This window comes from Anguilla anguilla, chromosome 11 (genome assembly GCF_013347855.1).
Source record: "Anguilla anguilla isolate fAngAng1 chromosome 11, fAngAng1.pri, whole genome shotgun sequence".
NCBI lineage: Eukaryota > Metazoa > Chordata > Actinopteri > Anguilliformes > Anguillidae > Anguilla > Anguilla anguilla.
This window is the reverse complement of record NC_049211.1, coordinates 27,168,200-27,431,451: the sequence shown is the minus strand read 5'-3', so window position 1 is coordinate 27,431,451 and position 263,252 is coordinate 27,168,200. Positions and strand designations below refer to the sequence as shown.

Below are 263,252 nucleotides of genomic sequence, written 5' to 3'. Positions count from 1 at the left end.
AGTGGGGGGGGCAAGTGAGCGAGAGGGAGCGAGAGAACAATGCGAAAGAAAGAAAAGGACTGAGAAATTGACTTAAATCACATGGGAACCCCACCAAACCCATCTTTATTCAGTTCAGGGTTCTGCTGTTTCCTTTTTTTTTTTTGCTCTTCAATATGGAACTGATTTCATAGGGCTTCCTGTTTTGATGCGATTTCTGCTGGAGCTCTGCTTTCTGCTGGTGCCCTAGCATGTTGTCGATTTGTTCCTCTCCCACACTTTCCTTACAGCAGCTTCTCTCTCTGGAGGAGTAACTGACCTGCAGCCCGCCGTCAGATCTTGGCGGGCCAGTTCAGTTTTAAAGATATTCCTGCCAGTGCACTACACTGTTGGCTTTGGAAGAAGATAGGATTAGCTAAACGGCTTTATAGACTGGAGGAAAACCCAGCGATTGCAATCGGCAGTAAAATGTCTATTTTTGTGTCGTTCTTGAACGCAAGAATGTTCTTGAATTATACTGAACTTGCATTTATGTGCAAAGGCTGTGTTTTGGCCAGTGCCACCTTCAGGAAGAGGTGGAATGTGATACAGTTTCAATAAAATTGAACAAATAATTCATATTATGATGTCATCACACGTGATGACTTTGCTCAGCGAAAAATCCTAATATAATCCAGCACATATTACATTCCGTTCACCTAATTCTTATTTCAATAGCTCAAGTAGCAACTATAAATATTATTCCAGTTAAAAATAATTATTTTCCCATTTCATATCTAGTCTTTAAATATAAATTGCAAATGATGGTATTTAAAAGCATTAAAAGCTGACTAGGTAACGGGTATAAATCCAGCAGTAGGGCTGGCCGATACAATGTGCCAATAATGAGCGAATATTGTTTTTAGCCCAGTGGGCTTTCTTCTTGTATTTGTTTACTTTAATCATACATGATGGAATAGGGAGGTTCCAAACTTCAGGCCTCGCGAAATGCTTTGGGGACAAGAGCAGCATCATTACTTCTGTCTATTGGGTTCTTCTAACAGCCAATTAACACAGTTCTTTTGTCTATCACTACGGCATCAACTTTGATTAAAGAAGAAACAGATGTGAGGAAATCCATGGGGGTGTGACTTCAGGCCCATATTGTCTGAGCGAGAGAGTGATGATGTCACAGCTGGACTGCGTGCCCGTTCTCAGCAGATCTCCGATTGGACAAACCCGTCGCTTGTTTTGTATGTTTTTGTTTGTTTGTGCGATGGACTCCGCTCACTGATTGGCTGCGTGTGTGTGGCTCCCCTCTGCAGGTGGATAACGACACCATCTGGAACGAGATGCACACGTCCACCGCGTCCCGAATGGCGGCCGGCAGCGTGACGGAGCTGGCCTTCCGCGTCGCCAAGGGAGAGCTGAAGGTGAGCCCCGAAACCCTAACGCACCCGTACCCCCCGGTCCCAGTACCAGCGTCCCCATGTCCTCAACCCCAACCCTAACGCACCCGTACCCCCCAGTCCCAGTACCAGCGTCCCCATGTCCTCAACCCCAACCCTAACGCACCCGTACCCCCCGGTCCCAGTACCAGCGTCCCCATGTCCTCAACCCCAACCCTGACACCCCCAGTACCAGCGTCCCCATGTCCACAACCCCAACCCTGACACACCCGTACCCCCCAGTCCCAGTACCAGCGTCCCCATGTCCTCAACCCCAACCCTGACACACCCATACCCCCCAGTCCCAGTACCAGCGTCCCCATGTCCTCAACCCCAACCCTGACACACCCATACCCCCCAGTCCCAGTACCAGCGTCCCCATGTCCTCAACCCCAACCCTGACACCCCCAGCCCGCCCTCCGACACGGGGGGCCAATCAGCTCTTGGGCCGCACCTATTGAAACACAGGAGTCTGCTGTAGCGTGTGTCGGGTCATCCAGTGGTGCATTGTGGGAATGGGCCCCTCAGGATTTCGGTAACAGTACAGTGGTCTGTAATGGCCTGAAATGGTTGGTCGTGGTCATGATCTGTAATGGTCAGTGATGACTAGTAATGGTCTGTAATGGTTAGTAATGGTGATTAACTGTCTGTAATGGTCTGTAATGAGAACCGTGTTTTTCTTTTTTCCCTTCAGAATGGTTTTGCAGTTGTGAGACCCCCAGGACACCATGCTGACCCATCTAACCCCATGTGAGTGGTGTGTGTGTGCGTGTGTATGTGTGTGTGTGTGCATTTGTGTGAGTGGTGTGTGAGTGTGTGCATGAGTGTGTCAATTCTATTTTTAAAAATAGAATTGAATTGAGAGTACGTATGAGCCCCTGTGATGTGTTTTAGCACATGGGCGTATGTGGTGTGTGTTAGCCTGTGAGCAGCTGCGATGAGCGTGTTAGCGTGTGAGCCTGATGTTGCCCTGTGCAGGCTAACCACACGGGCAGCTGAGGCCTGTGCTGTCAGCAGTGCATGAGGGTTATTTATGAGCCATAATAAGGACGGAGCTCTATGGGAGAGATGGGATTTATGGCTCTCTCTCTCTCTAACTGTACTTCTGGGGCTGCCTTCCCTCCTGACCCTGTGTCATTGCTATTGTTTTCCAGTTTTAGACCATTTGTGAAATCTCTCTCTTTCTCTCTGTCTCTCTCTCTCTCGTTTCGCAGGGGGTTCTGTTTCTTTAACTCTGTGGCTATTGCAGTGAAACAGCTGCAGCAGAAGCTCAGTGTCAGTAAGATCCTCATCGTGGACTGGGTGAGTGGAGCAGGGTCTCCCAGTGCCCTGGAGTACAGACATAAAAAACACACACACACACACACACACACAGGCACACAGACACATAAACACACACACACACACACACAAACACACACACACACATACACACACATAAACACACACACACACAGACACACACATAGGAACACAGACACACACACACATAAACACACACACACATAGACACACAGACAAACACACACACATAAACACACACACACACACACACACACACATAGACACACTCACACACACACATAGGCACACACACAGACTCACGCTCACACGCACACACACAAACACACCCACACGCTCACAGTGCAGACTGCGTCAGTCTGTCTGGGATCTTCATACTGATCTTTATTGTCTCATTTTGGTCCAGCTGGTTTTGTATACATGCAAAGCAGAATGAATTAAGAGACTGCTGCTCACTATGTGAAACTTACAAATAAGCATTATTAAATGGTCTGGTCAGCATTCTAAATTTATAAGTCGGCGACCATTGATACAATAACAAGTTGTGATTGCAGAAACTGAAATGAATGATTAAGAACATTTGTTTTACATTGAATATCGTAGTTCTATCAACGCTGAACTAGCTAAACAGTTTCGTGTATAATGCCATATTTATTCAATTTCGCCAGAGTCCACAAAGTATGTTGCGCCCTATTGGCTCCCATCTAATCACATAGGCGCTCAGTTGAATGAAGACAGCTTCACTACAGTTCTGCTAAAGCAGTATAGCTGCGGTTTTGAAGCGAATGGAGTAGATGGCTAGCTGGCTATCTGAGATGCTCTCTTGCATCTTTGACAGTGTTACTTCAGCTGGTCAAAAATGTATATATGTGTAAGTATAGGCCCTACACAAAATGTGCACAAATCAGAACAACACTATGTGAATAAAAAATGAAAGCAAAAACGCAACAAGTTATCGTAAAAATAACAAAGACTGCAGGCTTTATGGAAGTGGAATTTAAATGTAGGTTTTAAAAAGCTTGCTATCGGATGGGTTTGTTCTTGTTTAAACTATCATTTGGAAACTGAAACCCACAACAGGGGGCTCCTGCGCTTTTACAGGCAGGTGCGAGGATGAATTCACACCAGCTGACCCTGACAGTGCCCCTCCTTTCTCTCTTCAGGACGTTCACCATGGCAACGGTACACAGGACGTGTTCTACAACGACCCCAGCGTGCTCTACATCTCGCTCCATCGCTATGACAACGGCAACTTCTTCCCTGGCAGTGGCGGGCCGGCTGAGGTGAGCTCGCAGACCCCCTGCACTCAGTGGTGCTCCAGTACCCTCCCCTCATTGGATCACTGTATGACAGAGGCAACTACAGGCTGGGCGTGGCCTGTTCTAACGGCCAATCAGCAGGAGTCATTATGAGCTGCAGGTCAAATGATAGATGGGGAGAGCTACCCCTGTGTCCCTTCTCTGTGACACAATCACAGACAGACTCTCGTGTGCAAACACACACACACACACACACACATATTTGCAGACACGCACACACTTAAACATGCACGTACACACAATCGCAGCCGCATAACCACACGCAGATTCACACAGTTGCACACACGCACGGTCACACACAAGCACACATGCATATTTGCACAAACATTATCACACGTACATACACACTCTCTTTCTGTCTCTCAAACAAGCACACACACACACACACACATCTATATTTGTACTCACTCATAACACTCATGCATACACACATGTACAAACACTCTCTCTTTCTCTTACGCACACACACGCACACACACACATGCACCTTTGATGATCATGTCTGGACTTGCTAACGTAGCCCAGTCTATGATGTTACCATATGACTCGGCCTATAAAAAAAGTGGAAAAAGAAGACAAGAGAAAGAGGCCATTTGGGGATAAAGAACAACAAAAGAAAGAGAAGATAAAAGCGGAGTAATGCTGTGGGGGGGTGGGGGGGTTGGCAGGGATTGGCGGCACTCATGTGGTTTGCGTTTGACTGCGTGTGCATCCTGCTCATCTCAGACATTGACTGTCTTTAACACACTCACTCGCACGCACACATGCAGACACATGCTCACTCTCTCACACACATGTGCACACACACAGACCCACACACACACACACAAATACACACACACACACACACACACACTCACTCTCTCACACACGTGCACACACACAGACATGAACACACGCGCGCGTGCACACGAACATGTGTACACACACACATTGCACATCCCAATCTCGTCCATATCTCAGAGAGGGCCTAGCTGTAACACACACAGGGACCCCACATACACACACTGGCCTGGGTCCCCATTGCTTCACCCCGATGTCCACAGTGCCAGTCCAGGCACCAGCTCCAGCCCCAGTCCCAGCCCCAACCCCAGCTCCAGCCCCAGCTCCAGCCCCAGCCCCAGCCCCAGCCCCAGCCCCAGCCCCAGCCCCAGCCCCAGCCCCAGCCCCAGCCCCAGCCCCAGCCCCAGCCCCAGCCCCAGCCCCAGCCCCAGCTCCAGCCCCAGTCCAGCTCCAGCTCTGGGGCCGTCCCATGTCCAGGCAGGGGGCTCCTCGGCTGGCTTCCCAGCCTGTGAGAGCCCAGCTGTCCCTGTGGGCCACTCTCCACTTCTCTCCCAAGATCCTTCAGGCCTCGGCTTTATTTAGACACAGCGGGCATCTGTCCTCACTCAGAAATAGACAAATAAAGGAAAACGGGTTTCATGTGCTCTCCGCACGCGATGGGCTAATTGTCTCACAGAGGTCAACGCGCTTTCTCTCTGCCCAGATCACTTCGGCATCTGTCAAACTGTGTTACTGTACGACTGCACACACGTTCCCCTGATAACGGTCCGCTAGCATTCTGATTACGCGCTTTTCTCTTAAAAAAGAGAGGTGCTGCAGTACGCTCCGGTGCCCCTGCGGGTTTCACGTATAGCGGCATGTGCTGGGTCAAATGCGTACCAGAAACGCTTCGAGTCTTTAGGTGCCATTAATATTGGAACCCGCTTCTGCAGAACCCTGGGACTTTTCTAGGAAACATGCTGTGCCAGCCAAAGTACCACGCCAAGCAGTCATATGAGTGCGCAGTTTTGTTCTGAATATTTTGCTTTGCTGTTTCTTTTTTTAAATTGTCAGTTGTCGTCAGTTGTCAAGTTGTAGGACTTGTTCTGGTGCCTAACGGGCAGAAGCGTTTTGTCCCAGGTCTGGGGTCTCTGTCCTCTGTGCGGAACGTTCTAGCATGTCTCCTGTCTGCTCCAGGTGGGCTCTGGCCCTGGCGAGGGCTTTAATGTCAACGTGGCCTGGACGGGCGGTCTGGATCCCCCCATGGGCGACGCAGAGTACCTGGCAGCCTTCAGGTAAGGACACACCCAGCTGACGACTAACCTCCCTGACCTCTGACCCCAGAAGGGTGGTCCCCAGGATGGAGAGTACAGGGATCTTTATTTTTGGGGATTGGTTAAACTACTTGTGTGCTGTGTAGTAACAGGTTTTCATCAGTTGAAATTAATATAAAAATATGTGAATATTTATATAAATATACATGCATAATATCATAATTGCTGAAAGCCCAAACATGAGGTTATTTGTTAGTTTAGTCAGTTCATAATAATAATAATTACTGTATAATCCAGCTCCATTAATTGAATCTGGAAAGAAAAGAATATTCATGAAACTCATGAAAATGGCATCCAAGTAGCTGCTCCCTATCTGCAGCAGAAACAGCAAATTACAGACGTGGGTCTTTCGAGCGTCTCCTTGTTAAAAATGTCTTCAGTCTTTAAAGCTGGGCGTCGGTTCCAGGGTTCAATCAGCGCTTCCCCCTGCGGCGTTCGACCGAATTTCCCTTCCAGCCACTTCCCCGCTGCATTAATTGCGACGGGGGGGGGGGGGGGGGGGGGCTCCGCGGTTTCGCGATTCGCTCGATTGTTTTTGCCATGTTCCTGGCACCGCAGCGAGCGCAGCGATGGTCTTATCGAGCAGACGGCTCGGCCTCGCTGTGTGGGCCCTCTCCCCCCCCCCCCCCAAAACCCCAGCCTTTAAAATGAGAAACGACACCGCGTTACGATCCGCAGGCCCCGGCAGCCAGCGCTTTACGGCTGAGTGGCTAGCGCCTGCGCTACCGGCTCTGGCTAGCTTCCGTTCCCCACTTTTTATCTCCTCGCAAAACGAAAAGATAGCCGCAGTTTAACAAATATGGCATATTCCCGGCCACGTTCATAAAACACCGTCGCCTTAATGCTTTTTTACCGTTTGGGATTATGACACGGGCACTCTGGGCCTTTAACGGCACCATCCCGCACACAGGGGAACAGGCTACGCTCGGGTGAATTCTGACTGCGCTCGTCGCTGGCGTTGCGTTTGCGTAGAAGTGTGCGTGTTTCAAAAGGAGAAGTTCTGCTGGTTTCAGAAGCGTGTGGGGGAGGTGTGAATACTGTACTGAAGCAGGGTGACGTGTCGGTCTTTCTGTCTCTCTCTGTCTGTTGGCCTGCACCCTTTTCTGGGTACAGGCCAACATTGTGTGTCTTCAGCAGGACACCCTGATATCAGTGCACCCCCATACCACTGCACCCCAATAGCACTGTACCTCATTGCACTGCTCTGCCCTCCTCTGTCTGTTTGCCTGTTAACAAGTGTTTCCTCAGTACTCTCAGTCTGTTCCTCTCTATCTGAGAAGAAACAGACACTGTATTGGTCCGCAGGGGAGGTGGGTGGTTTCGGGATTGGTTCAGAGGGGGTCGGTGGGGGCTCAGAGTGTGGTGCAGGGGGGTGGGGGGTGTGGGGGGGTTAGGGTTTGGTGTACATTGAGGGAATCTGAGCACGGGATAATTAAGGCAAATGGATCCCAGATGGCGGCTGTCAGTGACGTTAGAAGACCTACGAGCTCCAAATGAGAAGCAGACACTGGCGGCCGGCCGTCTTTGAACCCGTGTTCCAAGAGCCCGGAACGCACCACACCGCTCTCCCTAAAGGGCTGGCAGGGCATCTGACTGTCCGCAGCGCGCAGAACGCAACCAGAGCACGCGCCCCCCCCCGACCCCCACCTCCTCTGCCCTCCTCCACCCCCCACCCCCTCACCTGGGTCTCAGGCCTGCCCTGGAGCTGGGATAGAGAGCACTCAGGCAGCGGGCAAAGGGCTGTCAATCACCAACACCAATCAAAACACAGCGACGTCTATGTGAAAACACGGGGATTGGCGCATGTCGGGGAGCACGTGACTCGTGATCACTCCACTCATTTTGAGTCTCGCTAACGCTGCTCAGCCCCCGCGGCCAAGTGGGCAGAGCCTGCGTGCGATCGGGCCTTTGCAGAGTCCCCTGTGACAGTGCGGGGTCTCTCCTCCAGGGGGAGCCCCTGCGTGCGATCGGCCCTTTGCAGAGTCCCCTGTGACAGTGCGGGGTCTCTCCTCCAGGGGGAGCCCCTGCGTGCGTCTCCCGTGCGCGCGGAGTCAGAGCCGTGGTATTTGCTGATGATCCTCACCCTCTCTTTGTTGTGGTCTCCTCAGGACAGTGGTGATGCCCATCGCTCAGGAGTTCTCCCCAGATGTGGTCTTGGTCTCGTCGGGGTTCGACGCCGCTGAGGGGCACCCCCCAGCCCTTGGGGGGTACAAAGTTTCCGCCAAATGTACGTGAGTTGCCCAGGAAGGAAGATGCGGAGACAAGGCGACTGGCGGAGTGACTTTTGTGCTCCTTTTTCCATGTGTGTGCGCTAAATGTGCTGACTAGATGGAACGGCAGATGCGAGTGTGCTTCTTAAAAATAGCGGCCAATCAGTGCAAAGGACATCGTAAGGCAGACCGGCAGTCGGCCAGTTACAGTCGAGATTTGAGGTCAGGTCACGGGGCAGCTTGTTGATTAGTTTTAATTGAATATTTAATTTGAATCGTTGCCTCTGTGAAATGAAAATTCAGAGGTGTTTTTCAGCAGGAAGTGTGGTACATTATGTTTTATCACTTAAATGGCTCATATAGCCACATAGGGCGATGCGCAATTGGCGGTTTTGTCGCCCAGAGTATGAGAGGGTTCACTCAGTTAGGGGTCTACGTTTTATAACTATCTTGCAACCCCTGCTAGTCGACTGGGCGCCTGTAGACTGCATGTTAAAGCCGCATGTGAAAGGTCTTCCTCCGACTCCACTCTGCAAGCTCAGCTGTAGTCTGCAGTGTGAAAAGAAGCAGCTGGGGATACCACACGTTTCTGAGCAGAACCATAGATGTCTTCGCCCTACCGAATCAGCAGTGGGGTTCACGCATGACAGTTGGGCATTTTAAATTAGAGCGGGGTTCGGACTTGTTGAACCCCAAGGTGGGCACCAGATTTTAAAAAAACTGGTTCATATGTCATTTGACTAATAGAGCAGAACTTCTTGAGCACAGGGGTGGGCTCAGTGGGAGCTGTGATTGGTGGAGCCCTCGTGCTCTGGGCTGAGACAGGACGGCGGTTGCCCTGTAAGGCACGAGCCCTGACGACGCTCTCCGTTCCGCAGGTTTCGGGTTCCTGACGCGGCAGCTGATGCTCCTGGCGGGAGGGCGGGTGGTCCTGGCCCTGGAGGGGGGTCACGATCTGACGTCCATCTGCGACGCGTCCGAGGCATGCGTCAACGCGTTGCTCGGCAACGAGGTAGGAAGGGCACTTGCCGTCTGCGTGCGGCTGCACTGGCGCAACTCGCTGGTGGCAGCAGTGAAAACTCAGCTCTTCCAGTTTTACTGTTCCGATGCAGTAGATAAGTATTCTCTCTCTTTTGCCCACGTTCATCCCCCTCTCTCTCCTTTCCTCTCTCTCTCTCTCTCCCTCTCTCTGCCTCTCTCACTCTCTCTCTCTCTCCCTCCCTCTCTCTTCCCCCCCTCTCTCTCTCTCTCTCTCTCTCTCTCCAGGTGGAGCCCCTGTCTCAGGACGTCCTGCAGCAGAAGCCTTGCGCTAACGCTGTGCGCTCACTGCAGAGGGTGCTGCAGATCCACGGTCAGTCCCCGCACCCCCGCTCTCCTCTCTCCCTCTCATCACCCTCTCTCCTTTATCCTGTATCTCTCCCACTGTGTCTTTTTCTCTGTCTCTCTTTATCACCATCACCCCTTCTCTCTCTTTCTGCCTTTCTCCCTCTCCATCTGTCGCGCTCCCCTCCTCTCCTCTCCTCTCCTCCTGTCTGCGTCCAATTATCTTCAAACACTTGTCTGGCACAGGGGCGTCCCTCCATCCCTTGCTGATTGCGCACAAATGTTTTCCCCCCAATTCCCTCCAATTCATTAAAAATATGTGCAAAGCCGCAGGAATGCGGAGCTGTCAGCGCGGAGATGTCACATGCACAGCGGGGACCTGTTTACCCATCGCTTGAGTTACCTGTGTGTGCGTGTGTGTGTGTGTGTGTGAGTGAGTCTGACTGGGTGTGTGTGTGTGAGTCTGACTGGGTGTGTGTGTGCGTATGTGTGTGCGTATGTGTGTGTGTACGTGTGTGTGCATGTGTGTGTGAGTGTGTGTGAGTATGTGTGTGTGTGCATGAGTGTGAGTGTGAGTGTGTGTGTGTGTGTGTGCGTATGTGTGTGCGTATGTGTGTGCGTATGTGTGTGTGTACGTGTGTGTGCATGTGTGTGTGAGTGTGTGTGAGTATGTGTGAGTATGTGTGTGTGTGCATGAGTGTGAGTGTGTGTGTGTGTGTGTGCATGAGTGTGTGTGTGTGCGAGGCCCAATGTAAACACACAGCTAAGGTACACCACCCTCCCCTCTTCCCCTCCCTATAACAGGTCAGTACTGGCAGTCAGTGAAGTGTTTTGTCCACACGGTGGAGCTGTCCTACCTGGGGGCTCAGAAGCGGGACTGTGAGGAGACGGACACAGTCAACGCTCTGGCCTCTCTCTCCGTGGGCGTCCTGGCCAGCAAGAGGTACCTCCTCCCAAATCCCATCGCCAGCACCCCAGTGCGTGTGAGCTGACTCCCAAAATACAGCCCCTCTTCACTGCTCTTAGCATAAAGTTAATGATGTTTTGGTTGGACTTGAACTATACACCATAAAGCCATCATAACCCTGCCATAATCTTGACATAACAGATGTCATAATAAGACGTAACTGATTCAGAACTAGCTACGTATTACTGTCATAAATATTAAAAAATCTGATTTCAAAATAACCCCCCAAAATGGTTACTGCATGACATCTATCACAAGCTGTAATATACTGGGTTTTTCTTTCCAAAGTATTTTTATTGGGATTTTTGGCAAGCTTATTCCATAACATGAAGATTTTACATACATGAATCAAGGGCTGTAGATCATGCAAAGAAATGCCTGGTGTTAAGATATATGTTTACAATTCACCCCTTGTATCCCCCTCAAAATTAACGCAGGACTCCATGCCTCATCAAACACTTCTGTCAGCCATCTTATACCACAGCCTCTCTGATGGAGGATTTCACCCAACCCCTCTGAGCCATGTTTCCAGTGTGGGGACCACGTCTGTTTCCTCCTTTGTAATATAATTTTTTTTGGCTAATACCGTGCCCACAGCCCTGTAATATGCTGTCTTAACAGCTTTTGAGGGGTGTGATGCCGAGCTTATAACAGGATAATGGAGGCTTTATGGTGTATAGTTAAAAGTAAGGAGTGGGAGTCTGTGGTCATTTTAGTTATTTCCGTAGGAAACCTTTTGACGTTCCAAACATTTTGAGTTGTGTAGGTGTTACATGCGCACCGCCGTAGTTCGGTGTCCAACACGCCTGCCACGCCCAGTATGGCCCGTGCAGTCCTTCAGGCCCTCTCTTCCTCTCTCTCTCTCTCTGCAGTCCCTCTGACGAGCCTATGGAAGACCAGGATGACTCCATGTAGAGAACTGTGACCTTTCACCCTTCAAGCCTTTTTGGACACAGCTTTCCCTCGCCGACCTCTGACCTTTCGGTACTGTCCTGTGTCCGAGAATGAGGCGTCACTCTTCCCTGTCCCGGCTCGTGCTCCGCCGGCATCCCAGCGGTTCCTCCTCCCCCTGTACCGGCTGTGCCTTCATTGTGAGCCCATTCAGACCACTGTGCCTCTACACACATACTACTACTCTTCTACACCAAGTGCTTCTGACGGGGAGGAGCTCGGAGCAGCGAGACTGACCAGAGCAGCGCCCCGTTCGCCTTGCATAAATGCAAACTCCTTTCTTCTGTGCCTTCAAAGAAACGGGCACAAATTCTGTTAGTGAAGGAAGAGAGAATTATGGGAGCCAACCATTGAAGAATGCAACTTTTGGGAAAGAAAAAAAAAAAAGTCCAGTACCACAATGTTGTTTTTGCCTTAATTTTTTAAAATTTTTTCGCTGAAGACTGTTTGCAGCGAAACATTCCGAGAGAGCATTCCTGTCACTGCCTTTGCCGTGGGGGGGGGGGGTGATTTCCCCCCCGTGCTCCCCCCCTCCCCAAATCTACAAACATTATCTGCCCCTAAGATTGAAGTTTGTTTTTAAATCTACCGGACTTAAACTGGGACTGGAGAAAGACATGGAAGGGAAGGAGTCTCTTTTCTTTGTCAAAACCAGCAGACACAGCCTTCTGAAAAGGACAAAAACAAGTATTTTGCTTCCCTTTGGAACACAGAAAGTAGGGGGGTGGAGTCCGGAGCTGCCCACGCCCAGCCCCTGTGGAATGTCTTATTCTTACTGATGTCATTAATATTCATGTTATTTAACCACTAAAGAAGAATAAGGAGAAGGAAAACTCAGAGGACTGTGGGGAGGGGTTTTTTTGTGACTTTTGCACTGTGCTTTCCGTAATGTGAACCATGACAAAAAATGTCCATCCTCTGGGACAATAAGGAAAAAAATACTTACCTTATTTAAATATCAGTAGAGCTTTACGCTCGAGACAAAAAATGAAGCAAAAACGTTTAAACTTTTAAAATTTCATTTTGTTTTGAAATCCTTTTCGCGGTCTTGTTACAGCATAGGATCTTGAAGGTGCACTTACGCATGTGTGCATGGGTTAACAAATTTCTGTTTGGCCGGATTTTATTGTAGGTCAGAGCAAAGACCAAAGATAATGTTTCTGTTTCCGTTTCCCTCAGAACTAACCGAAACGTCAAGTTTACAGTGTCCCACAGACTGTAGCATGCAAATCACTGTCAGCCAATACACTTGCACACGCACACGCACACACACACACACACACACACACACAGTAAAAGAACATGCACTTCTTTGGACACTGTTAATTCCACATCACTGTTTTATGGACCAATAAGCATCCCTCCTCACAATGAGGAAGGCAACCAAATTCATCCTGACCAATGAACATTGAGTAAACAGGCTCCTTTATGTGAGGGCTTGTTTCCGTGCCTTAGGCCGAGAGGCTCATAGTTCTTATATTTGTTTGTGGGATGAGCCAAGGCTCTCTGTACAGAGCAGTCCACTCAACCACAGCAGTGCCCGAACCAGCAACGGCTTAGGCCTTGTTCAATCTGTGTATGTGGTCAGACACGAACATGTCTGCTTACTTTTTTCTCAGAAGGGGTCATTCCAGTTTTCTATTTAATCAAATAAGAAAAAGACCAGTATTTTAGCCTGTGGACAGACATACCTACTGTATTGTGTATATTTCTTAGTTCGTTTATATTAGCTTTTACGAGGACAAAGCTGAAAGTGCAATTTGGTGGTTTTGTTCCTGAACTGAGTTTGTGTTTTTGAAAGAAAATCTTTTTTTTTTTCTGAGGTGCCGCTCCGATTCCTGGACCAGCAGATCGCTTTGTGCAGAGGGGTCAATTTGACTTGGTTTACAGCTTTTCTCAATCTCTTTTTCAAATGTTACTGCATTGTTGTATCATAAATGTTGAAAATTTTTATTGGTTCCCCATTTATCTTTTTTTCCAATAACTTTTGGGGGAAATGGTGCATTTGGAGTAAAGGTATATTGTGAAAATATATCATTTTCCAAAACAAAAACATATAGGAAATTGAAATATTAACTGACTATCTGTTGGATCCGTTTTCTTGAAATGACCAGCAATGCATTTTCCATGTTTTAAGTAGCCTATACTTTTCCAATAACTTTTTAAAAATATAGTATGACCTGGGTTTATTTTTTTACATTAAAAGCGCTGCAATTAGGTTACATTAAATCTATAAAATGGAAGACATGTTTTAAAATATTTTTGCAAATTATGCAGACAGTGAATTTAGTATCTGGGTGATTTGTTTTGAATTCAGAGTTTCTTTTTTTTATTAATCATGGTAAAATGGTGTCTTAATCCTGTCGTGTCCTCAACAAGAAAACCGTGACTTGTTGATGCTGATCCATTCCATTTTAAAGCATTCATTAAGGATGCATGCCTTCGAGGTGCAGTACTGAAACTTTATTCAAAAAGCGGTTAACTCCCTTATCAAAACCAGCAAAGTCTTTGTGTTCCTCCATTTTGACCGACGCTTTCTCATTAAAGGATTTTTTTCTGTTACAAACACCAGGCAGAGGAGTGCAGCAGGGCTGCCAGCCCTCGTATGATTTCTGTTGAGAAAATGCGAATTGCCACCAAGATTACACGCCAGGCGGATTATACTACTATCCAAAAACCCCACCCTCCAAAATAAAAGAAAAAAAAGTTCACCCTCACATGTTTTCCGAAGTCGAGCTGGTCGCTTCACTTTGGTGTTTTAACTTGTGGTTTCCATGAAGTGTGTAGTGGCGTTTGGATATACAGGATCAGAACTCATGCACTAAAGCAAATTAAATATCTCGACTCAATCATTTTTCACTGTGTAGTTGGCAATAAGGAGAGAAATTGGCGGGTAAGTGAAGCGCTGATGGGCTCTTAATGTAGGCCCACTCGCGCTGCTTAAATCATGCCGATCCTGTCACCAGAGCTGATCGCCTGTGTCCTCCTGTACATAGTCTTGGGGGGAGGGGAAATACTACTTATTATTGATCTGTAACGCGACGATTTTCTGTGCATACTACATTATTTAGGGTGAAATCTGAGACCCTGGGCAGCGTTTGCCCATTAGATCCCACCGTTACATACGACGTCCAATTCTGCCGCGTTGGAGAATTTAATGTAAGAGGAGTTAAAACGAATTGTTAATGACCTAATACGCGTATTCGCCCCGAACCGACAGCAATACCGCTGTGTCATTCTATCCTGGGGTGCTTCTGAAGGAGCCAGTTTTTCTGTGTGTCGCCTGTTGATGAAGTAAGGTCTAGAGAATGTGTGTAATTACGTTACCTCTCTTCAGCCTTCGCAAGGCCAGTGGGCCGTTTTTTGTCTTAATCTTCTGTGCTTAATGTTTTTTAAATACTGTAGTTGTTTTTATTAAAAATGTTGTAAATAGCTACCATGACCAAACGACTTCACCAATGTGCCTTGAGCTGAATACGTTAAGCCCCTCGTTAGCTGGAGCTTAAAACAAAAAAAATTACAGAGAAGACTTACTGAATCTGTTTTACCTTCTTTGCCATGGCATTGTTTATTTTGATTTAAATTTGTTTCTTCTGTATGTACAGGCAAGAATGTCTATTTTGTACTGTTTTTCTCCTCTCTTCTTTATTAAAAGGGAAAACTTTCTGGTTGACCCTAAATGTGTGCTGCATTTGAATGTGTTTTCTACTGATTGTGTTCTGAACACGTTATGCTGAAAACCGCTCTGGATCGCAAGACATCAAGGCGAGATGTGGTCAGGTCAGTAAGGGATAGGAAACATTTACATATGTTAGCAGTTAAGAACTGATTAGATGCAGATTCAGGTTATGATCCATGTCGATAGGTTAATAACAATTTAATGAATTGGCTGGATGCTATAAAATCTGATTGCAGTTTTCCATCAGCTCAAGACTAAGTTGTGTATCCAAAGCTTGAGATGTCAGTAAAATGATAGATTGACTTGCTAATCTGAGTGTGACGGAATCACAGTCTGCCGTTTAAAGATTAACATGGTGGCCATCTGAATTTGGATTGGTTCCATTTTTTTAAAACCAGAAATTTAATTAATTGGGTCCATTAATTCGATTTCCGTCCCATGTCTGAACACCTCAACCCCTGATGAAGCTCCATAAAGGAGCTGTATACGCAGTGTGAGTCTCGAACCCACACACAACACCCCCCCCCCCCTCCCCCCAACAGTTTTAAACTGAAGGAACCACACACTGGGAAGGCATGTCTGGCATCCAGTGCTCTCTCAGCCCTTCCATCCAAGCAACCAATAAATATTTAAAAGCCTTCATCATGAAAAAAGGGGGTTAAAAAAACGCCTTATTTGCAATTAAGTGTGTCTCGGGCCAGGCTCAGCAGAAAGCAGACCTAATTATGTAATTAAGGATGTCTGGGTTACAGTGGGACCCTTCAGCCTGACACCCCGGTGGGTAGGAGAGGGGGGAGGGGGGAGGGGGAGGGGGGGGGGCAGCACTGTCAGTCCATCGTTCACCTCTCCTGCTGCATCCAAGATCACTGAACACCAGCCGGGCTGGAATCGCACAAAGACCATTCCTCAGGCTCAGGTAGGTTCCTTGGTGTGTCAGCACATGTTGGCCTGGTGTCCTGTGGTAAAGGCCTGTGTGTCTACACTTGGGAGGAGGGGGGGGTGTGTTATATGTATTGATGATTTGTAATGCTGCACATTTTGTTGGTGTTACACTTTGTATTGGGTCGCCAGTGTCTCAGTGCATGTTGCTGTGGTATACTGTTCTCTCCAAAGCCACCTGGGCATGTGAAAGTCTTTGGATACGCCTCTCAATGGGTTACTGATTGGGTAAGTCCACCTGTAAACTTTCCACTGGGGCCCCTGATTGGCCTTTTTCCTGATCTGGTAAATATTTAGTATATTCAGGTTTTGGAGGACCAGTCTGCCAGTTTCTGTAGTTTTCTATAAATCGGCAGCCAAGTAAGTCCTCAGAAGCACAGTTTGTGAATATTCTTTTATCAATGGCAAATTAATTTGCATGCTGAAGCTCTCCAAAGCCTGCCTGTGTCCCTTCAGGACTGGAGTGTGACAGCACTGTGTTACATGGTAATCCTAAAGTAAAAACAAACACACAGAAAGAAATCAGTATATGAAATGCAGAAGAAGCATATTAATCTTCCAGAGCACAGGCTGGGCAGGATTATGAGCAGGGAGGCCAGTACGAGGGCTGGTACAGAGGGAGCTTGTAATGGCAGGCATGTCATTCAATCTGGTTTATTTATTTTATGGTTACAACACAGCTTAAAATGAATTTGAAATATCAATTTTCACCACCGGATATTCATTGAATGCTAAGTGCCTTAACGAAATTGTACATGAGTATTGCGCACTACAGCTGAATTACAGCCCAGTTATTTAAAAACCGTTTTATTCATCAAGTCATGTAGTACTGTGTTAGCCAATGAACCGGGTGAACTCTAAATGAAAATGCTTTAAAACTTTATGGCCATTTCCATTTCAAGATCTCATATTTGTTCTTAATGGTAACATTGGCTGCTTTGGCATATTTGAAAAGATAATTTATCAATATAATTATAGGATTCTGAAGTGCCTTGAAGTTCTGCGACCTCCGGAATTGATAGAGGATGTGGCAGCGATGGGACAAATGTGATTCTGCATTCCAAAACGGGGAACAAAGAATTATAAACAATTTATGACTAGCATTCAAATGCTACAGCTGCAAACAAGCACTTGTTTGTTAGAAGGGACGACTGCTTTAGTGAAACCCGGCATGGTAGTTTTCCAAAGGGTAGTTTTGAAGGATCTTGGGAACATCCAGCTCTTTTCCGAAGGCTTGTGTGATCTTGTGCTGTGTGGCTGCTGTGAAGGGGCAGTAGCGCTGGTCAGGCATTGATGAGGTAAAGGGGGAACGGCGCTGTTTCCAGTTTGGTTTCTGTGGTGGAAATGGGCTGGGGAGCAGAACCGTAAGGAGGAGCTTAAAATTATTTTTTGGTCTCTCCACATTGTTAAATTAAACATAAGAAGCCAAAGAAGTAAACTTCAGTTTTTTTTTTTCTTCAGATCATTTTATAAATCTGAACATGCTAGCATATTAATCTAAATACTGTGTGAGTGAATCTGTACAGAGTGTGATGCAGTTTGACTATGGGCCTCTCGGTGGTACTGTATGTCACGAAATTGCCCCCCTTGTTGGGGGCTCTCCTGCTCATTGTGTATTATCAGGTACAGTGATTCTGCTCATGGTGGGAGCCGGGGGGAGCAGCAGGTATGCTTTGATTCCATCGCATTCTTTAATTTAATTTCCTGTATAAAATAGTGATGGTGGAGCACAGGCAAGCCAGCAGGTAAATATCCTGCAGTGTAGCAGTCTGCAGAGGCATGATCACTCATTGCATACAGTTCTGAACTGATCTGATGGACTGAAAGCTGACTTGTATGAATCCACACGCCAAGTGGCCCGGAGGAGGATGGGCTGCACCTATCGATGCTTTCCTTTGCCACTATCACCTTTGACTCGCTTTAGTGTGGGCTTAGGCTGGATATGCTGTGAAGCACATTGTCAATCAATTCTTGTAAAAATTCACTATACAAACAAAAGTCTGTTTGATGGTTTTATAGGAAGCGGAACTGCCGAATGTGCTTGGGTAGAGCTGACGGAGAAGGACGGGAAACGGAAGCGAGTGTTGACTCAAGGCCGCGCTGAATGAATACTGTCCCTGCTGCACAGAGGTCAGTTCATCAGCACCGGCAAATCCCACTGACTCAGGCAGAGTCATTCAGAAACCATTGATCCTCAGCAACGCCATGAATGAGTCATGTATTTATAGCTCAATGTAACCGGGCTCCACAGTACAATGTCTAGCCGTAACATATATAACTAATGCTTCATTCTAGCTTACTTCTTCGAAAAATACTCAACAGAACCTCGTAAAAAAAAAAAATAATAATAATAATTATATATATATATATATATATATATATGCACACACACACACACACTCAGTATATCACACACAAAGTATATTAGCTGTTTTTCTATTAAAATAAAAATGTACCTTGAATGGAGTGTTCAAAATGTTTTTGTCTGGCTGTGTACAAGAACACTCAGTAAAAATCAGGTCATTTCCAATAAATTTGTTTGGGGGAATCACCTGAATTAAGCAAGCTCCACATTCTGTGGTTAGCAAAAACTTAAATTCATCTCTTTTAAAGTAAAAATGGTGCAATTTGTGTGCAAGCTCCAAATGTTCACATTAGGCATAGTGTATGTTCAGACTGGTTATATAGAATTTACCCAAATTAGCCTTTTCACAAAGACAACTAGCTCTCCGAAGCTAAGTGGCTGTTTCTCTTTGGTAAATTTAGATTGTGCCTTGACATTCTGAATTGAAATAAATTCCCTCAAATGGAAAATAGCCACTGGCTTATCAGTAAAGGACTCCAACCAAAGTCCAGCATAAGATCTTTATTTGCAGCATCATGATTATTGTGTGACTTTGCAAAAGTCGCATATATCAGTCCTTTTTTTAGTTTTACTTTGCAATATCTGTATACGTTAATCCACACAATATTAAAGAAATGTGAATTTTAAAAGCAATACTTAATTCCAGCATGATCCTAACGCGTACGGATTTCCTACGACTGCTTTACTTTGCAGACTCCTAAAGATAGGCTACTGGTGGCGCCGGTTTCTTAGCAGGTAGCATTGTTAGCATTGCTAGCACAATAGCATTAGCACACCCTCATCTCCCGAAGCGCATTTGTAAACAATCGTCAGTGAAATACAGCATTTGAGTCTTCATCGCCTCCAAGGTCCAGTTTCTGAGCTGATTTCATGGCAGTGGTATTTGAAGGGCAGTCCACACAGCGCAGAGGAGGGGGGGGGGGGGGGGACTAAGTTTCTGGAAGGCCTCTCTGAGAGGAGAGTTTCTTTAGGGTGGAGGCGCACCACTTTCGCTCCGCTGTCTTGGCTTGGCCCTGTCAGGAGTCACTGTCGAGGGGCAGATTTGGGACGGACCCCCTCCTTACACGCGATGTGTTTCACCGTCCTGTCCCCTGACGTTTTTCTCTGTAGAACGCACACTCTTCTGGGCGTCCTCGGCAGCACATGTGAACGGTGATGTGCTTCCTGCCTGTCCCGTTTGAACGGCTCCGCGACAGCGTGGAGATGTGTCCCTCGATACTGTCCGTTGGGAGTTGGGAGTTGGGGGGGGGGGGGGACAGGGCAGATACGGAGTGGGGAAGGGAGAGAAGAGGAAAAATGTATTAGTCTGGGGTAAAAAAAAAATAACCTACACAATTCATATGTTCAGGTACAGTTGTTGGAGGGCAAATGAGCATGCTGGGCTAAAGGATAATGAAGTAGAGCACTGCAACTTTGACTTTTTCCTGGCCGATCTGTATCTGATGCTGTCAGGTATCGTGAGTATACACTTCTCAGAGGAAATCTGGTACGCAGCCCAGACACGCTGCTCCCTTTAAAGGTCTACCTCTCCTACTTGACTCTCTCCTCTCCAGGGGTAAACATAAGAGTTTGTTGAGTGGGAAGTGAGAGCTTCAGAGAGAAAATCCTCCACTTGAAAAGTGACCTCATATCAGCTGTTCAGTCTGTTGAAAGAAAATATAGCAACAGGAAGGACCTGTGCACTTTATTAAACACATTTATAAAACTGGATGGATAAACTGTACCGCGTGCGTGTGTGTGCGTGCGTGTGTGTGTGCGTGCGTGTGTGTGAGTGCCTCTCAGGCAGGAAACTGGCAACAGATTGTGAATTGAACAAAACGAAAACAAACTGAACAAGAAACAAACCTTACATCAAGAAAAAAGGAACACATTTCCTAACTTTTTTTTCTTGTTTAACAAGCAAATACCTCAGTTGGATATCTCTCTCTCTCACACACACACACACACACACACACCCTCCCTCTCACTAATTACAGCCTGTCTTTTCCATGCCAGGAGAAAGAGCTCGGTTAGTATGTGTGGGCTCTCAGACATCAGATGGATGTAATTACACCATAATGCACAAATTGGCAGGAATGGCTTGTTTTCACTTGTGCTGAGCAGGAGCTGCTTCAGCGGGCCGAATGTGCAGGAATCTTCATATCAAATGGCGCTGTACGCACACGCACTTGACAAGGCACTACAGCGCTACGCAACTCACAGAGCAGTGCTAAACTATACCTCACGCGTAAATGCTCCACAACTGTAGATTGCACATAAGTGCTACACCATTATACATCGCACAACAGTGCTGTAAAACTATACACCTCACAGCCATGCTACACAAATACACAACTATATAACATCACACAGCAGCGTTAAACTATACAACATCAGACAAAAGTGTTACACAACTGTATAAGACACATTAGTTCTACAACATGACCTCCAACACTGATACACAACAAAGCAACAGGAATCTACACTGGGCCACAGTTTTTCCCAGTGACTCACAACTCTGCTACACTAGTCAGTATATAGAGCTCTGCAGCACCACTCACACCACAGCAATGCCATTACAATCCCAGCACAAAAGCACAGCTCTATTACAGCTCTACAGCAATGCATAACACAATTCACAACAGTGCTATACCAACACACAGCACAACTCACAACACCTCGACACCAACACACAGCACAACTCCCACCTCTGCTACGCAACCAGCTCACAATCAAAAACACACAGCCGCTAAGTCTAAGGCAATGCTTTAATTTCTGAATGAAGTTAAATTAATAAAAATGGCTTCTGCATTATCCTGTTAAATGATAAGAGTGTTCCAGCAACTGATGCAAGTGTGTAAGAGCGTGATCCACGTGAGCAAAAGCAGGTTTCCTTTGAAAGTACGACTTACTAGATGGGGTTTCTAGAACATCTGGGTGCATTTGTCAAAGTGAAGCTTACAGGCGATCATTTTTCTGAGGTGTATCAACCCCACTTATTCAAACTACTTCCTTTCATAACAGAAGGTGAGAGTAGAGGAGAGTTTTGCCTGAAGTGAATGAGGAGGTCTGCTTGCATGCTTAGAGGTACAGCTGATTAACAGAATTGTTTTTCTTCCCACTGGGAAGATTCTTTCCTCACTTGCTACTTTTTTGGGGGATTTGGGCATTCCTAATTTCCCAAAATCCTATTTTCCCCCCTAACTTTTCCTATTTTCCCAGTGTCTTTGTGGCAGTCTCTTTAAAAAAAACAAAGCATGAAACAAATATAAATGACCTGAACTGAAATGAAGAGGATGGGCCAATCAGAATGGTCTCCAGCTGGCCCATGTTGTGCATCTTTATCTTCGTTCTAGTGGGCCATTTATTTTATTAAAAACGCTACAAAGCGCTGCCTGACAAGGCAAATTATTCTCAATGATGACGATTCAGTCTAATGACAATTTGTTTTATTAGATAAAGAAGTAGACTGAGTACAATTAGCTCTATAACAGACTGAGTGCTTTGCAAAAACAACCCAAAAATGCACTTCTGTAAGGTTTCCAGGAGGGCCCGTGCCTCCCAAAGCAGGCCAATGATATTCTCTAAAACTGACAGTGCGCTGATAGACACAAGAACATTGAGTTAAACACATTTCTGCGCGTGCGTTACTGATTAAACTGTACGATAAAGGGTGTCTGCCTGTGGCTGTAAAGCTATGCTACATTTCCATGCTCGTCTAAACTGTGTACTTTGTTGAAGAATAGAAGATCTCTCAAACTTTCCTACTTTTGTTGGCATCGGTGTTGGCTGCCCAGGCACCACCATGAAGGCATGTTCATGGACGCCTGAGTGTTATGCTTTTAATAGATTTTTTCATTATTATTTCATGGCGGCTAGTATTAACCGTGACTATTTATGAGAAAAAGAAAACAAATATTTCATGTTTCTTCTTCTTTTTGCTGTGTTCAGCAGCTTTACTCAGCAGATAGCGAATAGCACTGTTAATGCTGTATTAAGAGTGGTAGCGAATAGCACTCTTAATGCTGTATTAATATCGGGGAAAGCACCACAGTAGAACCCCGAAATGTACTTGTGTCTTTATAAACACTATTTATGCGCACACACACACGCACACACACACACAAACACACACAGTAATTCATGTTACCCTGCCAGTTGAGTGCCTGTCAGCATAGGCATTAAATGACACTTGTTCCTTTTCCTCAAACTCTGCCCAACCCACACACACTCGCACACTACACCACAGCACAAACTTGAACAGTAAATCACAAAACACACTCACACACTGAATCACAGAACACACACCACTCTCTCACACACTGAATCACAGAACACACACCACTCTCTCACACACTACATCACAACACACACTTGCACAGTAAATCACAAAACACTCACACTGAATCACAGAACACACAGCACTCTCACACACACAGAATCACAGCACACACACACACTCACTCACACACACAGCACACAGCCTCCCAAAACACAGAGCACACAAAATCTCTCTGTCAGTATTCTGTTTTTTGTCAGTTAAAGAACAGCTCGGTACAGAGATTCTCACTGCAGCAAGAATGGTCCACGTGAAAGTTTACAGGAGAACGCACACGCGCTCAATATAAAACTGATTGCGCTTAACTCAAAAGTTAAAAGTCAATCTGCCAAAGTAAGGTTAATGTGTCAGAGTCGTCTAAGCGCTTTCTAAAAGCCGTGATCCAGTCGTGACTGAAACATAAAATGAAAATGTGGAAATAGTTTTTGTCAGGCTCAGGACAGCATCAGGCTGATCTGACAGCTCTGGCTTTAATGAGAGGGGCTGGGGGGAGTGGCCCCTGGGGGGCCCCCGCACACGCACACCTGTAGGGCCCCCGCACACGCACACCTGTAGGGCCCCCGGACACGCACACCTGTAGGGCCGGCAATTACACGCATTCGCCTGGAGGGACTTCAAAGCGCCAGGGGGCCCTTCCCCGCTGCTCTGGGACGGACACAGGAAACGCACCGGGGCCCGCTCCACACCAGGAGACACGGCGTGCCGATCGCAAAACAAACACAGGCTGGAGTAATCCCCCTTATTATCGCTGATAGATTATTCCTGCCTGCCGACCTGTTTTGAAACGTATCAGGGTAAAATTAGGGGGCCTCTCCTCTGCAGACACAAAGAAAAAAGGGCATGTTGGCAAGTATTTAAACCTCCACCTCAAATGTGGCTCCTCAGGACTTGTAAGAATTTCTTTCTCGTCAGCCATGTTCAAAAGCACAACTGCTTGCCATTTTTATAGAGATAATCCAGTTTGTGTAATAAATACAAATTAAATATTAGCATGTAACCTTAATAATTAAAATAGTGTTAGGGGTATTTAGGGATAAAATTGGGGTATTTAGAGGTATCTTTATGTTTCCAGTGTGGGGATGATTCTTTTCTCCAATCTGACAGCAATCTGCACTGTTTATGTCAGATTAGGTAATAGCACAGTACTTTCTGGTACATTCTGACCCCCAGGTTCGCTGAAGTTCACTCTGATGAAGTTTTGATCCTTTTTCTTTCAGATAAAACTGTCTTCATAGCATTCCATTTCTTTATGGAGATAAGAGCTGAAATAATCCTTCATCATGGTTTTATGTGTTTTTACATATATCCCGTTAATTAAATAAAAATGAGCAAAAAATTTAGATATTCAGATCATGCCAGCAAAGCTGGCATTGTCATAATTATGAAGTCCTTTGGAGAAGAATTACTGTTAATGTTTAATTAACAGCAAGAATTTAGATATCTGAAGTATCTAAAATAAACACCTGTAGTGACACTCAATAACAGACACAAAAGAATTGTCACAAATATTAGTGAAGCCTTGGACTATTTGAACAGGAGAAAATAGTAACAGACAGCATTTCAGGATTCAAGCATGTCATGATTAATTACGTTTATGGAACGATTTGTTTTTATTTTTATTATAAAATATTATTTTATTCATATGAAATTGTTTTCAACATGTTGTTGACTCACATACACGTGAAAAGATAGTTTCCCATTAGATAGCAGAACAGTAGTGGTTCTGCACCTGCAGCCTATCGCACATCTGAGGCACATTTGATGTGGACGTAAAACCGTCTCGGTGTTTATGGGTTTATTTTGGAACGCGGTGCTGTGTACGTGTCAAAACCAACATTGTTTTTTTTTTTTTACATCCCTGTATCCCGTGGCAGCGAGCGAATGACCTAAAAATACACACAGCCGTGGAAGACTGCTGACAGACCGTGGAGCTGAAAGCAAGCTGTGATGATCGGTTCGATAGGTACGTTGAACAATGTTGCATCCCTGCCAGGCGTTAAAAAGTTGTTTCGTTCTTTTGGGGGGTTTTTTTAAACATTGCAGCCTAGGCGGAATAAATCACACACACTGTTACCAACTGTGTGCAGCGCCCTTTGCGGATATTGGGGCCTGACGTGGCGGCCGCAGTGGAGATTGGCTGCGTGAATTTCGTTTTTGCGTACAGGAGGTTGCGGGTTCTAATGTCAGCCCAAGACATGCCGTTGTTTTCTTCAGCGCAATAAACCACTTGAGCAAAATATCCAACAGAATAAGTTCATGCATTAATGAATACAAGAAATGTTGGCTCCATCATTTGACCTACACTCTTACTGTAATGGTCCCACGTAATTAGTCCTGTAGCTAAATGGACTTTATCCTCCATTTGCATACGTGTACCAGCCCTGAGAACAGCTAGTGTACATGAAAAGTTCAGTTCAGAATAGTCAGAATAATTCAAAAATGGCCTCTGGTCTCTCCCTCCAGAAAGCGCTGTTTCCATCAGCGACTCTCCTCCACCAGTTCCGCTCTCTCAGGTTGAGAGGGGAGAACTCTGTAGCCAGCAGAGATGCAACCCGCACCTCTTTTATTCATGTCTTGCATCATTTTACCTCTCTTCATCCTCCCATTTTTTTTCTCCCTCTCTGTTTTTCCCACCTCATAGTTTTAACCTCTTCTCATTTTTTTTTTTCGTGTGCGCACAGCAACTGTATCAACAAGTCACACGGGAGAGATGACAGTCTGAGAGAAGGTAAAAATCTCATCACTGGAGAGATGACAGTCTGAGAGAAGGTACAAATCTCATCACCTTAGCAAAGGAGGACATAGCTGAAGAAGGGTACAGAGGGGAGTTACGGAGAGGATGGACACACGCATACACACACACACACACACACACACACACACAGTGACACACCCGCACACACGTACAGTTACACACACACACACACACCCCTACCTGATGCCTCACACCTGTTTCTAATCTAATGGTTCCTTGCTGTCTGGGGCTGCCAGCTCTGATTGCTCCACACGGTGTTGGAGATCCTGTGGACAGGACCCAGCAGGAGGCCGCAGGACTGAAGTTTTTTTCTGCTCTCTCCTTTTCTCAACTTCTCCTTTTTTCTTTCTTTTTTTAGATATGCGATCTGGCCTCTTATACTGGCTGTATCTATAGGGTCACGTTCAGAATGCATATCAACAGACCCCGCTCCTGGGCTGGCTTGCTAAATCGCATCATGATTTTCAGAGAGTACTTCTGTGTGTCTTTGGGAAGGAATGGCAAAGTATATCAAGTTTTACAAGATTGTCGGCTCTCAGAATTTTTTTATTTATTATTTATTTATTTTTTACGTATCAGATTCCTATACTCTGCTCGTTCTTTTAATTGGGGAATCATAGCCGTGAATGGCATCCTGAAGGCCCTCGGCAAAAATTAAAACATTAAAAACGCGCCAGAACACAAGGATACGCTGTGCTGACTGAGTACTTTTTTAATTGCTTCGTTAACGCGGAAAATATTGCTCCTTGCGGTTTGTTCAATAACACTGTCGTCTGGCCTTTTTCTGGGTTAAGCACAAAGCGAGCGAACGTGCGACTTCAAACAGAGAACCGCAAACACGTGGCCGAGCTAACGAGAGAGGCTGCACCCACGAGCCAATTGATTCGGGACAGTGAAACTCAGGAAGCACCTCGTTCGTTTCTGGAACATCCAAACATAGGAAGAACAGCTTTCATTCTCACAAAGCACTTACAACGCAAAAATAGAACTGCAAAGAACACATTGTTTCAACAAAATAAACCTGTACATGTTCTTCAGCTTATTTAGAAACTGGTGTTTGATGTTGAATATAAAACAGGCTGAACAAAAAAGTAAAAAATCAATCACAACTAGAGTTTTTGTTGTTGTTGTTGTTATTATTATTATAAATAATCGTCATTACTTAAAGGAGAACCACAAGTATGAGGAAAATGACTGGCTGCATGAAAAATGGAGAATAAAAGCAGAAGTAGTTTTAATAATGCGGTTTTCCACAGTGAAGATTAAAGGAGAGAAAAAGAACAGCCGTACAGGATTTCAGCAACTACCAAAAAAAAGTTCCACGAGGCACAAGCTTTTTGAGGTTCTTTTTTTTTTTTTTTTTTACATTTTTGTCTGCATCTGGATTTCATTATTCATAAATTCAACTCAGTCCATCCAGCCAGCAGCTGCCCATCAATAATACTTCATTAATATTTTTTAATGTGATTACAGTTCTACATGTTAAATAGAAAGCCAATGTGGATGACTTCAGATGTAGATCAAACTGGATACAGATTAATATTTAAACATCTCATTTATACTAATTATTACTCCAAAAGTTTTACTTCATTACATAATAAAATCATAACATTATATTCATTAAACACAACTCTGTTTAATAAACGTGTTTCCTTTCTGATGGATTTTCCACAGAGGGCAGGAGCAGAACAGAACAACTGAAAATAAATGACAAATTTCAATTCACATTAATTCCACAGGCACTATAAGGCACCTAATCCTTGATTCTGTTCCAGACAGGATAAACTGAATTGCATATTACACTAAATATCAACACTAATCTGGGACAAAGCCCTTTTCGTTCAAAACAACCCCACAACTAATGTCTCCTGCCTGATTTCAGAATTTGTGTTATTGTTACAAAACATATCACTTTACAAATGCCTCCTTTTAAGATTTAACAATCTAATGACATCATTGACATTGTTGGGCTGTTTTCAAGTGATCTGTGGTGAGGATGGTTTTTTTTTTTAATGCAGTGTGTCCCCCTTGTCACGCTACACAAACAACAAATAGTCTATCCTGGGTTTGTCTAACTGGTCTGAAAGTGAGCTGTCTATGATTTCAAAATAAACTCACAAAAACAGACAAATGAAACCATACAAATTGCCTGTGCTATTTTTTATGCTTAAAAAATCCTTTCTGTTGGCACAACATAAATGTTTGAAGTTAAGAATTTCACTAGGATTAAATTCCAGTCACGATTATTCCTACTCATTAACATGGCGTTGTTTTTTCTCTCTTATACATATACTATGTATGTTATGGCATGCACTACAGTATATGTCTAATGACATGAATGATGTTTTATGTGTATTGATGTGTATATAAAGCATCTTACCTACATGCATTGTACATATTATGACATACTATGCTTGTCTTATGGCATACAATTTTTGTCTAAAAACATGTACTGTGGGTCATGACATGCTCCATGTGCCTTATGCGCTATGTGTGACATATGACATGCACTACGCATTTTTGATGACATGCACTGTGTGTCATGACATGTCATGACTGCTTTGTGTTGTGTCATTCAGAGTAAGTGAATGACCAAATAATAAGAAATGTACAAACTGTCCTCAGATCGCATTAACCAGTTTCAACCACACTTCTGTTTACTGTATTTTATTTTTTATAAGCATAAAAGAATGTTAGATTGTTTGTGTAATGTTGACCTGTGCAATGTGAGTTTCTTTGGCCCTGTGTATCCAATCTGTCCTCCAGTCTGCCTGTAAGATAATGTCACTGTCCTGTCATCTGTAGAAGTGCTGTTCCCAAGTCAGTTTTTAGATCATTTAAACATAGGTGACATCTCTGGCACAACTGTGGTCTGTTGCTTATACTGACACTGCCTGAGGTTAAGAGATTAAGATTAATGGTCAGTTTAAGTCTTGTCTATTGCAGTACATACTGTACAGTAATTATGGCATGGATTAAATTTGTCTCTAGCAATCATGTCCTCGGAAGTAGGACCAACAGGATCAATTAATTAATAATTAAATTATTTCCGTGATATTTATTCTTGATAGAAAAAATAAAAAATAAAAAAGTCTGACTAGGATGACAGCAGTACACTGCCTGTCAATATTAGTAAGCTTGCTGGAGAGGATGTCAAGCCAAGAAATAAAAAAAAAAAAGCTATACGAAATTCAAATCACATGATCAAATGAGTATTACTCATAACAAAATTATTCATAGCAAAATTCCCCCAGTCATCCTGTGCTTATTTAACCCGTTTCTGAGCACTGTCAGGTTTAGCAAAAGGCCCACTGAATCTCACCAGAGCTGCCCTTCTCAGAATCCCATCAGAGAGAAATGCACCAGCGCTCATGGTTAAAATCACCACAATTACGTTACATTAATGAAACTTTAGCAGTTTGCTAACTGACTGATTCCCATTGATCTTAATGTACATTTCCAAAAGTTTCCTTTCCACTGCAACAACTTGTTGATTTCATAAATATCAGTAAGAACCTATATAATAACATGAATATGAAGATAACTGGGGTGCAATGCATATTATACATGAGATATGTGCCATGGGCATTTATTTATTTATTTTTTTGTGAAATGCGGCCTTGTGGGGAAAGAGATGTTATGTAATCAGGTGTAAATACCTGGAGATGTGCAGCTGTGGAGGTTAGGCTGGGGTTTGTGGTGGGGTTCACTGGGTCAGAAGCAGGGGTGGGTGGAGAAGGTTAGGAGGAGCGCTAATGGGTAGAGGTGAGGGTGGGGAGGCGGGGTTAGTTGGTGGGGTTAGAATAGGTGGGGGTAGGGGTGAAGGTAGAATTGGTGGGGGTTAGTGGGTGGGGGGTAGGGGTGAAGGTAGAATTGGTGGGGGTTAGTGGGTGGGGGGTAGGGGTGAAGGTAGAATTGGTGGGGGTTAGTGGGTGGGGGGTAGGGGTGAAGGTAGAATTGGTGGGGGTTAGTGGGTGGAGGTAGGGGTGAAGAGAGAATGGGTGGGGGTTAGTGGGTGGGGGTAGGGGTGAGGAGAGAATGGGTGGGGGTTAGCCGGTGGGGGCAGGGGGAAGGGGAAAGGGATGGGGTTCAGTGGGTAGCAGACATTGACCAGGCCCCCTCCATCCTCCAGACTGAGAAGGCGTAGCTGAGTCTCTCGTGCGCCAGGTAGTTGCAGCTGGCCAGCTTGCTGTCCATCTCGTCGCTCTGCAGCACCTGGTACAGGAAGTCGATGTAGCGCGAGGCCAGCTTGAGGATCTGGATCTTGCTCAGCTTGTCCGAGGGCAGGGTGGGGATGATCTTGCGCAGCGAGGCGAAGGCGTCGTTCAGCGACTGCGTGCGCTGGCGCTCCCGCACGTTGGCGATCACCCGCTGCGTGTGCAGGTCCTCCAGGGGCGCGTTCGAGGCTGGGGCGGTCGCCATGGCAACCAGCGACCCCCCTGCCGGCGGGCTCTTCTTGGGCTTCTTGGGGACCGAGGGCGTGGTGCTGAGGGGGCTGCCTGCCCCCTTCTCCCTGCCCCCTCCGCCCCCCTCCTCCTTCTTGGGGTATGACACCCGCTTGCGCCCGCCGCCGCCCGCAGGAGCGCTGCCCGCCTTCGGCCCGCGCTCCAGCTCCTCCTCGCTGGCCCCCAGACCCCCCTCAGGGGACTCTGTGCCCGATAGCTCCTCCCTCATCACCACGTCCCTCCTGGGCACTCCTCTCTCTCCTCTTCCGCACGCTTTCTGTTTCTATCTCTCCCTCGCAGCGCTTTTCCCTCCGTTTCTGTCTCTCCTCTCACTGTTATTTCGCTCCTGCGTCGCGCGGTCTCTCCGATTCTCGTTGCGTCTCCTGGACTGACCCCCCGCCACACGACGCGAGCATGCAGAGGTATGCTCTCAAACCTGGCATTTAAAGCTGGAAATCCACGTGTGGATTAAGCCAAAAAAGGCTTGCAGTGTCCATCCATGAAAACGCATGTGTTTCTCATGTCTGTGTGTTTCACGCTGCCATGTTAAAGCAGGTCTACCGCCACCAGCATCTGGTCTCTGAAGCTTCCCTTCAGTCACTCTTATAACACCAGTGGGAAGGGTTCTGGGAGTCCTGAACCGGTCTCCATCTCCGATTGGCTGAGCTTGTGTTGTGGGGGCATGGCCCGACCTGGCTGAGGAGGAAGTGGAGAGGGTCGGCGATTGGTGGAAAGTGGGGCAGAAGCACTCGCCTCAGCCAATCAGCAGGAGCCTGACTGAAGTTTTTACAGAAGTTACAAGTCTGGAGTTTATAGGTTCCAGATTTTCCTTGAGAAAAAAAAAAACAATCCCTCCTCCAATTTGCTCCCTCTTCCCTCCCTCCTTTCCCAACTTCTGCCCTGCGCCACCACCCGGCCTTTTAGGAGAAAAAAAAAACAACAAAAGAAAACAATTCACATTTTAAACTTGCTGCTTGAACTGAAATAAGCATGATGCACCTCCCTCCCTCTTGCTTTCTCCCCCAACCCCCCCCCTCCCCCCTCCTCCCCTCCTCCCCTCAGTCCTGCTTCATGTACATGTGGCCGGATCACAGCTCAGCATTGCAAACATCAGCGTCGTCAGCACAGATTTCAGACGTCTCTCAGAGACAGACAGACAGACAGACGGGGGGTGAGGGTCCACCATCATGGATGAACAGGCCGGAGAGATGTAAACATGGGGAGAAGCGGAGCATGCAGAGGCCACACCTGGAGCATGACATCACTGACACATGGGCCAACACCAGAGGTGGCATAAAATAGAGCTTCTAAGCTTTAACTGAATGAGCTCTACGCTGTACATTGTAAAGAAACAACAACTTCTGTCACTTAGTTGTACATTTAATGAAACCCTTTTCTCTTTAAATGCCGTTTCATACACACACACACACACACACACATACACATATATATATATAGAGAGAGAGAGAGAGAGAGAGCTCCAGAATGTGTGGGACAGAGATTTTTTTTCTGTACTTCACAATTTAGATTTATAATCAAACAATTCACATTTGGTAAAATGCCCATTTTCAGCTTTTATTTCAAGATATTTTTATACACTTTGGTTGCACCTTGTAGAAATTATTGCACTTTTTCGATGTACTCCCCCAATTTCAATCCACCATCATTTTTGAGACATATTAATGTTATGGAAATGAAATTAGTTTTGTTTATTACTTTGTTGCATATGCTTTTCATGCTATAACTGCTTGAATTCTGTGACCCAGAGATGTTACCAGGTGCCGAGTATCTTCTCAGGCCTGCACTGTAGCCATCTTCAGCTCCTGCTTGTTTTGGGAGCTAGTTGTCTTAAGTTTTCTCTTCAGCATAAAAAATGCATGTTCAATTGGATTCAATTTGAGTGAATGACTTGGTCAGTCAAGAATTTTCCAGTTTTTGGCTTTGAAAAACTCCTTTATTGCTTTAGCAGTATATTAGGGATCATTGTCTTGCTGTAGGATTAAATGCCGTCTGATGAGTTTAGAAGCATTTGGTTGAACTTGAGCAGATGAGATGCTTCTGTACACTTCAGAATTCATTCTGATGCTGCTATCAACAGTTACATTATCAATGAAGACAAGTGAGTCAGTACCTGTGGCAGTCATAACACCATGACCATAACACCCCTCACTACCATGTTTCACTGATGAGGGGAGGTGTATTGGGTCTTGGCCAGTTCCTTTTGGACTTTTCTCTTGCCATCACTGTGATAGAAATGAATCTTGGTCTCATCTGTCCACACAACCTTTTTCCAGAACTCTGCAAGCTCTTTTAGGTACTTCTTTCCAAACTGGAACCTGGCCATCCTGTTTTTGGAACTGACTAGTGTTTTGCATCTTGCAGCATAGCCTCTGTATTTCTGTCAAGTCAAGTCTATAGACAGTCGGTGCACCTCCTGAAAAGTATTTATTATCTGTTGGAGTGGCGTTGGAGGGTTTTTCTTGAGAATTCTTCCGTCATCAACTGTATAGGTCTTTCTTGGCCAACCATCCGCTCTCTCTTTTTTAAAATTATGTTGTAAAACTGTTGATTTTGGTAAGCCTAAGGTTTAGCCTATGTCTCATAATGACATCCTTGGCTTTCATTGGACAGCTTTGGTCCTTATGTTGTAGAACAGTAGTAACAGACTCCAAAGGCCTAGAATCAAGATTAGATACTGAAAGCTCTCTTGTACCTGCACTAAGGAAGCAGTTGAACAAACTTCACCAATCAAAAACACCTGGGAAGCGATTTGTCCCAAACATTATGGTGCCCTGAAATAGGGGGACTATGTATAAAAAGTTCAGTGATTTCTCTGTGGTGAAACCAAAATGTATTAAAAATACCTTTTAATAAAAACCGCATCTGCAATAATTGTTTGATTACAAAGCTAAAATTGTCAGGTCCAGAACTAAATCAAGAAACAATGTCTTTGTCACGAACATTATGGAGGTCAATGTATGTGTATGTGTATGTATATAGTTTACAATTTTAAAAATTACAATAATCAATTTATTGCTGATTTTTGGTCAAGGCCGCATATTGTTGATATCTGGCAGCCTTTTTTGAAAATCTGGATTTATAAGCTGAATAAGTCTGTGTTTACCTTTTCAGTATAAATATCTGCACATGTGGATAGACTAGAACCTCTGAAACCCAAGGCTATGCAGCTGTTACACGTAGATGTTATGCTAGCGGATACCGTACCGATAGAATAGCACTAGCACCCACCGCTACCCTTAGCTGCCAAGTCAGACATCTTTTCACCACATTTCACCCAGATTCGTTCAGAAATTTCTTTTTCCATATTCACAAATAGACAGTATGATCCCTTCTGTGCACACACCCATACACCCATACTCAGCTGAGGATTAGAACAAAATTAGAGTTCTTTTTGCCCCTCCAGGTATATTACCCTGAGCTGGGACCTGTAGCTGCGAGACACTGCTGATTGGGGAGACCCTGAATCTCTCCCAAACCCCCACATCCTGACCCTTGACCCCCTCAACTTGTCTGGACAAATATTTACCGCTGACACTCAGGATTGGGTGAGGTCAGATCAGGTACAATTCTGTTTCTGTTTAATTTACATTGGCTAAATGTAGTTTTTAAGATAGATTGGACATTAGTGGCTTTTTCAATTCAGTAGACCATCACTAGGACATTTGTGCCTAGCATTTCATGTTATTTTTAAGATGTATTTTGGAGCTTGGAAGACTCGTGCAGGGGCATTCTTCAAAAAAAAAATCTCAAGAAGTTCTATGAAAATATCCTGCTGATCATGTGCCCTTATCTTCCACCGAGTGATCCTATTGTCCTGGAATAGCCAATCAGAGTGAGGAAAAATAACCTTATAGGAATGTGTTTCCAAATATGCTGTACATGTTCAACACACTAATACTCCTAAACTAGACATAACTGCATGCAAAGCATTCATACACAAGACGCAACAAACGTTCAGAAACTCATAAACAAACTCATAAACGAGAAACAGCTACATGAAAACATTCACACACATGCACAACTGCGTAGACACATGCACAGACACACACATAGAGTACATACACTACAGAAATGCTTAACATGCATACAAGCTACCACAGAAATGCATATTTGACTCCGAAAGACTTATTGCCTTTTTTTTCCTTCTTATTCCCAGGTTATTTCACAAAAGAAGACATACATTGGGCCTTTAAGTTGGAGACTAGCACAAGATTTACTCTAGACATTCTATATTTCCCAGATGGAGAACAATATCAATAGCAAACTTGCCGATTGCAGTGTGCTCTCTTACTCTTTAGTACAGTGTCATGCTAATCCTGATTGCAGCCTGCTTTAAATGCCACCTAGAGGACATTTAAGTTACTACCTGAACCTGCTGCTGACCAGGTTTTACAAGAGACTAAGGACTGTTCATTCAGAAAAATAATCAAAGTTTGCAACTCTTTATAGGCTACTTCATCGAAGCATCCGCAGCTGGCTCGCACTGGCTGGGAGTGTGTAGGTCAGAATAAAACATGCATACAAATCTCTGCAAGTCATGTACTGACCATGCAGTGGATCCAAGTGGTATTAACCAGGTATCTAATGAAAGCTGGTGACTGAATAATTACATCAAGTCAAGTCACCGGTATAAACTACAGCAATTAGTGTGTGGATAGAGGTGTCTGTTGACCAAATATAATTATCAGTTTCATAAGCTATTCCAATGCCAATAGAGAAGCAAACAGTTTTATTAAGCATAACACTGATGTTAGTTAGTTAATTTAGGACTTATATCATAAAGTTATGAATACAGAATTGAGGATGTAAAATCAGGAATTGTTTCATTTTGTTTATAAAGTTAGCAAACAAATGTATGTTTTTTAATGTTGTTTAAAGTCATTGTCTTCTTTAGATGGGCTCTGTGTTGTAATCATTATAATCTCAGGAATTTTAAAAAAAACTACCCCACATCCAGTGCTTAATTTGTAAATTGGGAGATGCCAGAAGAAAAAGTGCTCGTGGGAGGGGGGTGACCGATATGTTCAAGGTCCTGAAACAAACAGGAGGGGAGGGGGGATATTGGGGGAATTTGTGGGAGGTAGAATGTGATCGTGGATCGAGGGGGGGCGTAGAATGCAATCACAGGCAGAGAGGTGGTGGGGGGGGGGGGTTAGATTGCAATTGCGCAATCTAACCAGGTGTTGGAGACTGATTGTGAATCGCTGTCAGAACTGTGTAAAAGGTGCCAGATCCAAGTCAATAGAGCCCATAACTTTGGCCGTCCAAAACTGAGAGATACTGGATCCTGTTCCAGCTGGATCTGGCACAAGTTAAGCACTGGCCACATCAAATAATAAAGGAGACTTGCTGGGGACCAGTTGCACACTGCATGGCAGTGGCATTTCAAAACACACAGCTAACCCCATGCTCATATAGCACTTCGGCAACCCATCTTAATACACAGCTGCATACTAGAAACTGAAGACATGCTGCAATTGATCAATTAAGTTTAGCAAAAACAGCTATTCTAAAGCCAAAATAAAATATAATATAATATATATTTTTTACTAGCGGGATGTAAACAATAGCCGTATATATGCATATATTTTTTCAATGAGATACTTTTTTCTAAATATATTATTTAAAACACATTTCTTTGTATTTCTAATAATAAATGTATGATATTAGTTTTGCTTTCATGAATTTTAGTAGAAAAACCTGATATTTTTGAGATGTCCAGGGGCTTGAATGTGGTTTTAGGGATTTGAATTTGGTTAGGTCTACAATAGGGTTAGGTTAGGAAAACAATAAGTGTTAGAGCTAAGACAAGAGCTGAGTTGTGTTTGGAGGCTTGGGAAAAGGCTACGACAAGGGTTAGTCTTTTTGAACTAACCCTTGGATGAACAAAAGCTTTTCACTTGCAGGATGGAATAGTATCACCGTGAATATTTGCACAATTTTTCAGTGAAATACATTTCGCAAAATATTTCTTTTATTGAATTAATGATGTTTTCACTGTTTTTCATCAATTTAAATTGAAAATCAGGTATTTAACAGAGAGCTCCTCAGACTTCAATTAGATATTAGTAAGTAAGTAAACTTTATTTATATGGCACCTTTCAAGGACAAGGGCCACAAAGTGCTTCACAAGGTGCAAATAAAAGCAGCAAATGTATACACACACATATACACACACATCCATAAAAAAAACAACATTTGAACATTATGGTTCAAATTAGGGCCATCGAATGCATACTTTCAACCACAATTTCCGATCCTGTTTACTGATGTCTAATTGGTAGATCTAAATGCAGATGCCACTTCAGTCACTGTTCCTATTGAAACACTAGCCAGTTGAGCAGTCTTAGTGACTCGAGCTCTTGCCATCTACGCCCCAATAATGAACCCTCTTATAAAGTCACTTCGATCTTTTCTTCTAGCCATCTTGATCCAAAACTGAGGTTAACTGGGCCTGCTCAGCATTGTTGTACATGCCACAGAGCGTGATAGTATGTTAATTTCTTAATTGTATCATGCAGTACACCTGTATGTAAGCATCTGCATTTGTTATGTTTCTCCACTCATTTATTCAGGTTTTTCCTTTAGTTTGTCACCCATCTGTATGTTGTGTTTATAATCATATTCCCTGTTGCTGCTGGGGAATACAAGGATTAGAGTTAGAATTAGGGTTAGGGCTAGAGTTTAGGGTTAGAGTAAGGCTGACGGTTAGGCTTATGTCCAAAAAAGTAAAAATGTCATATTTTTTACTCAAATGGAAGTGAAATCACGTTTTTCTAAGTGCATTGGTGAAATTAATGAAAATGCTTTTTAATACATTCACAAAGAAATGTACATTTCAGGGGAAAATATGAAAAAAACAGGGAAAAACATAGGCTTATGAAATAAATAGTAAAATTCTAAGTATATTTATTTATTTTGTTTTTATTTAGGTGATAGGGAATTTGTGTTTATTTAACTAAATAAAATAAATTAATAAAGATGTCTTTGAAGACATTTATGATATAAAAATGTATTTCAGTGTAAAATCAGTGTCATAATTCTTATGTCCAAGATGAGAAAAGATGTGGAAAAAGAAAATGCAAGCATCTATATATGTCATTTTATCAACCGTGGTGAAATAAAATGTGTTTGAAGGTATTTGAGATGAAAAAATTATTTCAGTGGAAAAGTACATGACTGTACTCTCTTGGCCAGGAAGTTAAAAAATGCAACAATTCTTAATACGCCCTTTTTCCAGTCATACGAATGGGAATTCCTATATATATAACCATAGTGAAAAATGAAAATGAGAAAGATGACATTTATGATAACAAAATATTTCAGTAGAAAATAAAAAATAAAAAAACATAATTATAGTCTTATGTCCAAAACGTGAAACAAACAAACAAAAAAAACAGCAGTTTAATTGTCATTTTTTTACTTTTATGGAAGGTAAATGATGCTTATCGTTGCATCCTCAGTGAAATAATGAATGAAAATATGTCTGAAGACATCAATGATTACAAAAATATTTCACTGGAAAATTAGAAAATTGCATAAGGTTAGAGTATTATCGGGAAAAAAAGTGGGGAAAAAACTAAAATTAGAAATATGTCAGGGGATGGTAATCGTGTTTATTTGACCCCATATGGAGTGTCCCCTTTTTAAACTAAAGCATGAAAATGACATACCTTAAATAAAATGGATGTTGTTCTTGAATTCCTTTGACTGCAATCATAGTCCTGTTCTCTTCTGAAAGTTAACCCCCAAGGAGTTTGTTTTCCAAGAGTCTGAATTACTCAAAAAATTACCATAATAAAGTAGCTGAAGCTGAAATACAGTGAAAGCAGAAGTTCTTTCTCACCTCAAAATCTTTTATTTTGAGTAGATATAGATGTGGCGGAGCCTGATCAGCATGGAAACCCTATGAAGCCACAGAAAAAACACTGGGCAAATTTAATGACAATACCACCAAAAATTAGCATTCTCCATTGTTTTTTTTTTAAGCTATGTCTAGGTGGTAGGCATGGTGCTGAATACAAATGCCATATATAACAACACTTGGATAATGCGTTCTTCCCGAATGTTTTCTCCTCAGAATTTGAACAATATTTTTCGGATTTGGATCTATTTTCTCTGAACCGGAGACTTTGAATAAACTGAATAGAAAAGCTACACAACAGCTGCGTGAAATATAACAGATTTTTGTGCATGTGTTTCCAGCAAAAGACCAAAGCTGCACATTCTCTGTGGAACTGAGGAGAGCGATGGTGCATAGAAAGCACAGAAGGGAGAGGGGAGGGAGAAGTGTGCTGAATTATGTAGTATGTACTATGGAGTTTGCACTGGATAGTATGGACTAAGTAGGTTGCATTGTGTAGTATGTACTATGCAGTATGTACTAAAAAGTATGTATGAAGTAGTATGTACTTCGTAGTGTGTGCTATGTAGTTTGTACTGAACAGTATGTACTAATTAGTATGTATTATGTACAAAAAAGTACATAGTATGTAGTATGAGCTAAGAAGTGTGTACTACATAGTATGTGCTAAGTAGTAGTGTACTAAAAGTATTTACTAAGTAGTATGTACTATGTACTAAAAAGTCTATACTATGTAGTTTGTGCTAAGATGTGTGTACCAAGTAGTATGTACTATGTAGTATGCGCTGTGTGTAAGTACTAAGTAGTTTGCACCATGTGGTATGTACTAGTATTATGCACTATGTATGTAGTTTGTGCTAGATAGTATGTTCAAAAGTCATATGTTCTATGTAGTATGTGCTATGTAGTATGTACTAAGTAGTATTCACTATATAGTAAACAGATAGAGACTTTACTGCCCTTTTAAGATCCTGCCAAATTCAGTAATTCTTATACATTATAAATCTTCCAGGTAAACACAACAAGCTCAGAGGATGTTTTCGGGGCAGTTTCAGTGACTGCTTTTGTATACATATTTCTGCAATTTCCAGGTCCGTCATGGAGTCTGTTTTTAAGCTGGGGTGGCCAACAACACCTGTAACTAATCAACTTATGTCCACAGCACAATTATGATTAAACTCCTGACAGAAAAGTAAATATGGGGAAAAATCTGAAAGGCTGGGAATGCGTATTAACACAGATGTAAACACGAGGCAGCATGGTGGTGCAGTGGATAGCGCTGTCATCTCTCACCAAGGTCTTTGGTTTGAATTCCAGCCAGGGCCTTTTACTTGTGGAGTTTGTATGTTCTCTCAATGTCCACATGGCTTTGCCCCAGATACTCTGGTTTTCAGAGAGTCCAGAGACATACAAGCTAGATTAATTGGAGAGTCTAAATTGTCAGTAGGTATGGATTGGCGACCTGTCCAGGGTGTATTCCTGTTGCGTGCTCGCTGCATGCTGGGATAGGTCCCAGCCCTGATCAGGAATAAGCAGTTTAGAAAATGGATGGATGGATGAATGTAGACACACGTACGCAAGGCACATTCTTCAGAAAGGGGGCACACATGAAATAGAATGCTACACATGCACACATACACACGCATATGCATACAGATAGTGTATATACATACACTATACACAAGCATGCACCCCCACACAGACATATACAGTGCTATGCAAAAGTATTTTGTTCATTAAATATCCAGCCAAATCAGCTATTCAGTGCAAATAATTTTTTTTTTTTCAGCATCAGACAATAATACTGGAAAATATATTTAACAAAAACTTACAGAAAAGCCTCCACCACAGTATATATCAAATCTATCAGTATTTGCACACAATTTATTTTGTGCAGCCTACAAGTCTTCCATTTTTCCAATCAACAAACAAGTTGCAGCTGTGTTCTCCCAACAAAGGTTGTTAACAAAAGTGTCAATGACGTTATGTTAAAACCCTTTGCCTTCAAAAGTGACTGTAACATTCAAACAAACAACTACGCAAACACACCTCTGTCATGTGCATCTAAATGACTAAAGGAGATCATTCTAATGAGATTATAAATAAGATAATTCAACTGCATAAGGAAGGTCACCGGAAAATAAGTGAAAAAAAAAGAGTTTCCAAAACTAGAGTTCAAAAGATTATTGCAAGATACAGAGAAAATGGGATCCCTAACAACCATGCAAGAACTGATAGATCGCCAAATCTATCACCATATCAAAGACACTACTTAAAGATTTTATCTTTGAACGACAGGAAAAATCAAGCTTCAGTCTGCTGTAGATCTGAAGAAATCCACAGTTTTTCTGTCAATCCTTCCACTGTGAGACAACTCAATGCTGGGCCTGAAAAGCCTGTAGTTGTCAAAAAGCCACAGTCAAAAACGTTATTACTGAGAAAAGAAAATAAACACACAAAAAAGATGCCCTAGTACACCAAAACTAGACACCTGAGATGTGGAGTAGGGTCTTACGGACCTATGAGTCTAAATTTGGATTTTTGGGAGTAAGAGAAGAAGAGTACATATGCCGCTGAAGCAATGAAAGACTCTCTGAACCATGTCTACAACCATCAGTCAAGCATAGTTAAGGATCAGTGCAAGTTTGGGGTTGCATAACAACATCTGGAGTTGGCGATTTGGTTTTGATCGAACGCATCATGAATGGTGATAAATACAAATCTTAACATATCATGCAATACCCTCTGGACAACATTTGATTGGGAGCAAATTCATTCTACAGCAAGATAATGACCCCCCCAGGCACACTGCAAAAGGACCAAGCTGCTGGAGTTCTCAGAACAATGGACTGGCCACCCCAGACCAACATCACTGAATTTGATAGGTGGATGATTACTTGGATGAAGAGAAGCAGAAAATACAACTAACTTTCAGAAAATGACTGACCTTCAGAGGTGTTTACAAGAAGCATGGCAAAATATCCCTGCAGATTTCTTAGTAAAAACTCAACACACGTCTCTCGAAAAGCTTGGCAACTGTCATAAAGGGTGGGCACACTAAATACTGAAATATTTGATATTGTACACAGTTGTAGATGGTTTAGTGTAATTTTGAGTCAAATATGTTTGCTGCATAATTTCCTGACACTGAAAAATAAATAAGTTACACTTACTGACTGTTTTCACTGGAAAGTAAATTAAAGAAAGGGTTGTCTGGCCTTTGCACAGTACTGTACATTACACACATGCTCAAGCATGGGTCCCCGTGTAGTAAGGAGGGCCTGAATGCATTGGGTGCCAGGAGAAACTAAGAAGGCCTCCTGTGCATCTGTGAGCTTGTTGAGTTAGAGAGGCTCATGGGTATTTCTGGAGTGACGCCTGTCCTCTCTCAGCCTCGCTGTCATCGTCACAGGGACTTGAAAGAATACTTCGCCAGGACAATTGGAGGAGGGCCCTTGACCCGAGAAGGCGGCAAAAAAAGAGGAAGAGAATGAGAGAAAGCCGAAAGGAAAGAAGAGAAGAAGAGGATAAAAAACACTCCAAACAGATCCAGATGCGTGAGTATGGAGCTGCCTTTGATCTCCTCCAGAGCAAACTGATTGATGCTGCACGTTTCATTTCCTTGTCTGCAATGTGACATAATGTTTCACTAACACTCCACATTTTCCTCTCTTCTCCGTCCATTCTTTAAAAAAGTACTCCTCCCATCATTCTGTGCAGAGAAACAATTGTAATGAATGCGAAAGGCCATAAAACCCCAACTAGAAAACATGAGGAGAGGCAGCACTGCATGGAGAATGCTGCCTGGACGTATTGGGAAAACATTATTGCTTATTAGGAGAAATGCTTTCACACAACACAGTACTAATGGTGTGGCATGGATATGAGATATGTTCTGCAACTGTATTTTTTTAAATTATGATTGTGCGGATGATGTACTGATGATGATAATGATGGTTCTTGATTATATTATTATTATTATTGTTAATAATAATAATAATAATAAATCAGACTGACTTATACAAAGCAACACACATGTGTTTATGTTATCCATTAATAACCTAGAATATTTATTTTGGAACAAAGCATCTTTCTTGATGGTAAAAAACATAGTGGCCTTTGGACTACAGGTCCAGCATCATAATACTCTCCAAGTGACATTTATTACCACAGCTAACAGTTGTGTCACTGCAATACAGGCAGTCTTTTCTGAATCTTACAATGTCTCAATAAAGATCAATAAAACAAATCAATTCTGTAGTGAAACATATTGCTGGAAACAATAATGCTGTTTTACCCAATCCGATCCCTGACTTACATTCGGTTTATTTTGGAAGGAAAATTCCTGAATAACAGGAGTCATTGTCAGCCAGTTTATGGCAGAAAAAATGTCTGTGACTCAGCACAAAAGCACTTAGCTCTCAGCTTGAAAGAGGAGAACGCTGTTTCTGAAAGTCTCTGTTTTATTACTCTTCTGAAGGAGAAACCTCAGACCATTTAGAGTTAGTCTGAAAAACAACAACAACGCTCTTATAATTGGTCTGGGAGCTTTTCTCTGAATGAAAACACATACCTAAACACTTCCGTAATTAACACTTTCCATCAAGTCCAGCACAAACCACGCGGTTCAAATATCTGAAACTCCATGCAGCTGCAACAAAAGCAACATCTAATATCAAACTGTTGGCAGGAAAAGAATTTAACCAAAGGAGCCATTCAAATGGTAGCACGGTTAGGGAAATGGTGCCAGATCCAGACACCGGACCCAAAAGGCTGTGAGCCTCCAAATTCATAATTAGGTTTGGTGATGCACTGGGTCTAGAACATGTAGTAAAACAAAATTCAATGTAAACTCTAGACTGTGCCAGAAAATGGCTTTTAAATTACCCATGAAACATCTCCGGGGGTATCTCTATGCATATAAGGTGAGTCCTGCCTCCTCCATCCCCCCTGTGACCGATGATACTAATGCTGACCCTTCCCCACCCAGAAGTACCTTGGCTGAGGGGGACAGGGGTTATCCACCTAACCAAAAAATACCCCCCCCCCACCCCGCCACTCCCTTGCCCAAGCTTTGGACACCCTGCCTCCACCCCCACCCCACCCTACACCCCCCTCTCTGGCGCCCTGGGAGACACACATCTGGGATCCATTTGCCCCGGTGGAGTAGGACTTCCTGTGGGCAACCCAAGAGGGGAGGGGGGGTGCATTTATGATGCTGAGGGATTTTTAGAGAATGCAGCAGGGGTTTGTTCACAGTGACACAATTTGGACGGCAGAGGACATTCAGTAATACGCTCGTACATTCAGTAATACGCTCATACATCCAGTGTGCGAAAGAGGAAAAAAAAGAAATTTGATTTCTTTTCTGAAAATAGAAAAAAAACAGAAGATGTTCTTCCGTGTTCAGCGCTTCTGAGAAATGCAAGTAGTGAATCAACAATCCACTTGTGGTGTTTGGTCCCGTAGACAAGGTCTACATGACACACTTCTTCTTGTTATTGTTAATAATGATACAATTATAATTAAGCAGGAATTTGCTTGAACTCTGCGCCAATGGATACTGGTGAACTTAGCAATAATAATAGCCATGACCTGAGTATTCAGTCATGGAGACGGGAAGCTAAAGGAACAGGGTGGACTGGCCGTTAAATTACAGTGTGATTAAAAACTTGCTGACGAATGCCTCAAGGCCAGAACTGCTCTATAAATCAGCTGGGCGAGGTCACTAAGATGTACAGACCTCATGCCCTTGGCTAAGATATCGACCTCTGCCCAGATTCTGCTCAAGGTTCACACAGGGACCATCTAGCATTATATCTAGCAAGCTAAAGTGGCAAGGGTTCCCCGAAAAGACTGCATCGCAAAGTTAGTATTTTATGGGCTATCATTGACAATAAGCTCAGTAGATGGGCAGGAATGGAAACTCCTACAACACTTTTTGAAGGTAGAAAAAAAAATCAACCTTTCTTTTTTCCTTTGGCTTTTTTAGTGATGCGTGCTAACCCTTGTTATTTCAGTTTGCCTCAGAATTATCTCCTAATATTAGGCCCTAATTCATCATAATATTTGGTGTGCGAGCTTCTCCCGAAGGCCCCTCTTTCATGTGTGATTGGGCCCATATCCTGTGAGGACTCTGGTTACAGCACTTAAGCCCCGGGTCGGAACAGCATCAGGCCGACTCGGGCTTTACAGCCAATCAGGAGCCCCCCCTGCACTGCGTAGAGCCATCAGATAGATTAGATGATAGATAGATAGATAGATAGATAGATAGATAGAAAGATAGATAGATAGATATGAGAGCAGAGAGAGAGAGAGAGAGAGAGAGGCAGGAGAGAGGGGGGAGGTTATACTGAGCCAGATTCTCATTTCCGCCTCATACACATTATGTGCTTGAACTATACGAACACACACAACAATTAAATCAATTTACCTGAACTCACATTCACACATACGCAAAAGCATAAAAACTTTAATGTATAGCATAGAAACTTTAATGACCAATTATGAAAATCAATAATGTGGAAATATATTCACAAATCAGATTAACTAAATATATTAATGAAAACAAATTATAATAAATGATGACAATTTATAAACTGTATAAATTGTAAAACAAATCTGAGAACAAATATATACTTTTAACATGTTTTATTCAATTATTCATTATTTATTAATTCATTCATTTCGTAATTTTATTTCCTTCTGCACACATTTAATAAATTGTCATTGATTGTTAGACAGGCTATTTACTATTGATCTCTCAAGCCACCATCTGGTCATGCATTGTGCGCACTTAAATAATTTATTTCCACATTTGCTTAATTATTTATTCATATATTCACTCATTCTTTATTCTGACAGGAAACACACCTCTATAATATATAACACAATCAATGATTTCACGAACACAAAGAAGTGAAAATAGCCCCATAGTGTGGACATGCACATGCACACGCACACACACACACACACACACACACACACGGGGTCATGAAACGTAACTGCAGGGTACGGGTCCCCATTCCTGTGGAATCTCCGGAAAACCGAGGCTGCTGTGACCAGAGGTGGGAAATCCAGGTTCAGAAGGTAAAAGTCCTGCCCAGTATTTTGTTCCAATCACCTGGGTTTGCTAATTAGCGCACTTCTTCTGCCAGAAGGTGTAACTAATTAGTGAAATCAGCTGGCTGAGTTTACGGATGGAAGAAACACATGGCAGGACTTTTTACTTTCTGACCCCTGGACTTTCCACCTCTGGCTGTGTCACAGGGAGAGGAAACAGGGGAGAGGGAGGTACAGGACTGAGAGCAGCTGACGGATGCGCTCAGTCCGTTTACACCCTCAAATAGCAGACCGGCGCAATCACCTTTTTCGGTTTTATTTTCTTCAAAAGGAAACTTCATAATTGCGCTCGGTCGAGAGCGGCTAATTGCAGTCGCATGGTCGAGCGCGTGCCGCAAAGCCTGACTAAGGGCGGGCTGGAATCACAGCTGTGTCGGGCTTCATTCACGAAAAATAACACAGAGCCCAGTCTCAAATAAACAGGTCGCTCCATCACTGGTTAACGCTGCTATTTCAACCATAATGAATAAAACAGCGATTATACTAATAATGAACATGAGGCGTATAGCAGTGCCTGATTTGCGGTGTTTCTTTTCAACGTCAGGGCCGGGAAAAGTTACCCCTTGGTTCTTTGTTGGAAGCCACTTCAAAATAGCTGCCATTAAACAGTCCCTTTGTGTCTGAATAAAGCAAGGCGCCCGCGTCTTATTAAAAGAGCTTATTAAAACCTTTCAGGTGGGATTTCGTGACCACAGAAGCACAGAAAATGCCATTCAAACGGGAAATGGCGCGGACTGGAATCATCGACAGAGCTGCACCTGAAGGGTTAACCAGCGCCGCCGCTCTTGATGTTACGAAAAGGAGAAAAAAAAGTAAGAAAATGTGCAAGAAGAGGGGAAAAAAGGAAGGACAGAAAGAGAAGAAAGGAGTGTTCCGGAGACATGTGTTTCGGTTTGTAAATAAAAGTAAATTGCGAGGCATATTGCTTAAATATCTACCGGCTTTGTTCGCCGTTTTCGGAAGTCGCTTCCACGGAAATCGTTTTGAAGCTGCCTTTTCAAAAGCGCTTTTAACGTCAAAGTAAAGCATCTGTTTCTCTACTGATTCAAGATGGGGATTTTTGCATCTACTTTTTTTTAAAATAAAATATTAAAAGGCAAAATATCTGTAGGGGCTGAATGATTGTTTGAATACTCGGCCCCCCACATACATACAGTACAAATGCACTCACACGGTCTCACACACATGCACACGTGAGCAAAGAAATATGGACACATGCATGCACACAAATATGTATGTATGTACATATACACGTCTTGACACTGGACGCTTTCCTGACCAATTCAAGTGGGCCAAAGTCATTCCAGTGTTCAAGGAAAATGACCCTTCTATTTTTTCCAACTACAGACCAATCTCTATTCTTCCATGTCTCACTAAGATACTTGAAGGTTCAGTGAGTTTTTTTCAGACCATAACCTTCAATGCACCCACCAATATGGGTTTACGCGAAAACACTCTATTGAAGTGGCATTGGTCCAACTGATGGATAGGTTCTCTACAGCTCTTGACAGGAATAAACTTAGTATTGGGAATGTCATTCATTTGTTCAAAATCTTTGACACTGTAAATCATACTATTCTGCCACTGAAACTCCAGTTCTATGGTCTTAAAGGTGTTGAGCTGCAGTGGTTCAGAAGTTACCTATCCAATTGTAAACAGCTTGTCTGTATTTAATTTCCAAAAGCATGTTCTTTATCCATTTTGCTGATAACACTAGAATTTCCAGTTCAGACAAAGACTATTCTTTGTCTTTTCTTGTCTCTTTGTTTTCCTTATGATGTTCTGTTGTAGTTGTTATCAATGTCAGTTTATATTTTTATCTGAGTTTCCAATCTTCTTTGCTTTTTCTTTCTATGGGGAGGTCCCCGTACAAGCCCTTATGGGTATCCTACCTCTCCTGCACATTTCTCTTTGTTCTATTTGTATGTCTGTTCAGTTTAACTTGTTTTCAATTGTGCAAATGAAAAATATATGTGCACATGTAAATGTGAATATATACACACACACACACACACACTCAAATTCAAGCATGCTCACACACACCCTTTTTCATGCAAGTGTACACATGTATGGACACACACATATGTACACACTCGTATGCACGCGTGCACACACATGCAGTCACATCAAAGCATAACCAGGCATGTACACACATGCACACACATGCACACAATCACTCACACAGACAAGCAAAATGAAAGTTATTCACGGTGATAACGCCAACTCACTACGTTGGGAAAATTATATGGTAACAATACAAATTTTACACTGACACTCCAAAAAACTTAAGAACATCAGCAACATTGTCAAGCATGTATACAAAATGAATGAAAGTCTCATTCCATCGCACAATAACACAACTATCCAATGATCGATTCATGTGAGAACAGAACAACGCTTGCACTGTATGTGAACAGACAAAATGTTCAGTTCTTGATTCACACCCTGAGCAGAACAAATGCAACCAATACATTTGTTAGGTTGAACCAATTAGTCCCAAACCCCATCCTCACATCATACAAAAAGTATATGTTGAAACCCAGGTGTGAGTACTGCATACAGATTACAATGACATGGTTGTGAGTGAATCACTCAGCTTCACAGCTGCATGTCATCAGTTAACCTTGTGATTCGGCTTTGTGTTTTATGTATTTCTTATGTCATATGGACCGTTTTAGCGGATGCCTGAGGCTTCCTTTTTTGTTTTTGTTTGCTTTGCTTTCATGACATCACAGTCAACAACAATCACCCTTATTAGGAATGACCCCTGACCCCAGCGGTTGGCTGAGGGGGTGGTATACTGAGTGGGCTGTCCAGCCACTGAGTAGGCACTGAGACCCACGTTTATTGGCCTAACGAGGGGCCTGTCCCAGCCATCAGCAAAACTACAGTAACGGGCTGCTCTGGCACTCCATTAAAGCCGGCTCAGCGCCGCCCCCTCCGTGGAACCTTTATTAAAAACACCCTGCCTCCACAAGGAGGTCCAAGTGGGTGTCTCCCCAAAAAAGCAGAACACCGTTTTCCGGGAGCTTTGATTCTAAGAGAGCTCCGACTGCCCCCATTAAATCCCCCACAATGCCTGCAGTACTGGGGGGTGGGGAGTGGAAAGATACTTTTAGCTGGGGCGCAATGCTGATTTAATTCCTGACTGGGGTGCTTCAGTTTTGTAAACCAGCGCCCCCAATTATACACACACACCTTGAAATAAATATAAATATGTAAATGGTGCCTGCCTGGAAAATATAATGCAAGCTTCATCGCCCTGGGTATTATCAAGCTCTTAATGAAGGACATGGAATCACTTTCATTAAAGAATTACTGTTCTGGTAATTAATTGGTGTTGCTAGTGTCCCTTTTGCTAATGAGCCACAGGAATGCAGAGGTTCTGCTTTCATTTGGCCATCATTGGCTTCACTTTAAATGCCAAACCTGATTGCTTCCCGCTGAGACTAACGATGACAGAGACCACAAAAGTACAATCAGAATTGAATACCCACCTCCACCAGCCCATTCAGAATGCAGGCTATTTTTATTCATAACCCAGGCTGTCCGCATCCCGCAGGTTCAACTCTTTCATGTCACTGATACACATGGTTGTGTTTTCCCATTATTTTAAATCCCACACCTTCCACAGAGGTCCACACCGACCCAGTGGGCTGCTGTGCGGCTCATCCTGTTAAGGCACTGTTTTAGCGCATGAGTGAGCCCCACAGTCCAGTATCGGATCCGGACGGCGCCTGTAGCCTGCAGCCCAGCAGGACACAGTCAGCTATATAGCATCGCCCCAGGATGAGAGGGTTTCAATTGACTGGGTTTACAACATTTCATCTCTCCCAGTTGAGCCGCACACGTACAGTATGGTCTCTGACTCACATCTGACTCCACTCACAAAGCGGAGACTGACGTCATGCCACACATCATTAGCCTGCTGGACGCACATTTAAAATGAAGACACAAAGCTGAAGCTGAGAATGTGTGTGACTCAACGTGGGCTTGAGGTAGGTGTCTCACACACAACTATTTCACAAGACAGGCACAGGAGAGAAACATTGCAAAATCACTGTCCAATCAAAATGGAGCATCTACCAGAAAATACTAGAATCACATTGCTGAAGATTAAATCTACCATTTACCTAAATTTCTAGATTCAAATCATTGCGTAAATATGTGAAATTTTTGTTCAATGTTGGCACTCTAGTGCCCGACAGGTAAAAAAAATATCTTAGATTTACCGTAATGTTGCAGCAAATTAGTATGGGGTAAGCCAAAAGAGACAGCAGGCAGCCATTTTCTTCCAAGCATGCTGTGAGATGGCTACCTGGCCTGAAGTACCTGTTGATGAGGGCTATCAAAATGTAGGGGCCCTCCTTAAAGTATTATCGCTATATTTCAACAGGGAGAATGGTTGTCATTATTTTGAAGTTACATGAGGATGGGTGAGACATACCGAAATAATTAAGGGAGTAGAAGAATTAAAAAGGTTTTAACCTGATATATGTATTTTTTCATATTTTATGAATTTTATGAATTAATTTTATGAATTAAACACCATTATAATCAAACCTATTCAAAATAGAAAGCACTGGCTGAGGGACTACACAAATACAACAATTTCATACATGGATTGAGGGTGTATTGTATGATCAGAAAGTACAAATTTCTCAACAATATCTTTAAGGCCAGTTTAACAAAAATACAATATTCGAACAGTCCTAGCTCCAGGAATACTTACTCAATCTCATCAGATGATAATTCATTTTGCCACTCTGATTCTGAAAAAGTCACATTTGTAAACATGTTTCCAAAGTATGTTCTGCGCACACATACACGTACCCTTTTTACTCAAGCACTGAAAGCCCATGGTCTCTTCCACGGGAATTTGCACACCAGCGCTCTCTGGCCACCGCCATTTTGCCCGCATCCCAAAGTAAAACCAGCCGGGAGGCTAGATGGATTTAATATTTGGCCCCGCTTCAAAGAGCAGGTTATTAACCCCTTGCTTACAGTTGCCTGCGGTTCCCGGGGGGGTTGTTTAATGTCTGCTGGGAGACGGCGGCCTCCTTTTGATTAGGAATCCCCCAGTGGAGCCGGCTCCCTGTCTCCAAGTCCGTCCGCCCCGTCACTGCATTGTAATGACAGGCCCGTTGCACGGGAACACCCGCCCGCGTCCCCTCACGCACGCTTGTGCGGTTCTCCCCCCCCCCCCCCCCCCCCGACAATTCGGCCAATAGGTTCCTGATTTTGGCCATGCATTTTGTCCGTCACACATTGAAGCAAGCAGCCGCTTACCGGTATCCACACAGGTAACGGCCCCAGCTGGGAAATGCACTGTTCACATTGCCCAGTTATTCGGATCACATTTACAATGCCTGGGAACCTGGTTGCGCTATCAGTTTTTTTCCCCCCTCTTTTTCCATTTAACTCCAGAAGAAATTCCCAACATCACGGCCTCTATTTTTACTGCCCTTGTTGCACAATCCCACAGATAGACTTGGTGTAGCCAGACACTATTTTTTTTAAATAAGTGAGTCAAATGTCCACAAGCTCTTCTGAGAAAATAACATTCTGAGAACATCAATAGAAAAAAACCCCTGTAAAAACCAGTCTGCATACAGTATGTTCTTGAAACATCTCAGTTATGCTCCAAAAGTGTTGTCAGAGTCAAACTTTAAACAATTATTTTATCCCCAACTATCCTTCAAAGCTAACGACCTCAGTGGTTATAGGAAAAATCATATCCTTTTAGTACGTTAGCTCAAAAATAATCTATTATACATCATGAGTTTGTGATTGATTGAAGGGCCTGAAAGAGTCACAAATTCCAATTACATATTGTCTATTATTGTACAAACCGTAGTTAAGCCAGCAAACAAATCGATTTCTGGTACCTACCAGACGTTCTGCGCGTGCTCACTAACCTGGAGCTCTGATTTTTTCCACGGGAACACTCTGTACCCGTGTATTCGTCTACCAGCATCGCGGATGCTCCAACAGCAGAAGAAAGGCAGGACAAGCCCCTCTTGAAACAATGAAACTCTTGACTATATGCTGAAAAACTTGATTTTCAAAGCAGTTATCTCAGTTTCCTGTATGTAAAAAGAAAGCTGTTAAATCTGTATTAAACGTGGCGAACCAAAATATTCAATCAATAGCCATTCTTCAGATTTAGATATACAGACGAAATTAGCATGTGTACAAAATCCACATCTTTAAGCTATTATTTTATTTTCTCATTTAACTTGGGTTGCTTGTTTTGAACTTTTAACAAAAAAAAATTTAAGCATGTTCAAGCACTATTCAGTTTTATTTAAAATGAGGTCAATACATACTACTGAATATCAGTTTGGCTGTTGACACGGTACGTTAACATGCTAAGTTCAGGATTTAGTTGGTCTTTCTTCTAAACCCCAGGCTGCAATCCTCAGCAATGCTCTGGAAAGGTCATGGGTCTATATGGAGGGTGATCTCATCAAGACCTATTTAAATGACATTTGGTTCTAATGACCTAAAATAGTGGTGCATTAATGACTGGTGGAAAGTCCTGTATTGAACATTTAACGTAATAGAACCGTCAGTGAAGAAGTAGTGGTTAGTGCTGCCACCTAGTGGTAACAAAGTGGTGCACTTCAGTGGCGAGACACAATGGGCCTCGTTCACAAAACCTTTCTTAAATTATTCTTACTTTTGTCCTTAAAAATGTTCCCACGAAAAAATCAATAAGAAATTCATGGCACATGTGCAGACCTTTGTCTTTGTGCTTACCCCAGGAGCACGAGATGATGAACGCTGACTGTTTGTAAATTTTATGCGCAATCCTGTTCATGTGATTAGCATAAGGAAACAACCGCAAACAAATACAGATAAGAAAAAAAAATTATGAATTTTCTTGGAAATGTCCATGCACACAGTGTTTACGATCACATGTTTCGTGAATGAGGCCCACTGTTGGGCAGGAGAACACTTTGTAAGGAAAACAAGTTTGTAAAGCTGGTGCAACGGACCAAAACACTTCTGTGAAAATATTTCTGGCGCATGCAAGTAAATTGCAAGTAAAACAAGTACATTTCCTATAACATAATGTTACATACACAAGTTTTACACAAGTTTGGCTTTAATGGAATTAAGTTCAATACAATATGACATGTTAGACTTGGGCAATGAGGCCAGACGTAGAAGGAGCCAGATTTTGTTAAAAATCAAAAGCCTACAGATCAAATGAAAAAAAAGATTAAAAACTTATATCCTTTCCAGCTATTACATAAAATGATATATTCAAATGATTAAATAATAACATTGCCAACATGCATGCACTAATACTTAAAAACCTACGGAGATACCTAGACATAAAATATTTAAGATAATGACATCTGCCAGTAAAAAAAAATGCCTTTCGTAATACCTTGATCAATGGACCCGACAGACCTTGGTTACGTACTTCGCTGCTTACCGGTGCTACCACCATTATTTTGCATTTTTCATTTAAAAAAAAACAAACTCTCTCTCAGCCTTTCGTAAGTAGCCTCCCTGTGTGGATTAGCCTAGCGTTAGAGGCTACATAAAAGGGTTGTATAGGTGTCCCAGTCTCTCTTGACAATATTGCACTCGTTAAATGGATCAAACAATGCCACCGGACTAACAGTGCAGTGGTTCTGACGCATTCTGAAAACTTTTGTGAATTCGCTCCACACGGACGAAGAAAACTTGCAGGGCGATCAAAATTCGCGTATCGTTCGTTTGTAGTAGTTTTTCATGTTCTAGAAGTCCCGGTTCCACAACACAGCTTTCTCAGAAACGTCACTTCCACTTAAAAATAAACGTACAAGATGAAAGCCACCGCTAATTCTTCATTAAGGGTCCCAAACCCACATTCATATATTCACATCAATAAAGTGCATATATGTTCATTATATAATTACAAGCAATCTAGGATGCATTTCCTTGTGTCAACCACTGCTCTGACCAGGAAACGGTGCTCTTTATCAAGACCTGCACACATACGGCACGGGAAAGGAAAGATCTTTTTTTTTAATGTTCCGCTGTCTCCCTCCTGTGGTGTAAATATGAAATTGCGTGAGGTAGGGAGAACTAAAACCAAAAAGCAAAGACTAGTAAGAATATTTGAATATTTGCCAGGGTCACAAGGAAGCTAATCTGACTCGTATTCAAAGGGGCCATTCTTATCAAGTAAAAAAAAACTCGAAACACATCACCTTAGTACAAAAGATTCCATTAAACTACTGCATTATGTAATTATGCAATAACAGCCATGTCCACAGCGTAGTCCTCAGAGATACAGACTGCTGACAGTCCAGGTGTCTCTGTCCCGGGCCACATATGTAAACCTCTCTATAAATAGGCCGTTGAGAATCCTGCTTAGGGACAAGTCCCTTCTCAGCTTCCTCCCGAGCCTATGGACTCAGCTGTGAGAAAGAGGCGAGCGCTCCGCTCCACTACAGGTGGTTTGGGCCGCTGTGGAAAGGGTTTTTACTAGGAAATTAATTCCCTGATCGCAGCCTAGAACATGTAATGTAGTTAATTAGACATCCTTAATGTTTGCGTGCACGTTGACTGTTTGTGTGTGCACGTGATAAAACATAAAAAAATACACACACACACACGGACAGACAGACACACACACACACACACACACACACACACACGTACACTCACTTAAAAGGTCCATGTGAATAAACACAGAGGAAGAATCCTCCACAAAGATAAGCCTGGTTTTGCCTTAGCTCCAGATCTCAGCGTCAGAGACCACAAGTGCGGGGACAGAAACCCAGTCACTTTCCTTGTCATTGTCCCACCTTCCACTTCCTCATCTTCCTCTTCCTCTTCCTCCAGTCCGCATGTCCCGCCCCGCACCAGGGGGCGCTCAGAAGTCGCTGAGGATGCTGATGTCAGCAAACTCCTTGCGGTATCGGTACGAGTAGAGGCCCAGCAGGAAAGCCCACTTCAGTGTCAAGAAGCTCCACACGCATGACAGGTAGAGGCTCCTGGGGTCAGTCAGGCCTGCACACAATGAACATAAGAGCACAGCCAATCAGAACACTCCAGCCCCCACATGCAACCAAAGACAACAATTCTACTCAACCTCACACCCAATCAGAACACTATCTCACCCCCACACCCTGTACAATACTCCAACTCCACAGCTAATCTGAACAGATCAAAGCCATGCACAGCCAACCACCAATGACGACAATCCAATCCAACCCCACATCAAATCAGAACACTCCAATGATCCCACATATAGGCTCAACATTCAGAACAATGCACCAGAATAATTCCACATTCAGAACACTAGAACACCCTGTAAAAAAAAAAACTCCTACTGCACAACTAATCAGAGGACTCCAACCCCACACCCAATCAAAGCCCTTAAACTCCACACCCAATCAGAACACTCAAAGCCCATATGGTTTGCAATTACACAATCCTCCCACGGGACTGTTTGATTTGATTTCCCTCTGCTGCATGTGAGCACCTTAGCCACATAATTTCAGCTTTCCTCTACTTACAAAACAACAGGCTCAGATCACTGTACAGACTTACAGACTGGACTGCTTTAGGGCACACAGACTGGTGCAGACTGGACTGCTTTAGGGCACACAGACTGGTACAGACTGGACTGCTTTAGGGCACACAGACTGGTGCAGACTGGACTGCTTTAGGGCACACAGACTGGTGCAGACTGGACTGCTTTAGGGCACAGACTGGTGCAGACTGGACTGCTTTAGGGCACACAGACTGGTACAGACTGGACTGCTTTAGGGCACACAGACTGGTGCAGACTGGACTGCTTTAGGGCACACAGACTGGTGCAGACTGGACTGCTTTAGGGCACAGACTGGTGCAGACTGGACTGCTTTAGGGCACACAGACCGGTACAGACTGGACTGCTTTAGGGCACACAGACCGGTACAGACTGGACTGCTTTAGGGCACACAGACTGGTGCAGACTGGACTGCTTTAGGGCCCACAGACTGGTACAGACTGGACTGCTTTAGGGCCCACAGACTGGTACAGACTGGACTGCTTTAGGGCCCACAGACCGGTACAGACTGGACTGCTTTAGGGCACACAGACTGGTGCAGACTGGACTGCTTTAGGGCACACAGACCGGTACAGACTGGACTGCTTTAGGGCACACAGACTGGTACAGACTGGACTGATTTAGGGCACACAGACTGGTGCAGACTGGACTGCTTTAGGGCACACAGACTGGTACAGACTGGACTGCTTTAGGGCACACAGACCGGTACAGACTGGACTGCTTTAGGGCACACAGACTGGTGCAGACTGGACTGCTTTAGGGCACACAGACTGGTGCAGACTGGACTGCTTTAGGGCCCACAGACTGGTACAGACTGGACTGATTTAGGGCACACAGACTGGTGCAGACTGGACTGCTTTAGGGCACACAGACTGGTACAGACTGGACTGCTTTAGGGCACACAGACTGGTGCAGACTGGACTGCTTTAGGGCACACAGACTGGTACAGACTGGACTGCTTTAGGGCACACAGACTTACACTGCACAAGGAGTGCCCCAGTACCAGTAGTCTGCCACAGACCTCTGTTTGACCAGATACTTTCAGTTACTGAATGTTATATGAAATATAATCTGCCCAAGAGGGGAGGATCTTTGTGTGCCCAGATCAGGTCTGGAATATTGCCTCTTCACTTGGAAACAGGGCACAATGTAGGCACCGAGGAACAGGATAGGCTTTGTCACTTAAGTGAGTTAAGTGGAAGTGAAACTGAAAATGAATTGCACTTTGTATTGTCTTGCCCTCAGTATCACGATCTGATATTGCATTTGCTTGAAAAGATCAACACTGAAAATTGTGATTATTTTTGGATGGAAGACTCTGAAATAATGAAATGTGAAAAGGAAACATCTTCCTTTTCTGATTTTCTAGAAAGTACATGTTGTATAGGTAGCTGTGGGGTCCTATGTTAGTTGTCTTAAAATTGTATTATTATGTGACCAAGAAGTCTGTGTCTTATATGTTATTATAATCTGGTGTCAGGTAATCCCATGTAGGATGGACCGCTTAGCTGATATGACATGAAAAAAATCTCATTCAAATTTAAAGCCATCACTAAACTTTAAACCGAAGTGAAAAAAGTCTAACTAGGCTATTGGCAGAGCAACGTGACGGACACGTCGTTGACCTGCGTGATCCATTCAGGTCGTTGACTTCTTTCCCCTTTAAGACATAAAAATGAGGAACAACTGGCCTCCCTGCCACCAATACCCAAGCCTGGCTGCATTTCTCACCTGGCTGGCTAATAAAAAATGTAGGGAACCCCCTGACTGTCCCAGTGACTTTCCCCAGCTGAGCCAGTCAAACCTGTTTTCAGCCACACAGCTGACACCAGACTAGCTGGAGAGGTTGAACGCGACTCCCTTGCTGTGATGCTACCCGCAGCCAGAGATCACTGGCGCAACCAGCACTGGCTTTCCTGATGGAAACCTGGACATCAGATGACCTGTGAGCGCCTCCCAGCTGTTTGCTATGTTTGGCGCACCTCATCCAGCTCGTCTCCCCAGTTACTGGAGCGGACAGTGGTTCTGAATTTTAACAGCTTGCTGGCTCTGCCCCCAATTTCCGTAACACCAACACAGGCCCAGTCCACAGAAAACCACCCAGAACCTCCACAGCACCGGTCCCCCCCCTTGCCCTGACGCCCTTCTCTGCAATACAGCACACTGCGTATTCAAAGTACATTCATTAGCTTCACTCTATGGGGAAAACATGTTTTTTTTTTTTTTTAAAGTACATGTACTTAGAATTTTCCTGAGATTCATCTGTGAATTAATTGATTATCTAGCTCTGTTCTTCCAGCCTTGCTATATGCAATTACTTGTAAAATGATCTGGGTAAGAGCAGCTGCCAAATGATAAATGTAAATTTTAAATGTGAATGCTAAAAGTAAATGCTAAATGTAAATGCTAAATGTAAATGTTACATGTAAATGCTAAATGTTAAATGCAGTGGAACCTGAGCTAAGTGAGCTAGCCTGAGTTCAGCCCCACAGTGGAAAGGGATGAAAGTGAAAGGGATGGAAAGAGAGGGCTGGAATTGCGAGAGACTCACTCTCCTTCCGCGTGATGGCGAGGGAGAGGAAGGTGATGAAGGCCACCACAGCCAGCAGGGAGAAGAGGCCACTGATGAAGATGAAGAACTTGAGCCCCTTCAGCCAGGTGCGCCAGTAGTCCTGCAGGTACATGATGTGCGTGATGAGGGCCCAGAGCGCCAGCACACCTGGGGAGATGTGCGCACACACACACACATACACGCACACGCGCACACGCACACACACACACACACACACACACACACACACACACACACACGCACACACACACACACACACGCACACACACACACACAGATGCACGCACACAGACACAAAATGCTTAATACTTAAATAACAACAGTTTACAATGTAATGAAATGTTCTGTGTGTCTGTAGGCCTTCTATGAAACCCATACCATAACCACACAAAACTTTTCCTTTCCATTCAGTAGCCAACTGGCATCCTCGCAGTCCTGCATCCAAACATTCCCTAACGTGGCACATGATTCTGGCACGAAAACACAACTGCAGCTGTGCTGATTAAAATGTCAGGGGTTTTTCTGAGTGCACTCAAAAGCACACGCTGCACTGAGTGAATTTAAGCCACCACCTTTTTCCAGAATTATTGTAATACACAGGACAGAACCAACAAGCTGCACCTCAGCCAGCCTCTGATGCTCACTAAATGATGTCTTCCTTTGGTTTTAACAAAAAAAAAATACAGCATGAATGGACCAACAGACAATTAATGAACACACACATTTATATTATTTATTTATTTTACGTAAGCAGGTTCCTGGGGTTTTTTGTACATATCTTGGTTTTCAGTGGTGTTTTGTCTCAAGCCACTCTGGAGCCCCCCGGGCCAGGCAAACAAACTCAGTTTACTGGACGAACTGGGTGCAATCATCGCTGCATTCAGCCAGATACACAGAGCTCATTTCCTGTTCCTTCAGCTTTCAGGCTGAAGTGTGTCAGCCAATGTGACCGGCACACGGCTGCTTAAATACTCTACACTGCACAGACACACCTCTCTTTACGAGGCTGTAGCACTGAGGACAAACAAAATTTTAATGCCCTTTCATTTTAGGTTCGTTAACAGCTTTCAACACTTTCCGCCTAGTTTACAGGAGCTTGTTAAGAAGCGAGTGCTTGGGGACAGTGGGGTTAGATCAGGAGTATATTGCACCCCCATACTTTCAGCACCAAAAAAATAAACATAATAATTCAAGTTAACTGCAAAAATGTAAACTGTACCTACATTGGGGCCTCATTAATCATAGCCTATATTATTTAATGTCAGATATAAAATAAGACTGTAGGGTCTCTAACAGATATTTTATGCTGATTACAACGACACAGAAAAAACACATTTCCAAAGAGTCTATCTCCTAGAGTAGAAACTGAGAGAAACCAGTTCAAGCACGACCTGACCAAAGTCTAAGCTCTTCAACAGTCAAATGATACCATTATATAACCCAGATATCTGGTTGGGCCTCAGGGGTCATTCAGTGCGAATGCCATTAACTCCTTTGAATTCAGAGAAAATAATCATAAAGATAGATATTCTTGCCACAATGCGCAGTATTATTTGTCTGAATGACATTTATTTTTGCTTAAAACGCATGTAGCTAAGTTCATATAAAAGTGTTACTCGGCTGAGATAGTTATTTGAACTTTATTGTGGCGACAAAACGGCACCCTCACACCAGTTATACGTTATGACTGTAAAGAAAAATTGCTTTCATTTCTTGTCTGTTAAAAGTCTGAGTTGGTGGACACCGACGGAGTTCTTACTGTAGGGCTGTTAAACATTGAGTCCATGCGAAAAATGATATAAAGGCCAATATAAATAAACAGCATGAAAAATGTTATTTTAATGTTGCCTAAATATTCGGCGATTCGAAAATACAATTAGTAATTCTAGCTAACACTAGTTGAACTTACTGTAATGATAACGTTTCAAAGTGTGCAGTGCAATGACATCATTTATAAATTAGGTTACTTTGAAGTTAGCCACATTGCATCGTATGTAGTAAGTAGTTGGATAGTATGTTATCCAACTACTATTAGCCTACAGAGATTATTGCTTAGCTAGTAGGAGCAAATTAGCTGGATATAGAGACGCGATCAGAAAACGGTATAGGCTAACTATATTCGTAACGTTAGCTACAATTTGGTCATTCGTCTCTTTTATTTGCTTTATAGACTCTCCAAAGTGAAAAAAAACAAAAACAAAACAAAAAAAACAGTAATTTCTTTTAAAATTCCAAAAAGTAAATATTCAAATCAGGACGGACAAATGCCATTACGTAACGAACACACATAAGGGATCTTTAAAAAGTCACAACTTCCAAATACAAAAACACCGATGAAAATGTAACATACACAGGCAGTACAAAAACTATTCAACACATCGACATAAAGCATTTTCATACACAAGATTACAAACCAAAATGAGTACAAAATCAGAAAGTATCGATCACCGAACCTCTAACGATAAGGAACATTCGTCTAGCGAGTATTATAGCTCATAGACTGTGGTCTAGCTAAGCTAACATGCAGTCTACTGTAAACTGTGTAACTTGGCTAACGGTAGCAAACCTACCTGACAATCCGCCCATTGCGGCCGTCCATGGTTGTTTGTATGCAATGTTCCACACAAGAAACGCCGAAAATCCAACGAGCATACCAAAAGTGGCATACCCTATGCTGATATAAGTTTTTTTGATAGCCATTGTGAATAACGACTTGGCTAGCTAGAAAGCTTATTAAAACAACAAAATACTTGGTATCCTGGCAGCTAACGAACAGCTAGCTGTAACATCAAGTAAATAAATGGCTAGCTAGCTACCGATAGCTGATGAGTTTAGTTGTTAAAAAAAATAATTAATAAATAAAAAAACAAGGTGGTTATGAAACATCAGCCCCGACGTTGTTATCTATCCTATTACTGTCCGGATGTCCATAGCAAAAAGCCTCTTTAATTAATTATTAGCTGGTAATACCGAAAAACGGACAAACAACCGACCACAGTCAGACGGGGTCAACAATTAGCTTCGTTCCTCCGATACGATCTCAGCTGGGGACCAAAGACTGTTTAATAAACAAGACTACATGATCCACCCATTTCCTTGTTCATCTTGGTTCGGGAAAGAGTTGCTCTACATTGTTTACTGGCAAGTGTAAGGAATGAGGAAAAAAAACTAATTCCGTTTCAGAGACAAAGCAATAAATATTTAATCTCCAGTGTCGATAAGCAGAAGACAATAATTACAGTTATTATACAAACTGGGCTGTGAGCCTTGAAATGTTGGTAGGACCGCTAAGAAAACTTGACTCTACAATCTTGTACATATAAACCATCTTCACTGTACCACAGAACTGAAACGATTGATAGCATTAATTTTTAAAATAGAAAGCAAGTCTGAGCAGTGCCATCTGTGGTTCGGAAGAAACATTACACTGTTTTAATAAAAAAACCAAAGTGATTTATTTTTTCTTAGGAGCACACTTTGTTATCATAGGACAGTGGTAACCAACCCTGGTCCTGAAGATCTCTTGTCCTGTATATGTTCATTTCAACTCTAATTTGGCTCACCTGATTCTATTAATTAGCAGCTCACTGAGATCTCTTGCTGTTGAATGAGGTGTGCTTTGTTAGGGATGGAGGGAGGAAAACCTACAGGACGGGAGCTCTCCAGGAACAGGGTTGGTTACCACTGTTATAGGAAATCCCATTTCAGAGTTTACAGAACTGGAATTAGGCTTTTTGTCACATGTCATAGGTGGTATAATCATAAAATATGGAAATCAAAAGTCTATTAATCTGCTGTTAGTCTGTCACGTGTTATGTTTTGATATAACCAAAATTCAATTTAGGTTTAGCTATGCCTAAATGCACCACAAACTAAAGGTTTGGTTTAGACTGTAATTGCAGTAGTGTTCCATGGTAACAATGCTTCTTCTGTTTACCTGTTGACTAAAGTTGTTTCCTGTGTGGTTATTGTGTCTGAGAGGCCTGGCTCTTGATTTTCTCTCTTTCTTTTATGCCAGAGAAGTCACGTCCTTACTATGCATTCACAACACAGCATGTCCTGGCCTGATATAACTTGAGTTCCACCTGGCTTATTTTAGGCCGACACAGTATCGCTTTTCCAAAGAAAATTTCAATGCACAAAATCTGAGCCCCATTTGCAAATCTTCTGCACTGCAATTAGTGCAACAACCAGAGTGCTTACCCACACACAGAGCTCAGAGCATATCACCCCTTTCCATTAGTCACTGCACCACTTCCCTGTCAAATGCAGAGAGTTTCGTTTAATTCATTGCTGACTACCCATGAGGCACTTAATGGCCTTGGATCTGTATACTCGCAGGATCTGAGTGAACCACATGTTCCCAGCTGCACAGAGCTTATAGCAGCTGCTGGATTCCTGATGATCCTTTTTAGGCTTAAATCTGTTTTGCATCTTATCTCTGGAATTTGCTTCCCAGCCATATTAAAAGGCAGCTATAACTGACTCTTAAATCAGGTATCATCCCTGATTTAAGAGTCAATAATAATCAGGTATTAACCCTTACTTGTTCCTATGTGTCTCTTCTTTTTAGCTGGGACTTTTAGCCAATTCTTATTATTATTATTAGTTTTTTTATTAAATGTGGAATTGTTTTAAAACCTGAATTAAACTGTGCTGCTAGTTTTTTTTTAGCCAATTCTTATTATTATTATTAGTTTTTTTATTAAATGTGGAATTGTTTTAAAACCTGAATTAAACTGTGCTGCTAGTTTGCAGAAAGAAAATGTACATCAAGTTGGTCTAGCTGAATCCCAAAGCACCAAAACAAACACACATAAATCAGTCTAGCGGAGAGGATTGAGTTTTCCAATTCAATGAATTCTGCTGGATGAAATGTAAATTGCATATCATGCTGGAGAGTAAAGTCTTGTCCTGCATTAAAATCTACTGTCTTCAGTTTACAGTTCCAGTTCCCTACGCCCTGCTCCACACCTAGGAACGTTGCAAAGAAATACTATTATAAGTGCCCATAGGAAAGCAAAATCCAAGAAGAGATCTCATAGTTGTTTCTTTCATTTCTCCTAGACACAAATTAGCTATTTTTAATACTAAGATGAGGCCAAAGGCTTTTTCTCCTACTTCTCAAATTCAACTCAGGAGAAACAACCACATATAATCAAATAATGATCAAAACAAGAGATCTCTAAATGATCTTTAATAAGTCTAATTTAGGTCTCCTGAACATGGGACCATGAGATCAGAGAAAGAGCGCAAAGAAAACTCAGCTATGACTCCTAGGATCTCATGATTCTTCTCAAATATGTCTCAGTTTTCTCATAGTGACCTCATGAGAAACAACCGCATCTCAATTCAATATCCATTCGTCTTACTGAAGTCTCAAATTCATCCTTTCATTATCTCATCTTTTCTCCTAAGGGGGTTTTAGGAGCAACAATTCAGATTGAAGTGATCTCAAAAAGATGTACAATTGAGATCTTACTACTTTCTCAAGAGTTAAAGAAAAGACTATCCTGAGCAAAAGATTTTTCCTCTGGGTGAATCCAAAAACGAAATGTGTTTTAATTCTTAGTTCTCCTTCAGCTCATCCTTTTACTTTATTTTATCATTATTAGACCTCACAGAACATTCAGCTGATTCAGAGCATAGCTGTGTATCTATCAATAGTATTACTTCAAAACACTTTTGTACCGAGTGCAAAGCAGCTTCATCTAATTTTGTAAATTATAAATGCTATAAAATATTATAAAGAGAAGAGGTAGTTTGGGCTTTATTGCAGTTGGTCATACTCCATTGGCCACTGACTCCTCTCTTTGTATCGGTATAAACTCCTAGTGCAGTGTAATGTTAATTGCAGCATCACCACCCCTGAATGGCATCAGAACAAAGCACTGACACAGGGACTGCCCACCTACTGAAAGAACTCTCTGCCCACAGGATGCACAGTCAACCGCCACCAATCAGAGAGGAGCAGGAAGCTGTTGCTGGTTTCCAACAGACTACACACACACACACAATCCCACCTACAAAAGTTAAGGATCACAACACTACACATCTCTATCTGTAAGGTGAACAGCGTGAGACATCACTCAGCTTTTTGTGCTATACCACACTACGGAAACCGGAACCAAGCTCAGGTCAGTGTCTGTTCACTCTTTACCCAGACTTAATGTGAGACTTAAAAATATTATTTTATACAGTTGTTGGTTATTTCCATAGAGCACATTTGGGTCCAATATAACTATGTTCATTTTTAAACTAATTACCATAAAAAGTACATTTGCATTACAATGCAACTAGTGTGGCATGGGTTCCACTTTATAGGTTGATTTTTTTTTTTAAAGTGTCTTCAAGCATTATGAAATTATTACAAAATGGCTCTTGTTTATTTAAGAAGAATGTAAACACAGGCAATTTGACAGCTGGTAAATGCTCAACACAGGTCGTGTCACCATACCAACAAGGTATTATAAGATCTCATGTCCACATAGTTTAATTGTTGAAATACAAATAAACCAAAGTTCTGACTCCATGTTGCCACTAGAAACTTTTCAACCTGATCCATTTCCCAGTCTGTCTGTCCTAATTTGGCCCCGTCAGCTGTCCTGGCTATGTGAGTATTCAACGGGATAGAACATCTTCAAGGTTCAAGTGAAATACTAAAAAAAGAACAGTATCTTTTAGAACCAAAATTATAATGAAAAGTCACATGGTTTCTAGTCACATAGTCTGGATGAGATTAGAACTTGAGTAGTTGAGGGCTACAGCAGAATCGGTTGTTATCTGACCGACTTTACCGAGCGTGAAGTTGAGGCGGCACAGCAGTTTTCTGAGATGGATGGGGGAACAGGATGACAGTGAGCGTGAGAGAAATGGAGTTGGTCCTCTCTGTGGAGGCCAGAGAATGACAGATGGTTGCACTACTGGTGACCTGTCTCTCTTTCTCTCAGGCCCTGTTCTCTCTACTCCACCTCTCGCTCCATCATACACTTTGGACAAGTCAAGCTCTACACTTTTATTCTCACACTCATATCACTCTTCTCACCTCCGAAAACAAGAGGAATTAATTTTTTGTGTTATCTCTTCTACGGCACTTGTTTAGTGGAGCTTGCGAAAGGGAGGAAGGAAACAAGGGGTGGAAGAGGGGAGAAGAGGGATTTGTGGAGGAAATGTGGGTACAGAGAAAGGGTGGAGAATAGAAGAGTGAATGATGAATGGCCCAGCTGAAAGAGGGAGAGGTGAATTGGCAGAGTAGGCACGGGCATGTGTGTGAGAGAGAGAGAGAGAGAGAGAGAGAGAGAAGCAAGGCACACACATAGAAGGAAAACAAAGAGAGCTATGCAGGTCCCATAAGGGTGGAGATATGATACAGGAAATTGAACTCCCTTCCCAGCGGAACTGCGCAGAGACAGCAGACACACACACACACACACACACACTCACACACAGTTTTCCACTGTGCTCCTTTAAAACAAATAAAACAACACAGTCCTTGAATCACATTAATTTACATTACATTACAGGCATTTGGCATCTGTGATTAATTAATAAAGTGATCTATGCTGTTTTTGCATTTATACAAATCCATTGTATCTACAAAAGAAACTGAATAATCGGTCCAATTCTGTGATATATGGGGGGTGCAGCACTGACATTGAGCACTGCTGAAATATATATTTTGCAACAACTACATATGTAAATTCAAGTGATTAATATTCACATTTTGGCATAGTTTGAATACAAACCAAATTCAATGCAGAAATGCTTTATATCGCCACTAGGGGGAAGCATTATCTAGCTTTACATACCAGGCAACAGCCCTTGTATGTTCTTGTCCTCTTCATGTTTGCCAGCTTTTTGGAAAAACAAAGTTCTAATCAAAGTTCTAATTTGACGTGGGTGGTGCACTCAAACGTGACAGCAGCAACAGGTGCTGCAGTAACACAGTAATGGTGCTCACTCCTTACTGACATTCACAAGTCTGCTGACCGCGGCAACTGAAGTACCTCATTATGTTGCTAATAAGCCTAATGTTTCATCAAAACAGACATTTCACAAACTGTGGTCTTTACCCTCACTTCAGGTCAAAACCACAGCAAGTACACCAAGTCTCGTTGTCAAACTCGTACTCATTGTTGGCCCTATCTGATTTAGCCCAGCCGCTCGGTACGCTACGCCTTATCAGGAAAACAAGGAGCGCTCACATGGCTGCATTCCCCACGAGGGGTCATGAGCAGGAAAACGAGATTCCTTTTCGGTAAACATTTTTAAACGAGCATCACACAGTCCCTTGAAGGCATTCTGGATGTGAACGCGGGCCAGTGAAGCACGGCCTCTTTGTAGCTTAGCCGCTGCAGCGTCTCAATAGCCTCCATTGACACTTCGGGGCGGATTGGCTCTTTGCTGGATTTCCATCGCTGCTGCTGAGAGGAGCTGACGCAGCCGAAACGCCTCACGCCTGCGTAAAGAGGAAGATGTCTCGCAGCACAGGTCGGAGATCCTTGCGTAAGTTCCGCGAGGAAAAGGGTCTTTTCATTTAAGCTACAGGTGTGATATTTATCTTGGGAGCTATTTTTAGTGGCCATACTTCTTTATTCTGATGAGAAATATATTTGTTCGTCTTGTGGTCCATCAGTAGAGCTTGGACCGCAGCCCTGATAGCTTGTTTTTCCACAGTACAGCCAAAACCAAGCTGGCTCACTTGGTTCTGGTTCTGGTTCTTGTGCGTGCTTTTCAGAAGCTTTGTTTAACCGTGGCGGCCCGTGTCTTCGGTGGCAGCTGGGCCGCTAGGGTCAGCTGAATTTTAGACTGTGCTCTTCCCATCTGGGCTGGACATAAACCCCTAAATGCCAGACAGAAAAATAGCCACACTGCCACTGGGGATCGCAAGTAAAGGTGGACAGAGCCACTGCGTAGGCTGCTATCAGGCCAAACTCAGCCATATCTTCAGGAATAGGCTAGGGAAAGTCTGGGGGAGGAGGAGGAGGGGGATGGGGGGACGGAGGGTCAGCGTTCAGAGTGATGTCACATGCTATACTCACGCTCGTGGCTAATGCTTTTAGCAAAACAAATTGTGCTGTTTTGGCTCCAGATCTACTGTGGAAAGGGCTAGGACCCCTGCCCTAGCAAACAGAGCTCACTGAGGCTAAATATAAGACACAAACCGGGGGGTGAGGCGGCAGCAGGGAGGGAGGCACTGTGACAGGATCTGCAGGGCAGGAAGGGCCGTGCTCATTAGCACACAATGGCTTGGGTCTAAACAGAGCTTATGTAACCAGGCAGCCCTGAGAGTCTATGTGTCAGACACCAGAAACAGTGGGAGGGAGGCGGAGGAGGGTCCGGCCTGGAATTCCAAGATCCGTATCTCTGAGCCCCCCTCAAACCCCCCACCCCCCCCCCTTATTTAAATCTCCATCAGGTGACACGTTCCCTTTCGGTGCAAAACAAATCAATTTCTTTTAAATGCACGCTTCTACTCCTGAATGCAAAAACGTTTCCCGATGTGTCCCCTCTCCCCCTGTCTCTCTCCTTCTCTCGCTCTACCTGGCGATTCACCAGGTCCTGGATCAGTCATGTGTTCAGCGGACTCCAGCACCCAGTTCGGCCTGCCCCAAGCACGGAGACGCTCGCCAGAGGAAAGGGAAGTAAGTCTGCAAGCTCTGAACTCTGCCTTGTTTTCCATTAAATGCAAAAATACCACAAGCACATTTTCATAAAGCACTGCAGCAGAGGCCAGAAGCTGAGAAAACAATACCAGGTTGGTGGGGAGTAAAACATTCCGGTGGCCTTTGAGGACTTCTTTTTATAGAAATTTAACAATACAGTGTGTGTGTGTGTGTGTGTGTGTGGAGGGGGAGGGGGTGAGGATGATGAAGAGATGCAGAATAGCTACCGCCCTAGAGCAGAACGTTCAGCAAGGACCTCAAGACAGTTTTCATCTGCTCTGTATGGGAAAGTGCCATCCTAGCATGGATGAAGCGCAGGTGCAGATTCCTCCCGATAAAAACAAGTTGCTGTCATCACAGCAAAGTGCCTCAAACCAAATTCCTCAACCCTGGTCTTCCATGATGTCTTCTGAGTGTGCGGTTTATCTCAGTTACAGTTGGAATTCTGACATTGTCACCTCTGAGCTGCAGCAGATTGGTCAGAAGAGCCCTGTCATAGCAAATCTAATCTCTCAGAACGGGGTAACATGCAATCGTGTTTGACAGCCAATAGAGGAACTGATCTGGGTTTTTAAAACCCCTATAAAATTTTGACTGTCTTGAAGGATAAGCATGAATCTTAATCCGTGTATGTTTTTCAGTGATTTCCCCGCTAACACGTTATTTCTGGCCTTGGTCGTCCAAAAAAAAAATCTTGGAAGAAATGCGTTCATTGTTAAATATTTATATTCCCTTGCCGGCTCGTGCTTAGCTTCCATGTCTGTTCGTGGAACACGAAGTTATCTCCGCGAGCCCATGCAGTGCAGTGCGAGGGTTTGGCACGCAGCTGCATCCCTGCAGATAAGCGCGTGGGACTTCACTACAGAAATGACTCCTCAGAGCGCAGAAGTACCTCGAGCTCAGTTAATGAATGTGACATACTACAAGCCTGTATACATTTTTAAAAGATTTTCACAGCCTCAGTAAACGTAAAACGTGATTGCAACATTGAAAACATATGAATACTTTGAAAAGCACCACCCATGTGTACACGCGGCATACTGTAGGTTTAGTCATTCCACCGTTTGTTTTATATTTCAGTGATGGGAACTGAAATGTTTATTTCCCCCACAACAAAGTTAATGCAATTTTGACTAACGTTTCGGTCAGTCTACCAAATGAACAGGCCTTATTGAGTTTATTATTAGGTCTTTAACCACAATTGGTTAGATTAGATTTTGTTCTGCGACATAGCTCAGGAGTTAAGACCGATTGTCTGGCAGTCGGAGGGTTGCCGGTTCAAACCCCGCCCTGGGCATGTTGAAGTGTCCTTGAGCAAGACACCTAACCCCTAACTGCTCTGGCGAATGAGAGGCATCAATTGTAAAGCGCTTTGGATAAAAGCGCTATATAAATGCAGTCCATTTACCATTACCATTTGTTCTCCTCTTGCCATGGGTGTGTTGGAATTCCATCCCTCCTTAACTCGTATTTCGAGTAATACCTCTCCCGCGACATTAACCTATTAACAAATTCAGACCACGGTCTCTCCACTTCTCTGTGAGTCGTATGCGTGGGTCAGCATAAGTGCGCATCCCCTGCTCAAGTAGTCTCCTTGCCTTCCCCACAACAGCACGTCATTGGCTCTGCTATTTTCTTCAATAAAAAAATAAAAACGACCTTTACAGCCAGCACACGTCAGTAAATCAAGGGCGAGTTCTGTTGGGTCACCGTTTTGTACCCAGGGCCTCTTTAATTCGCTCTGTCTAATGTACCTGAGAACGAGACGCTTCCTTCTTTTTTTAATTGACTCCGGCGGCAGCTCCGGCCTTGACGAGCATCAGACCCAAATATCTGACAGAAGATAAGCGGAACAGCCTGGTCTAGTGTAAAATATATAAACAAATCCAGATGTATATACTGTCTGATATCATGGGCCATCACGCTATAAATTCCCGGCTATGTGAGATTTATCAAGTATGTTATAACTATAAAAGCTACAGTCAGCAACAGAAAACGACAGGAAATGTGGTGTGGGTGATGTGTATGCAATTGCTAGGCTACACCACTACAAAACACATGTGACTTTGTAATTCTTGTATTACAGTGGTGTTAATTGTATCGAGGAGGTTAAATGTTTTCGAGACAACTCCTCGTATTATTAAATGGCTTCTAATTGTACTGTGTTAAGTGCCACTGTTATTCGTATTAGGCACACTTAAAGTAAGCGATACGTCGTCTTGCTTGGATGTTCTCAAAGACAAGCGTGAGAAGTTAGAGATTTTAATGCAAACGTTAAATAACGCCGTCTATAATTAGCCTACCTGGAAATATCACAATAAAAAAGTGAGTTAAATTTACGACGGCGAGTGGTGCTACGTGCCTATGCCTATGACGAGCAGGGAAGGCGTTGTGGGCAGGCGCATGAATTATAATAGAGCCGTAGTTCCCACCAATGTAGTGACGTTGAGTTTTATTAAGAGTGCAGTTCGGAGCTGACTGCGTTCAAGTGAGACCTGTTACTGAATGCAGGGTACTGTGTTCTAACGGAATGCGATGTGTTCTGATGGCACGCGACGTGTTCTAATGGGATACAAACACCCTCCTTTCCAGAGAAGAGGTTGAGAGATGCGGGAACCACATTCTTCGATATGCTCTGCAGCTGAATTTGTATTAATCGGCAAAGTAGTACTCTCTTGCTTTATTGATTGGAAAATACACCCCTAAAATGCATCTGTTCAGGAGTTACAATTATCGCGTTTACCCAGACCGCTACTCAGTGGAAACACCGAGAATACGAGGGATAAGCTGGGTATGCTATGGTTTTCCTATTATTATTATTATTATTATTATTATTATTATTATTCATTACTTGTGTTTGTTCTTGTGGTTTAAAAGGACATTTTTGTGGGATAATTCTTAGTGCTAACCTTATTTAAATACATCTCAAATGCAAAGCACCATAAACAGGATTTCCGAATGGAAATGTGAAGAATTAAAATTTTAAAGCATCTGGAAATTCATACATTTTAATTCCATATGACACGTCGCGTCTCTGGAATGTAATTATACGAACATTTTGCTTTAGTCGGCCTAAACGGGGTATTTTAATTGGATGGGCGTAAAACTGTAGGCTACTGAGGGAAGGGACACGATGTGTCATTAACATTCCAGACTCAGCGAACACACGTGCACTTGGAAAAGAGGAGACTAAAGCATTTGAAATAGAAACTAATACGTCCAAACGGCATCACACGATTCGACTTTCACGCCATGTTCATTGGTCTGAAACTATGTAAAATGAGTAGCCTACGTACAATGCTAAATGGACAGGTTTTTCGAACGTATGCCAGAGGAGTCCTTGGAAAGCGCTGCCACTCGTTAACAGCTTTAATGCAGCCCCCAACTATATCAGGGAATGTGACAAGCGTGTGAGTTTGACAGATTGGAATACGGTGAAATTCGTATCACTAAAACAATAAAGAAATACCAATAACACTATCCGCTTAAGGCTTAAATGGCGGAGGCGCGATATGTTTAGTGGTAAATGGTAATGGTAAATGGACTGCATTTATATAGCGCTTTTATCCAAAGCGCTTTACAATTGATGCCTCGCATTCACCAGACCAATTAGGGGTCAGATGTCTTGCTCAGGGACACTTCGAGATGCCCAGGGCGGGGGATCGAACCGGCAACCCTCCGACTGCCAGACAAGAGTTCTTAGCTGTCGTCGCCCCCATACTGTACTGAGACTGTCCCATACTGTTGTACCTTGCTACTCCAAACGTTTCAGCTACACATGTTAAAGTAATTTACGCCATCGACTGTGTATTTAAAATATGGTCATTAATGTCCATGAAACATGATGTGCAATTAAATTTTAATACAATAGACAAAGCCAGCAGCTGCACAGAACTAATCCCTACAGTAGGCTACCTGGGGAAGAGGCTCTCTCTCTCTCTCTGTCTCTGTGTCTCTCTCTCTCTCTCTCTCTCTCCCCCTCCCTCTCTGTCTCTCTGCCTCTGCTCCTGTGAGAAACGGATGTGATTACCGTTTTGGGGGTGAGGTGAGGGGTCTGGGGGAAGGTGGTGGGTGATTGTTGACTGCAATGAATCAAAACCCAAACCCCTCTGGCTTTATAGTTTGAGTGGGGTGCACAAAGAACCCATCTATTGTCTTTCTCTGGGCGTGGGATGGTGGAAATCTGTACAATGGGGCCAAAGTTTTTTTTAATAAAGCCAGGTTATTAATAGCGTATTGTTTGTAGTACGTGATCAGCCAGATACATAGTCAAGTTACCAAAAGAAATCAAAATAGCTGTCACCCAGTGGAGTAATTTTAAAATATATCTGACTTTAAGTAACTTGGCTATTTTTACAGAAGGTAGAAAAGGTTATAACACGCTGGAAGTGTTTAGACCATGGCACCAGAAAACTACTTCAGAAACAGAAAAAACATGAATGTTGCCAGGGGGCGAAGCAGTAGCTACAGTTTACTTGGGAAAGTGCTTCAATGAAAACAGAGCACGGTTCCAGCATGTGACATCTTTGCTAAATATTGCTAAGTAAATACGAAGCAATATACAACAGCCCTGGCCACTAATCTAGCAAAGAGAACACTCTGTGCCCCACAGTGTTTGTAAACATATGAAATTAGTGTGAGTTTCTGCATGTGGCAATAAGCCTTTCCGGTTAAACTGTATGAGGACTGCTCTCAGGCATTCGAAAGGGGGTAGACACTTGTACAGATCAGTACACTTTGATTCAGGGGACCCTAACGCTGGCACAGACCTGGGTGTCTGGAACCCCGCTCTTAATTGCGACATGGCGGCTGGCATTCCAAGCATCCCTCCTGCGCCGACAGATTCTCACGCACGTTCCCTCCTCTCTCTCTCGGTGCGAGATGGCGGTATTGCGTGCTCTTTCGTTTCGACGCGTATGCTGACCATAATAATATGTTTGCGTCGGTGTGCTCAAAAAACGTTTAAGAAGGTTCCCAACTGGTTGTGCCCGGGAGGGGGTGAGTTTGGGGTGGAGGAAGAGCTGCGATCCGGACGAGCGTGCGACAGGAAGGACTGGCGTGGAAAAGGCGCTTGGGTCAGCGGGCGTGCTGCCACACAGAAGGCCTCAGAGACGTTAGGACAGGGGGGCTGATGAACAGGGTGGTGTTCAGGGGACAGCCTGCCCGGGTGGCACACAGGGGCATTGGTGCCTCAAACAGCAGAGCCCAGGGGAGAGGCTGAATGACAACAGCACAAACAGGGAAGACCTAATCGATACCATCATGGCATCATACCCAGCCACGCTACCATGGCAACATACCCAGCCACGCTACCATGGCATCATACCCAGCCATGCTACCATGGCACCATACCCAGCCATGCTACCATGGCATCATACCCAACCATGATATTATGTTGATACCATGGTGAAGTGCTTTTCTTTATGACACATTACATCCTGTTCTTGCAACTCATATAGTTTTAACATCGTCCTGCACACCGCTCTGACGCTCGTATAGTTCTACCATCGTCCTGCAGGCCGCTCTGACGCTCGTATAGTTCTACCATCGTCCTGCAGGCCGCTCTGACGCTCGTATAGTTCTACCATCGTCCTGCACACCGCTCTGACGCTCGTATAGTTCTACCATCGCCCTGCACGCCGCTCTGACGCTCGTATAGTTCTACCATCGCCCTGCACGCCGCTCTGACGCTCGTATAGTTCTACCATCGTCCTGCAGGCCGCTCTGACGCTCGTATAGTTCTACCATCGTCTTGCAGGCCTCTCTGACGCTCTTATAGTTCTACCATCGTCCTGCAGGCCGCTCTGATGCTCGTATAGTTCTACCATCGTCCTGCACACCGCTCTGACGCTCGTATAGTTCTACCATCGCCCTGCACACCGCTCTGATGCTCGTATAGTTCTACCATCGTCCTGCAGGCCGCTCTGACGCTCGTATAGTTCTACCATCGTCCTGCACACCGCTCTGATGCTCGTATAGTTCTACCATCGCCCTGCACGCCGCTCTGACGCTTGTATAGTTCTACCATCGCCCTGCACGCCGCTCTGACGCTCGTATAGTTCTACCATCGCCCTGCACGCCGCTCTGACGCTCGTATAGTTCTACCATCGTCCTGCACACCGCTCTGATGCTCGTATAGTTCTACCATCGTCCTGCAGGCCACTCTGCAGTTTACAGTCTTTTTGCACGGGTTTCTGCCACTCGTATGGCTTTAGCGTTGTAATGCACACTGCTTTGTCACTCATGCGGCATTGCGGTCCTTCTGCACGCTGCCTTCCACAGATCCCATGTTTTGGGCGGCCACACCCAGGCTTTGCAGCGTCTGGACTTGTCTCCCATGATGAGATTAGTAATTAAAACTGGCCCAGCCAGAAAGGAGGAGGCGGGGCTAAAAGAAGCCCCGCCCTCTTTCAGAGAGCACGGAAGATCCTCCAGCTCTGGAACTTGGGTCGGGAGAGGACCCAGGGCCAGAATGCCACCCGTTTGCTGAGCCCTGGGAGGGGGAGCAGCTGTGAGGGAAGAAGGGAGTGAGAGAAAGGAGAGGTAGCGAGCATGCCCGCTCAAACCCTTTTCAGACTGGTTTTCCCTCTCTGTCGTCGAGCTTGTGCTCTGTCCGGCTCTGCGCAGGCCGGCTAAACGGCATGGCCGCCGGAGGAGAGGAGGAGAGGAGGAGGGGAGGAGGGTGTGTACGGTGCGAGTGGGGCGGGGGGGGGGGGAACGTAGCACAGGAACAGCATGTGATAGAGACTAAGCACAGTTTACTCTGTCAATACAGGCAGAGGGCAGGGAAATCCCTGTTCATTGCGGCTGGGGAGCAACAGTAAGAGGAACCACGTGAGAAATTACATAAAAAACAGCTCAGGAACAAACACTGGGGTCTGTGAATCTGGTCCCTTCTGTCATTCTCAGTCCCAAAGTCCTTTTAAAGGTCAGTTCCCCTTTACCATTAAAGGTGAAATTCACAGTCCTTTATTTTAGTCTCCAGTTCGACACGCTGCAAGAGCAATGCAGTATACACAATAGCCGGTATCACGTATGACACGCCTTTCGTATTTCAGATTTGACCTTGCAACCCCGTACCAAGACAACAGCAAGAACTTGGGCATTGTGCACCTGCACTTCAAGTGCCCGCAAGCCAAATTACGAACGCAAACACCAGTTCAAACAAATGTCATAAGGGCCGGTTCACCTGCCCTAAATAAAACTGTTCCCAGCGACACCGTGAGTGTGGCACCGATCAGGAGCGGCTGGGAAACCAGAGCAGGGTGGGCAAAGCCGTGCCATAAACCAGCCGCTATAAAGAAGGGCGGGAACAAAAGCAGAGCGGGAACGGGGCGGAGATTTCTCAGCTCAGGTGAAAAGAGAGAGATTTGCTTTCCCTCTTATCAGGGGTTTCGGGAAACGCGGCGGATATCGCGCGGACGCGCGTCCGTCACGAGTCACAGACCGTTGGCCGGGCTCTTCCGAGGACAGCCAGAATCAGCTGGACTAACAAAAAAAAAAAAACAATAATCCATCATTCTATACTCAAGGAGAAACTAGGATGAAGGCCGGGTTACACTGAGCAGAGACACCTAATATCTGCTCTTCCAGTAATGCAGCTTTTACATCTATGCCCGGAAAGAGTGAAATTAGGCCCCAAACCCTCAAACTGAAACAGTGTCCTGGCCTCAGTGACTGACACCCTTTTTAAAGGTACATGATGTGACCAAAGGTATGATATGACCAAAGGTATCTGGACACCCCTTGGTCTGGGGCAGTTTTTCATGGTTTGGGACAGGCAAATCTTAATGCTACAGCATACAATCACATTCTAGAGGATTGTGTGCTCCCCCAACAGTTTGGAGAAGGCGCTTTCCTGCTTCAGCATGACAATGCCTTGTTGGAACTCAGCAAGATTAGAGGTTGTTACAGCAGCAAATGGTGGACCAACTCCATATTAAACCCCATAATTCTGGATGAGATGTTGGATGCATGGTGTCCACATACTTTTGGCCATGTAGCGTACTTGGCTATTCCGTGGCAGTTACATGGATTCATCACCATCCAACCGAGCCACTCAGTGCTGAAATGCATTGTCTGGTACACTATTGTACTTTTAGTGGCTATGGGCAGTGGTTTAGTGTGTACTCTTCTGTGAGACAGTTAGAGGGTGACAGCCCCTTTACAGGTGGCTTGTGTGAAGCAGGTTTACTTAGCGCCACACACTTGGGGTAGGAGTACTTAAGTATGCAAATCTGACATTTAGATGTAGCTCTGAGTTGTCATCTGGGGGTGGGGGAGGTGACGTCGATACACGCACGCGTCCGTCACAGCATGCGCACGCTGCATAAGGGTGCGAGAGCATGAGCACGGAACACACGCTTACACACACAAGTGTTTACACACACACACACACACACACGCCTGCTAACACACGTGTGCACGTGCACACGCCATGCGGCGGGCTGACCTCATTTGTTCAGAGAGAAGATCAGTCATCCGGGACCTTTATTTATTTTTTGGAGCGCTCTGACAGCCCGCCCAGCCGGTTGCGCAGGAACGCCTGGCAGCGGAAGGCCGGCGGGGTCTGACTGAGCAGAGCGGAGAAACACGCGGCGCCAGCAGACCGGCCGGCAAAGGAACGACGCGCCGTAGAGAAAGTGAGCTCAGCGATTCTCAGAGAGCTCCTCAGCGAATCACAACGCGTGCCTGAGGACAAGAAGGGCTGGACCCAGGCCTCAGGCAGACAGTGATCGCGTCTGTGGGGGGGGGGGGGGGGAGATTGTGATCGGGGACCAGTGATGGGGGGGTGGGGATTGCAGGGGACCAGTGATGGGGGGGTGGGGATTGCAGGGGACCAGTGATGGGGGGGTGGGGATTGCAGGGGCCCAGCTGCTGCGTATGGAAAGCACTATGCACCCGCACAACGATTTAAAATCAGGGTGACTCAGGCGTGCTTGTGGAATGGTGTTGTAATTTTACCTCTCTTTTCTCCCCACCAGACACCACTTCCTGAAACCCTGGACACCCAGGACACCATGAAGCAGGTGCGTACCTGAGTGACGTCTGGCCTGCTCTGACCTACATCCCGCACCCCTCTCCTCGCCCGCCCTGCCTACACTCTCTTTCCACCCGCCCTGCGTACCCCCTCTGCCCCTGCTTTTCAGCCCCTAGATCAAACAGTGCACCTGGCAGGACTATTTCAGGCCAAAACGTCCCAACCAGAGGTAGAGGACTTAAAAGGGTATGCCAAGCACGCACACACACACACACACACATACAGGCACACACACATATACATACATAATAAACACATACACACACGCACGCATGCACACGCACACATGCTCTCACACACATACACACGCACGCACACGCAAAAATGTACACATGCACACACACACACGCACACACTTATATACAGCAATAGCTTTTACACTTTGACACCTGATTGCAGGACAGAAGGTTTGGCAATACAACCCAATACCAGCATCCCCAGAGACAGTTTGACTCTGAAAATCTATTGGCCGTTTTATCCAGAACAATCCCGCCCCAGAACTGAGACAGACTGGGTGCCGGTAAAAGGCGAGGCCAGACTACCATTTTACGCCAAAATTAAACCACAGAGAACACGTTTGGCTGAACGCGCCAAGCATTAATAGACTAAACCCGTGATGTAGGTGGACATAAACATGCATCGGGGAGGCTACTTTCTGTGCAGCCAAACATCAGCCCTGGAGTTCAAAGCCAACCACGTCAGCTTTTTTTCTTCCTGAATCGCTCGAATGGATTTCAGAATCCAAACGGGCACGGGTGTTAAAAGCTAATCGCTGGCTGGTGTTTGACATAGATATGAGAACGGCTCTAGGTGCCCTTTAAGGAAACGCTCTGGATCGAGTGCAGTCTGTGGTGCTGAGAGGCTGAGGGAAGCAGGCTGCAGTAAAGCAGATCTGACTGTCCTGCGGAATTCTAGATCGACTGGAGGGTTCCGCTGTCACTTGGGGAAGGAATGTCATAGTTAATTGCAATGCATGCTGGGAGTCCCCTCATATGAAGCAGTCAGGTTAATGATGAATTGAATTAATCCCATTCCATAAGAACAACACACATTTAATGGACTTGCTTGTCTAATCCTTGTGCACTCGAAGCAATGCATTTTGAGAGAGCAGTGTTAGAGCACAGGAACAGTTAAACAAGTTTTATTGAATTCAGTGTTTTAAGGTCTAGGCCACTGAGGTCTTGATGCCGGGTAGCGAATGATGTAACCTGTTATGTTGATCTCGACTCCCTTCGCGCCTGGCGCCATCGATCGAATGACAAACGCGAATCAGAACGCTGTGATGTGAACATGTCTCTGTGTACACAGTATATATGGGATCCGGGAATTTACCAGCTGTGCATGAAACTGTCACGCCTTTCTCCCACCTTTCCATTTCTAACTCCAAGACTACAGAAACCCTGTTTTTAAACAGCAGCTGGGGACACATATTAGAATTCCACCCACCCCCCCTCCCCAGTGCACTAGGGGTTCGAAATGCCAAGACAGACAATCAGCCTACTTAGTTACTCTTTTCTTTTCCCACAATTCCAATGCGACAGGAAGGCTGTTCTGCTCCGATCTACCTCACTGCTGTCGAGCAAAGTTTTTTTTAGCATTTTTTTCCCCAGCATTTGTTTGCCTGCTCAGTTAACTGCGCAGAGTTGCAGTGCTTGCATCTTCAGTAGCTGCTGGTCTTGCTATTTTTCCCACCCCCCCACCACCCCCCCTAAAAGCCCTCCCTGTGCGTGTTTTTAAAAACACATTCCAGCCAAGGCAGGCAGGCTGAGGAGTCACAGACAGGCAGGTCTAAAGGGCAGTATAATGGGCAGTCTAATGCCAGGAGTCTCAGCACTCTGGTAATTTCCATGAACAGAATGCCCAGCCCCCCCCCCCCCGCTTTTCCCCACCTCACCCCCTCCTCCACACCCTCCATCCTTATCTAAGTTGCTTCAACAGTCTGCTTGAAGGAATAACTCTTACCTCCTCTGTAAGAGAGGTTTGAAGAGACAGTCAACACATATGCATAAAATGCACACAAATAAAAGTAAACAACATACTCACACTTTAATATACATGCACTACTCACTAACTCTAACATAACATACACACAATACATACACAACACACATGCACACACAAACATAAAAGACATACACGGCTAACATACATAATATACATACAATATGCACACACGCACACACACAAAATGAATACACAACTAACACATTAATAACATACAGAATATATACATTACACACACACACACACACACACACACACACACTCGCACACGCACACACCATGCTCTCCATTACTTCTGCTGCTACTCAAAATTTGAAAAACAAATCAATTGCTCTTGTAAAAATCCTGCAAACTGTAGTTTGAAGAAGAAACTGCACGTGCACTCTGAGTGTGTGACATCTGAATACTTTTTAGGGGCGGGGACTTAGGTTGCTAGGCTGCTGGTTCACTGGAAGCTCTGGGATCAGAGATCAGGAGGCATAATCTTAAAGCCAAATCGGAACAAGTCAGCCATCAATTCTTTGCTGTCTCATGTGACTGAGTGTCTGTACGTCGAGGGGAGTATACAGCCCGTATTTCCAGCCTGCCTTGGAATGCACTTAACTGCTCAAGTGCCTCGCTTTCTGCACACGCATGTGGTTTTAGGACCGAGCAGAGGGAGTGCAGGTCCGTGTAGCTGATGAAAGCGAGACTGTGGGAACACTGGCCTGTGTGTGTGTGTGTGTGTGTGTGTGTGCGCGCACCCGTGTTTGTGTGTGTGCGTTCACGCATTTGTGTTTGTGTGTGTGTGTGTGTGTGTGTGTGTGTGTGCTTGCATAAGTGTTTGTGTGTGTGTGTGTGTGTGTGTGTGTGTCAGCGCTTTGTGATTCCTGATGATAGAACAGAGTCGATCATCAGATCTGCTGCCCACATCTGCTGTGTATGAGGACCACCTCATGTAACCTCTAATGTGACGACTCAGTGCCAGTGTGACCGCAGGCACAAGCAGAGCGTCAGCTGCTTCTTTTTTTCTTTACCGAAGCAGCTTCATGGTTTAGTCACATGAGCTTTTGAACTAACTTTATTAGTCGTTTTTTCTTGAGAAACCGCCAGTGTAAATTAGCTTGTGGACGTCTTTCAATGCGTTTAAAAAAAAACTAATTACAAAACAAAAGGGGAAAGACATGAGGGCAGAAATGAGGACAGTATCAAACGTGAGCTTCGGGTTCTGAAACAAACCCCCACACCACACGGCTGCTCCAGCGGTACGCTAGCTTAGCGCTGTGGCTTCCCTCACCCCTGTAATCAGGCACTGTGTGTGCTGGAGCAAAGTGCCCACACCATGAGCCACCTGCCATCACCCCACTGTGGAAACTCCAGCCCCCTGCTTCCACACGCAGCAGACAGCAGCTCTGGGACTTTTATCTTTTTCCGTCCAAAATGCAAGAAGGATAGCATAGCGTTAAAAAAACCACATACACACACACAGGCACGCACACAAAAGAGAGCACACACACACACACGCACACAGTTTTACACACACTCACACACTGAAGCTCAGTAGTGGTTTCTTCCTCACAGTAAATTACAGCTGACCGTACTGTGGCTCTGCGGGGGCGCGGGCTCTGGCCAATAAGGAGCCGCCGCGCGCTCCGACGCCGCCGGGGGTGTGTTTTCCAGCGCGCGGATAATCAGCGGGTATCACTCGCTCAAACAGGGGCGCAGGTTAGCGGCCCGCGGGGCGGAGAGCTCCGCGAGCCGCCGCCGTCAGAGTCAGAGACGCGCGGCCCGCGCTACGCCAAGCCCCGCTGCAGCGGAGCCGTTTACTTTGTAACCTGAGGCGGCCTGAAAGACTCCTGGATCTTTGTTAGGCGCCGGATAACACTGAACCGCCCTGCATGTAGCCAGCTAGCCTAGCGTACCTCATGTACAGAGCCAGCTGCTGGCATAGACCTGTGTTCTGTAGTCGTCTAATGACCATGATGTGCACTTTTGTACATCGCTTTGAATAAAAACGCCTGCTAAATAAATGCAATGTAGTGTAATAGACACACTATGCAGTAATTTAGGGCCACAGCCGTGCCTGGGCCACGGAATTCAAGTAAAATTTGTTTTGTAAGAAATTTTAATTGTACAGTATTGTTATTCGTGTGTCTGCGGTGATCTTTTCCCCGGCCTGTGATTGCTTCCGCCACCCCCGCCCACCCGCCCCACAATTGGTTGGTCACCGCAACATTCTTGTTTGGGGTCACCAAAATCTCAGAGCTGGCTCTGCTCATGTATGTGTGATTCTGGAAAGTTCTGCCGGCTGCTTGAGGGGATTTCCTGTGCACCGCGAGGTCTGAGGACAGGCCCTCACAGTAAACTATTGAAAAAGACATGGCATATATGAGATTAAATTAAAGAGGCATCTTGAAGCAAATTAACTCATTTAAACTTTTAAAAAAGAGACGGATTCCAGATGCGATCTGTTCCATGACGGTAAACTTTGTAGCAATGGCTCAAGGTACTCCTAAGGGAGGAGCAGCGATTGGCTGCAATATCTCGTCACAAATTGGTGGTTGCCACGGAAATCTAAGCTGTCAGTTGTGACTGCAGATTTACTGATCTCACTGGATCGGTTCTGTTTAAATCTGTCCCGGTCCTGGATTCCCTCAAACAAGTCATAATTTGTTTGTGTGTGTGCGTGCGCGTGTGTTGTAGAGAAAAACAGTGATCATTTTTCCTGCATACGCCCCCACAGAGGACTCGGTCCAAGCTTCGTCTACGTCGCATCGAAAGTGAGGACCTTCACGGAGGCGTAAGCAGGAACAAAAAACACAGGCCTGATTAGTGAGTAAGAGACGGGGGGAACATAGTGAACTCAGTCACTACTGTCGTTCTGCCGTGGTGCGCTAGCTTTTCGGTCCGGATGCGTATCCCTTCGGAAGGAGGAGGGTCAGTTTGGAGTATGATTGACAGGAAGGGATTTGTTTTTGGCGGAGACTGGCAAGATCGCCATCTCTCACGCTGGGAAGCCGGCGCGGGGTTGGGAAACGATCACAGTCCCTCGGATTTTGGCCAAATCAGAGGGACAGACAGCACTCACAATCCCTGTATTACCGTTCTAGGGGAGCGTAAGCCAAAGGCTTTCCTTTTTTGGGGTGGTGTGCCCCTTCAAAGCCCAAGTATCCTGTGAGAGGATGGGGATAAGGTCTGTGCACAGCTGTCTGTTGTCAGGTGGTGTCTGTGTGAGCTGCTGCCTCTGGAAAAGGCTGTACAATCTGAGGCACGGAGGCCCTGAGGGCCCAGGCTGGCATCCCTGGGGGGGCTTAGAGGAATTCGGAGGGGGGGCCTGGACTGCGTTCTCCTGAGAAAGCACCACTGGTCCCATGGGGAGTATCAAAGTATTCCTTGACCCCTGGTTGGCAGGCCTGTCACAGAAGGGGTTGTGAGCCATTCGGGGGCGTGGCCCTGACCTGCAGAGGCCCCTCCTGCGCACCCGCGCGCGGGCCGGCGCGGTGGGAAACCACGGTAACAGAGAGGTGACCCCACTCGCCGCCTGCGTCAGGCAGTTACGCTGGAGCCCACCCCAGTGACGCGCGCCTGTGGCTTCTGAGGCTTGGGACTGCAGGAGCACGGCACAGACTGAGGTCAGCGGCATGGGGAACTGACATAAAACCGCTCGCTCTGCACTCTTTTGGGTACACGGCCCTGTTGGCCTCAAGCAGTCCCTACAGCAGGGATGTAGAAAAGGCCTTGAGGTCAGTAGTCCTGCTCGTTTTCATGATTCCCTCTAATCAAGGATTGATTTAGACCAGGGACACCAGGTGAGTGGAATCTCGGTGACGGCAATCCATCAATCAACTTTCATGTAGAAAAACATCAGTACTACTGGCCTCAAGGGCCAGATTTGAGTATATTGGTTCTACCATGTGTACCAGGTGAGTTTATGACACCATCGTGGTGGAACTGATCATAAACAACAACAAAGCAGCCTACAGCGAGGAGATGAGTGACTTGGCAACATGGTTTGCAAGCAACAACCTTTCTTACTATGGAGCTGATCGTTGACTTCAGGAGACATGAAGGAGCAGCCCCCAATCACCATCAGTCTGTACCACCTGAGAGGTTTGAGGAGATGCCCCTCCCCCCAGGCCTTCTGTAACTTCTGCAGATGCACAGTTGAGAGCGTGCTGTCAGGTTGCATCACAGCCTGGTACGGAAGCTGTGCAGCCCAGGATCGGAAAGCACTGCAGCAGATTGTTAGGACAGCCGAATTCATCACTGGGCTTGATCTCCCACCCATTATGGACATTTACGCCAAACAATGCCAAGGGAAATCCCATAAAATAATGAATGACCACATTGGACTATTTACTCTTTTGTAATTAAGCAAGGAGTTTTATCAGTGCACATACCACCAAATTCATGAATGGTTTCTATCCAAACGCCATAAACAAAACACTTGAATCCATCTGTTGCACCTGAACTTAGCAAACATGGCATCTTGGGACTTATTATTTTCAATCCTATTTTATTACTTCATCTTTTGTACGCAACTGAGAATTTCATTGCATTAGTTGCACCGTGCATAACTATTGCATATGACAATAAAACTGAACTTAAACTCTGTAAGGCACATGGGGAGGAAAACTCCAGCCCTTCAATACAGTATGGTGTACATTAAGATGAGTAGTTAGTCTCAAGGAGACTTAATTTTAAGGGGTTGTGGCTTTCTGTTTCTTTTTGTTCTAAGCCGCGTAAATACCTTTGTTCATTGGCATGAGGGGGCTTTCTCCTGACCTGCCATGTTCTTTCATCATCAGAGTGGTAGCGGTCAACCAGGCAGGCAGGGATCACTGAGCAATCTTCCCCATGATTGGCTGTGGGTGCCCTGTATGAGGTGCAGGGGACAATTGCTGGAGGGGTTGGGGGGGGGGGGCGTTCGAAACCAAAGGCTGCCACCTTGGATAAGCACCATCCCGAAAGAAACATAGAAGAAACAGATGACTGTGTGAGTCACTCACACGATCACAAGACGGGGAAGTGAGAGGAGAGAGAGGGAGGGAGAACGAGAACGAAAGAGAAAGACTGAGTGACAGCAAAAGGAAAAGAGACAGTGAGAAAGATGAGGAAATATGGTGGGAAATGGAGGGGAACAAACAGAAAAGAGGGAGTGAGAAAGAATGAGAAATAGAAAGGAGTTGGAATAGAAATAGAGAGAGGAGAGAGACACAGTGAGAGTACACAGAGGTCGGGAGGTGGTGGAAAGAGGAAAACAGGGCGGAGAGATGGAGACGCTGCAGCAGAAAGGAAGGAAGAGCGAGAGAGAGAGAGAGAGAGAGAGAGCGTGGAGGAGTTGTGGTTTGTGTGAAATCACACCCCCTGCCTGGCAGACAGTGCACAGCGGGGGTAATGTGTTGGCGGAGGGACAGCGTGATACTGTAGCAGCGACACTTTCTCACCGGTTGGCGGCCCACGCTGGGGCCCACGCGCGCCCCCCCCCCCCCCCTCCACGCCATGCGTCACTCGCACCGCCAGCGCTCGGCCTCCTGGCGTTTCCGCGACGTACACCTCGGCCCCGCCCCCTGTCCCTCCGACCACAAGCCAAGGCGTACGGGGGAGGCTGCACTCACTTTTCATTCTTTTTCCGTCCCTCTTGAGCTGAACGCTACCCCCAGCACACTGCCTTCAGAATGTTCCAGAAGACAGGTCTGCCCAGCACTCTGCTTCAACCAATCAGCCCACCATTCCATTACTAATCACTTCCGTGAATACAGAGTATCATATCTTTAAAGCAGTATAAGATAAATATTACAGAAACGTGCTTGAGTTTTTGTATTGTTAGAGTACCATTGCTGTTTATATTTCACCAGGATGTAATCCCTGATCACTCTCATCTTAATAATAATAATGACCATCTCTCTCTCTCTGTCTGTCTCAGTTTCTCTCAGACCGGATCCTGAAAGCAGCCAGGTCTGTGTATAGCACCTTGATTGGGCGAAACCCAGGTCTGATTAGGGACCGGAAACACCATCTCAAAACCTACAGGTATGACAGATGTCTGGCCCTGTGTCTAAAGCCTATAGCTACTATACAATTGAGCTTTTCTTCTTCACTGTTTGTCTATGAGTTGTAAATGGTTCATGACACACTTTTACACCCTTTTTCTTTGAAACATTACTCTCCCACAGCCTTGCTTGTCACATGGTACTGAAAAATGTATTCTTAATGGATTTAATTATGGAGCAAATTCCAGTCATTGACAGATCAAGGTATGCTGTGGCATATAGTTCCATTCCATTGTCTCCAATGGTATTATAGTGGCATGCAGTCAGCTACAGTGACGTTCAATAAAGTCTTGTCAATATGAATCACTCTGAATGTTCTTTTGCAGTCTGTTTTGACATACCACACATACAGTAGTCCATATTTCAGATAGAATCTGATAAGATGGCACAGGTTCAATCTGACTGCAGCGTGTTCTGTCCATAAATTTGAGCAATGAATTCAAAAAAGTGTTTCACATTTTTGTTTTCCATGCATCACCAAATGTTTAGCAAGTTTAACCTTCACTGTAGTGAATAAGAAATGTTGGAAACAAGAAAAAAACGACTAAAAATACTTAAATGAGTTATTCAAAATTCACCCCAGTACATTCTGATGTCCAAGATTTAAAATATTGGTACATATCAACTTTAACACCCAGTAATGTGCTTCCATTGATCTCTATGATGTTATGTCATGACGTGTGTGTCACTGTGTATGTGAGTGCGTGAAGAACATGTGTGGGTGTGTCTGTGTATGCGCTTCAGTGTGTGTGTGTGTGTGTGTGTGTGTGTGTGTGTGTGTGTGCGTGCGTGTGTGTTCGTGTGTGTGTGCGCGTGCGTGTGTCTGGTTTCTCATGGCTCTTCTCACCTGTACATCCTATAGGCAGTGCTCTACAGGAAAAGAGCTCGTTGATTGGCTGATGACGCTGAATGACAGTTTGCAGTCCCGGAGCCAGGCGGTGGGCATGTGGCAGGTGCTGGTGGACGAGGGGATACTTGTTCACGGTGAGCCCCTCTTTCAGGGTCCCCCCTCCTGAGTTCTAAACCTGATGGGTGTGCTTTAATATCCGGTGCCTGTAAGATACTACAGAGATTAGTCATCCACACTAAAACACAATGAAAGGAGTGGAGCTGGTCATAAAATAAGCTTTAGTAACATTCAGTAGGCAACCAAGCTGCATTGATCATTACAGTCAGCTTTGCTATGATTGCCCAGCTTTTGGGGAAAAGAGAGAGCTTTCATTCTTTCTTTCTCCCTCTCTATCAATGCAGTGAAACAAGAGCTGAACTTCCAGGACAGGGACACCCAGTTCTACCGCTTCCTGGAGGCGGAGTTTAGTCTCAACCATACAACCAATGAGAAGGACTTGGAGGAGGAGCTTCAGGAAGGCCTGTCCTTCTTGGTCCAGATGGGTCCCGATGCACTGCTGACAATGATCCTGCGCAAATGGTGAGTGCCCGTAGCCAGTGGAAAACTTTGATACAAGGCCTACAGATTTATTGTCTTGAATTGAAACCACAAACCCATAGGAAGTAGCTGAATGAATATAAGACATATGAAAGACCTTCAATTCTAGAATCTAGGCCTCTTTCACGATGATGTCATCAACATATTCAAACCAAAGGCAAGGATGGCAGGGTCTGAAATTGTGTGTCGTTTTTTGGGAAATTGTGTAATGAAACTTGTGCTCTGTACTTCGCCCCCATCCAAGCCCAAGCCAGAGGACTGCAGAGGATCTGGAAGTGATTTACGAGGAGCTGCTTCACATCAAGGCTGTGGCTCACCTGTCCAGCTTTGTGAGTGATAACGCACCAGCGCTCCTACTGAACAGTGGTCCTCTATATCCCTAACCCAGGGGTTCCCAGACTTTCGTCTCAAGGGCTCCTAGACTGACCACCCCAAACACACTACAGGCTGCAGCGCAGTGAATACTTAGCTCACTGGAGCGCTGAAGCACAATGTCATAACATCTTCTGATCTACATAAAACACAAAGCTGTTTAGTGCAGAATAAATATTTAATAATTACGCTGATGACACCATTACCAAAGATGTGTTACCAAGACATGATTTATAAAATGTGTAATATTTGAAAATATAAGGTGTGTATATATATATATATATATATATATATATATATATATGTGTGTGTGTGTGTGTGTGTATGTGTACGTGTACACACATGCACATAAAGGATTCTGAATTGAATGCGTTCCTGTTTTCTTAATTTATGAACATTTTTTTCCTCCCTTGTAGGTGCGTAAGGAGCTGGCTGCGGTTCTGGTGTTCGAGTCCCACGCCAAGGCAGGAACAGTCTGTGAGTGCCACACTAGCAGTCAGCCCAAGCTGCAGCACGCAGGCACAATCACCCCTTCAGCTGCTCACACACACTGTAAAAAGGTCAGAATGCCCAATATCTGAAGGCAGCTTGCTTTGTTTTGAGCTTAGATTTAAGGCATTATGCCAATTTAATTAATTTAATTTAATTAGTTGTTTTGTTAAAAAAAAACATTCATTTTAGAAAACTATTAATTTAACTGTTTTTGAACTAATGAATGTTAGTTGGCATAATTTGAACTCAAAATTTTAAAATGTAATTTAAGCTAAAAATGAAAGAAATACTGAAGCAAGCTGCCTTGAAATATTGAGTATTCTTAACTTTATTTTACACTGTATAGATATGCTCCTATTTACGTTGTATAGTAACATTAACTGCCCTACTGTAACAACCTCGCTGTGTCTCAAATGGTCCACTAGCTCCCTAAGTAGTGAACCTACTAGGGTGTGAGCCAAATTCTAGCAAATGGCTGACAGCCTAGTTAGTCCCAGCATACAGGGAACTAGTGGACCATTTCAGGCACAGACACTGGCTCTTCTCCCATGAGGAAACATTCTGGACAGGAAACTCATGTGTCCATTTATTTATTATATCTTAATTCACAGATAACTTTACCTAGTTACCTAAAGGCAGATTCGTAGTGAATAGAGGAGTTATGTTCTCGCTACTCTATTAAACATTTGTATTAGTGAGTAAACACAAGCCAAGACATCGGAGCAGAAGCGAAGATAATCAGAATTAGCCTTGCATCACTTAACGCTTTGGGCTGCAGGATGGAAAATAACCTACACCAGGATGACTGACAGGACACAAATGCCATACCGCCACAGAATAAACATTGACTTACAGTCAGCATTGAGGTGTACAGCGTAGTTTGACAATGAATGTGTTTGCGTACCTGCCGCAGTCACCCATGAGTTCTTGGAGAGGATGAATATGAGACAGCCTCCCACACTGTGTATCTTGCAAAGTTTCGTTTTATTGCCACTGGGTTAACAGTTCAGACAGAGACCTTTGTCAGAGTGTCCCTCCTTAGTTAATCCATTAAGCTGTAATTTGTCAGCAAGGCCTTAGGTTATTGACTTTGTGGACTAACGCCACTATTTTCTTTTCGGGAATGGATGCAGTTGCATGCTGAAAATTCTGCAAAGCTGGCCTTACATCAGGAGACTCTCTGGCATATGTGTGTGTGTGTGTGTGTTGGGGGGGGGGGCAACACACACACACACATATGCGCACAAAAACAGTACTCTACATCATGCAGTGGTTAATTAAAGCATAATACACAAGTGGAGTTTGTGGATTTAATTTTTAGCTTTGTCAAATTTTCTAGACGTTTCCCTCCCCTCCCCATGAAAACAGTGGATAGTGGCTGACCGTTTAGCACGTGGTGTCTCCATGGCCTGTCTCTCCTGTGTTACAGTGTTCAGCCAGGGAGACAAAGGGACGTCCTGGTACATCATCTGGAAGGGCTCTGTGAACGTTATAACACATGGGAAAGTAAGAGTCTCTTTGCTCTACTCCAGGGCCTCAGCTGAGCCCTGTGGGCTGAAGGTCTTTGTCTACGATGGTTTACTGCAGTGTAAATGTGGATAGAAGTGTGTGCTGTGACCTGAAAGTACGAGAGGTAGACCAAGTGTTATATTTACAGGTTATGTAAAGGCACTGTGCCATGTGATAAAGTCTCAATGGTAAATGCACTGTCATCAGCGGAGACGGGTCTGTGGGTTTGATTCGGGATACTGTTAGAGTCTAAGAATGAACCTCTTCTTATGTCTATCCATCATCTTGTGTGTGTAAATGTATGTGTGTTTATGTGCATATATGGTGTGTATTCTCTGTTTGTATGTGTGGTGTGTAATTATGGTGTGTGTGTGTACGCGCATTTGACACAGGGTCTGGTGACGACGCTGCACGAGGGAGATGATTTTGGCCAGCTGGCACTTGTTAACGACGCGCCACGCGCTGCCACCATCATACTGCGAGAGGACAATTGCCACTTCCTGCGCGTGGACAAACAGGACTTCATACGCATCCTCAAGGTGCGCAGGATCTCGCTCTGATCTGGCCACCTCTAAGCTGCCATTAGCATTGCTAACTCGTCAGAGCAAAAAAGGTCATCAGATTTCCCCCTGTAATCCCTGTCTGTAAATAGAAGTCATTAGAGGAAGGATTGGAGGATATGCAAAGGGACATTATTTTTGCATGTTTTTATAATTTGGGGGACTTTCATGAAATATGTTATTTTTAATTACTTGGCAAAGGAAAAAAGAAGCCATACTGTAATGCTCCAAAATGTCTTTCTGTTTATTGATGATAAAGTTACCAACTGACAGACAAGTTAGTCTTTTCCAAATTACTGTAGCTGATTGGCTGCCCCTCAGTCATCTCGATCATTCCCTTCCAGCGCCCAAATACCAAGTAAAGGGAAGAGAAGTTTGGGAGCATTTTGCAGAAATGTTGTTAGTATGTTGTTTAAGTGTGTGAATTTGGGAGTACAGCCACCATTTTGGCAGCACTGGTTTCCATTTAGAGACATGCATTAATGTGTGATGCCTGTGTGTGGCTCAGGATGTGGAGGCCAACACGGTGCGCCTGGAGGAGCATGGGAAATCTGTGCTGGTGTTGGAGAAGAGTTCCGGAAGCGACTCAGCCAATCAGGGAGCATCAGGCAACAGCAACAAGTAAGAGACACGCCCACCAACTAGAATAGCTAACCAGGTCTTTGATGCTGTTTGTCTGTGAAGTAACTAATTGCAGTACATAGTTTAAATGTTAGCCATCTTTTAGGACAATCTCTGGCTACCAATAATTGTTTGTTCTCATGTTAAGCACTAACAAGTATGATCTCTTCACAGGAATATCATGTCCTCAACAGAAATTGAACTTCTATTTATAGTAATAAGGAGTGGTAAATATAATCTCATTGTGTGTGATGCAGATGGCTTTCTGTTCTTCTACCACAGGTACACTGTGATGTCAGGGACACCAGAGAAGATTCTGGAACACCTGCTTGAGAACGTGAGGCTTGACACCAACAGCAACGACCCCATAGGTGTGTCTGTCTATGACAATCATCCGTCTCATTAACAGAGAGAGGAGGAGACTTTAAGAAGCCCACAATGGGCTGGGCTATAATGTGGATTCAGCAACCTGTTCACTTGAAAAAACCATTGTTTTGCTGTGGGAAGCAAACTCTTTTTATCAGCTCATAAGATTCAGCAACTGACAGCAAGAGCTAGCACCACCCATTATGGAGTTAGTGTATTTTCATTTGCTCATCACCAAGAAGCAGTTTGGGAAGTAAATTTTTGTTCAGTTTGCTGAACTCGCCAAACTAACTGCAAAGAAATTTTATCCATCCTTTAAATTTAGCACTTAACCATGAGCCAGACTTAACAGCTGATAGAATCAAACCGGATGCTTGAGGCTTTCTGGAGGATCAGTCTACAGGAGGTCCTTTAACGATGGGAAGCTCCAATCCTGTGCAGCAGCCTCATTTCATCGTGCCTCGGCGCTCAGTTAAATAAATATCTGGGAAAGATGGCGAGAAACAGGGCATTTCAAGGGTAAATGAGTTGCTGACTGAAGACTCCGAGCCCTGTTCTACACCCCGGCCATGAGGGGAGTTCCCCTGGTGTGCGTAAAGTGGCGTGTGCTAAAGCGTTCTTTTTCTGTTAATCTAATCAAACAGACGGCAAGCCCAAAAAAAGCAGACAGTCGTTCCTCCGGGTGTGTTTGTTTTTACTGTTGTAACGGCTGACTGAAATGGCTGTGGCCGTGTTGCGGCGCATGGGGGGGGGGGGGGGGGGGATCGGGGTTAGGGGTGCGAGGCGGGGGAGTCCACGGTCTGTCCCCGCGAGGGAGTTCAGAGTGAAACGTGTGTGTTCTGCGTCCCCAGATCCCTGCGTGACCGACTTCCTCCTGACCCACAGCGTCTTCATGCCGTCCAGCACGCTGTGCCCGGCCCTGCTGCACCAATATCCTCTTCCTGACTGCAGCGTGTATGAGGCCTGGGCCACACGCCGCAAGGATAATTATCAAATGCAATAACTATCATCGCCAGCATGTAGCATATCGCCTTTCTTTTCATCTTTTTTTCTGTAATTATACCTGATGCGGCAGTAAACATCCAAACTTCAATGGTTGAATGAAATGTTTCTGGGGAGAAAAACGTCGCCTCCGTTATCTGTCTTTCCCGGAAGCATTTCACGTGGCCTCTGAAGTTCTGATGTTTGCTACCACATAATTAACAATCCGCATCAGATATAATTAACAATCATCGCCACCACATGGTTAATTCGATTATTATTATTATATTGCCCAGCCCAAGTGTATCTATCTATCTCTCTTTATCTCTCTCTCATAGTCTTAGTCTCACTTTATTTTCCCGCCTGACTTTCTTTGCAGTCATGGAAGAATGTATCTATTTATGACTTCACAACCCACATGCCACATTGGCAGAAGAAGTTCAAACACTAAGCCTTTCTCAAAACACTGCAACACTACAGGGAAATATTTGTGGCGTAAAATGGACAGCACGCACATGTTGTTCAACGTGGCGAGCAGATTTGCAGCGTGTGTAATTTCTAAAGTTGGGGGGTGGGAGAGAAAAATAGAAAAAAGGAGAAACAAGCAATAAGATTTTACAGTGTTACATTTAGTTTATGTGCACATGCCTGCCAGTGTGAAAAGTAAAAAGAATATTCTACACTTAATGACATTCCCATACTACAGAGGAACCACACAGTAAGCTCTCAGAGTCGTTTAAGTGGCACAAACACAGCTGTAAAGCAGTAAGCAGTATTTATATGACATGTTTATGTCCCTGTGAATGATGGTACTGTGACATTGGTGGTCATGTGACCCTTAACGCTCTGTGCACCTACCATGCTGAGCCTTCTGAAGGCTCAGAGTTGGAGAAGGCGGCCTACTCCCTCAACAAGAAGCAGAAGATCATCCGGTTGGTGGGTCAGTGGGTGCTCCTATACGGCCTGCTCCTGAAGGATGATCCCCCTGCCTGGGAATTTCTAGAGGTGGGGTGAAGGGGGGAGGGGGGGGGGGGTGGTAAAGGGTATCAGTGTCCTGCTCTATATGTTCTGCCATAGGATCTGTGCTGAAGCTGGTCTTATACTCTGTGTGTGCCATGGTAGGGGTTGTGCTGAAGCTGATGCACTTCTCTGTGTTTGCTGTGACAAAGTTGATTTTATGCTTTGTGTGTGCTGTGGTAGTTTTGCTGAAGCTGAAGTGCTGCTCTGGGTGTGCTGTGCTGAAGCTGATTGTATGCTTTGTGTGTGCTGTACTGAAGCTGATTGTATGCTCTGTGTGTGCTGTACTGAAGCTGATTGTATGCTCTGTGTGTGCTGTACTGAAGCTGATTTTATGCTCTGTGTGTGCTGTGGTAGAACCTGAGGGGGGAGGTGCTGGGTGACTCCCGCCTCTCCAGCATGCTGAGAGAGCAGCTAAGGGACAGGAGGAGAGCAAGAGTGTGAGTAAACATACACATACACATACAAACACACACTCACAAACACATACGAACTTACAACTTACACTCTCAGATCCACATGCAGACACAGATACATATCTGATAGCACACATCCAGTACTGACATTGGAATTTCACCATTTACTATGCTACAATAACACACATATTCATTATTAGTCTTTTACTACTCACCACTAAATGATTGTTTTCGCTCATGTTAATCAAAAATCCTCAAAGTCACAATTAACAAATATCCCCCCAACAATGTATCTTCACTTTCAGGCTTGAAAATGGACACCAGACACTGTCGAAGGTCAGTTTGCTGCGCTTGCATGTCCTTTCTTTACGAGAAAGTCCTTCAGATAAGAAAAGAGGCAACATGGCTCCAACCTTTACCTCGTATAACAAACACAAGAGTCCATGGAAAAGTAAACTCCAATCAGGCCCAGCTTCCTGTGGAAAAAGAACGGAGCGTGCTAGCGTAGATCTGTGTGTTCCTCCAATGGCCACTGGAGATGCATATGCAGATGACCATTTTTCAGCTAAGCATTGGTCACGTTCTAATACAGTTCCTGCCCATCCATCTCATATGTGCGTTTTATTTCTGTGTGTGTCCAAATTCATATGTGACAGCATCATAACTGATCAGTAATGAGTAGTCATGTTATATTTTATTGATATATAAATCGTATAGTATATAGTTTTGATCTTCTTCTAGCCCCCTCTACAGTGGACCTTCTTTTCTGTGTCTTCATTCCCCTTTAACCCTTTGAAGAGTAGGTTTTTTTAGAATGTTTATTCAAAATTCTAAATTAGTGTTCTAGAACATTACTTTCCATTACCAGTAGTGACTGTTACATCAGTATTAGAATATTCAATTCAGAACATTCCAGTAACACCAAGCGATAAGAATGTTACTGCAGTAATAATGCATTACATCCTTTGAGGAATTGGGTTTTCTGTACCAGCAGCATTCAAGAAAAGAAAGTATTCACGAATCCAATGTTCTTTTTCAGCTTCACATTTTTGCACCTCTTATTTCCTCTGCTCTCTCTCACATTCCCTCTCCTTTTCTTTCTCTGTCTCTCTCTCTCAGTTTCAGCTTAACCAACAGTTGGACTGGTTTTCCAATCAAGAGGAGCCAGCGGGGAAATGCCAGCCAATCAGGGCACAGGACAAAGGTCTGCACACACCGCCTTTCCCCGTGATGCATCCAAGGAACTAGCCTGGAAAAGTTATTTGCTGCGTCCAGTGCTTACTCACCAGCCATCTTTTATCCACCCATCATGTTTTACTCATTAGTCTACATCATGAACACGCACAGTCTCAGATTAGAACTCAGAATAAGTTAATGTATCGTACAAATGGATTTAATATGAACTCCACCCCATTGTGCTAAAATCAGTTGTCCTTCTCCCTGGTCTTTGTTTCTAGTCTTGTACGAGATCTATCGTCCCAACCACAGCTTTGTCAACCTCATGCTCCCAGTCAACACCTCTGTACAGGACCTGATGTCCTGCTTAGTGGACCCGGGAGGAGACCATGTCCTGGTCAAAATGAACTCCTCAGGAGGTAACTTCTCCTCCATCACACACAATTGACAGCTAATCTGAATTAACGTCAGTTTTGATTGATACAATACCTATGAGCGGTATCGTTTAAAATCAGGATAACCCACGTTATCATTACACAAGTTACGTAATTTAGAAACTGATAACCCTCATTGTCACGACAGGTTAGTGGTGTTGTTTAATAATATGATAACCCAAAAGTTAGTTATCAAAGTGAAACCTCTTTTTTCTGAATGCAGCCTGATATCATAGCATTCATTCCATTGTCTACCTGGAGGAGAGGGAGATTGAAAGCTGACAAGACTAAAATGAAACTCTGCAGGTTTAATTTTATTATCCATGCCTGTATTACCAGGAAATTTCCTGCACTAGCAGGTCCTCTTCAGATTAGCAATGTGCCCTATGGTCTGTTATTATATACAGACCATGTCATGTCATTCGTGTGTGTGTTTGCGCATGTGTTTGTGTGTGTACGTGTGTGTGTGTATGTAAAGTATGTGTGTGTGTGTGTGTATGTGTCTATGTACAGTATGTGTGTATGTGTGTGGTGTGTGTGCGGTGTGTGTGTTTGTATGACTGGTGTGTGTATGGTGTGTGTGTGTGTGTGCACGGTGTGTGTGTTTATGTGTGGTGCGTGTGCACGTTGTGTGTGTGTGTGAGCACGGTATGTGTCTGCTTAACATGTGTTTGTGTGGTGTGTGTGTGTGTGCAGTATGTGTCTGTTTAACGTGTGTGTGTGTGTGTGTGTGTGCGTACAAAATGTGTCTGTTTAATGTGTGTGTGTGTGTGTATTTCAGACAGGGTTCAGCTGAAGCTGGATGCCATGGCTGTGTACACATCACTGGGACTCAATGAGAAGCTCTTCCTGTGCACTGCCAGTCAAGTGGAAGAGCTGGTAGGCCCCCTCCACCTGATTCTCCACCCATCTCCTCCACCCATCCCCCTCCCCCATCACCTCACCCCATCCCTTCTCCCCCATCACCTCTACACATCCCCCTCCTTCATCACCTCCACCCATCCTATCACCTCCACCCCTCTCCTCCACCCATCACCTCCTCCCATTCCCCTCCCCCATCACCTTCACCCATCCTTCTCCCCTGTCACCTCCACACATCCCCCTCCTCCATCACCTCCACCTGTCTCCTCCACCCATCACCTCTTGACACAGTGCTGGAGCGTGAAGTAAACAATAGTTGCATTTCTTGTTTTTATGTAACCCTTTTCTCAATAACGGGCCAGCCAAGAGGTTGGGAAAACAGGCAAACACAAGACACGGAGGCAGCATGAAGGATTAGCCACAGCCGTACCGTACAGATCAATTGGAGCTTCATTTCTTTACTGAAACGCCTTTCAGCCATTAGCCTCAGTGGTTGTTTATTTTTCTGAAGCACAAGGTGCATAACCAATCACTCAGTGTCTAATGTGCTGGCACATACTGTGCTATGGCCCCAGGCACCCCTGGCCAGAAGCAGAGCGCTAAAATTAAAAAAGAACACATACAGGCAGGATGAGTACAGCGTTCCATATGGGCAGGGTTGCAAAATAAAGGAATGACAGCCATATGGATGGGTGGGGTTTCATAATAAAGGTATGACAGCCATATGGATGGGTGGGGTTTCATAATAAAGGTGTGATATACAGAGGGGCAGGGTTTTGAGGATTAAGGTGTCACAGAAGTGACAGAAGCACAGGGTTGCTGGATAATGGTGAAGATATACAAAGGAAGGGGTGAGTTTTGAGGATGAAAGTGTGATATACAGACGGAAGGTGGAGTTTGTGGTGACGGCAGGGCTTAAGGTGTGACAGACAGGTAGAGGGGTGGGATTTGAGGTGTGACAGACAGGTAGAGGGGTGGGATTTGAGGTGTGATAGGCAGGTAGAGGGGTGGGATTTGAGGTGTGATAGGCAGGTAGAGGGGTGGGATTTGAGGTGTGATAGGCAGGTAGAGGGGCAGGCGAATAACACAGAACCTGTTCCTCTGTACCCAGACACCCTTGCAGGAGCAGCAGGGCCCAGATCAGGGCAGCATTCACACTTTGGAACAGATGAGCTCCAAAGACATCGCCAGTCAGCTCACCGACTACGACTGGGAGCTGTTCGGAGCCATGCACGAGGTGAGGAACATTGACCCCCTCACCCCTGACCTCTGACCCCTAGGGATACAGGTATTTATTTATTAGACTATCATAGAACACAGTGCATGCGATAAGGTTATATGAACACCAGTGTAGACAAAACGATTCAGAATATAAAAAACTAACCGGGTAGTACAGATACAGATCAGCTTCACAGCTAACTGGAGCAGCGGAACAGCCGTGCGCAGGGGTCACCTGCACAAATAAAACAAAATACACGTTTTAAAAAATCGCCATTACCTAATCAATGCAAACCTTAAAATGCCTTGTGGTTACTCACACATACCGAAGGACACATACCAACACTTCGAAGGAACAATGGCATAAATTATGAAAGGAATTGGTGCCACAGAGATGGCTGAAGATCAGTGACTCACACAAACACGCAGCGACACACCGAAGCAGGTTTCGGTCAACGCGGCGTCGCCATGTGTACGCGTGCTCCCCGCGGAGTCAAGCGGAGGTGAGCCCAGACGAGCGGGAGACCGTCTCTCAGGCTGTCTGCGGTCTTTCTGCGGTATTTCTCTCTGATATTAGATCAGCACGCGAGGACACAGAGGGCCTGGCACTTCCTAGATAACAGTATCTTTTTACTGATCTAGGAGCTCCACCCATCAGAGAGTACTGCATGTTGTGCCACCGATTATGGAGCTTGTTGTTCAAATGATCACGGAGTATGTTGGTGACAGTAAAATAAGTGCATTGCCCGTTCTCATGAGGATACCATCAGGGACCCTATAGCCAGAAAGTATCCACCAATCACTGTCAGCGTTGTTGTGTTTGTTATTGCAAACCTATTCCTCGACTGGTGGTGGTTCTCTCTGGCTTCTGTAGAAAAGGTGACTACAACAGCTTCCTGTCTCTTTTTTATTACCCCTGGTGACACATGGGTTCTGGTGTTTCATTTGTCCACATGACCTTCCAACACTCACCCTGCCCTCCCCCCACCACCACCACCAAACAGAACTGCTTCTGTTCTTTGTGAGCCTTGGAGTTTTTCTGCAATCCCTTGTTTTTCTGTACAACAATCCAATTTGTTTGTTTCATTCCGAATGAAATTAATGAAATTCAGAATTCAAATCAAAATCAAATTAAAAAAATTTCATAAAATCAATATATGCTGCAGACAGATTGGACCTGATCACAGTTTTTGTGTTTTGCCTAAGGGAAACCAATCCAAGCAAGCGATATGTTTATTTCGTACACAATATTTTTTCATTTATTTAATTAGCCTGGATTGAATCTTTATTTAAAACACATTTCGGTGCTGGTAAAATTCCAAAGATCCCAGAATAGAAAGATGTTACTAACCAAAATGTAGAAACCAGTATCTAATGGGATCAAGCATTTCAGATAATTATTTGACCCATGCCTACTGTTTGTGAACTGTTTGTTACACATAATAACTTTATTTGTACACATTTGATTAAAATGTGTTTTAAAATGGTTAATATTCAATTAAGAGTAGGAATGTGAGTTTTTGAAGTTTAAAATGATGTGTCCTCTGGATGGCCCTTCTGCAGGTAGAGCTGGTGTACTACATATTCGGCCGGCACAAGTTCCCGGGCACCACCACGGCCAACCTGGAGCGCTTTGTGCGCCGCTTTAATGCCGTGCAGTACTGGGTGGTCACCGAGCTGTGCCTCTGCAACGACCTGATGAAGCGTGCCGCGCTGCTCAAGAAATTCATCAAGATCGCCGTCTTGTGAGTATCACTCCGTCCCCTGGGCTCTAGATGGCCATGGTGTGAGTATCACTCAGTACCCTGGGCTCTAGATGGCCATGGTGTGAGTATCACTCAGTACCCTTGGCTCTAGATGGCCATGGTGTGAGTATCACTGAGTCCCCCTGTCTAACAACCACTGGTCTGCGAGTCTCACTTAGTTCTATCAGGAGACTTCCGATGTGTGAGTCTCACTTAGTCCCAACAGTCCGAAAAGTCATGAAAAGATTTGTAGGGTGAGTTTAAAATGTTCTCATTTTTTACAGTGCTTTTTTAAATGTAACTGTATTTTTGGTAAGCTGCATTTTTTAATATCCTCCATTCAGGTGGCAAGATAACAGTGAATAACTACCATGGAATAGTACTCAGAGTAGAAATCGGAAATGACACCTGACAGATCTAGCCGGTGGAAATATTGTCTGTCGTGTGCAGTGATGTTCACCTGGGAGAACAACTGACTGCTTCCCTGCGCTCATATTCAGTATGCGTGTTAAACGCTGGTGCAGCCTGCACCCCCAGCCCATTAAAGATATTCCGGTTCTGGCTTTACCGCATTTCAGCCTCCGCGTCGCCAAACCGCCGGGTTGTGAATCGCGACTCGATGAGGGCTGCTGTTGATCACCAGCCTGCTTGCGTCTCCACGCGAGTCATAACTGCAGCGGGCTTCATCGGCGTGACGTTCGTGTGCTGGTGTGCCTGTTATCTGCCTCGCGCCAGGAATGACAAGAATGCCGCTGTCCCTTTAAGTCAAATCGCACGCATTTTTTCCTCGGTTGCACGGACCGTGCGGTCCCTCTCCAGAAATATCGCGCGCGGCGGTCCAAGTTTAATTACGGGCGGGACAAATCGGTTGGTTTTGTCCGCGGTTCTCCGTGCGGGCGCGAAGGCTGACTGTGCTTCTGCGTCTGCCGTTTCAGCCTCAAAGAGCAGCGGAACCTCAACTCCTTCTTCGCGGTCATGTTCGGGCTGGGCAACAGCGCGGTGCAGAGGCTCTCCAAGACCTGGGAGGTGAGGAAGCGGGGGGGGGGGGGGGTCTAAGGGATGGAGAGGAGGATGGAGGGGGCGAGTGGGAGGGAGGGAAAACAGTGGGACGCAGAGAGGGAGGTGAGAGTCTGAGGGAGGGAGAGAAGGAGGCAGGGAGTGCGAGCCAATGTACTTTTCACAGCCTCCTCCCTGCCAGTTTTACAGTAATTGTTTTATATGACACGTTTTTTATAGTTCCTGCAATGTGCTATATTGTAATTTTGTAATTTTTACAGCTCTGAGGGCTGGGAATTTCTCATAAACTAATAAAGTTGGTTTAAAACCCCATGTGTCTAAACCATAATGTTATGTTAGTCACATAGGAAAAAATGAACCGTTCTTTGTCGTTTCAAAGAATAGCTTTTTTTTTAGATATAATACGCAAGATGCTGAGCTGGTACACTGACACCCGTCACATGCACACGTGCTGAGCTCAGGGATGATAGCAGCATTAGAGTTTCTGTGTGTTCGTCAAAAATTACCGCAAATGTTTATATATAAACTAGAATTAACACTGTCTCCTATTTTGACAGAGAGTGCCAAGCAAGACGAAGAGGGTTTACTGCTCGTTTGAAAGATTAATGGTGAGTTCGTTACTGAGGACGCTTTTGTTTGAAACTGCTGAATGGTCATCGTTCACGCCTGCAGAGTTCTGATCCATCACATTATGTGCGTCAACATCAATCCGTACCGCCGTTTAAAGATCAGAAGCAGCTGCATTCACACACAATCAATTTGCTTTTCAAGCTCTCGAGCATACTGTGGCTAATAGGAATGCTGTGTGCGCGTGTGCCTGCACATGCTTGCATGCGTGCGCGTTGGCGTGTGTACCCATGCGTGCGCGTTGGCGTGTGTACCCATGCATGCGCGTTGGCGTGTGTACCCATGCGTGCGCGTTGGCGTGTGTACCCATGCCTGCGCGTTGGCGTGTGTACCCATGCGTGCGCGTTGGCGTGTGTACCCATGCGTGTGCGTTGGCGTGTGTACCCATGCGTGCGCGTTGGCGTGTGTACCCATGCGTGCGCGTTGGCGTGTGTACCCATGCGTGCGCGTTGGCGTGTGTACCCATGCGTGCGCGTTGGCGTGTGTACCCATGCGTGCGCGTTGGCGTGTGTACCCATGCGTGCGCTCGTGTGTCTCTGCTAGGACCCCTCCCGTAATCACAGGGCGTACAGACTCGCCGTGGCCAAGCTCAGCCCTCCGTACATCCCCTTCATGCCCCTGCTGCTGAAAGGTAAGGCCCGCCGCCCCGGCTCCGCGCCGATCCCGCGAATACCCAGAAAACAGACCAGCACTGTAAGGATGCATCTTTTACACGTTTGCGATTTAGCGCGCGTGGTCTGAGCGAACTGCACTGCTGTTGGAAGCGCGAGGTACATTCGCAGCATGTTTAAATGGCCCCCAATGCGCGGTGTGATCGTGCAGCAATTTCATAATCGAGCCTGGCTGCTGAGTTTGTAGTACCTTGAAGGAGGAAGTGGTCAGCTTTGTGCAAAACATCTGCTTGAAAACATAGCTATGCTGGGTGGCTCATCCTTTTAGAGTACTGTTTAAGCAAATGGGCGCCATGGTCCGGTATCAAATACTGACCACTCCAGTGCCAACTGTGGCCAGCAGCCATACGGGGCAGTACTAGGTGGGCTCTAGAGTTGCCCAGGGAGGGAGGAAGGAGCCTCATCCCATACCAGAGACCCCTGCTGGTTGATTGGGCGACCCCAAGTTCATCTACTGAGCTGCACATGAAGTCTTCCTCTGACTCATGTCTGTGACAGCCCAACTGCAAATCTACAGCAGAGACTGCAGTAAGCATTGCAGCGCAAGCTTGATTGGGCATTCAAAACTGGAGAGAAAAAGGGGGGAAAAAGCATCAAAAAACAGTAGCTATAGTTCTACACATCAGCTGTTTTAAAACAGAGTGGTAAAGAACTGCAGAGACCATTTTTAATCATTGGCTCAATCCCTGTTTGTTGTTTAAATATCCTCTAATTATCTCCCTCTTCTGTGCTATGTGTTGGCTCGTTTTCTGTTTTCTTTGCCAGCAACCAGTGTTGTTGTACTGACATTGCAATGAGGGGCGTGTCCTTAGTGGATTCTTCAGTAGGGGACTTCTACCTGCCTATCCGTCCTGCTCACAATCACACTTGATTGGCCATTCTGTTACGCCACATTGCTGGTTCCATAACCAGCCATATGGTTTGTGGTTTTACAGACAAATTTGCATAAATGAAACTATTTGCCTTCAAACCAGAAATAAATATTTAAAACATGATAGGATCACTGCTGGAAGGACAAACTTAGACTTTTTGTCCAATATTAATGCAATAACCTGGACCGATATAAACAGTACAAAAATATTTTTACATTGAGGCTGGATATTTAAAACCAAAATGTACCATCAGTAACTTCTCATTACAGATGCCTTGAGCAGTCTATGGCTATCCATGTCCATACACAAGCCACACAGCAGATCCCATTAAAAGCCTGCTCTGCTTCAGTAAAGCTCATCGCTGCTGTTCCTCATTATCTCCTTCTTCCCTTCCCTTTCTCTGCCGATTCCCACGCAGACATGACTTTCATCCACGAGGGAAACAAGAACTACGTGGAAAGCCTGGTCAATTTTGAGAAAATGGTGAGTGCGGGAGGGTGTGTGTTCAGCTGTTTTAGACCGCCACTAAAGCCCAGCCCAGGTCAAAACTGCGGGGGGGGGGGGGGGGGAATCTTGGGATGTTACTGAATCAGGACTACACAATCCACATTAATATGAGTCTACAAATTAAACAGCTTTTTCCATAACGAGTTGTGTAAGTAGGTTGGGCAGATGGTTTGAAGTCCCCCTCCAGTGTTTTTTTTCTTCGGTTACAATAGTCAGTATGGCTTGTGTGTGCTTTTAATGAATTCACTATAAATTACTAATTAAACTGAATAAATTTAGGATAGCCTAGTCACGTTTGACTGGGGGTGTCTATTAGTTTATTCATGGCTTCATATGTATGTTATTGATTTGTTTGCCAAACCCTTCAATGTCTCACAGACATCCTTAGCTGGTCCAATTGTACTGTCAACAGACAGCTAGCCAATGCAATCATCACGTCTAGGTGACTCTACCCTCTAGTGGCGTACATGAGTATGGCTGTTGGATAATTGTATTACATAAGATTTACTTTAAAAATACATATTACACATTCAGATTAAATATCCAGGTTGATATAAAAATCATAGAAAATTGTGTCAGGTACTCTAAACCTTTTGAATTGCAGCCAAACCTTGGAAAGCAAGAAAATGTACTCATACGATTGTCTATAAAGGTGCCGGACAAATAACATCTGAAATGAATAATACTGCTGTAATCTGTGTCACATGCTCCTGAAATACACAGTTGTGTGTACCATTTGAGTGTAAAACTCCTGTTTCACCTCCGCAGCGCATGATCGCCAAAACCGTGAAGATGGTGAGAGAGTGCCGGAGCCAGCCTTATGGTACGGGTTGGTTTTCTGTGATCCACACCTTCAGTTCCCTAATACCTGCCTAATCGTTTTCTGAGTCACAGGTTTAAGCACAGGCCAACTTTTACAGTTTGCATTATGACATCACAAAAAATGCATAACTTTTCAAAGCTGTCAGCGATTAGGCCCCGCCTCAGCTCTCTCGTTGCGTTCGGCTTTAACACGTGTAATGGGCTGCAGCGATAAGCAGAGCAGCTGTATGCAGGCCGTAGTGTTTTACACTCTCTCTCTCCTGCCTGTTTTTCCACAGTACCGTCGTCTCCACAAAAAGGCCTGGCGGACCGCATGTTTCTTGAACCGCCCTCTGTGAGAATCTCCACCTGTAAGTGAACCTCCACCTGTAACCCAGCTACACTTTGTCCCTTGAATCTCTCAGGCTGTGTCCAAATCGTCACACTTACCTACTAGCACACTCAATAGTTGAGTATACTTTTTTGCAAAGTTCAGAAAATTGAGAGTACTTAAAAATACCCAAATGAAATACTTAGTTCCATGTTTTTGCCAAGTATGCTCCGGAGCAAACTATTCAGGAAGTAAATGAACACTGTGGCCCCTTAAATATGACTTGCAGTTTAGCATAATATTCCATCAACAAACAGATAGCTGTGGGAAATTTCAATCCCCGTGACGCCAGGAGTGCCTTTAGATGTATGTGGTTTGTTTCCTTTTTTATGGTAAATTGTCAAAACTGATCTCACACTGTTTACAGAATAGCTTTGAAACCGCTTATTGTTGCCTCGGCTGAATGTAAACTCTACAGGTGTGATTTATTACACTCCCATAGTACGGTTAGAATGGTAGGGTGGTATTTTTTCGCAAGCGGCCCATCGCATACTAAACAGTATGCAATCTTCTTATTAGACAGTACTTTGAGGAAACGGTACACAGGACACAGTCATCACTGATTACATCAGGATTAGTTTCCAGACTTCTCATTTTTAAATAAATTGTTCATATGGACTCCATCCAAACTGCATGGACAGATTAACCTTTGCAACCTCTGTGCGTGCTGACTGTTAAAGTCTGCTTTCTCCCCGCCCCCTTTTCCCCGCACAGACTCAGAGCAGTCCCTCTCTCTGCGGAGCCCCACCATCGTCCGCCAGTACATCCAGAACCTCAATGTGATCGACAACCAACGGAAACTGACACAGCTCTCCAGGTCACTGGAGCGCTAATCATGACCACAAGCTTGATATATATGTGTGGCCACTATATTAGGTAAACCTGCTCAGCAATGCTAATAGCCTGCTCCACCATACAAGCGAATCATGTAGCTGCAATATACAAAGCAGACATGGTGAGGAGGTTCAGTTGTTCAACCAGACACTAGAATGGGTGATCTAAGCCTGATCAAAGCAACTTTGACCACGGTATGATTGATGGAGCAAGACGTGGTGATTCCAACATCTCACACACAGCTGCCCTCCTGGGATTTTCACACACTGCAGCCTCTAGAGTTGACAGAGTGGTGTGACAAACAAAAAACATCCAGTGAGCAGCAGCCCTGCGAGTAAAAACACCTTGTTAATGAAAGAGGTCAGAGGAGAATGGGCAGACTTGTTCAAGCAAACGTAACAGCCACAGATGCTCAAATTACAGCTGTTCACAAGAGTAGTGTGCAGAAGGGCAACTCTGAGTGCACAGCGGGTCAACGTGCAGCCTGAAGCGGATGGGCTAAAGCAGCAGAGCCTGAAGGATGGGCTAAAGCAGCAGAGCCTGAAGCGGATGGGGTAAAGCAGCAGAGCCTGAAGCGGATGGGGTAAAGCAGCAGATAGCCTGAAGCGGATGGGCTAAAGCAGCAGAGCCTGAAGCGGATGGGCTAAAGCAGCAGAGCCTGAAGCGGATGGGCTAAAGCAGCAGAGCCTGAAGCGGATGGGCTAAAGCAGCAGATAGCCTGAAGCGGATGGGGTAAAGCAGCAGATAGCCTGAAGCGGATGGGCTAAAGCAGCAGAGCCTGAAGCGGACGGGCTAAAGCAGCAGATAGCCTGAAGCGGACGGGCTAAAGCAGCAGATAGCCTGAAGCGGACGGGCTAAAGCAGCAGAGCCTGAAGCGGATGGGGTAAAGCAGCAGACCACACCGGGTTCCACTCCTGTCAGCTAAGAACGGGAAGATGAGGCCACAGTGGGCACGTAATCACCTAAACTAGATGATTTAAGACTGGAAAAACATTGCCTGGTCTGACATGCTCTGACTGGATGAATGCATCCTGCCTTGTGGTCTAATTGTGTGGGGAAAAGTTCTCTTGGCACAAATTAGTACCTTAATACCAACTGAGCATCATCTGAATGCCACACCATAGCTGAGCATTGTTTCTGACCACATCTCTTTATGGCCAGTTGATCCTTTTTTTAAATGGATACTTCCAGCAGGATCATGTACCATGTCACAAAGCACGCATCACCTCTAACTGGTTCCACGGACATTGCCCAGATCTCAATCTAACGGAGAACGTTCGGGATGAGGTGGAACAGGAGGTATGCAGCACGTTTCCTTAATCCATGCCATGACGAATTCTGGGGGTCCTACCCAGAACTTGATAGGGAGACCTAATAAAGTGGCCACTGAGTATCCTTGCCCTGCCACGAAGACTTCCCACTCCAGTGCTAAACATGATGGCATGAGCTCCATTTAAAAAAGGACAATTCCAGAATGTTCCAGGAGGCTTGGTGTGCTACAGCTGGATGCATGCTCCTGGGAATGGTGAAGAATTGTAAAAGTGCCTGAAACAGGCCATGCTTTAATGTCTGTTTACTGTCCATGCTCACGGGGCAGCCATATTGGATGGAATGTCAGCCCGTGTGGGAATCCTTCACAGACTGCCAGCTTCCTGTAACTGCCATGTCCAAAGCAGGAAAACATTACTCCTGCCATAAACTAGTGATAATGAGGATGCCATTTTTTCAGAAGTAGCACAGCATGTTGTAAGTAGGCAACCATGGCATTCTCTTACAGATGGTTGTCGGCTCACAAAAACCTGCTATTTTTTGTGCTACTGAGTGGCTAACATACTGGGATTTGGTCCCTTATCTGAGCAGGGACACACCAGAGACAGGCGTAATGGGCTGGTTGCCCAAGGAGAGAGGTTCAGTTGGCACAATTACTCCAGTGCCAGAGCAGCAGTGACCTCCTGTGGTCAATCAGGGACCTGCAGTCTGCCTACACCAACAGCGCATGAAGCGTCCTCCTCTGATGCAATGACTGAGCAGCACAGGTGGTGGACTGCAGAGGGAAAAGAACCAACAGCAACCACTTTGGAGACCCTGTGCTTTCCTGGGATCTCCCAAACCCATGGAGAATCAGCCTCTCAATTTCACTCTAAATGACTGCCTCTCTTGGGACTACACTTTGCCCTTCTTGGGAAGTACTGCACTTCGATCCCCCATTCTCACACTTGGATTTGCATTGCAAGTCACTGTGGATTGGAGCATCTGCCAAATGTCAGTAAATTCAAAGAAAATATAAAACCAGTGATAAGTGGTTACACAAAACACGGGTCAATTTCCAGTTTAAATGGAAACTAATGAACTTGTTAATTATAAAGTGTTTGTGGGATACATTCCTAAAAGTACATTTCAGGAGCAAACCAGCTCCCACACATTTTCTCTAGATGGGAACACACTCAGCCATATAAAAACCTTTTTTTTCTTTTTACGGCCAAACCTTCACTGCTACTGTATCCCTTTCTGTTGAACAGGCTTTTCTTCTAGAATGTTCTGGATCCTCCTGGTAAATAACTGCGAGGTGGAACTCCCTGAACATTCACTCTGCAGCCATTTACTTCCAACAGGCTCCATCTTAACACATCCTCCCTCCTTCAATCCAATATGGCCACCAGTGTGAATGCTGTTCCTCAGTGCCTTAGACATTTCTGTCCTCTGTGACTGCTGTTAGCCAAAAGGCTGTGTTTATGCCGCGACATCAGAATGAGTATATCATTGGCATTAGCTGTTATTTATGTTAAACTGCCACAGTATCCAGTGTTGTACTGCCAGCCAATACACCAGTGTTACTATAAGCTCCATTTCCAATGATGCTTTTACGCACTGTAGGCAAACAAGCTTAGTGAATAGTAATCTTCACTTTTTATTAAAAAAATTAACACAAAGCAAAACAGCACGGGGACCAATTTTGTAGCCTCACTAATATAAAAAAAAACTGACATATGTAAAGCGTATTTCATACTGTGCAAATTTTTATTTTTTTTAAATAAATTATTTCAAAACAAAATCATGTGAATGCATTGTATTCATTTACAGAGGAAACTCAAAAAATGTGAAAACCTGAAAACTAAAATCCACCTATCGATGCCTCTGACAGTGAAAATTAGTGCAAGACACATTTGACAGCAAAGACAAAGACGGCACAGAGGAAATAAATTACACACAAAAACACTGTATCTGTGCCAAAAAAAGGCACAAGTATTTTGCTTCTTTAAAGAAGGAAGAAGAATCGTAATATTTGGCCAACAACTACAAAATTATTCTAAAGCTGAGAGCTAAACTAAGTTGTGGGGAAAGTGTGAGTGCAAAGGTTATCTATACGCCTGCCACACAGTTACACAGGGCGAGCTGCCTCACACACAGCTTTAAAAGAGTATTACAGTAGGACCTGTAGTCCTGCTCCACACACAGCTTTAAAAGAGTATTACAGTAGGACCTGTAGTCCTGCTCCACACACAGCTTTAAAAGAGTATTACAGTAGGACCTGTAGTCCTGCTCCACACACAGCTTTAAGAGTATTACAGTAGGACCTGTAGTCCTGCTCCACACACAGCTTTAAAAGAGTATTACAGTAGGACCTGTAGTCCTGCTCCACACACAGCTTTAAGAGTATTACAGTAGGAGCTGTAGTCCTGCTCCACACACAGCTTTAAGAGTATTACAGTAGGACCTGTAGTCTGTTCAGTTGAAGGCTATGAGGGGCCTCTCCTCCCATTTCTGCCAGAGGCTTGGCTTGCTGCTGCTGCCAGTGCCCAGCTGGAAAGCACTTTCGCTGGGGCAGACCACCACCTGGCCCCCGCCACTCTGTCCTGGTTCCGGTTCCACTCCTTCTGCTCGCGCTCTGTTCAGAGGCACACTGAGGGACCCCGAGCGGCCCTCTCTGGGGCCGCCCCGCCGCGGGATGTCCTGCACGTCCACCCCCGAGTCCAGGCTCCCCCCGCGGCCCGGTTTGGGCAGGGCGTCGGCCCACGAGACGACCCAGGCGCGGGAGCGCTGGAACAGACCGCTGGACCTGGCCCTCTCCAGCAGGGAGCGCTCCGAGGGCCCCGGGGCCCGGACGGGAGAGGCCGCCCCCGAGCTCTGGGTCAGCGTGCTGGGGGCCGAGCTGGACTCCGAAACCCTGGACGTGTTCCTGCTCGTCCCGGGCCCCTCCGGCGCCGGCGTGGCCGAGGGTTGCCGCGGCAGACGCGGGCTGGGCGGGGAGAGGTAGCTGAGCACGGGGGACTGGGGTGGCAGGGGCGGGGCCCTCTGGTCTTCGAGGCATCGCGGGGAAGAGCTCAGCCTCCCCCGCTCGTCCTGCCGGTGGGGCAGAGTGCCGCGCCCTGCCGGTGTTCCCGGGGCGGACCCCTCGGTGGCGACCGTGGCGGTGGAGCCGGGCATCCTCTGCACCCCGCTGAGCAGGCTGGGCTCGTCCCCCGGCCTCCAGCAGACGCCCGCGGGGGACCCCAGGCTGCCCCCCTCGCGCCCCCCCCGAGCCCCCCGTGTGTTCCGACAGCTCAGCCCAGCAGCTAGCCTCGTTCTGAAGAATCCCCACGGCAACAGCGAGGCTGCTGGTGGAAGTGGCCTGATCTCGGGCCGCTAGCCCTGACCCTGTCCACTGCGGCACCGCCTTCTTCCGCCTCCGCCGTCTTTCTCTGTTACCGCCAAAAACACACACCCATCAGGCTGCTGAGGAACACCCTCCTGTCTCTCACAGAGGTTCATATCTTTAAAAACACAGGACTTCACCTGTGACTATGAGAATGATGAAAGGACGAAGTGTCAAACGCTCAATTACTGGGAGCAACAGTAACTATTCTCAAATTGAGTGGGTTCCAAATGATCACAGCAGGAATTTCATGGTTGTAAAATATATTTCAGCCATCAACAACCACTCAGCCATGAAATTACAAATTAGAAACAAAAAAATTAACCTTTGCCAGTTGTATGGTGAGATTAAAACATGCTCTTGGTTGTGCTGAGATGCTAATATACCTACAGTAAAGTGGGGGAGATGCTAGCATACCTGCAGTAATGTGGTGAGATGCTAACATACCTGCAGTAATGTGGTGAGATGCTAACATACCAGTAGTAATGTGGTGAGGTGCTAACATACCTGCAGTAATGTGGTGAGATGCTAACATGCCAGTAGTAATGTGGTGAGGTGCTAACATACCTGCAGTAATGTGGTGAGATGCTAACATGCCAGTAGTAATGTGGTGAGGTGCTAACATGCCAGTAGTAATGTGTTGAGATTCTCGATGCTAACATACCTACAGTAATGGAGAAGCCATAAGATCAATCCCATCAGGAGGAGGAGCACAGTTACCATGATAACCAGCAAAAGGATGGATTGGTGAGAGGGACCCATGTGACCTAAGTGGGATGGGCTACTGAACACAGAGCACAGAGCTTCACACTAGCACACAGAGCAGTCCGAGGTTTCATGAGACACATGATGGGTGGAGCTACCGTGTGCTGTCAATCACCTGTCCCTGTGATCTAAAGGCATTACTTTGCCTACTGAAGTACAGCACTGTGATTAGTTAAGAGCAGTGTGTCAAAGATACCACAAGATAGCTTGTGCTATTTTAGGGTTCATGAAGCCTCGTTCTGCTATTGGTTTGTAATGCATGAAAAGCACCACAAATGAAATGCATTATGATACAGGAAAATTCATACACAGCTTCCAAATATAGTCCACTGTCCCCATCACTGTCCATGCGAGAAACTGGGAGTTGCATGCTTAAAATGAGCACAGGGTACAGCCTGATTATAGCAAGACTGGAAGTTCAAATTATTCAGCTAAACGCAAACTAAATCGAGGCTTTCTGCTGGAGATGAGTCTGATAAGGCCAACATTCAAAAATGGTTTTTAAGAAGATCCTTTTCCGGCGCTGTTTTGCACCTGTTACAGCCTAAACATATTTTATTAGGTAGCCTATGGGTTCGCACAAATACGTTCAAATTACTCCTGTATTGAGCCGAAAGCCATCAGTAGTAACGTTCATATAACAGTAGGCTACTTAAAGCTTGCATTCTTGCAGTCATTTTAATATTATATGCAAGTCCTTCAGTACAGAGGTCACAAAAAATTGAAAACAACAGAAAAGTTCAAGTCTATCGGCGTGGTTTCATACAATGACAGATGACGTTTTAATGAAAGATTCATTCGACAGCCGAACTAAAACAATTCTGCAGGTGTAGCGAAGTCGCCTTACACGCAATTCAGCAATATTGGTTAATTTTAAAAGTGTTACGCTTACCTTGTAATATTCTCAATTGTATTCGCAGTTTTACCCGCGGAATGTGAGATGGGCTAACTTTTAGTAGCTACACAAACAGATGGACGCTATTGTCTCACTATCACCACTTGATCTACAACAGTCCGCGTGTCCTCTCATTCAGCGCGTGAACAGATGGCACGAGCGCTACTACTGACCCACGCCCACCCAAAATACAAATTAACTACGACGACCGTATCCGGTTACCATAATTGCACTTAAACTAGGTCGTAATTTTTTTTTCGTCAATTAAGTATGTCAATTCTGCTCTAAAAAGACAAGCCCTGTTTTAAATATAATATTTCTATACCCATTTTGACGTCACACCACCTACTTTCGTTAATGTGTTTCTAAAGCCATTCGTGGTTTTCACTTTACTTGTTTCTATCATTTCGATGTTATGAACCGCCACTACGGTTTAGTTCCCCGTTTTACATAATGCGTATGTAGAGCTAACTTATTTCGATCAGGGCATTCCTCTTATCCAAGCACCTGTGGGCAATTTAGCCAAGAATGCAAACACCTTAGTCGTCAAGTAGCCAATGCGTTAAAAAAATTAAATAAGCAATCTCACCTTTTAGTAAAAATTGAAAATTTTATTTGAAATGCAAACAGTAAAATACAATACAAGGAAACATTTTTTAAACACCATAACATTTCCCCCCAATATGGGGAAAGGAAATTTCACAACAAATCAGTTTTTCCATTGAATTTTCAAATAGTCTCCTCACTAGATACATATTTACAACTCAAAAACGAATGGAAGAGACATCCTAAAAACAAGGACAGACCCAGTGCTTTCTCCTATTGACATTTTTTAAAAAGTGTTTCTTTTTCCAAACAACTTGTAGTAGTATAAATAATTGCTTGTACTTCTAATTTGTACAGTACTAACACAAAAAAAAATCATCATTAATAATGACTTGGGGTGAGCGAACAGCTGGTTTTAAATCCAAATTGCTTGAGAGAAATTTGAGGCTTTTATGTGGACTGGGACTCAGAAATAAAAACAAAATGGACACAGTAAGTCAAACTGTCCCCAAAGTTCAGTTCAGTGACTTTTTTCTTTTGAAGGTGGCGGTGACTGCAGTTGGGTCAGCCTCTAAGCTCTGAACCTATCCTAGATACTGAAGATAAAAATAAAATAATATTGCACTTAAAACAGTTTTAAGTTTCCCCAATACCCAGCTGCTGTCCCTTACAGGTGACTTGGACATACCAGTACAGTCCAGCCCTTTCCCAGTCAAGTACATAAACAGCCACTGCAGCTCCCAGCCACAATGAATCACTGTGTTTTGGGCTGAACCACTCTGTCCAGATTGTAGTCTAGTAACAGGATAGTCTAAGCACTGCTGGTGGACTGTTCCATTCATACCTGATTCTGCAATCTGTTGTTAATAAAGGGAGAGGACCAGGCCATTAGGAAAATACACCCATCTCCCTCACTCACCAACACACAAGCACTTTCGCGCATACGCACACGTGTACACACAAGCGTCCACACACACAGACAGACACACACACACACACACATACATACAAGCACTCACAAACGCATGCAGGCGCACGCATCCAAGCACTCGCTAACTCAAGCAAGCATATGCATACACAAGCACACGCAAACACACAAAAAAGGCAGAAAATTGAAGCCCAAGACACATGAATTTTCGGTCCCTGGATGAAGCTGCAGCCATTGGTACAGTGAAGGATGTCTTTGGTGTTGTGTGTGTATGCACAGACCCCTATAGATTTGGCCAACCACCCATGGACGCATACATATGCTGATACCAAGTTCTGTTGCGTTCAAAGCATGTGAACGTGCATCCACAGCCACACACAGGAAGCCACACCCATTCTGGCTCCTAACCGGCTTCCCTGTGCTCTTTGGCATCTACGTCATTATTGCTGCATTTAATAATCATTTACTGCAGTGCACAACTCTAAATTATTCCTGTAGTTTCATCAGACAAGACACTGTTAGCATGTCTGCAATCCCCCCACCCAATCCCACACTATCCAGCTTTGATTGTCTGTGCTTTAATTTATAACAGACCCATGGCATAAGGTCAACACAGGTCACTTTGGACCCACCATACTTTGGAGGCATAATATTCTCAGCAGTTGTGGTCTGTAAATGTATCTGCTTAAGGGAACACACCCTAAATGAGAAAGTTCAACACAGTTTCACGAGTCTCACACCATATTAGAAGAGTCTATGATTGCTCCAGTCATGTCCCAGGTGAGCAGCACCTGTGCATTGATTTCTGGATGAGAGAAAGTCAGGGGGATTTGCAGAAATTGCTTCATAGCAAATAATAAACAACTTTCATTCTGTTACAAGACACCTTCACCCTTGCTGCAGTCCTCTTGAATAAAAACCCAGTGTCTTTTTAAGCCTTTCAGAACTATCAAGCCCAAAGGACAATCACACAAAATAAAAAAAAGTCCCTGACGAAAGATAAACAGGTTTAAAAGGTAATCATGGCCAAAGCTCTTAGTGTCAGACCAAGCTTGGTCCAAGCACTAAAAGCGCCTTTGGAAGACGGAGATCTCAGTGAAGTAAAGTCTTTGGTGATGAGGGCTACGGCCCTGGGCGTGTTTCTCCCAGCGTTCTGGTTGAATTCTGCGGAAACCCTCACTGGGCACTTGCAAACAGGCACCAGGCATTTCTCATCTGCCCTCGTGGTCAACTGGGAACATTCAGTCATAGGACTTGATTCTAGCACCAATAAGACGTATAAAATCTATTAAAATATCCTCTGTCTTGAGAAACAGCAAGCAAGAGCAGAAAAAAGCAACAGGTGGGGATTTTAAAAAAAAGAACCAGTATGGCTATCCATGAAGATCAACGACGGGAGAGGTTCCGCACATCACTACACTTTTCTGGTTGTGTGTGCGCGATGCACCACTGAACAAGCCCTGATTTCAACCCCTCAACCCCACCCTGATCCAAACCGAAAACAAACTCTGTGCATCCCTGAAATGGGTCTGGCTTAGGTATAGAAGTTCTCACTGTTCGGAAACCAAACCCCAAAGCTCTTTGTCAAAACAAAAAATTAAATTAAAAACATTCATTTGGTTTTAGAGCACTTAGGGTTGTTTTTCTCTTTCTAGTGCAGTACAGATGAACTTCCAGTGGTCTTTTCTCTGAAAATCTTCAACAGCCATCTGTTATTACACAGTCCTGCAGTTTCCTGGTCTACTTTGTGGATGAAATATTTATCTTTTCTTTTCCCAATTTAACAAAGAGGGAAAAAAAATGTTTGGTGTGATTTTGGAACCCCCCACCCCGTTTGGTTAGGCCTCAGATGTGGCCGGGGGCTTGAGTTGGGCCTTCTCCATGGCCGTGCCGTAGGGCAGGGATCGCTTGAAGAAACCCAGCTGCAGGACGAGAAGAGGAGAGAAGAAGGGGTGAGCACACGCTGGAGCAGAGAGGTCACAACAGTGACAGTACAGTGCACCACATCCATCTGGCACAGGGGTGGATGAGGGGTGCATATCTATACCCGAATTTCATGCCAACTTCTTAATTACTCAATTGTCCCAAATTTCTTACATCATCCGATAGTGATAGAAGAACCTGGCCTTTGCACCTGGCCTTTGCACAAGTGACGATTGCTTTTTCGATATGTGATAAAGTAGTTCGGAGCTTCACCAAAGTACTGAAAATAGTCCCAAAAATTACACTGGCCATGATTTTCATAATAGGTTGCATTTTCTGAAAATGAGAATATGTCTTTCTGAGCTGCATTTAATGGAAATTGAAATGAATAGCTTTCCAGGCTATCCTTTAAGGCTGAAGACCTTCTTGTATGCCATTGTGAAACGTTTTATTGCAGCCCAATCAATTAGTGAACTTACACTGGTGAACACCAGCCATTTAGCTGATTGAGCCAGATTTATTGGTGGCCACAAAAGCTAGCACGCCATCCCTCCAGAGACAAAGCTGCCCACATCTGATTTAGCACATGCTCTTCTTACAAAAAAGAGAGTACATAAGGGAAATGCAAGGGTTCATAAGCACAGCCGTATCTCTAGGAAAGGCTGGCAAACACAAAGCTGGTACCACTGCAATCAAAACGCCAGACAAAGGACAGCCAGCCTTGAGACTCTTCTGGGTTTGGTTCAGTCAGACCCATAATTACCTACAGTACAGTAAGTGGATTAAATGAATGAACAAGGTTACCTTAAATGTAGGTGACCAAGCGGAAAACAGATACATGGAACAGCACCATACAAAATCCTCACATTGTGGTGTTGCATCTTCATTAACAGAAGCTTTATTAGTTTAATTAGCTTTGGTTAGCCCTTCCCCTTCCTCCTGGTAAAATGGCAGCCAGCCTCCCAGTCAGACCTGGGCTTCCCTGACCGGCGAGCCACACGGGCGCTAGCAGTACTTACTTTGTACAGGACATAGATGAGCAGGGCGAGCAGAAGCAGCCCCGCCAGGATGGCCAGTATGATGATCCACAGGGGCACGGCGTACTGGCTGTCCGGCTTGCTCCACACCACCGGGGTCACCACCTGCCACAATGGACACAGCGTCACAATCGGCAACTGCCACCCCAACGCAGTCACCACTGGCAGCCACCACCCCACCACATCCCCAGGTATTTAAGTTTGAGCAAAACATTTATTTTTCCATTCCACCATTTCATAGACATCATTTTCTAAAATTGTCTTCGTAAAATAAAGACTACGCTGAATGTGAAAAAGGAGCACTGCAGTAAGATTGTATGCACCAAAGTGATCAGGAAGCGAAAAGAGGGGCGCCACCTTTTTGGATCCGCTGGGTGCCTCCTTGGGCAGGATGGCATAGGGCATCTTCTGCACGCTGTACCTGGCAGAGCACTCTAACACATACTGTTTGTATGGCCTCTGCAGAGAGAGAGAAAGGATGAATGAAACATGGTTTAAATCATAGATATTTCTTTCATTATCTTCACCGATTAGATGTACCAACTCACCTGTTCACACCTAGCCTGATATCAGTGAGAAAGGGCCACTAAGATCCACACAATCAGTAAGCAAACAAGGGCAAAAAAAAGTTTTACTACCAAATGAGCATAGAGTATGAATCTGACATGCTTTGGCATGATTACATTAATGATCAGCAGATGGCAGTGTTTCCTCAGAGAACAGCTGGTCCAGAGCCCAGCCACTTCCATCAAATCACGCTGTGACATTCCAATCCTCTGACAACCCTCAGACCACAAGCTAATGAATTTTCAATGCACTCCCCACATACACGCGCACACACACACGCAAGCGCAAGCACACGTGCACATGCACACACACACGCACACACACAAGGCCTGGAATGGCAGCAGCGAGAGTGCGGTTCTGTCAACGCTCTCCTGCACAGAGGTGACCCTTGACCCCACAGCAGCACTTCAGCACCTCTCTCACTGCTTTGTATAGGGCCGCTGCCACGCCTTCAGCATTCAGACTGTTAATACTGACATTCAGCCATCTTAATGGAGCTACAGGGTCACTTATCCTTTTAAAGCCGCTCATTTATGGCTTTTCATCTTGAGAATTCTCTACTGTCTCTTAGAAACCACAATTATATCCACAGGAATGGCAGTTTCAGTCTACGGTACAGGCTGATGTACATGTAAAAACGTATTCAAGTATATATGTTCAAAAAGATTTAAAAATTGAAATTTATGTCATAAATATAAATGCATTCTTCTCTTGCTCCTGCACCATGTTAGCTTAGTAAATGTAGTGATGATGATGATGATGATGATGCTGCCAAGAAACACAAAGCCTGACACCCATGTCCAGGGTAGTTTACCAGACTACGTTAAGAGTAGATACAGTAATTGCTCCAGCCATTTGCCCCCTCACCTCTATGAAGGTCTCAGCCCAAATTCGGGAGCGCACTTTCAGAATGGCACTGGTGCCCCTCTCCAGGAGTCCCACATTGCACTGCAGCACCCAGCATTCCACACTAGAGCAGGACTGGAGGGCAGAAGGAGGGAACACAAGCACACAACAAATTACGGTCAGTTCTGTTACAGCATAGACCCCATTTCACCCAGAACGTTCCAAAGACAACCAACCGCAGACCCACCCCATACATTTTCCCACATTCATTGGATTTATGTTGACATGAATGCCACAATAACATTAGAATTAATACAGATAGCAATTGACCCCCTTAAAGGTGTAAGATCACAAATGATTAGAATGTTCTTAACTGAACATTCCAATGCTGATGTAACAATCACTAGTGGTCACTGAATGTTCTAGAACACTGGCCTAGAATTTTTTATTATGTATTTAATAAATTCTTTGGTAAAACTGGATATTTCCTGCCATGCAAACAAAACCCTGCTTGAAATCCTTGAATGATTGAAGAGAGAGAGAGAAAGGAGGAGGGGAGAACTAGGAAGACTAAGAGAGGGACAGAGATGTGGGGATAAGGAAGAGACTGAGAGGAAACAGCAATCAGCAGTTTCGTGTTCTGGACCAAAAAAAAAAAAAAAAAAACAAGGTCCCCAATGTCATCCATCTCGAGGGGGCTGCTTCAAATTAAGGAAGCCTGAGGGAATGTCATGAGACTGTAAAAGTTTACAGGCAGGCACAGCTATCTAAAAGCCTCGCCACCAAGAAAGCAGGCAGTTTTTTAAAGTGTTTTTTTCTTTTTTTTACAGGGCCGCAGGAATACGCGCTCTTAATCATGCCCTCCCTCGTAACGCCACCTCTTGCAGACTAAACACTTCTAACGCGCTGTGAGTAAGCAGACCACCCCTGGACCGTGCAGCACGTCAACTCCACCCCCCCCACACCACCCCACCCCCACCCCCGCGAGGTTAAATCACCGCAGGGAAAATGTAACCCGGCGGATTCCTGAGAGGACAGTCAGACAAGCAGGACTCCCTGGAGCTGGCAGAGAGAGCTTTATAAGGGAGTACAGACCTGCCAGGCACTGAGCTTTATAAGGGTATACAGACCTGCCAGGCACTGAGCTTTATAAGGGTGTAGAGACCTGCCAGGCATAAGGATGTAAGGATTCTGGAGCAGGCTGCCTGTCAGCCAGTCAGTTTAGGGTAGAAGGATTCTGCAGTAGGAGGCCTGCCAGGACACTGTGCGACGTGAAGCCTGGGGAATGGTTTTTTTACAGTCCACCGCCAACCGCGCTTCGGCCTGGGGGCCTGCCTGCCCTCAGTACTCCCAGGGGGAGGGTAGTTAGCAGGGTCGCTCAGTGCAGCAGGAACACCAAGAGGTGTGTTACTGCATAACTTGTTCTTATAAGGCCATGGCTGTGTGGCGCTGCAGTAAATGAGGCTGGCGTCCAGCCTGGCGATCAGCTGCTCCTGTGGCGGTCATGTTGTCTGGGGCTGCAGCCCAGGGACGACCCCTCAAGGGCCGGGGCCCAGCCGGTCTCCAAATATCACCCCAAAACGAGCCCTACGACACCAAACATCATCCAAAAAACTCCCAATGCCGGGAGCCCAATACGACTGGCTGCCTGCTTGGCGAGGGGTTGGCACATCTGATTGCACACCCAGGAGTTCTGAATGGGGTTCATGGCCGGTTAAAGACAGCAGGCCCCAAAAACAGAGCACCTTTTCATACAGGCAGGAGGACGGCCACCTGTGGCCATTCGGGTGAAGGGGGCCACTGTCTTCCGCAGCACAGCGGCCCCCGCTAATGACAGCCGCGCACATGGAAGATTAGAGGGCCCGTCGCAGCGGACGAGCGGCAAGGCCCCCGGTGCTAATGAAACTAATGACTGACGACCTGACAGCTGACAACCAGCACCCGACCTGGACCCCGCCCCCAATCCCCAATGTATAATAACACACCTGGTCCCCAACCTCCAATGTATGCCCCCCTGAACCACTCCCCTATAATTGCACTGTACCCCTATGACTCAAACAGGGTTATTTGGGGCCGGCTCCTCGGTTCAGGAAGCCCCAGGCACAACCGAGGAGAATTACACACATCCATCCACACCATAAAAGCAGAGCAGACTGCGTCTCCCTGCATCCCTCCCCCCAGACTGCTTATCTTCTTTGTCATCATCAGAATTTCACTCCAGTGACTCAGTCGCTCGTATATGGTAATGACTTGCATGCTCAACTCATCAATCACTTGACATCAATTGTTTGTGTTAACTATTCCCTGCCTCTCTTCCTCCTGCTCTCCCACACTCCATGCTCTCTCTTTCTCCACTGCCTTCACCCCCGCTTTCCTCAGTCTTTCCCCCTCTCACCAGGTTTCCTGGTTCGGCCAGCTGATTCTTGTTGGCGTCCCTCCTCTCGATGTGGTGGGCCGGGTTGGGCGTCTGCAGGGGCGGCTGCTCAGTGGGTGACTGCTGGAGCTGTGGAGGCAAGAAACACTTTCAGCCCTTCAGTACAGACACATGCATCACTGACCAACGGTCTGGACCAGACACACGCAACACTGACCTACAGACTGGACCAGACACATGCAACACAGACCTACAGGCTGGACCAGACACATGCAACACAGACCAACGGTCTGGACCAGACACATGCAACACTGACCAACGGTCTGGACCAGACACATGCAACACTGACCAATGGTCTGGACCAGACACAGGCTGCACTGACCAATGGTCTGGACCAGACACAGGCTGCACTGACCAACGGTCTGGATGAGACACAGGCAACACTGACCAACAGTCTAGACCAGACACATTACCCAACAGTCCACACCAGACAGACAACACCAATTAACCACCAGCTGACCAACCACCAGACAAGATAAAACAAGAACAACACCATGGGTTCAGACCTGCCTTTGATATTTGCACCCATTTTGACAGACACATCAGGTCACAGCACTGCAAAGTCATCCAACACACACCCTCTGAAGCAGAAAGTCCAGCAGGCACTACTCCTGGTACAGCCACAGACGACAGCTCTCAGTGAGATGTCTCCAACGTCACACATGGCCAGTTAAAGCTCAGAGCGAAACCACAGTAATTGAGCCAGAGCCAAAACCCAAGAGCAATTATGACCGGAGGCAGGAAGCTTCGCCAGAACCCCCTGGATTAATTAAAATGGCAACGCTGACAATTAAGGGTGTCATTAATCTCCAAGTGACTCATGAACCACGAAGCGCATCCGTGTGACGGAACAGGCTTTTTCAGAAAGCCCCGGAGCTTCGCAAATAGTGGCCGTAGCCACGCCCCTTTCCACGTGACTGTGTGCGCGTGCCCGTCATGCGCCTTTTGCTCCACGCAGCTGGTCGAGGGGTACAGAACTAGGTCAGCAGCAAACAACAAAAACAGTAAACTATGAAATGAAAGGAGATTGGCAAAGGTCTGTATTCCATCAATGTTTGTCCTTAATTTTGAATTGCAAATAAATGAAAGGGTCCCGTTAATATTGTTCACAAAAATAGCTTAGCATGTGAATTTCAGTGATGGCTGAACTTGACAAGCTGAAGTTTGCAACATTTGAATTTGATGGTCAAAGTTCAGGATGAAGAACATTGGATAGGTCTATATTTTTGTTCCACTAGCATGTGACTCAAATGGGATGAAGACACTGGAAAATCCACCCCTGCCACCCCGCTTCAGCCCTGGCTGCACACCAGTGTGCACACATAAGGCCATGAGCCACAGGCCACATGCGTCCTGGAACCTATAGTTCAAACGGAAACCTACAGTTCAAGCATTTCAAATTCTGGGAAATGACGTGTTCTGATTAACACTGTGCATTTTGCGAGACGACGCAAGCTTTCTCAAATCAGTCAGCACAGATCTTCCCCTGAAGACCACACAGCCTGCTGTTGCTAGCCTCTTGCTCTGTTTGTCGGACGCCATTACGGCTCTGAGGCAGAGACAGTGACGCTAAGCGTAAGACCCAGGGCAGGTCCGGGAGGTCCTCACCTTGAGGTGCTGGGGGTTGATGATCCGGTCGGTGGAGCAGTTGAGGGGCCCAACGGTGGTCACCTCCAATGGGTACATGAGCCATTGAGCCTTGACTCTCATTGGACAGTGCAGCTCCAGGAGGGTGTGGCTTATCATGCTCGGCCCGTTGTTCACCAGCTAGGAGAGAGAGAAGGAGAGAGGGAGGAGAAAACAGAGACAGAAGACGCTTAAGTTAAAAGGTCTTTTAGGATTTGAGTTCCTATCTCCAATGAGAGGATTGATCTCTATTTCACGCACAGAAGATATTTGAGTTCCTATCTCCTCAGAGAGGATCTCCATTTTATGCACAGAGGGGATTTGAGCCCTTATGTCCTTACAGAGGACCTCTATTTCACTCACAGAGGGGATTTGAACCCTTATGTCCTTAGAGAGGACCTCTATTTCACTCAGAGGGGATCTCCTACCTCATACACATGCTGAACTGGAGGCCCGACATCCTGCTCCAACTGCGGCCTCTTGGTTGCTTTCCAGTTTTGCGGGGGAAAGATGACCTTGTCTGGGTGAGACACACTTCAGACAGAGAAAGAGAGAGAGAGAGAGAGAGAGCATGAGAGCAGAAAGCATGGAGACTCACACACAGGTGCGCACTCGTGTGGAAAGTTCTGGAAATAGAGTGTACCGGTGTTCCTGGACTCACCCCTGCAGAATGACATCAGCCGCCACGGCCACCTCCAGCTTGTATGGCACAAGCTCGCTCTGTGAGTTATTCTCATTTTTACTGCGGGGGGATAGAGAAACATATGCTTAACTCAGGCTATCATTGTTTACCTTTGTTAGGGCACAGAAGCGTTATTCCATAAGAGCACTGCAGTTCTGAAGAGAACACTGAATATGGCAGTGCAGGAACACTATGAAACAAATCAATTACATAAAATACCAGCTAATCTGAAATGTACAATAAAACTGAAAGCATACACAAACAGTAAAATCACGTTATCTGTTGACTTTTAGACTGAATATTTTGCTGTGCAGATGACAGGTGATGAGGCGTTATTGTGGGCGTGGCATGGGGGCGGGCCTTCACCTGCGTATCTGGAGCTCAAACTGCACCGTCTTGCGCGTGTCCTGTAGGCGTGGCACAGTGAAACGAAGCCCCGCCCACAGCTGCAGAGACATAACGAATCAGCGTCAGGGGGCCGGCACAGAGCAGAGAGACAGAGAGGGAAGGACAGAGACGTGCAGCTTGTAAATGGTCTCAAGTGGTAGCATCCGTCGGCCTGCCATCGTGCGTGAATAAGTGAAATACTGCATGTAGGTAACCGCTACAGCCTCTCTGTGTTCTCTGCTTACTGGAAAACACACAGAGAAAATCCCACTGAGATGGGCTCTGTGCAAAATACAGCTCTGACTGGGAAATGAGAGAGAAAGAGAAACAGATAAAGGGAGAGAAATACACAAAGATACACAGTGATTGGACATGTACATTTTAATTGCAGTGAGAACTCCCATCAAAACTCTACTCCCGGTCCAACGCACCCCCGTTTCTCAGCTCGGCTCCCCGAGCCCCCCGGACCCCTGCCCCCCCCCCCCCCCACACAGCTGCCACACACCTGGGAAGGCCCAGACAGCAGGGGGAGGGGGGGAGGGGGACTGTGGGATTTTGGTCGCTTTTCTTAATTGCCTTTTAATGCCGTTTATATTTCCTCCTAAAACCAGAAGCATCTATGCAGCAGTCAATCCTAAATCCGAAGAAACGTGAACCCAATTATTTGAACGCAATTTTAGTGCAGTTCCACGCACCCGCACGTATAAAACAAAATGCCACACATAAACGTTCAGTTTCTCCCATTTTTTGGTCTGAAACTGCTTAATGCTAATCCAAACAGTGCTGCCTGTCTGTGCTGAGACCCATATCACTGAGGGGTCGTTTGAGGGAAAGCCATCTGAAATGCTGTTACACAGCTGCAGGTTTCTATGTGTCAAGGCCAGTGTCTGTATATTATCGGCCACTTAACCCTCTGACATCAAACAGCACAAGCTGTATGTACAAGTGTGCTAAAGAGAAATATTTGCAATTTCAAAAGAGCAGCCCCCTCTGCCCCACCCCAGAGCTCTCATACTAGCCGTAAGCAGACACATTAAACCTGCAGCCCGCCCCTTTGTCAAAGCTTCCTGCAAGGGGGTGGGGGTCTCCACCAGAGAACGAGAGGGAACAGAGAGCAACTTCCTGTTCCCCTGCTGGGAACTTCCTGTGTCTCTAAAAGCTGGTTGACACATGGAAAAAGCTGTTTCTTCCTGTCCCGTTCGACGCCTGCCCCCCCCCCCTTACCCCCTCCAAAAAAAAAAAGCCTGTCCTAGAGACAAAAAACATGGGCTTCTCTGAACTGGAAACAGAGCTTGCTTATATATTACTCCCACAATAATCTATAACGAAATCCCTGTTTGTAAATACAGAGAGAAAGAGAGGAATAAATAGACAGAGAGAGGGGAGCAGCGGGATGGAGAGGGAGGGACAGAGAGAGAGAGAGAGAGAGAGTGAGAGAGAGAGAGAGAGAAGAGGACAGAGAGAAAGACATATCCAGATCCTTACGCTTGTGCCAGACTTCATGGGGTTGCCAAGGTCACAGCTGAGATAGCGGGTCTGGTTCTCAGTCTCATAACTGCAGGTCAGCTGGGCCAGGCTCTGAGACACACACAATTACACATGCAGCAGATGAGAGAGGGTCCAGCACAAGAGAACATAAAAATCAACCAATCACTGTCCGGTCCCACCGCAATGACCTCACATTACATTCATTTAGCAGACTCACTTCTCCAGAGCCACTCAGAGTATGACAAAACATAAGCTGAAAGAACCTCCAGGGTTACATGAGTAACACCTGGCTAAGAACACTCCCACTGCATGCAAGCACCTTATTACAGGCACTCTATGACTTTACCATCATTCATCTCATATACTTTGATTCACTACAATCCCGTCTAAATCATAAGTGAAGTTCTGCTCTTCCCTCTGAGCCCACACGTACGTGAGGAACACGGGGACAGTGTGGGCGGGGCCGGCGGACGGCGCGGTCGCCGCGGCAGCCTCACCTCGTTGTTGCGCGCGATCCCGCTGTAGTCGGCCTCGGGCGGCAGCACCACGTACAGCTCCGCCTCGTACGCCCCGCCCTCGCCCTCGTTCCGGGCGTTGAACGTGAGGGTCAGCGCGTTGTCGTCCCCCAGGAAGACTTCCTTTTTGTCACTGCGCCCCCCCCCAAAAAAATAGAATGAATAAAAATTAAAGACTGAACAGGTACCAAAAACAAACAACTGAATCTAATGGCTGCAGCCTCATCACAAACTGACATGGGCAGAAACATTTAAAAAGACAGATATACAGTTAAAAAAAAACATATCAGCATATTGTTAGTCTACAAAAACAGGCACTGACTGAAAGAAAACTGAAAACACCATCGATGCTCTCAACAGGTGCTTCTATTTAAGCCGCTGCTGCAGTCGATTAGACCGAGAAAGGAAAAAAAGAACATGAACAGATGACCCCAGAGCAGCCGAGCCCCAGGCCTGCACCCCACACCTGAGCAAAGATCTGTGAAATGCACAGATAACGACAGCAGGCCCCGGACCAGGTGGGGGTGCCGCAGCCGATCACCCCCGTCTCTGTAAATTCGGGAGAAGCCAGCTTTGAGCACAAAGCGCATTTTCGGCACGGTGGCTCTCATATCTCCGCCCCCCCCCCCCCCCCCCCCCCCAGGTTTTCCGCTGCTTATACCCTGTAAATCCACCGCTGGGACTCAACCCAAAACACATCAGTATGATTTGCTTCAGGAACATCGCCCCCCCCCCCGCCTGCACTTTTCCATTGTAGCAATAAAGTCATACATGTGACAGAGAGCAGCACCGTGGAGCACCGCCCTCTTTCCCCCTCCCCCCCCCCTCCGCCCTCCCTTTTCCCCCTCTATCCTCCTTTCCCTCCGCAGCTCGGAAACACAATGAGAAATTCCTCGCGAGGGCCACACAGACGATTCCAATTACAGCCGGGGCCGAGGAAGCCGCACAGTCAACATTCCCAACGCTGGGAACGCCGCGCTCCGAGGAAGGGCCCGCGGATCCGGCCAACGCGGCGCATTTTCAAACAAAACAACCAGGAAGAACAATGCGAGCCCGCTGCAAACAAACCGACAACAACGCTGTTCTCTTCATCAAAATGAACAAGGCTAAATCCCCCCCTCCCGCCTCGCTCTCACAAGTTCTCAAGAAATGTTTTGACCCTGACCCCTCCCTCCCCACCCCCACTTCTTGTGGGTGTGCTTTTCGGAACATCCTCAGTCACATGGCATAATTCAGAAAATGTAGACAAAGATATTGCTGCTACTTTTAAAGTGTAGAGTGCAAGATACCATTGGGAGTCTTTTAAAAAAACATTTTCTGTGAAGGAATAGTCTGATCCAGTTCTGACAGGGCCAAATTAAACAACATACCATTAATACAGCAATTAAACTGATTTTTATTGTTGTTGTATGGAAGAGTTGCAGCCCAACCCAAACAAATAAACAATACAAGGAAACTGGCAGGTTGGAAAGATGCTTGTGCCGGTATTTTAGAATAAATGTACACTGATTTCTTCAAAGAAAGTGTGCCAAAGTTCTACAACGGCTACACAGCAGCCAAAAGTTTCTGTGATGCTCATTTCCCTTTCATTTATCAAAATAAATTCCTTAATCTCAATTTCCTTCAGCTTCAGCTATCCTGACACTGCCTCCACTCCCCCACCCCATACCCTGCAGACTGGGGTCTCAATCTGCAGTCCAGGAGGGTCACAGTGTCTGCAGGTTTAACTCCAGTCCTGGAGGGCCGCAGTGTCTGCAGGTTTAACTCCAGTCCCGGAGGGCTGCAGTGTCTGCAGGTTTACATCCAGGAGTGCAAACTCTTCAACCAATCAATGATTTAAATTACGCACTTAAAAAAAAAGAGTTCTGAAACACCTCAAGACCCACCAGACACTACAACTCCCTAAGACTTGGGTTTGAGGTCCCTGCTGTTGACCAAGGTTTCTTCCCGATTTCACCATGAATGTCTGTAAATAAAAAGCACAACTCAGGCTGAAGATGGGCGGCCGTACGCATCAGCGCTGAGCAGGACGGGGATCACAGCAGCCTTTTAATCTGCGTTGACGTAGCGGTTCGTCAGGCCCCGCCTGCAGGAGCCCCCATTTCTCATTAGCACAGGAGGAGGTGGGCGTGGCACTCCCTGCGGCCGTCCAGATGGGAAGCGACCCGTCCCGCGGGACTGCCCAGGGGACCGGAGCCCAGAACCCCACTGCAGCGGGACGCGCTTCCCGACCAAAACAAGCCCCGGGTATAAATAGACCCTGAGATTAGTGATAAAGAGAAGGCACACAGACTCACCCCTGCACCGTCAGCTTCAGATCAGGGACGCAGATGTTGTCTTCTCCGCAGTCCAGCAAAATCTGGGCCTGTAAGACGAGACAGAGACGCTCAAACGCAGTCGAGCAGGCAGCGATGGAGTCAGGCCTGGAGAGGACCCGTCTCACAAAACCGGCTTCAAAGGCAAATTTACACAAAGACAGAGAAGGATCTAGAAATTAATCATGAAGGGAAGGAAATATGAGAAAAGGTCCCATTTGCACGTGCACATTCACAAACGCACGCACGCACGCACACACACCCCTCTAGGGGCCCCCTGGACCCATCAGTGCCCGGGAGGAAGCTTTCCCTGTAACACCCCCTTAACTCCACCCCCTGCACGAAGGCTAGTAACAGTAACCAGGTCTGGCAGAATTGATCATTTGTGACAATCACCACCAGCACTTTTGTGAAGACGCGAGCGCTTTCTAAGGATGGTGATTCCTGTCAGAACCAGTCTGCTCACACCGCCTGCGTTCCTGCACTTAGCGTTGCTGGACCTCAGGACTACTTCAGGTGAAACATCTTTAGCGGTACACTACAACAGACAGACCTTTAGATTACCTTCAGTTATGCTTACCATGGAAACCAAAGGCTAAAGAACGATTTGGTGGTAAAATAATAAAATATTCTTAGGCCAATGAGATTAGAGACAGTTAACTCAACATTTTAAATAACCATGTTCATGGAAAAGATTGAGAGGACAAGATTTTTGAACAGAAAAATGAAAAGCATGAAGCAGGACTGATGCCCGTAACGGACTGTACCAGGACAGAATCCTTTCAGCGGCCAGGAAACGTGCAAGAATTCCAAACTCCTTCGGCTTGTTTACTTCCACACTCAAATCCAGGGGCACCGCACATCAAAAGCAGATCAAAGCAGCTACATTCAGTCCTTACACCACGTCCAACAAGGGGAACAAAATAACACAGAACCTGCATGCTCCCTCGTTTTCTCACCAAACATCACGTACGTGGAAAAATGAGACGGTAAAAGGGAAAAATGCGAAACAGACATGAACATGAACTGCGACGCCGCGTAGCATTACAGAGTCTGAGTTTGGGGGGGGGGGGGGGGGGGTGATCCAGCCACCCTCCGAAACGCTGACCTGGGCCAGAAGCGCTCCCGGCAAAGCCACGGGCACGCTCAGCGCCATCCACATGACAGGGGACCACGCACGCACCCCGCGCACGCACCCCGTGCACGCACCACGCACTCACCACACGCGACACCACCACCCAGCATGCCCCAAAGCGCACTGATCACACAGGAGAGAGCGACAGAGAGGGTGGGGGGGCTATGGGTCTGCAGGAGAGACTGCAGGAAAGAGGATAGAGAGGCTTCCCCAGCGAACACCCTCTCATCTGTAATTGCGTCCCTGCGCGATGCACTCCATGACGATAAATATAAAATGAAAGAGAAATCCCAAAGAGGCAACCCCGCAGTAAGGGGGGGGGGGGGGGGGGAGAGAATCTGCGGGGGAAAAGCCGTATCAAAGCTCTGTGCTCCTCTGTAATTAAAGCCAGCGAATCTAATTGGGGACGAGGAGGAAACTTCCACCACGGGCTCGGTCGCCCTCGCTCTCTAAAGCCCGCTCACAGCGTTTTGGAGAGGGACGAAGTTTGTCCTCGCGGCTATGAACAAGACATGTTCCATTTCACTGGAGTCACTGGGACCGTTGTTAAACCAAAAGGCATCCCCATATATCCATCCAAAATGGCCGTGCAGAGAAAGCCCTATTGTATATATACAACAGTAGCTGGGACTGTGGACCCATTGACATGAATATTCTAGTAAGTTCAAGTAGGGTCATTTTTAGTGTGCTACACACTTCAAAAAGCTATTCTCGCTAGTGAATTACATATGCGTCAACTTAACGAAAGACAACATAAGAGCGTTAAAAGTTCAAAAATAGCGAGTGATTTTTGTCATTCTCTTGAGCAGTGGCCTTGTAGGCCTGTGAAAGACAGGTCTGTAGGAAAGTAAATTAAATAATTAATGAATTAAATTTTGTGTTTGCATGTCAATGAGATTGTGCACCTGGGTGTATGTTAGCACGTGTGTGTGTGTGTGTATGTATGTGCGTGTGTGTGAGCACCTGTGTCTGTCTTTGCATGTGCATGTGCGTTGTGTGCGCTTGTGTATGTACGTGTGTGTCTGAAAATCCTCTAGGATTATCGGAGAGCTCTGTGAACAGCCCATCATCGCGGTGCATGTGCAGACAGGCGGTCGCATGTGCTGCAGATTACGCTGTGAAAGCCTTCTGAGACCCGCTTTGATCTCTCACTCTCACTCAGCACCAGAGCAGGGCGGGCCTGGCGCCGCCAGCAGGCGCAGTGATATATGAAGGGCCCCGCACTCCTCTTCCTCCTCACTCACATTCAAATCTGCTAACTCTTCCACTTCCTCCTCTTCCTCCTCACTCATATTCAAATCCGTTAACTCTTCCACTTCCTCCTCACTCAGTCAAATCCGCTAACTCTTCCACTTCCCCCTCTTCCTCTGTAATTTTCATATTGTTTTTTTTTTTTTTTTTGCTAATTGGACCTGTGTATGTGGCTGGGATTCATACTAGAGCAGCTGAGATTAAGAAACACAGCAATTCCCCTACTGGGGACTACACTCTGAGGTCCTGGGCCTCACACTGCCGATCCTTACAGTACTACAGCACACAGATTCACATTCCTCTCACCCTGACTGTGGGGAAAAAAAACAATTTTAGCCAAGAGATCGAAAACAATATGTATGCGTGTGTACATGTGTACATATGTGCATGTGTGTGAGACAGAGAGAGAGAGGGATCACATTCTGTCTGTCCTCCACAGAGCTCTAATCTAGTACTCATATAGCTTTGCTCACATATGGTGGACAGTGGTGACTTCAATGCAGATTAAGCCCAACTTCTCCATACCAGAGAAAACTGGCAAAATACAAACAAATTTTAAACAGATGCCATATGGTCTCTAAAAGCCCCACCCAACCCATAGCTGTTCCCTTATGCTGCTTTTTACACTACTGTAGTGCACATACTATCAGACATTACAAAACAGCCCTGAAAGTCAATCCGGCAGGAACATTCAAAAAAACGTTCTGGCTTACATGCTTAGAAGTTTCTTGTTTAAAATGGCCTTGCAGACATTCCAGCCCCTTATCCAGCGGTGTCAAAAACTCAAACTCTCATTTGTGGAAGCGTCAAACACTAATCCATCGTAAGCCATAAATCTCTCGACTGCAAAACGCATGAGATTCAAACAGCAGGATTTATCTATGATTCGGAGAACGTGCGCTCAGCAAGTGCGCTGAAGGGTACACAGTGTACTGCTGTCTCCTGGTACCAAGAGCTAGCTCAGTCACGTGACCAGAGGGAGCGAAGGTTTACCTTCTGCTCCATGAGCTCCACGGTTTGGTAGTTGAGGATGGGGCGCAGGCCGTGGGAGTCGGCCGCCGCGTGGGGGTCCAGGCTGAAGTTGAGCGCGATGTAGATGGAGGAGAGCTTATCCCGAAATTCCTTCTCATCCTGCAGAAGAGGAACGTGGTGTTTGTAAGAGCCAGGTCAGACAGGAGACGCTGCGGTTCAGGGACCGTATTTGCGCGCGCAATTCAGGACTGACCCGCAGGTAGATTTTGGTTTCGTGGCAGACGCGGGCCCCGTTGGCCACCCTGACGGCTTTCTGCAGAACGGCCTGCTGGGAGTCCAGGAACAGAGCCCTCCTCACCGCCCCCTTCTGCCTCTGCTTCAACCGGTCCAGCTGCACCTCAACCAGAAACCCTGAACCACACACACGCACACACAGTACAGACACACACACACACACACACACGCACAAACACGCACAGACACATACATACAATACATACACACACACACACATACAGACACACACACACACACACGCACACACACAATACATACACACACACACACACATACAGACACACACACACACACACGCACACACACAGTACACACACACGCACACAGTACACACACACGCACACAGTACACACACAGACACACACAAAGAGGCATTAACATAGTAAACCACAACAATGGGCAGTGGAAGCAGATTAAGTTCAATGTTGAACTGAGTGGATTGTAAATGACCAACAGTGAGGGTAGGTGGCCGTTCATAATGGGGACTTCTGTATTACATAATCTGTGTAGGAAATACTCAGGAACACTACAGGAATACTGATGGAGGACATGTAAGCAATGGGAGCAAACCGCTGGTCCTCCAATGTGCAGGTAGCTCACCTAGGGCATCTGGCAGGTGTTTCCCATTGGCTGAGAGGCAGAAACTGAGGTTGACACTGTGGGGAGGAGATAAAAATAGAGACAGAAAGTTTAGACGAGCAACGTGAACAGTCACACCCTACCTTGCACTTCACATCACATCACGATGCACTATTTTTGTCAGACCACTTCCTGTTTATTGTGGGGTTTATCAAAAACCACAGGTTGCAAAGCAAGTCAAAATGCAGAAATGAGCTGCACCTCTTGGTAGAAATGGCCACTCCCTTCCCTGAGAGAAGTGAACAGGATGGCAGGAATTTAGGATTCGCTCACAGAGGGTAGGGTTTCTGTGTCCTGCTCCCACCGGAATAGTAAACCAAGCCGCTCATTCCCACAGCAGGACAGCGCATTCTGGGTCCTGGATCGGACCGGAACGGTGCGCATGACATCACCCGAGCACGCTCAGACCAGCCCCTGCACTTCTCAACTGTATCGCTTTACAGACACCACTCTCGCGAGAGAGACTGCGTGCCTGTATGTGTGTGTGTGTGTGTGACTGTGTATGTGTGTGTGTTTGTGTGTGTGTGTCCATTTATGCACGTGTGTGCACCCAGTGTGTCCACCCATGCAATGTGTGTTTGTGTGCGTGTGCACACCTCCCAGTGCTTGTGTGCATGTGTATGTGTGTGTGTGTGCACGCATACAAAGTACGCTACGCGTGCGTATGTTTCCATATGTATGAGCGCCTATGTCTGCACACACGTGCACATATGCTCCTCCTGATGTTTCCCAGCTGTGCTTCGCTACCAAACAATATCTCATTCAAAGCGGCTGCCAGTCCTGCTCAGTACCTCGCCGCCCCACCCCCACCTCTGACCCCACCCTCCCTCTCCTCCTGTTGCCAGGAGACGTAAACGGTGACCGAGGCACATGCATATAACACAAGAGTTTCATTTATAGAGCAGGAAAGGAGAGGCCAGACAGAAGCACGGTGTTGACTCACACTGTGAGTTACACAGACCAGCCCAGTTATGTTCTAGCGCTACGCTACACTCAGGCACCCCTCTAAACTTCCCCTTTATGAGTCAAGCATAGGGGATCCCCCAGAGATGAGAAAAAGAAGGGCATTTAAGGCCAAAAACTGCCCCACACAGTTTCCTGTTCTCAAGGAGACACTGGGATACAGGGCCAAGACATCCATAAAGGCATACTGACTGGCTTTACTATAGAGGTGTATATATATATATAAACATTGTATACTATGACTGGACATCAGTAAGATTTTGCGTGTGTATCTGCGTGTGTGTGTTTAAAAGGCCATCTGGGGCTGTTCTCTGACAGTTTACATTTAACTGATCATTTAGCATGGTTATCAGATTAGAGTTGGGAATTAAAAAGCTTTTAACATGAAACCCAGTTAACATGTTCAGCTAGAGATACATGCACACACACAATGATAATGAGGATGATCGTGAAGATCATTATTATTTTTTCCAGTTATACATACATACATGAAGGAACCAGTTAATTGTTTTCGTACCAACAGTAACTGCCTCCTTATCAATTACATTAAACAAACAGTTCCTCCAATCGGGGTCCCTGTAGGAAGTAGGGGGTGAGTCCTACACGTACCAGGAGACAGGGATAGTCTCGTTGCCGTGGGTAACCACGCAGGCCTTCTCCTCTGGGTTGATCATGGTGGGGTACACAGTCAGCGAGGCGCTGGCATTAACGATAGGCCGAGCCCTGCAGGAACAAAACAGGAGATGATGTCATTTCCTGTATCAAGCATTTTGTCAGCGTAGGTCAACAACACAGAGAGGCCTCATTGTGAACTCAACAGTGTGCAGGAGGGGTTTAGGGCAATTTGGTTTGAAACCATACAACCTCATAAACGGTTTAAATAAAGGGTTACAGGTTCAGTTCCCAGGTGGGAAATTTAAGCTGCAGCTCCAGGAGGTACTTTATCTGAGTATGTTCTGCACACAGCGCTGTGTGAAAGTACAGCTAAGGCATAAGGGCTAACTGAATGGGGAAAAAAGACCTTAATTATGATAAAACAGACCATCGACAGTCAGTGGTGTGGATTAGGTCAAAGGTCAGACACACAGGTGCTTGAGGAATGACAAATACAGCCTACAGACTAGCCTCCCACTTTCTAAATCCCCCCTACACACACACAGGATTCACTGAACACGGCTCTGACGTCTCTTCTGTACAGCAGGGTGTGCGGGTGTGGGCAGGATGTCGATAGCACCCCCGTACATGTGCGTTTGGTTAGAAGCGGCTGGTAAGCAGGAAGGCACGTCTTGTTCTCCACCCTGAACAGGTTATCCAAGAAGACAGGCAGTTACAAAGAATTATGGCTTTGCATTAAGGTGAATTACCTGTACAGAACCGCCTTGTCAACTCCGAATGCTCCCACTATAAGATCTGGGGAAATCAGAATACACACAGATTAGCATCTGGAATCTAGAGAATGAATGTATGGTCTGAACAAGCAGCTGTGCAATACCCCAAAAGAACCATTTCCAAGTGCATAACCAAAACGTAGACGGTCCCAAACGATTCTAAAATCTCTGACTTAGTAACCAGATAAGATTTTTATTTGCTAAATAGCTTGCTTATGATGAAAAAGTAAATCATTAAAGCTAATGTACTGCCACACAAGTTGGGAAACCCCCACACAAGAAAAACAATGGATCATTAGAAGAAAAAGCAAGACATTACTCTGTAAACTAAAAGTGATGTACAGCGCAGTAATTAAAGGCTCACGGTAATTTAAAGAGTGCGCTAAGGGGTCTGTATGGGAGGCAGTCCCGTCCCCCAGCTCACCTGGGTACCCGTTCATGTCCAGGTCTTTGTTTCCTCGGATGGCATAGCCGAAGCTGGCCGGCATGGTGGCGGAAGCCCATTGGCCAGCCAGCACTTGAGAGGGCGTGTCCTTAAGGCCGCCGGCGTGGCCGTTATAGATGAGGACCACGCCCTGCTGGTCTTCCCCTCCGAACGGGCAGCTGATGGCCACATCTGGAGGAGGGACGAGAAAGCACGGGAATGAAAAAAACCCGAAAAACAAAAAAGAGCAGTCCACCACACCCCACGGTCGAGCAAAGGGGTACTGACTGCTGGGACAGAGGAAGACTTTTCCAAAAAAGTGACCAACAATGTCATTCCATCCAGGGACAGAAGCCCTGCAAACCAGGCTCAATGAATTCAGCCAACATAAGGGCTGGGGTTAGTGATGTAACTTAGGCAGCCAACACCAATTTAACAAAAAATGTCCTATCTGGATGGATCCCGCCACCACTCCTCTCCCTGCCCCGCCCCTCCTCTGCCCTGACCCCGCCCTTCCCCTGCCCTGACCCCGCCCCTCCCCTGACCCTGCCTCTCACCGTTGAAGCCATCCTGGTTGAGGTCTCCCAGAGGGGCGATGGAGCTCCCAAACCTGCCGAACTCTTGAGTCCCAGTGAGGGGGGGCAGGCTGAGCTCCATGTCCAGAGCCGCCCGCTGCAGGTACAGGTAGACCCGGCCCATCTCCTCCAGCCGGCCACCCGAGCCCCGCACCATGAACATGGGAGCGCCCACCAGGAGGTCATCCAGCCTGAGACACAGACACACACACACACACACACAGGAACACAGACACACACACACACACACACACACACAGGAACACAGACACACACACACACACAGGAACACAGACACACACAGACACACACATGAAATCTCACTAAGGACCAGGTAATCATAACATACAATGTATTCACTGAGGTTGTTAAATGACAGCCATTAAAGGCTCTTACAAACTGCTCCAGACTGAGGGGTCTCTACCCTGGTACTGTACCCCTCCCTACCAGCCCCAGACTGGGGTCCCCCCCCGCATGATGCCCTTCACCCCGCCATTACCACACCGCTGCCCATGCTGCTGCCCACACTCACCCATCATTGTTCACGTCGGTGGTCGCCACTGCATACCCGAAATAAGAGCCCATCTGGAAAACATGAGAACAAGCATCACCTTCCTGTACCCAAACACACTGGCAAACACACATACCAGCACGCACACAGATATGCACATGCACACAGCCACGTGTATACACACACACACACGCACATGCAAACACACACATATATATTTAAATCCTTTATGATAACTACCTGTACGTTTTTGGTTTTATTGTGTTTTATTTATTCTTAATGGCGGTCATATTGAATGAGCTATGGTGCGCTGTCTCAGAACAGCTCTGTACGGCTGCATGCGCGTTGGAATGAGGCGTCGGCCTGCTCTAGCACTGACAGCAGAGCGCTCTCCAGCTGGGCTGCTACTGTGCTGGCCCCAATCGGAATAACTGCTCTTCAGCTGCTTTGTGACACGCAGCTCCAAGCACACCGCAGAACTTTCATTCCCCAGATTGCTGAGGCTTGCACATAAAACATTTTTCTTGATTTTATTAATTCGACCGCAGCGATGAGGGCATTAAAAATATATACGCTATTTCTTTTACGGGATCGTAAAAGTCTTGACTTTCGAAAACAGCTCACGCGCTCCCTTCGTTAACTAGGGTCTTCAGGTGACCGCACGCTCAAGAACGCCCAGCAGGAAACGGCTACTGAAGGAAATGACTTTGCTGGCATTCACAGACCGAACTGGGGTGTAAGCTGAGATCGGGTGGAGCCATAAGAGCACAGAACAGCCACTGCGCCGCGACCCAAAGAGTCAAACGGCACCCGACACGCTCACCTGCTCGCCAGTGAAGTTCAGCATCGATTTCATATTGGTCCCGTTCAGTAAGGACACCTGGCAAACAGACAGAGCACAGAACCATAAGCCAGTAAAATCACACTGTAGGAAATTTAAAAAAATTTAACTGTAACACCATGAGTAAGGGGCTGGCTGTGGAAAACATGCACTGTGGCCCTGCCTTCCCTCTGTAATGCAATCATCCCAGCTTTACATATCACACCCTTCTTTACGATTCCACAACAACAAACTGCATCGCTCTCCCATTCCTCCATCTCACTTCCTCATCCTCTCTCTCTCTCTCTTTGCTCCCCCCCCCCTTCTAAAGACATAACAGAATCAGAGTGAAGGGTCCTTACCAAGCCATAGAGCATGACTCCTTTTGGGACACCTGCCACAAAATCTGCAAGACACACGGACAGGAAAAAACAAGGAGAAATGGGACTTAGGAAAGGAAACGCTGACACAGCTATGGTTTTTTCTGAGCCCTGAAATTCCAGAAAACAGTTTTTTTTTTTAACTGAAAGGAATCTTCATAGATTCCAGGTTCAGTCAGAAAGGAGAGGCATTCAGCTTTAATCAGAGCAAAGGCAGCAGTTGTAAATTTTGCATAGGGCCTTAAATCTCACCCATGTCGGTGGAGCCAGGCCTAATCGTGCATGTATGAGGGAGGTGTTGAGCTTACCTTCTTCTGCATCTCCACTGAATTCCCCCACTGCCACAGAGTACCCTACAAGACAGTGAAAAAGCGGTGTCAAGCAGAGCTAACTTCCCCAATGGACCCACAGTGCAACGTTGCCTTTTTTAATGGGACAGTAATGACATGAACATTATTATGTCTGGACAATCTTATCATTAGCTCATCATTAGCACAAGAAAAATGTTCATTTTCCTTTGGCTAAAAATATTGGAGACTAAACAGGAAGTTGAGGGGAAAATGGACAAAGAGCTAAAATGGCTGCCGTTACCAAGATAGCTGTCGTCATAGTTTCCCTGCGCTTGTCGGGTCTGGATCTGGCCCGGTACGAACAACAGGAAGTACTGAGGGTAGTAGGCATCGACAATTTCCTCCTTTGCGGCTGAGATAAGCTGGCCTGGTAGGAACGGGGGCAAAAGAGTGCAAAACAGGATATTCATTCACCCCATTTTGCTCACCGATGGACAGAATGAAGCTTTGTTTCCATTCGTTTCTGAGGACATCAATTCAATTCCACCTTTACCCCTTGTGCTTACCTTGCCAGTAGTAGCTCCCTGGCCCTCCAAGAACTACTTTCCCAGTCTAGAATACAGTGAGAGAGAAGCAACCGATCGTGAAAACAGACAAATTCTGCACGGCACCGAACAGCATCAGACCTTAAACAAGCTCAGATCATGGAAGGTTCTCTCGGCACCTCACCTTAGTGAAATCAGCGCTGAACCCGCCCTGGCAGTACCCCTGACCGGCGCGGCCGTGCCTTTCTAAAACACACAGAGGGCTCCGTCACGGATTCAGCTTCCACAAGGAAACTGCCAGAGAGCACTGGTCTCCTCGCTGCCCGCAGTACCATACCTGTGCGGCAGGGGGCGAATTCCACAAACTTGGTGAAGTTGTCCACCGAGAGGTAGCAGGTTCCCGTGGCGTCCGAGAGCGGGACGTCCTCTTTAGTTCTCCAGTAGTAACGAGGGGCGCAAGCCTACAGCAGAATTGCGGAGGGGGGGAGGGGGGGTAGGTGTCAGTTCCACAGTTACCCCTCCCATTCTACAAGTCAGGGGGGAGCGACCCGGGTTGTAAAAACAGTCGATGCAAATTAGTGTCCACGTCTGTTTTTACAGCTTCATTGTTCTCACACTTTGTGTCTCGGCTGAAGTTGAACTGACAAGAGAAAATGTTTATTTGGTGAGAAACAAATAAACGCAGGATCCACAGGGCGAAGGCTTCCTTGACCTTTGAAATTCCAAAATGTCAAGTAGTAGACAAGTGGTATACAAGGGGTAGGTGAGCCCCACTTATAAACAGCCTCCAGCTCTTTTTGGGGGGTATTCACATGACCGCCCTTCAGTTTCTGCCAAATTGACCTTCAAGTAGCCTTCAGCTAGCCTTCACACAGCTACGGGATTGGTCAGTCCCTGGATTTGTGATTCCAGTATGATTTTTACTCAGGCTGAATCAGCAGTGCAGACGCAGACATATTTATAGTGAGTCAGTGTAATCAGGGCACAATGCTTTGCTTTAATGCTTTATTTAGGCCTTCCATAAATAAACAGGCAAAGCGGGGGGGGGCTCCCTTTGTTTACCAAGTTACTGTTAGAGACACAGCAAAATGGGGCGGGGTGGGGAACACTGAGAAAATATGTGTATAGTGACCCCAGCTGATATTTCCATGAGTCTAAAGCGATTCTATAAGGAATGAATTTGATTCCAGATCATAGACTCGTAGGTGAGGTCGAGTGCGGCCTGGCACGGTTAGACATAGTCAGACCGTTTATTCCACACTTCCTAATAACACAGACCCCGATTGGTCACCTTCAGCTCAGCTCACTGATCCACCCCCCCTCCCCCACCCCCCCGGCGAACCAAATCTTACCAGGATGGTGTTGCCATGGGAACGTACTGTGGCACCAAACCACTGGTGGGACTTGAACTCCACTTGGAGATCAGTGTCGTTGACGTGGTAACTGCGATCCCCTGTGCAAGAGAAGGGCACGCAAACGAGGACGATTACAGTGATTGCAACACAAGCGCTATTCTTCCCAACCTCCACCCTACAGTCCACTTCCTGTTTCCTCAGAATGCTGGGTCACCTAATGTGCAGAGCTTCTCCCCAGTTCTCTCTTCCTCCTGAACCAGCAAGTCCCAGTATACAACCTCCCTACACCTGGAACAGATTCTTTCACTTACCAATGCTGGTATGACCTCCTGCAGATCCTGTAGAGCACTGAAAATGCTCAATGAATGACTACTTCATTGAAAACTAACCAAATCCATGACGGTATGAGAGAGGCATTTTGTTCTTCAACAGATGACAACAGATGTTTCTTTTACAGCGATCAGCACTCTGTGGGTATTTAGCCGGTGTCTAAAGGGTTGAAGTATTTCAAATACAAATTAGATCCGTGGCTGCAGCACATATGCTTCACAGTCGGCTGAAAAGCGGGGTCGAGGACCAATCAATGACCTTCACGGTTGGGTTATAAGCCGCCCTGTCCCGGAGGTAAAGAGAAGGGTCAGGGTTCGAACGCCGCCAGGGACCACCTTGTTGACCCGGCATCTGCGAGGGCCAGCTGCCCCGGCGGGGCTGTGAATCGGCCCTGTCCACACGGCGGTAAGGAACAGGTAATGGGAGAGGTGGCCATCAGGTACACCGGGAGGGGAAGGGGGGGGGGGGCAGGCACAGCAGCTCAGGGGTGCAGATGGCCAGACTGAGTCAAAGTGGAGCTTTCAATGTGAAAAACATTGAGAGACTCGATCCTCCCCACAACTGTGAAGCACTTTGAGATGAATGGCAGGAGTTAAATGTAATACATAATTATTATTATTATTATACTGACACTGTTGGCATTACTCATAATTATCACGGCAAACAGTGTTCGGTTACAATTGCTGAGGTGGTCTCTCTGACCCAAGATCATCTCCGAAACACTCAAGGCTGAAACGCTCCAAACCCCATTTTTCGGCATCCTGGCGCTGAGCGACTCTGCAGCGAAGGACGGCGCGTGCGGCTGCCTTAATTACGGCCGCGGCGTGCGGGACGAGTGTTGGGGTGAAAGGAGGTACGAGTGAGGCAGAGGAGAAAGAATTTCAGCATTACGTCAGCCTCCATCCCCCCACGCGCCCCCACGCGCCTCCACGCCCTCCCTCCTCCCCCCGCCAGCCTGCCGGCACGCTCTCCACCTCAAAGGGGGGGGAGGGGACGACAACAATGTTTTTTTTTTTTTTATTTAAGAAAAAAAACATTTTTTTAACACGACAGTCTGAGACATCCAGGCTACCCTCCAAGAAAAACAGCACCCATGTTTGGCTTCACAAATTCCCCATAGTTGCAGATCAATCAGTCGACCCCAGCCACTCCCCTGTCCCTGTCCCTGTCCCCACCCCAGCCCCCTGCCCCCCCCCCCAGCCCCTAAATCCACCTCTCTCAGAACCCCGCCTCCTGGGTCAGAAAGCACAGGGATTAGGGCTTTTAATGACGTTGGGGAGAAAGATCTACCATATCGCACCCATCCGTAACCCCACCCCACCCCACTGTGTGCGGCCTGCCAAAGAAAACAGGCCTCCATGTTCTCATTACTGAACTCCGAGAGCGTCGGCCCCCCCTGGAGCCCCTTCTGAGGCACGAGAGACACGCTTTCGCTGAAGAGCTTGCGGGTGCGCGTGCCGTCCGATCCCTCGCTCTGGGCTTACAGGCCTCGTAAAACACTTCCACAGGAGACTCCATCATGCACGTTTAACATGCTGTGCCTGCTATACACATTTTATATAAATTTATATAAAATTTTATATAAAGCTTTTCTCAAAAAAAGAGTATTTTTTCTCATTGGCGAAACTGAGACACGTCATGGCTTTGCATGATCTCAGCTGCAGGGACTGACCGCAGCCATGGAAGCCCGCGGCTGAAGTCAGAGAGAGGCTCTGCTGGTTCTGCAGTTATGGGAAAGCAGCTGGCTCTTAAACCACTTGTGTAAGAGTCGCCATGTTCCCCCCCCCCTCTGCGGCTTTCCTCAGGGCCGTGAGCCCAAGGAAGGCCTGCCTGCCGCCCGACCGCGTCCGTCCGTCCGTCCGTCCGTCCGTCCGTTCCCCGCGCGTCCGCCTGGCTCTCTCATTCATCTGTTCAGCGTGACGGAGGCTGGCTGAGAGAGCTCCTCAGGGACCCGACCCAGCCGGAGGCCCAGAGCCTGGGGGGGGGATCTGCCTCTGCTATTCAGCCCTGTCTTTTCCTGCTCCCATGCCAACCCTCTGATGTCACCGTGAGAGTGGAGATGATGTAACCCCGCCCCCAGATGGCCCCGCCCTCTCTGGCTGACCCCGCCAATTGGCCCACCCACCCCACAAGCCCACGTCCTCTGGGGACCCAGCCAGTCTGGACTGTGTCTACAGGCACTCTGACCTTTGAACTTTGAGTGAAGTGCGGGTGGAGCGTATGGAAGGGGGGGGGGGGGGGCTCCACAGTCTAGGGTGGTGTCCTGGGAATGAAGGGTGCATGGAGAATGGAGGAGGGGGGGTAAAATAAGGAGCAGCGACAAATGGCCAAATTCAGTCATCACATCAGCTGCCCCAGAGGGAGTGGTGGTCGGAAGGGGGGCGGGGGGGGGGGAGCCTCCGTCTATGATCCTCGGGTCGCTGCCATTTTTGCTTCCTGTTTATCTAAAGGAAGCTGCCAAAATAGAAGGCGGGGCAGCCCCTTGGCCTAATTTCAAGAGCTAATTCAAGAGGTCAGACTATGGGCACCGACAACCTAATAATGCTTGTGCTAAAACAAAGGGATTCAATTGATTCAGCTTTTAACTGTGGCTTATCAGCAGAGCCACAGCAGTGCGTGAGGTCACTGACCTGGGTGCCAGCCAGCTTCTCCATGTGCCTTCAAAGGCAACACGAAAGCATTTTGAGACCAGGTACATCTGCGTGAATATGTCCCCTCGGCGTCACAAACAATGAATCGCTGAATACCTGCGGTTAGCGAGTGACCGGCTGCCAAAAGCAGTTCCCCTCTCTGTACGTGCGTTCTACACGCTGTTCTCATTCGCTGAGCTCCAGCGAACGCGCGAGGAGCCGTTCCAGGCGAATCCGTTTTCCGAAGCCAAACTCTCGAGTGCACACTGGGTGAGAGTGCGCCAACAAGAAGGCCGAAATAAATACATTTTTAACTCTCTTTTCCCCCCTCAGCCCATCCGTCACTCTCCTCCTCTCTCTACTTTCTCCTCCCTTTCTTTGCTTTCTACTCTGTCTCTCCCCTCCCCTTTCTCTTCTTTCTCTCTCTCTCCCTCTCCCTCTCCCTCTCCCTCTCCCCATAGGTCTGTGCATTGTCAGCCCCTATAACTGCGGTAGGCCCAGGTCTGTGTTTCAGATCCACACAAAGCTCTCACTGTCAGCCTCCCGTCCCTCTGCCCTGCTCTCCAACCCCCCCTCAAAAACAGCCTTCTGCGCCCCCCTCCCCTCCCGCTTTACCCCGGATGACCTCATGAAGCTCGGCTTTGTTTTCCAGTGCCGGCACGTTCCATGGAAACGCACAAACTTCAGAGGAAACCCCACAAATGAGTTACAGGGGAATCTAACTGCTCAGGCCTGGACCTGCCTCCACCCCAACCAGCATAAAGAGAACAGTCTATCAGATTTAAGGTGGTTTCTTAAAACAGGAACCAAGTGTAACAACCCTGCTCCCCCTGCCCAAAACACACACGCACGCACGCACACACGCACGCACACACACATGCACGCACGCGCACACGCACGCACACATGCACGCACGCACACACACATGCACGCACACACACAACCTCCACTAACTCACCAGAAGACATGATAAGAAGTGAGCAGAGGTTAGCTTTGTGTTTTGGTGTTACAGGAAGCAGGGACAAGAAACGAACGAGTGTCTGTCAACAGCCTGACTGTTCAGCTGAAAGACATCGGCACCAGTCCCCCTGCTCAAAGTTCACCACAAGTTCATTCAGCGAGAACTTAACGCTGAATGAACTTGCCCATGCTACTGGAAAGAGCCAATCTTACCTTGATCATCAAACTCGATGGCGCTGCACTGTGATTGGCTCAGGCTCCAGGGACAGTAGTACACTGATCCTCCCTCCGTGATGTTAAATTGGCTGGTGTTGGCTTTGGGGGCACCAATAAGGACGCTGACGCTGTTCGGAGGGGAAGAGGACAAAGCAGCATGAATACAATGGGCAGCGGTGAACAAGATCTTCCGACCTTTCAAAACAAACAGAATAAAGGGACAAACGCCATTTCACCCTCTACTGGTGATACACCATTACTGCAGGAGCTGTGAACCTCAGTCAGTGAAACAACTGCAACTACAGCTGCTTCTGTAACGAGTGTGACACACTCACCCGTGGTGAGGTCTGAACCCAATGCCTCTCACTCTCCCAAAGACTCCAAAGACAAACGCGCTACCCGGCAGCTAAAGGCCCTATATTGCCATAGGCTAAGGGGCACATTGTTACTATTGAACACGAGGGCTGAGCTTCCAGAAAGCGTCGTCGAAAGCGCCTTCGCTTTACTGTACCTCAGTGAGCTTACTAGCTAACTAATGAGTTGAGGGACAATCAACTGAAGCAAAAAACGACCGCTCTGTCTCAAACATTATTTATCACGTCTGATGTCAAAGTGCAACCTGACCGCTTACATCACCTCGGCAAACTGTTACACAAAACGGCCCCCTGGGAAAACAGGAGATAGCAGCACCCAAAAAAAGCACTGTGGTCCTCTGGCCCCTCCCACGGGGCCCCTGGTGAGACCTGCGGTGGTATCTGGGTCTGGGACGGCAGGGGGTGAGACAGCGGTGTGTACAGACTGACGGTACACAGAAACTCCCCCCGTGACCCTGAGCTGTGGGCCCTCAGTTTCCATATAGAGTACGACCCGCCGCCACATCGCGGCTCGCACAGTCACCCGCACCTGGAAGGGGGAGGCCTTCGAACGCCCCGGCTGACCTCAGAGAGAGAGAGGGAGTCTCACTTAGTCATTTGTATTTTCTAGAACTTTCTAGCACCTAATACCACATCCTGCTTATATGAGCTCTTAGACAAGAGACACAGGCACCAGGACATTGTGGCTCAGTTACCACACATATTCACAGAAGCACAAGTGTAGGTGCAGTCACACACACACACACACACACACACACGCAAGCACACGCACACAAACACGCACACACTGTCTCTGCCAAGGCAATCTGATCTTGGTTATGCTAGGTTCAAGTATTTGACTAGTGGTGGCTGGGGAGAGAGAGATTGGAGCGATAGTTGCTAGCAGCCGCTAATATGTATGCAACTGACCTCAAATTGCCCTTTCAAATGCAGTCAAGCCTCCACCATTATAACAGCGCTATTAGCACTTAGCAGATGTACGGTGCTACACTGGACCGTAGCGCACATGCGAACGCAGTGCGGCCATGTGTGTTTGTTTACGCCCCCCCCCCCCCTCCCCCCACGCGCTCACACAAGCGCTCCTGTCTTCCATCAGCGAGATTACGCACTCTCCCTTTCCCTCCCACAGAAAAGCACCTCAGGAGCTGCGAAAATGGCAGACCTGGAGAAGCGTTTATCAGACGCGGCTGTGGGACGCTGGTGTCTTCACGTCAGAGCCAGACCCATTACCGCTAATGTTTCTGCGTACTCCTCTATCCAGGACTAACGCGCAGGGCCAGGGTCTGTTTTTTTTCTCCATATAATGTGCACTTCCACAGCGGGGTATTGGTCGAAGCAGCTCAGGTTAAGCACTTTTCCCAAAGGAACTCCAGCAGGGCCCACCCCGGGGCTCGATCCCACACCCTTCTGGTTTAAATGCGCCCCGCTTCCCTCACGCTGGGGTTCGGGGGCACTTTAACATGCTGGTCCGCCACTGCCTGGGGGCCTGCACCTTGGAGAGCCGTTACCATGGCGACCAGTCACCGGGAGGAGGCCAGGTCAAAGCTTGGCGGCGTCTCTCCCCTGATCGCACCAGTGAGCAGCGGAGTGCTGTAATTGGAGGGCTTTCTCCAGACTGCATAGGCTGCATTCTTAAAGTCCAGCCATGACCTCACCGCCATTATTCCATTATGCTGCCATGCCCAGCCAGGAGAGGGAGGGGGAGGGAGGGGAGAGGGTGTGCGTGCGTGCGTGAGTGCATGTGCGCGTCCGCACATGCATGTACTTGTGAGAGAGAGAGAGTGTGTGCAAATGCGTATGAGCGAGTGTGTGTGAGAGCATGATCGTGTACGTGTGTGTGTATGTGTGTGTGCGCAAATGCGTATGAGCGAGTGTGTGTGAGAGCATGATCGTGTACGTGTGTGTGTATGTGTGTGTGCACGTATACATGTGCGTACGTGTACATGTATGTGTGTGTGTGTGTGTTTGCATGTGGGTGCTTATGTGTGTCCGTGTGTGTGAAAGTGGTTGCTTATGTGTGTGCGTGTGAGTGTGTGCGTGAGTGTGTGCGTGTGTGTGCACATGTGTGTGTGCATGCGTGTGTGTGAGATAGAGACTGTTTGTTCATGAGTGGTCTTGAAACGCAGGAAATGTGAACCATTTCCTGCCCTGGGTCTCTCCGTGATGCACAAAGGGAACTAAGACCAACTACACTCAGAATCCCCCTGGCGAGCTCGCCTACAGTAGCAGCATTCAGCCGTCGCTGAACACGGAATCGTGATCGCTCGAGCAGGGCTCATTAAGCCGCCCCGCAGCCATCGCGCTCTGCTGAAAGGTACCCTGGGAATGGAGACAGAAGAGGAAGTTCCCATGTTGTGATTAGGAAGGAAAAATCCCGCCGAAGCAGAGCATGGCCCGCGGGCGAGACAAAACACGAGCGCGGCGCAGCAGTGATTGACGGGAACCAGGGTTCTTTTTTCACCGCGGAGAGCGTGTGGGAACGCGGGGGGGGGGGGGGGGGGGGGGGGGGGGGGGGGGTCGCGGCCAAAGCCGAAATAAAAACGGCCGGGGGCTTCGCGGTCCCGAGCGAGAGCGCGAAAGAAGGTGGTTTTTTCGAAGCCTTTCAGAAACGTTCTGGGGATCAGGGTTTTTCGGGCGTGCAGCAGCACCAGTGCAGCGGAGAAGTCTTACGAGAAGGGGGCGGCCCCGAAAAAGCCAAGGAAACCCACCGGTGAATAACGACCTTCCCGGAGAATTTGACAGTTGACATTTCCCGTGTTGTCCATCTGGGGCCCGGATGTCTAGAGAGCGCAAAGAGGAAGTTGCTGCCTCTCCCTCTCTTTCCCCTTCTCATTCCTTCCCTCTCTCACTCTCTCCCTCCCACACACTGACACTCATACTTACACATTCGTGTTCATACACACACATTGACCAAAAAGTCCGCAGAATTCAATCTGAAAGAAAGCATTGCACTTGTTGCCAGAAGTGGCTTTTGTGGGTCAATATGGGGCAGTCTTACCTCTTTAATCTTTACCAAATCAGTACCCAAGTGCAGTGACAGGGAAACTGCTGTAGGAGATGATGGCCTTTGATTACGCCATGGTCCTGACCCACTGTGGTCGTTCTGGGTCCCACTGAACTTCTCAAACTTACAGTTATGCCCACACTAAAGTAGCTCTTACAAAATGACCACCAAGGCATCACCCTGTGCGGTTAAACCCTGTTCACCCTCACGGTTAATAATTAAAATAAGTGGTGACAATGAATAAACATTAGTAGTCGTACTATGCCAACTTTATATTTAAGCCTCCAAACAGTTCAAGGACATCATTAGAAAGGCTTCTCATTGGATGAATGCCAGCCCTAAAGTGGGAGTGACAGGTATACTCACCACTAAACAATTTAATTAGCTTAACACTAATGTGGCTAGTAGCCAATCTACAGCAAACCACTTACCGGGCTGTTTGAGTAAACTAGCCAAGGGATTTTCACTATGAAAGGGCTAATTAAAAAGTCCTCAGTATAAACTTCACCACAGGGTGCCAATGTGTATGCTCATTTAATTTCGGAGAACACTTACACACACACACACACACACACACAGGGATTTCCCATTCCCACTCTGTACATGAAACCCTGCCACACCCACACACACACACACTAAATACGAGAAGACAAATGGTCTCAGTTAAGACCCATTGTGCTGGATCTGTGCTCTCTTACCTAACCGCTATGATAATGAGTTATGCGGCTATTGTGATGCGAACTGGGCAGAGATCCCAAGTCTGAACAGAGGAGCAGGAGGAGACCACATGGCTGCAGCCAATCCCCTCACTTCCACGGCTGCAGCCAATCCCCTCGCTTCCACGGCTGCAGCCAATCCCCTCACAGCCAATCCGCTCTCTTCCCGCCACACCCAGCAGGAGACGCTCAGACGGAGCCCAGGTCTGCTGCTCCCAGTCTCCCCTGAAGACCCTAAACTGCTCCAGACCCTTTATGAGCCTGTTGCTAAAAAAACTAGCATACTTCTTAACGCTTCCATCCAAAGCCTCTGTGCATTGTGTGTACTCCATGTTGACCGTATGGATTAGACAGCACGGGTGACCAACCCTGTTACTGGAAAGCCGCAGGGTCTGCCGGTTTTCAACTTCACTCAACTGACAACAATTAAACCGTTCAATTGCCCAGGTAATTCACCTCATCTGGGTCTAAACTGGAAACCGAATTTAAGGTGAAAATCAAAACCAGCAGAGCCAGCAGCTCACCAGGACATGAGAGATCGGCATGAGTGCAGCATGAGGTGAAAGAAACAATGGTTCCACTCATGCATCTCATGTAAGCATGGGAAATAAATGTATGCACATTAACAAGATCCTATACAGCCCAACTGAAATCATGGCAAAGTAACTGGGATTATTTTATCGGGTGCCAGGCACTCAAATCCAAGTACATCAATTCCCTGGTGGATAGGGCTGCGTGTATAAACGCAATTTTTTTTTCGTTGAGGTTCCAAAAACCGAAAAAAAAAAAGAAAATGGAGGAAACATCTTTCATCAAAGAGCCTTTCAATAAACCCACAACTGGTCATCCGGTCCCTCCCCTCCCTTCAGTCACCATGGGCTGATAATGATCAGCAAGGAGAGCAAATAAGGACCGATTAGCATTTAAAGGGTCTTTATCCCAGCTAAGAATCTGTCTAGCTGCCACTCCCCCCCCCCACCCCCCCACCCCCAAAATGAGTGCCTGCTATTGGGAGCTGAACAATCAGACAAAAGATAGAACTCATCCCATCATCCTCTTCTCCTCCTGTCTGTCTGCCTACAGAGGGAGGGGGGTATTAGTAATGACCACGTGGGGCCATCACAGAAAGCCTGTTCTGGCTCCGAATAAGCAATTTTGGCAAAGACTGCTTCCTGTCATAGTCATCTTAGTCTATTGAAGAGGCAAAAAACTGTAAGGCTGTTTTAGGAAAACCCAACCTTTCCAGGATTCCATGACATAAACCACACTCAATAATTCTTTTTTGATTCTCCCTAAATAGCTGAAAACATATTTCCACTCAATTCAGTCCCAGTTCCAACTTTTCTTCATTTTTTTCCTCGCACAAAGCAAGTGCTCTTCTACACAAAAACTAAAGTTTCGCTCATGCCAACAAAACTCCTCAGTTCTACAATCCTTTTTATTCAGCACTTCCTGTCCGCTATCAAATCACTCAAGCCAGGGAGTATCACTGCACCCAAACCATCCAGGACATCATGCCTAATGATGCAGTTTTTGTTGTGGAATATTTCAAATGATATTCAATATTTCAAATGATATTCAATATTCAAATATTCAATTTCTATTGAGTACAAATTAGAAAGGGATTATAGGTAAATGAGATCACCCTACATTATTTCTGAGCAGGGCAATGAACGAGCTAATTTAACTGAAAATGCTGTGAGCAGGGCTTGGATTTCAGAGTCTGGGGTCTCTTGCGTTTCAGACCTGATGGTTCTGCATTGCAAAGGGTGAGAGGTTTGAGGGGATTAGCAGGGGAGAAGACAGCTGGCTATCAGCATTCTGAGGACTGATCTGACACTGGTTTTGGGGACCGGTCAGATGCTGGTTTTGGGGACGGGACAGACTCTGGTTTTGGGGACGGGACAGACTCTGGTTTTGGGGCCGGTCAGACCCTGGTTTTGGGGACGGGACAGACTCTGGTTTTGGGGACGGGACAGACTCTGGTTTTGGGGACGGGACAGACTCTGGTTTTGGGGACGAGTCGGGCCAGCCCCGCTCGGCTCCCCGCGCTTAAGGAGAAGTTAGCGCTGAAGAGTTAAGTCTGCTTTTCTTATGGCGCTTCCAAGAGCAGATTCTTTCTAGAAGGCTTTTGGCAGCATCAGAAGTTAGGCTGCAATATGAAAACAGTAAAATCACAGTGCAGAAAGAGCTTATCAGCAGTTTACATCCAGGGGAGAAGCCAGCCAGGGTAAATACAACATCTGCGGTTTTGCAAGGGCTCTGAGCCCGAGGACCACAGAGCCCAATTCCCTTTCAAAAACTGAAACCTTGCCACTTACAGCCCAATGCCACTAGACTGAGGCTTTCGGTGTTAATTAGATTAATTGATGCAGGCTGTGCAAAATGGGAATGTATAAACAAAAGCTGTTCAGAAAACCCTTCCAGTAGGAGGGCTGGTTCCCCTGCACAGTGAGACGTCTCATTTGAGGCTTTAAATCGGCAATTATTGCAAACAAATAATAAAAAAAAACATTTAAATGGGTTTCATTTGGTTACATTTTTAATGGAGGTTTGGAAATTAACAGGGAACATTCAAATCAGGAAAAACATAATGAAAAATCTACTGTTTGACTCCATCCTTCTACCAGAAATTCACGGGAGAAATTCAGTTTGGTCTCACGACTGCGTCCCTGTAGAATTACTAGGAGGTTGAAACGGGTAATGAAATGCCCTTTCCTGCCACAGACGCATTTCTCTCATTTCCGTCATTAATCGTCTTCCTTCCTGATGAAAGTCTTCAGTCGACCCATGAGTCCAATGCAATTACAGCGGCCAGCAGCCGGCGAGGAAACCAACCAAAAGAAAAGCAGAGATCTTGTGTTTTTAAACAGCGGGAAATCACAGCTCCGCGCCAGCGACACTGCCAGCCGCCATCTGCAGCGATGTCACAGCGGCAGGGGTGGCTGAGCCTACCGAAAGCGGGCGCGGTGGTGGGCGAGCCGCGAACATGCGGATTTTGTCGCAGCGGAGAGGGGTGGACTTGCAGTCTATGCTTTCAGCTGTCTGCACAGATTATTTTTGCCATTCTGGCCGCGTTTAACAGAAGGGGGAACGTTTCCTATCAGATGGACAGTGAGCCAGGAGCAGCTCTGGGAGACGACGGCCCCTGCAGAAATTAGGCAGGAGCACATCGGGTGTTCGTAACACATAGAATGAACCAAACTCCCTGAAACACGACAAGCAGCACAGGAGTCTGGGGTTTTGAGTGCTACAACTGGGGGACCCAAGCAGAATCTGTTTGGCAGCAAAAGTCCTCAATACTGCATCCAGAATCTCACCACCTTCCAGCAACAGTGTCTCCCCTTCCCCCCTCAGTGCAGGTGGCCCACACAGCACCAGCACCCTCTCTGCACAGAAACACGCCATCTCATTAAGGCCATATCTGTTGCATGTAAAAAGGAAGGAAAAGTCCAAAAAATTGGAACTATGGCACAGGATGGAGTCCAGTGAGCTTCATTTAGCTCTTCTGTGTCCAGGGCTGAACTCGCTGCACCCCCGTACGGGTCTGGAACTTCTCCAAACGTGAGCGCAGAGGGGAGATCTAAACAGAAATAACGGCTCTCCCACTCTGGGCGTGCGCCAAGCCTGCGGGAGGACTGACGGCCAGGGCGGACGGCCGGGGGCCTGGGAGAGCGAGGGGGAGCGAACGGGGCGGCCTGCCCACAGCGTGGTCAAACACGGTCAGATAACGGTCACATGCACTTAGAGAATGGTCAAGAACATTCAGCGAACGGTCAAACACGGTCAGAGAATGGTCAGATGCAGTTAGAGAATGGTCAAGAACAGTCAGCGAACGGTCAAACATGGTCCATGAATAGTCAAATACAGACAGAGAACGGTCAAATAGACTCAGAGAACAGTCAGACGCTTCCGAACATGGTCAAATGCCTCCTCCAAGTACGGCCCACTGGATTAAGGCACATTCTGACTGCAGGACTGTCCCTCCATAGCCCAGCATATTAGCACTAATAAAACTGTGCTTTGTCCATTCCAGAGCACCCCTCCTCCCTCCAGTCTCCGCTTGTCATCCATACATGGTCATGCGGGCTGCAGACTAAGAGCTCGTGAGGACCAGTACGGTGAGTAGTCAGGAAATGGGTTTTTTCTTCTTTTTGGTGGGTCTCGTGCCAGCACTATTAGGCCCAGGACTGCCGGTGCCACGCTGACTGGCTGGCGGTCTCGCCGCCGCGGGCACGCCAGGCCCTGGACGGCGTGCCCATGGGGACGGGGGTCGACGACTGCAGCAGGGCCTCGCCGCGGCGGCACGAGCACGCAGCCGCGCAGCGCTGCGCCGGGGGAAAAGCAGCCGGACCGTGAGACTGCGCAGTTCAGCACAGCACACAGGGGGAAAGCGTCTGCAGCAGGGGGCGTGACCAGGGCCCGTACGGACTCCTGGCTTCCTGCGAATGCAGCTTTGAATCCCAGAGGTGGATGGGGGTTGGAGGGAGTAAATGAGCGCGCCTCACTGGGGAGAGTAAGAGAGAGAACAGGCACCAAACAGACCCCACAGCAAAGCAAAGGGCCGAGAGCACCAGGCCGCCTAACTGCAGATTTGCACTTAAAATTCCAACCGACCCACTGCGGTGGCAGTTACAACAACAACAAAAAAAAGCCAACACTATCTCACTCCCATTAAATAGGTTCATCAGATAAACAATCCCCACTTCCAAGACCGGATTTGCATGTCATCATGAAAGCATTTCCTCCCAAAGGACATTTGTCCAGCACAGCGGGGGACTTGTCTGCTCCCAGGCAACCAACCATTCTGGAGCAGGTGCGTAAGTCACATTAAGGAATGAGACTTCCTGTCTTTATGCTTCCCAAAGAAGAATGTCAGATACGGATGTGCGTTAAGAGATGGAGGTGTTCCAAGGTGCAAGCTGGAGAGGGGTTCTGATAACACTGCGTTTAGGCGCCATGATGTAATTCAGCCTCTCGTCACAAGCAAGGTGTGGCGGGGGGGTGAAAAAATCAAGCAGGGGGGAAAATCCATTCTAGACATACAACAAAGTGCATCGACTCCCATGAGCCTCTGCGTCTCAGGCGTGAGCCAGGCTTCACCCTCCTGGGTCATTTCACACTTGTGCGTCGGGCCCGATCGCGACACCGCACCTCCTAGGCTCTGCACATGCCCAGATGGGTTTAGACACAGGCTGGTAGAAGCGCAACAACCATTCTCCTTGGGCCTCGCTTGCCACATGCCACCTTGCATATTTTTACGACTGAAAAAATAGTATGTGACATATACAATAAGTGAACTTCTTTTTTTAGGAATTTTGAGGAATCATGGTTAATATAATTTATGGTATATATCCTGCTGGCAACTATTTACATATATTGCAGCAATAAAGAACAAAGGCTATGAGCATACATTTCACATGTTTTATCTACATGTCATATTTTATGAAAAAAAAGCTTAGTATTGTCTGCCTGTTCCAGGTTCTCTCTCCATCCCTCTTGGTCTGCATATGGTTCTCCCTCCTCTCCCTCTCCTTTTTCTTCTGGCTCTCTCCATCTCTTTCCCTCTACTGCCACCTCAATCTCCCTCCCTCCATACAGAATTCTGGTGATGTTGGAGGTCATCGGGTTTCCCAGAGTGCCGAGCAGCAGGTGCTCTTTGTGTGGATTAGCCACGGGATGACCAGAGCCCGTCTTTATAAAGCATCTCAGAGCAAGGGTGCTGATCTAGGACCAGTCCAGCCTTTTGGCTCATGATATCAGGTTATGATACTGACCACATAAAACTGATCCTAGATCAGCATCTCCTGAGAGAATGTCTGAGACATTTTATGAACATGGGCCCAGGGCCCTGAAACCCATGAGCCTGGCACCCCCCAGTGTGACCAACCGTTTAGTCTCGTGGCAGGAAGCTGTGTCACAGCCTTCAGCGCTGTGTCCGGATGGATTCAAATAAAAAAGTCACAGTTCAGCTCAACATTTCAGCTGCACTGAGCGTTTCAGCTTCAACACCCCATTACTACATAACTGTAATTTCAGTATTAACACGGCTAATTCCACATTCTCCCTGGTCCGGCTCTGATTTCTGAGAGGAAATGCACGGCATAGCGCTGAGGCACGTGTGACAAACCCAGCCAGGGGGTCGCTGCGTCACTGCGCCGTCGCAAAAGAGGGGCAGGGGACACTCAGGGAGACCCACGGTGACAGTAACAGCGGGCTCTGAGTTTTTTTGAGGGTTTACCCCCTCACATCACACACCTCCTGACCTTGCCCCACCCTGAGGAATGCGCTCGTGGCGCAGCTACGGTCGTTAAACTGCGCCGCTTCACGCCTGGTCTCGGGAAAGGGGGGCGGGCTCTTCACACTCGGGGGGACGTTCCGTTCGCGGGGCCCGTGGCGCCGGCCGGCTGTCGAAACCCGCAGAGCGCCCTTCTCGACCCCCGCCTGACTCTCTTAAACTGGGGGGGAAATGGCAATGAGCCCATGCAATCCCCAATGTGGGAGGAGCCCATGCATTCCCCAATGTGGGCGGACCCCACACATTCCCCAATAGGAGCCCAAACCTTCTCCAAAGCGAGAGGAGCCTGTGTTATCAGCACAAATGGTGCTGTTTCTTTATTTTCCCCCTAACAGGGGCAAACAAAGTTGGAATGATGGCAGTGGGAGATTATATCTACCTATCTCTGCAGGACAAGGGGGTCTGAATAATAAACCCCAGCCCCCCACCCCCAGCCCCAAGGCGTTCCCGCCATCAAAAGGGAGATCACTGGCCTGATTCAGCTGTTCAATACCCATCGCTGGGTCTGCTCCACTGACCCACGCAGGACAGGAACCCATTATAGCTCCTTACGCAGGAGCTGCCTGCAGCTGCGCATTCACCACACAGACCGAGGCCTGGAGGAGAAACGGAGGAGTAGTCCTCCTGGAGGAGTCCGCAACCTGTTCACGCAGCGAGCGTTAGCGCTTCAGGGCCCCATGAATCTGACAGGACAGGCCAGGCCTGGCTCGACTGCATGGGGGAAAAACTTTCAATCCAAATGCTGACAATGTAAATCAATAATAAATCAACCACCGAGCCCAGAACAGGTCACAGGTAAAGTTTCCCCAAACAGCAAACCTTTTTCAGCGACTTACAGAAGGCCCACTGTCCTGAGCGCCCAGGCAGCACTCAGAGCAGAATGATAACCTCTCTGGAGGAGAAGAATAGACCGTCAGCACCCGCCCTTCCCCCTCTCCTCTCCTCCGGAGGACCCGCCCAAAGCTGCCTCCATAGAAGTCCGCAGACAGATACTATAATATTAATTAGAACAGCGAACGTTGTGGGGTGTGGGGATTTGACCTGGCGCAGAAACATCTCTGAAGCAGCACCGGAGTTACAGGGCTACAGGTCCTCAGTAAACATTAGCTTAGCGGGGACCTTGAGTAGGAGGAAGCGGACCGGCAGTGCAATCGAGGGTGACCCCACGCGCTGCACGTCGCGGCCGGACCCCGGCCTACGCTCAAACGCAACCGAGCGGGCCAGGAGGAGGCTGTAAAACCGCATACCGCGGCAGCGGAAAAGCCCCACTGCGCTCCCGTACGCGGACGACTCTGGCGACACGGCAAAGAGAGGCGGGCTTTTCAGACGGAGTTCAGCGCTCGCTAAAGTTTACATGTCCTGAATGCCGCTGCCCCGAGCGCGGCGAATCCTTTGGCGGTTTTCGCGACGTTTGATTCAGGGATAAACTCCGTCCTCAAAAGGCCCCGAGCTAAACAATCTCTCTCTCTGCACAGAGGGCTGGGGCTGACCTCTCCCCCGTGCGTGACTGACAGGGTCTTCACCCCCGGTTCACCAGCCCTACCTCCAGTGATCTTCCACAGCGGCCAGCCCGCTACGCTAATTCTGTTCAAACAGGGCAGGGAGGGACTGCAGAATTCAGACAGACTGAAGCAGGTAGGGATTTAGCTCCAGACCATGAACCAGACCAAGAGAGACAGGAAGAGCTTTTTGTTTTCGGTTATAGCTCAGCAGAGGGAAGAGGTTATATAGATGTTTTTTTCCATTCTTTTAAAATACTATTTATTTCCCTTTCTGCATTTATCTCTTGGCCAGGATCATTAACACAGTGGACAGGATGACAGGTCCACAGCAGAAGCTGTGTGCAGGACGGCTCTGGCCACAGTCCATACTCCCCTTCTCCACTCCAAGCCTAGGATGCTCTCCTCTGGCTGGTGTTTTAGGATGCCCATGGCTTAAAGAAAGCTGTGAAATGTCCTTCATCCCTAGAGCTATGGGCCTCCTGAAAAAGGCTAGGTGAACTGTGCAAAGTGTGTACATCCATTGTTCTTGTCCCTGAGTATTGTGTTGATACGTGATTTGTTGCATTATACAGTTAAATTGTGTTTTTACTGTCTTTATTGACCTTGGTTGGACAATAAAGGTTGTATTGTATTGTATCTGTGTACTGTTTCTGTACAGGGAGAAGAGGGGAAGGAGGACCAGTCACATTTTTCTAGTTCTTGTAAGACACTTTGGCAACACTGGATATTTGACATGCCAATAAAGACCACTGGAGAGAGGGAAAGAAAGAAAGAAAAAGGGGGAGTAAGAGAGACTTCACACAGCTGGCCCTGAAGAGTGGCGAATGGGTCAAGGCTGCTCTGGCTGCCCTGTGTATCACAGTGTCAGGGCTGCGCAGCTCAAATGGCCAGAGAACATTCCCCCAGAGATAACACTTATCCATGGACTCACAGTAATTGACCATCTACAACATTAACAAATCCACCCCCACCACCCCCCAGCCTGGACTTTCACTCATCCTTTCCTCCCTCCCTCCCTCCCCCTCAGTCTCTAACCAGTTAAAAGTTAAAAGTTCAGATGATGTCATGGACTATGACTCTGGCTCTCACCGTGATTTCATACTTCATAAGGCAGAGACCCACGCAGAGTGGGAAGAGGGGGGGGGGTGGCTGCAAATTAAAACCCTACAGAATTACATCAGCAGACCGGGGCAGCTTTACACACACAGACATAGTCTGCTGATGTCACATCCTAAATCATGCAGCTTTCACGAGCCTCTCTGCCAGAAAAAATGTGGACCATTACCAGTCCCATTAAAAAAGCCCAGCCTGTGACTGCAGAGAGAAGAAAGGGGGGAAGGCTGTGAAACCGGAGACCCTGACAGCGCTAAAGCCTGGCCAAATCCCGCTGTCGGGACACGGCTGGGCAGACGCAAACACAGCAAGAGGCCGGTCGCAACAGGGGACCTGTTCTGGCTAATTATTACAGCTGGAGACAGGCCTGGTGTTCTGTTCAGCACTAGCGGGTATTGGCTATTCTGCAATGCAACTACAAACTCTGGAACGACACGGGAGCGTCCCTGCAAATTGTTCTGAAATCACACGCTCTGAACTCTGGCTTCAGAACGCTCATCGGGTATCAGAGACAGACAGACAGACAGACAGACAGACCGCAGTTCTGCGCGGCAGAGCTCCTGCATGAGAGCTACTGACGGAACATGGGTGGCTGGAGCGGGCAGCGCCTGCAAAGCATCATCTCAACAAAAAAAAATATGTCTGTCTATAGGTCATTAATTCAAACTTGCAAACTCAAGCCCTGCTATTAAAAGTACTGATATCAAAATGAGGCCACGTTACAACAAGGAATATCTATTGGCTGTCTTACCACACCCAAATTAAACAAGCTCTATTCCAAAGCAATGCTATCCAGTGTTTCCTAAACAATTTCATGTAACTTGTCCATGTGTTTCTTCATCTTACCATCTGAAGAGAATGTGGTCATTCAAACTTTTAAAAAATTTGGTTTAGGGCTCTGTTGCATGGACGTGTGAAGCCGTATCAAAATTATGTCTGTTTATATGAGGTCAGAAGGTACAGAAGTTAATGTTCTTAAGGGATGAGTCTGTGGTCATTGTGGTTATTTCTGCGAGACGCCCTGAAAATTGCTAAACTTTCGGTGCGGTATAAGCATGGGCTATGCCCCGCCAAGCCATAACTTGGCAGATGGCATACCTGCCATCCCAATGTGCAGCTATGACGCCACAGGCCTCCTACCAGTAATGACATGAATGCGAATCTGCAGTCCTACCCTCAGCATATCACAGGGTCAGGAGTCTTCCCTTCTTCTCAGGGGATGGCCGGGTGTTTGGGTTGATAAACTATTTAGGGTCAGGATGTCCTCAAACCTTCTACTCGTGAGATCACAATCTGAGACAGACAGGCAGAATCTGCCAAAAATGTTAGCTCCCGCACGCAGCCATACTCCAAACTCCACAAATTGCTTGCGGTTCTAAAGGCAATCAAAACTCCATTTAAAGTTAATAATTATTATTGTTGTTGCTGTTATTATTGGGATCACACGATTGTTGTTGTTGTTGTTTTGCTGTTGTTGTTGTTGTTGTTATTATTATTATTATTATTATTATTATTATTATTATTATTATTAGAAGCACATGATTCTGAAACTTGGGACAAATCAGGTAACAGACTGAAAAGAAAAGCCAGGGGGCTGTGGGCAGAATACAATTTACACTACTGGATACAGTCTAGACACTGAACAAAGAACACACCTTCTGACTGACGAGTAATATGGAGCTTTCACACTTCGTCATGGCTTGAAAACCCATCTTTACACACACGGCTTATGTAACAGTTCAAAATAATAGGCCTTATTAGCTATATCCTCTGTGCAAAAGCACACGTGTATAGGCAAGCAAACAAAGGCAAGTAATTTTAAAACGCATGACACACGTCGCTGGTAGCTCACTCCCTGAATACTGAATTTATCAAGACTCACACTGCAGTAGAGGTAGTTGCCTTTGATCTGCTCGGGAGCAAACAAATGGAGTGGAGGTTTTAACGCAAAAAGGGGTGAACCCCCATGGGATTTGAGTAAGCACATCCAGTCCTTGTCTCAAAGGGTTGGTACCCCACTGAGAGAGGAAACAGAATTGTGCTGACCGTTTACTTCGAAAGATGTCAAAATAGGCTACTGCAAAATCGCGATATTTACTAAACAGAATATTGAAGAAATATTTATAAAGATCAAATGACGTACAGTCTAAATTCTATGTAACGCTGCTCTCCGCACATTTGTGGCTGAATTGAATAAATGACCAACGTTGCTTACAAGTGACATGATAGGAGGAGAGTAGGCTATCCAATGAATGAAACTCTTAACAGGAAAAGCATATGTCCAATGTGTTCCGCTAAGGGACTTACTGCCAAGCTCGAAGAGAGCAGTTGGATAAATTAACAACACCTCTGACAATAGCTAGCAAGTTAATAAAGGGGACTTAGCTGACCCAAACTCGACTCAAGACAACTTTTGAAGGGAAAAAATCGGAATGAGAAATGCTGTAAAGTTATCATAGTTTGCCTAATAGAAAATACTTTCTTTTAATGGAACAGAATTCAAACAAAACCAGGGAAATGCGGTAGCATCAGAACTTTGTTCAGTCTTTGAAAGGACAGCCCTTTGTCCTTTTCCCACTCTTCACTACTTTACCATTCAAACAGACACCAGTGTTTGCGTCGAAGTGCGAAGATGGTTTAGGAATTCAACTACATGCGTTTACGTAATATAAACCGTTGCCAGTCGTGTGCTAATAATCGTCCTTCGACTTGAGAAACTGACGTAGAGGAAAACACGAAGAAAAAATATTTAACCCCAGCATGGAGAACTGTAGCCTAACCATACAGCCTTCAAATGCGAATTCAGCCTCTACAAGTATAAGTCATACATTTTGTTGACTCTACGCCAAAGTACATTTGAGATATTGACACTAACCTTGATGAACTGGTCAAATAAAATTCTACAGAATATCCGAAGTAGCTCCCATTCGGTCCGCTGTAGACAGTTGGGTTCTCCACGTCCAGATTAAACGCTGCGCACAGCGGCAGAACCGCGATCAATAAACTAAGCAGCGCACTGAGCCGAGATCTTGAATTTGATGGAGTTGGCAGATGATTCCGCTTTAAGCCCATCTCTGTTTTTAGATGAATCCACTTGGCTTATTTCGTGTATTTTAACCACTGCGCTGATAGTTTTAATACGTTTAAAAGATGGTGTCCTGCGTCCAGTCAATGCTATCTAAACTTCTGCATGCCGATACACAACCGCACGAGCTGTATTCATAAACGTTCGACTCCTGACTGCTCTCGTCTTTCTCCGTCCCCTCTGCTCTCACTTAGCTAATTGAAGAAGCGTCGAAGGGGAGGGAGGGAGTTCCCTAACTCATGGCAAACTTCTGTAGAGGTGGAGCTTGCGATTCACAAAAAGAGGGTGGGGGAGAGGGGGAAATCCAGGAATTGCTCTCATTTGGTCATTCCGGACCCCGGCGAATCTCCACTGAAAATTCACGCGGATACATTCCACAAAAATGTTGCTGTTATTCAGAGTTTTTGTTAGACATAGTCTTTTTCGCTGGTTAAGTCTTTGATAAAAGTATATGCATTTGTTTGAATGCATTTTTACGTTTTCCATATATAATTTTAATTGTTTTATTGTAATTATTATTGTTTTTTGTTTCAATTTCTTATTCATTAATACAATACCTTCATCAGACCGGTGACAGGCGGCAGAGAAGTTACTAACGATAATAGCTTGCTTGCAAAAGAATTGTCCCGCCCATTTGAACATCTATGCTAAAGAGCTCAGTAGGTTATTTGTTACAGTTTACGATTAATTAATACCAGTGATTAGCACCTGTGGTAGATATTATTTATGGAAAGCCATAAATGACTCTAAGCTAATTCAGAGAACAGAATACAGACTAGTCAGTCAGTCTACATAAGGGGACAGTAAAAAGAAGTCATTGTGCTTGGGCAGTCTGCGCTTCTGCTCAGGAGCTGACGCAGCACGGAGGATGGCAGAGAATGCTGGATCTCGAGTCCCCTGTACGATTTTAAAAGGTCTGAGTCACAGGAGACGCACAGACGCGGAGAGCGGCGGCACTCAAAGGATCGCAGCATGGCTAAAATCAGGCATTAGTAAAGCCACCGGGCTGCTGGAATTAGCGTGTGTTGGTTTAGCTGAATCAGTCTTAGCCCAGGGATTTGGCCAGAGAGGCCAGGTTTGGCAGCGGCGGGGAGATGACGGCAGGGCTGGGTGCTTACATTTATTAAATTTAGCAGTCGTTTTCCCCAGGAGGGAAGGGTTGGGGGTGGAGGTCCATTTGGGAAGTGGGTTGAGGTGTGGGATAGTGTGGAGTTGGATGAAATTAGAACAGCAGGAAAATTCACAGCTGTTGGGACGATGAGAGTTCCCAGCACTGATCTTGAACTTGTCTAGTTGCCTCCCACGTTTCCAGCGCAAATACAGCCTGTGAGCTATGGAGGTGCATGAGCACGGCCACTTATGCCGATGCCAGAGCAGTATGCAGAGGGTGGTCACTAATGGAACTATTGTAACATTTCTTTCCTGTTTGACTCTTTCATTTTGCAATTTGTTTGCTCACAATTCATTGGACCTGGGTCAACCATGTATTTGAAATACCTCAGTAACCCACAGCATTTTACTGTTTTCTAACATTTCTTAAATGAAGTATTTTACCCACTAATCTTCCACAAGAGTATATCTCACACCCAATACATTTTATTTGTGCTTATCATCAGCTGTTTGGAATTTTGGGTATCCAGAGTTATCAGCATGAAACGGAATTGTCACTTTTTGAAAGATATCCCTCTGGTGACTGATAGGCCCTTTATTCGTACATCTGTGTCCAATAGTAATGAGTTCTTTAGCCCCCCCAGGGCAAATGCAATTTCTATCATTTGTTTTGCATGGTACTGTTGAGAAATGGGGCAACTCATGGGACATCAGAAAAGAAAGTGTCCAGCACACGCGTGGCACACATTCTGCTAAAAAAAAACAGGAACAGATCAGCTAATATGACTTTAATGTGCTACATGGGTAACATGACTGGATGTCGGGCAGGTTTTTTATTTTCGTTTTCATTTTTAAGGCTAGAATGTTCTTCCATTTGTTCTTTTCTGAAATTCAGTCATTCCTTAAGGGGGCAGGGGCAGGGGAGGGGGGGTGTTCTACACAGTATAATTCACGGACAGGGGTTGGTGGGGGTTGGGCATATTGGCAGAGATGGAAGGGGGAGGGAGGTATCATTAACATGTATAATGAGGAGAGATCGAAAAACGCATCTGAAAAGAGAATTTTGTTTGTCTGCAAAGATTTATTCTGTGTCTTCATAGCCGTAGTTGTGTGCCATGAATAGGCTGTCGTTCTTAAAGAATGATGTTAAAGAGTGAGGTACTGAAGTCCATTTTTTAAACAGTCTGCCATCCCACATGCCCTGTATGCCAGGCCCTATTCACCAAGGCACGGAGGCCTCATTTAACACGCTGGTGTTAGGGCACTGAAATGGATACCACAGATAATAATTCTCAAAAATATTTATACTTCACACTGAACACGGGGGCATTCACAGCTGACACTGACTAGCCTAAATATCATATTGACTCTGGCAGCTGCAAATCAAGCCTGTGTGTGTGTGTGTGTGCGCGCGCGCGCGCGCCTGTGTGCATCTTCCACATTGACCTTACCTTCCGCATCAGAAACATGGTACTGATTGGGCCAATCAGAATAATCTCAGTCTTTTGGAAACCCCCTCCACCTCCATACCCTTCCCTACCACCACCACCCAGTTCTACACCTTCATTCAACTTTGCCCTTCGATTTCATCGCCTCCATTCAATGTAAAAGTATCAGATTCACAGAGCAGCACAAATACACACCTCCCATCCCTTTGTTGGGGACCGTGGCAGGTCGTGACTCAAACCCCCTAATTGTGGGGTGTCTGGGCGCTTTACTGCCCGAAGCGTATCTCGCTATTTCCCCCGTGGAGAAATGGGTTCAAAGTGGCCACATTACTGTCTCTGTTTGTGTAGAGGGGAAACAGCAATCAGCAGATCAGTCATCACACTTAGATATGATCTTAGGCCACAGGGATCTGACTCATACACCATCCCCGAGGGGACTCCTATCAACACAGAACTGTTGTACAGAAAAGCACAGTATTATTTTTCGAATATTAGCATGCGCCAAACCTACAATAACCCATCCCAAACATCTTGTTTGTTTTTCCTTTATTGGTCCATAGCTTGGGTTTCACCTCAGACACAGGTGTGCTCTTCAGATCTGCTGCCGTCTGCAGTCCGGGTGTTGATTCATCGTCCGGGCAGGCGGTGACGCAAACAGTCGCAAGCAAGTGATAAGAGTTCCCTCCCGTCTGAACACCTTACGCATGGTTCCCTTGGCCGGCTGGGTCCAGACGGGGCAGAATGAAATGCTGAGAACTGGCAGCTGTGGTCCCCGGTGACGCATTGCCGACGCACCTGCCTCTCTGCTGTGGAGCATGGTGCTGTCCACCAACACTGCATCCTTCTAGTGCCCCCCCCCCTCTCTCTCTCTCTCTCTCTCTCTCTCTCTCTGTCTGCTGGTGGAGCTCATGCCTCCCCTGCAGAGTTCCGCCCTGGTTGTGACATCACACAGCGCTGTCATGGAAACCAAGCGAGAGTGCAACAAAACACTGCGGGCCTGTTTGAGGTCCTGTTTGGAGCTTTCCAAACAGCTGGCTGTCTTTTTTTAAACTTAGGTCACACACAGGGGGACGCGTGACCCTTGCGGATCTTCATCCAGACAACTGGGTCTCAGAGAAGTAACTTGAGCGGCTCGGCACTCTCCCTTTATTGGAACAACACAAGAATAGCACTTTCAAGTCCTGCCCTCTGGACATCAAGCAGAGGTCTTTCTTTTGGACTTAAATGCCTAGCAGAGCAGGCAACACTCTTCTGCTGCTCCAGTGGTATGCACCTTATGGGCTAGCACTGGGGTTATACTTACACAGAACCGTAAAACGCACCATGAAAGTAAGGACTGGCCAATATCTTCTTAGTATGTATCTGAACCCGCAGCCTCTAGAGATCTGCTTTACAGAGTCTGGCTTTCAAACATACATGAGGCATGAAAGCCTGCCAAAGTGGTGACTGTGAAACCCCCAATGTGTGAGGCACTGAACTCCCTTCATTTGAAATTTCAGGTGCATCAGATGATCATAAGCAGAGTTTAGGGGTAGCTGAGACAGTGTGACTGTGTGTGAGCACCTCAGACAGAAAGGGCTATCAGCACCTTTAATTGATTGGTAATTACCTAAGTCACACAAAGGCCCTGTTGTTATTTTGGGCTCAATCACACAGTGCTCGAGGCAGATTATCTGCATGTGCACAGCAGGGGAACGTAGGTGTGTGTATCAGCAATCAGCGCCAGCCAATCAGCATGGGTTGTGTGCACAAAGAAGTTCTACAAAGTAAAAACAAGTGCTTGTTGCTATGTTTGCAGATCCACTTGTTTGTGCAAAACAGACACTTATCTTGGACTGATGATGCTACGGCACTACACCATTTGAAGTCATATGCATTGTAAAAGTTCATTTTCCCCCTTTGGCTCTTTGCTCAGAGCCAAAACTTGCAGTCAGTCCAAGACTGTCTTTGCAGGTCTTGAACTAAGCTTTTGACCCATTCCCCTTCCTCACCTTCCCAACCCATCACCGTCTTCTACTATAGCGATACACATCTTACAGACAGGAAATTCCTCCAATGCAAAGACTGACCTGCACTTCCTGTTTGTACTCACCCAATCTCTCTCTCTCTCTCTCTCTCTCTCTCTCTCACCCTCTCATTGTAACCATTCTTACTTTTTTCTTTTATCACCCCTTTCACCATTTCTTGAGAGGAAGGGTAGGGAGGTGCTACTGATTGCCCCTGATATTTTGAGCAGAGCTGTTGATTGGCCATTAAGGAGAGAAGTTTCCAGATGACCTGGGCCGGGCTAGGCTAGACGGAAAGGCCATTCCTTCTCATTGTTTCTATTCTTTCTGTTAGGGATGAAAGACGTGAATGCGGGGCCCGGAAATTCTTTAAAAATGTAAAAAAATAAATAACAATTGACGGAGAGAAATGTGGGCCATGCCCATTTGTTAAACATAAAAAATTTAAGAGGGAATTCGCTTGATATTTACTCATGTAGGCAATACTCCACATCTAACAGAGTTTTGGTCCAGGAGGAAACAAGGTTACTCTGAATTTATTTTACTGCGAGTAAAATTTGACTAAAAACCACTCTGTCAGAGATGATTTAACACTGAAGAGTTTACTGTGCAGGTTTTGTTTAAACACAAAGAGCAAAAAGAGATCAAATGTTGTTTCAGCAATCTGAAACCTGCCTCGTTTGTGGACATGGCAACATCTTTAGCTCCTTAGAAGCTGGAAGCCAAGGTTAATCACCGCCACCTCTGTGCTTTAGACCCGTAAAATTAATGACCCTACCAATGAAACGCCACAGAGCCTCGCCTCTGCCGGTGCTCACTGTTAACCCCAGTTAAAGACCCTCTTTCACTGTTGGTGTCTTTGTTTACACAGGTTTTATTTGGGATCTGTAAGCCAGACTTTTACACTCTTACAAAATAAATAGAAGGTAATGGATACAATGGAATGACATTTTGACATGGACGCTACAATGGACAACTTGTTCTCCCTTCAATTATGTTTCTTGAAAAAATATATATTTGGTATTTACTATAGCATACATTTAAGAGAATATAATTTTATTATGGACACCAGATATCTTGGGTCTGTCAAAATATAGCATACATTTTTTGATCAAAACAGCAAATGTAGATTCACCACAAGAGTGCATAAAGAGTCTCATGGGGACTAGGTGTTTTCTATTATAGGTAATATTTAGCAATAACTCCATCGGAGTTAACTCTACAGTTAAAACGTTTCTTTGCACAGAGGCAAGTTTTATTTTTAAATTCTGGACATTTGTATGTACAGACATTCTGCTGGAATGCAATTGGGAAGTCATATACTGTTATTATCATCAGTATTCCTGAATAGCTGCTTCACACCTATTCCATTAAAAGATAAATCATGCTCTACGTCCCTCTGGATAAGAGCGTCAGCCAATGGATTGTAATGTAATGTCATGACAAACGCCTGCCTTCAGACTTATTGCGGCATAAAATATTTACCCCTGGTGGCCGTCAACCATTACAGTCCAGCAGCTTTATAAAAAATAAAAAAAGTAAGTGAGGTTTCACATGGGGTTTTGGGGAGCTATGCTTCAGTGAAATATCATCGGACAATGACATCATCCAAACTGTTCTGTGTCCGGACACCTCGTCAAAACAGCCCCCAAAGAGACATGGAGGCACGCACGTCCACCTGTCTGAGGTCCCGTATAGAGCCTGAAAAATGAATGCAGTGCTGTAAAAACGGGGAACGTTTTTCCGCCCTGCGCGGCCAGAGTGGGCCTGAGGAAGAATTTGGGGTGTCCAGGTGTGAGCGCACAGCTGTCCCTGCTGGGGCTGCCTCTGCTCTGTAGCGCCACATACTGGGCTTCAAGGACATAGATTTCAGCAGAAGTTCAGACTGTGCAGACTGCACAGTGGATCTCTCTAAAGGGAGGAACTGTGGGGCTACACAGAGCCTGATTTTACTGACACAGTGTGTGTTTGCTCGCGCGAGTGTGTGCATGTGTGTGTGTGTGTTGGGGGGGGGGGGGGGGGGTTCAGCGTAGGTGGAATGTACATGTGTATAAAGATTCCTGTAACCTCAAAGATATACATGTATATTTTGACAATTTGAAACTGCACTGCACTGAAAAAACTGGCATGACCAAAACAATGGCAGTATTTGTATATGTGAGGTGACCTGCTGGTCCTCCTGGGCGCGCTGTGTTGTCCTTGTGAAGTGGATGTGGTGAGGTCCAGCGGAGAGGCATGCAGCTCAGGGCCAAGTGTGACAGGGCACAGTGAGAGCAGCCGGGTAATGACTCACAGAGAGGAGCCCAGGGGGTCCCTCCCCCCCATCTCTCTTTCTCTCACTCCCCCGCTCCTGTCCTTCTGCTACTTTCCCACACTCACTACCCTGGCCTGAGACAGATACACATTCCCCTGATACACACATGCACACACACACAGACACACACACACACGCACACACACACAGACACAAATATATATATAAATTCATAAACGCACATAAACACATACACTGCGTTTATACAATGCATGTGTGCACACAAAAGCATTTGCACACACACGTACATATACACACTTCATGTATCTCCAACTCAATTCTCTTTATCTATACCTTTACACACTCTCTCACTCTTACAAGCACACACATGCGTTGCATATGCTCTCTCTCACATACAAACACTGTCACACTGTCTCGTAAACATACCATCGTAGAAACACACTTTGTCTCTTATGCATACAAATAAACACACATTCATGCATAACAAAAACTTGCTCGTACATACAACCAGGGAAACAAACACTCTCTCAACCACATCCAAACACATGCATACAAACACATACTCACTCTGTGACACACTTAAACACACGCTCAAAAACACACGTACATAGAAACACACTTTTTTGTAGTGATGCACACATACTGTGATTTCATTTTTATATTATTTTCACACATACTCATTCTGGCATACTACAGAATCCCAGTGATGTAGCTTTAGCCGTCCTTGCAGCAGTGCCCTATGAACTTGCCTGAGGGTAGGACAAAGCATGTTCTTTAGGAAATTAGCATGTGATCTTTGAATGCCGAGTTAAGGAATCGACTGAAGAGATTTTAACTGTAAGAGCTTTCATCACTTCATCACACTCTGGGGAAAGACACTTCCTCCAATCACCCAGAGTCTGGGTTCGTTTGGTGGGACAGGGGCAATGAGGTCTGCTGTAAGAGCACAGACACTGAAATGCAGGTAAAGACACAGAGTTTAACCTACAGGGTCCAAGTTAAACTACGTGCTCGTTCCCTGCACTTGGAGCTGTACTTCCCTCTAGGGTTTTCAGCACACCTGTTCCTGGTTTTGGTTATACACTTGATTGTACGTCGCTCTGGATAGGAACGTCTGCCAAATGCCTGTAATGTAAAATGTTATGTAATTGTGGTCTGCTATTGTTTCTCTGTATATTCTGAATGTTGCTTTAAAGGTATTGAAAGATGACCAAAAGCATGTCCAGAAGCAGTACTATAATTACCCGAAAGAAAAAGACTTGTGTACTGTCAGAGAGAGATTCCAGCCCCAGTCTACAGAGAAGGCTTTGTCTTGAATACAGCAGGAGATCTAATTGAGCCTGAAACTCAGCTAGCACACAATCTCTGCTCTTTTTGTTATTAAGACTCCTGACTGGAACTAGAGAGCGTAGTTGAAGAGATTTCTGCAGGATACTGACATATCAACTACAAGAAAATCAGCTACAAGAAGATCATGCATCACGTAGTCGGCAGGACTCGAACCTGCGCGGGGAAACCCCAATGGATTTCTAGTCCATCGCCTTAACCACTCGGCCACGACTACTGCCATGGCTGTGGGAAAGTTATTCTTAACAAGTACATACAAAAAACACAACTGTAATTCAAAATGAACAACACTTGCTAGGCTGCGGATGTACAATGTCCACAAAAATTATCGACACCCTTAGTAAAGATGAACAATAAAGGCTGTATACAACAAATAACATGGGAAATTGACAATATTTTTGTTAAAAAATGAGAAGATTATATTCTTTTATATTACTTCCATTGCTCAGAGACAAATTTGCCTGAGGGGAGGACAAAGCATGTTCTTTAGGAAAGTTGCATGTGAATGGCACGTTAATGAGTTGACTGGAGAGATTTCAGCTGTAAGAGCTTTCATCACTTCATCACACTCTGGGGAAAGACACTTCCTCCATTCATCTAGAGTTTGGGTTCATTTGGTGGCGATCTAATTGAGCCTTAAATTCGGTTACCACACAAACTGTTTTTCTAACTACGGCTCTGGTCAAAGGAAAAGGCTTCCCGCCATTGTCAGAAGTGGGATTCGAACCCACGCCTCCAGAGGAGACTGCGACCTGAACGCAGCGCCTTAGACCGCTCGGCCATCCTGACTGGGGCACTACAAATACCTTTTCAAGTATAGATATTTAAATACTGGTTTACATTCTGTGTTTAATTGTAAGCATTCATCTGATGAACAAGACCCACTTCATTTCTCTCCTTCAGTTTCTTCTTTTTAATCTTGGGTATTGCTTATGCTGTGATACATGCCGTAGTTCTGCACAGGGGTTGATTGACGTAAGCATGCAGACACGTCAAAGCGGTGAAGCCAGTCAGTAGATTTAATAAAGCAGCAACCGACTTCAGAACAGGCCTGTGGAAAATATTAGCCTTTGCAGAACAGTTTTGGGACACTGACCAACACCCCCACCCTCCCCACCAAATGCTGAGACCTCAGCAGCTTCTGTGCATGCTGTGCTGGCTGTAAAAGAAAGGTAACTCAAGTAGCCCGCGGCATGAGCTGAAAATACTAAATTAAGCTGTTCCATAATTATTCCACAAAAGTTTGACTGCAGGGGTTCACTTTTATTTCCTCATTGTTCCTCTCTCCTTTTGGAAAAAATGGGTTTTTGGTCCAGCAAAGACTTGAGTGTTGGAATGCACACACTCATGCACACATTATTTGTTTTTTCTTTCTTTACCTATACCTACCAGTATCTTTTTTGTATAAAACACCATGTGGATTATTATTATTATTATTATTATTATTATTATTATTATTGCTGGCAAAGGCTCCCAGTACAGCCTCTAGCACAGTTATTTGCTGGTAGGTTGCCAGCGTTGGCTATTTTGGATAAATTGGCTCAGTGTTCCTTATAATTTGCTTCTGATGTTTTAAATCCAGCTGTCTTTTTTATTTATTTATTTATTTTTGCAATTTTCCAAAAATAACAGAAAGCGGTCATTGTGTGTGAAAATAGCAGGATAGACTTATTCCTGGTCTGAAAGGGTCATTTTTCTATTTTCTTACTGAGTAGACTGTTCTAAACCAGCTGCCAGATTGGATTTTTCCTAATCTAACATTGTTATGAGTGCTCAGGATTTTGCCTGTTTCATGTCACAGTTTGGAAGTCAAACACCAGTTCATTGGCTTGTGACACTGAAATTACTGAAGTAACACTGCTGAGCAATGTGTTCTTAGAAAGGTCCCACTAACATCAGTGTACGAACATATAGCACTGTACTACTGCTTACTCGGGTTGCCGAATCCAAGGTTTCAGCCCGCAGAAAGATACAAAAATAATGCAGGCCTATGACCTCAGCTTTGCATCTGCTGGCTAAGTTACCGCCTTCATATTTATAGACTAACATTGCCTTCTCTGTACAGACTTGGGCAAAATTACTTCCACATCTTCTGCCAAACATCATGTTCTCATGAGTACAATGTCAGGCAATTCAGTAAGAGCACAATTACAGTACTCCTAGCAAACCGTACCCCAGAAAAGAGATCAGGTAATCAGTTCAAGGAGACTGCTTGCCTAAATCTGTATGCACTCTCGGTCCATAACCAGTGATGGGTGATAATAAAGCAAGCACACTTCTACAGTGGCTGATCAGGGACGCAATAAGGCAAATGAGAATAGACAACAGAGTCTAACAGAGCTTCAGCACCAAGGGGTGTCTTTCCTGATTAAGATGTAGTTTCATTGAATTAGTGACAACAGCGTTTCCTATACCACCTCTCTACCATTGTCACATACTTTCTCCTGAGAGCACAATACCCCTGCTTATTTTGACTTCCCTGTGTAATTTCTGCACAGGACATAACATGTGTTAGTGCAGCTGTACCACAGTGGGGATGTGACAGGTAGACGGTGCAGCTGCTCTACAGTGGGGATGTGACAGGGAGACAGTGCAGCTGCTCAACAGTGGGGATGTGACATGGAGACAGTGCAGCTGTACCACAGTGGGGAAGTGACAGCAAGGCGGTGCAGCTGTACCATAGTGTGGATGTGACAGGGAGACGGTTCTGTGGACCCAGTCTGTGGATTGCTGTTGCGTTTACTTCGCCGAGAAATGCGGGCACATTTTTTGTTCTCTTTTCCTGCCTTTGTATACAGGAATGTTGGTTTTGTTCATTTTGGTTTCATTTTTTTTTTTTATAAACGGGCTGATGTATCACCAGCCTCAGAAATAAAGCCACCCTTCCAGAATAATCTGCAGAGAACTTTTTTTTCTGGGACTTAGCTGGTGAAAATGTGTAACCATGTTTGGCACAGTTACAGTACTTGGTTACTGTGTTTGAATGTTGGCCCATAAGCTGACACAGTATTTTTATACTATGACTCTTAGGGTCGCTGCTCTGGTTCTCTTTTTTCATTCCAATACTGTCTGTTTTCAGTTTCTAAAACAAGACGATGCACTCCATAGCAACGTAAACACGTTTGTTCTTCACTTCTCTTTCTGTAGATGTAGTTTTTTTTTGGGTAATTACGATTCCAAATTGAATCATTTTAACTGCCTACTGGCTTTAATCGTGTGTGAGGCGCCACCAGGAACTGCAGGACGGTTGTGTTGTGAAAGAGGCAGCAGGATCAGAGGAAAGTGTTTTCACAAGTGACACCTGTTTTCCCCAGAGCTTCTGAGATCCATCTTGACTGATTGACTGGTTCTCAAAGGGCACCTGTGGAGATGCAGGAGCAATCCTGCAAAAAGACAACAAGATAGGCATCATTAGAAATCATCACCATTAAATACATGCCCACCAGTAGTGTCTCACTTTCCTGTATTAGGCCTGACACTCATCTTATGAATGCTGGTTTTCTCCTGGGAAGTACGCAGCTATGCAGTACTGTGAGGATTCTGGGTAGAATGAAGCCACACACTGGCCTCAGAGGTTTAAGGGCTCAGTGGTGACTTTCAGAAGCTTCACTCACTGAGACCCAAACACTCAGGCTGTTAGTGAACCTGGCCTTGAGAAACCTATAGCAGAAATCCTTTCTATACCGTGTTTCCATTCTTCCTCCACCTGACCCCCACCCAACCTCAACTCTTTACATACACTCTACCTCTGTTCTTCCTACTCATTCCTTATAGACACTAACTCCACCCTATTTCCACACTTCCTGAACCCAGCCTACACCCTACCCCCACACTGCCACACCCAACCTACACTTTCCCTCTACCCCCATCCAACCTATACCCTGCCCCTACTCTGCTCCACCCAACCTACACCCTATCCCAATTTTCCCCCACAAATCCATATTCTACCCCCACCCAACCTAAACGGCATCCCCACTCTACCCTCGCAGTACCCACACCCTTCTTCCAGTCTGCCTCCACACATTACTCCTCCACCCCTTACCACAGCCCAGCAGCTGAGAGCATGGTGGGAGGGGCTCTGAGTTTAATGGACAGGTGCTGGTCAGGTCAGGTGTGTAGGGAAGCGGGGGGCATGAGTCTGGAAAGAGTTTCGCCGTTCAAGCCCCCGCTCCCAGGAGGCCCCCCTCTGAGGGAGGAGGGGAGGGGATTTAAAGATCTAACATCCAGGCGTGAACAGATGGCTCAGGACAGGGCAGGATGGAGTAAGAGGCAGGAGATAACACATGGGACCCTCTATTTCCAGCCGGCTGGCCTAAACCGATCCCCGCGCTGTGCGGGTGACCCGGGCACCATCGCCATGGTACAGACAGGGGTCAGAGGTCAAGAGGTGCTCGCCCCTTGCGGAGCCCAAGCCAGCTCTTACAGCAGGTGGCTCAATTCGGTTAATGGAAGCCATGCGTCCTCCACCTCTGGAGGATTCCTCGACTGTCAGAGACCAGCAGGGCGGAACCGGTCTGGCATTCCCAGCGCACTTCAGAGTTCAGAGCTGATCCTGTCAGAGGTAATCCTTTTAGCGTCCATCAAATTTTACCGCAGGTCAGCAGAACGCACACGCCCCGCCCCCATCGACAGACACCTCCTCCATTTCCCAGCTGTGCATCTCAACAAACAGGAAGAGATGCACAGATGGTGAGTGGGCACCGTTTAAGAGAAGAAACAGTAAAATTGTAACGCATTTCTGTATAAAACATCCTTCAGGAATGTTTTTAAAAAATGACTCAGCTCATCCGTTCTTTGTGAGTATAAACAGAGGAAACAAGCAGAGACGTTCTCGCCTCAGGGGTCACAGGTCGGGCTTATCTCTGACGTTCACACACAACCAGCTGCTGTTTCAACATCAGCTGTTCCTGGTGTTCTGTGTACAGTAATACCCTGCACACAGGCTTGCTGTGGACTTACCCATGACCACTCAAGGAGAGAGAGAGAGAGGAGAAAGACAGAATGAGAGAGGAAGAGCAAGAGAGAGAGAGAACATTCAGAAAAATCTGAGTCATCGTTCAAGTCGCACAAAATAACAAATCATCTGACCTAGTCACAATCAAATTTCTGTCTCGGACCCTCCCAATTCCACATCCTCCTTCCTTTTCCTTTCTATTCTCATTCTGTCTTCCTTTTTTTAATATTCCTCTTTTTCTCGGAAGCCTGAGTCTAGGCTGTGTGCATGGCTCAGGTTCTCATGGCAGTGGACCACCATAATACTGGATTGTATAATTTTGTAGGAAATGTCTAATGAGATTGCTCCTGTCATGGTCCCTGTCTAATAACAGCAGACCTTCTCCTCCAGCATATTTTTCTTAAAAATAAATTTGGCACCCAATGTGGGGGTGAGCATGTCCAGCTCCCACCCTAATGTGGAATGGCCAACTGTCGGCAGCCGCAGCCACGTTCAGGGGCAACCGCACTGCTGACTCCGGAGAGCGAAGACATCCTCGCTCAGTGCTCCACAGAAACATGTGGTGACTCCTGTCTGCTCCTTTTCACCCTGCGGACTACAGCTAAGCGCACAGAGTGGGGTCAGAGGAATATCTTTCATATCCAGCTTTAAAATGCTTTCCAAGAGCACCCAGTCGACCACAGAGGGGAGCTAGATAATGATGAAACACGGTCCCCTAACCAACTGAACCCTCCGTGTGGTCGTCCTATGGAGCTACCAGCTACAGTCAGCACTGGCACTGCCACTGTCCAGGTTCCATCTGAGATGGTGTGGCTCATCCATGCATCACAGCACAGTGCCTTAACTGAAGGAGTCAACAAGAAGTGCTTCCTCCGACACATTAACCTTTTAAGGTGTAAGATCTCAAATATGTGAGTAGGATGTTCTTAACTGAACATTCTCATGCTGATATAACAATCACTACTGGTAATTGAAAGCAATGGAGCTCTAGATCACCAACTTAGAATGTTGAAAAAAACATTCCCAGAAACCTTCACTTCAAAGGGTTAACCCATCAGGAAACAAAGGAAGAACTGGGAAGGTTAAAGAAGGAAAGACGACAGTCATTGCAATCAATATGACTCAAGAAAAGACAGATTATTGATAGGTTCCCAGAATTTACTCATATCATGCCTCTTTGGCTTCTACCAAATGTTGAGAGTTTTTCTAGCCTCTTTGTTTGGGGTGGGAGCAATTACAGTGCAACTTCAATTCAGCTGTCATTTGATTTCCTGCGCTCTATATGGTTCATTATTCATGAATCATTACGATTTCCTTTGATTGTTTTTACAGATCTTGTTTTTCACTCGTACTGTTACTGCATAGCACATAATTTAACTCAAGAAGGAAAGGGATGTGACTTAAGATATGTTTGGCATCTATATTACTGTATTACTAACAATAGGACAATAGACGCTGAGCACAGACTCTCAGCAGAGCTCCAGTAACACGAGTTCTTGCACCTTGTGTTATGAATCATAGCTGCACCACTAAAGCATTTCTCCACCCCCTCGGTACAGCATAATTCCCTTTCAAGTAACAAAATTTAAGCTGTGTTTTGTTTTTCTGTATTACATATTTATTACCGTTCATATCTCATGCCTGTAGTTTTTTTCATAAATTACTGTCAAATGTGCGTGTTACATTTGTCTGCCTAGAGTGTCGCTAGCGTCTGCCCGTGAGGTCGTTGGCTCCAGTTTTCCCCACTGACAGCATGAAGGGAGAAATAAATGTGTAAGTAAGAAACTACGTTTTTTATAGTGAATGTCCTGTTCTTATTGCCTGCAGTTGGAGGTGAGATGACCTCCCTCCCCCCCATCCCACCCCTGCTCCCCCCCCACCACCCCCCGGGGTCTGAGATATCATACTCGCTGACATGGGGGCCGCTCAAGAGCGCTGACTGGAAGATTCCGGCGCCTCTCCCTCTTGTTCTGTGAGCGAAAAAGCCTGTTCCTAACGTGTGTGAGGCAAAGAAATAAATGTGGCTTGTGTTAGAGATTTGGCAGGGCCGTCCACATGATGTTCGCTCGGCCGCTCTATCATAGCCTCGGCTCTCGGCTCGTGACATCTCGAACCCTCGAACAGCGCCGGAGTTTCCCAGAGGGAACCCGGACTGGAACATATGAGTGCTGGAACTGGAAGTGTGTGCGTGCGGGTGGAATGCTGTTGCCGTTGGAGACGAGAGGGGGGTGTATTCTGCCGAGGGGACTCTTCCAGCTCATTCAGGAAGCGCTCGTCACGTTCTGGCAGCAGCCAGCCTGACGCAACGCCGGCCAGGGGAGCGGGGGATTGTGGGTAAGGGGGTCCCTCGAGTCGGGCCCCGGCGTGAACGCTGGTTACCTCCGCTCAGCCCCGGATCCAGATGCAGGACGCGTGTGATGTGGTTCCCTGGCTCCGCGAGAGAAGATCTGACAGATACCGCAGGACTCCGCGCGCCAGGGAAAGCTGGAAGAGCCTGGGAGAGTCTGGCAGGAAAGCAGCCGGGCGCCCACCAGTACGGGCAGCAGGCCAGCCGCTTCGGCCAACGGGGGCGGCAGTCAGCAGGTCTGGCCCCGCGAGACCGCATCGTGGGGGGAACGGTACGGCTGCTCTTACCTCACCCTCCGGCTCCATGGGAACACGGGACCATCCTGCCCCAGCTGCGGCCGGCGTGCCGTCGCCTCGGCGACGGGGCGCGTTTGCGTCAGAGGCAGCGCCGGGCGTGGCACCCCGCGCGGTAATCTGTGAGGCTGAGAGGCCTCAGTCGAGGATCAATGGGCAGGCGGGAGGGAGGAGGACACTTTCATCCCTCCCCACCGGCTCTCCCGTCTCTCCTCCGCCCGGTAATTGCTTCCATCTCTCCTCCGCCTGTCTGCCGTTAGCTAGGCGACGGCGTGCGCTAGCCGGGAAGGAAAAGAGCGTTTACTGGGGGGGGGGGGGGGGGGATGAGGGTGGAGTCAGCAAGATGCTCATCGCTTTTGGTGGGATTTTAAAACGTAACCCACGCCTGATCCTTTTGCAGTTAATGAGTTCATAGGAGCCCAATCACAAACATCTGCAAGAGGCTATCACGCCCTGACGTGACTAAGACTTCTCATTCTCTCCAGGACAGGGGAATTTCTGAGCTTGCGATGGTAACTGTGACTCCCGCGAACACGCCGGAAACCGATTTTCACTGCCAAACGAACCCCCCCCCCCAAACGGGGAATGAACACACACAGCGGAACCCGGAGTGCCACAAAAACGAACGCGCAGGAAAGGTGCTGCCGTTCTGTCTGAGCTTTGGATGTGAGGTTTTTTTTTTAACTCAAAACATACAGTGTGAGGATTTATGGCACCTGATACGCTCAAAAAACTGTCAAACCTCAGAACGGCAGTTAAAACCCGGGCCGGCCTCTCCTCTGTCGCGCGCGGCACGTGTGCTGAGCTCCCTGGCCGGGTTCCGTTAGAGAAAGCCAGCGGTCTGGGAGCAGACTCTGGGAGCAGACTCTGAGAGCAGACTCTGGGAGCAGACTCTGGGAGCAGACTCTGAGAGCAGGAGCAGACTCTGGGAGCAGACTCTGGGAGCAGACTCTGAGAGCAGACCCTGAGAGCAGACTCTGAGAGCAGACTCTGGGAGCAGACTCTGGGAGCAGACCCGGAGAGCAGACTCTGAGAGCAGACTCTGGGAGCAGACCCGGAGAGCAGACTCTCCGAGCAGACTCTGAGAGCAGACTCTGGGAGCAGACTCTGAGAGCAGACTCTGGGAGCAGACTCTGAGAGCAGACTCTGGGAGCAGGAGCAGACTCTGGGAGCAGACTCTGGGAGCAGACTCTGAGAGCAGACTCTGGGAGCAGACTCTGAGAGCAGACTCTGGGAGCAGGAGCAGACTCTGGGAGCAGACTCTGAGAGCAGACTCTGAGAGCAGACTCTGGGAGCAGGAGCAGACTCTGGGAGCAGACTCTGAGAGCAGACTCTCCGAGCAGACTCTGGGAGCAGACTCTGAGAGCAGACTCTGGGAGCAGACCCGGAGAGCAGACTCTGGGAGCAGACTCTGAGAGCAGACTCTGAGAGCAGACTCTGAGAGCAGACTCTGGGAGCAGACTCTGGGAGCAGACTCTGGGAGCAGACTCTGAGAGCAGACTCTGGGAGCAGACCCGGAGAGCAGACTCTGGGAGCAGACTCTGAGAGCAGACTCTGGGAGCAGACTCTGGGAGCAGACTCTGGGAGCAGACTCTGAGAGCAGACTCTGAGAGCAGGAGCAGACTCTGGGAGCAGACTCTGGGAGCAGACTCTGAGAGCAGACTCTGAGAGCAGACTCTGGGAGCAGACTCTGAGAGCAGACTCTGGGAGCAGGAGCAGACTCTGGGAGCAGACTCTGAGAGCAGACTCTGAGAGCAGACTCTGGGAGCAGGAGCAGACTCTGGGAGCAGACTCTGAGAGCAGACTCTCCGAGCAGACTCTGGGAGCAGACTCTGAGAGCAGACTCTGGGAGCAGACCCGGAGAGCAGACTCTGGGAGCAGACTCTGAGAGCAGACTCTGAGAGCAGACTCTGGGAGCAGACTCTGGGAGCAGACTCTGGGAGCAGACTCTGAGAGCAGACTCTGGGAGCAGACTCGGAGAGCAGACTCTGGGAGCAGACTCTGAGAGCAGACTCTGGGAGCAGACTCTGGGAGCAGACTCTGAGAGCAGACTCTGGGAGCAGACTCTGAGAGCAGACTCTGGGAGCAGACTCTGGGAGCAGACTCTGGGAGCAGACTCTGAGAGCAGACTCTGAGAGCAGGAGCAGACTCTGGGAGCAGACTCTGGGAGCAGACTCTGAGAGCAGACTCTGAGAGCAGACTCTGGGAGCAGACTTTGGGAGCAGACCCGGAGCAGACTGAGTGTAGAGCGCCAGGTACCCCCGCACCGTCCAATGCCGAAATTACGCAGGTGTGCGTCTCATGGGTCTCGTCCCCCAGGTGCACAAATCCTGTGCAAAACTAAATGAGACACAGGTGTAGGTGGGACACAGGTGCAAGGGTGTTAAATGTTTCTCCCTGTAAGTGGTATGTCTTGATGTTTTATTGGAAATATCCATTTATTGATCATTTTTAATGCAGAAGCCTGTCAAACATCAGATATATGGATAAACATGGCTCAATATGGATCAATATCAATGTGCTACTGACACGTTATGTTGCATTGGACAGGGACCATGATCTTCAATCATTAAGTTATAGTGTATCTTGTCATATTTGAACAAAAGAATGAGAAAAACTGACCATTCAGCCCATCTAGTTTGCCCAGCAGTGTCAATGTCCTTTGATTCCATTTAATCAAAATTGAAATCATGAATTCAGAGCCCATGCTGCTCTATGAGGATTTTTCAAATAATTAATTTTAATTTCAATGCCCTAAATTGAGTGTTTTAAAACTGAGCACAACTCCGTTCCCAACAGTCTACAGAGAGCATATGGCAACATGCTACACCTGGATTTAAATACCCCCAAGGGGCTTTGCCTCTGCTACATCACCTGGGAAGCAGAAACCTCTCTCTGTGTGAAGAGGTATGCATTTTAGAGTGAGTGAGCAATACTGGTCTAATTTAGCATTAAACAGAGCAGAAGACAGACAGAGACAGCAGTGTTCTGAAGGGGCTCGCTGGACACCCGTACAGACGGTCTGCTTTAATTAGTCAGAACCCCCACTTGAACAGTGAGTCAGCTGTCTAAACGGAGGGTTAGGTCATCATCTGGAGATATGATGATGATGGATCCGAGTTCTGGGCTGGGCTCTGTCACACAAGAGCCCACATTCAAAAATCCTTTCATTGTAGGAGCACTGATCCAGGATCAGTGTTCCTGTGTCTGTATCACAACCTTGTCCGCTATAAGCTAAACTGTGAAGCTGATCCCATATCAGGCGTCCGAGTGTGAGCTGGCATCCAGGTGTCTGTGAAACAGCACTGCACCAGGGCAAGAGTCACCTGTGCAGGATGACGCGTCTGTTTTGTTGTTTTTTTAATTGATTGGGGTTTCACCGCAAATCGATAGCGGGGGTCTGAGTTCCTCCTCAGCCCCGCCCACTCCCACACTAGAGGCGGGTCTGAGGTCGGGTAGCGACGACACAGAGCGGAAACAGATGTGGCTTGATTAAGTGGGCCGCTTACTCACACGCTGGTCAGCGAAATGGGAAGAGGCTCGTTTAGTGACTGTGTCCAGACAGGGGTGGATGTGTGTCAGAGCTGACTGTGGGGTCAGCAGTGGAGGGAGTGAGGGAGAACAGAGGCTGTGTGTTCCACCTTGGCGTCTGTGTGAGAGTATGTGTGTGTGTTTGTGTGTCTACACATCCATGTGCGTGTGTGAGTGCGTGTGTGTCTGTGTGTCTATGTGTGTGTGTCTGTACATCCAAGTGTGTGTGAGTGCACATGTGTGTCTGTGCGCCCAAGTGTGTGTGGTTGTCTGTGTCCGTGTGTGTGAGTGAGCATGTGTATGTCTGTGTGTGTATGTGTGTGTATCTGTACATCCACATGTCTGTGAGTGTGTGTGTGTGTTTTTGTGCGTCTATGCATCCACGTGTGAGTTTGTGCGTGTGTAAGAATGTGTTCATGTGTCTGCATGCGTGTGTGCCTGTGTGTGTGTGTGTGAGTGAGAGTGTGTGTAAGAATGTGTTCATGTGTCTGTATGCGTGTGTGCCTGTGTGTGTGTGTGTGAGTGAGCGTGTGTAACAATGTGTTCATGTGTCTGCATGCGTGTGTGCCTGTTTGTGGATGTGCATCACTTGTCAGAAGCGTTAGAGTGAAAATCCAACCCTGCTGGTAAGCTTTTCATGCCCATATCCTGAGCTGGACTTTCCATGTTAAAACTCACAGAGTACCTGTGGCTTCCCCCCGTTTCCTCTCGGAGCTGTGAGTCAGGGTGGGAGCCAGAGGCAGGGAACACTGCGGTCTGCAGACAGAACAAAATGAAGGAACTCATTGTTTTACCGACTGAAAATTAGGCAACGACCACCACACCCCCTTCAAAAAAGAAATATTCTCCATCAATGGGTGACTGGGTCTATCCTGGGGGGTGATCTGACACTGGGGGGTGACAAACAGCAGAAAATGCCAGTGCTCTGAGACAAGGCGGGGTCGGTCTGAGAGCACGGTGATTAGTTTATACATACCTCCCATCGCTCGTGTGTGTGCGTGTGTGTGTGTGTGTGTGCTGTTCTAATGTGACCAAATAAGGAGGTTTGCCTTCTCAGTTGATGGGAGTCTCACATACTTCTCAAGAACTGCACCTGACCCCATTGTTCCATTTCAGGAGGTGACACATTGTACTTTCTCATTTGTTAATACATAGATGGACCAAATTGCCAAATTCAGCGGTTCGCTTGCTTGCTTAATATGGAGGACGATGCTTTGATCTTTTTCCCTATTCCTGTTTTGGTAAGACCATTGCATTCCACTGGAGATGACTGCTCTGATGTGATGTTCAGAGCAGAAGAGAAACTTCTAGCTCACACCACAGGCCAAGTGTGAAGTCTGCGTTACCTGTGTTATCTCACACGGGATTATTATGCCTGCGGCGGCTCCGTTCACCTGGGTGAACCGACTGCAGCGTCCGCGATTGGGCGAAGCGCCGTCCACATGGGCCGGCGTTCTGGAGCTGACCTCCAGCTAAGGCGGGTCTGTGGAAAAGGCCGCTCAAATTAGAGAGGGACTCTCGCCGCCGCGTCCCCCGGTGAAGCGGCCCTGCCGTCGCCCCCGCCCGTTTACGGCCAGCCCCAGCGCCCGCGCAAGACTTTTCCTCTCAGCCCAACTGAGAACAAAAGGAGGGGAGGAGGCGCGTGAGAGGGCGGGGGCACGCGAGCGTCGATTAAAGGCCTGCGGGTCTGAGTTACGGCCCGTCCTCCACGCCGCTGTCTCCTGCTAACGAGCCTCTCGAGCCCCCCCAGCCCCCCCAGCCCCCCCAGCCCCCCGAGCCCGCCGCTCTGACCTAGCTCAGCTCAGCGCTCAGAGAGCCCGGCTCTGAACACCGCGCGCCGCACGCTGATTTATCATTAACAAACAAGGCCGGGCCGCGGACACGCCTCCATTCCCCCGCTGCGGCGACACCGGGCTTCAGGCTCCCCCAGAAACGCCAGCTCTGACAGTCCATGACCGCAGCTCAGAGAACACAAACATACGCCGAAATGAAAATTGATGCTGTTTGCATTCGTTATGAAAGCGGTCTGTTTTTATTGTGTAGTTTTGGGGTTTGTTTTTTTTTCTAAATTCCATTGTGACATGAGCAGGGTCTCTTTGGTCCCCCCCAGCACAGTGGTCAGGATTACAGGGCCCGCCTTTGCTCCAGTTACCCACACGGTCCGCTGGCCAAACTAAAAGTCACTTCTCAAATTAGAGGTGTCCCGTGAAGACCCCACCCCACCGGCCCCACCTGGGATTCATGCGTAAGGAGGACGAGCGAACCCAGGGGGCTGGGCGGGGTGGCGGTGTGAGGGTCACTGCTCAGGAGGAGGTTCGGCGAACACAATGAGGATGACTGACCCACAGCCCCAGCACAGTCCCGTGTCCGGCTGGCCCTGTGGGGTATTCCTGTGTCTTTCACACTCACCAGAAAGCACTCTCAGTCACTGGCAGTGGGAAATTCAATTCAATTCCATTCAATTTTACTGTTATAGCACTTTTCTACGGAGACAATGTCACAAAGACGCTTTAAACTGGAATCTGGCAAAAGCAGAACCCCAAAGTGAGCAACTGAGGTTAAAAAAAACTCCCCAGGGGGAAGAAAAACCACTCAAACAGTGGTGAGAAACAACTCCCCAATGGGAAGAAATCTTGGAAGGAAACAAAATATGTTATCAAAAGAGAAGTGAAAACAATAAGTGAAAAACAGAGAAGTCAAAACAGGGCAACAATTGAATTGTTATTCTAAGGGGGCGTAAAAGCTAAAAAAAAATTTAAATGAAAAAAAAACAGAAGACGGTGAATCGGTGATGTCATGCAGTTGTAAGGCATTTTTGGGCCCTCCAGGCTCAGAGACCTGGTCGCAGTTCTAAGGCTACTCCCTCTGCTTGTCACACAACGACCAATGGGGCAGAACTGCTCAGGCCGCAGTCCACAGAACTGGCTGCTGTGGTTTCAAAGCCAAGGCCTGTCCAATCTCAAATACTGGAAAATGAGGTATCGGTGGATCACCAAGTGGCGTTACCCTACCACACGCACGGGGAGCAACGAGGGTTGCTATGTCAATACATGAATAATGAAATGCAAGATGGTAGAGAATGCTATGTGCAGACCACTACAGGCAGATTCATTAGCAAAGTGGGGGCGCCCCTCTCTACCTCGCTAGGGACCCTGGATGTTTCGGAGAAACGGTGATGTCATCGCCCGCGGCATGAGAAAACCAGGGTTTGATTCTCGTGATGACGATATCCCCCAGAGAGCCATTGTGCTGATACATTTTCAATCCTGTTTAAAAAAAAACACACATCTTAGTGGGGACATGCAGAGATGACGCTCTCTGTCAAACCGACAAAATGATACGCATCTATATTCGGACAGAAAACTCAAAGGGGGTGTGGCTTATACCAGAAGTTGTGAGAGAAAATGGCAGTTTCTAGTCTAATGTACATTAGCTTAGGGGCTAATTCCAGGATAGGCTAATTTAGTGTCATCAATAAAATGTGTTGACAACAGATAAACTGAAAGATATTTACACTGGGTAAACTGGAAGTTCAAAGCAAGCAAGAGATGGTTCATGTTGTGCCATAAAAGCAGGCCACCCGTGAGGGGACACTGAAAGGTGAGCAGCAGGGTATATGGACACTAAAGATGGCTTCTGGCAGCTCAGCTCCACTTAAACTGCTTTGAGTACTGGCACTGAATAAATGCATCTCAGTGTGACAAGAAACGCATTAAAATACATTATATCTGTGTGAAAGAAATGCTTTTTGTTTTCTTTTCAGTAGATGGGCCTAAAATGTAGTTATAGAATGAGACATGTATTTCGTTTTTTTTCCCCATCATTTTAAATTGACTCATTTTTGTTTAATGTAAGTTATTTCTGTTAGCAACATGGGATTTGCACAAATTCCACCAATCAGTGAGAACAGATAAAACTTTCAAATGTCATTGGTCAGCTTTGGGAAGAAAAATGAAATGTATACAATTCATTACCTGTCCATTCCTGAATAGGGGTTTCAGATTTGGATATAGCCCTGAACAGTCTGTATCAGGGGCTTAGAAAGAGGGGCACAGCTCAGACCCCATCAGGGAGGGTCTGGATAGGAGACCCTGCAGAGTTGGGTGGAGGTGTGTCCAGTTGCCTGGGGTTACAAGAAGGGGTGGAGCAGGCCCACTGCTGGGAGAGCTGGTCCACCTGTGGCAGTGAATCGTCATTAACACAGCATGGAGCTAGCACATCACACACACACACCCCCCACCCACTTACAGTGCTGTGCTCATCTCTCACATCTCCCACAATGCCCTGTTCTTCTCTCTCACTTCTCACACAATGCTCTGTTCTCCTCTCTCACATCTCCCACAATGCTCTGCTCATCTCTCACATCTCCCACAATGCTCTGTTCCTCTATCACATCTCCCACAATGCACTGCACATCTCTCGTATCTTCCACAATGCACTGCTCCTCTCTCACATCTCCCACAATGCACTGCTCCTCTCTCACATCTCCCACAATGCTGTGTTCTCCTCTCAGCCCCCTACGTCCACACACTGCAGCCCTCAGCATCTGCAGCAGGAGCCACGCAGCGGCCTCGAAGGCCTCTGACTGTGGTTTTACAGCCTTCTGCTTACATTCCTTTCCCTCTCTCGCTTGGCCTCTGGAGGTGCAGAAATGTAGCAATGCCCCCGAGCGCTCATCGTTCCCAGAACCGTTCACGGGAAGGAGAGCGAAGGCCTCATGTCAGCTGGGGGGGCGGACGGAAAGCTCTTTTTCCCACAACAAACAGAAAACAAACTCAGTCACACACCCCCTCAGTTTCGAAAAACCCGAAGTCCCCCTCGAAAGTTAAAAATAACACGAACGTCCTTTTTTCACCTCCATTACGAAAATCTGAAGGAAATCAAAACTCCCACACGGCCCATTCGCCATGGCAACATCTCGGCCAACATGTGGTCCACGTTTAGTTCGGCAACCATGTTTTCCTGCAATTTCAGAGCTCCCATTAGGTAAAACCATAGCTGGGGATAACAGTTCATAGTGGTGAGATCAGCTGGGCGATAGCATTAAAGCAAATCTGCAGAACACCTTAGAAACCTCCGATCTGTAGTTAGACGGAAATTATGAACGAGGTCACCAGCCAGAGCGATAGAAAAAAGCCTGAATTAACAAGTGTTTTAGTCTTGTAATGAGACTTAAAGTCTTTATTTTTAAATAGAAATATTAGCTTGTTTTAAGTTGCTGCTTGACAAGTGAAATTGTTTTATCCCAATGGAAAATCTAGAAATGAGTCTCACCTCATTGGCAGTATTTTTGTCCTATTTAGCAAAAAAGTAACGGAAATAAGATTTGAAGTCTTTTAGAGTAAAATACCTGTTAAGATTGACTTATTCCTTGTTTGTTGCAGTGGAGAGAAGCTCTCTGGCAGTGCTGATGGTGCAGTCACCTGCTCACTGCGGGAGGGGGGGAGCAGGCTGTGATTAGAGGGGCCGGTGCAGCTGCAGGGGAACAGGGGGGCAGGGGTGGGAGAAAGCCCCCAGGAGCCTGTAGCGCAGCACCTCAGGCCTGTAATCTGCGCCCAGCCAAACCACAGGCAGCTGCTGCACGGCCCAGTGTGTGTCCGGGAGGGAGAGTCACTTACACCTACACACACACATGCAAGCGCACACACACGCACACACGCACATGCACACACACACGCACACGCGCACACGTACACGCACGCACACACGCGCACTCACGGACACACACGCGCACACACACATGCACACACATGCACATGCACACGCACACTCACTCACGCACACACACACACACACACGCACACACGCACACGCACACGCATGCACACACACACACTCATGCACACACATGCACAGACACACACACACTCAGTCATATACACAAACACATGCACATATGCTTATGCACACACCCACTTATACATACACACATTCCCATACACATGCATACATACACACATTCACCCACACACAAACACAGCGGCACAAATACACAGACAATATTCTAACATGCTACCGGCATACTTCTCTTTCAGCGATCCACACGCACACAGGGCCACACTCACTCGGCTGTGCAATGACACACAGTGTAGGGAGGTGGACTAGAACCCTCTCCGACCCTCTCAGCCCCGTCCTCAGCTGGGTCAACACACAAAGCAGCTGTCTAAACCTCAAGAGTGTTACACAAACACAAACAACTCATCTCAACGATAAATCAGCCCATCACCCCATAGACTCCTACAGTGTGATCATAACACGAGCTGCGCCACAACCAGCACTGCCAACCACACACATGAGGGAGCGGAAGGTGAAGCAGGAGAGGGAGAGAGGGGAAATGATGGAGAGGGAGAGAGGGGGAATGATGGAGAGGGAGAGAGAGGGAATGAGGGAGAGGGAGAGAGAGGGAATGAGGGAGAGGGACAGAGGTAGTGGTGAAGTGGGAGAGAGAAGGAGATGGAACAGTGGACCAGGAGAAGAAAAGAGAGGGAGCAAGGGAGAGAGAGGTACCCATGGAGCAGGGGAGGGAGAGATGAAAGGGTAGGGCAGGAGATAGAAGAACAGAATGGGAGAGAGGGAATGGCGGATGGGAGAGGGAAAAAGAGTGGAGCATGAGAGAGAGAAAAAGAGAGATGTGGGGACAGACTGGGCCTACTGCCCCCTAGGGGAGAGCACTTCGCCAGAACATTCAGGATTCCGATGCCTGCCAACTTGAAGAATCAACGGTGTGGAGAATCTGGAATCTCGCCCCCGTTGGTTCGGGCTAATAGGGCAAGAGAGGACAGCCAAGGGACCTGTTTACAGCTGACAAGGATGTCTCCATTTGTCTAGAAAAAACAGACTAAAACGAATGTATTTATCCACTCAGCCCACTACATGTTTTGCTTTGGAACCATTCCATTCTCAGTAACGACTGAAGCTAATGGTTTCAGAGTTTGTATTGCTTTGATACAAGTGCACTTTTACTCCAGAGTTTTCACAGTTGAAGGTTCACACTGTGAGAGAGACAGATATGAGGCAGAGATAAAGGACGAAATGAAGCAGAACAGGTCGTTTCCTCATTGCTTGCCAGCCAGATCTTTTCATCTGACTTTAAATTATGACCCAGGAATTTATAGAGCTTAAACATCCCCACTCCCCAAACGCTGCCACCCCTATACCCCCCCAAACCTAATCCGAAGCCGGGAGGTACGGTTACAGCTCAGACACTTTTATCAGTGGCCTGAAGATTGTCTCACGGGGGGCAACGGAAAAGTCTCAGGCCAGATTTGACTTCGGCCGGTCTCCTCTTTTCTCTGTCACTTATATTTTTGGATCTAGATTAATGAAGAGCCTTTGTCTGCTACATGATCTCCTTTGAGGTGAAAGGGGGGGTGTTGGGGGGGTGGGTAGCACCTCGCAAAATCATTGGAGTCCCTGGGGAGCGCTCAGACAGCTGGGAGCGACGGCGTTAAAGTCAGGGGAGAGACCGGGCAGTGAAGTCAGGGGAGAGACTGGGCAGTAAAGTCAGGGGGGAGACCGGGCAGTAAAGTCAGGGGGGAGACCGGGCAGTAAAGTCAGGGGGGAGACCGGGCAGTAAAGTCAGGGGAGAGACCGGGCAGTAAAGTCAGGGGAGAGACTGGGCAGTAAAGTCAGGGGAGAGACTGGGCAGTAAAGTCAGGGGAGAGACCAGGCAGTAAAGTCAGGGGAGAGACTGGGCAGTAAAGTCAGGGGAGAGACCGGGCAGTAAAGTCAGGGGAGAGACCGAGCCGTCAGTCAGAGCGGTGACGCCCCAATCTCGCCGTACAAACGGCGGTAAATCCGCTCAGGTCCGGCGCCGTCTCCACGCAGAGCCGCGAGCTCCCATCTCCAACACAAACAGAGACGAGGGCAAAGAGCTAATCAGGGGAAACGATGAAGGGGAAACAACACGACGCAGACCGGCCGGGAATTCAAGGGTTAGCCACGTACCGCTTATTGCAGATAGCAGGGAAATGGAAAACCTTCAGGAAAATAAATATATAAGTCACGCCCCCGCTGTCTGTGCTCGGCTAGCGCGGGGGGTAAGTGAAATTCCGCAGGACCTGCCCACGCTTTCCACACAGTCCTGAGGGACGCAGAAACGGCTCTATTATCTGCGCTGGCGGTGTAACAGCATTACCCAACGCTCTCTAGAACTAACGGGAGACATTTACACACACTCCCACACACTGATACGCAGGAGAGGGGAAAAACCAGCGCACAACAGAGCATGGGAGCCCAGCAACGCAGGTTTTCTTTTCCCTTTTCCTTGGCAACAAACATTCATCACCGAGGAAAATGTTAATGGTGCTTACGCCGGAGATGAGAGCCAGAGCGTTCACATTCTCCAAAGTGCACCCCCGCCCTTTCCCCCTAATAGACCGCTGAACCCTGAAAGGCGCTATAAATAATGGGATACGCTCGCCGAGAGCGGCGATTAATTTCCGCCGGGGGAACCCTTGGAGAAGCAGACGTAACGGGGTCTCATGGCAGCCCCTCAGCTCCCCCCATCACCTGTTGAACTCTCGGAACGTTCCGGTTGTCCCAGTGGTAATCTGAGAGCCAGCTCCGTGTTTGAGTGCTCCAGCTCCAGTGTGGATGTAAAGGGGCCCCCCTTTACATCCACATGAGGGGGGGTGCATCCCTCATGTCTCAGCTCTGCCCCCCTCCACCCTTAATTCCACTATGTGAAATATTTTCACTTAGCCTCTCCTCTCGGTCTTGTGACGGCTTCCTTGATCCAGGCCGAAGTCTACCAATGCGTTTCGCCTCTTCAGCCAATCAGCACATCCCAAAAAAACAACACAGGCGGGTCTGTGTCGAGTCACCGAGTTGTTTGGGTGAATTTATCCCAGGGCATCTATGGTACTGATCGCTGACGCTGTCGTGAGCTCCGCCCTTCCCTAGCTTGGGTGCTGCCCAGCAAGGTCCCTCCAAAACAGGATCTGAAACCCCACCACCACCCCCCCCCCCCACCCCCCTTCCCCTCCCCAGGCTCCAGGCCCATGCGTTTCCATCACAACAGCGGAAAAATAAGGAGAGGGCCAGATGCAGCAGGGGGAGGGATATATAGGCATTGTTTGGAGGCTCTCTTGTTTTGTCAGGTGTTAGCGTGTTTCACCAGGCTCACTGAAAGCAGCCCCGACCCCCGGATCAGCACGTGCTGTTTGTGCCGCAGAGCCCTGCGTGCCGCACAGGCCTTCCAACGGAGCGCAGCTTTAACTGGAGCACATCTTAAACTGGAGCGCAGCTTAAACTGGAACACAGCTTTAACTGGAGCGCAGCTTTAACAGAAGCACAGCTTTAACTGCAGCACAGCTTTAACTGAAGCACAGCTTTAACTGGAGAACAACTTTAACTGGAGCGCAGCTTAAACTGGAACACAGCTTTAACTGGAGCACAGCTTTAACTGGAGCGCAGCTTTAACAGAAGTACAGCTGGAGGTATCGCGTAGCGCAGCTGATTTCAGCCCGGCCTGTTTAAAAGGGTCGTTTGCTGCAAGCACTGTTAAATGTTACAGTTTAATGGGAACAGTCTCAAGTTAGGAGGGAAAGTTTCCCCATTCTGCTCCTCAAAGCCCCGCATGGTACAGCCAGCAGCTCTGGGGCTCTCCTCCATATTCCTGTCACTGCAGCACAGGAGGTGGTGCCCTCACAGGAAGCAGTTCTACGCACAGGCTCTACAGTGACCTGCCCGTGTTTAGGAGAGTCAGAACACATATAAATATCAGTATGGGTATCATTCTATGGGTTGCATTTTTTCCAGGATTTACAATGCACACCAGCCACAGAGGCAGGTCTGCTCATCCAACTGTGTGTAAAGGATGATGGACCACCAGGACCACAGGCCAACAATACAGGGAGCACAGGCTAGGAACATAGGCCAGAGAGACAGGGAGCACAGGCTGGGAGCGCAGGCCAGAGACACAGGGACCACAGGCCAGGAACACAGGGAGCACAGGCTGGGAGCACAGGTCGGAGACACAGGGAGCACAGGCTGGGAGCACAGGCCAGAGACACAGGGACCACAGGCCAGGAACACAGGGAGCACAGGCTGGGAGTACAGGCCAGAGATACAGGGAACACAGGCTGGGAGCAGAGGCTGGAGACACAGGGTGCACATGCTGGGAGCACAGGCCAGAGATACAGGGAACACAGGCTGGGAGCACAGGCTGGAGACACAGGGAGCACACTCCATTGTGCCCTTGGCACGAGGACACGGCGATCCAGCCAGGACCCATTTCACACGGGGGGCTTCCAGCCATGTCAGGCTTTCCAGGAAGAGTCTTCGGTTCCAGAACAAACACATCCCTGCAGCACTCGTCTTCTCTTCCTTCCTGTATCAGTGCACAGTCACGGATTACTTCACCACTTCTGAGACGAGCCGAACCGAGAGAAGCCAGACTACAAAAGGAGACGGTCTCTCCAAATATTATTGAATTCCCATCCCTACGTGCAGACATGTACACCGGACACCCTATATCAAATGGATTTGGCTCATTGCGTTGCGTTCAGGCTGGGTCAAATTGCACGGCTTATCCTCATTTATTTTCCCATCGTGGAGCATGCAGCGATTACATCAGCCCGTTTATGAGGCTTCGGTGCCTCCCAATTTTGATCGTCAACAAAGCTGATGCCAGCTCAGCCAATCAGGAAGAAGACCAAAACCTAACCATCACAAGCTGGGTTCCAAAACTACTGCACATAAGGACCACAGCAGTTTTTTTTTCAGAACATTGATCTTAAGACTGATGAGGCCCCCATGCCAGGTGGCCTGTTCTGTGGTATCGTGTGGACAGCTGATTTGGAAAAGGAGACTTTTTACAAATGATATTCAGAACCGAACCACTTGGACTGTTCCAGCTCCCTACAAAAGGATCTCCAAGCTAAAAAAATAAATCCCCAGATCCAGCACAGCTGTGTGGAGACAGCATAGCTGTCCACTGCTAACTGTTTTAGAATTACATTACATTACTTATATTTGGCAGACGCTTGTATCCAAAGCAACGTACAATAAGTGCATACTGGAGGTCATTGGAACAATTACAAAACACAGGTCCGATGAAGTACAATACTGATTATGTAACAGTTATCCATAGCCACGAACACATTAAGTCCAGTTGACTCAGTAAGCATAGGCTAGGCCAGAAAGTTATGGTAAGTAACCAGGAGGCATGGCAAATGAGCTACAACATCAAGGTAATGATACAAGTGCAATATAAGTACTGGATGGAGTTACAAGCGTAACATGTTGTGGAGTAAACATCATTCACACGTTGCCAAAACCTCTGGGACAGGCTTTTCAAAGCAAGCCAAGCCACTTTCATTCAGGCCAATATGAATTACATGTGCAGAACTGCAATGCCAACAGGCAATATGAGCACATGGGAATGCTGTGAATATGGCAGGATTTCACAGAGTAAGAGCCGTTCACCCTGGGGGGGGGGGGGGGGGGGGGGTGTCTTTCACACAGAACACTTTCTCTGGGAACAGAAGGGCTTCCCCCTTCCCTCGTCTCGTTCTTCCCCGTTAAACGCAAAAAGGATTCTTCAGCTGACCCGCAGCTGTTTCTCTACTCTCTGGGAAGAGGTGGGAGGTGTTGTCACTCTGTTTCGTTGCTGCTTAACTCTACCTCATCCCCCCCGCCCCCTGCCCCCCCATCACTACAGCCCCCCCGTTTATGAGGAATTTCTTCCGAGCCGACCGTGAGCGGATGACATCATCTTCTGGCCTCGGTCCGGCTCACCCGCCCCGTGGCACTTTTAAAACCCGGCTCGCGTGCCTCGTGAAAGCGTCGACGTTCAGCGGCCCGGAGATTTAGTGATCTGGAACCCAAGCGCAGGGACCTTCAAACTTCATTGTAAAACAGTGACTCATATTTAGATCTCTGGGGACTCGGTACATGACATACAGGTGTGGAGCAGCTACTGCAAGCGCTTTTGAGAGCACGGCTGAACGTTGTACAAAGCACTACTGTTGTATATGCGGTATATTCTGCTGATGACATAAGCAAGTGTTCCATTCAGACCAGTGGCATGGCAAGGAATTCATTTCGGTGTGGGGTGGGGGGAGGTTCGGAATTTTGGAATTACTTGCAGTGAATGACTGACTAACTTTTCCAGTAGATCTTCCATGTGGGGTTCATTGCAATTAACTTCCTCATATTTTACACATCTCCAGCATTTTGGGGGCGGGGCTTCGTCTCTGATTCATACTCAAAGACAGATGGCTAGTGTCCACCTTTTCTTTCCTGACACAGCAAAGCACCAGACTCCACAGGATACCCAGGCAAGCTCAGAATAGCAGGTGACACTGCCCCCTTCTGTCTGTCCAAGGAACTGAAAAACTACTGTGCAAGACATCTCAAGACCATTAAAGGACATGACCACCTCAAAGACCTCCACTCTAACCTCTGTTACAGATAAGCTCTGAACTCCTTTTAGACTTCTTATACAGAAAGTAAACATGCACACAATTGTCATTTCGGTCCTGTAAATGTTTTGGTAGATGTTTGCACAATATTTCCTTGTGTTAGTTCAGGGTGAAAACAGGGTCTGTCTGGGACATCTCCAGCAGTGCCTTTTGTGTGTACAGCAGAAATACTAATCTGCCAACCATGCATTTTATATGACATCATGTAAGCACACCAAAATCATGGATTGGACATATGAAGTATTCACATGAGGAGCCAACTGCATGGAGTTGGTTGGGCTGAACAGACTCCAAAGAATGTTAAAATCTGCACACAACAAAAGAGCACTCTGTATTCTCCTATTGTTTAGTCAGCTGCGGTTTTGGGGTCTGAGTTTTCCTAATCCCCGCCATTGTTCGCCCACGCGCGTATTGTTGGGAGAACATGATATGAAAATGGCCGTGTTTTCTATCGTCTGTAATATCTCAGGACCAGCACTTCATCTCCGGCCGCTCCAGAGCCTTCCGTGGCCCGCCGGTCACCTTTCGTTTATTTTTTCGCTCCCGAAAATGACAAAGGGCCCTAGTGAGTCCAAGCCAGTGGCATTCTTTTGAAAACAGACGCGCTCATGGCTGAAAGATTGTCCGTGACATGAGAAATAGTGGAGTTTGTCTGCTGTCTGTCCCGTTCAGATGTTTCTCAGTTACATTCTTTGCAAGACTTTGAAGAGTGCATACCCAGCCATCGCCACATTCTTAAAGACACTACTTTAAAGATCTTGAGATGTCTCAAGACATGTCTTGAAAATCTGGACCGTCTAGAGACATGTCTAAAGACATCTCATGCCTTAAGACATCTGGAGACCAGGCAATGCACCATGATAGGCACCACGACTACTTATGCTATGATTTCAAGCTGAAACCACTGATGACCTCTAGATTACCATAAATGCTTAACTGGGCAAAGACATCTACACAGATAGAATTTTCCGAATCAAAAGTGAGATGCACAATAAATAATAATGTGTAGGCCATCAAATGACAATGGCAATATATACAATACTATTGCTGGTAGCAATGCTACTATTGTGCATCTGTGAACTCTGACACATTAAAGTTAGAACAGGCACATAACATGATAATATTATGGGCAGAGGAAAGTCTGAACAACTGGATCATTGTTTTCTATTTTTTGGTCAATTGTGCCATGTCTTCTCCATGTAAATGTAATTTTACAAAGCTCAGGTATTTATGTTGGACGTTTTTACCTGTTCTGAATCCAGAAACTGGGAGGGAAGCCAGCCCTCCGTGCGGTGCATTGTGGGTAATTGTCGTGAGGGACGCTTATTCTGGATGAGTGCTTCACAGTGCCCACTGCTGGAGCTGGAGGGTCAAACAAAACAAGCACAGTGCCCAAATCTCAATAGCACTGAGAATTTATATTTTGGCCGTCACCATGGTTGCGTGGCGCCGCCGACGCCTCAATCCTCGGCCGTCCGTCACGCGCGGCATTTCAGAAGCACGGCGAGCGAACTAGCGGGTTGGGGGTACTCCGCTCCGGTCTCCCCGGAGACAGCCGGGCGCGGCCGACGCTGCAGCGCAGAGCCAGGCCCGTGATCATGGGCGGAAGGCAGATAGCGAGTCATTAGCGCACAGCCACGTGTGAAACAGCGCTGGGGATTAACAGGCTCCCCCAGGGCCACGGGTCATCATACGCCCTCCATTAGTGAGTCATCCGCTTACCCTGTCCCTCTCCCGCCCCCCACCTCCCACTGCAGGGCTCAGCGCCCACACCCCCCACCCCCCACCCCCCACCCCCCACTGCAGCGCCCACACCCCCCACCCCCCACTGCAGCTCCCACACCCCCCACTGCAGCGCTCAGCGCCCACACCCCCCACTGCAGCTCCCACACCCCCCACTGCAGCGCTCAGCGCCCACACCCCCCACTGCAGCTCCCACACCCCCCATTACAGCTCTCAGCGCCCACACCCCCCACTGCAGCGCCCACACCCCCCACTGCAGCACCCACACCCCCCACTGCACCGCCCACACCCCCCACTGCACCGCCCACACCCCCCACTGCAGCTCCCACACCCCCCACTGCAGCGCTCAGCGCCCACACTCCCCACTGCAGCGCTCAGCGCCCACACCCCCCACTGCAGCTCCCACACCCCCCACCCCCCACTGCAGCACCCACACCCCCCACCCCCCAATGCAGCGCCCACACCCCCCCCACTGCAGCGCCCACACCCCCCACTGCAGCACTCAGCGCCCACACCCCCCACTGCAGCACCCACACCCCCCACTGCAGCGCCCACACCCCCCACTGCAGCGCCCACACCCCCCACTGCAGTGCCCATACTCACTCCCACTCAGAAATATTCTCCTTCCTTATTTCTTTGATTTCGAGGAGAGGAGCACTTACCTAAGTCCCAAAACATGCCTCCCCCCCCCCCTCCAAAACAGCCCTAAAGCAGTCAGTAATTCGGGCACAGAGGAATAACCCGTACATAATTGTAATGTTCACATTTTGAATTGGGGAAAGAATCGGGGAGGAAACACAGCCTGGCCTGGCTCCTCGGGTTTGCAATGGGTACAGGCCGAATTCCCCATCAGGACGGTGCACACGAAGGAGCATGCACACACACACACACACGTACACACATGCAAACACACACATGCATGCATGCATGCACGCACACACACACATACACACGTGCAAACACGCACATGCATGCATGCACGCACAAACACACACACGCAAACACGCACATGCATGCATGCACATACACGCGCACACACGTGCACACATGCAAACACGCACATGCATGCAGGCACACACACACACACACACACACACACACAGCTCAATGAAAAAGCCAATTCCCCCCCTCATTCTGTCCTCTCCTCAGTATAAAATGGGCCTTGTCTTCTCTCTTGCTTTCTTTGCCTGCCTCACTCAACCCCTCCCCCCCTCCCCCTCAGTGGGCCACATGTTTATTTTCTTTCTCCTTTCTCCTTCCCCTCTTCCTTTTCTCCATTTTCTCACAGGTGGCATAGCAGACAAGCTTGACACCGTAACAGAGCCGTTCGAAGCAGAGCTCATCTGAGCACGAGTCTCTGCTTATAATCTACACACTAGTGAGAGAGGTCTGCTGTGTGAGAGGTCTGCTGTGAGAGAGGTCTGCTGTGTGAGAGGTCTGCTCTGAGAGAGGTCTGCTGTGAGAGAGGTCTGCTGTGTGAGAGGTCTGACTGTGAGAGAGGTCTGCTGTGAGAGAGGTCTGCTGTGTGAGAGGTCTGCTATGAGAGAAGTCTGCTCTGAGAGAGGTCTGCTGTGAGAGAGGTCTGCTGTGTGAGAGGTCTGCTGTGAGAGAGGTCTGACTGTGTGAGAGGTCTGCTGTGAGAGAGGTCTGACGTGTGAGAGGTCTGCTGTGTGAGAGGTCTGCTGTGAGAGAGGTCTGCTGTGAGAGAGGTCTGCTGCGTGAGAGGTCTGCTGTGAGAGAGGTCTGCTGTGAGAGAGGTCTGCTGTGAGAGAGGTCTGACTGTGAGAGAGGTCTGCTCTGAGAGAGGTCTGCTGTGTGAGAGGTCTGCTGTGAGAGAGGTCTGACTGTGTGAGAGATCTGACTGTGAGAGAGGTCTGCTGTGAGAGAGGTCTGACTGTGAGAGAGGTCTGCTGTGTGAGAGGTCTGCTGTGTGAGAGGTCTGCTGTGAGAGAGGTCTGCTGTGTGAGAGGTCTGACTGTGAGAGAGGTCTGACTGTGAGAGAGGTCTGCTGTGAGAGAGGTCTGCTGTGAGAGAGGTCTGACTGTCCTGGACACAGCACTTTGAGCTGTGATTTAGGTTACAGTGCAGTAAACTGAATACAGCGCACAAATATCACAGGAGATTAAAGAACCTTGCCTTACAGTTTTCCTGCATGAACTACAGATATACGCTTGCATCATGGGTATGCACATTCAGAGGAAAGTCCAGGTGTCAGAAAGTAAAAGTCCTGCCATGAATTTCTTCCACCCATTAAATCAGCCAGCTGATTCTACTAACTAGTTCTACCTCTTGGGTGAAGAATTGCACTAATTAGCGAATCCAGGTGGTTGGAACAAAATACTGTCGAGGACTTTTACTTTCTGAACCTGGATTTTCCACCTCTGTGCACATTTTAAATATTATCCATCGAGCGGTGCCCTGCGTATGATCCTCGTGCCCGATGGAAGCTCGGAGTCGGTTAGCCCAGAAACCGCATTTCCATCTGTGCGCTGTGCTGCGTTTGTGTGGTAAGAAGTAAGCACACGCACAGACCCATTCGTTATCTGCCTGGCATTTCCTGGTCATTACCAGAATAAAAGGCATTAGAGATGAAAGAGATGATGTAATGCCACAAAAACAAATATGGGGGTGTGGGGGGTTTGGGGAAGGCAATTTAAAGTGCCTTCCCATGATCCTTTGCATGTCTGATTACAGATACCGTGGCACAGGTGAGTTCGGGCCGGTAACTGAGTACAGGTCATCCCTGAGTACAGGTCTATAGTCCTCATCAGATCCCTAATCCTGTGATGTCAGCGTTCTCCCCAGAGGGACGAGGCTCACCCTACCCCCAGGATAAAGCCCACGGCGCCCCGCTGTTCCAGACTCCGAGGCAGACAGCGGAACAGCCCGCAAAACAAACAGGCAGGATGTTACATTTAATGGGACATCAGTAATAATGCCGTGAGTGAAAACTTAAGTGAGTACAATTTAGTCATGTTTAATTTAAGGTCTGTGAGTACTTAACTGACCAAAGGCCAGAGTACCGCTTTCTACAATGCTCCACGTTTTCATCAGCATTATTTCAGCTGTCACTACTTTCAGCTAGTTTGTATTCACAGACTGCCTTGTGTTCACACACACACACACACACACACACACACACAAGCACCATGAACTCATACACACGCACACACACACACACACACACACATGCATGCATGCATGCACACACACACACACACACACACACAGAAGCACCATGAACTCACACACACACACCACTCATGCATGCATGCATGCATTCATGCACACACACATACAAACTGGCCAGCCCAGTCCCAGATGACAATGAAATAATAATAAGTCATATAACACATTTACATAAGATTTGTCACAATATGCTTCATAGTATACTCTGAACTAACTCCCCCTCCTTCCCAGCCCCAATTGAAAATCTAGGGCAACAGTAGCCAGAAAAAACTCTCTAGGTAGTGTGTAGGAGGAGAGCCTATGAGGAACTAGACTCAATAAGGGGAGACTGGTCTCTTATGGCCAGCTCAGGTTTTGTGTTCAAAGGGGCCAACATGGACAAGCCCATTTTCATCAGTTTAATCCGCTGAGAGCGGACCGTATGAAAGCAGGCCGAGGTGCTGTGCCGGGGCGGAGCAGTGGGGCAGGACGGGGGGGGGGGGGGGGCAGACAGACAGCGTGCTCAGAAACTGGCTCGGGAACTTCCCGCGATTGAACTTCAAAGGGCAAAGCGTCATGCAAAGCAGCATTAACGACCACCGCCAAGAGAAAAGGAAGTAAAAACAAGAAAAAACACAGTTTTTAAAATGCCACTATTGAAAAGCGGGTAAGCAACAAACAAAAAAATCACTGGTTCGGTTTTTTACAGCTACGGAAAGAGCGAGAAGGAAGAGAGGGAATTGTGCTGGAGTCTGGACGGAATGCAGAATGGGGCTCTGATCTCCAGTCAGATATCGGGAGCCCGTGGCGGCTCGTTGTTGTTTCTCAGGCCAGTGCGTGTTTTAAGGCCGTCGTTAGCGCACACAGCGCAATAACCGCCATGCGAATCAGCGGGAAACCCGCGAAAATTCATCCGTGTTCCTGGCAGCCCAGGCGCACTGCAGAGCAGAGGTTACCCAGCGCCGCTGGTGGCATTAATGAAAAGATTTATCGTGCGGTTTGATATTGTTCACACTGAGTGGGAGAAAAATAAACTGGAAAATGTTTACTTTAAGCTTGGTCTTAAGGAGTCCCCCGCTCCCCCCACCTCTCCACCCTCCTCCCCTGGCAGTCAGTAACTGATGTGTACATAAATGAAAGACTGAGCAGGGCCTGGCTGCAGCAGGTCATACAAACCCCCGAAGCATTCTCTGTTCTCCCTCAAAACCTGGGACTCCTTCAAAGAAAAACAACATTAAGATAATCCATATTTAGGTGTAAAAATAAGGGGGGTGGGATTGGCTTGAACGTGGCTGTCAGTATGACCCAGTGCCGGCCAGGGCCAAGCTAAACACAGCTACTGAGAACGGAGGAATAAAGAGAGAAAGAGAGATGTAGGGCTTGGCGTAGAGTAGTAGGCCAGGTTTCAGAATAGTAGGTCTAATTCTGGGATCATGAGTCTGTACTACAGAACTAAAGGTGGTACGTTAGGGCTAGGGTCAATTCAATTCTGCCAATTACAGAAATTAAGTGAAATGTAAATTATGAATTGAAAAATGGCAATACATTTTGGAGAATTTTTGAATGAATCAATGAAATTCTTATTTCAATGTATTCATCTTCCTCTGCCTCTTGTCTCGGGCTTACTTACGTGCTGAATTTGATCAGAGATCCCCTGGTCTCCATCTCTAACGGGTCGGAGGAAATACAGCAAATTAATAAATTACCAATCCTGTCCCAGAAATCCAAGGGGCATGTCCCAATCATTCTGTCCTTGTCGACTGCCCAGAGTCAAGTCCTGAGTGGTCAAAGGGGTAAGTAGATCTCACAAGGCATTTTATTATTCAAAAATTAAACAGTCACATCAATTAAATAAATTGTTTTATATGGGGAAAAGGCTTGTATTTATATATTAAAACCCATTCCATGCACAGGCAGAGGCCTATTAGATTACCCAAAGTCAGTGAAACTTCAATGGCTCCCCTTTCTGATTATTTAAGTCAACACTGGCCTCTTGTGGTAATAATTACATTCTTCCTTTAGTCCATGAGGTTTTGTGAAAACCAACCTGAGATTATTTCATTTTAAAACAGTTTCCAGTGCAACTGCTAATTCTGTGCTAATTATGAATGACTCATACCCAGCTGACATTATGAGGAAATTGTAAAACTGCAAGACACAGTGCTGTGCTTCATCTGGAAGCTTTTTAACAAACATTTGGAGTGTGCCATTCAATCATTTTCTGGTTACACTTCACTTGAACCCCTCGACATAAGGCTGACATAACACTGTCACAAGCATGAAATAACAGCTGTCACAAGATGGCATAACAGATGACGTCAGTTTATGTCAAATGACATAAAACTATCATAAAATGTTATTTCAGATGTTAACATCATAACATAATCGTTATAACATTTACCAATATATTTATGACAGTTTTAGGTAATTTGACAAACTGACGGCATCTTGTGACAGCTGTTATGTCACGTGTATGAGAGGGTTATGCCAGCCTTATGTCGAATGGTTGAAGTAGCCTTTGCCATCAGTCATACTTGGAATGTCATACACACTGAGAACTTATAACAAAAAACACAATCAACTGTATTTTTTTTCATTTTTATTTTTGCTTTTCATTTTTATATAAAATGGTTTATTTTATTAGTTAGGCCACAACTAAAAGTAATTCTCACAGTTAAATGACCTCCCAACTACAGACTACTAGGCAACTACTAGTTTGCCTCACGCACTCACGCACTCACATACTCACATACTCACATACTCACATACTCACATACTCACATACTCACATACTCACATACTCACATACTCACATACTCACATACTCCTGACATTTCATGGTTTTCATACTGGACTGAAAGCATTTGACAATTTTGAATATAAACCTATGCTTTAAATAAATCTTCCATAACAGACACATTTTACAAAATGGGCGGTACATAAACTCACGTGGAAGTCACAAGCCCATGTTCGTTATATGCAGCTGATCCATATGTTAATTAGGCAAACACTAGTTCACAGAAATGAATGAGGTTGAAATAAAAAGGTACCAGACAAGGCCTATTAATGATGCATGCCCTTACTGAACATGCTCTATGAATGGCTGGCACTTAGCCCCAATTAGTTTTCCCATCTTAAGATGTGTCTTTGAGAACCATGGCTTTGGTGCTTTTCATTAGCAGTTAAATGGAGAGAGCGACCCCTAGTGGACAGACAAGCAGCATGCAAGAGCGCGCACAATGTAGTGGAACGACAGAACTCATCTGGTACCGCGCGGACCGTCACAGAGGACTGTGTTCACTGAAAGGCAACAGACTTCACAGCACGCACACCAGGAGCCCGTCGTTAGTGTGGGCGACACCTGCCATGGACCGGTTCTGAGTGGGTTCGGTTTCAGCACATTTACAGTACGCGAGTTTAGAGGGGTTTTAACAGCCAGCATAGCATGAGTTAAAAATAAACGTGTGAACACATTTAAACAGTACGTGCTTCTCAATAACAACATGTTAAATCCTCAGTCAAACGGAGGAACAAAAAGTCACGATAACATAGATGAGCCCTAATCTGCTGCTGCAGTCAGAACTAACCGTTCAACTTGATTTCTCCTGAAAATAGCCAAATTAAAACCTGTGTTTAGAAAAGAAGTCAAGGCACCCAGTAACCCAGGTGTAACTAAGAGTGAAGAGGCAGTGTGAAAGCTTGACAGGGTCTAAGTCAGAGACAGGAGGGGATACGTACTTTACCCCACTACAGCCCTACTTTTCCCCTCCAGACAAGACGGGCAGGCAGGTTCAAATCCAGGATGTGACACAGCCATTGTACCTCTGACTGCGCAGCTCCCTCAGTACTTCAAACTGCTAGAGTAAACAGAGTAATGTAAATGAATAATGCATTTGCGGTTATGTACAAAAGCAATGCCTGCCACACCGGATAAGGGTGTCCAAGCAACTACATCATGTAATCCGATGCAAATATGCAGACTTTCGCCCCTTTTGCGATGCACAAGTACTCTGGTTGGCAGAGTCAGGTGGCGAGACTGTTGAAGATCGGAGAGATGTTTTGGTTCGTTTGATGCCTGGAGGAACAACAGTCATCACTGCACATAAAAAGAGCCCTGCCTTTCCATGACAGCAAACTCCTCAGACACGCCAATGATGCTCACACTCACTAGACAATCCTACGGGAGTTTCATTCTTTAAGATATAATCAATCTGAATATACATATTTTACCTATGTAACACCATCATATCTTTGCTCAGTTTTCTTTTAAAGTTGTAAAGAATGAAAAGAAATGTAAACCTAAAACAAATGCACTTTTGGGGAGAATGCCGTCCATCTTGCCCAAACCCTGCTGATAAACACGCAGACGTGCATGCACATGCACGCACATAAAAACGCACATCCCCCTCCAAAATTTTAAAAGCCAGATTGTATTCACAAACCGATCAAATTTGGTGAGTACAGACAAATCACACACTCTTCTCCACAGGGTAGGCATGAACCGGGGACATTGCCCTTGGTCCTGGAGGAGGGCTCCCATTGGTCTGTGAACTAGCGGTAATGGGGCAACTTGAACAGGCAGACTGCAAGCACCCAAGTGACCAGAAGGGGTCACCAGTGAGCAACGTAACGCCCTCCCTCCCTCGATGGCTGACCGGACGGCCAATTGTGTGTTGGACTGTGGGGCCGCCGGCCAGTCAGGCCTGGTAGGGTCCAGATTCCACACCGGCCCATGGGGCCCATCCACACAGAAGCCCTCTGCTCTTGCAATGTTACGTAAAACTTCCACACAAAAAAACAAACAACTGATTTTTCAGTCATCATAACAAGGAGGCAAATTAACACTAATGAAAGTGCGCGTCAATGCGAACTGAGACATCACCGCCAATATCGCCAGACTAAATATATCACAGTAAAGTATGCCACGATATCTACTGACACACATAACTGTAGTTCAAGTGAAGAATGTGTAGCTTTAATACTTTAGTCATTTGTATAATCCCCCCCACCAACTCACATCGACCGATGTCATGCACTGCAAGCACTCTGACAAATAACTTTTACCAACTATTGTGTGCACTGCAGTAAACTAAATTAATTGCAAAAGCTGCAACAGACCTGCATGTAACATGTACATTGCTTGCCATGGAACAGGACTGACTGACACTGATTAAAGGAGAATTAAAATAAAATTTAATGGCCATAATTAACAATAAACCCAAGAAATCAGTAAAAGGCCATTTAAGAAAACAGTAGGTGTGAGATTTGAGGGCGTAGCCCTATGCGAATTAAAATGAAACCACTCCCTTCCACAGAAAACAAAGATCAAAACACATCTAGCCGATTATCGTTCACCAACACTGAAAACGGACAAAGTACAACCTCAGACAAGAGAACAGAACCCATACTACCTGAGCAGCAACTAAAATTACACACTGTGCAAAGCGAACATTAATATTACTCAGCGTACATGGGCCTTCTAGAGACAACTGTGCACATTTTACAGAATATATTTAAATACTGATGTACAGACATCAATTGTGGCGAAGAGCGGTGTGCCCATATGCAACCAAGTCTACAAGCAGTCGCAGGTCCGTCTATAGTAGTTGTAACTTTACAGTTATATTTTATACCCTGATCATATATGAAGACTTCCTAAACTCTTCAGTGAGTTCAACCATTAATAAACATATTTTCAAGAGGAATAATTTGTGTTTCTTGTCTGTAGATTGATATTTCGTTTTTCGGTTATTCTCCGGATATCTGCATTCAGAGAATGCACAGAGACAGTCTACAGAACTAGTAAATACTCAAGTCGCATGCTTGTGCAAGGTAAACTATTTGCAGAAAGAGTGTATCAAATTTAGCCTTTCTGCATCAAGCCAGAAACAAAAAATAACAAGTCACCTTTTTAAGGTTTTCATTAATGGTCCTTTGATGTACATTGGTCCAGGCAGAACCAGTACTGTAATTTAATAAAATCCTATTCAGACAAGGGATGGGGTTGAGTGAGGTAATTGATGTGACACGACCAGAGAAAAGGCTGTTCGTTTTCAAAAAAACGAACCTGTGCAAACCCGCATATTTGGTTTGCCTCTATCTTATAGAACAAAAAACCGAAAAGTCAAGTTTTCAACATGGATATAGTAAACAAGTAGCTCTTTCTTGTCTTTTTCACGTTCTCCATGAACACGATACAGTACAAATAAAACATTACCAAGTATTCCCAGGATTGGTCCGTGGGCAGAGGGGGACACGTCAGCGGCTCGTGACACGTCCGAGCCTCCTATTCCTGAACCTCGTCGGCCATTTTGCGAACTGCGTGAATAGCCCACCACCGTTTGGCGAAAAGTAAGAGCCGAGGTTCTACCACAACCCGAGCCTACCTATGCGCGAACATCGAGGTGAGCTCGAGCAACGGACCGCCAAACAGACCCATACTTCGGGTCTAAATTGGAGGGTGGGATTCACAGCCAGCACTAGCCCCTACGTAGTCAGCTTCCTCATTACAAGCCACAAAGTGGAAAATACAAGACCCATCTGTGCCATCGGAGGGGCTTTCCCCCTCTTATACTCTTATCTACTCTGTACATGCACACTTCTGATATTTCATCTGTACTATGAGAACTAACATGAATAGTATTATTAATACATAAGGTAGGCAACGTGCTTTTTTCAAGCGCTTTTGTGCAAAACATCTGTGAGCAGGAGGGCAGAGCTAAGCCTCAGAGTGCAGCAGGCTTCCTTCTCCTTCAAAGGCAGTGGGACCGCCCTCCTGGGGTTTCCACGGCAACCCCTGCTCAGGGACGGTGTGTCCGGTCTCACCCTCCGGTGAGGGAGGGGCGTCGCCCGACCCCTGCTGGCAGTCGGTGCGTTCCAGTTTGCCCTCCTCTCTCAGGTCCCCTACTCCTCCTCCACCTCCTCCTTCTAAGTCTTGATCCTGGCCATCAGGCAGAATGTGGGGCAGCCCTAGAGCTGTGACCTCAGCCTGGCCCAGTGGGCAGTACAGCAAGGAGGAGGGGTCCTTGAGGAGGGCCTGATTTTGGGTGAAGCAGAGTATGGGGGCTCCAGCAGGGAGCGCCTCCTGCAGGAGGGCCGGGCCCTCCCCCTGCTCCTCCGCCTTCCTCCTGTCCCTCTCCTCGGCACTCTGGAGGTGAAGCACAGCCTCCGCGTTCTCCAGGGCCAGGCTGTCCCGCTGGAGCGCGTGATCGGCGGGGCCTGCGTCTGCCAGGGGCCCGGAGGAAGGGGCCACGGGTTCGGGGTCAGGGTGCACGGCCTGGGAGGCTGGAGCGGTGACCTCTGCCTCCTCGAACCCTTCTCCCGCCAGGCCCCCCAGCTGCCTCCTCTTCTCCAGGTTCAGCTTCATGACGGTGTGCAGGTAATGGGTGCGCACCCGCAGGGGGTTGAACTCCACCCGTCCCACCGCGTTTCCGCACCCGTCCCGAGTGCAGCCACAAGGGAAGGACATCCTGTCCACCTGCGGACCAGAGAGGCGTTAACTCCCACAGACAGGCTAGCACGCACTGACAGGCTAGCACACACAGACAGGCTAGCACACACAGACAGGCTAGCACGCACAGACAGGCTAGCACACACAGACAGGCTAGCACGCACAGACAGGCTAGCACGCACTGACATGTTAGCACGCACTGACAGGCTAGCACGCACTGACAGGTTAGCACGCACTGACAGGTTAGCACGCACAGACAGGCTAGCACGCACAGACAGGCTAGCACGCACAGACAGGCTAGCACGCACTGACATGTTAGCACGCATTGACAGGCTAGCACGCACTGACAGGTTAGCACGCACTGACAGGCTAGCACGCACAGATAGGCTAGCACGCACAGACAGGCTAGCACGCACAGACAGGCTAGCACACACAGACAGGCTAGCACACACAGACAGGCTAGCACACACAGACAGGCTGGCACGCACTGACATGTTAGCACGCACTGACAGGCTAGCACGCACTGACAGGCTAGCACGCACAGACAGGCTAACACGCACAGACAGGCTAGCACGCACTGACAGGCCCTACAATATCCTCCTCCTACTCCTCCTCCTCCCCCTCACCTGGCACTTGATGCCGGCCAGGCTGCAGCCGCAGCGGCGCGGGTCGCAGTAGACGCGGCAGTCGCAGCCGCAGTCCTCGCGGGACAGGCGGATGGCGCGCAGCTCGGCCTTCTCGCGGGCGTCGATGCGGGCGATGCCCGAGGCGCGCAGCAGGGCGCGGCGCCGCTTGATGGGCAGCGGCTGCAGGAAGAACCAGTCGTCCACCTCCACGCCCTCCACGTCCAGGTCCTCGTCCGACACGTCGGCCAGCGTCAGAGTCTCAGCCGCCTCGCACGCCACCGTCCCGTTACGGGTCAGCTGAGGGCCAGAAACACACGCACACACGCGCACGAACACACGCACACGCACACGCACACACACACATATACACACACACACACACACACGCACGCGAACACACACACGCACACACACGCACGCGAACACACACACACACACACACGCACGCGAACACACACACACGCACACACACAAACACACACACGCGCACGCACACACACACCCACACACACACACACACGCACACACACACATGTACACACGTACCAAACTGTATGTTAAAAAGTTAAAAATCATGAATATATGAAATAGTCACTGGTATGCATTCCTGAAGTATGTGTGGCCTGCAGGCTGTAGAATAGTCACAGGCCTTTGACTTCAGTAACTCAAGCGGTGCAGCGCGTGATTTTAAAATCTAAATCCCCGCCCCTTACCTTGCGCTTGCGCGCGTCCAGCTTCTCCTGGTGCAGGTGGCGCCGCAGGGCCTGCAGGTGGCCGCGCTCCTGCTCGCGGGCGAACTCGCCCAGTGTGTAGCGGCGGGCACAGCTGTGGCGCCGGGCCATGCCCAGGGAGCTGCCCCCCTGGCTGGGCACGCTCGTGAAGCCCTGCCGCCGCGAGAAGTAGAAGACCGTCACCGCGCCGAACCGCACCTGCTTGCCGCCCATAGGGGGCGCCCTCCGCCGCAGGATGGAGGTGGCTGCGCGTCACCGAGGGGAGAGAAGAAGAAGGAGAGGGAAGCAGGAGCGTGATTTCTCCCGTTTAATGAGGAAACGCTGATTTACAGACTCAGCCACAGGCTCGTCATAAACACACACGCATCACGAGCTGAACACAGGAGAGACTCTTCAGCAATAAAGCCACCTGCTAGCAGAATAAGAGAATAAGGAACGATTACATTTCTGGGGAAAAAGGGGGGAACACAATTGGGGAAGGGGGGGGGAGTTGGGGGAAATCAAAAAGAGACACGTCTTATATTTTAAATATACAAATTATAGGTATTTCTCATTCAGACTGCTGATTTTCAGTTGTCTCACCCTAACAGACAAATGTAAAAAAAAAAAAAAACATTCAATGAAAACAAGAGTCATTACACAGCAAGAATCGCAATCAAGCCAAAAATTTCCATTCATTTTCATTTGCTTCTAAAGGAACATTCTGGCTGCAGACTGTGAGGGACACTGCCACCCTGGGGACAGCAGCACAGCTGCACTCTTACGCGCGAGTGAGGAAGAGGAGGGGGCGTTGAGGCTGTCGCAGCTCTCGGCGCTGTCGCTGCTGGAGATCTCGTCGTCCGAATCCTTGGGGGTGGAGCAGGTCGAGCCGGGGTCCACCTCCTCAAACCGCCGCTTCAGGCTGAGAGACCCCACCGACTCCATCGGACCGCACCTCCTGTCAATCACAGAGTCAGAGACACAGGGACCGCGTGACACAACCAGGAGGGTCAAAGGAGTGAAACAGCTGAAATACAGTCACGCACGCACACGCTCACGCTCACACATGCACACACACGCTCACACTCACACACACGCTCACGCATGCGCACACACCTACCCACTACACCATGTAGCATTGGTCATTTGAGACCATGTTTTAACTAAACATCCACACAGATTTCCCAGTTTATAATTTGAAAAAAGTACCCATCTTTACTTTGTAGCTTAATAAACACTTTCAATGCAAGGGAAAATTCTTAAACATCATTCTGACCGCAGAAGGAAAACACTTAAATCTGTTCTAATCCTAAACTCAAACAAATAATAGCTACAAAACACTATACAAGTAAATACATAAGTGACAGAACTAAAATCAGTTTTAGCAAAACTCTGGGGTAACTACTGAGGCATGCTGGGAAATGGGCCCCAGTGGCTTAGTGCCCTTCATTTGCATATCCTTTCATCCAGACTCCTAATACGCAGAACGGTCATCCTCCCAGCTCTCTAAAAATGTTCAATATCACCTAAAAAAGTGACGTGATACAAATGTCTCGTTCAGTTGCGTTTCACCTGAAATGTGCAAAAGCAAAATGGCAGTATGCCTCGTCTGTCACCTGAACAATGTCAAATGAGTAACAGAGAGGCAGAGATGCTGAGAACACGAGCTCCTGCCCTCTCTCTAGGTTTTCTCTGCACTGCTGAGGTGGAGGCAGCCTGGCGTTTAAGGCAAAAAAAAAAAAAAAACTGACCCAAGCCTTGGTCACAGAGGCAGGTTGAGAGAGGAGACTAGCAGGCAAGGCTGCAGCCCAAATGCAATATCACCGTGTCGGGAGACTCCGGTCAAAAACGAAAGCTGCTTCCTCCCTCCCATGTCCCTCAAGGTGACATCACCTTCCGACCCCTCCCCTTTTGTTTTTGCCTCCATAGCCGCTCTCCATCCGGGAATAAAAATCCTATTAAGATTTCAGGCTGGACAATGGTTGCCACGGCGATCCGGGGAAAGCGCAGTTTGCACGACCGCCTGGGAACAGCAGTCCTCCAGAACACGGAGGCTTTTAGCTCCACACAAGGGGCCGATGCAGCCAAATTTAGAGGTTAAACGAGGTAAAGCCAATGGATTTGAGAATTACCCCTTTTCCACAGCGGGGTACAAGATCCCCACAAGCATGCGTAGCCACACAAAGCACGTCTGTACCACAAGCACCAAAACAATTACTAATGCTGCACCAGGAAAGATTTTATTCAGGCACAAGGAAAGACAGTTTCAAGTGAAATCTCAGGCCCTGGGCCTTGTGAAAAAGGCTTGCTTGTAAAATGTAGACTAGGATCATTAAATGAAAAGAATGTAAATTAAATGTAAATTTTCCTCCCGCTCTTCAAGAATAAGGAAGTAAACCATCAAAGCTACAAAGCAAAAAATGCCATTATGAACCTCCACTGAGAAGCAAAAAAAAAAAAAAAAAAAAAAACAATTACTTAAAATTTCAGAAAATGAAAGAATATTCAGAATATTTCTAATTTGCTTCCTGTGTCTTTAGCTTTTAAAGGCTAAACAATGGAGCAGTGCACTCTGGGATTACTGACTCTGGTTTCAAATTCCCCCTTTTTGGGAGAGCCATTGACATTTTTGTTTTTGGTAATCGGGTGTGTTTTTCAAGGCTGTTGACTTGCATTTGCAACTGCATTCAACTGGATGCCTTGGTTTGAAATGAAATTCGTGACTTAAAACCACAAGGCTGAATAGCCAAATGAGAACAGTCTGAATAGCCAAATGAGAACAGTCAACTGCTTGCCACTTCAAAAAGGGTGGCCTTGGTGCTGGAGGGTCAGTGAGAGTGCACTACCTCAACAAAGGCAAAAGTGCTTTTAACAGGAAATAATAACATACGCAAGCAATTTTGAAACAGGAACCAAATTAGTTTTCATCTGCCACTCTCTACATTTCAACTCTTTTTTCCCAGTGGAGGTTTTCTTCTTTTTTTAAAGGTAAAACAGTTTTTATAGCACAAATGTCAGGGGGTGGGGGGGGAGACTCTGATTGGAACCCCCAGACAAGCTCCCTCCATGCACAGGTGGAGTTGGCTCGGATGATTGCTAAATCAATGTAGGACGATTTGCCTGAAGGTTACGAGAGGCTGCCAGCACAAATACACTACCTTCCTGTAAGGCTGTCCAAAAATAATAATAAAATAAAATAGGCAAAAACTCACATTATATCATAAGAAACATTTGGGGAGTGCTTTTCATTTTAATGTTTCAATTTGCCTTAATGCAATAAAGGTAAAAATATAGTGCAGACAAAATGTTTTATTTTAGACAATAACTCTAGTAGACTCCCACATCAGTTGCCTCAATAAAACCAACTCAGGGACCAGCTTAATAAACCCTTCTTTGGCCTCCTGGGTGCAGCATCAAGCTAAAGTGCTAGCCCTTGGTAGGGTGACACACCCGACTTTCAGGAATCAAATTCCAAGCATGCCAGTGGCGGCTGAGGGACCCTAGAGGGATTTCCCAGACCTCAGCACCCAAGAGCGCCTCCTCTGGTCAGTCGGGCATCTGCAGCTTGCCTGTGACAGCCACGTGAGTGAAGCACTGATCAACTCAGCCTTGGGACTGTGGAGTATAAAAGGCAAAGGCTCCATGCAGAGAGCACTAGGTGCCATGTTCATCTATCAGCACTCCACAAAACGTGATGATGCCTTCGTGGGAAATGCTTAAAATAAAAGGGCGTGACGGATCTTTCCAGAATCAAATGGAAGACAGCGCTCATAGCAGACACTAGGAATGAAACCGACAACTCGTCCCATGCTGCACATCAAGTGAATCCACAGATCAGTTTCATGAAATAGGAAGATTCAAAACGCCAAGCACAGGCAACATCAATACCAGCCCATAGGTATCCATCTCATGGCTGAAGCTAAGCAGATATGGGCTGAGTTAGTATGTGGAAGGCAGACCTTCTGGGAAACCTGCTTTGCTTCTGTAAGGGCCTTTGGCAGGCCAGTACATAAATTCAATGACTCAGCACAGAGATGGGGGAAAAGCATTCTAGAAGGTTCCACCCGGCAGATGAGATGTTAAATCAAGGTCCTGACACACTGTGGTCAAAGATCCCATTACACTGAAAGAGTAGGGGGGCGTTACCTTCAGTGTACTGGCAAAACTCTACTTCTGGCCACTACATTACACTACACCCCTTATAACTGATTGGTTGTACAATCCCTTTAATTTCTACCCATCTTTGATTCCAAGGTTGTCACTGTAAAGAGTTCTCATTTCACATACCTGTTTAAATGAAGGATAGAAAATGCTACTGACTCATGTAAGAGTATTGTGGAGGAACAGATGGGCAGCCGAGTTAAGTTTTGGTATTCCACAGGCTGAAAGAATGTGTGAATATACAGTGGAAAGAACACAGGTACAATACCGCCGGAATGCAAAATACAAGTGGTTTTGACGAACTACCACTTTACGTTGCACACGATATCTATTCAAGCAGACCATCTGCAATGTTTCAATGGAGCCATTTTGCCACATGACCAACAGACACACTGGAGAGAGCTCCGTCTGACTGTTTAAAAGTAATATGAAGGACAGGTCAGAGCACCAAACCCAAAGCTGGTGCCAAGGACTCTGGAGGACAGGACTGATAATCATCAGGACTTGGCCGAGTAGGAACTGAGCGCACTGGGCTAGTTGAGAAAAGAAAACGGGGAAAAAAATGCAAATTTGGCACAGAGAGAGGGATGCATCAAAATGGCTGACCCAATTAAGTCAAGGCTGGAAAAAACCATTCAAAAGAGCCAATTTTGGTAGACATTTTTAGCAAGATGTCTCCAGACATCCAAATCCTGTCCGTTCCAATTTTAGAGAAGGCAGCCATTTTTGAGATTGGGTACCCAGTTTGTAAGCACTGTAGTCTGCAGTGATCGCACTACTGCAATCCAAAACAGTGTAAGCACACAAATAATATTGAAACGCATATCCTTCCAAATGTGTTTAACCCCCCTGTTGTCCTCCTGAGTTTCACTGCAGTGAAAAGCCCTTGAAGTTTCTTCATCGTGAAATCTGATGACTTCTTTGAGTGATCCTACCATTAGTAAAATTTAAACCTTGATCTTTTTTTTTTATAAAAGTGGCACAACATCAGGGCACAAATATCATCTTATGAGACTTTTTAAACCCAGCAGTTATGAAATTATAAGACATAATCTAAGTTAAGTGCCACACATCTATTACAGCAAAAATAAAAAATAATTCAATTATGATGTGTCTTTTGTAATAACAGCTCATGTACATTGGAGAAATACAGTCTCCCTTGACTGTGCAATAGGAAAATAGTTATTCACAGATTTATTGATGATTGACAGGTTGTTTCTACATGAAAAATAGGGTTTATAATTCAATGAAGAGGCTTTATCACAGGGGGCCCAGCGAGGGTGGGTCACTTTTGACCCTGTGGAGAAGGGGTGCAAGCATAATATGAAGACAACAAGAGGGTTAGGAATCATCAGTCATTGGTCATACTTTCTACCACACAGCAGTTTTTTAATCCCACCAATAGAATCCAAGTGTCCAGTTTCTTCTGGGCTCCCCTCCCACATCAAATCATACAAAACATAAAATCCGCTAGAGATTCTCCAATCACCTCACATGGAAATTCAGATATTCAGTATATGCTTTCATGGTTTAAGATGCTATGACTCACCATGTTCCTTTGCCTTAAAAACAAAGAATATCAATTTGTTGCAACACATTTGTGTTTGTTACACTAGAGTTTTAAAGGACAGAAGTACTACTTTGGTCAGTGTAATAATAACAATGCAGACAACGCAGCCCACCAGTATCAAATAGCATCCATGACTGTAGAACAATGGTTCTGAACACCAGGCTCTTGCAGTTGTGGCCTACATGGGCCCGATTTAATCCTGCCCTTTTAGTTTGGCTGTATTATTTATTTTTATTTTTTGTGATGGTGGGGGTCTGTAACTGAATCTGGGTGCCGATTACTGTCCAAGTTATGGCTCAGAGTACATTGCAATCTAAGGTGGGCCAAGAATAAAGTGAGACAAACCAAACATTCAGAATATGCATCAGCCAGCATCAGACTGGCTTAGCCTGAGTTCCTATGTGCACAGCTCTTTGACACAGGAAGAGCTCATTTCAATCAGGTTACAGTAAATTGGTTAAAAAGAACTCCCCGTGACACACAACTATGCCCATGCTCTATAACTACAAAGACAGAAAAGGAAGCAGAATCCACTACTACATGTAAATGACAACGCACTGTAAGTCCCATTCCATCCATACACTGGCGAATGGCCAAAGACATGCCGATATGCTTGATGCTTCGGTTTGTCTTTGAGAGTGCCACACAGATAGTGTTTTTTGTGAACACATTTATATTTCTGATACAACAGCAAAACATTCTGGGACATCACCATTAAGGTTTACGGGTAAATAAATCCACGTGGAATAGGGGTGGAATAACTCAGATGTGGTTAAATGCATTTAAAATGACAGTATCGTACAGTAATTGGAGAAACCGTAGTAGGGATTGGCATTAGCTCCAGCTCCGAGACAGAACCATCTCAAGTAGTGTCGTAGTGATACCGACCAGCTTCGTACGCCCCGTCTCCCCCATTACGATTTCAGTCTTCCCATTCATGTTATGTTATATAGTAACTGTCTAACCGACTGAGGGACCACGAAACAGTAGCTGCTTACCTTCGGAGAAACTGAGAACAAGTTTCACCACACAATACGTTATTTTCTCCTTTGATTGAAACAATAATTTCTCTCCTCGACTCGTTTCCGGCTCAGATTTTCGTGTCCTTTCTTCTTATTGCGTTATCTTTTCCCTTTTCCAACGGCTGATTGCAGACAAGGGCAATTGCGAAGCGTTTTAGTCGATCAAGGGGGAAAATAGGGCATCATTTGTACATAACATCATTTGTAGACTTGGAGCCGGCGGTTACAGGCTATATTTCGGTTTTGCACAATTATTCACACAGGGAAAAATACTGCTGCAGCATATGAAATTTATCCTAAGGGTAACTGAATGAATCGAGCCGGTGAACAACCGGGAGGGAGCAGCGAAGGACTTCAGCCAAATGTACTCAGCTTTTCACTTCGCATTTTCACTTAAATTGCAATGGCATGGAGTTTGTGTTGCTTCATAGTTTTTCTTCTTTCCTCTTTAAAAGCTGCAAGTCAATGGAACAGTCCGTTGCACGCGCTATTCATTTCTGTGATTTTACGCTAATCATAGCGGTTTTACTCCTGTTATTCGTTTAAAGTTGTTTCGGGTACACGAGTCGTTGTTTTAAGCCGTTTACTACGTATAAAATGTTTCCAGTTTTCTGGCGGAACGTGTCCCTCCTGCCCGGCTTGTTACAATGCAACAATAGTGTTCGGAATTCTACACGGTGGAAGTATATACTCATTCTGACATCACAGGTATCCCACACACAGAGCATGCTGGGAAATGAAGTCACGAACTGTTCCATTGTTTAGACTAATGTGTGGCTAATTTGGACAGCAGTCCTGTACACACTCCGGTAGAAATAGCAAGAAATACTCGCAATTTGTTGAGAAAGAAATATTTCAGTGGAAAATAAATCTACCACAAAGCAAAGGTGTATCTTTCTAGAAGGTTCATTTTTCAAAGGTGTTTTCGGTGTCCTTGTTGCATGGTACAATCGTCATGGCAACTGAAGTCATGGTTTATTCTCAGAATGTAATAATAAGCGCTTCGTGGAGACAGTGATGAAAAAAATTATGCACTTGCGTAATTCAGAATTTACGCAATTTCAGTTTCTTAAAATATCAACATCTTCACACATCTGCATCATAGATAGCGTGGCTATTAAATTGTTTAAAACGCTACGTCAGAGGAAGAGCAAAAGAGCAATTCCGATTTTAAGGATTGTTCATGAGACAGATAAAGGCCCAAATCTCTTTAAACCTCCTGATATCAAGTATTTCATAGGAGATGGTCCCCAAGGATGGTGGGTGTACCCTTCAATATTAGAAGCACAGAATAAAAACCAGGACTGAAAAATATGTGAAAACAGTTTTAAAAATGTTCAACAGAGGTCCAAGTGTAATAACTATACTGAATTGAAGGACAGCTAAAAAATTTGTGGGAGAAAACAGTATACATACAGAACAGCACAGACACACCTCATTGCAATCAACCTCAATTAAACCAGTGATCTGACATTTTAATTTCAGGATCAACTGTTCTGAGATCAGTGGGAGCACTTGTGTAAGGTTTTACACTGGTCTATTCATACAAGACTAGTTTAAAGGCCAAGATGGGAGCATAGCCTATCAGAAGCTTTGTGACCTTCAGGGTTGACATTTTCAATTGGAAACTAAAATGGATTTGGGGGCACATTGAGAACAACATTTGTTTCCAGTTCAATCAAATTCTTTGAGCAATGGGCCAAGGTGAAGAACATCAACATATTATAAGTATTGTAGGAAAGTCAACATAGCAGTTGGGCAGCAGTGAATCAAAATATGTGTGCGTCTAGCAACCAGAAACACGAGAAACACTACCAGGAGCCTCTGTAACCTTCTGTTTATCAGGACATGATTAGCTTCATGGGATCAGCAAGGACAAGGTTTGTAGGAAGCTCAAAAAGAAAACAAAAAAATTTGGCCAAGAGTAACAATTAACTGTCCAAGCAGCATTGGGCAAATGGCACACAACTGCACAGTCAGAGTAAAAAACATGAAAAATAAAAAAAAACATATGCTGATGGCAATACAGAGCACAATTTGTGCCCAGTATGCATTGTGGACTTCAGACAAACATGGCAATGTAAGCTTCATCCAGGTCACATGGAAGGTTACACATCACATATTTTTTACTGATATTTGCCACAAAATTTGAAAGCGCCTAGTGGCCAACCAATATAGATTATAAAAATTATTTTAGCAACTATTCATCAACCTACTCTAAAGGGTCAGAATCCTTGGCCCACCTGTCTCAGAGTTCATTCTTGCCGTGGAATGCAATATCTTAAATTATGGAAAATGACGTATGGCAGAAATGTAATTATAATTCTTATTCAGCCCTCTACACTTTTTGGATAAAAGCATCTGCTAAATAAATCTAATGTAATGTACATGGAGTATGAAAGATATGCTTTTCAAAAATCAACAAATTGTGAAAATCCAATGTGGCGGAAATCATAAAACTGTGCACGTTGTATTCTGCATAACTTCTGTATATCATGCATTTGTGATACAAGCGAGAACGTGAAATGGCTCGTTATAGCACCACCATATGGTCAATGAGGATGGGTTTAGTGGGTTTAGTGTGGAACATTTACAAGCTATTTACCAAATTTGTCAGCAGTATGACCTAGGGTTTCCAAGATTCAGACATGACAGAATTTCTTTTATGACAGAAGAATAATGAATAATAATAACTGGAAAAATCCCAATAGGGCTCCAGCAGCTTAGTTACTTGGACCCCTAAAAACTCACCTAAAACTGGGCTGGTCAAAGACAGGACCTCCTGTGAAGAAAGGGTGTAATTCAGAAGGAAAATCCTGAAGCATAACACACCTTTGTACTCCATCTGCTGGATGTGTGAAAGCCCTTACATTTCCCCTGTAAAAAATAAAATCAGCATGACACGAAAAACATAAGAGAGTGTTGAGCCTGGGTATCTCAGCTTAAAGAACTTAAAGAATTCCTTTGCTTCTCGGTGCAACCCAGTGTGCCTGATGACATCATACCACAGAGCTCCCATTCCACACCATTAGGTTATGAAGAAATGCTGGGACTGAAAATGTTTTTGGTATTTTTTATAAAACCTCAGATACCACTGACATACTCAAGACATCAATATCCTGGCTTCACATTGGTTACAAAAACAGAAATAAGTATCCATACTTCACAAAGTATACAAAAAGACATCAGCACCTTTACTCCACACTGAAAACAGAAACACAATATTTTTGTTGTTTTCTTGTTTTTTTTAATGTGACTGCAAATAGCGTTAACTACCAATAGAAAACAACATTTCATACTCAGGGACAAAAATAAGGATAATGGCATTATTCCTAGGCATTATAAATAATATATTTTTGTCTTAAATCACAAATTATATCTATGGCTATGGCTTATTAGCTTTCCAAAAGTATACTACTAAAATGGCAGAGTTCCAATCAGGAAGACCAACAGTTCATACATTAGGGACCATGTTAAAAGTACGAGTAAATCTGAAATAACCGTCAAATGAAGAAACGAGGCGCCAGTGTGTGTGTACACAGTTTAATCCTTACGGGTATGGAACCGCAGACGAACTGCAGCACGGTTCCATCCTAACGGTGGTTTTCACCACTGTGTCTCGGACAGCCGATCACCAAACACTATTACTATCGCTGCTCATGCAGGACCAGCGTCGGAGTGCCCACAGCTCCAAGATTCATTAGCATCTGCAAATGGGGAATATCACTAAACTTCTGACTTTGAGAAAAAAGGATAATGAACAAAGTTTAAAACTCAGACAATTCTCACAAAAATCATTTCGACCCAGATTTTTTTGTTCAAATTCTTTTCTTTTTTTTTTACAATTAAGAATGATGTTTTTGTTTTTTTGTTTGTTTTTTTAATGTTTAATGGTAGAAATATTAGAAATAGAAGCTCTCAGCTTCTTTATGGTAGCAGTACAAGCTCTGTGCTGTGACAGACCGGCTGCTGCTGGTACTGCTGAGAAGAGAGAGAGAGAGGGAGAGATAGACAGAGAGAGAGAGCTGGGCTCACTCTATGCAGATACACAGCACACCTGTAACACCTGGGACATTCCTTGCTGGCTTGCAGTTAGCTGCACAGCACACTAGCTCTAGTCCACAGAGGCCATGTTCCAAGGCTGCATACTTCTCTCCATTTTGTAATGGCTATGACAGTACAGATTGAAAATAGGGGTCAATTTTGTTAAAATTCAAATGAAAAAAGAAAAAGATAATTGTTGTGGTTTATGTGACGTCACCCCTGGCAGAAGCCTTTAAAAAAAACACAGAAAAAATCAACAAGCTTGGGGGAGGGGGTGGGAGTCTGTAGAAAGATGGAGAACACTTTTCAAGGGATGTGGGGGTATGTATGGAGGAGGTGAGGGTAAGGGGCACATGAACACAGAGACAGGCAAACACTGGCTTCAGTCGTCCGTAGCACAGGCCCCACCCGCGTGCAGCGGCCACCTCCGTGGGTCCCTCGGTGAGCGAGCGTTCATATCACAGTGCTTCTTTTCGTTTTTCAAAGATCCACATCTGGAGTCACATCACTCACCCTGGACAATAAGAACAGTAAGACTCCCCTGGTCGAAGTCCCGTTTACTTGCGTCAGCACACACGTCAAAAGAGAACGAGGATCGCCCCACCCCCGGTCTCAAAAGTATAAATGCTCAGCTTTCACAGTGGTTTTAGTTCAGGACTGCTCCGCCCATGTCGATTTCGCCCCCGCTGCCGCTGCGCAGTGTCGCCCCCCTGCTGGTTTCTGAGAGACACTGCACTGTGTCGGTGTGTGGCTAACCACCGTCCATCTTCCCCATCACTGCCATCCTGCTCTTAACCCAATGAAGGCGTCCAAAGCCAGACAGAGACAAAATACTAATTCAGACTCCGCCCCTAATTCATATGAACGAGGCGGCTTAAAAACCACATAACGGTCACCCAAGTACTAACCCCTCAGTATTTGCTGGTAAACTTATATACATATAAATATATATAAGCACACACACATACATACATACATATATATATTCATATATGCGTGCGTGTGTATGTATGTATGTAGTATACACACACACATTATATATGTATATATTTAAATGGACACACTTAATGGGGATTGTGAGCTTTGTCACACCAGACATTGGGTGAAGAGCCATGGGGACCCAGGCAGTGCGCTTCTTTAAGAGTGCACAGGATAATACAAAGATAATACCAAGAATTAAAAAAACAAAAACAAACAAAAAACACAATACCAAAAATGGTAGCAGAGGTGAAGGGGTGAGGGGCAGCACAATCACTCCCACATCTTCAAAATAAGACAAGGCTTGACAGTATAAAACGAAATGAAAGAAATCGTGGTGCACCATCGTTCCCATCATCCCTCTGGGACATCCTCATGAGAATTCAAAATGTATCGCAGCAAGGCAACTGGATGGCCTTCAGTGCAGTTTAGGAATACCGGAGGAGGGGGGCTGGAGGGGCAGCCTGAAGGGGGTGGCAGGTTGAGTTGTGCTAAAGCAGCGAGGGTCAGGGTTTCGCTTTTTTGTTTTTTGTTGTTTTTTTGGTTCATTTTTCCCTGTTATGCAGCCCACCCCATTTCATTCTCTTCAGTGAGTCTTCACTTCAGGATGATGTGGTAGCCATCGTTAGTCTCCGCTACAGACAGAAGAAACAGAACTTGTTCGTTAAGAACCTTCTTTGTGTAAATTACTTTTATCTCCCTAGTTTGAAATCCCTAATCCAAGGTCATGCTGCAGCACCACTCCCTTACCTTTCATTGTGTCCAGGACAAAACACGACTCATCCTGGAAATTCTGTATCATCTAGGTAAGCAAAGATTTGTTGTTAAAATCAACACGAAAGCACAAAATAAATGCATTTTAAAGCAGTATGATTTCATTTTTACATACGTAGCCATTCAACTAGCCATTCAACGGGCTTAATTCCGCTCTACAAGTAGTTAGATGAGGAAATGCTCTTGACCCAAGAAAATTTCTTGGGCGGCAGTGTGAAATAGTGGTTAGGGAACAGGGCTGGCACCTCCAAGGCTCTAGGTCTGATTGCCAGACGGAGCACTGCCACAGGACTGTATATTAAGCATATTAAGGTGCTGAATATCCAGCTAAATAAACCGACTGTATGTGAAAAGAATCCAAGCTGTGCAAGTTCCTCAGGAGAGAGCATCTGCAAAATGCCTAAAATGTAATGTAGCATAAATTTCCATTCAAAAGCATATTTAAGAGACCAAGGAATCCTCAAAACGTGTTCATATTGTTGTCAAGCACCTTGTTCAGATGCTTCAGATTTAATAACAAAAAACCCTACTGTACTAGTCAATAAGTACAGTTAACGTTTAAAGTAATTATTTTGGCAGTTTAAATGTAACCAGCTTTGAGACGGTGGTTGGAAAAGCAAAGCATAAAATGTGGCGCATCCAGTGCTGAAAGAGGTGATGCAGTTCCACAGCACGGCCAGCGGGGGCAACGTTGCAGGAGTTCCTCACCTCATCGCTAACCAGCACGTGGATGCCTGTGGGGCCCTGCTTGAAGATCTGGCTGATCTGTCGCGGCGAGATGTTGAAGAGTTGCGCAATCTTCTCCGTTAGCTCCACGGCCGTCAGGTCCTCCAGATAAATGGCGTGGTACACTGACAGACACACGGACATACCAGCGCGGTTTAGCGGGTGGCAGAGTAACCACAGCTCTGGATTCCGCATCATTCGAAAGGATAATAATAATAATAATAATAATAATCCTTATGTTTAGCACATTTCAAACACAGTGCCATTCAATTAGCTTTACAGAAAAAGGGACAGAAGGAAAAACAGACAAGTAAAAAGAGGACAAAAAAGTAGAATAAAATAAAAAAATACTGAACAATAAAACGGCAATAAAAAAAAAAGTAATACAAAACATTAACAGTAAAAAGTTCAAATGAGTAAGTGTTCCTAAGGAGAAGCACATTTATAGAGGTAGGTCTCCAGATATCTCATAAAAATATTCAGATTCATATGCCCTCAGATCCAAAGGAAGCTTGCTCCACAGGGGCATATGAACTGAAAGCAGCCTCCCCATATGTTTTAGTCCCAGACCGTGGGATGGAGGGAATCCCACAATCTGAGACCTCTGACAGGAACATAATTTACTAGATCGCTGAAATAGTCAGGTGACCTCGCTGAGCATCTTACAAGACTGAGAGATGCAGAATGAGATTGCTGTGTATCTTAAGCTCGCTGTGTATCTTATAAGACTGAGTGGTGCAGAATGAGCTGGCTGTGTATCTTATAAGACTGAGTGGTGCAGAATGAGCTGGCTGTGTATCTTATAAGACTGAGTGGTGCAGAATGAGCTGGCTGTGTATCTTACACGACTGAGTGGTGCAGAATGAGCTTGCTGTGTATCTTATAAGACTGAGTGGTGCAGAATGAGATCACTGCGTATCTTAAGCTCGCTGTGTATCTTATAAGACTGAGTGGTGCAGAATGAGATTGCTGTGTATCTTAAAAGACTGAGTGGTGCAGAATGAGCTTGCTGTGTATCTTAAGCTCGCTGTGTATCTTAAAAGACTGAGTGGTGCAGAATGAGCTTGCTGTGTATCTTAAGCTCGCTGTGTATCTTATAAGACTGAGTGGTGCAGAATGAGATTGCTGTGTATCTTATAAGACTGAGTGATGCAGAATGAGCTGGCTGTGTATCTTATAAGACTGAGTGGTGTAGAATGAAGGGGCCAAGCGGATGCCCTCCCTCACACTGACCAAAGAACGTGCTGCTGGCGGCGTCTCCGTTCTCCTGTTTCTGCTGCTCCTCCCGGGCCTGCTGGGACTCCTGGCACACGTACACCGTCAGACGCGGGCGCACCACCCTGCATGCGGGACAGGGGGACACAAGGGTACATCTCCACACAAGCGCACCCCGCTCACCCTGCTTTTTCCCACCAGGGAACATCCCACCAGCCCCCCCCCCCCCCCCACCCCAAGCCTCATTTATAATGAGGGTTTAGGCAAAGTAAAGCACTGAAGCCCCGTTACGCACACAACCCCCCCACCCCAAGATACACACACAGGCATTCCTCACCGGCCTTTCAGCGCATTGAAGAGTCGTATGCCATCCGCCGGGCCACAGATCTGAATGACGTCCTCCCTGGTCAGCTTCAGCAGGTCTGCCCCTGTCACACACACACACAATGAACAATGAACACTAATAAATGTAATCAGGCTTTCCGAATTCGGGAAGAAAGCATTAAGAAAGGACAGAATTTAAATTGAATTAAATTTAAAAAAGTAAAAAAACAAAACACCAAGCAAGATTTCACTGACTCTCACGGAAGAGTGATGCCATATTCCTCCTACAAATTCTGGACACTCAGCACAATGGTGAGTACACGCCATTCTGGACACATGTTGTAACCCAGCACTCGAATAGGTGACTTTGCATCAAAGTCCCTCCTCACCTGAGAAATTGGTGAAGAGCCTGCAAAACGGTGAGAATCGGTTTCTATGGAGCCACTGCTGAGCTTCCTGAGGTGTTGCCGTAGGCAACAGATTCTAAATGTTCCGGAACAGAGAATCAGAGAGAAAGAAAAAGAGAGAGAGAGCAGCAGACAGGTCCATAAAAATCACGTCAGGTAAAAGCAGACACAAACGCAGACAGACAGACACACACACGCAGAAGAGAAGACATGGACGCTTTTTTGGTCTGAGTCCAATTCCTTAACATGCTAAAAAAAAGGAAGAGTATGCTCCAATTAAAGTGTACATTTTATTTGGCGCAACATCCAGTTAATTCCCCCACCATCCCAAAGAGAACAGGCCCCCAATTCACCACCGCAAGCATAATGCCACCCACTTTACATGTGCCAGTTGGGAAAACCAATTAGTGGTAAACCTAATATTATTTCCCCCCGCCCATTTTCAATTTGGTGAGATGCATAACTCTGCACCCACACGTAACCCAGACAATCAGGGAAACTGAATTATGCATCACACGTTTTGCAGCCAAGAAAAAAAAGTGAATTGGGGACCTGAATCACAAAGTCAACATTTAAACCCAGAGGCGTACTCACATTGTCCTGAAAGATAAAAAAAAAAACAGAACATTAAAGCTAAAAGAAAAACGATAATAATGATAACAATAATAAAATCATCAAATAAATTCATAGGTACCTGAGGGCTTTCACTGTCTCTTCTAAGTAGATGGCACGACAACTGTAAGGCAGAATTTCTCTCATTTTTACAACTTTACTGGATCATTTTCAAACCAACACCCCCTCCCCCACCCCCTCCAAACCTCCCAAGTAGCACAACGCCGCCCCTTTTATTTAAACAGGAAACCAGCAGCAAAAAGGGTTCGAGAGCAGTCCTGCGGATGGGGACGTTACACACAGTGTTTGTGAGGACATCTGAATAACACACCCAGGCTTTGCAGTACAGGTATTCCAGAGGAACCCAACTGGTCTCACACTCCACACGTTCAATTGTGACATCATCAGTGGAATGCCAGACCAGCAGCGCTCCAAACAGTGCAGCTCAGAGTTCCTGTTTAACATTAATCTAATTGGAGAACGACATTGATTGGAGGTAATCTGGAGTCAGGGGGTGGGGGGATGAATTTATATGCAAATGAACCACAGGGGTCCTTCGAAATGTTCCAATCACACCACACCAATCAAAAACCTTCACAAGGTTAAATAAAGTGTTCATTAGGAGCAAACAAAAACTTTTTCTGCATTTGTCCTGTAGAACCAGCCGATGTGCCCATTAGGATGTGTTCAGTTAGCTTCAGCAATTGTTGCATTTATTGGTTACGTGAGCATTCTTCAGCCATGATGTCTTGCACAACCAATTGTTAATAATATTTACACAGATCTCAATCACGTAGGCAGGCAGACTACACAAGAACTATATGAACAAATAAGTAAAATCGGAATATGGGGGTAGCAATGTGCAAAAGAGTAACAGCTCATCACTAAAAGCGAATAAAAAAACAGCCATAAAGCAGCATTTTAAATCTGACAAATTTCTCTGTGGTATTCCGCAGAGTTCAGCGTAGTGTGCTGAGTTATATGGTCATGCTAAAACAAAGAATGAACCTGGTATCTCAGTTAAACAGCAATAATTCAGAATGACATTCGCAAAACACAAACAAGTACAGAAGAAAAACTGGTGAAAACCAATTTCTCATAATAATATCAGCAGGCCGACCCTGACTCAAATTAGGGGCAGAATTAAGCCCCGACAATATCAAACCTTAGAGTAGGCCGGATTCTGAGTAATAAATGTGGCATGAGAAATTGAGGGATGTGGGAGGGGTGGGGTATTTAACGAAAACTTCAATGGATCAATGGATTAGTAAGCTAGATAGCCAATGTATTTTTTTCTACAATCTTGCAGACCTGCTGCTGACAGAGGTGGCAAGGGAAGAGCAAGGAGAGGGAGGGGGAGAGGCAGGGGGAGAGGGAGGGGGAAAGGCAGGGGGAGGGTGACAGGCAGGGCAAAAGGAAGCTAATTCAGCACAATTTCTTCCATGTGCAAAGTAGACAATATATAGTATTTTACACCTTTAAAGACCCACAATATCATTTGGTTACCAACTGTCCTTTTGGAGTCTCCAAATGGCCTTTTTGGAAGCCCACCAAGACAAAGCTTAGAAAAAACAATGCACAGTACTCATTATTGGTGGTATCGTCATCCAATTTGAACCTGGATTTATCCAGCATGGTGGCTGTGGCTCCATTGTGTTTTTAAACCCACCAGGCACATCACAAGCATCTGTATCCACTCAGAAAAACTCTTTTAGGTGAGAAAATAAAAAAAAACTTCCACTTCCACTGTGCTTAAACGTTTGTTACTTTGTTTCAATGACATACAAGCTCCTAAGGGTTACCTTTCAGAAGAGACCAGGATTATGTCGTCAAAAGGGTGCAAGAATAATAACCATTTTATTTGAGGTTATGTCTGAACTTATTTTATTTATTAAAAAAGGGGGCACTACAGATGAGACTGAATTGACTCACTCCTAGGGTCAATTTAAATGCATACTATGCAGGATTTTCACCTTGAAAATATTATAAAAGCACCATGCTCAGACATAACTATGATACACTGGCAATCTGCGTCTGTGCGCACTCCTTGCTTGTCTGCCTGTATTTGTTACTCTAAAAAGTTTTTGGGATATTTCTGATGTGTGGGGGGGTTGGGGGTTAGCTAGTAGGCCGCAGTCTGAAGGTCGTCTAGGCTACATCTCCGATCTGTTAAAGAGGGAAGGCGGCCTCCCACTGAGCTATGCAAGGGGAGAGGCCGACGACTTCGCTGCAATAGATACAAAAACACGAACCTAGCCAATGTAAAGAAGCAATATAAACAATAATAATTGACAATGAACTGATATGTTTGTGAATATGCGTGCTTATGTAACAGAATTTTTCTGTGCTTCCAGGCAGGCTTGAGCAGAGAGAAACCTGCTGGTGCTGTGCTAGCAGTGTCTAACGTAGGTCCATTCCACCACCAAGAAGCTAAAGCTAACCTTAACTTTGCTGCATACTACAGCGAAGTGGGAATTTTTGCTATCGGATATGTCAGTTGCGTATTTTGGCATACTTGTGACTGTCTGACTGGTATGATTGCATGTATTGCTGCATTTTTGAAAGAGACGTGATTCCAACAGTCTGCAATGCGATGTTATAAAGCTACTGACATAGCTAGGCAGACCAAAATATCTAGCTCTGACTGTTCTGTTGGTGCGTGAGCTTCGTCATCTTGGGGGTGTAGGCAGGCTTAAGAATGGAAAAGTAAAGCAAGGAAATAAATCCTGCATAGTATGCCTATAAACTAAAATACTGATGCCTGAAGACAATTTAAACTAGAGTAATTAGTCCTGAAATCAGTTTAAACCAGAGTACTCCTGCCTGAAGTCAGATAAACCAGAGAATTCACTCCTGTGGCCAACTGAAACTGAGACTACTTGCTCCTAACGTCAGTTAAAACTAGCGTACTCACTCCTGAAGTCAGTTTAAACCAGAGAATTCACTCCTATAATCAGCTTGACCACAGTCAGCCACCCAAACTACTGGGACCACTTCTTCCGCTCCAGTCACCATCTTGATTATTTCAATTCAACTTTATAGCACCTTTTCCAGAAACACTCTCACAAAGGCACCCCATAGTGGAATTGGGGGAAAAAAATGAAGCCCAGGCCTGATTACAGAACCCCCTTCCCTGTTACAATACAACAGCCACACACTTCTACATACTTCCTATTCTCTGCTGAGATCAAAGTTCACTTAAAATCAGCGGGGCTCCACCTCCAGGCCAGGAGGTCCTTTAACCAGGCTGACTCTAGAGTGGCACCACAGCACTAAGTCTGAAACCGCACCTGATTGGTCAGACCCGTGTGTTGGAGCCCCTTCAGGCATGGCCGATTTAGGGAAACAGCGAGCTGCACCGTGCTCTGGGGCGCCCCACAGGGGCGTATGACAGAAACGCATCTTTTAAGGGCCAGCAATAAGGCAGAAGACGCAGTAAATGTGAGCGATTTAAAAAGGAGAGGTAGAGTGCAGGTACTCACATCTGCCACCTGCACCACGGGCTCTGACTGGTGATTGGGTGAGCCATTGCTAAGAGAAGAGAAAACGAGGAGGAGGAGATTAATCAAAAACTCAGCCAGATTGGATTTCTATAAGCCCACCCCCTACCCCCACACTCGACCATCAGAAAGAGAAAGAAGGGGGGGGGGGGGATCACACAAAATCAGTCTTTCAGAGGCAGCCTAAGGGTGATGCATTGAGTTACTGTTTGCATGTGGAAAGGGAGGCCCTCGGGGGAGACCAACTATTCACCAGCTCCGCTTTCAGGTCCTACAGTCTGCCACAGGGAAGCTACTGCGTGGGGGCGGCTGCTGGTGTTTTTGCGGGCGCGGCTGCTGCGGTTGCGTGTGCGGCTGTCGCTTCAGTTGTGGCCACAGGGAAGCAGTTGTGGAATGAGGTTTTAGATGCAATCGTGGTTTTGGTCTCGGTTCAGTTGTGGTCACCTGCCCTTATGCCAGAGGGAAGTGGGTGTGGAATGTGGCTGTGGCTGCTGGTTGGGCGGCGGTGACCTACCCTTCTGACACAGTGAAACTGTTGTGGGAACTGTTGAAGCCAGGCGAGGGAGAGTTGTTAACGTAAGTGACCTCAGGCCAAGGAGAGCACTGTGAAGAGGAAAGCACTGACACTCATGAGCCCGCTCACGCTTCCACACCTCGCCCCTCTATCGAGCCAGGGAAGGTAGACTCCACCTGGCCCACAAATTCTGCCAAAGTCACAATGTTGCACTGAGGAAAAATACATTTCTGACGACCATAACAGGAGTAGCATGTGGTGCCTTAGTTACAGTGTGCATGCAGCCAGTTTAATAATCCATAGTGTGCTTGCTATTCATCCTGCAGGGGTCATTAAAAATATATGCTCAGCAGACCCAGGGCTCAAAGAGTTTTGGAATCTCTACTCCAGACTGAATTGACATTTAAGCTTATTAGATAGTATTATTATGCATTTTACGTATTACGTTGGTATGCCAACTGGGCCAAGATGTCATATTGAATGTGTTGAAAAATAAAGCATGAAAACACTTCACAATTCTGTTACTTTATCCTCCCTTCATGCCATGTAAACTGGAGTATGATGGCACTATTTTTATTTATTTATTTATTTGTTGTTAAAATGGCATCAAAACTTTCCTCACAAAGCTTACGAAAACAAGTGTTATGACAGCATATTATGTGGTACACGGCACATAAGACTTGTGCGTAACACACAAATGACTGTCATATGTAAGCAACATCACAGCACTAGCGTGATTAGGTAGCACAAACCACATCACAGCACTAGCATGATTAGCGTAGCACGAAGCACGCTCTCAGCAAGAGTGAAACTCTGACCTCTGTCAGGATGGTGGTCTCGTACGAGGGCTGGTACTTCTCCTTCTCCTGCGGCGCCCTCTTCTCCATCTTCTCCCGATCCGTTTTCTGCTTCCTGTCTGCCCCTTTGGGCTGAAAAAGGACAAACGAAATTCATCACAGGGTTCCAACAGCGCTTCTCCAGCAATACCGATAAGGACCTTTCAAGGACCTGCAGTAATCATTTCTTTCCACAAGTCTTCATACGAGCATCCCTCTAACAGACTTTAATCAACATGTTTCTTCTGTGCAGGATGAGCCTGCTGTCGCTAACATGTTTATCGTGGAGAATGCGTGCTTTGGAAAGCCCAACACTGACATTACTGAATTCCCAACACATGGCACAGGGTGTATAGAGAACAGGAGTGTTTTCGAAAATGCTTAGCTACAGAATTTTACACACATTCAAGCCCTATCATAACTTTGCAAATGGCACTACTTAGAATTGTCAGGCCTAATTAAAGGTAAGAAAGAGGCAGGAGCAGGGCCATGTAAAAGTGGGAAAGTTTTATGTAACTAGACTGTCATACAGCCCATTAAAAGTCAACCAGGTTAAAGGTTTACAAGAACATTCGGGAACCCTGTCAATAGAACTTCCTGCCACATCAATAACCTCAAAACGTTACCCATTACCTCTATACCGCATTTTTACAATTTAACAACACAGAAAATGCTGAACAGAGCTTGTTCTCCAGAAGAAACGGAAACTCTAGGAATCCCAGAGCCCACAGGAAGTTGACTCGCTGACCCAGGGAATCTGCCGGTTTCCCAGGCAACGGAACCTCACCTTGAAGACTTTGACCTGGCAGCTGGCCGAGTGCAGGTGTTCGGTGTACTCGCCCCCCTCGTTCTCCTTGAAGGTGTCGATCTGGATGCGGAAGGGCACGCCTTTCTCGCCCCCGTGCTTGCGCATGGTGAACTCTGTGCTGATGCAGTGTACCTGGAGACACGGCCGGAGAGCTCGTGGTTATGTCTGTGTGCTCAAATGCTCCCAGGCGTCAAGTGCCACTACGCACGCATTTTACAGCATCGCACCCTGCCATTATTAAAATACTGCACAATAAACTGCATTCACTTTAACCTGGCACTCCTCTTTGACTCTTACCACCGCACACCTAGCAGTTCTAAGGTGTCGTAGCAGGATACACAATTGTATTTATGCAGGCCACACAAGCCAGAGGCAGGTTCGCGTCTACCAAGACAGATAGCGATCCGTATAGAGCCACACTACATGCTTTTATGCATAACTGTTAGCAAACAGGAAAGGTTAAAACATTGCTTTGGAGCGAGATAATAGAAATAACATCAAACGAATCCTATTCCAGTAGCACCGGGTAAGACTACACGCGTTCCTTCGCCACTCAGACACTTCCGCTGTTTGGTGTATCTGAGGGGTTTCTTACACGTTCATATGCTCGCACAGGCTCAAATGTGCTCAGATTCTCGTACGTGCTCAAAGCTTGCACTCGCCGAAATTCTCAAACGCTGACACATGCGCTCAAATGCTCGCACGCACTTTAGTGTGCTGCTACAGTGTATCCAGAGAGACAGCTGCACAACTTTCTCACGCTCACGTTTCACACACTGCTCTCTGCATCCTGAAAAAATGCACCGTCTGAATAAGCTAAAACGGTAACTGGACAAGCCTGCTGCGATCTCAGCGCTGGGACAAAGACGGCCTCCGACAGATAAATTCAACATCCTCCGGAGCTTTGGAGTGTTTATTCTAAAAACAAAAGCTACATTGTCCCAAAATAAACTTGAATATCAAGTGCCTTCTGTAACATATTTTTTGCATTAAAAAAGTTTAACATTAAAGATGAATTTCAGGATTAAACCGTAACATATATAACACAAAGTACTCCTTTCCTTGAAATCTAAACAGACATTTCAAAAATAAACATGTATTCACTTAAGGGGTTGGCACACAGCAGACCGGAGATAAAGGTGTTAAGGTGTGATATTTCAAACGCTGAATGTTTAGAAAAGTTCGGCCGTACAAATGGGGGCGGCGTTCTGCCAGAAAAACCAGACCAGGCTGCCGGGGGCCTGTAAGGCCCAGAGGCGCAGGACGGGGTCGTCCTACCTGGATGAAGACGGAGGTCCTCTTGGAGGGGTCCCAAAGGAACTCGACGGTGTTGAGCTGCGTGGGGTTGGCCCGGGGGTCGACCATGCCCACGGACATGGGGATATCTGCAGAGGCGCACACACGCGAACCACGCTCATCATCCGCGCTACCCGGCCCGGCTCACCCAACAACCCCCAAATTACCGCACTGGTGCCCCAGCAACCCCGATACTGCCCCTCTGCTGCACGACACAACCCAACCTGCCCCTCCGCTGTACCAAACAACCCCCAAACTGCCCCTCTGCTGCACCAAACAACTCCCAAACTGCCCCTCTGCTGCACCAAACAACCCCCAAACTGTCCCTCTGCTGCACCAAACAACCCCCAAACTGCCCCTCTACTGCACCAAACAACCCCCAAACTGCCCCTCTGATGAGCCCAAGAACACAGGTCCATGACCTGACAGGCTCCTGGCTCCCTTCCCATCCTCTCTACTTCGAAACTACAGGAGGCACCAGTTCTTTTATTAGTGCAGTGAAATGCTGTGTTACAGCACAACTTCCATTATTACAGTACTGCATTCGGTCATGGATCAAAGAATTTTCAGGAGGCATCAAATTAGAATGCCTCATTCAACAGTAGAAAGAGAAGACTTGTCAAGGCTGGGAATCCAAATATCTGGTGAATTAACTAAATCTGTGATAGGATGCCGGGTTCTGAATATCTGGTGAATCTATAGAATCTGTGCCGCACGGCGGTGCTCCGGCTCACCCAGGTCCAGGATGCGGTCGCCCGGCCTGTTCCAGCGCCAGCCCTCCAGCTGCTGGTGCTCCGTGTACTGCAGCCGCCGGTCGTGAAACACCACCCGGATGATGCTCTAGAGAGGGTCACAGGAAAACACAACCAGGAAACATCAAGGCCTGCCAGCGCCAAAGACTAATTCAGGAAAGGGAACAAAAAAAGGGCTCTTGGGTCTCCCTTTCCAAACAGAACGCTATTCACACAGGCTCAAGAGTCTACAGGAGCACCAAAGGACAATTATAGGGTGTGAAATAGTCACTGGCCCTCCTGTAGCACTGTGTGTAGTCTATAGAGTGTCAAACAGTCACTAGCTCTCCTGTAGTACTGTGTGGACCGGTGGGTGTACAGTAGTCATTGGCTCTCCTGTAGTACTGTGTAGTCTATAGGGTGTAAAACAGTCACTGGCTCTCCTATAGCACTGCGTGGATGTATTTTACTATTCCAGATTACGAGGAAACAAATTAACGGGGAACAAAAAAATGACTCAGACGCATGCAGACGCACAGGAATCATCACGCAGCTAGCTCAGTCCCAAGAGCTCACCCACCTTCACCATCTTGCCCGTAATTTCCGGCAGTTCTCCCATTTTCCGATTGTCCAGCATTCGAATTTCATAGGACTGTCCTGAAAACCACGGAGAAAAGGCCTCATCACCCACCATCGATGATCCAGACATCCACGGTTGGTACAGGCTCGGCACAGTCCTGACCTCAGATCAGCCAGTGCTGGGACAGCCTATGCAGAACTACACAACTAAGGTGAATGGGGCTGAGCAGAGATCAGCCAGTGCTGCATGGGGTGTCTATGGAGAGTCCTAATGCCAGTACTGAGAGGGGCTGACCTTGGTTGAGGTAGGTTAGGGTCTCATCATGCAGCTTGACGGCAGGAGAGGTGGCAGCACACAGGACGTACTGGAAGGGCAGAATCTTATTCTCATTGTCCGGAGGCAGGTTGGACTCTTCCTGCTTGAAAATGGGTAGGGCCAGTACATCGCTAAAGAGGGAGAGAGGAGTTGAAGGACAAAGAGAGGGAAGTTCAGTTAAATGCGCCTGGTACTCAGCTCCTGGGGAGAACACCCTTCAGTCGGCCATCTTTGAAAGCCAGTTTCACACTAAGCCCTTTTGTGACATCACTATTTACACTGCTTATCCGTTTCCTGTGCTGTTGTGTGGCCGAGCTCTGCAAAGACACACTCACATGCACGTGCGCACACACACAGACTCTCTTTCACACACACCCACACACAAAAACGGTTTCCCTTTCGTACACGCAAATCTGTTTTCGTTGTTGATTTTCAAAGTATCGACAACAAAAAAAACAAATCACACCACGGCTACATGGAGGTTGTGTCTGCACACCACATGGACCAGTAGAACAGTGTTACTAGGTCAGCCTTCAAGGAAATGAATTCAAAATGTTATGGTTAGGTGACAGCTTTTTAAAATAGCAACGGAAAAACACGACTTCACAAACGGCTACACCGCCTCCCTTTGCAACCCTATATATTCTATACACGTTATAATTATGCCTGGCTATATCGAAGTCAAAAACACCTTTTTTAGCCAAATTCAGTTAGAACCAGGACATCAGGGTCAGCCTGAGAAACTAATAAAAGATAAAACAATTAAATTTGTCTTTCTGAAGCATACTTTTAGATACAAGAAACATTTAGACACAAGAATCAAATTCAATTTCTGGCCTTTAAGTACACTTATCATTTAGGCAAGTCTGGGTAGACACAGGACACAGCTCCTCAGAAGCAGAATCATGAGGATGGATAATTATTAGGTTTTCAGAGATTTTCCGTATATCGAGAGCATTACTTTTGCCTGACCTGCTACTGTTAACTAAGACAGGAATATCAAAAATAACTGAACTAGTGTTTGCATAGTGCCCTCCACGCCTGCAGGGAGGTCAAGCACGACTTCTGAAAGGTAATTTTCTGATCAAAAGCCCAACCCCACTTATGAAATGAATAGAATTTTGACAGGAACCAACAACAGCGGGGCTTGGACTCTGGGGACATCATTTATTGCTGGACTTGACTATATGAAAGTGGTGAATGCTGTGCAGTAAATTTGCTGATAGCATCCGTGTGCCAAGCTGGTTTGGATGAAGTCTGTCTCTACTTAAAAATCTCCTGCAGTCCCAGAAGAGCTTAAAATTGTCAATAAAATCCACACCGTTAGCGTTACAAGCAGAGGAGAGCCAGGCGTTTAGGCTCAGTAGCTGCTAAACCGCAACACCCCACGGCCAAATGTGGGAAGCGTGTCAGAGATAAGCACCCGGCCTATACTTGACTCACTCAGGACATTGTATATATACACACACACACATATATATATGTATATATATATATAAAGGCCTATTCAGCTTTATTTGACAGGACAGTGTCGAGACACTAAGAATGGGGAGTGAGAGAGGCAGTTCAAACTGCCAACATCACAGCTCGTAATGAACATAATGAGCCTGCTTTACAGGCTATGTCACGACACACCTCTTTTCAGGACATGGCTTGGCGGGGAGTGCCGTCGGTTCCGATGTGGATGACAACCCTGTCAACGTCAGTATTGTTACAGAAATGCCTGTGACTTTTTTTTTTAGCAACGTCTAAAAACTTAAGCACCCAGTAGGGAGGACATTTTATCCATCCTGGCTTTCACGTTCCTGAGTATGGAGTCACCGATGATCATGGATGAAAATGAGTGTGACAGGTGGATGAAGGGCAATGCCCTACAATTATCCTGTCCGTCTGGAGGTAGTACAGCAGAGAAGTGACTCCGCCAGCGATGAGAGAGGGGATTAGCCGGGCCAGGGGCATCATCCAGGGGCAATGGAGGCGAAGAGGAGACTGGGTGGGCCCGGCTGGAGACGGAGAGCAGCACTCGAAGAACAATCATACTCATCCAGAACTCAAAATCTGTTCAGCAGCTGGATATCCCAAGGAGAAGGGGGGGGGGGGGGGGGGGTCGAGTGGAATGCCTACCGCCACGCTTTCCACCACCACCTACGGACCACAGTTCCAGGCTCTGAGGGGTGGAGCACGCCAGGGACTTTGTCCTAGCACCCAGTTTATCCCAGGAGCCGACCGAATGAGTCGCGCCAGCTTCAGGGGCTGGCAGCGTAGTGATCGACTCACCGGTGGCATCGAGAGCAGTGGCAGTCAGGGAATCAAGGAGCTCCTCATCTTGCCTTGACTTAGTTTGAGGCAGGATGGGAGGAGAGTGGAGGCATAGCGTGGTAGCCTAGTCCAGGGCCCTGAAAAGCCAGTTAGCAAGGCACCTCGGGTGGGGTGGTAGTAATCCGTTCACGCTCTTGTTATGGTCAAATAACAATAAAAACAACTCAAATTAAATATCAGCCAAAACCATTTTAAAAATCAGTGATAACAGCTGGGGTCGGTGAAGTAAGTTAGAGTAATTAAATGGTAAACACGGCAGTAGACAGACACGATGAATTAAGCCAAGAAAGTCTGATGGATCCTGTAAATTAAGTGACATTTGGAATTTGTGACCATAGGAGAACACAGCCGCAGCAGCAGGCTCTTTCAAATTCCTTGGTTTCCTAGGAAATGGCAGGGTAACCGGCGCACAAATAACACGGTCTCCAACTCCGCGCCGTGTTCTCCCTCCAAACCCAAGTATTTGTTTCACAGTGGACGACTGTTCAGGCTCTATGCAATTACACACCCATTACGCCGGCCATTAAACCCTCTATAGTGCAGGAAGACATACGGGGCCGGCTCAATTAAACTTTACTACCGCATTCAGTTACCGTAAGATCGCATCTGCCGGGCATTTTGCTCACATTCCCCGAATTAAAAAAACAACAACAGAGCGGTTGTAGCCTACTGCACCTTCCGTCGTACGTATCTTGCGACCTGGCAGGTTAGTTTTATAATGCACGTCTCGGCCTGGGGGGGGGGGGGGGATATAGATAACAATGTGCATTAGTCGAAACTATTTTGCTGAATTAGTCGCGCAGAAGTGTAAAACACATAACATCACTGATATTTTACAATAATGGGTATATAGAGTATATCCATACACAATATAGCACACGCATGTAAGTCTGAACCAGAGATGCCCAGTCATTTCCAATTCTGTATTTTACTCTGAAAGTGAGCCCCCTGTTTTGCTTGCTGGGAACCATAAGCACTTGCTGACAAACAAGACGCTCGACAGGTGCAGCCGTAGACACGTCCAATAAGCGTGACAAATACATGATCTTACACTTAACACCTGAGAGATACCGCTGGCTCCGAAATATTCTGTCAGCCAACACAAGGCTTCCACATACAGCAAATCCTTAACTCTTAAACCGTGCGCCCGTTACTTGGAAAGGAGCGTGTGTACTTCTGGACCAGTTTACAAACAGCGTAACAGATACTGCAGCTATTTTCTCGAACCGGGCTTCTATATTGGGTGCACATCGTAACATGACATTTAAAGTCTGGCCTGTGGTTAGCTACACTGGTCTGATTAAATTAATAAGCTTTAAGCAACAGCGTCAAGAGACACTAAAAATGAAGTTCTATTTATTTTCCGGGCATTATACTTGAATTAAAACCTTTTAATTTGTTCAAACTTACTCTGACTGTCAATCTAGCCAAACTGGACGTCCCCTTAAGTACCATTACACAACTGCAACAGTTACAATAGTTGAACCCCTTGCCCTCCCAGACCCATTGTACTGTACCTCATGCTGTATGCCCCGGCTCCAAGCTCTTGTCCGATCCCGGAGAGACTTGCGTCGAAGTCCTGGACCAGACCTGACTCGATAACCTCATCGGCAAGCGGTAACTTCAGAGCCCAAGCCATGACAACCAGGTAGTGAAGAGCTTCAATGTCCCGATTCGAGTCGAACTGTAAAGGTTCGACTTACTGGAACACTCGATTCCAACTTTAAATTTGAATCGGCCACAACTAATTCGATGTCTTCACCTAAGTGAAAGAAACATAAATGATCAATGAAATGAATCTTAATACGATTAACGTTAATTCTTCAATTTGATCGTTGCATTATCTTTGCCATTAATCCAAGAGTTTCCAATGCAATACCTGTGGTAGTAGCTATTGAGTATAAATAAAATTATGAATTGTTCCAAAAGTTGTTGCAAATAACGTTAAATCAATACAAGAAACGTTAGGCTGTTACAGGAAATGATGTTGGCTAGTTAACCAACCGCTCAGTTAATTAGAAAATGTTAACACGAGTTTGCGAACGAAAACCAGCTGTACCTCAATAGCGTACTAGCAAAACATGTACACACTAGCAAAGTCAGGGGCTCAGAACTTGCCAAAAGCCAATCAGCAATTTTTCGAACCAGAAATCATCACTAGCTGTAAACCCTTCTGTAAACTCTAACGTATAGAGTAACACTAGATAGCCAGGTGGATCATAAGAGAACACATATTCTACCGTTTTATATAATAGTTTTAGTTTATGCCAACTAGCCAATTTTACTCAATACATGATCAGAACCATGGTCATGGTGTTAGCTAGCAAGCTAGATGGGTACCTTGCAGCCGTAGCTGGTTGTCAGATAGATAGCTACTCAGCTAATTAGCAAGCGATCAACTTGTGGTGGGTTCCGAATTATAGAGGCATAAAACGAGTCAACTATGTACCTAGATATAAGATCACTGTGTAAATTACACTCCCTTTTGCTAAGGTTAGTGAATACATTAGTCAAAGCCGATACCAGCTGGCTACCTTTTCCTGCACGCCATCTCCCAACCCCTCGTCTCCGTGAGCTCGCAACTGTGGGGGAAAAAAACAAAGCTAGCAACCCCGATAGCGTTGGAGCTATCAGTGCCACTCTTATATAAAAAAAAATCGCAGTGACAGCGTATGGGCACGTCGTTGAAAATAAATGATTCAATCCGATATTATTTCCCCCAGATCAAAACAAAACCAAAACAATAAGCGGAACAACGAGATACAGAAATTTGTTTATTAGTTCGCCATTCTGTTGTAATATCCGCAGTCCTCTTCTTCTAGAGTGCAGTATTGAAGTGATTCTAGCTCATGCTATAATTTTAGTTTGACTGCCACCTGCTGTATTGGAGTTAACTGTACTTATTGTAAGTGATGGGGGACTACTGTACGGATGAATCTGAAGGATAACAGGCACAGCATATTCATATTCATATTCATTAATATTTCTTCTGTTTTAACCATTTATGTTAGTTTGCTCTTACTTCTAAAATGTCAGTACCCAGGGCTCTCTTGAATGAGATACGTGTGAAAGATGTCTACATTAAAAATGTTTTAATATATTTTTCCACATTACATCAAAGTTGTAGTACCATGTTTAAATTGCAGCCATGAACTAATCATGTAGCATAGGTCTGCATTCTCCACTGATGCTTGCAGAATTGATAAAGAAATCACCCAAGCTTGATTTAAGTTCAGTGACAATTTATTGACAGACAAAAATCCATATGAAATGACAAAATTCTGAAAATCATACGTTAAATATACTTATATAATTTCACACAGGCTTTTCAATGATTTATCATTACTTTCATTAGCCAACTTGCACTCTAAGCCACTAGAACTTGTGTTAAAATGAACCAGTACATTACTAAAATAAATATAATTAAGAATTTTATAGTTGTGTGTCTGTTTTAACAGATATTATGTATGTTTTTATACAACTGAAAAAAATCATTCTGAAAAACATTTTCTGAAAACATTTCTATATATTTATATAAATACACTGTTATAATGTACTTTTTGAGTATCCCACATTCATTAATCTGTACCTCAGTCCTGCATTCATGAATAAACTGTCTATTCTACACCTTTATAAAATTATTTTAGCCTTTAATTTGAGCAATCAAGTTTTGTGAACAAGGTTAGACATTTTTTTTAAATCACACATGAAAACAGTGGAAAACGATGACAGCAAAATGTTTAGTCAAATTGTTTTTTACCCCCAAAACAATTCCAAGACAACTCTATTCCTCTCATATCTCCACCAAAAATGGTTGGCTATGTTATTTCTTACATATTAGTACTGTGAAGTTGTGATCCCAGTAGCCTTCTCTCAATCAGTACCACGAGCCAGTAAATGTCTGTCAGAGACACTGTCCCCTTTCCTTACTTTGGTTCTTTTATTGTCATTCTCCTCATTCCTCCACAAAAAGTTTGATGGCAGAACGATGCCAAAGTAACAGCTTTCTTCTGTAAAGCAACTGATTTTAAATTCAGCAAGAGACCCGATGCCCATTATATGACAGTGCAAAATTTCAGTTACAGGCCATACATGCCAAAACTGTGAGCCAGGAGGTGCTGATGGAGAGTGTACTTCTCTTCTAATCTGGAAACTTAGACTGAACAGTGTTCACTGGGAGAACTACAATGGCCAGTGAATCTGTTCCACTCTTGCAGAAAGGAAATGGGCACTGAATAATTAAAATGTACTAGTTTCTGGTGTAGGTTTTAAGGCCTAGAATTTGTTTACCATTTGTTTTTGTTCTCATTTTATAAAACAGCTGAGTACTTCTATTTTTGCTAGTTTTGCCTCAGAACTTCTATTTTATTCATAGCCTGAAAAGCCAATGCAAGGAAAATGATTGTGTATCATTAAGGCTTAATAACAGTAGCATTAAAATACAATAACAAGGTAGAAATAAAACTCCTATAATTCCAAGACTAAAATTGCAACTTTCTTCAGTTCAGTAGAAATCTCTACTCAATTAAAACCTGATGCGTTGCATATTATTGGCTGCTCATGACAGAGACGACAGGCAATCTAACACACATACAGTAAACTGAAGAAGCAGATCCAGTTCAATATACAAATGGCTTCATGACATAGCGTGACTGACAAATCACATATTGGGAGGGACTCAGGTCAGCATTCTACTGTGCAATGGAGTGACCTTTCATTCATGCATTTGACTTTTGACACCATTGAGGGGGGTTCTTATAGTCAAAATTTATTTTCCCATTTAAATAATGAAAAAATAGATTGAAAAAAAAAAGAAATGCGATTACCAAGCAACAAAACTGATAAATCAGTATTCAGACTAAAGAAGGGCCCACTAATTCAACAGGGTAGTCCAAATTGTGGGAAAAGAATGCTGGTTTTAAAAAGCCCACAAAAAACATAAAACAACTCAGTTTAATAAGCAGTTGAGGGTCAGTAAATAGAATGTCTTATCGCCCATTTTTCTATTTCACATTCATGCCACTCTTCTCTGGCTCAGCAGCTTAGTTAAACACTGATTAGTAGCAAATGAGAGTGTATTTTGAATGAAATATTCTTCAGAGCAGCTTCTCTCCCAAGTCTGGCTAAACAGGAACTGAAAATTTTAAGTTTTGTTCCCTTATTTGTTTTATGCAAGATTTATTTAGAAGTCTTTAAGTATGTTCCAGCTTCTATTCTGTAAGAAGATATCTGAAGAAGCTTTGAGAGTATTGCTGTCACCAGTGACAGTGACTGTACTAATATACTGGGGGAACCAGCAGCCCTTTAATTAGACTATGGGAGCTTTTCAAGCATCTGTTTCATATATAAAATCTTTCCATCTGTTCTATATAAACCCATATATTGTAACCAGTCTCTCAAGCCTCTGCTATACACACATACATCTAAACCATTTCTGTTCCCTGTAATTTAGTTACCAGTCCATTCATGGGCTGCCTAAACCTACAGAGACAGGACACATGGTCTCATTCCAGGTGTACTTCTATGACCATAGACATGGGACAAAATATTGGCTGTACTGTACCCTTGGACAGTTGCCTCCTCTGTGCCATAGCCAGCCCTGTGCCCAACGTACCCAGACCCCACCCCACCCCCCACCCCCCCGGCCACAAAAACCACCTGCTTAATAAGCTGAACAAAAATAAATACATTGGAAAATAAATTCCTTTCAGTTCTCAATCTGTGAAATTTACAAAAGGATGCCTAGTTCATTTTGTTTTGACACACACAACTTCTCGACAGACCAAAAGCAAGGGACGTATGATGGAAGAGGGCAGGTCATGTCGTTTTTTTCCTTCAGCATGATTGGCTGGCTGGTTCTGACATCGTTTGTAATGCCTGCCAGAAGCAACCAATGGCATGGCTTATGCAAATCGCTCTGCCCCCCACTGCTGAACACTGTCCTTCTGCCACACTTACCATCTGCACCATACATTTCCTCACATTGCAAGCACCGAGACTCAACAAAATATGGCATAACTTTCTCTCGTCGATGGATGGAAAAGTCACTGTGACTGCCGATCTCTGTTTAACATGACAGATCGGCATTACTTATTATATTGATGAAACAATCGTTATAAAATGTCAGGTAATTGTAACAAGGTAAATAAAAGCATGCTCCACTTCCAATTCAATCAGCTTTTCAAAAGTCACCGACGTGACACAAACATAGTGAAACTGATATCGGAAAAGGTTAAAATACAAAATGTACGCAGGAGATCGAAATTCTCGACGTCCGTACGGGGAAGGAGAGGTTCGATTTGGATTTTCACTTTCTGCCTTTCTTTACCCATGCTCCACCATGACCATTTACCTCAGCGGTGAAACAGCAGCGGTTGTAGCATACTTTTCTTCCTTCCTATACAAGGCCAAATTTGGATCCCACTGGTTGCCATGTTATGCCAATCTCAGGCTGAGAAGGTTCCCACATAAAAACACGTGCGTTACATTCCCCTCAGACTGGCTTGACAAGATTGTCACTATAAAATTGCCACACGGGCTAAAAACCAATAGAAGCCCTCACCCTTCTTCACCCTTCCTCATCCCCCAAAAAGATCTCCTTCGTGAAAATGGTGGAACCCGAACTGGGGATTAGGAAGAGCAATCCGCGTTTGTCCACACGCACGTCTATCCTTCATCTTGGGCTGTGTTCTCTTCACGAGCGCCACCCACAAATTAAATCCCGCCTCCCGCAAGCAGTAAATCCCGCCTCCTCACTTTCAGAAAACCCATCGACCTCCAGCTGCGACTCCTTTGCCGCTCCATCGGAGCACCAATCCCCTTCCTCACCCCCTATCCCGCCCCGCCCCCAAACCCCGCCCCGCTCCGTTACTGAATCTGAAAGACGTTGATCTTGCTGGTGTTCTTCAGGGTCTGGCGCCGGTTGCAGAACCAGACGCGGACCACCTCGCGGTCGTAGTTGAGCTCCTTGGCGATCTCGGTGATCTCCTGGCCCGTGGGCAGGGCGTTCTTCTCGAAGTAGGTGTTGAGCACCTCGATGGCCTGCGGGGTGAAGCTGGTGCGCCTCTTGCGCTTCTTGGACGGCTCCCCGCCCACAAACTCCATCAGGTTCTGCTGCCCCTTCTGGTTCCACAGCTCCGCCTCCGCCAGCCACTTCTCCAGGACCGGCTTCAGCTTCTGCGCGCTCTTGGGCGTGATGTCCAGCTTCTCGAACCTGTGGGACGGCAACAACGCCCAGCTCTGAACCGGTGGTTGCTGGTGCTACGGGAGACCAAGTTCTACACCAGTATTCTTTAATGTCTCTTATGGACAGTTTACTCCATAAGGCTACATTATGTCAGAAATAGCAGTGCATGGGTGTGTCTCGCAGCATTGCCTGTCTCTCCACACGGTGCTACCCAATAAAAGTATTCCAGAATATTTTGCGCTGGCTGGGAGGGCAGTCTGACTTGCAACCTCTGTGCCGCAGTACCTCCTCCCAGAGGCTAGGGGGTGGCAGAGGAGACCTCACCTGCAGATGGCAGACTGGCTGTAGGCGGGCCCCTCTGTAGCAGTGAGCGCCTGTCCCACTTGCGTCTGCGTGAGCCCCAGGGAGAGACGGCGGATCTTGAAGTTCTTGGCGAACTCACGGATTTCCTCCAGATTAATGCCCTCTTCCTCTGCGACTCCCTGCTGGGGCTCTGAGAGGTGTGGTTAGCAAAAGAGACCCGTGTTAGTCCCGGTAAAGCGGAGAATGTACCTGCATTGTGCGCCACTATATCTCAAAAGCCCCTGCATTGGCAGGGGGGGGCGTTTACAGTAGTCCCAGCTAAAGCAGTGATGCACCACACAGTGGTGACGGTACAGAATTGCATCCTGGCAGTGCCAGTGCGGCCTGTGACCAGGAGTCCTGGCCGAGGGAGAGTTTCAGTGAACTGGGATCTCCCCACCCTTCCTGCCTCACCCCTCTATAGTGACTCCTATGATGCGCAGCCTAAGCCAACGTCGGTGCCTCTCAACCTCACCCAGCTACAGCAGGGATGCTCAAATCTGGCCGTCAAGATCAGCAACACTGCTGATTTTCTTTTCTACCCAACAGTTGAATGATTGATTCATTTCACCGATTGGCCATAGATCACACTTATCTGATGTTCCGTATTTAAATCAGTGCCTGATTGGAAGAACACCAGCAGAAGTGATGGCTTCAAGGGGCAGATTTGGGTCACTTGCCTGATGAAGACCCTGTTGGGTTGAAATGTTGCTTTTTAGTCAATAAAGTATTGGGAGCTGTAATCCAGTGTGCGGATATCCATTTTCCTTTAATCTGCAGATTCGGGTATCCCTGGTCAACAGCTAGAATTCTGATGCACAGCCTGGCCTAATGACTGTGCAGCTCAACCTAATGACTGCGCAGCTCAAGCAAATCCCTCTACAGGGACTCCTGATGGGCAGAGGAAGTGATGAAGCAGCAGCTGGGTGCACATGCTGTGGAGGACTCCCACGCTGGCCTGCGCTCCCCCAAATTCACAGTGCATCGATAGAGCGGCGGTGCGATTGGGCATGGCAGATAAGAGAATTAAATGACTAACAATGCAAGTCATTGAAAACTTGTTCTAAAACAATGAACTCCTACATCTGCCTTTATAAAAATGAGGTTAGGAATTGCTCTTATGCCTCCTCCACACTACAAAACTGGCACCAATTACATGCAAGCAGCACTGAACACAATAATACATGTACACAGCTTCAATACTACATGTGTCAGCACAATCTGCGTTTGTGTTTGAAGAAGTATTTCACGGACAAGCGGGGTAAAAGCACTCACTGCTGACGAGCTGGCCCACCGTGGGGGAGTCCCCGCAGGCAATGGGGACGGGGGCGGAGAGGGAGGTGACCGTCTTCACCGCAGAGGGCTGGGGGGCGATGACCACGGGAGGCTGTGTCACGGTCACCACGGGCCCCTGGAGCACAGATCAGACCACATTCAGCAGGGCTCCCACACTCCAAGGCCCCGTTCCCCCCAAAGAACTGCAGAGTAGGACGTGTTACATACACCGCAACATGAGTGCTGTGGATCATTAATACACAGTATAAAAATGGCCTAAATAAAAACCAAAAATAAATGCTGTCCCAGTACGATGTGGATTCAGATCCAAGATCAGTTTGTTAGGGCATCATTTGAAGTGTGAACTCATAGTGTTGGATATGGGGTTGAGAGTTATGTCATGCCTGAGTGTTGGGTGTGAGGAGAGTACCCGAATGTTGGGTTTGGGGTGCGTAACTGAGTGTTGGGTTTGAGGAGAGTACCCGAATGTTGGGTTTGGGGAGCGTAGCTGAGTGTTGGGTTTGGGGAGCGTACCTGAGTGTTGGGCTTAGCGAGCGTCAGGGGTGCGGAGGTCTTGGGGAGGACGGTGGCGGACGTGGCGGTGGAGGCGGGGCCATTTCCAATGGTGGCGATGATCTGGCCCTGGGCATTCACCACCAGCTGGGGAGACACAGTCTGGACCTGCAGGCTCTGAGAGGAGAGGGCAGGGGCAGTAGCCCCGCCCGCCAGGGAGGTGGGGTTTAGGAGGAAGGGGAGGGTCCCGATCACCTGCAACATTCAAAGAGGGAAAAGCTTAGGCTTGGACCCACAACCATGGTTTCATCATAACTACAGAGACTGAGACTGACATTGGCCTGAACAGTGTCACCTGGCTTAGGGTTAATTTAGTTACCTCAGCTTAGATAAATGTAAAGTGAATTAATACACCATTAACGATGGGCGTTGTGATTTCAGTAGTAGTAGTAGTATAATCAGTAGTATAATAAGACAACAGAAGTGATGATGCACATGAAATATTCTTCAATAAACATGAACCTCACGCTCACATGCATTGTCGAGTGCCTATATATCAGCATATAATCATTTTTATTTGCTTGGACCCAGTAACAGGCCAGTCATATTCCACTGCAGTAAACATTTGCTGTCGTTCGCTGAGCTGGGGTTCCGTTTGAGTCACAGTGCTTCATCCTCTTCCACCCTGCCAGGGTACGAACCCCTCAGCAGCCTGGCCCATCAGCCCACCCGGCCTGAGTGTGCGTCGGGGTGAGCATCGGGTCTGACCTGTCCCTGTGCGTTGGTGATGATCTGGCTGGTGAGGCCCGCCATACCAGAGAGATGGCTGGTGATGATGGGCGTGGTCGTCAGTGAGCTTATGAACTGAGGCTGGGCCCCCAGAGAGGCTGCACTGATCTGGGGGGGGGGGGCACAGAGGGGCACAGAGGGGTGGGGAGGACTGAAATGTGACACGGGCAAGACTGATATATGCTACATGTCCAGGTACATTCTCATACTCTACCTGAACCCACAAAATGGGAGGTACACGCACATAATTTCTCATGTACATGTGTAATATTTTGTATATATCTATGTTTAAGAACTTACACCACACAGACTTATACAGCTCACAGCCTTCGGACAGGATATTCACTTTTATAGCTTGATATTTTACTGAAGAAATTCAAGTTGTGTACTTTGCTAATGGCAACAACAGCAGTGCCCCACCTGGGAATTAAGCCTAAGTTACAGGCCCAATTGTTGCCCTACTAGGAAAAGATTATTGATATTTGTTAGTCACGTCATTTGTTTTTGTAATTTTTCTACCATTTTTGTTCTGTTAACATCTAAACTGTGGGGATGGGGGGGAAGTTGAGTCTATATAGAAAGAGAAAAATATAGTAAAACAAAAGCACCCCCGAGAGCACCTCACACGAGCCTATTTAAACGTCTTTTCCGCGAGGGGAGGCACACTTACAATGGCGGGATTGATAGTCAGCCCCGCCGTATGCGGAGCTGCCATGGATACGGTCGCCTCGGAGACCCTGGGCACGGTAGAAGCGACGGAGGTGGTCACCACCTGCGCCACGCCCGGGGTGGGCGTGGCCGGAGGCTGCAGGATGGCCTGCGTCGCCGTGTGCATCTGAGGCTGGACCGTGTTCAACACCGTGGCGGCTGGGAGACAGCAGACAAACAATCCCATAATCCTCCTGGCTGCTAGAAAGGCTGGCCAAAATGTCAAAAGAGCCTCTCAGGCAACTGGAGTATGAGCACGTCCGTTCTTTACTTTCTGTTACTTCTGCATGTGTGGAATACACACAAGCATAATTTCCACATGCGTAAATATGACACAACCGTTGGGCGGGTGAGAAAAGGGGGGCAGAACCCATCCAGTTTGCTGCACTGCTCCGCTGGTTTACAGATTAAATCCCCGCAGTTTGTCGTTGCATTAAACATCATGCAACTAAAAGCCCTTGAAGCCAATTTAAGGGATTTACCAGGTGAAAGGACATGACATCAGGGGCCCTATTAAGTCATTCTATCTGCGTGCGCCTTGCAGCGTGAAATCCCCTCGAAATCTGTACATCGGGAGCCCGGGGTACGGCTAGCAGGAACCCGCAGAGGTTTTTGGAAAGGTCACAGCTTGTTCTGAGAGCCTGTGGGTCTCTCTGCTCCTCATTAGTGATGGGGCATAAGGACAACACTAACATGGAGAAGAGCAAACCCAAGTCTGGTGCTACACTGGACAGCAAGGCACCAAGGGAGGCTCTCTGAGGGAAAGGGTTTGGTTGGACAGTGCGACTATATGAGCCTTGTTACAGTCCAATAAACTAAAAATAAGTTCAGTAGTTAAAATGTGTGTACACAGATATGGAAATACAGTAGGTGTATAATTTGCATTAGCTTTACGAAATAAATATACATACACAAAAATGTGAAACCCTGTTTCACAATTAATGTTGAATGATAACAGGAAGCTTGGAAGCTTTTCTTCAAGGAAAAACCTTTCCCGTGCTTTCCCTTGGTTAACACATGGATTTTTCCCATGATATTGGAATTGCGAATTAGTCCATTTTCCTCAGGAAGCTGTGTGAGGCCGTGAGCGATGTGGAGAGAACGTGCCGGAAGCCTTACTTTGCAGGCCGAGGGGCAGTTTGAGGACACCTCCAGCGGGAGTGGCGGCTGTGAGCCCAGGCAGGGTTGCCACGGTTGCCGTGGGGATGGTGATGAGAGCCAGACCCCCCTGACCCCCCATGGGGCCCGCCATGCTGAGCGGGATCAGGACCGGCTGGCCCAGAGACCCGGGCTGGGCCATCACCCCCGTCATCAGGGTGGCCAAGCTGTCCTGGGTCAGCACCTGGGGGAGGAGTCACAGGGGGTGTGGTCAGGGAGTTTCCATAATACAGTCACAGAGGGGAAGAACCAGAGAGGGGCAGAATAGCACAGGGGAAGTGCATAAAAGCAATTTCACTGCCTTTCTGTTCAAATAAACGTGATTGATTGTGCCAGCGTTATTAAAGTGGGTTAGGAAAACCGTGTCCACACACTGGTGCCAAATCTGAAATATGCTCTCCATTTAAATAGCCGATTAGTTCTGGTTTGGCACATGTATGCATTATAGGTCCCCTAATACTGCTTTATTCCTCCTGCTTGGTTCAGAGAGGTAGAGCTTCCACGTACCCAGCAGACTGAGCCATTCTGGGCTTTACTAAATGCAGGGGAGTGAATTAGTGGCGTGACATATATAATTATAGATAAACCAGATACTCAACTTCCATGTTCCTTTCATCTTCCCTTTTTCTTTACTACGGGGGATCGACTAAGCAACAGGACTTTCAGGTGCTTCCAAACTTCCATTGCCTCCCCTTTTCCCCATTTTCAGATGGTGTTACACATTGTACACACTGAATGTTTCAGCATCAGCAGAGAGACTGAACTTTCAATATTTAGAAGACTGAATTGAGTTATCTCGTCCGTCTATAATATCTCTGGTGTCATCCAGCTGATTCAAGCACACTCACCTGCTTCTCCCAAGACCTGGAGCGGTTCAAACCGCCCTGCACTGTGAGTGCCCTTTGTCGCCCTGCGGTGGACATGAAGGGGTACTGCGCTGCACGTGCGCTGAGGGGTCGGCTCACCTGTGGGCAGCCCTGCACGGTGATGGGCATAGCCGTTTGGGGCTGCGCCAGGGACACGCTGATGGCACCAGCAGGGGCCACCGTCTGGACCACAGGGGCTGATGTTTCCACGGCAACGCCTCCATCGGCCAACACTGACAGAGAACGACAACAGCATCAGCGCCACTGCTTCAATCATGACTCCCAGTCACAAAGGCTGTCCATCTCTGTACATCCAAAGGAGTACATCTCTGACTCCACAACATCCTGTAATGTAATATGGCTACCATGTGTAGTACAGACCCATTTTATTATAAGTAAGCTGAATCGCTTGAGTTAAAGAGTGAAATGGCACCACAGGCATAAGAAAAGAGGTTTGGTATATATTTATTTAGATACAGATGTCCTCACTCAGATCATTAAACAGGGGTTTAGGTCTTAAGAAATAGTCTTATTCTTTATTCCCCCATGTGCTGCGCCGGCTGGTGGAGAGGGCACATGCACCTGGGCTGCGTTAACTAATCAGCCCAGGTGCTTAAAGGTGTGCTGCTCTTCACAGTTCAGGGCCGAGACCGGGAGCACACATCGAGAGAGCGTTTATTTTGGAGTTTTTGTTCGAGTGCACAAAACGAAAGTGAACCGCCGCTGAAAAGCAGGAGGAGCTGGGCTGGTGAAAATCTGGCCAGCTATGAGCGGCAAACTGAAAAGTTGCTGCTCAGTTTTGCTTTCTTTTGTCTTTCTTAGTTTAGTTTGTTGTTTTGGTTTATTGTTTTTGCCTGGAAACCGTGAGGGGGAAGGGTGAAGATGTTTGATGTATTTCATTTCGTGTTTTGTGTGGGTGTGCTCTCTCTCTCTCTCTCTCTCTCTCTCTCCCTCCATGCGGCAACCAACGGTGCACTTCTGGAACTGCTGCATCTCCCTCCCAGGGGTGTCACGCTGGCGTGACATATTCCGCTTACTCCGTTTCAGCAACACTAGTCAAAACAAAAAAGTGCTTCCTGAATATATTTCAGAAGATTTTCATCAAGCCACCTGTCTAAATATTTTCACTGAGACCATGACATTGTAAGTTTTATTTTAGTGCTCTAAGAAAAACTGACATGACTTAATCTGTCAACCACCCACTCTTTCCCACATCCTGAGTCGAATTACATTTTGGTCCATCACTCGATAGGATTGTGCAATTCTTGCAGATTTCTCATGCTGCAAACCTCATCCCCAAAGGTGCTCTATTGGATTGAGATCTGGGGACTGTGCAGACCATTGGAGTAAACTGAGGGCACTGTCATGTTCATGGCCAGCTTGAGATGATGCATGATTTGTGACATGGTACATTATCACGCAGGAAGTATCCATTAGAAAAAGGGTAGACTGTGGCTATAAAGGGATGCACATGGTCATCAAAAATGCTTAGGTATGCTGTGGCAATGAAATGTTTGCTCAATTGGTATTAAGCGATCTAATATGTGCCAAGAAAACATTCCACACCATAACGCCACCATCAGCCTGCACCGTTAACACAAAGAAAGATGGACCCATGGATTCATGCTGCTTACAGCAAATTTTGACCCTACCATCTGCATATTGCAGCAGAAATCGAGGTTTGTCAGACCAGGCGATGTTCTCCCAAATCTTTTTGGTGATTGCATGCCCACTGTAGCCTCATCTACCCGTTCGTAGCCGAAAGGAGTGGAACCCGGCAGGGTCTTCTGGTGCTGTAGCCCATCCGCTTCAAGGTTCAACACATTGTGCATTCACAGAAGCCCTTCAGCACACCACCGCTGTTACTTCAGCATCTGTGGCCTTTCGGCTAGCCTGAACGAGTCTGCCCATTCTCCTCATCTCTCTCATTAAGGTGTTTTCACCCACACACCTGCTGCTCAAGTGAGCTGGTTTGTTTACCGCACCATTCTATATCAACTCTAGAGACTGTGGTGCATGAAAACCTCAGGAGGGCAGCTGTTTCTGAGATGCTGGAGGCCCCATGTCTGGCAACAACAATCACACCATGGTCAAAGTCGCTTAGATCATGCATGTAGCCCATTCTAATGTTTGGTCGACCAACTAAACCTCTTCACCATGTCGGCATGCTTTATATATTGAGTTGCAGCCACATGAGTAACTGTTTGGGGGAGCAGGCACACCTAATAAAGTAGTATATAATAATAGAGTACATAATAATTCATTTTATTCCAATAGCATATTTCATACCATTAGCTTTGGCCCAACGTGCTTCACTGCATAGGACAGACATACCCGAGAAAGCTGTCCAATACATGCATTTATCTGGTGGGGAACTGAGCAAACCGAGCCAGGTAAGAAGCCCTCACCTACTCCACCGCTGTTACACGGCTGTGTGGGGAGGTCCTGGGCCCCTCCCTCACTGGGCTCCAGGGGGAGGTTCTCCCCCTCCTCACCCCCGGCCTCCCGCTTCCCATCAGCCCCGGAGGCGGGCAGAGACGCGTCCACCTCCACCTCGAGCACGCGGATCGTCTCATGGCTCGACATCACAATCACCTGGACCGGGAGAGAAGGGAGGGAGGGACCAAATGAGAGGTGACCTTTACCCTAGCACTTTTCTACTCTCAGTTACCGTCCTACGCCGTTTTAGCCGCAGAGCAGAGAACATGTGCGATAGCCCGTACTCACACACTTATACCGACTGAGAAACTCATTTCAGTTCAACAGCCCTGCTGCTGCCACAGACCCATCAATTCAACAAAAACTCATTCATTAATAATGACTCACTTTACCCTAGTTCATCCCAGTTTTTCTTAAAATGTGACCTGGTCAATTGTGTTTGTGCGTGCTCACGTTTTCCATCTCCTATTGGTCCGCCCAGAGACGCACGCGCGCTCCTCCAAAACACTAGATGTCAGCCACTGCTTCCATCCACAGTCCCTCCCATAGTCCACTAGCTGACGTCGCACACATTGAGTTAGAGGAAGATGCCTCACACGCAGTTTGTGCCAGCAGACTGCAGGCACACGGCAGCGTCTAACAAAGATAAACCCTCCCCAGCAGCGCCCTGTCACCGTTACTTTAGTTTTAAAGAAAGCGCAATCTTTAAGAACAATCGCTCTATTCGAGAAAGCGCTGTTTCCCTCAGGTGTGTTTGACCATCTGTTCCGCGTGTAGCGGATTTAATTGGCGCGGGGATTTCCACTGCAGACCACAACACCACACCCTTGAAAAGCTGTAAGATTGCTTGTAGTTCCCTTGGCTGGGTGCATTGGTACATAGGTCAGCAGGCTAACGGTATCTCTGTTAGAGCATAGCAGTTACTCGTTATTCATGAGGTAGGGAATACCCTGCAGACAGAAGCCCTCCTTCCCTCAGCAATGCTAAGAGGACAACTGCTTTAGCCGGATGCACCAGGAGGCCCAAAAATAGACATGCTATGCGTTTCAGCACTTCGAACCACATGTCCACTCGCCGGAAGAGCGAGGAACCGAGCAGCGACAGAACAAGGACAGGAGAGGAGCACAGAGAGCGAGATGTGGAGACAGCACAGAGAGAGAAAGGATGCATCGTACCTGGTTGTCTCGGGCAGGCAATTTCAAAGTGCAGGAACCTAACGGCTGAAAAAAGACTTCTGCAGTGAGACAGTGAATGGCTGGGAGAACAGAGAAGCCAAGCACACATTAGCACACAATGGCAAAAAAGAAAAAGAAAACATTAACAGGTAAAAAAAATTGTGAATACAATACAACAACAACAGTATTGGCCAATGAGAAGCTTAAGCAATGCTTTCAGAAAGCCTCCCCCACCCAATCAACATTGCTTTTGCAGGAGGTGAGTACACAAGGCAGTGCCTGCATCGACATACACAAGGCCATGGAAAGAAGGGCCCACCCCCAACCCCAGCAGGTGAAAATGGCCGCAAGTGACGAGTGAAGACGCTGTCAATCATCCGCTCTTTTAGACGTGACGCGAGTATCTGCATACATTTCAAATGGCTCAGAAGATGGAAGAATGTTAGGGACACCAGGGAGAGGGGCAACAGAGTGGGGACAGCTGGGTGGCGGTGGTCAGAATTGCAGCAGTGAAACAGAGATGGAGGCAGAGCCTGGAGTCTGAAGGGCAGGTGGGGTTGTCAGGGGAGAGTCACGGTCGCTGTGTGCAGACTGTTACCTGTTCGTTAACGGTGAGGGAGCCTTCGTTAGCAGACAGCTCCTCCGGGTCCATAGCGCCTAACTCACACCACCCAGGTGTCACTGTGCCCACATACTGCAAGGAACAAAAACATCCACAAGCCTGCGTTACCCCAAACAGCCCCAGATCCGTCACACTCCGTACCCTGCATTACCTCCAAACAGCCCGATCTTTCACACTTCGTACCCTGCATTACCTCCAAACAGCCCGATCTTTCTCACTCCGTACCCTGCATTACCTCCAAACAGCCCGATCTTTCACACTCCGTACCCTGCATTACCCCCAAACAGCCCGATCCTTCACACTCCGTACCCTGCATTACCTTAAACAGCCCCTGATTTGTCACACTCCATGTGCAAATCTAACAAAACTGTAGACTACAACAGTGTAGCCTTCAGCTAGCCTCTTCAGGTATCGATGCAGGAGGATGTAGTCCCTAAATAAACACACAACTTCATTTACTTCCATTTGTTACTTAAAAATTGACTAGTAAGCAAGTATTTTCAATGGCCTATTATAAAGATATCAATTCAGCTGCAGACAAATGCAAAACTCACAGAAAACACTGAAGAATATTTGTTTATTAATCTGACTTAAATGTGATTACAGCTATTTGAATCCTGGGAAGGGGGGTCCGTATAAGGTTTAAAATATCCAATGTCTGAAATTAAATGCAGCTTTATCAGAAGTAACATTATTGTGAAATACTGTGAAGCATTTATTTTAACATAACCATTATCTAGTTATAATAGGTGGCTAGCTGCATTGCATATATGCTACTTCTCACTTTGATTACTCAAGTCCTGCAGTTCATTGTCTATTTCAATATGCATAAGGTTGCATAACGCATACCACACAATACAGCGGATCATGAATTATGCTGATAGCTAAACAGCAACCTAGCCCGTTTGCTATCTGGCTGAGTAACATATTGTGTGAAAACTACCTTTAGCCCATTTTGATAGCCCTAGCTTTCCAACAAGAGCAGCAATTATAATATCACACCGCCTGCGTAACACAATTAAAGAAAAATTTCGGGCCGCAGGAAATGTCTGCATAGGTAGCAAGCTAGCTACCATTAGCCGACTAGTGACTAACGTAACCTAATATTTTACAACGCAAGTTAGCTTGCTTGCTAGGTAACGTTAGCCAACTGATGCGAGTTTAGGTATATTTGGGAAACACATTACACCGTTCACGTTTGTGTGCGACTAGTTAGCTACAGTACCCTAGCTAGTTACGTTGGTTAGTAAGGGAGCTTGCTTGTTAACACTGGAAAATTAAATGCAAACACTCCTAGGAAGGATATTTTTCTATTGATTTTAATGCGGCCTAGGAGGGCCTTCAAAGCGTTTCATTTACGTTTCCTTCCTAGTTGTACATAGAGAGCGAGACCAGGGAAATATATCTCAAGTTATATATTTTACTGACACATGGAAATGTCCAGATGGACATTCGATGCAGCGCCGCGACTGTCACCCCTCCCACAAAAATATCTGATCAGACCAAACTTTGGCAGATCCTCCCGTCTACCAACCCCCATCCTTGATCCAATAATAACAATCTCCCCGCGTACTTTTCGGTACGCTCTACTCTGCTTACACACCGTAACATAATTCAGCCGCTGCACCAAGTCTAAGGACAGCGGTTTATGTATTTCCCCGACTCTTTATCATAAATATATAAATTATGCTAATTAAGAACATTGCATATTAACCAAAAAACCTCATTTCACCGTCTTGAAATACACACAGATCTGTTCAGAAGAAATCACGTTATAAAAAACTTACCGAAAATAATTCAGGTTTTTTGGGGGAGCGACTCCTCTTTTCAGAAGCTTAGGCACAGTTTGTTTATAAGCCGAATAATTAAAAATTCATCTCACAGCTTGCAGTTAGGCGCTATGACAGCACACAAAAGATGCATTTGCATTGATAAAGAGGGTCGGCAGCACGTACAACCTCCTACCCTTAATATTTAATGACGGTTCCTCCGTTACCTGAAGCTTGGGTGAACACCAAACACCTTCGTGCACACCGAAACCAAGGCTTTCCGCAGAAAAGTCCCGCAAATTTAATACAAAATTGTCTTTTTGCACTACGTCATGAACATAATTTATGCAAGGCAAGTATTGCACGGAAAAAAACGCCGCCACTCGACAGAGGGGGGAGCTATGGCCGCCTTAAAGAGAAAGTGTTTTTTGAAACATTCCATATTCAGTGGCTGCCTCTATTATTAAATCACCAATGAACGTTATGTCCTGTCGTGGTATTGGATGGCTTTCCAGCCGTAATGAAATTCTTCCACGTGCATTTATGACACACATTATGAAGTCTGAGAAGAAGACTGCAGTGTGTTAGGCCCAGATAGGCGTGCCAAACGATAGATGTGCGTGTGTGTGTTACGTACGAATATAAATTTCCTGCCTCTGGCAAATATTAATACTTATTAGAAAAGTCACTGATTGAAATGTGAAACTTTCAATGGGTATGGATGAAATTTCACAAACTTTGAGCATAGCCTATAGGCTATTTGAACAATTTTGGCATTACTCCAAGTCAAGGACAAAACCATTGTAGTCAGATTTAACTGTTTTTGCATAAGGGAACTTTTGGTTCTCCACACCTTTTTCCTTTCGACGCTCAGTTAAACCCCCGAAGGTTTCCACGCATCCTCAAAAATTTTTTGATGCAGTTTTCCAGTTCCTGGAAAATATTTTAAGTTTTACGTCACAGGCCAAAACTGCAGGTGTGCCGATTTGCGATTACAACTTAGTATAATTTAAATAAATATATGCCATTTTCATGAAATACATGTTCTGAATATCAACACTTAATGCCTAGTATTTCACGTTTGTACGCGATGAAATTTGTTTGACTGTAAATTTTCTGTTATCTTACCCTCTTATGCATTTTTGAAAATGTATTCTAAGACAAGTGTTTGACTAGGTACTATTGGATGGTGCATGTTTTCCCTTATGCAAAATGCCTCCGTTTGAATTGAAGAGGTCGATGCACAAGGGGATGTCTCTCTGCCAACCTACATTGTGATTGGCCAGTGGTTACAAAGTGAAACAATGAAAATATATTCTGCAAACACACAGTCACCTGTTTGAACAATAATTCTCCCTTTTTATTAAAACACTTATATTCTCAGTGAAAAGGAACATTTTGAAATATATTTTTCCCCTTTTTGGGTTCTTTAAATAGCTTCCCAGTCAGTTGGCAAATTGTATTTGCATGCATAAGCAGCCTATTGCCATGGAGCTCAAAGGGAGAGCCGGGATTCGAGAATACAGCTGAATCTTTAATTAGCTACACATCCGGTGCCAATCTCTGCTCAAAGTCTACAGCCTGGCCTGTTTCATTAAGATATCTTTCATAGCTTCAGCAAAAGACAAAAGACTACCCCCTGTGCCCATCCTTGGTCTTTATACCTCTCCCTAAACACAACCCCTTAACCCAAAAATTGAGATAATACATTCATTGATCCCTAATGCAAAGAAAGTGTACATCTACCACATTCATTTCCCAGCATGTTGTGGTCGAGAATTTCCACGTTCCCTTGCCATTAATTGTGCTCCTCACATTCAGAGAAATCTAGTTCAGTGCACTCTTGTGGGACTTCACTGGGAACATCTGAAGTGCAGTCTTTGGCACAGAAAACGAGTGATGAGAGATACGCTGGCACCAGGCAGGAGAATCAGCCATGAACCTGAACATTTTCTGATGTTTCCAATAGATGGCAGCAGGGGCAAAAAATGTGTTGGGTGGGAATATTTCACAAATGAGAAAATTGCCATGTGTAGATTCACATGCTGTTATAGAGATTAACAATATGGCAAGTTTTGGTCATTTTTGTTTTTAACTCAGCCAATGTGAATGATATCTTAAACCTGTTTCATTAGACATTGCATGCAGGAATTTTCCGACCTGCCAATAATCCACAGTCCTGGACTGGCTGCCAGCAGAAACCCCTCCTGGCAAAGAAAATGGGGCCAGAGTGTACCTCTGTATAGGCTTGAGAGTGGTTCAATTATAGCGTTTGGTCAATTCCATTTAAATTCAGTCAATTCCGGAAATGGTTTGAAATTCAATTCAATTGATGAAAAAATGCCAATAATGTTCTAGAAGAACTTTCCACTTCATTAAATATTAATTAATTTCCTGAATTTGCTGTATTTTAAGTGAATTGACCTTCATTTATTTGAGTTTTTCAACATGTTGCAATAGGAATAATTGATAATCTGGATGCTGCATTTCTTTTTATAATGACAATTTCAAGAATTCCTTTCATTCAGTAACCCTTATAGGATTTACTCAGACCAATGGTTGAAAAACACCGAAGCACTAAATTAAAGTATAATGAGGATTATTATTATTATTATTATTATTATTATTATTATTATTATTATTATTATTATTATTATTATTATTATTGAAGAAGCAGCCTAGAAGTAGTCGTACAAGTGTTGGTGTTGTGATAGCCACCCCATTATTATACATCATTCACATTATGCATTTAATTTTTACCAAGAAAAGGAGGAGGTATGTCCGAGAGTAGCAGTGACTGGATGACGTAGGCTAGCCGGATAGCTAGCTAACAGCACAGATCGCAACAACACAGGCAAAACAACACGGCGTGAGCAGTGGAAACGAGGAAGTGAAGTCGTTGAAGCCTTGGCATCACTACGGATTTGTTATTGCTGAGGCCAAGACTCATCCTCAGCGTCATACGTTTCTGATTTCTACGGGAAAATTTGGAACAATGAATAATAAAGGTAATGTTACGGAGAATACCACATCAAACGACGATGTTTTAGCAAACAGTTTCACAGAAAAATTAAATGACGTTAGTTAACGTTATCTACGATTATTAGCAAAACAGCAGTCGATGAATTAACTGTTTAGCTAGGCAGCAAGCTGTAGCCATACTACGTCATTGATGTTAGCATGAATAGCTACCGTTAGCTAGCAACATACATTGACATCATACACACTCGAAAGGGTAGCTTGATAGGTAACTTGCTGAGTATTGCTGTAACTACAAAGAATTGGGAACTTGTGTGTATTTACTTTATTATTTAAGCCGTTCTAGGTCATTAGCAAAGTTATCTATCTAACAAAGGGATGCTATTGCCTACGAAGTGCGCTCCCTCTACAGTAGCCTACGCATTAACATTGAAGGCAGCGATGATGGAGCAGAAATAGCGTGTTGCAATGAGCTATGTGAATCAGTAATTTAGCAATACATATTTTATATCGTCTTCTGATAAATTAGAAGCTACCTAATGTCAGTTAGTTAGTTATCTATACAAGAGTAACGTTAATTATAGTCAGCTGGATGTAACGTTACTACATCGAGTACAAAATTCCGATGTTATTGTCATCATGGATTATTTTTTGACGAAGGTCCAACTTCACGCAAAACCAGTATCCTTACGTTTTATGAAACCAATACGATTTTCTTGTCTTTTTAAAAAATGTATTTATTTAATAGTAAAATAGTATACCATAACAATCGGCTTGAAACTGCAGTGCTGAAATGACCAGCTGCAAATATAGCCAGTGTGAGCATAACAGTGTGACCAAAGTCGTTTAACAACCGACAATGGAAGCGCATAAAAAATGCGTTAATACAATGCTACCTGCTTTGTCATTGTACATACACCCGGTCTGCTTTAACACAATATGGCTAGTGTTTGACTTCTCATGCCAAACTATTGCTTGCTTCTGCTAATTCTTTTGGTAATTGAAAATGTAGCACTAGTTAATACATTGTCTGTATCGGTTAGTGTTATATAATTATTTTGGAGGCGAAGTGGGCGGGGTTATGAGTCGGAAATGGGACGATAAAAACAGGAAGTAAATTGTTTAAAGTTTTTGGTGTTTTATTTAGGCCTACAGGTAATATATGTTACGTATATTACATTGTAGATTTAAGAGGAATTACCCTGGCACAATGTGGCAGAAAAACAGCTGAAATGCAGAGAATAATTAGTGCATACTAATACTAAGCAGCTACAATGTATGTGCAAGTAACAGCTATAAAATGGTTTTATTAATAGTTGACCCCACTGTCTGTGTATGCACCATGCCATGATTTGGCTCTGTACCCCACGCTTTTATATTTACAATCAAACAATTCACACGTGGTTAAAGTGCAGATTCCTAGCTTTTATTAAAGGGTATTTTTATGCATTTTGGTTTCACCATGTATAAATTACAATACCTTTTTCAAGAAGTTACAGGCAACACTGCTACATAAAAACCACTAGCTAGCTGCAAAAAAAACACGATGGCCGTTTTGAGTTTGCTAAGAAGTACCTAAATGAGCGTTCTGGAAATGGTCTTCTGGAAAGAAGAGACCAATTCACTTGTCTCAGAGTGATGGCCATAGCAAAGTGAGGAGGCAAAATGAACTGCCCATGATCCAAAGCACCCCCTCATCTGTGAAACATGGTGGTTGGGGCTGACATTGTGGAGTATAGAGCTGAATCAAGGAGAAAAGTCTTTGTCACAAACATTATGGGGCTCATTGTATATACAGTAGCAGTACTATTCAATTTTTTGTTTATTCAATTTCCAGTCAAATTGCCATTCAGTGCAATTTTTCTTTCAGTGACAATAATGCAGGAAAATCAAATCTATCAGTATTTGTCCACTCTTTCTTTTGTGCACCCTATTAGTACTTTAAGTCTTCCATCCTTCTAATCAACAAACAAGTTATCGCTGTTCTCTCCAAACAAATGTTGTTAGAACGCTTTGCCTTCAGAAGTGACTCCAACATTCAAGCAAACAGCTACCCAAACACATCGTAGCTGCCTCGCAGATTTATTTGTCATGTGCATAAGGAGCTATTAAGTGAAAAAGCTTCTGAAACTTGAGTTTAAAAGATTATTGCAAGATACAGAGAAAATAAGACTCTTACCAACCATGTGAGAACTTGTAGACCACTGAAACTGTCACCATCACAAAGACAGTACCTAAAGATTTTATCTTTGAGAGACAGGAAAAAAATCAAGCTCCACTCTTGCTTCAGATCTGAAGGAATGCACAGGTGTTTCTGTTAATCCTTCCACTGTGAGAAGACAACTCAATGCTATAGGTCTAGAAGGATGTGTAACTGTCAATAAGCCGCTATTGAGAAAAGGAAATAAACAAAAGAGAAGAAAAATTGCACAACTACACCAAAACTTGACACCTGAGATGTGGAGTAAGGTTTAAATATTTTCAGAAGTAAGATAAGGCAGTATGTACAATGCCAAAGCAATAAAAGACTCTCAGAACCATGTCTACAACCATCAATGAAGCATGGTGGAGGGTCAGTGCACATTTGGGGTTGTATAACATCTGCAGTTGATGATTTGGGTTTTATTGAAGACATCATGAATTCTGATAAAGAGCAAGATAAATGACCCCAAGCACACTGCAGAAGATCAAGCTGCTGGTGTTCTCAGAACAATGGACTGGCCACCCCAGAGTCCAGACCTCAACATCATTGAATGTGTGAGGAGTTACTTGGGTCGAGAGAGGCAGAAAATGCAACCAACTTTTAAGGCTGAATTTTGGAGGTGTTTCCAAGAAGCATGGAAAAATATCCCTGCAGATTTCTTTGAAAAACTCAAAGCACATCTCCTGAAAATAATGGAAGCTGTAATAAAGGCTGGACAGAGTGGACAGATTTGATATTATATATTTGTGCAGGTTTCTGTGTCATTTTGGGTTAAATATGTTTGCTGCATTATTTTCTGACACGCAGAAATAAAGAACTTAATGGCTGTTGTCACTGGAAAGTAAATAAAAGAAAGGGTGGTCCTGAATACATACATATATATATATATATATATATATATATATATATATAAACCAAGTCAAATAACATGTTTTCCCATTAACTTGGTGATACCCCAAGTTGGCTTTAGTGTAGTAACTGAATGAAGTGAGTTATCTGTTGACAGCTATGTTTTGGTCATTGTGCATTTCTGTGGTTTCAGCTTCTTATCCTGCACAAGCTGTGTACCCCCAGCAGACCAACGCAGCTCTGTATCCCCCGGGAATGCAGGCATCCCCCCAGGCCCCCCCTTACACAGATTCCCCTCCTTCCTATTCTGAGGTAAGAACCAATACACCACTTAACACTGAAAAATAACTCTTTTAATAATAACTGTAATAAATGTATTAACTGAGGATGACTGTGGCAGACTTCAGCTACCATAAATTCACAGCACCCCCTTTGAACGCTCACATGTGGTTTGGGGGGGTGATTGAAAGGGCAGATTAGGCACAAGGCCCAACTGCGGGCAGCAGTACCTCACTTTACATCTGCACACCTTGCTCATCAATAGGCAGCTGCCATTTTGCCAGGTAAACTACAGGTGTGCAGATGATGTACGGCTCATTCATTCAGTCTTCGGTCATATCCTCCGTTCCTCTCCAGATATACCAGCCCAGGTTCATCCATCCACAGGCCGCCCAGGGCCAGCTGCACCAGATGTCCTCTGCATACCCTCAGATGTACCTGCCCCTGCAGCAGTCCATAGCGATGGGGCCCATGGGCCACGGCATCCCCATGGCGTACTACCCCATGGGGGGGCTGTACCCACCGGGCTCCACGATACTAGTGGACGGAGGGTATGATTCCGCAGCTCGTTTTGGAGCAGGCAGCGGCAGCACCATCCCTGTGAGTAGTGAGCGTATTTGCCTTTGTGTCTTTATGTCATAACGCGTCCTACAGGCTTCGTCGTATAGGCTTTGTCTTACAGGCCAGTGGTATTCTGCAGGCTCAGCTACACCACACGCGTAGTGGCCACTGCGCAGAAGCAGCACAGCACGTGGCTGCATGTCTACACCGGTTCCTTATGCTTTGCGTCTCTTGCTCTTTTCTCCTGTGGGTTTTCCAATAGGCTACATTTTATATACAGCTGAATTTTGTTTTAGTCATGAGTAGGACACCATTTGTGCTCATAAGGTCTGAAGTACCGATTTCATTGATATTGCTCGTAATATTTATATTTTATCGCAGAAGTATTTACAGGGTGCAAGACCGCCAGTATAAAATGTCCCTATGAAAGTTTTGTGGGCGTTCCAGTTCCTTGCATCTCTGCCTCCTCTCCATTTTACCTCACATTTATAAACACCTCTCTGCCTCGCACCAAGCCCAAAATATAGAACAGACACGGACTGCAAAGCTGTGCCGTATCAGGTCTGCATAGGGTGCACACCACAGTGGATTCTGATGAACCTGGACCACTGCCATTACTTAGGGTACGCTTCACTGACAGTATAGCTTCATATGCGGTGTACATGAGCCTTAATTCCTACCCTTGGAGACCCGCTGGGTCTGCAGTTTTTCCACTGTTACTGTTGCTTATCTGACCAAGTAAAGCAGTTGATCCTACAGTTAACTCAGTACTGGTCCAATATTTTAATGCGAAAACAAAAAGCAGCCACCCTGTAGCTCTCCAAGGGCATGAGTAAATGCCACTGTTTGAGACAATCGGTAACTGGGTCATAGTGATGTCTCTTGCGCAGGAGTCTTAAGGAGTTTCAGGTACGGTGTTTTTTGGGGTGTCTGTTTGGGGCGCACGCTAATGTGCCGTTTCGCCTCCGCAGGCTCCGCCCCCCGGGCAGCTCCCCAGCGCGGCCCAGCTGGCAGCCATGCAGGGCGCCAACGTGATGATGGCGCAACGCAAAGGCGGCTACTTCATAGGGGGGTCCGGCGGCGGCGGCTACACCATCTGGTAACGGTGACCGCTAGATGAGCCTCGCCCCCTCCCTCCCCATCCCAAACCTCCCCCCCTGAGGCTGCCCGCGGGCCACGCCACAATACTGACATCACCTAACGGAATGTATTATGCTAGTGCCCTGGGTAGAACACCCCCCCTCTCACTGGTGTCTCTATAGCCCTGCTGTGTACCCTCCCACTGCCAGACTTTGATTTGGAGACTGGCCCTCTCTTATTGCTTATTTGCACAAGAATAGTGCTGCAGAATTTTAAGGAAGTACTTTTAAATTAGCAAAAAATAAACAGAAGCATCTTGCTTTACTGTACTTGCGTCTGAGAGAATCCAGCTGACTTTCAGGTTTTCGTCTTTTTTTTCTCCCCCGCCTTTCCAATTTCTGAGGAAATTGACCCAAAAAACCCACAATTCCTCAGGCAGATAGCAGTCAGAAAAGGCAAAGCTTCGACACCTTCGTTTCAGGACAGTTGATGCCGTAGGGTCTCCAGGGTAAAAGTGCTTCCCCTTTTTTTCCATACAAATGGAAATTAGACAGTGATGAATATTCCAGATACAGTGATTTTCTAGATCATTCTGATGATTTAGGTGTCCATTATAATCTCACAAACAGGTTATTGTGAAAGAAAGGATGGGGTTTAGTTTAATTTGTGCCAAATTGAAAGGGAGTGGTTTGACACATTTAATCTTTAAAAGGCAGTATTCCTGCCATTAAAAGGCACCAGGCTTGATAATCTAAATGTTTTAAACCATCTTGAAATGATCAGACGAGGGGCGGGGCTTCTGGCGATTAATTTTATCAGGTGCCAAAGTTTTAAATGCACCATTATTTCAAATAAAAACAAATGAACTTACAAATATGGAGGGAACTGATATGGTTGGAGGTCCAGTTGTGTTTGGAAGGGTTGGTTGGGTGGCACCACTAAGTTTGGGTGCGCGCGTGTCCCGCATTGTCTTTTGTCTGTCGGATACCCAGACTGTTCAAACTAGCGTTGGTTTGTTTTGTAGCCGTGAAACTTTGCGGTTTACTGCCGAGACAAAGACGCATGTCTCTTAAGTTTCTGATATTTCTAAACAACGGAAATAAATGATTCTTAAATTTTTAAAAAAAGATAGCGTCCAGTAGCTATAGCCGTTTGGTGTTTATCAGCAACTTGGGTTTTCTTTTTTCTCAAAACACTGCACTTTGGGTGGCAAGTGAAGTACGCTCCTCATTTCCCACTGAATTCTGCCCTGTAACCAAAGATCTGGTGTGTAATGCACCGAAATGCAGCAGTGGACAATAAAGTAACCTCTTTTATAATCAGACAGATGGTACTGAGAAAACCGAGGTAGCAGGCATTGCACATTTTGTAGGAAATGAAAGTAGGTATGTAGTGCATTTAATTTTGCACGTTTTTTTCAGTAGTTTTAACTAAAAACATAACTTAAATCTAAGGAATATCATTGTGAATTCAGGTCCTCTTGCATATTAATTTGTGTGTGCTGTTGACCAGCTCTGAAATATAGCTTGGTCGGCTACCTTTAAAAATTGTACACTATTAGCAATAACATTTTGATGGATGGGAGACGATTAAAATATATTAAGTGGGTCTATGAAGGAGCATGCAGGTGGGCATATTTCAGAGGATGGGTCAAAATATCTCCCTCTTGTACACAGCTTTTAAAAAAAAAAAACCTTTAAAGGTTTTCAATAATCCTGTGCATTCTCACCAGCAGCTTTGTCAATGGAAGGATACATACAATTAACTAAAACAATTCTGCTCTTTAAAATGTTCTCAGAAACTCGGCATCTTAATTTTTAGATTTTCATATCTTCGGGACGGGGAATATTGCATACATTATTCTGTACATTCTTTGAAGGATGTTCCCTGAAGTGCTACATTCATGAATAAGTAATGAGTCAAGGTAGGTCTGCTACAGGTTCACAGTGAGGTCATACAGAGGCATCTTTAAGAGGAATGCAGACTTCTGCCACATTCACATTGGTTTGGATTTTCATTTTCTTATGAATATATTGGATGATTTTTTTGCAGCTTACTCCATTAGCCTTTTCATGGGTCAATATGCTCCCAACAGCTGGATGTTTTTCTAAAACCTTGAACTGAAAAAAATGTGAATTCCCTGCTGTGTGGAGCAGAAGCACAAATTCATAATCTCGTAGAACAACAACCTTTTCTTTTATGTGGGGATCGGTGATGTCTGGACTTATTTTAATGCCAGATGATATCAAGTGGTGTTCACATTGTCAGTTGTAAGCTTTCTTTTTCAGATTTCTTCAATGTTAAGTGGTATTTGTGAATGCATTAAGGCGCAGAGTGTTTTTTTCAAATCTGCTTAATACAGTCTTCGTGCCACTTATTTGAAGTTTCCAGAAAGATGGGAATGGAGTCCAGTCTTGTAATAGGCAGAGTAAGACGCTTCTGATTACCTAATATAAACATCTTAAATTCCACAGAATGTGTTAAATATGTTATGTTTAAGCATTTTCATTTTTGAGGTTAGCAGCGAAGTGCGCCAAGCTGAATCCGGACAGTCTTAAGGCTGGGTATCCGACAGGAGAGGGGTTAACTCCCCACTGTAATGCCATCATTCCTTAATAAAATGTTGTTCAAATGCCAGCTCAGTTGCTGTCCACCCACTGCATTCAGTTTCCTGCATTTTTTCGTTTAACCTGCATGTGAAAGTAGACATTGTTAATTTGTGGGAGTTTTGTTTGATTGTGAAGTTATTTCCAACCCCGAGGCTTGTATGCAAGACACTACTTGCACTGTCTTGGCTGGTACATTGTACACTGTACACACGTTGTTTCGTTTAGAAGAGCATTCCGACTGATTGTTACATTGTCTCCTCAGCTTAAAGGATTATTATTTTTTACTAAGCCAGTCAGTGTGTCACATTGCTTTAAATTCGTTTCGTCCCAGTCTGACGTTGACTTAAGTGTGCTTGAAATGTTGTTAAAATTAACTGCTGTGTGTACTGTATAAAAACAAAAGGGGACACAGCTTTCCAAACCAACCCTGGGATTTAAATGATAGTCACGGTGTAGCTTAATTTCTATCTTTTTTATCGGAATAATTTCAGAAGCAGAAACAGACCTAAGACCTAAACCTAAAAGGAAATACTGAATGACTTCTCAACCCCCACTTGATAGATTATTCTGGAAGCAGCACCGTGATGGTTTGATTCCAGTGCTGGTCAACTCATTTAGTGGACGCCACTCCAACCATCAGTTGTGTCAGGCAAAATAAATCCATTTGGGTTCATGGACATCAATAGTTCAGGGATTCTCTCCGATTTTTTTATAAAAGGCATACAGTTAAAAGATTTGATGGATTCTACTGAATATATTTTATCTTTTAAGATTAAGAAGGAGCCAGGTGTCCCTGTCTTGTTTACTGCGTATTAAGAGACCATTAAAGAGCGGTCCTTATCAGTTTGTAATGGAACTGTGGTGCACTTAACTTTTTTATACTAAACTTTAATTGCTATAATTAAAATTTAGAATAAAGACTATTTTGGAAATTGAATTGAATCGCGTCTTCTATTTTTGACTCATTTTCTGCCTTACTCTCAGTAAATGTTCAGATTTCCAGAGTTTATGCTCCTGAGACCTGCCAGAAAGAGCGTTAAAGCATTTTAAACTTTGACATAATACAAGAGTCCTGGATAACAAAAAACATGCTACAGCAAAAACATTGCACTGAAAATATTTTTACTGAATGTCCCTTGTAGTGTAGATCTCAGCGCCATCAAAAAAGTATTTGCCCACTTCCTGATTTCCTCTATTACTGCATATTTTTCACACTGAATTGTTTCAGATATTTGGACAAAATGTAGTATTATACAAAGGGAAAACTGAGTAAACACAAAACACATTTTAAAAATCATTTCATTGATTTAATGAAAAGTTATCAAACACCAATACCACCCATGTGAGTAAGTGCCCCCTTTAGTTAATCAATCAACCAATTAACCTAATTTGATTGGTAATTAGATTCAGCTGAATCAACACAGCCAAGCTTGATTGCAGCCAGCCCTGTTGAATCTCAACCTCACTGATGCTGAACCTTAATATCAGTAGGTGGGTCAAACTTGTTTTGTCATTTTTTCAGAAAACATTTTGACTATTTATCATGCAAAATTTCATAAAGTCTGAATAATAATAAACTGTATTATAATAATAAACAACATAAATAGCTAAATAGACAGAAAATAATGGTTGCTTTAATACAATTTGTTTTTTAAAAGCATGTAATCATTCGGAGGGAAACGCATCATCGTCTGTGCGACTTAGGTGGGGTTATCCTTTTTCTTCAACCTATTTAGTGGTATTCGTACAGTAAAACTAATATACTGTAAGCATTTACTTGTGTATATTATGGGATACGACTTTTTAGAAACATCTGTACTTTCAAAACGCTATACATGCCAGAACATCTGTTAACCAAATCTTCAGAGTAGTGGCCGGCTGGCCAAAATTTCTCTAAGGGTGCAGCTACAACTCATCCAGGAAGTCACAAGAGATCCCACAAGGACATCCAAAGAACTGTAGAGCTCTCTAGCCTCAACTACGGTCAGTGTTCATGACTCCACAATAAGAAACAGACTGGGAAAAATGGGATTCATGGGAGTGTAGCAAGGCCAAAACCACTGCTAACCAAGAGAACATCAATGATCATCTCATATTTTCAAAAAAGCACTCCCAAGTCTTCAGAGATAATGTTCTATGGACAGAGGAGTCAAAAATTGAGCTTTTTGAACATGGGTCCCATTATGTGTGGCATAAAGGAAATACAGCATTTCACAGTAAGAACCTCAGTCAAACATGATGGTGGTAGTGTGATGGTTTGGGGATACTTTGCTTCCAAATCTAAATGGCTTTAAAAAAAAACAGAATGTAATTTTTGGAGTGGCCTTAAAGCAGTTATGCCAACAAGAGTGGGCTAAAATTCCTCCACAGTGATGTAAAAGACTGATATCAGATTAGAAGAGTTTGGTTGCAGTAATTGCAGCTAAAGGTGGTGCAACCAGTTATTGAAGTTTAAGGCGGAATTTACTTTTTCTAATGGGTGATATGGGTGTCATGGCTGTTTGATAACCTTTTTTATTAAAAATGAAATAATTTTCAAAATAGGTTTTGCATTTACTCAATTTCCCTTTTCCTAATATCACATTTTGCCTAAAGATCTGGAAACATTCAGTGTGAGAAATATGTAATAGAGGAAATCAGGAAGGAGGCAAATACTTTTCATGGCACTGTATACGGTTCTTGAGATTAAGACCAGACATGTCTCCTACAGGGGAAAAAAAGTAATTGCCAGGTCTTACGAGATTAAGGATTACCACTGAGAATTATTTACTTACTCTTCAGTCATCAAGTTGTTTCACTTTTGGTAAATGGACTGCATTTATATAGCGCTTTTATCCAAAGCGCTTTACAATTGATGCCTCTCATTCACCCATACATTCACACACACTAACGGTGAAAGGCTGCCATGCGAGGTACCAATCAGCTCGTTGGGAGCAATTAGGGGTTAGGTGTCTTGCTCAGGGACACTTCGACACGCCCAGGGCGGGGGATTGAACCGGCAACCCTCCGACTGCCAGACAAGTGCTTTTACCTCCTGAGCTATGTCGCCCCTATACTTTTGACTTTGACAGGCCCGTGGAAACCACCAGTCCCGCCAAAAAAAAAAAGTTGCTTGGAATGGTTTCTGGGTGCCTTGAACTACTTACATGACAGCTCTTTAATGGCTCCATATTAACTACAAACATTTAGGTCCCAGATGTGCCCATGGACGTGTCATACCCATTAAGCAAGCACTTTCTTGCTGTTTTAGCCTTCCATTTCAGCTGTCTTCTCCCTCTCTTAGCTCACATTCACTGAGGGCTACAATAAATAGAATCGTGGCCAAGGCCCCTCATATGGGAGTGCATAGCAAACAGAAATTCAGCACGTGTTTTTACCTTTAAGTGTGAGAATACTCATTTTTATCAAGCACTGTGTGGGGAGTGAGACATTAATGCTCAATAGTTTAAAATTTTTAAGGTGCGTTTTGTGTTGTCTTAAGGGGGGGGGGGGGGGGGCAGAATCAATGCTTATAATGAGCACTGGCTTAAAAGTGCAACTTTTTAAAAATAGGCTGGCCTAATTTATCACACGGCCCAGTTTTACTTAAGGAGAGGCGCAAGCTCATCTGCGCTGTTGTTTGCAGCCATGCCTTTCCCTGTATTTGTGATAAAACAGACACCCCCTACAACCCCCCCTCCCTCACCCCCGAGTGTTAAGTTCGAAAATGGATTGAAAATTTGTGTCACAATAAATACACATTTGTGGTTACACCTTAACATTTACATTAAGTCACTTTTTTTTGCTTTTGATGATCAAAAAAAGATTTTGTTTTGGTGAAAATACTTGTTCCAGACAGCCTTTCACAGTGGTGAATACATGCGTTGTGTGTTAGCAGGCCTTCTCAGGGAGAATTAGCATTGTAAACAACGTACGTGACGCAGTGGGTGGGTGAACCCGACTGGACAGGCAGCCACTACACTGTGACTTGTGCTATGGGTCAGAGCGCAGGTGCTCTGCCAAGTCACCTGAAATAACAATCAAATATCCTGCAGCATAAACGTACAGAATGTGAAGTTTGCATTATCGAAGGCACCATGGGGGGGGAAATGGTTTATGTTCTTTATAACATTGTGAAATTTTAACATTATTTAGGTGGAGGCTTCAAATAAGCCCACTGGGTTTTCTGCCTCTCCCTGCACTGTATATTATTTGTTATCTTTGTCATTTTTGTGTATTTTTTTAATTGTGCAAAAATAATAAAACTAAACTAAAACTAAAAATCCTAAATCTGCACGCCCGCAACACTGCCTAAAGTCTGCGGCAGTGTTGTGCTGATTCCAGTTTCCTGGGCTTTAAAAAAATGCAGCCGTAAAGAAAAAAAGACCATTTCTCGTTCTTCTCTCCGTTGCGGTTCCACTTTCAGTATAAGAACAGATACGGCAATAACCACAGCAAAGCGTGACCGTGGTGACTCGGCCAAACAAAGTTTATTCTGGCTGCCATTAAACCGTTATCATAATACAGCATTGGATGCCACCAAATGGCACTCGATTTCTTTACATTTGCAGCAGTAAGACAGTTCATCAAATGGGTATCGTGGCCACGCAACCTCAAGTCCATGCTCTTCAGAAGACACTCAGATCATAGGGATTTGCTTTTAGCTGGAGGTGAAGAAAATGTGCTGACCGTCGCAAAGCTGTGTATCTTTGTATCAGTCTGTTTAAGCCACGGCCTCCATTTTCACACCGGAACATGTTCAGGAAAGTGTAAAATGGAGGAAATCAGGCATTTAGCGGTGACGTCACTTGGGCTTTCCAATCCATACAATGATGACTTTAGAATGCAGTTTGCAGGAAAGGAAACCTACTTTTTTAATTCCTGGCCTTATGTCCAAATTGTCTGATTAAAACAGTCAATAGAATATTAGTCAGACAGTATCCAATAAAAGACCTGTTACTGGTGCTTAAGAACAAATTCTTATCTGCTACACTCAGAAAGGAATTTTACACGTTGTCACGTAACTTTCAAGTTAGGTGACATATTTGAACAGGTAAAGTGATATCTGACCTAATTTTGACACCTGAAGACTTTTTAAAAAATAAAGGAATAAAATAAAAACACTGGTAGTTAGCATAGCTGGGTTCACAGGATTCTATCGTATCCCTCACTAGAATCTCCACAGTTTAAATAAAATGCAACATTAGCGGCAGCGTGAACGCCAGCTCCAGCATTAAATACCCCGTTCATATACAATCTGTGGTCGGTTGCCCGCTGCTGATGAGGGGCCAGTACTGTGATGGGAGGCAAGAGCCACACCTCTCTCCTCCGTTATCTTTGGCCCCAAACGTCTCCGCCCACTGTCCGTGGCTCTCTTCGCCTGTTCCTCGAACTCCAACAAATCAGGCCTGCCCACAACCCATTCCATCCAAGGGACAACGCTCGATGTTGGAA

General features: G+C 46.0%; 9 protein-coding genes, 2 long non-coding RNA genes and 2 other non-coding genes across 27 annotated transcripts in view; 3 read left to right on the top strand and 10 right to left on the bottom strand.

Annotated features, from left to right (window-relative positions):
* Positions 1 to 15,263, top strand: part of LOC118207907 (histone deacetylase 7-like) — a 77,640-nt gene extending 62,377 nt beyond the window's left edge. For 3 of the 4 annotated variants that reach the window (XM_035382096.1, XM_035382094.1, XM_035382097.1), the window contains exons 17-26: positions 1,284 to 1,391; positions 2,101 to 2,156; positions 2,621 to 2,708; positions 3,872 to 3,991; positions 5,987 to 6,084; positions 8,232 to 8,350; positions 9,212 to 9,345; positions 9,600 to 9,684; positions 10,461 to 10,599; positions 11,496 to 15,263. In XM_035382096.1, coding sequence (XP_035237987.1) covers positions 1,284 to 1,391; positions 2,101 to 2,156; positions 2,621 to 2,708; positions 3,872 to 3,991; positions 5,987 to 6,084; positions 8,232 to 8,350; positions 9,212 to 9,345; positions 9,600 to 9,684; positions 10,461 to 10,599; positions 11,496 to 11,538 — 990 coding nt within the window. In that variant the 3' untranslated portion in view covers positions 11,539 to 15,263. Of the gene's footprint in view, positions 1 to 1,283; positions 1,392 to 2,100; positions 2,157 to 2,620; positions 2,709 to 3,871; positions 3,992 to 5,986; positions 6,085 to 8,231; positions 8,351 to 9,211; positions 9,346 to 9,599; positions 9,685 to 10,460; positions 10,634 to 11,495 lie in introns of all 4 variants that reach the window. The other variant, XM_035382095.1, reaches the window with a different exon arrangement.
* Positions 15,264 to 29,678: 14,415 nt separating this feature from the next.
* Positions 29,679 to 30,935, bottom strand: LOC118208383 (twist-related protein 2-like). The gene has a single exon (XM_035383002.1). It carries the CDS (start codon positions 30,302 to 30,304, stop codon positions 29,720 to 29,722), a length of 585 nt encoding a protein of 194 aa, XP_035238893.1. The 5' UTR covers positions 30,305 to 30,935; the 3' UTR covers positions 29,679 to 29,719.
* Positions 30,936 to 52,175: 21,240 nt separating this feature from the next.
* Positions 52,176 to 60,527, bottom strand: slc48a1a (solute carrier family 48 member 1a). Of its 2 annotated transcripts, none has more exons than XM_035382765.1 (3): positions 59,784 to 60,527; positions 57,193 to 57,360; positions 52,176 to 54,097 (listed from the first exon to the last, which is right to left on the bottom strand). In XM_035382765.1, the coding sequence occupies exons 1-3, from the start codon at positions 59,911 to 59,913 to the stop codon at positions 53,961 to 53,963; spliced, it is 435 nt and encodes a 144-aa protein (XP_035238656.1). In that variant the 5' UTR covers positions 59,914 to 60,527; the 3' UTR covers positions 52,176 to 53,960. The 2 variants fall into 2 exon arrangements, with proteins under 2 accessions (XP_035238656.1, XP_035238657.1); XM_035382766.1 differs by having other exon boundaries at positions 57,193 to 57,313; positions 59,784 to 59,921.
* A 4,844-nt stretch (positions 60,528 to 65,371) lies between these two features.
* Positions 65,372 to 105,941, top strand: rapgef3 (Rap guanine nucleotide exchange factor (GEF) 3). Of its 2 annotated transcripts, XM_035382763.1 has the most exons (28): positions 65,372 to 65,718; positions 66,772 to 66,857; positions 75,863 to 75,907; positions 83,828 to 83,934; positions 84,817 to 84,938; positions 85,206 to 85,383; positions 85,646 to 85,730; positions 86,190 to 86,250; positions 87,695 to 87,771; positions 88,167 to 88,313; positions 88,843 to 88,955; positions 89,238 to 89,326; positions 90,173 to 90,251; positions 91,157 to 91,307; positions 91,677 to 91,759; positions 92,041 to 92,071; positions 92,855 to 92,939; positions 93,193 to 93,330; positions 94,127 to 94,224; positions 95,318 to 95,443; positions 96,988 to 97,169; positions 98,105 to 98,195; positions 98,744 to 98,794; positions 99,357 to 99,444; positions 100,775 to 100,839; positions 101,632 to 101,686; positions 101,964 to 102,035; positions 102,770 to 105,941. In XM_035382763.1, exons 1-28 carry the CDS (start codon positions 65,688 to 65,690, stop codon positions 102,886 to 102,888), a joined length of 2,655 nt encoding a protein of 884 aa, XP_035238654.1. In that variant the 5' UTR covers positions 65,372 to 65,687; the 3' UTR covers positions 102,889 to 105,941. The 2 variants fall into 2 exon arrangements, with proteins under 2 accessions (XP_035238654.1, XP_035238655.1); XM_035382764.1 differs by lacking the exons at positions 65,372 to 65,718; positions 66,772 to 66,857 and adding an exon at positions 69,323 to 69,669.
* LOC118208266 lies at positions 95,393 to 95,928 on the bottom strand. Its single transcript, XR_004761538.1, has 3 exons — positions 95,842 to 95,928; positions 95,591 to 95,659; positions 95,393 to 95,482 (listed from the first exon to the last, which is right to left on the bottom strand). It is a non-coding gene; the product is annotated as an uncharacterized LOC118208266 (long non-coding RNA).
* Positions 105,889 to 106,824, bottom strand: LOC118208265. Its single transcript, XR_004761537.1, has 2 exons — positions 106,605 to 106,824; positions 105,889 to 106,512 (listed from the first exon to the last, which is right to left on the bottom strand). It is a non-coding gene; the product is annotated as an uncharacterized LOC118208265 (long non-coding RNA).
* A 2,948-nt stretch (positions 106,825 to 109,772) lies between these two features.
* Positions 109,773 to 156,466, bottom strand: itga5 (integrin, alpha 5 (fibronectin receptor, alpha polypeptide)). Its single transcript, XM_035382762.1, has 30 exons — positions 156,040 to 156,466; positions 140,155 to 140,285; positions 136,019 to 136,119; positions 135,004 to 135,127; positions 134,851 to 134,912; positions 134,688 to 134,733; positions 134,423 to 134,548; positions 134,140 to 134,184; positions 133,814 to 133,857; positions 133,455 to 133,511; positions 132,653 to 132,705; positions 132,103 to 132,311; positions 131,546 to 131,737; positions 131,098 to 131,143; positions 130,343 to 130,456; positions 128,732 to 128,787; positions 128,088 to 128,245; positions 127,856 to 127,993; positions 124,459 to 124,526; positions 122,144 to 122,294; positions 121,644 to 121,736; positions 120,138 to 120,217; positions 119,751 to 119,831; positions 119,518 to 119,623; positions 119,072 to 119,230; positions 117,425 to 117,532; positions 115,051 to 115,164; positions 113,974 to 114,075; positions 113,599 to 113,721; positions 109,773 to 112,578 (listed from the first exon to the last, which is right to left on the bottom strand). The coding sequence occupies exons 1-30, from the start codon at positions 156,234 to 156,236 to the stop codon at positions 112,495 to 112,497; spliced, it is 3,168 nt and encodes a 1,055-aa protein (XP_035238653.1). The 5' UTR covers positions 156,237 to 156,466; the 3' UTR covers positions 109,773 to 112,494.
* Positions 156,467 to 164,570: 8,104 nt separating this feature from the next.
* On the bottom strand, positions 164,571 to 164,652 carry trnas-aga. Its single transcript has one exon. It is a non-coding gene; the product is annotated as a tRNA-Ser (tRNA).
* A 489-nt stretch (positions 164,653 to 165,141) lies between these two features.
* trnal-cag lies at positions 165,142 to 165,224 on the bottom strand. Its single transcript has one exon. It is a non-coding gene; the product is annotated as a tRNA-Leu (tRNA).
* A 30,259-nt stretch (positions 165,225 to 195,483) lies between these two features.
* Positions 195,484 to 209,097, bottom strand: csrnp2 (cysteine-serine-rich nuclear protein 2). The gene is made up of 5 exons (XM_035380655.1): positions 208,415 to 209,097; positions 202,471 to 202,643; positions 201,689 to 201,951; positions 200,976 to 201,272; positions 195,484 to 200,376 (listed from the first exon to the last, which is right to left on the bottom strand). Exons 2-5 carry the CDS (start codon positions 202,628 to 202,630, stop codon positions 199,618 to 199,620), a joined length of 1,479 nt encoding a protein of 492 aa, XP_035236546.1. The 5' UTR covers positions 202,631 to 202,643; positions 208,415 to 209,097; the 3' UTR covers positions 195,484 to 199,617.
* Positions 209,098 to 211,497: 2,400 nt separating this feature from the next.
* On the bottom strand, positions 211,498 to 231,238 carry tfcp2 (transcription factor CP2). Of its 2 annotated transcripts, XM_035382362.1 has the most exons (18): positions 230,952 to 231,238; positions 229,935 to 230,179; positions 226,078 to 226,229; positions 225,784 to 225,860; positions 225,207 to 225,312; positions 224,455 to 224,561; positions 223,156 to 223,308; positions 222,351 to 222,461; positions 221,533 to 221,621; positions 221,001 to 221,049; positions 217,601 to 217,642; positions 217,501 to 217,506; positions 216,889 to 216,982; positions 216,513 to 216,603; positions 216,194 to 216,300; positions 214,943 to 215,085; positions 214,211 to 214,262; positions 211,498 to 214,095 (listed from the first exon to the last, which is right to left on the bottom strand). In XM_035382362.1, exons 2-18 carry the CDS (start codon positions 230,054 to 230,056, stop codon positions 214,058 to 214,060), a joined length of 1,539 nt encoding a protein of 512 aa, XP_035238253.1. In that variant the 5' UTR covers positions 230,057 to 230,179; positions 230,952 to 231,238; the 3' UTR covers positions 211,498 to 214,057. The 2 variants fall into 2 exon arrangements, with proteins under 2 accessions (XP_035238253.1, XP_035238254.1); XM_035382363.1 differs by lacking the exon at positions 217,501 to 217,506.
* Positions 231,239 to 234,250: 3,012 nt separating this feature from the next.
* On the bottom strand, positions 234,251 to 247,647 carry pou6f1 (POU class 6 homeobox 1). Of its 9 annotated transcripts, XM_035382898.1 has the most exons (13): positions 247,278 to 247,647; positions 245,810 to 245,923; positions 245,467 to 245,562; positions 244,869 to 244,913; positions 243,663 to 243,849; positions 241,354 to 241,487; positions 240,350 to 240,572; positions 239,193 to 239,389; positions 238,502 to 238,630; positions 237,755 to 237,988; positions 237,221 to 237,356; positions 235,928 to 236,096; positions 234,251 to 235,630 (listed from the first exon to the last, which is right to left on the bottom strand). In XM_035382898.1, the coding sequence occupies exons 3-13, from the start codon at positions 245,518 to 245,520 to the stop codon at positions 235,285 to 235,287; spliced, it is 1,854 nt and encodes a 617-aa protein (XP_035238789.1). In that variant the 5' UTR covers positions 245,521 to 245,562; positions 245,810 to 245,923; positions 247,278 to 247,647; the 3' UTR covers positions 234,251 to 235,284. The 9 variants fall into 9 exon arrangements, with proteins under 9 accessions (XP_035238789.1, XP_035238794.1, XP_035238787.1 ...); XM_035382903.1 differs by lacking the exon at positions 244,869 to 244,913; XM_035382896.1 differs by lacking the exon at positions 245,810 to 245,923.
* Positions 247,648 to 250,054: 2,407 nt separating this feature from the next.
* dazap2 (DAZ associated protein 2) lies at positions 250,055 to 258,756 on the top strand. The gene is made up of 4 exons (XM_035381602.1): positions 250,055 to 250,267; positions 253,484 to 253,602; positions 253,927 to 254,169; positions 255,102 to 258,756. Exons 1-4 carry the CDS (start codon positions 250,255 to 250,257, stop codon positions 255,231 to 255,233), a joined length of 507 nt encoding a protein of 168 aa, XP_035237493.1. The 5' UTR covers positions 250,055 to 250,254; the 3' UTR covers positions 255,234 to 258,756.
* The last annotated feature ends 4,496 nt before the right edge of the window (positions 258,757 to 263,252 follow it).

Coding starts and splice junctions, on each gene's coding strand:
- LOC118208383 (XM_035383002.1), bottom strand. CDS start 30,304: ATGAGGGAGGAGCTATCGGGCACAGAGTCCCCTGAGGGGGGTCTGGGG.
- slc48a1a (XM_035382765.1), bottom strand. CDS start 59,913: ATGGCTATCAAAAAAACTTATATCAGCATAGGGTATGCCACTTTTGGT. Junction 57,361..59,783: donor CGCAATGGGCGGATTGTCAG/GTAGGTTTGCTA, acceptor ACATCTCCCCAG/GTGTGCTGGCGCTCTGGGCC. Junction 54,098..57,192: donor CGCCATCACGCGGAAGGAGA/GTGAGTCTCTCG, acceptor CATTGTGTGCAG/GCCTGACTGACCCCAGGAGC.
- rapgef3 (XM_035382763.1), top strand. CDS start 65,688: ATGTCTCGCAGCACAGGTCGGAGATCCTTGC. Junction 85,731..86,189: donor TGGCTCACCTGTCCAGCTTT/GTGAGTGATAAC, acceptor CCTCCCTTGTAG/GTGCGTAAGGAGCTGGCTGC. Junction 91,308..91,676: donor CTGCCTGGGAATTTCTAGAG/GTGGGGTGAAGG, acceptor GTGCTGTGGTAG/AACCTGAGGGGGGAGGTGCT.
- itga5 (XM_035382762.1), bottom strand. CDS start 156,236: ATGGGCTTAAAGCGGAATCATCTGCCAACTCCATCAAATTCAAGATCT. Junction 131,144..131,545: donor GGACATGAACGGGTACCCAG/GTGAGCTGGGGG, acceptor TGATTTCCCCAG/ATCTTATAGTGGGAGCATTC. Junction 119,231..119,517: donor CAGTTCAGCATGTGTATGAG/GTAGGAGATCCC, acceptor TCTCTCTCCTAG/CTGGTGAACAACGGGCCGAG.
- csrnp2 (XM_035380655.1), bottom strand. CDS start 202,630: ATGGAGTCGGTGGGGTCTCTCAGCCTGAAGCGGCGGTTTGAGGAGGTG. Junction 201,273..201,688: donor TGGACGCGCGCAAGCGCAAG/GTAAGGGGCGGG, acceptor TCTGGCCCTCAG/CTGACCCGTAACGGGACGGT. Junction 200,377..200,975: donor TGGCCGGCATCAAGTGCCAG/GTGAGGGGGAGG, acceptor TCTGGTCCGCAG/GTGGACAGGATGTCCTTCCC.
- tfcp2 (XM_035382362.1), bottom strand. CDS start 230,056: ATGGCTTGGGCTCTGAAGTTACCGCTTGCCGATGAGGTTATCGAGTCA. Junction 216,604..216,888: donor GCTCTTCACCAATTTCTCAG/GTGAGGAGGGAC, acceptor TGTGTGTGACAG/GGGCAGACCTGCTGAAGCTG. Junction 216,301..216,512: donor TTCAATGCGCTGAAAGGCCG/GTGAGGAATGCC, acceptor TCCCGCATGCAG/GGTGGTGCGCCCGCGTCTGA.
- pou6f1 (XM_035382898.1), bottom strand. CDS start 245,520: ATGGACCCGGAGGAGCTGTCTGCTAACGAAGGCTCCCTCACCGTTAAC. Junction 237,357..237,754: donor TCGCTAAGCCCAACACTCAG/GTACGCTCCCCA, acceptor TCTGTGCTCCAG/GGGCCCGTGGTGACCGTGAC. Junction 235,631..235,927: donor AGCCAGTCTGCCATCTGCAG/GTGAGGTCTCCT, acceptor GCCGTCCCACAG/GTTCGAGAAGCTGGACATCA.
- dazap2 (XM_035381602.1), top strand. Junction 253,603..253,926: donor CCCCTCCTTCCTATTCTGAG/GTAAGAACCAAT, acceptor GTTCCTCTCCAG/ATATACCAGCCCAGGTTCAT. Junction 254,170..255,101: donor GCAGCGGCAGCACCATCCCT/GTGAGTAGTGAG, acceptor TCGCCTCCGCAG/GCTCCGCCCCCCGGGCAGCT.